The sequence below is a fragment of the Chiroxiphia lanceolata genome, chromosome 9, assembly GCF_009829145.1.
Source record: "Chiroxiphia lanceolata isolate bChiLan1 chromosome 9, bChiLan1.pri, whole genome shotgun sequence".
Classification (NCBI taxonomy): domain Eukaryota; kingdom Metazoa; phylum Chordata; class Aves; order Passeriformes; family Pipridae; genus Chiroxiphia; species Chiroxiphia lanceolata.
Window position 1 is genome coordinate 22,182,350 of NC_045645.1, and position 288,358 is coordinate 22,470,707.

The following is a 288,358-nucleotide window of genomic DNA, read 5'->3' on the forward strand; positions in this document are numbered from 1 at the left end:
ACAACTATTTTTAACTATCCTTAGATTTTTTCTTCCCTCAAAAAAAACCAAAACAAAACATCAAATTCTCTCTCAACCAATTCTCACCGTGACTCTGCTTTCTGATTGATTTTACAGAACAGTGGTTTATGCAATGGACTACACAAGATGTACTGGGAGGTTCTGCAGAGGAAGCTGCACTCCCCGCGCTGGCACAGCGGCAGCTGCTCACCAGCCCCACGCAGGCTGAGGGTCTGATCCCATGGAACATGCGCTCTGCAATTCCCTGTTTCCTGGGGGCACATGGCTTATGCTCGAGTCTATGGTGCCATCAGCTAAACACCTGATAGGGTGTATGGTTGGGATACACATGGAGCCCTGATGCCACTTCTGTGGCCACCCCTCTCCTGCACCCTGCAAGTTTAGGCTGATTTCTGAGGTCCTTACACCAGCAGAGGTATTAAAGTGAAAGCACAGTGAAGAAAACCTGATGTAATGCCTTCCAGGAAAGTGATGAAAGAAAGAGGAAATGAATGTTTGGCTTTTTGTCCTCTTTTCTTCTCAGAGTCACTCATTCATATCATTAATATTGTTATTTAAAGCTGTTTAAGAGACAGTGCATCTGTCCCCTCTTTCTTCACGTGTTTCAGGAGTCAGGGATTTTTTTTTTAACAAAACTCAAAACTAAACAACAACCAACCAATCAAGAAACATTCAAAAATCTTTCAGAAAGATAATCTGCTATTTCCAGTCCCAATTTCCAGACCCCATCTCTGTCTTCATTTGTATGCCACAATCTTAGTGTCTTGTGTCATAGTGTCTTATGTCATTTCACAAGCCTAAATGTACCGGCACCCTGCTGTTAATGCCATCACAACTGTCCTGATCATGTGTATTCTAAAGGTGTAAAGAAAACTCCAGGATACCAAAACACTAATTATTGGCCTTGTTCCTTGTTCAGGCAGCATTTGCACAGCTCTCCCTGCACAATGCCCACAGGAAGATGAGAACCACCTGCAGTTACCAGGACACCTCCAGCCAGGAGGCACAATGCTACTCCTTATAACAATGAGGTCTAACCTGAGTCTTTTCTGCAATATAAATATAACTGTATGTATCTTATGAAATTCATATCTAGTATTTTATTCACTTAATTTAGTTTCTTTCTGCATCCTCCATTTTCACGATTTTCCCTAAGGTCCTAGTAGAGGGGTAAATAATTTTAGTATAATAGATGCTATCCATATTTCTACATATTATTTCCACATTGCCAGCAAGCTGGTAAAGAAAGAGAGAAGAGATGTCTGCTGTAAATTTAATGTAGCTGATTATTTTCAAGCAGATGGACAGAACAACAAATGCTGTAGCAAACATCCACCAAACCTGTCTGTTCCAAGTATTGCATTTCTGCAACTCGGTTTTATGTACATGTTACGCAAACTTTGCTGTTCTCAGTATGTGTCAGAATGCAATGCACTGATCATTCCAGAATAGCCATTAATACAATCTTCGGTCACAGAAAGAACGTTGACTTTCAGCTAATAATCATGCTGGCATTACAGATAAGGTTTATAAAAATGACAGGGAACCATGTCCTTGTATTTTGATGAATGAATCATGCAGCTTTATATTTATTTACCATGGACTTAGAAATCTATATTCATACTCTTCTGTGAATCATCCTCCTAATTTATCTTAATTCTTTGGAAAAAAAGCTCAATCTTCTTCAGTGACCTGTGCATTTCTTTTTCCAGAAAGTCTTTGAGAAAAAATACCTCTTCAGTGCACTTGGGACACCACATAAGTGATGCTACCTAAATAACTGGCCCACTTTTTAATGGCTTTGCTTTTAAATGATGTCACCAAAAAAAAAAAAAAAAAAGCAACAAAAAAACCCCAGACAAAACCAACTTTAGTTAGGAAAACTTTCAAAGGTTTCCAGGTGGTATCTAAAACCTTCTGTGTTACTTTGAAAGTCCAATTGCAAATTGTTTTCTGAATCTTGGGTTATTTGATTGTCATGACAGACAGGCAATTTTCACACAGTCCCAGCATACTGTAAGGTTAACAGCAACTCTGAATATATGGAGGCTTAATTGGCATTTCTTTCAACTTCACCCCTCATGAGGCTCAATAAGGTGGATTTACTCCCTTCCTTACCCTGATGGCAAGAGGAATACAAACTTGCCAGAAGAGGCTTGTATGGCACATCTTCTCCTTGTAAGGCACATGCAGGAAAATCGCAGTAACACTTGGGTCAATTCTGCACTCCAAAATTATTAGTGAAGCTATGTAGCATCTGCTTTTTCACAGTATTTACTTATTTCTTTGCAATTATATTAAAAAAAATACTGTTCTTAGGTCTCTCCATAGCAAAAATAAATGAAAACAAGATCTAAGTTCAGCCAAACTTTTTTTTTTTAAAGTTAACTCTAAAATGCCATCTCTAGCACATAACTAGTGTCTTGTCCTCATTTTTATTTTTATTTATAAGCAGTATACAATTCAAGTCTGCTGGTATTATAAAGCCATGTCAAAACCTGTGTCCAGTGGTTTGAAATTTTTCTGTGACATCTTTTCCCAAGTAAAGGAAAAAAAAAAAGAAGAGGGATTTTGCTGTGTCATTGTCGTGTTTACTTACTGAAGACAAAAAGGGCTTTCTAGAGCTAAAGAGAATTAATGTGGCACTGTGTTCATTGCAGCAACCCAACTACTAAAACCTACATGAGCTACTAAGTTAAACTGAAAACAACTCTGAGCTGTGCAAAGATGACCTATTGGGGATTACCTTTGCAACTGCAGTTACACGGGGTATTGTTTGTTAGAGGCAGCAACACGCTCAGTCTTTCTCAGCTGCTGCTGCAGCCAACTGACTGCACTTCTCTTTGGTGCCTGTCCTGGAAATTGCAGGTGTTCCTGCAGTGCTAAGATAGGTACACCCTCCCACACGGCTCCTTTACTATTGCTGCCTCCTCAGATCCACATGTACAGATAACTCTATGATTTTGGAAAATGCTATATCCTCTGCCTGGCAGTTGGACTGACAGAAAGTTGTGGGAAACCCAGCAGCATATCAAGACTGTCCCTCAAAGTGTCTAGTTCTCATGTTGGAATATTGGTACTTAAAAACATAACTGGAGGGGTGAACAGAACCCTCAGGTTTGTTTTTTTTCTTCTCCAGGGATGTTTTCAGACAGCTTCACACATAAACTGCGGTGGGGGAGGGCAGTCCTTCCCCACTCGGAGAGGCCACGGCTTCTCTCAGCCCCCAGCCAGCACATCAGGCAGGATTAGCTTCACTCCCCCGCACTGCAGCATCTCGGCTGTCCCGCTCTCCTCCCTGCACACGGGTTACCTGCTCTGCCCTCCCAGGGAGCCCATCGCCCAGCGACAAGTTCCTTCCTGCTGCCGTCCCGGCCCTCGACCTGCGGCGGCGATGGTGCAAACAGACCGGTCAACATCCGAAAAATTCAAGGACAGGATTGGGGGCCAGTTTGATTTTTGGAAAGAGTTTTCTGATAGTGCTGCTTAAACACCACTGTGAAAGCCATGTGACCTTCCACTTCCACAAATTTGTGGTGGGAAAGAGATAAAGCATTTTCTGTTTTGGCTAAAATTATCCTATAAATATGTACAAAGTTACTCATGGTGTCAAGTGTTACGACTTGAAAGAAAACAAAATCATAAGCGCTGAGATAAAAATATGTCAGTAGTATACTGTTGCATTCAATATTTTTTGGTCTCTAAAGCTCTGTCTCCCACTTTCTGGAAATACTGTGTAGTTAATTTATATAATTATCTTAGCACTATCCACATACTATCTAGCTTTCATTTCCAACCCATCCAGCTTTCATTTCCAACTCATCCAAATCACTGATAAAATACTGATTTTTTTTTTAAACAGCTTTTTGAGTTGAACACTTTAAGTATTTCAAAATGAAGTACATGAGAAAGAAAATACTTAAAATTTTATGTTATCATAACCTTGTCATAGGTTGGGAGGCTTTGCAGGTCAGTTTCCCAATGTAAGAAAGACACATTCTGCTTATTTTTGACTATTTCTTCCTTTCCACCCTTTTTTAGGCCATACACAAAAGCAAACACATAGCATATCAAGTAAAAATTGAGCTTCAATATATATTTACAACAGTAATGATCACTCAAAATTTCACTTTAAGGGAAATTCTACTGCATAAGACGTCTGAAAAAATGAAAAAGGTAACATTATTTTTAAAGTCAAATCAAGAAGTCAAAACTTGAACTATGTGGTATAAGCCCAAGCCATACATGTTGATTATTTGAAAGACGTAAAATTATGATTTATTTTTATGAATTCTGCAGTGCAGTAATGTCATTGACATAGAGCATGGAAACTTCTTATGTTGGTTCCTATATTTAGACAAGCTATGTCTTACCAGGGGTTGCCACAAGTATGCTCTAAAATATTATAATTTTCTCTGGAGTACTTTTTTAATTACAGAACTTCTGTCATTTTTAAAGTCCTATGAGTAGCTAAACACATTTTAAAATTACCCTCATTTTTTACAAAGAAAATAAAGATAGATGAATGTCACAGTTCCCAGTTTCCTAATGCAATATATAATTTTAAATTGTTCAATAAAATAAGAATCTACAAGAACTTCTACCCATCTCCTTGAGTCATTTGTACTGGTACATTTATTTCCTGGTGTATAAAACATGTATAAAGTTTCTTTACACTAACAGTAGCAGTAACATAATTTAGGGATTCCTGAGGCTGGTGGAAGATGGAAAGTCCTTTTCCCACTTCCCACAGGCTCTGTGGTACATCCTGTACTGGTTCATATGCAGGTAAAAGCTGTCCTTGGCAATATTATGTTTAATTTTGCCTCTCAAACTCAAGGTGGGGCGCAGCCCCCATGGAGCTCAGGGCCAGGAGGAGGAATACAGCATCTCCTGTTCCTGTGACACACACACACACCCACACCCACACCCACCCACCCACACACACACCCCACAAACACACGAGGTCGTTGCCCTGGAGTGGAGACCCTGTAACCTTGCTGTCTGCACCCAACCAGCAGGGAAACAGCTGCCCTCCACTTCAGCTGCTTTTCCTTCTAAAGCTCATGAAAGATCCAAAGTAATTCTACTCCACAATTTAGCAATATGGCAAATATGAGTACAAAAAAAACGTGGTTCAGGAAAAGAGTCTAGTTACTTAAAATAACTACTGAATTAAAAAAGAAGGAAGCAAAGACAAATGTGTCAAAGTACTAGTAATTTAAAGCTCCTGAATGTTCACTATCACAATGAATCAGATATAGATATTTTGACAGGAAAAAAACAGAACTACTACAACATGGGTAAAATTTCTCCATCAGCTGTGACACTGTTAAATCGTATTCACTTGTTTTGTTTAATATTACTCATACCGCACAAGCTTGCTTTTTAAACTTATACCACCAACCAAACAAAACAAATCAACAGAAGGCACAACTAAATTATCAAAACAAACAAACAAATGCAAAACCCCGAAAACCAAAACACAAACAAGCAAACTAGGAAAACACCAGCCTGAGAGGAATTTCACCTCTTTTGACTTGATAGAGCAGAATTACTGAGAATGAACCAAGCTTTTGGAGAGAAAAAACCTCTACTTTATTTCTAATCTGTAACTTTTCCAGGGCAGAGAAAGGTGGAGGCAAAATACTCAGAGTTGCAGATAAGTGACTGTGAAAAGGAACCTTTAGCATCTGAAATGATGGAAAAAGTTAAGGAGAAAAGAAAGCAGAGGTCAGGGGAAGAACTTTGAGTGAGATGGTGCCTTTCCTTCAAGGCTAAAGTAAATGTTCTTATGGAAAATGAGAAACAAGTATGTTCATTTGTTCTTTCAATGGCAGATAATGTCTTGTTTTATGCAATTCATTGATCTCTGATAGATCCTCATTTGACTTCCACGAGGAGGGTTGAATGCTTCGCAAAAGATGATCTATTTACCTTTAGAATATTTTAGTGAAATAGGGCATTCATACTTATATTACAGATAGAGAAGCCAGAGAAACTAAATTACTGACCAAATGTGACACAAGTCATCCCTGGTAAAACACAAAACGAAGCCCACACGCCAGATTAAGTTGCTAACCACTGCAGACCCATCCTTTCAAGGCGAATTATGCCACCAATTATATGCAGCTCTGGAGGTTACCTGACTCTGCCTTTGCTTTTTTAATACACCAAACATCTCATTAGCATGCAGGACAGTTTGGTGGGCTTTTTGTGACTGGAAGGAAAAAGTACTGGCTTACTAGTGAACAGCTGATGGTTACAGTGCACATCCTCACACCATGACAATGATGTACAGCTTTGGTAACACAATCTCAAAAATAAAACACCAAGGCATAAGCAGGTTGAATTCTTTTTCATGAAAGCAGGAGCTAGGATGGTTGCCTAAAATATTTTACAACATGATCTGGTCAAGAGGTTTAGTCCAACACCAAAAACAAACTGAGTGGACTCTGTAAGCTGTAAGGGCAGCCAGGAGCTAATTGAAGAACACTTTTGTCCTGATAGTCCCTAAAAATTAAAGGGAATATTTTTTAAATGTGATTCCTACCTTCCTAAACTCTTAATTTCAAAAGAAAACATCTAGGCACAAGGAATGCACTAGATCTATCTGAAAACACTAGACTAAAAAAAATTCCTCCAAAAAATCACTGTCACAAAGGAAGTGTATAATCTAGTTAACATGTAAATATACAAAACAAGTCAAAAAGCACGAACAGACAACTGTGCATACTGCCAACAGAAAATCTCGACATACCATACATACATCTTCCCTATCCTGAGGACTCATATGACAAAGCCACTGTAGCCAAATGAAAAAGAACAAATGTATAATTCATGAGGAATAGCTTTTTAACACACTAGAGCTTTTGGCTGTCTAAAAATAGAATTGTGAAACATAAAAAGCAGTAGTATTGTCTCTAACACTACAATCATATTTTATTTTCCTAATACTGTCCCCTGTAAAACATACGATTTCGAGCTCATTCCTAGCTTTTGTAGACACTTTTTCTCCTGTTGATTTATGTATCTTTACTGGAAGGCATAACCTTATTCCTACCTTTACTTTGCTTTATGTAAATTATTTAGAAAGGAGTATGTTTACTAGTAGGTTTAAAACATTTCTTTGAGTTACAAATTTTTTTTTTTTAACATGGCACATGTTTGACACAAATTGTGTGTCAAAACTGATCACAAATACAGGGAAACATATCTCCCACAGTCAAATATTTCTCCAATGATACACCATGTATGTAAGATAAGTAAACAGTTGAAAATTAATGCACGATAAAGACTTTCCAGCCTGACCTTCAGCTGTCCTTTGGATCCCTTTTTCAACCTTCCCTCACCTTTGTCTTTTTTTTTCTCTATTCAAAGTAAACATCTGTGAATTACAATGCTACTAAAAGAAGATTCCATTTTAAAAAAATTGCAAAAATTAGAGGAAGTAAGTACTAAATAACTGAACAAATCTGGAGAACAGGAGTAAATATCATCAGAGAAGAAATATATATACACACAGACTGGGAAACTAAAAATGTAGTACATGCAAGATCAATTACAGATGATCTTACTATTTTTTTAACATAGTTGGCAGGTAGCTTTGAAAATGAAAATAGTAGTCATCTAGCTGACAAGAAAGCACCTTTTATAGAAGATTAAACACAAGTACACAATTAATGCTAAATAGTAGAGACTTCCATCTTTATGTTAATACACATACTCCAAACCTGCTGCAGCCCAATGGACATACCCAGTAGCTCAACCCCAGAACTGTCAGGCTATATTATTTTCAGTACAGTAATTATTTCAGTGACCTACTTTTTCTGTGACCAGCTTTCTACTCTAGGCAAGAATCAAAGCATAAAGCAGGAAAGTTTTATTAATATTATCAAAGATTGCCTCTCTGGTTTAGACTCTATAATTGAGTCAACAGGAAAGAAACTCGATGGGGACATTCTTGGTGAAATTCTATTGCATATCAAAGCTGGTCACAGGGGCAGTGGTTTCCCCTGTAAAAAATGTGTTTTTAAGTTGATTCCTCCCCTATTTTTTCAAGGGTGTGGAGCAGTGCACATAGTTTTGCCAGCTGAGGATCCACAACACAGGAAAAGTTGTGTGACTTAACCCAGCTCATTACTTTCATTTTTAAAATGTACCTTTTGGTGGAGAAGAAGGGGAAATAATATTGGTCTCATCAATTAAATATCCTGTCCTTATTAACGTAGGTTTACATTTCATTGTTACTCTGGTTTTTCCACACTTCAGGGAAAAAATTACATTGCTGGTGCCATATAAGTGGCAGCTTGTCTCCCAGTTGTGCAGGACTGCTTGAGCGAAGGATATATTTGGGCAAAAGCAGGGATATCCTTAGGATAGGCTCTATCCTTACTAAAGGGGAGAGATTCAATCCTAGTGGATCTACCTCCTACCACCTGCTAGTGAGAACCACCTATTCACATAGGAGCAGCTGTAACATTCAAAGCTTTATCCCTTTTCGGGGTGTGAAAACCAAGGATCAAACTTGTCCCTAAAAAATCTTTTGCATGTATCCTCAATAGAAGTTTTAGTTTGTTATTTATCCTTCTATGTGGAAAGAAGCCTCCTTCACAGTTGCCTGCAACCATTTCACCATCAAAACTGTCATTACTTTTAAACTTGCCAAGGGCTACTTCTCTGAGTTCTATTGTCACTGACTCATCAAATCTGAAATGATGTCTCTGACCTTTGAATCAGTTGTCTTATTTCTCTTTTGACACCAATGACAACTAGAGGAAAAATGTAGATGAAACAGTCAGAAAAAAAACAGTGAAAGCAAGCTGACAATGCCAAATCCATCTTGGAAAGCAACATCTTTTAAAGATGCTGAATACTCTGTGTGAAATAAGGATGCTCTCAGCAGTTGCTGCTTCTTTGGAATTCAGTTGTTAGGCTCTAAATATTTTGACTAAAAAACCTAAAAAGCAGAGGGATACCTGCGGCCTTCTCCAGTGACTTTCAGAGCACAGAGGTCTTTGACAGAGACCTTGCATAAGATTCAGTTTTACATAAGGCTCAAATCTCTCATGCACAGTGAGGCCAAGGAAGGAAATCTTACAGAGCACCAGGGAACAGCCAGTCCTTTTCAACTGTCTCCACTACCCGTTGTATTCACTGTACCCAGCTAATTGCAACTCTCGAAAATCAGACTGTGAGGATACCTCCCCAGGCAAAATGATTTGATCTGTCCATGGCCAATATATCTCCTCTTGTGGATCAGTTAAAATGTAACAAAAAGTACACAAGTTGTGTAGCATAGTGCAATGCATAATTAGCTTTGCACAAACTTTGAAACTTTAATACTAATAAATGCTAAGCTGGTAAATCCCTATTTGGGGTCATCCAGCCTGAAATGCTGTACCGAGCTTTAAACACAGTCAAAATTCACCCAGGCTATTGATCTGTATGATGAATTACATTTCCCCTTTATAAGCCCTTTTGAGCTCTCCCAGGCAAATGGAAGACTTGGCTTTCACACATTTAATGGCTAATATCAACCAGGAAGGAAGGCAGCTCCTGGATTTGCTCACAAATCACTTCTGAACAACTCTTACTCCAATGCTTGTCCTTCTGATCCTTGGTCTCTTTGCACAGTTTCTGGGATGAGGACATCAGTCCTCTTTTTTTTTTTTTTTTGTTCTCACTGGTGAAGATTATAAGAATACAGAAGTAAATGTTTCAATAGAAAATAAAATGCATAACTCAAGGGACAGCACTACTCTGAACTGTCAATTACAATAAAACATGAGTATGTAACAAATCTAAGTAAGATTTTACCATTCTAGCATACTGGTAAAAATTGAATGCTGGAAAAAAATGCACATTGGTAATATGAAATGCATGAATGGAAAAAGGGAGAAATGCCAAAGGAGAAAAGAATTTCTCCTACTTCTGTGACTTCTTGACTAAATGATCTATTTCTAATTTGAAGCTGAATTCTTCCAAAGAACTACCATCCTTATAGAATTTGTACCACAAAGTTCAGACTGCAGATTAATCTGATATTATTTGCTATATTAGAGAAATTTTCTTTAATATAGACAGACATAGATATTAATCCATTGATGATTACTATATGTCAAAAATGAATGCAAAGTTATAAAACAATATATTAAAAACTGACTGCATGATGCATAGGTTATGTAATTCATGTACAGAAACAGAAAGAGTTTAGTACTGAATGAAAGACTTGTGTTCCAAGCTAAATTGGGTACCAGCACATTCATATAATGTGGGGTAAAATCCTACAAGATAACTACTTGCTCCAAACACAAACCAAACTTGAATCTCTATTTCACTTGATTTATTCTCCTCCATTTAAAAGTTCTCAATACTCAAATCAATCATCCTGCATATGTATTTTCTCAAGATTTAATACTGGTGACTTCAGGAAACGTCCATCACGCTAACAACCACCATGAAACTGTAAGCACAATGTAACAGCTCATGTTACTGGAAAAAAAAAAGGCAGCCAGCGCACTTTTTGTACTCAGAGTGGATGGTATTACTGAATGGAGTTTACTCTTGCGTGACTTGGGATTATTAAAATATATTTTTCAAAACGTTATAGCATACAAGTCCATGGTTTCTGTAAGGACCATGAATTCTTCCTTTGCCCCATTTCTGACTTACCTGATTCCTCAGCATTAATTTCTGAGATAACTCCTAGTCTGTCTGTCTAGTCACAAGAAACTCATGTCCGAAAAAACAACCACAGATAACCATCTCAATAAAAAGAAAAGCCAAAGGTTTAGAGATTACATTATACTCACTTAATAATGAGTTTCATCCAAGGTGAAATTGTGTGTTATTACATAGGCAGGCTGAGATTTTCAAATCTGTATTAAGGATGAGTACACCAGTTTCTTGAGAACAAGGTATTCAAACCTCTTGAACATTAAAAATGTTATTCACTTGAGGAAGAATTAGGGCAAACGTTGGTTGCCAGAGATAGTTAGTATTGCTAAAACCATTACAGTTCTTAAAGTCAGTAACATTTTGTTTTCCAGGTGTGAAAAGAAAAATTCCTATAGGAACACTGTTTTGTTTAAAACATCAAGATAATTCCAATAAAGAAAAGTCCAATTTAATACTACTGAACTAGGCAAAATAAATTGCATCTACTTACCAAATCAGTTTGTTGGGGTTGGAATCACACATTTCAGATTCAAATATTTTTGGTAAAACAGGTTTCCAAACATGTAAATGCATTCAGAGATTCTGTGGAGACAATACAGAGGCAACATCAACGTTTGTTCAGGGTCTCTTGTTTAGGTTACATTATTTTAGTGCATTGTATATATTAGCCTGATGACAATTTTGAAAACCTCTTCTTACAAAAAAATGAGAATTTTGCTATATTTATTTTTTATTTCATATAGAGTCAGCCTATCACTTTTAGAAACATTGTGTTCTGGAAAAAAAATGCCTTTTTTTTTTTTTTTTAAACAAGAGAACAAGAATTTTCTATTCAGCTACAATAATCACTTTCCAGCTAGTACATTCATCAAAGAATGAGCAATTCACTAGGGTAACATATGCAGGAGCTTTCTTGTATATATTCATATTGTTTTCTGCCTGAAAAGAGTTAAATAGAGCATATAAATGATGGATACAGAGTGTCTTGGGATACAAAACAACTAAAATGGGTTAATTAGTGAAAAACATGCATCAGAGTATAAGACTCAACTGTAAATGTTACGGTTTTTTAAACCTATTATATCTGCTGATAGTATTTGGGATTATGGATAATATATATAAAAAAAGATGTTAATTTTCAAAAGGAGTTGAGTGAAACATATTAAAGAGTAAGAAATATTCATTGTTTGAATAATAGTTCAGATGCATTCACATTAAACATACATTAGCGAATACATTTCTTTGACATGCTCATATATAAGCATAATATGTAAGTGACCTAGAAAATACAGACATTGTATAATCAATGACAAAAATATTGAGACAGATAAGCCCTGAGATCTTTGATCAAATATATTCTTTGGCAAATAAGCAAAACATGTTATCCTGACAAAAAATATTCTTTGGAGTATTGGAGCTGTGCCTTCCCCAAGCGCCGCCCTCTGTGCCAGGCTTGCTGTCAGCACGAGATGGGGAGAAGATACTGATCTGGATAATGTACCCCCCTTAGCTCCAGTTCTCTGTGCAGGGGAAGACTCTAATTCCTGTCTGAAGCTGCCTATTGCCAGCTTTCTGAGTGAAAACTGTATATCCCTTTGTGCTTTGTCATGTTACAGAGAGCTGACCTGACTGCTGTCGTTTTGACAAAAAAGAAATACACTCTAAGGTTTATAAAAAGATGAATTTTATACCAATGCCAGCAAGGTGTTTAAAGGTTTTAAGGACTTTTTTCTTTACCTAAAAAGGTTCTCTCCAGTGCTGTTGTTGCAAAATTTGGCTATACTGTTCTTTCTGCCAAAGGAGTGAGATTTGCAGGTTGGCTGTAGTGAATACTCATGTGCCACTAGTATTTAATTGAAAATGCCCCAAGTTTTCTCCTATGACTCCCTGCTTGGTTTGCTGTGTTCATATCTGTGGGCTTCTGGAGAAAGAGACACCAGAATATTTCTTTAGAGGGAATAAATCTCCTCCATAGTCCGTAGCTGAAGAGACTCCTAAGAGCCTGAAATACGCTAACTCAAGATAACAACAGTCCTTTGGTTAAAACAGTCTTCTGGAACTGAGAAAATTTGCAGTCATAATACTGTTTCATAAAGTCTTTGAAAACCAATGCATCATGACATAGCTGTGTGGGTATCTGTGAACTGCGATCACTCTGTTAAATTTATCTGTACAATGTGTTCACATGGAACCCTAAGCAGTAGAGAAGTACAATGGTGATAGATAAAACATGAACTTGTAACTGAGCAGTAAAGTTTGCTATAGTTAAAATAAAAGAATTAGCGAAGTTTACAGTATTTAAGAAAGACTTGTGATTTTGAATACCAACACTAAAGTGAGACTGTTAAGTCCTCTTTTTAACTTATACATTTTTGAAGTAAAAATGACATAACAATTCCAAACACGTAGACAAAGTCTTTTCTTATATGGATGTTCTCAATTCGGGTTAGACAATTGACATTTTAAATATGGGTTGGAAGAGGATATACATCAGAGTATGCAGATAGAAATGTTAAAATACATATTTTATTTTGACAAGTAAAAGCTCTGTCAGAAGGTCTTTGATTCACAAAGCTGGAATACATTCATAGTTTTGAAACATGATCCTCTATCATATTCACTTCTTAGACAGGTTAATGTCTTAAATACAAACAAATGCACATTAGACAGAATCCTAGCCTGATTTGCTTGAGGGGCTGTAAGAACAATAAGAAAAAACTATTATTAAGTAGATTTAGCATGAAAGGGAATGATTTTTTTTCCCCATTCATCTGAAAATATAATTCTGCCATTGTAGTGTGTAATACATGAGGTATCTAATAATAATCATATTCAAATTAACAAGTTTTTCATTCAAAGGTGCTGTCTAAATATTTCCTATTGTTCAAGTATAACTGAACAGCAATACTCCAAACAGGGCATTTCCATAAAATCCAAATAAATTTGTCTGACAAAGAAAATAATTATGGTTTATACTTAAATATTTCCATCAGTGAAACCAGATTGTAGCTGATGCTCAATAAGAGGCTTTATAAAGAAAAACACTAAATCACTGCATCTTCTGGAAATGCCATCTTTTCAGCAATAACAGTATTTTAAACCCTTTATAAGTACTGTAATTGAAGATTAAATTTTTTTTATTCCTTATTTTTAATCATCTTGTATATCCTCCAGATAGATCCAATATATAATTATGTATGTATAAAATACATACAAACTATCAGAAGTCTGACTTTTTTTGTCCTCATCCTCTGTAAGCAAACACCTTTCCTTGCAAACAACTGAGTATCTCCCATCCCCAAACATGGCCTCTGGCTCCTGATTCTGTCCCAGGACACTCCTTTACATTGAGTACCAATGGTGGGAGCTTTGTACCACCAGCACTAGTTAGAAGGTCTTCAGAGCCTTTGGATTTAATTTGTTGTATTCACTCTTGGTGCCTTTAGATTTAATTTGCTGAATTCACTAAATGGCAACAAAGTCACGTAAGAGACAGTTAAAAGTTTCCTATAAAATTCTGCTGATACATTTATGACAGGGTCCCAAAGCTAGAAGTTTGATTAACAACATACTGAAACCAGAGGTGAAGTTGCAAAGTTCCTTTGATGTCTGAACAAGATGCAAAAGTACAGTATTATGTGATGACAGCATGCAATAAGAAAAATGGATACAACAGAGCAGAAATCTTTCCAAAGACTTTGAGCATAGACAAAGTCACCAGATACCATGTTATCCATGTTATTGTCAACATTATCCTCCTAAATACCAACATTCTCACTTCCCCACATTAAAGAATCTTTGAACGCAGCAAATATACATAAATAATAGGCAGAGAATCTACCCATGTAAAATTTCCATACAGTTTTCTGTATGAAGATTCAAAAAATGAAATTATCTGTCAAAAATCTGTATTATTTCCAACCTTTAACATGAACTGCCTTAAGGCAAGATGTGTTTTATTATAGCATAAGCAAACACACACCTAAACTGCCAACAGGCAAATTGGTGAAAACTATCCCTCCTTCTGTTCTGTGTCCTTGTGTAGTTAGCCTTGGACTGAAAAAAAGTATCAAAAGTCCCCAAAAGCAGAGCAATGAAAAGGCTTTCTCACCTCTCATTTAGAAGAAAAGGGTGAGCTTTGCCACACTGATCCCACTTTAAGTCAAAATTAAATCCCTCTTTTTTTTTAAGAGCAAATATCTTTTTAAGTCACAAACAGAATAAAAAGGTTATGCATAGCCCCAAATAACAATATCTTCTTTATTCGCTGTACAATCAGAGTCATCAGCCTGGTTTTTACTGCAATATTGTATAAGGACTGGAGCTTCCTTTAAGCTCATATAGAGAATCCATTGAGCTGATAAAATTACTGGCAGGTGTAGGACTGAAATCAGACAAAACATGAGCTGGTATGCAGAGAGGTTCACGTGGTTTTGTCTCCAGTGTAAGAGAGACTGAAGGCATGTGGGCTTAGGCTTGCTCAAGCCCTTGTCACTGTGCCAGAGTGGCTGGGCAGTTGTCAGAAGTGGTGTTTTAGGAAGGGCTGATATCCCCAGAGTTGTTGCTTGATTAGAAACATCAGATATTACCTTGATACAACTGCCATACAGAAGTCAAAAACAGGTAGGCAGAGCAGCAGGAGAATATGAACTGCAGTGTGAACATACAGAGGCCTCCCTTCTGGTAGATGGGATGCTGACAGTAGGTTATTTCTGCAGCCATTGAAGAAAGGAAAATTCCTGTGTGCTTTCAGGAGGATTGTTGGATGTAGAACCCTATTATCACCCTTAAGCTTAATCCTGTGCCTGTGCATAGACAGTGGTGCCTTAGTGTGATTTCTTGGGCAATTTCCATACCAAATACAGTGTAAATTGAAAATTTTCCAGAAGTATCTATGACCAATGAGCCATTTGGTTTGCTGTGCAGTTGCTCAGGAGATATGCCATGCCTGCACAGTAAAGCTCCTCCCTGCACTGCAGCACGTGTGGCTATTGGTATGATCCAAATCCACAGAGGGGAAGCGCTGGTGATACATTTCTCAGTAGATGGTCAGTTAAGCTCCCAGAACACCCGTCTTTTTAAGGTAGTATTTTTTCTGTCTTGTTGTCCATCATTCCACACAGTCATGATCTCTGTCTCTTAGGGTAAGTTTCCCCACCTTCTTGGCCCAGTAAAACTAGTTTAGGTTATTAACTTGTTCCTCATCCAAAAGCAATCCTGGTGTGACTGAAACAGCTCGCTGCCTTCCTCCTCTGATGCCTGAGCCTATGAAGTCGCCACTGAAAATTCTGAAGAGCAGGACAGCCCTCTGCAAACAGCTCATGGGATATATATAAGCATAACAAAAATTTTTTTATGTTTTCTTTTATATCAGAGAGGCCCCAAATATCACCAGAAACAAACTGATTTAGGTAGGTGATTGATTCTTTAGGAGCCAACTGAGTCTTTCTGGAATAGATAAAAACTTTATCAGCCTTATCTTATTCTTGGCTAGAGACTTCCTTCAGGTATCTGTTCTTACATCACTGTTATAAATGGAGGAGGAAAAAAAGCAGCCTACATAAATTGTCTACTAGAAACACTGCAATTAAACATATGACCAGGAATAACCCTCCATTTGAATAATAACTGTGAAGTTTGCCTTATTGAAGTCAAATGTCTTAGCCACAACGACAAAGAAAGAGTCTGGATTTTCATAATAAAATTTCCATTCCGTTAAAAAAAAGTTTTCCATAATAAAAACAATTGACTTGCTGCAACGAAATTTCAGTAAGTTTCTTATTAGAAGAAAATGCAAGAATCAACTAAATGCTAGGAAAAATCAAAGAAACAAATAGGAAAACAAGATTAAATACACACTCCAGAGCTTAGATTTTTCTTGTAGATAACTAATATGCTCACAGTATTTAACTGAAACATCATGCATCCTGCCACATGTCGTTCTTTAACTAGTCAACACATACAAACTATGCTTGCAGGATGGAAAACCACTTTGGAATCATGGATTTTGTAGTGAGATGAAAACGACAGATGCCTTTTTAAGTAAGGAATAGAATAAGGGATTGAGGAATTTGCAGCGGTCACTTTAAAAGCATGGCCATATGATGTGTTTACATTGCACAAGAGTATTATTAAACATGTTTAGATAAATGTTTGCATTCTCACTTTTTATACTTTGACAGATTTCATATAAACTCTTATTCAAATAAAAGACATTGTAAAACCTGGCAACCACTATCTCAAACAGCCTAGTAAGTGGCTGAGTAATTCCGTCATTTCTCAAATTTAACTTCCCCATTAGTGGTCGTGCAACCCAATAAACTAGGGGAGCAATGTAGGTCAAACATTTTAGTTCAGCTTATTCTAAATAGAGGGTTAATCAGGATAAAAAAAGGAAAAAAAAATCAAGTCACAGGATTACACTCCAGTAATTATCACGTCTGAAGAACTGCATTCTTTTTATTTCATAACACTTTCCAGTAATTACAGGACGTTTTCGTCATTTTTATATCAGAAATACAGACCCTTCTCTAGGTGCGCAGCTACCTCAAGGGAAACATGCTGCCAGCATATATCCAGTATCACAGAATCACAGGATGAGTAAGGTTGGAAGGGACCACAGTGGATCATCTGGTCCAGCCTCTGTGATCCAGCAGGGTCATCCCAGAGCACATGGCACAGCATTGCATCCAGACGCTTCTTGAATATCTCCAGTGACGGAGACTCCACAACCTCTCTGCACAATCTATTCCAGTGTGCAGTCACTGTACAGTAAAGAAGGTCTTCCTCATGTTCAGCAGTAGCTTCCTAGCCATCAGTTTCTGCCCATCACACCTTGTCCTATTACTTGTCACCACTGAGAAGAGCCTGGCTCCAACCTCTTGATCCCTTCAGATACTTACAGACATTGACAAGGTCCCCTCTCAGTCATCTCTTCTCAAGGCTGAAGAAGCCCAGTTTCCTCAGCCTTTCCTTGTAAGAGAGATGCTCCAAACACTTAATCATCTTTGCCACTCTCGGCTGGACCTGATCCAGGAGCTCCCTGTCTCTGTTGCACTGAGGAGCCCAGAACTGGACACAGCACTCCAGGTGAGCTTCACCAGGGCTAAATAGAAGGGCAGGATCATCTCCCTCAGACTCCTGACAATGCTCTTTCCAATGCAGCCCAGGACACCATTGGCTTTCTTGGCCCCCAAGGCACAATGCTGGCTCATGGGCAGCTTGTTGTCCACCAGAATCCCCAGGTCCCTCTCCACAGAGCTGCTCTCCAGCAGGTTGATGCAGTACTAGGACTTGAATCTGCATGCTCAGGAGAAGGACTATTAGGCATCTTCTCTACTCCTCTCCACATGCCTTGAACATGCAACTACAATTCAAAATGGTGGGACATGTGCATACCCTTCCAAGTGGGACAACGTGTATTTGCCTTTAATATTCCAGATGATACACCCTGTTTATTAAATGTTAATGATAAATCATCTTTCAGAAAGGTCTATTATGTTCACCATGTGAAGATAGTTTAAACTGAATAAATGCAAACCAATGATCACATTTTAACTTGAGAAGGGAAGGACTGGGTATTTGATATTAAATTTACTATTTAAAATCAGTGGATCGGTGGTCTATTTTCTTTCTCTCTTTAGGTAATTTTTTGATAGCCTAGACATGCTAAGAATTTCTCTGTCCAGTTTCACCAAATATCACCTTCTGTAACTGTGAATGAACCTGCCCTGTAAGATTTTCCCTCTGAAACTATGTTTAAAACAACCTTTCTTTCCATTGATAACTGACCAGCTGGAAAACTCTGTATTAACCTGAATTAGTTCAGTAAAGTAGATATGAAAGTCAGAGAGAGGGTACCACAAAGAATAAAAACAGAATTCAGCAAAAGGGAGCATGCTTTGGGTTTACACAGAAGCAACAAACCAGAAGATGGAGTCCTGTCGTCCTGCAGTTTTATGATGCTTGGAGAGCATCACTTTTGCCACGTAAGAGAAGGGAGGACCTAGATTTGCTTGTAACAAACACTATTGTGAAGGGAGTTAGGAACAGTTAAAGACACTTGGCAAATTTTAAAGGATATGAGTATCTCCTGAGGGTTTCCAATTTTGCCTAGTAATTTTATAATAAACTGTAGAGAGCCTTTTATCTGTGCTTTGTGTTCAGTGAAGTCACATCAAAGGAAAGAGCAGATCATTTACATCCGTTTGGAAGACACTCACCATACGCCTGGGCAAAACCTACTCCAGCACTCCTTAAATACACACACTCTCCTCAACCCCCTGTCATTAAGAGGAAACTTGTATTTGCATAACATAAAGCTTCTGAAGATTCACAGGGCACTCATGCTCCCCTTTTTTGTCTCTGTTCAAAGTCTGCAGCCTCTAGAAGCTGTCACACCTAACTCCATGGTTTGTGCTCCTGAGCATCTGCCCTGGTACTGCAGCTCTGGGCTATGGCAGGGCCTTTATGTGACAGCAGTGAAATGCTACTGTGAGACCGATACCTTTGATAAGCTGACTAATCACCTCTGTACTGCCCCCGGACTCACACTGAGGTCACTGAGCTCACAAGGTCCTTCTCAACAGTGCATGCAACTCCATAGGAGAGAAGAATGAAAGTTTTGGCAGAAAACTCCCTTAAGAAGAAGTTTAAACTGAGCTAGTTCATAGAAAAGCTTTTGGAGAACCAAAGTCAAAACTTCAGTTAAAGAAAAGCAGTTTCTAATTCTCTCCATTGTGAAGGTTACATTCAAAGTTTTAAAGGTAGTGTTCTAAGAAGCAATTAGTGACAGTGATACCTCTATATACAGATTAATTTTGTTTATTTCCCAGAGGGAAGAATTAGCTCCCAATCGACTTGATCAACTGAAATATGATGCTAAAAAAAAAGAAACTTAAAGATACTGCTGCTCAAAAGATCTGCATGCATTTTTATTGTTATAATTTTCTGATGTACTAAAAATGTTTGTAGACATTCCAACGTAATTTTCACTTTTCAAGCCAATTCAGGAATAAAATAAACGAAACATAATGTTCAGCACTTGAGGACTGATCTCAAATAGACCATTCTGGGGACAACAACTACAGTAATAGAACAAAGATGATGTTTACATGCTCACTGGTACAAAGGTAACTACAGCACACTCTCTCTTCAGAGCCACACATGGGAGACAAGCACCGGAGGTCACAAATGGTCTTTTTTAGTTGTATGTGTGAAGGGAAACCAAACATTCCTTGTCTGCCTTTCAATATCAGCACACTGTCATCACTGCTGAGTCACTGACACCATCTACAAAGTTGAGACATAATTCTGGGGAATGGGAACATAGATGTATCCTCTGACTCCAAAACAGATCTCATTAAAAAAATCAAAATACACACTAAACTAAAGGTGTTATCCTTACTGCAAGCATATCATTCTCTACCTGGAATCCACTCTATACCTACAGTCATGAGTTTAGGAGTCCATCTGCCTATCCTGGTTCCTTGGTGGTTTCCATCTGCGCTTTTTAAAGCTTAGTCTTTGTCAGCCTATGTCTGACAGATCACATGTAATGAAAGTTTAACATTCTATTTCATATCTTTACAAGTTATACTTTACAGACCATAATATTATTGTTATAGGCAATAGCCTTTCATGAGCAATAGCAAGATATTCCAGGGACAGAGAAAACGTCATACATCTGTAAGTAAAATCACTTAATATTTACATAATAAAAATAAGGTAGGGTCAATTTCTGATGTAGGAATGCATATCATTATGAAAAATAAGAATCTAAATAATCAAAAGCCATAATTTCTATTTAGATATAAAATATCCAACCGTGTAACCTAAAGCTGATTAAAATAGAATAAACCAAAATAACTCTTAGTAACTATTACTATAATCAACTGCCATTTCCCTGCAATTTTCTCTTTGAATGCAAAAATATAAATCAGAGAGTTTTTGATAATTAAGAAGTGTTTGTTAAATATTTCAAGACATTTCAGAAAATGATATGACATTGCCCCTAAATGCCTAATAAAACCAACCATTACTATGTATATCCATAAAGTAAGGCATGTAGTCTTTAAAATCCAACAACCAGAATTAAAAAATGAGCTCTTGTAAAATAGCAACAACTTAAACTGTGAGCTTATTCAGCACTGAGCACGTGAGAAAAAAATAAAGCTCCATCCATGCTAGCAGTGTTAAATTTTCACAATTTGGAAATGTAGTCATCAGTTCTGCCAAAAAACGGCCACCAAATCAGGCTGTGCAGAACAGCGCCTTTGTTGCACTTATACACTGACAAAAGATTAATTCTTTGCACTGTAGAAAGGACTGACTGCTTCGGAACAAACTACCACTATTCAAACTTCTCCAAACAAGCTTGGAGAAAACTAGATAAGAGCACTTGAGTGATCTGTACACAGACACAATTGAACTGGAAGTGAAGTTACATACACGAAAGAACTACTGTATGGGGCAGGTTTAATTGCCTGAAACAATCCCTCAGTCTTGTTTGTAGCAGTGATATTCCATTTACCAATGTTCACTTCATGGATGTTTCCAGGCACACAGCTTGTATGCTAGTGGGCTTCAAAAAACAGTGTGCTTGTATTGTGTGATGACAGGTACATCACATATGGCATGGAAGTATTCATTTCTGAAATAGGCAAGCTCGTTAAAATTTAGTTTAATTTTAAATGCAGTAATTTATGATTTTAAATAACTGCCACACCATAATCCCTGTACATATTATTCAGGAATGGCTACAGATGGAGCTTTTCCAAGCAAAAAAAAAAAAAAAAAAAATAGATGATTATGAACTGCACCTGTTTCTACCACCCAGACGGTCTTGCACTGTAATTCTTATGTTGCACTAATAATTATCAGATTAATATTTAACTGTTCTTACCCAACATTTGGTATAAACTGGGGCACAGACATCCCTTGAGATCTGAGCCAGCAGCAACCTAAGCACATGTGTTACCACATGCATACTTTTAGTCCCACTGGGTTGTCAAACAAACTTTGAGCATAAAAGAGAAAGGTATGTTCATATAATGAAGAACCACCTTTGTACCTCTGATGCTCTGGATGGAGAGGCTTTTAGGGGAAGCATTTTCCCAAAGAGTGAGCAAAGAGTGGAGATTTTTATTCAAGTGACACAGAAAGAATGAGAATGGGGGAAATGCATTCATATTGATGCTCTGAATCTAGATTAGAAATTAAGATGTAGAAATAAAGCATAATGACATTCACACAATCAGCCACAAGTACCGTGCCAGCACAGCACAAGTGAGAATGAAAACATACAAGATCAGATGAACAGAAATGGTCTTTTAGGGGACAACTTTCCAATAAGAGAGCTAAAAAATGCACAATCATAAATACTAATACTAAATAAATACACTTCTTCTAGTATTTTCTATAGTTTTTCTATAGTTTATTTTTGTCTAATCCCATACAATATTTTTCTGGTGTCAAATCATTACCAATTCTTACTTTTCAGTAGGTACTAGGTAATTAGTTATAAATTACATATATATCTAATGTTAGCTCTTACTTATCTGAATAATACCTATAATATTTTTCTACTATCTGGATATTAACATATACAATTGGATCGAATAATAGGTGAGATGTGCTTTATGCTTTACAAAGATACAATTGCAATAATACAAGTTGAGGAGGCAGGGGTAGTTATCCTAATTTTCAAGGTGTCCAAATGCAATACTAATGTGATTAATTTTTTTTTCTACTCTCATGTTTCATGCCAATTTCCTCTTGTGATTTAGTTTGTTTTTATTTTGGGATCATAGTAACTGACAGCTTATTCATGAATTAGGTCCTGCATACTGTTTGCGACAGCTGTAAACTTGAATCATCCCCTGTGTGAGCAAAACACAAATTTCATAGACGTGCATCAAACTGCGTTCAACCAAAATGTGAGATGACTGTTAAAACTACAGCCCCCAAGCCTTCAGCAAATGTAAAGCCTGTCATGTGAAATTCAATGTGGATCTTAACATGTGGTGTTCTATTGAGCTACTGTACTTGATTCAAAACTAAATTTAGGTGTCACAGAATAAAATTATAATCACAAAGCCTCAAGGGGAAAAGAGAGAACACAAGACTAAAGCAATTTTGTCCTTAATGTAGTGGTAGTGAAGAATCTTTCCATATAAAGATGTCCTTTTTTGTTGTTGTTGTTGTAAAAGTCTATGACCAAATTTATTTCTGATATTATTTGATTGATCTCATTCTTGCTGCTCCTATAGTCTAACTGACATTGCTAGCATCTATTGGCTTTGGAAAAAGTGGCATCTTCATTCAAACATGAAATGAATTGGCTTAGACAGGGAAGCAAAAAAATAACCTACATGTTTTCAGTCATGTTGGACAAAAAAATCAGTGATCAAAAAGTCTACCGTAAGGTAGATTGGAAAAGTACTCACACACAGGAAACCCAAGTTAACTTTCTGAAGAAAGCTTGAGGGTTTCCAGAATATAACTAGAATCTGAGCTGCAGTATACAAACTTAAGATATGATATAAACTTCCATAGTTTTATGGTTATATTAAAGCTCACAAAAGCTTTGTAAAAGTTTACTGAGGCTAAAAATGTATCAGCACTTTTATATCACAAGCAGTTGCTGGAGAGAACTACGTGCTACTTAGTTTGCCAGTATTCTCAGCTTTCACAAGTCTGATTTATTTACTCAGAGCCACTATAATTTAAGATCTGGATGCACTGCAGCCCCCTCAAAGGTTGTGGCGAAAAGGCAGTTGAAAACCCTACAAAAATTTTAAGTATATTTCAAATTTGTTTGGTATTTGCATGCTTTTAAATTATTTACAATGTAAACTTATGCTATAATTTACATTACACTCATAGTTACCAAACATATTAATAACTCTGCAGAATTATTTTCAGTCCATCAGGTTGAAGAGTTGTGGAGATACCTGGCAGCATAGCAATGGGACCAGGGTCTAAGAAGCAGGAAAAGTGAAAAGAAGCAGAAGATAAGGGCAGAAGGAGTTTAGTGATATGAGATGTAAATCCACTGGATTTACAGGGTCCATAAAACTCTGGACTCTGATGTTCATAGAAGAACTTACTTGGGTCACCCACATACTGGATGGTATAACTTTCAATAAGGCATCATGGATAAATCCTATAAAATGCACTGAGCCACACTTGACTGATGCTAGTTACAACTGTGCTCCAAAGTTATTTTTGTCAAAGCTCATGAATCACTATCTTTAGAACCAGAAAGCAGTCACAGACTATTATACATCGCCCAACTCCAGTTGTACAAGTCCAACCCCTTTCAAATCTTATCCTTTGGCCTTTATTTCTAGAGTGGATGAGCTGAAATCCAAGACGGAGAGAGCTTATCACATTGGAAAGCCTGGATTCAGAGCTGATCTTCTGGGATCTTGAGCTTTTATGGTTTTTGAGCTGGTGTGGAGAGTTCATAACATTATTTAAGACAAGGGTCACAGTACTACTGTTCTTTTCCAGCACCACTGAAAAGTTAATTCTTTAAGACAGTGATAAAAAAAAATCCTATCTGAATGTAAAACCACTGAGTTATATAGCAATTCATATGAGACCCGAAAGGATTAAGGCCTGGAGACTGCCACACTGAAACACAGACCTGAATGGACTTGAGCAACTCCATCAACCTCTGTCAGACAGTGTGCTAGGAATGTTTCTCCTTCACCCTTCTGCAGGAAGCTGTATCCCCTTCAGGCCTAAGGAACATCACTACTAAGCCTGATTCAGAGTTTTCAGGCTGCCAAATGACATTCACTCTCTGAGTATACGCACACATGCACAGAAACTCCTGGCTCAGTCTCTGCTTAAAAATACACCAATGTGGGGTTTATATAAGGTTGGGATTAAGAGAGTTGGATAAAACAGCAATACATCCATCAGAAACTGAAATTAAGCCTCTTTGAACATCTTAAGCAGAAAGGAACTGGGTCACTCAATTATCTATGCTTAAAATTAGGCATTTAACTTATTTCAGCTTATATCAAATTCTTTAAATCATTCATGGGAATTGACTGATCATTCAAGTTAAATATCTGAAGTAATGAGAACCAGGCATCTAGAGACAGACATGTATCAAACACACATTGGTTAATAAACAGGTTTTGATTTAACAATCAAAGATGCATCAAACTTTTTAAGGTTAAGTTCAAATCAGCAGTGTGTTGGTGAGAAAGGAGTAAAATATAACATGCTTTTTGTTTTGCTCAGGCCTGTGCAGGTAACAGTGCAAGGAGAGCAGGCTCTGTGTGGAGGGCTGGGCTGTGCAGCCCTGTCACGTTCTCATTACCATGTGTTAAGGTGTAACAGAAAAAAAGGAATAAAAAGTGTCAGGTATAAAAAGGTGCTCGACTTCAGTGTTAATGCTACAAAGGTGTTGTTAATAAAGACCTAAAATATGACCTTATCATATGTTTCCTTAAAGTTCAAAGCAGCTCTGAAAGACCAAAGCCAGGCTAATATACATTACTTTCAACCAAGTATCAATTAAAACAAGACAATATTATTAACATATGTATGATTAACAACCACCTTGAAAACTGATTTGATCAAGCATTACTTATTCCAAAACAGGCTTCTCTCAAGAATATTCACAAAGGAAAATACTCAATACTTAAATATCTCAAATTTGCAGTTAACATTTATTTTTAGCTTTTTATTGTACGAGTTTTTTGGGAAGTGTTCAACAAGGAGACTGTCCTAATGATACGAATATCCTTGAATTCTGGTTTTTGTTTCATTCAACGATAACAGAAGCCAGCTGCTGATGTTAGATGTGGACTGGCTTTGATCTTCAGCAAAACATAGAAAATCCCCTTTCTACATTTCTTTCTAGTCCCATACCTTATGGCCACAACGACCAAAATCCAGAGAGCTTCATGTGTCTGACCTAATAGCTTGGTGGGAAGGGGTACAGAGCACATGAGAGGTGGCTCTCTGCAGACTGAGAGCATTTCTCTAAAGCCATGTAGTTTGTTCTTACACCCTCTGAAGGTGGTGACAAAGTGGTTCAAAAGGACCTTTGCATTAAGCTTGTATTCCCCCTTGCTTCAGCACTCTCACTGATTGCTGCTGGACCTAGCAGCTTTTCTTTCCATCACCTATTCTCCCCAGCCACTTTCCCAAGGTGACATATTAGCTAACTTCCAGGGTACTTTTCTGAGGAAATGGAGCTGTAGCTAGAACTAGGAACAGAAAACTTTGGCTGATAAAAAAAAATCCCTGAAGTTTATGAGATGCTTGGCTCAAGCACTCACAGATTGCCAGATTGCAGCCAGGAAGGCATTTCCCCACAGGGCTGCCTGGCAGAAGTGCCTGGGCTGTGGGTCTCCCCTCCTCACGCAGAAGGAAGCTCACCCAGAGCTCCGAGCCTCTGAAGCTCACCTAGAAATTTCTTAGCAAGTCCTTGCTACTGCCATGTCCTGTGATACCAATAAAGCTTCCAAGGTCTCCTGCCTTCTTTCTGTGGCACACTGTAATTGTGAACACAGATCTTTTATTATGGGTTTAAGCTTGTTACAGGGTATTAGAAGTGCTGTGCAGTCTCTGAGAGGAGGAGCAGATGATGTCCCCTGGGCCCGCCTGGATTAACTGCTTGTTACACAATTGTCTGTCTGACAACTCAGTTGGTCCTTCTGATCGAGTTTCCAACTTGTAAATTGCGAACTCACCCTAGTTACCGGGAAAAAAAAAATTCTCAATGTTTCGTTGATTCTTTTTCTTGTTTCTGTTTGTTTTGTTTTGGCAATACCTTCCATAGACGCACTTTCATTTTTTTTCTCTCACAGCAGTTCTTTCCAGAGATAAGGCATAAGCAAAATCAAGCTTAAAAAAACTCCAGCCCTAAAAAACTCATTCTATTTAAACAGATGGCTTAAAAACAATGGTTAAAATGCCTTACTATAAAATGTGAAACAACTTCTTTGAAAGGAAGAGCTACATTTCCTAACATCACACATATAACACAGAAGCACAGAAATTGTGTGTGGAATCCCATCACATAAATTATTCATTCGTTGCCAAGGCAGTTCCTTGCAATGTAAGTTTTGAATAGTTAAAAAGTTAAAAGGGTTTTAAAGTTTAAAAAGTTTAGAAGTTAGAAAGGTTTTAAATACTTGTAAATGGATGTCAGGAATCAAGCTTTCCCTAGCTTCTCGGCAAGATAAACCATATGGATATGAAAGCATGTTTATGTTTCTGTCTTGGACTGTTTTCTTTTCCAAAAATATAGTCTTAATTTAGAATAACTAAGACCAACTTTTGTTGCTTTTCTCATAACAATTTAAATGAAATATTTGCATGGGATAGATTTATGCTGACTTCTAAAATGGAGAAGTAGTTTGGACATAGAACCTGAACACAAGAGATGGAAAAAATACCAACTCGAATGCAGACTTTCCTACTTGTCATAAGACAAAACACATCATCAGAGGACCTGACATGCAGTTTCCTGTTTGTTTCATTTCAGAGAACAAAGAGTTTGACAAACATATTTATATGTATAACAGCACAATGTTAGTCATCCATCATTGAATGTTTTTTAGTCACATGACAATATAATGGCAAAAAAATTAAGCTTGTACATTTTAATAATCAGTCAGAAGTAATTATACTGATTTGACACTTCCTTGTTACCCTCTCCCTTTTTATACATATCCATTAATCCTGGTCCATCTTTAGAACATGCATTTCTGCATTGGAAAACCCATTTGCTAAATAAAATGTGAATATTTGTTTAGTGAATAATAAAACTATATGCTCATACTTCATGCAACACAGTGGCCAAAGAAATTCAATTTGTGTAGCATCATTACAAAAGATTGTGAAATTTTTTATATTAAGCATGTTTCTGTAAAGTTTCTGACCGTAGATTTTGAAACTATGCTGTAAAGAACCCATTCTGCTGGTTAAGACATAACAGTCTAAGAACAATTCACCAGTCAACTTTTACTTGGCAAATATAATCTAGGGGTGTGCTCTTAAACCAACCAAATTAAATACCATACATATACTACTGATAAAAAACATACACTTTATGCACTATTCTTTCAGCAGAGGCCATGTCTGCTGCACAGCAGTGCAGGCTGCATAAGAATTTCCATCTTAGAGGCTGAAAAGTTTCACAAAATAATGTTCTTGAGGCAAATCTTGGCTAGACCCGTGTAGTTTGATCTTTACAAGCTAGAATCAAAACCCTGACTTGAGACCCTGTTCAACCTGGAGAATAAGGAATGAAAGAAGAGCTGGAAGTATTGCACATTTCTCCCATTATATATTTCATATTCTGGTGAAGGTGAGGCTGCATGGTTACTCCTCTGCCTCACTGGGTGTTTGATCAACACTCAGCAAAGTACAGGGCTCACCCTCTCAGGCAGTAGGGCAGGTGACCCTCTAGTGTCTTCCTATACCCTTTATTCTTCTTCTTTAGTCAGGCATTGAAAATTCTCCTTCATTCAATTTATGCAGGATGATGTCAGGGGCTTAGTTATTTTTGCAACTCTTTACTGTTCCATTTTGGAGTAGCAGCACAGAGACTCTATGTCCAATATTAGTTATACAGCAGAATTTAATGCCCTTCCTAGACTTGTTTTGTGCCTCTTATAATAAAAGAGAATTTTATGATTGTAGTCTTGTGAAGGCTGAAGAAAACTAGATTAGATCAAATAGAAGGTTTGTTTTAGATAACCTATCTTTACTCCCTAGCATCAGTGAGCATGCTCAAATATGTCCAATAAATTCCCTTGAATTCTCACTAGGGTAAAGAGGAGTTTCCATGCAAATGCGACGGTTCAAACACATAACAGAGTTTGATGAGTTTTAGAAAAGACAGCAAGTCTTTTTTCTGGATTTTCCTTTACAGGCTATTTATAATTCAAATGTACTTTTCATATTCACTTATTTAAAAGCACAGGTTCTAGCAAAAGGAAACAATGCATTGGGAAGAGGCACTGTGCTACATAATCAGTTTTCATCTGAGACTTCATTTACCATACTGAACTAGTTTCACACTGTAAGACAACCTTATGACCAAACAAGACAAAAGAAAATCCCTTGTGGGTACGTAGCACTGATCAAGGGAGCTTCTTTTGCCAGAAAAGACAGTTTCATCGTGGCAGTTAGGGGTTTTCTGACTAGAAAGAAAATCATATTGGACAAACAATTCTGCTAGAATTGCATATACTACATTGTTATGACAGGGAATTTAATTTATTTTGTACTATACTGTAACATAGCTCTACATAACAAAAGAAAATATTATGGGATGTACTTATATTTTAGTACTGAAGGGAAATGACATCTTTACATGAAATGCTTTTCAAGTTATATGCATTTTTTTATTCCACTTTGATAAACTAATGCTATAAATAATCCCTTTATTTGAAGAAATCTTTCAGTCCTTTGTCTTAAAATGCTAGATTTATATAGATCCAGCCACAAAGACCCAGAAAAATCTAAGTGATCCCAAGCTTTGTGATAGAATCCTCCTTCACAGCATTCCCATGGCAGAAGACAGACACATGCTGAGGGTTTATCATTTCAGGTTGCTTCAGCTGAATGTTTACTAAAATTTGTAGCAAAGGTTAAGTTACTAAAGCTTTTTGGGAAGATGGAACACACATACACACACTTACCATGACCAATAGGGGAAACTGTCGCTTTCTAATCTTAACAAACACTAGCCTGCACCACAAAACAAATCCATAAAAGAGAACATACATATTTTATTGTAGATCCCATATTGTTTCTATAGCTATATCACACCAATGATCTCTGTATTTCTCTCATCACAGCATACTATCACGCTGATCCTAGCTCTTGGAAAAAGGGAAATGTAGAACACATATGTGAAATAAAAGAAAACACATATGTTCCAGATTAAGCCAATCTCAAGATGTTAAATCCCAGACCTGCTTCACAGAAGAGCAAAATGAGTATTAGCACCATATGATAACTATTCAGTTTAGGACTAGACTGTAAATTGTAACATGGTGTTTTTCCTAATAATGGGTCCTAATTTGGTTCCATCTCACTTCTGAGAGACACTGTCTCGTCAACATTTATTCAAAGCTACATTCACTGCATCAATAAGAAGTGCAGTTATTTTTCTGGCAGCCTGCTGCTCCCTCATTTTATCCAACACTGAGTGAGATCATAGTTCTCATTTGTTGAGAGTCATGCAGTGAGCTACTTAGTCTCTTGACCTCAAAAATTTGTTGGGCTACAGAAGAAGTGGTTTCTATAGACACCTTTGCTTTGGACATTCAGTTGGGATATGGAAGGTTTAAATATTTGTCTCTTCCCTAGAAAAAATTTTGTTTTGAATTTCCTTTGCCCTGTCTATCTGCCCCTTCTATTTTAGTACAGCTGAAGAACAAAACACATGAGATTTTCATACCTTTTCTTACCTTATGTCTATCTACCCTCAGAAAATAAAAAAGTTTACCCTTATTATTGAAATTCTTGTGATAGTTTTTCGTATTGTTGGTTCAGATTTTAAACTGGCAAGATCACTATATTAGTCCTTATAAGCTCTTTGGCCCACCTCCTCCTCAGCACAGTTTCGAGTGAAGCATAAGAACTAATCTACCTAAAATAGTTGTGAAACCATAAGTACATATGTATCTCTTGAGAATGTATGTTGAAGTAACTAGTAGACATTCCTTATTAGAATGAAATAATTTGAAAGAAATATCATTAAGCAATTCTCTATTATAGTTAAGAGAGAAAAGGAAACAACAGGACTACATAAGGTTTGTTTTCCTCTAACTAGGTCCAGTTGAGTACAGCTGGCAAGAAACCAGGAATTGCCAGATTTGCAGCATTTTTTTGATGTTCCATAATTTGTTTTGTTACACATCAAAATCAAACAGACCTTTCACAATCAATTAAAATAAAGGAAGATTAAGAGAAGTGGTCCACTTATTTTCCGAATCAAAGGTCAGACCTCAACTTGTGTTACCACATGTCGGGTAATTAACCCAAATACCCGAGTCTTCTGGGATCCTCTCTTCCCCCTCTCCTTAATTCCAGGATAACTCACCGAAGTCAAGAGCATCCCCACAAGGAGTTCTGTTTTCAGGTAATTAAGACTAGTGGACAGGGTAATGTTAATTAAAATATATCTGACATAGAATAGCTTAATTTGGAAATGAGCTCTGAAGATCATCTGGTCCAACTCTCTGGTCAAAACAGCAGTTTGCTATATGATTGGTTTAAATATAGATGCTGATAACATTTTTGCAGAACTTTTTAATCCTTAACTGTGTTCAATAATTATGTACACCTCCTCACAAGTGTAATAATCAGAAATCACAGAATCATAGAATGGGAAAGGTTAGAAGGGACTACTGGAGTTCATCTAGTCCAGCTTTCCAGCACAAGCAGGAATACTCCAGTGACTAACAGGAAACAATTTCAAGCCAGCACCTGTGCCATTCTGATTCTTTTATCAAATACCTATTTCACTTCATTCCCTAAAATATGTCATCTAAAAAGAAACAGTCCATAGGTCTTAGACACACAGAAACACACACACTACCGAATGCTATACTAAGATCACGTGTTGGTTATGTGATTTTCACAAAAATCATACTCTTTTTGTACCAGTGAAAAAATCAGTAGAAGATGTGAAGAGATTATTTTTCTAGTAGCACTATATCACAAGTTTCCTCACCAAGTTTAGTAGAATTATCGGTGTAAGCCAGCACTTTTCAGTCACTCAGCAACTCACCAACTGCTCCATTGGAGGGTGTTGTGAGGATCAGTGTGTACTGTGTTCAGAGGGGTCTGTGTAAAGAGGAAACACTGGTGAAATTTGCCTCAGCCTTGTGTAGGTCTTATCTTCTAGCACATGGTGGCCCAACTTTTGGTCATTGCTCTATAACACTATCGCTCCACAATATTTATATAGCATTAAAATACATTAAAATCTTGAAAATTTCATTATTTGTACTGGAACTGTTCAGAATTTCAGCGATATATTTTCAAATAGACCAGAGTGTGAACAGGGAACAACCACAAAACAAATTCACCTGCACAGAGTTTATGAAGAGTTTGCAAACAATACAAGAATATTATCCTGTCAATTCAGTGAAATTAAGGAATAATAAATTCATGTTCAGAAATAAATTTCCTTTCCAAAGTAGGTTCTTTGAGAATTTTGAGGGGGTTTTGGTTTGGTTTTGGGGTTTTTTTTGGGTTTTGGGTTTTATTTGTTTGGTTTTGGTTTTGTTTTTGTTTAAAGACTAATTATCCAGTTCTTTATAGTATCTGAGTGACTTTAACAAATGTGTATCAGCGATTCAAAAAGTAGAGTCTGTCTGATGGCCTAGCTACTCAGGCTTTGAAATTTAAACATGACCTGCATAGAATTAACAAAAAATAAAATTAAAAAAGCTTCAACTACTAAAGTGTTGTTATTGTTGTTTTAAATGACAAATTAGTGGGATGGAATTCAAGACACTTAATTATCACATTAGTTAGCCAGATGGTTATTTGAAATCCCAACAGACAAGTATCTGAATTCTGTTTTAAGTTGGGCTCAACGAGTTAGCAGGGGCAAAGGACAGCAAAAGGATGTGACTCTTTCCTTTGCTTGCTTCAACAAATACAGTTTTTTCTGCCTACCCCCGAGCAATGTTTCAAAGAGAATTTATAGAAATAATGGTAGCCAAAGGAACATGAGTGTTCTACAACTCTTCAGATATATGTGGCCACTTAATCTTGTTACCCCCGACACTAAATTTCCATTAGCTTTCTCAAAGAAAGGGATTTAGAAGCAAACTCCCATAAAAATGGAGACTTTTTTCTAAACCTGAAAAATTGTTTAAATATCCTGCACCCTCCTTTTCTCTCCCCTAAATGTTTCGGCAACAAATGTGATTCCTTGTTGGATTACTTCAAGGGTGGTGGGGAGCAGAGCACCCATCATCATGCACCCACGATCACAGAATAAGAAGGGGTGGTATGACTTGGCTTTTCTGTGCTGTTTAGCAGCTTGTTCAAATGGTCTCAGCACATTCACAAGAGTTTCCATTAGTGTCTGCTCCAGATGTGAGAAGAATCCATCAATTTCATTTTCAAAATGTCATAGCATGTAATAACTGCCTTTGCTCAAACAGCTTCCCTTAATAGAGAATGTTGAATTTTGTCTGGTAACTGCATCCTGAATAAGTTTGTCTTGGGGAACAAGACATTATTCTTGGAAGAGTTTCAGAAGTTTTTTGGCTTTCACAGGCTGCATGAACTATGGACAGATACCATCTATTCTTATAAGAATATACATCTCTAGTGTATCATAGTACTCATATATGAAGTATATAGACACAGAAGGGCAGCGTCTTTACTCCCATCCCCACTACGGAAGTGACAAAAATCTTAGTACTTGTTTTCTTTTAGTGTTTGAATTAGATGAAGTAAAACATCAATGACACAGAACCTCATTTCCTTTAAAATACTTCTCAAGTGACCCTTTGAGAACAGCAGTAGCACCTGATGTACCCACCTAGGTGCAGACTTTGGCAAGACGCTTCTCTAAAGTTATAATACTAGTTCGATATGTGAGAACAGAGGGTCTGGAAACAAGGCAACCAAAGATATTTTACAAACAACCAGAAATACAGTAGCCTCTGTAAGGTGCTATTTCCAAGCAGAGAAATACCACAATTTTCCTTTCCTTAGTGGAGATGTGAGGAACAGAAATATTAAATGGCTTCCTAAAATGACACTGGTATCTGTGGCACAGAAAAGAGTCATGCCTTGTTTCCCATGTTTCAAATCACATACTTTTTGGATATCTGCCCAAAGAAGTTAAATCCCTTGTTTTATGTATTGCTCTGATGTAGTAATTGGTGAAACTTGAAACAAAACATAACAACCAACCTCAAAAATTCAAGTCCCAATGATTTTCAACAAGACTAAAATTTTTTAGTGATGAAATACAAGTACTTTGAGGTGTTGCCCGGGAGGATCAGCACATGGAAATATTAACACAAGCAAAACGTTAAATAGGATTTCCAGTAAAGACAGCATAGTCGATTTGGTTCTTGGTATCAAATAGCAACATCTGTCCTGTGGTAGGTATATACTAGCCCCGTTACTGTTTTCTTTCACATAAAACCCAGATTGTCAGTATGAGAGTGTTTCTGGGTCAGGACATTAAAGTCAAGCTAATGCATACCAAATGCATCATCATCTATGTATTTTTACAGTTCTGGGGTTGCCCACATTGTGGAAAAACTGCTTTTCCTAAGATTTTTCTTACTGAGGTTAAATATCACAGAGAACCGTAGACTATACTGTGTCCTCTCTTATCCTGGGGTCCTCCTCTTTAGCTGGCACCATACATGAACACACATTCACTACATGAGACAGAATTTACTAAATGTTGCTTCAAAATACACAAACCGAAAAAATAGTGACCAGCCTTGCCTTGAGAAGGACAAAAGCAGAGAGATGAAATACCTTGCCTGTGATGATGTAACAGGGTCAGTAAAAGGAGTGGGACTATAATATGCACAATCAGTTAAGTGAATCATGTACTACTCTTATAAACTGTAATATTGCTTCCCTTGAATTTCACTTGAAAGAAAAATATTGGCCTAAAGCGCATGCTGGTCTGCTTTCTCTCCAAATACATACCTCAAAGAAAGCTTGCAAATATTTATTCCAAGGGTGCTAGTGGGCAATCTTTTAGAAACAGAGTAGCTACCAACAACATGTCATGGGAAATAAGTGCTGAAGTTACTTGATGGCAGAGCACTGGACATTTATATGGGAAAAATAGTCTTTCTATTTTGAGACAGACTAGGGGAAGTGGGAGAAGAAAGAGGAACACCTAGCTGTCAGCTCACAGCTCCTGCAGATAACTGAATGACTGCAAGTCACAGGGAAATTTGCCCAGGCCTTAATGCAAAATGTAATAGCTGAAAGAATAAAGAAATTGTATGTCTGGGGGAAGGGGAGTTAGTTACACTCATAAATGGTTTTAAATGTAAATTTTGCAGCAGTTTAACCGGTTGTAATTTTTGCAGAATATTTCAGTGGCAAATAGGTTTACAATAAATTATGGAGCCATATTCTGTTTCAAAAAGCAAAGATCCACTACTTTCTTTCACAGTTTGTGTTTTTCACTGGAAAGCTTGAAGACTAACCTGTATACATTTAGTTATGTATTTGCAATTTATTGTTTCCCTACTGTTAAACCTATCTTTTCTGTGAAAATGCTGAGCCTTTGAGAGAAAGCTGTTAAAAGACTGCAGCTAATCAGTCCTTTTTCTGGAAGGACCCTCTCAGCTAGCAATGAGGTATAAGATCTGTGGCTTTCAAGTTCTGCTGTCTGAATTGTTCTTCCACAACAGCTGGAGAAAATGCTTTCAAGAGTTTTATGCTTCTTCCTGTGTGGTGATGCAGCTTTCCTCTAACGACTATTTCCCATCAATACCCACAGACACCTACCTTCTTAACCACTAGTTTAACGGTTTCTTACCACTTCCACCTTTCCGGAAAAAAAAAAAAAAAGAGAAAAAGAAAAACTAAAAAAAAAAAAAAAAAAAAAAAAAATTTAAAAGACTCATTCAGGAGAAGGCTTACAAATATCTGCCCACCAGGCTGTTGAATGAGACAATAACTCAAAGAACTTAAAATTAGGCGTACAATTCTTGTCTAGAGAACAAAAATCAAAACCGTCCTGAATGTGTGGTGGTAGCAGATGTGACCAAAAAGGTCAGTATATACTCTTTCTCATGCTAAGATTAAATTGGTCTTTACTGAAAACTTCACAGCAAGGAAAAAAAAAAGTGATCTTTTTCTATGCAATATAGCAAGATGAATAGGTAGTACAGTTATATACAGTCCATTGTACTGAATCATCCCATGTTCTGTTGAATTACAAGAAAGTTAAGAAAGTAAGTATTTCTTAAAAACTGCAAAACACATGAAAGCTCTGGTTTTTTCCAAGAGCCACTATCTAATGACTTTTCTGGGAAATTTAGGGTTTGTTTCATTTCCCAGAGGACTCTGGAAATCCACCCAATTGACAACTTAAACTGACACTGCATTAACAACAATATATTTTAACCTTATTCACTAACACAATTCTTCAAAATTGCAGTAAAATATTTAATGAACTGATGCTTCCTTAGGTAGTAACTAAGGGTATATTAGCAGCCCAGAAAATCAGTGTGTGTTAAACTGACATATGCTCTAAATTATTACAAATATTGTACACTCTCATCTAGTTATAATAGTTATACACTCTCTATTAGTTATAAAGAAAAGAACGAGGACAACTGCAGCAGAAGAACCTGTCCATGACACAGTCTGGTAACTGGTAATATAGACCACTATTTCATGGAACATGCCCGAACTTAATTTGGGGTAAAAGACAATTGTAGGATTCAAAAATTTTAAACTGTCACCTGTTTTTAGACCTGTCTCTAACGAAAACACAAACCAGTTTCCATACAGAAGGCCAAAGATTGCCCCCCCTGCCCCTGAAAAAAGAGAAGTGCTTTTATTTATATCAAATCATGCAGATCGAGAGTGATGGCTAAAGGTCACAGAAACGCCTTTATAACTTCAGTATATAGCTAATTCTGAAAAAGAATATAATATAATATCATTGCTGATATCCTCTGACCTCAAAAAACACAGGTTGTTAACATTACTAGGAGGATGTTAAATAGAGAACCTGTAAGGACTAAAGTTGAAAAGAAGTATTTACTGAGTAACAGGCATACTGTCTACAATCAAAGGGAAAAGAAACAGCAAAATAGCTATTTCAAAACTTTTTTTTCCAGCTAAAAATAGAAGGCTGTTCACAACCACAGGATTCCATTCAGTCAAATTAATCATAGAGAGGAGTGGATTAAATTTAGATTAAAAAGAAATTCTTTTTATCCAGAAAGGTTAGCTCAGAGGCATTCATGAGCAAGACACTAAAATGAATGATCAGGGTTTAGAGAGAATCAGCTGATCCAAGAATCTACATCCAAACAGCCCAGAGCTCTGGCACTAAAAACCATGCCCAGCCCAGAACCTCAACTACAGTTTGTGTGGCAGCCAGGAGCACTATCAAGGCTGGTCTCTGTGGCTCTGACAGACTCAGAGGGGAAAAAAGACACTCTAATCGATTCATGTTTATTAACATCACTTGATTATGGAATGGTTGTGCCACTGCATAAACACAACAGTCAGTATCTCCTCTCCCTCCAACAAAAAACCATTACAAATGCATGAATAATAAGACTGAAAACACTGTTGTTATGTAGCTAATATAACTAAATGTGCTAATTCACGTGGGGGGGTATGTAAAATGCAACAGAACTTTTAAAGCAATATATCTTTAGAATGAGATGCCACAAATTCAGTTCATCTGGTTGGAGCACGGATTCAAATATGTTAATTTCATTTTTGTAAGAGGTTCCATATTACAGGAATACAGGAAAAATAAGGAACAGAATTTGTAAAGAAAGAGGACAATACCAAAAATTAGGTGAACAGCTAAAATCTAAGTGGGAATTCACAATTTCATTATTAGAAAACTTTATGGTCTAAGAATGACAACCACTTGGGCTTACTTGACTGCTACAGCAGTTCAGAAGGGCACACTGGATGCTGATTTGGAAGGTTAGTAAGAGAGAAAAGACTGAAGAATTTTCTGTAGGGGAAAAAACCCCAGTACCCAGAACCTCTCAAAAAAAAGGGGCAACGAAGACAATAACGTAAGTAGGTGACTAGCTATTTTTACTTCCTTTATTTATTTAGGAGACTATATCAAAGGAAAATTCCGAAATCCCAGGTTTTTACTTTTTCATTACACTTTTTACCCTGTAAAAATCAGAAGATTATTATCAGCAATGTTTTTATAGCATTTAGTGAAAAAAGCTTCACTTCTACTTTCAATGCATAATTATAAGTTTTTTAGAACGATGACAAGACTGTTCAGCTATTTAATGTTTGTGTTTAAACATCAGACAAGTTCATCCTATGGTTTCTGTTTTCTTTTCACTTTTCTAATTCATAAAACATCTCATCCATTTTCTCATGCAAGAAATTCAAATGAGATAAACATTCAAATGTAGAACCAATACAGAATTTTTCTATTGCAAAAATACATCTGATTTTCTGCATTTACTACTCTCAAAAAAGCAGTTACTTATTTAATGTTTGTCGGTTTTATACTTTTATATCGACTAAAGCTATGGATATAATCTAAATTCAAATGAAAGTTTTAATTTAGACACTAAGAACTTATTTAAACACTTTATTTTAATTAGAAACTTTATTTCATAATCTTTTTCAGTTAAGGAGTATATTTGCCAGTTTTAAAAGCCTGTAAAGACCATAAAGACTATTTTTCTTGCAAAAATCTTTAAATTAGCACATATTAATTAAACTGTGCATGCAAGCAGCCTTATAAAGAAAAAGCCATTTTATACATTTTAGTTTCATTTTTAAACCAACGAATGTGTAAACTACTAAAATCAGAAATAGTTCATCTTTTTGATTTCCATATGCTCATTCAAAACCCTAAGCAAATACATCCCCTTATCAGACCATAAACATTTGACTGTTTAGTTTTATACATCACTAAGAGCTTGTTTGGAAATTTCTCATACATGGATATGCATCTATTTGTCAGGGTGAACACTAAACACCAGCTTGTCAGCTATCACAAGTTCTTTCTCTCCCTCCACAAGAAAATGTGCACAGAAAAAAACCTCCCCTTTCCTCTCTCCAGCTTGCCAGTGATATGCCACAACACACCGTGTCAGAGTAGAGAATCCAGCTTTCATCCTGCACTTTCAGACTTCGTGTAAACTCATTTTGCAATATTAAGATAGAGTTCAGCTTTTGTAAACAATATTAATATTAAAACATTAAGATTAGAATAGTGTAAACCAAAGTTTTCTCATTTCTGTGCCAGCAACTGCAATAAGATGAGGAGCTTTCACTGACACTCCTTTCAGGCCTCACTCTCTGCTCCCATGCACTGTGTGTTACTCACAATTTATCTCTGCTTTCATGGGGAACAATAGCATGAGCTGATAATATGCCAAACCAATGAACTCTTACTTCATTCACTTCAGGGTAGCTTAAAGTTTTAACTAGGGGATTTTTTTGGTTTTGGACTGAGAAAGTAGAGTGAAGGCAAGGCTGAATTTTACTATTCACATGCTTTATTTTGTACAGGTGACAGAGCACTAGAAGAGACTGATATACACATTTTTTGAATGTAAATATATCAACATACATAATCCATGGAGACAACATAATAACTTGAATAGCATTCATTCACACAGAAAACTGAGTAAAAATAATCTATCCCTATTGCAGATATTCTATGCCTCCATCTCTATCTGGTCTTTATATAGCTGGATGATACACCAACTCCTGCAGCACGTCTCTAAAATCTCACTGCAGAGAGAAAACTTTACTGTTTGTTTTTCAGCTGGCTCATCAAAACAGCCTTCAGACAGCTCCATACCTTCAACACCATTAGAAGATATCACTGACAATATCACTGCAGTTTTAAGGCAATTTGTCTGAATGGTACCAGAAAAAACATCCATAAACAAAGTGTGTGACTGCCCAAGGTACACAGGTGCTACTACTTCTCACAAGCCTAGTCTCCGCTAGGACATAAATGGGACAAATTGCAAAATAACTTGCTGTTAAGCTTCCTTTGAATGCATAATTTACAGTTGAAGAATTCAACCTTTGGTCATTCATGTGGGCAGTTGCTACTTTCAGCCCTCACTGTGTGAATCAAGTCAGGACTGAAACGTCTCATGTTTCTGCCTGCCACCACAAGAAGGACTCAAATCCAGAGGCATAAAATTCCTAATAAGGAAGGTCACAAGACTTTCTGCTACTCTACTGTATATTTAATGTTAAGTTTTCTACCTCACTTAATTTATTACTCTTTCATGAGAAAAGAGGTCACTGGTAACATTTCACTAATTCTCACTGGTCGCCAGGTTGGCATATACAGCTGACAAAATACAGTTGTTTTTTCTTTCCTTCCTTTTTTTCTTTACTTTCCTCCTCTTTAAAACATAAAGCAAAAAAATATTGCCTTTGTAATATAAAAGCAAGCCCTTTCCTGTACAGTCTAGAGCTGTAGGCCTTCCATCAGTCTTTTTCACCACACTTTTAAAGCCACTTCAACATTAAGGAGCTCCATAACTGCATAGCAACTGGCTGGCTGCCAACAAGCTGCAAAACAAATGCCCCTTGTATTGACATTACAGGTTCCTTGATCATATTCAATGAAGCACCTTTGATATTAGCACTATTGGCTAATATCATCTTACAGGGTCTTGAGGGAGAGGTTATCAAGTCTGTAAGACAGATCATAAAGCCAGAAAAGACCCTCTAGTGTTAGAATACAACAAAGTTTATGTCCTGTGAGGTAAGAACAGTATTTATAGGTGGGGAAAATGTCAAAATACACACATCATCTATGATTCACCATTTTTTTGAGTAACATTTGGTGAACCACAGATCCCACCTTGTCTGAGAAAACCCAAGCTGTTTTCTCATTATCCAGCCTTACCAGTGTCCCCATGGGACACTAAACAACTAATCATGCTTGGGTACCTTTCTGTCACCCCATATCCTCCTGACCTTCATTTGTTATATCCAGGCAGCTGCCTCTTTCTTTCCCGATCTGGCATGCTCTCAGAGCAGTCTGTCACCCTGCCCGCAATGTGGTGCTTCAACACTTGGCAGGTACAAAGCAAAACTTCTAGTGCTCTAGTACTGTGGGCTGTTTGGTTCAGTGAGACCTCTTTAAGTACATGAAGTCATAAAAGCAGAGACTGACAGGTTTCCCATATGATTCCAAAACAAAAGGGGCACTGGCCCAGTGGAAAAAAAAAAAAAAAAAAGAGATGGTGCAATACACAGTGCCTTGATTCAGCATGATCCAAAGGGAATGACCCCTGGAAAGGTAGAAATCTTTCCACATCCTTTACTGAAATACGGAAGGTATTCTAGGTTTTGGTGGTGGTGGTTTTGGCTTTTTCTCCCTCTTGCTTCATTTGCTGGCATGCCCAGCCCTGGAAGTCATCATCTTTTTCTCTCGTCTTTAGTTTTCTGTTCTGCTGTGGGAAATCCCCAAAAGGACCCAGCTTCTCGTCCTCTTTTTCAGCTATAGTAAAATTTCACCTTTCCCAGCCCTCTAGCCACAGAACAGCACCTGGTTAAATGTTATGACCTGGCAGATTCCTTCTAGTACTAAGTTGGAGAAAACAACATCCCTAACATCATATTTTAGTCTGGGACAGGTCTGGTAATGAGCAGGTAAAATGACCCTGCTGGAGGGGTGGTATCAGTGTGTTGTGATCTCAGGCCTGCCTCCAGCATTGGCCATCAACAGGTGCTAGTGAAGTGTGTAAGTACCAAGCAGTCATACAACATTTGCTTTGCTATTATACTCGTCTAGCTTGCGTTAACCAGAGGTTTATTAGCTCCCAGATCTCTAAAAATTTCTCTCCCCTGATTTTTTAGTTGTAGCGAGAAAAGACAGGAAAAGGCTATCACAGATCACTTACATGAGAAAATAAGATATCCTATTTCATTTTTGTGAAAACACACAGGAACAGATGGAGATGATCTTCATCATCCATTAAATGTTGGATTATGCTCTCATATTGGCCTAAGTTATTCAGCAAGGTACAGTCAATCGATATAGCCCCATATGAAATAGCTGATATTATTCTATTCCTTTGGGCCAGCTCCTCTCTCTTTCTCCTGTTCTGTCTGCACAACTCAAGGGCTGCTGCCTCTTCACTTCCAACATGTTCACATTCAGTGATATTCTCCCTTTGGCTCAGCACCTTGTGCACACTCAGGTCGGCCATAGCTCCCATTTCAGGAACACAGAACACACTTATGAACACTGGTGGGAAAAACCCTCAGCCATGCAGGCTCTGAAATATGACTCATTCCATCTTATTTCACAGACAAATACACTAGAAATAGATTTTCAATAATAAAAATACTTCCTTATAAATCTGCATGCTGGGAGGAACACCTGTATGTTTATTTACCAGCTTCCTGTATGAGACATTCGGCCCAAGTGATTTGATGCCATAAGGCAGATATTGTAAACTAATTAACAGTTGTATACAATTCCTTCAGACATGAACTGTCCAGGTTATCACAGTGCAGCAGACCAATATCCAAACACCATCTCATGATATAATCTTAGTAGTGAGGAACTTCCCGGTGCTATAGCCCCCAAAAGAAGCAATATTTCTCACTCCTGCATTTTTGTATCATTGTGCTCCTTTTCAGCTATGATCATCAGGTAAACATGTTTTTTCAAGATATTTTACATTCATTTCAATATGCTTCTCTGAAAATGCTATACTTTCTTTGAAATAGAAAACTATAGAATAACATATTCAGAATAAACTATGACCATACTGTGATTAAAAATACATTTAGCAGGGAAAAAAAAATCTCATAAGTGAGAAAAACTTCTAATTTGTGAATGAACTGATGAGCTACTAAACTCCACAAAGAAGTTATAAGTGTAAGAACACCTAAATACTTTATACCATAACTATGGCTCAGTTGCCTTTTAACAGTGTGCGTTCATTAAACCATTAAAAGCTGTCAGTTCTTATTAAAATTTGTTTGTATATATATATACAAAACAAAAAAGTGCCTGAGATATAAAAGTAAATTTTTTTAGAAGAGGAGGAAAGCAGACATTAAGAGTAGCCAGCAAATTATGTAGATGCAAAGAAAAACAAACACTAAACCCAACAGTGTTCTCTCAACTCTACAAATTAAATTTAACCACCCTTTCCAAATGTTCACTTCAGATGCAAGTATTCAAGAGCAATGAATTCAGCTGAGAGTTCTCAACACTCCAATACATGGGTATTGTTTTTTTAAAAAAATTAATGTTCCTGGACTGCAGCCCTGTCCCTCAGCAATCAGTTGGGTGAAAGTGTCTACAAGTTTTATAAGCACAAATGGTTAAGGAAAGTAAATTCAAAGGCACAAGTGAGCATTCAAAGAAAGTTGTCAGGTTTAGGCAAAAATATTTGCAATCTGAGCACTTACCCACTTGAAAAACAGAAGCATCAAAGATTAGTTAATCATCCTAATTCCAACAGCACACGCCAAGTGCTGGCACAGAACACCTGATGCTTAATTCAGGCAGAACATATTGCTCCCCAACAGCTCTAATGCTCCCCAAATAATCATTATATTTTGGTAAACAATTTTCTGAGCATTAGAAAACACTTTCAGTAGGGAGAATAACCTTTAGAAGAATGGAGAGAGGGTGGCAGTTTCGCTGTAGTGGAAAAAAAAATACAGATAAAGAATAGAAATCCCTGGAAGTGTCATTTTCACTATATTTAAGAGGGAGTACAGAGGCATAAAAAGGGGAAAACCCTAAAACAGTATCCAATTGCCTGGACCTGCAATAATCATTATTGATTTTAACTGTAAAAAAACCCCATATGTAAAAAATAATGATGTCTCTAGTACTTGGTCCCTGGTCTAAACAAAATTGAAGGTAAATATATTGCATAGCTTAAAGAACATTCATTACTAGTTTTAATTGTGATAGTTTGTTAGACATCCAAACAAACAGCTGAAATGTCTGAAGAACAGTAACTGCAAAGACAGTTTTCAGGTCAGCCAGTGAGAGAAGAGAGTTTTTGAAAGACCTGAAGTCCTCATACTTCGAAACAACTTAATAGACTTGGGTAGAGATAAAATAGAGCAACGAGTGTGTTTTCAACATTGGATGAATAAAATTAGATCTTTTAAAATGCTTTAAAGGTTCCCTGCATTTTTGTCCATTACCAAATCTGATTTTTAGTATATACTAATATTTTAATAATTCTGGCTTTATGCATTTGAGCTCCACTGCTGCTCAGAGAGGAAGAAAACAAAAAGATCCTCCTCATGCTACATAATATATGGCTAAAGCATTAGAAACTGAAAAATCCAAAAAAGGTTAAAAAAATGAGACAACCACATTTTAAGCATTACTATTTCAGGAAATTCAGAGATGTCTCAACTTCTGAGAAACTTGCCTTTCATTACAGGTATTACATGTTGAGGATAAGATGCCTACTTTCATTTTTCTATTAAAGTTTTTATATCTTTTTTCTTTCATTTTCTTTCAATAATCCCATAAAATCAAAAGGTCACTAGTTTTGCCCACTGCTTATATCTGACAAATGTTAATACTAAAAAACCCACAGTATTTAGTGGAAAACTGGATCTATAAGAGAAAGTTTTAACTAAGGTTTGCAGCATGGACTTTCAGTTCTTTGCACTTTTGCGAACCAGTGAATTTCCTTTTATAGTTGCAAGTTAGTATAACAGCCACATTTATGTTTACAAACTCTGCTTACATATTAAGCACTAGATAATGTTATTAAAGGAATTTTAAAAGTTAGCACACTTGATTTCATTAATGTAATGACATTAAAGGTGAGCATTTTTACTTCTTCAGCGTGAGATGACTTTTTGATTCACATAATGAAAACCTGAAGCCAAACAACCTGGGTTTTCTTTGCAAACCTACCATATGTTTTTCTAAAATAACAAATTTAACCTTCAAAGATGTGTATGGCATAAAAGAGGCAGTCAACTGGTAGTTTACTTTGCTTTTTATAGACACATTACTCTCTATTTTCACTGAAAAAGGCCACACATGCTATTTTAAAGTCTGATGACTCTGGCCTTTAGTGTAAACCCTCAGCCCCTCCCTGCCTCCTCCTCAAATCCTCAGACTGTCCAGTGACTTGAACAAAGTATTGCTTTTTCTTCACAAGCATCTCGCTCCTAAATCAATATACCAAGGTGAAGGTAGCTTGTCATTTCCTGTCACAGGATACCCTTCTAAATTACTCTTTTTAAGAGTTCAGCAAATCATATTTCAAGAAATGACCATTTTTGCTTCCTTTCTGATTTAACATGTTAAAAATAAACACCAGCCACACTTGTGAAGTCCAGAGCCAGATGAGGGTATTTCAGATCAAAAATAAACATAAAATTATTTCTTCTCCCAGCTATAGCAACTTACATTTGGAGTCAAAAAAGAAAGCAATTCTTAGGCTGGGTATTTTTAAAGACACTTAGAAAAGTAGAAAAGAGATTTGAAGAAATTACAGCAAAGTATTTCCCTTACTTTTAAGATTTTATGTTAGAGCATCCATTCTTGATTGATAAAATCCAAATGTCTAAAAAAAGGCTCAATATATCTTAGTTTAAGCTTTACTAATCTGAAACGTGTTGGAATTAAAAGCAGTTAAAGTTACAGGCTTTCATATCAAGATGTTTTGCTTTGTAGTTCACAATGTTTTAGATGAGGAATTGCCACATATGCTATACTGTTTGCACAATTCTATTCTCTGAGGAAAAATTACAGCCACAAATTCCATGCAATGATCAAGACTGAAAGTCTGAAAAATGGGACCCTCATTTGAGCAGCCAAACCAAAACCTTTGAAGAAGTAATAAGTTTAGATCAAATGACAGTAGAATATTTTATTTGATTTGAAAATTAACTAACCTCTATTAAAACTTCATTTTGATTATGAACAGTTTCAAGCTATAAATTAGGACACACAGAATCATAGAAGGGTTTGGGTTGGAAGAGACCTTAAAAATCATCTAGTTCCAAACCCCCCGCTATGGGCAGAGACACCTTCCACTAGACTGGGTTGCACAGGGAAAAGACATCTTATATGATTCTCAAAACCCTGGCATGGAAGATTTAGGACTTCAGAGGGACTTCCCTATCTCTACAACTCTGGTCATGCCAACATGTGTTTAACCTCTTATACCTGAGCAATTCTGTTTATTTCCAAAGTTAAGCACACACAGATTCTGTTTCACTGATTTCCATACACAGTTAATTTTATGTCTGTCAAGATAATTTTAGAAATATCTAAAGGTTTAAATCAAAGAAAGTAATCAGTAGTCATCCACCCAAAATTACAGCTTTAAAATATTTGTTCTGAGGTTAAAATGAAAAAACAGAGTGTTCAGAGTTCACTCATTTCTTAAATCTAACCGATGCTGAAAAATAAATTAAAAAGTCCTTTTTTTTTGTCTACCACCATTCCTTAATTTCTTAACTGTATTATTTTACGTCTGTTTTATAACAACCTTTCACTACACTTGAGAGTCAAATGTCTCAAATGGTGGTGAAGGGGCTAAACAAATGGTCATTCTTCCTGTTCTAAATCATAAGGCAAAGTATTGACTCTGCATATCTCCTTCTGTACTCTTCTTGGTATAAAAGAAGGACAAAAAAGGTTCGAAAACTCTCTACAATCTACTTCAGTATAACAGCATCAATGTGAAAAGTAAAATGACACACGCCAACACAAATACATGCACACATTTTAAAACAGGGATGTTCTGCACAGGCCTTAATGTAACTCAGTAGCTCAGCCAACTGTTACTGTTAAGTTGCTTTAGTGTTTTGGTCAGTTTTTGAGGTCTCTAAGAAGGCCTGCCATCACAAGAATGCATTTTTTTTTCTTACATTTGTTTAAGATTATCAAACATTACTCAGAATGTGGAAGATTTCCTGTTTTAGAAAAGCACGCCGACAATTTTTAAAAGTGAGAAAAAGCATGGCTTTGCCACATGTTGATTAAGGTTAAGAAAATCTGCAAACATCCTAAAATTAAACCATGGCTATGGTTTTCCACTTTAAAGGGATCTGTCTAGGTCTCACACATGACAGATCTTCATTACATTGGCTATTCCTTCATTATTAATGAACACTCTGATTTTATCCCCTTTCTTGTATAAAGAGTCTCATGAACTTGCAGAGTCTGCTTTTCTTCTCTGAGGTAACCAAGGTCACTATTAGCACACTCAAGGGAGTAATGCAGTGCCTTGTGTACTTACTGCTGTTGCTTGTGTTTGCTAGTGTTGAGATTTCAGTAAAAGCATTATTGCTGCAACATTGAAGTCAGCATAGGAAAACTTGATCTTTGGTGTTTCTTTTCCTTACAAAGTGAAAGAAAAGCTTTAGGGTAAAATATAGCTTTTCCATTAAGCTCCTTTCCCAACTATACAAAATGCTATAAAAGCTACAGTGGCTTTTACTAATTCAGTGGCTGTTAATTTACAGTCAGATCAAAAGGTATGATTAGGTGTTTGAACTTTCTCTTTCCCCACTTTAGCTAATTCCATCAAACAAAATGTCAACCTTATTTTCTCTAACTAAAACTCATAACTTGCTAAAAAAAAAAAAAAAAGAGAGAGAGTTGAATAGTTTTCTATTTGGATCCAAAGTACAATGAGGTTAGTAGAAATACTCTCAGTAAGCTTAAACAGGCTCTGGCTCAGGCATTTGTATGGTAATAACCAGATAACCAAGAAAGACAGACATCTTTCATAAAGTGAGGAGCATTTTACATCAGTGTTTGCCATTTATAATGTTAACATATGGAATCAATGATTTGGAACACAAACAAGAGGCATTACAGTATTTCACTGAAGAGACTAATAGTTATTGAAGTTCTTAATTGATTTGATGAGCGGCCTGCATTTTTTAAACTCAGGAAACCTAAACAGATGGAAATCCTGTTAGAATGTATATGGATGAGTATGGACTTAAATTCTGAATAATCACAAACAGAAACATTCATAGATGCCTCATATTTCACCTTTACCTGCACAAACCTCAAACATTTTGCTGGTTGTTTCTGCCCTTCCCTGTCCCTCCATGTTCTCAGCTTTTCTTCTACGCCAGTCAAGTATCAATTCCAATAGGGGTTAATAAGTGAAAAGTCCAATCTTGGGTTATTTTGAAAATTAATGACAAAGAAAATCAATCTGGATTATAGCCAATTTTTAAATACTGGAAGATTTCAGATTTGATTCTGAACATATTTCACCTTTAATTTTTAATTTCTTCAACTGAGAATTTTGTAAGAATGTCTTAGCCTAGTATGCCTTAGACTTTAACAAGATCCCACATGCAATTAAGACAATTAATGTGCGTTGCACATCCTAGACAGTTCATCTCAAAGTTTCATCCTAGTACTGTATGTCCACAGTAAGCCACTTACTCACGCTGGCACATCAGGTTATTTTTCTTTGCTCACGCACGCAAATACATAATTAGTTTTTTCAAATTAGCACAATCTTTAGTCATAACCGGGGAAAATTTACCACACTTATTTTAAACCCAAAGAAGCTGTCAATGCAATATTAGTGCTTGCATTCTGGTGTGGCTAAAATAATTTCTGAGACCATAGATTGTGCATCAGTGGGCGTCTCTGTGATTGGCATAAAATGGCTACGGTCAGAGTGAGCAGAGGCTTGGACTCCAACAAGCAGCTGCATTTGCCATAGGCTAATGCACCTGCTGCTGCCCACAAACCAATAAAAACCACTAAGGCGGTAACTAGACTTTCAAATCCGTAGCACTTCTGTGTAATCCCCTCCTGCACCACCAGCAAGAAGCAAAATAAATAAATAAAAAGCTTACCGTGCTTAATGCTGGTCAGATGAAAAAATTATGCAAAGGAATGGAAGGGCAAAATCAAAGAGGTTTAGACTTTAGACCTATGATTTCCAATGTGAACTTTTTATTCTAATTGTGGTTTTAAATTATTGTTAAAGATAAAAAACAATCTGAGGTCCCAGAAAGCACATAAACACTTGCTCTAAAGCCTTTATTCACTGTTGTCCAGATTTCCCTTTCCTGTCACGTTCATTTTGTACCTCTCCATTTTTCAGACCTCCTACTTCTCCTCTTTATGGCTATAAACACTCAGTGTCCTGACATTTTCTTCCTAGTCATCACTCTTCTCCACTGAGTGGTTTCTTGTTACCTCTAAGGCTCACTCTGCATAGACAGCTTCGGTGGCGTGTGTCCCCCCCCACTGCCAGTCAACTGTGCTAAATCCAGACATTCCAGATGCCACAGATACTTGTCCATTACATTATCTCCCTTCAGCCCATCTGCTAAAATCAAATTTGCTGGATCGAGGACTAAACAAATGCTTCCCCTTCCCTGGCCTCTGGTAGCACTAAGCCAGCTTAGGGTCAGTAATAACAGCAAAACTTCCAACTCAGGACTTTTGGTTTTGCATGAAGATGCCCAACTCAACAAATTAAATTTAAATCAACAATCGAACTCTCCTGGCATATTAAATACTGTTACAGTGTTGAGAATTATTTAGGAAAACTAATCTTTACACTATTTTAGGACCTAAAAGGCCTAATGTTCAAGCCCTGGAATGGAATCAGAACTTGTTAACAAATAAATAGTAGCAGTAAGTATTTATCAATGCAGTTATTTTTGTAGTCCTCAATAACCACACTGCTATTTTGTATACACATGCACTGCATACCATCTGCTGATGTTTATTTTAATTCACCAGGAAAGGCCTGTGTTTAAGTTGGAATTTAAGTGACAGAATCAGAACAAAAGGAAAAGGGCAGCAGAATAAACTGAATAAATTCCAAATCTGACTTGTAAAGGCAGACAATATAAAAGCTATAATCTTAGTTTAATCCCCACACTTTTTAAACATAGTAATTACTAGACATCTGCTGGTAACACAGCCTTGCTATTGGATAACCTTAATTACCCTGTAATATTTCCTGACACTCCCCAAAATATGCCCTATGGATAATAATTCATTCACGGTTCAGCCCCATTATTAGCTACTAATTCAAACAATCAAGACAAAGACAACGAACAGATGACCTTGAACAATTACCCACTCACTGAACAGAATTTATTTCATGCTTTTCAAAGGCTTTACTGCTTCCCTGGCTTCACGAGCAGCGCTCAAAAATTAACAAAATGCAAGCAAGAAAAGAGCTGCAGAATAAAAGATTTGCTGGGGTACCCCAGCTCCCTTAAACATCATTTTCTTGCATTAACAACATAATGGCTGCGTCAATATAGTCCATTTTCTAAGATTAAATAGTGACCGAGACAGACTGGGTGCCAAACCTGATACAATTGCTTTATTCCAATAGAGCTGTAAGCTGTTCAATTATCTGCAAGAAAAATATTGGGAAACTTGGAATGAAAAAAAAAAAAAAAGGAAGAATTAAATACATCTAGATGAAATGAATGACATTCATGATGCAACTGTTGCAGAAGCAGATACAGTATCATTGACTTCAGTGCTGAAGCAGATGGCTGGGAATGTCTGAGGCTGCTCTTTGGGCTGCCCAGGAAATATTTCAAGCCACAGGTCACACTGTCCTCATTTGAGCTGCCATAACCTGATGCCTTTCTTTCTGATTGTATAGGTAAAATCAAGTGCAAAAGACGGATCACTGCCAAATAAACCTAACCTCTACTACTCTGAATGATTGCTTATCTTGTTTATTTAGAGAAATTACTGTTGCAATGAACATGAAAGGGGATATGGCTTTTTAAATTATTATCACCACCATAATTCAATTTTAGACATTCTGTCTTCAGATTAAGATAAGGAAAAGGCACACCAAGAAGTGTAAAAAGCTGTTTTCCTTTTCTCTGTGCCTCAGTTTGTTCCATCTTTGAGTCCTTTGAAATCCATCTGAAAGCCAAAGCATTAAGGTTCAGTTGGAAATGGAACTAGAATTACTGAACTGCTATGAAAACAATGTTGAAGAAAAAGATAGGGAAAAAAAAAAAAGAAATTGTTAATTCAAATTGAAAATGGAAATTCAAAGTGAAAATGAAATCTGTCTTTTCTGAGGTGGTTCTGAGAATGACATTATCATTGTAAGAATATAGTTGAATTTCTTAAATACTTTTAAAAGTGAATGGCAGAAATAAGATATTATAAATAAAATTAAAACATAAAGAGATGCTACAAAGTTTCCCCGTGCCAAAATCAGAACTATTATTAAAACAATAGTTCCTAAACCCAATCTATTTATATACCCTAATCACAATTACTTTAGAGATAAGATTTTTTTAATGTAAAGTGCATAAGAATGAAGAACCTTGTAAAGTTTAAAGCAGGATGTTTAGTCCTAGGTCCAGCCAAACAATCTGAAAGCCAGAGATAAAAGGACAACTGTAGTTCTCCTTGACCTTAAAAGGTATGCAGTCTGCAAATATAAAGCACTTCAGGAAAGGTGGAGTGGAAAAAGGATTTTTTTGTCTCCAATGGAAAGCACAAGACTGCAATATCTTCAAAGAAAAATATTTGTGTCAACATAGCTTTACAGACTATTTGAGACTTCTTGTTGAAGCTATGCTCTCTGAACATGCTATTCTTATCAATAATGCCTAATAAAACTTCTAAGATATAAAAGTCCACATTCCAGATACGAGGTATACAGGATGAAATTTCTAGTTCTGAGCAGATTTGTTTGTACCTTTCCACTACCCATCTGAATGTCCCCTTCCAGGATGGCACTGAAGTGTCAGCACATCTCTCTACAGTGTCACACTTTTCTAGTGTAGTAACTGTAAGAGGGAGTCCATGGTGAAATCCTCACTTCAAGATTGGATAGTTTTGGAAGGAGTTTCAGCAGCAATATACTGGTTTAAATTTGGTATAGTCTCTTCTGGCCTCAAAAATTAATTAATTACATCAACATTCCTCCTTATCTTCTTTTCCTTTGGTCATTACATCATCCACAACTCACCACTTGGGATTTTCTTTAGGGAGTATGCTTTTTATTTCTAGAAATTCTCTAGAAATGAACATTTGACATTTCCTTTCCAAGATCAAGACTAGCCTCTCAGGTCATCATCAAACATCTAGGAAACAAATTTGTTATCCTGGCTTTGTAAGAACAGTGTTCTCTGTTTCTGTTTCAAAAGTCTCCCCTGTAATGGATTATCAACATAAAATAGTTTCTTGTGGATAAGACAACAAAATAATCTCTTGGCCACGGGTCAGGAATGGCCTTTTTCTTATGCATAAAGATTCAAATTATTATTTTTGAAGGGAAAGTTTGAAGTACACTTGTTATTAATTTCTATAGAGACCAAATTAATGCAACTTGCCTGAAGCTCATGTCCTTGTTCATCCAGGAACTGAAATGTCATGTACAGCAAGATGGTCTTTTCTTCTAATTAATGTGGTCATGAAACAAATGAAACACAATATGCAAATAAGAGCTATGATGATTAAATAAAATGCTGTCCCTCCAGGGAAAAAACACTCAAAATATACTAGTTTCATATAGTTGGTTTTGAGAGGCCCATCTGTTAAAACTGAAAGTATTTTGCTTAAATTACATCTGGTTACTAATAGGTACTGTGTTTCAATTATTTCAGGGAAACTTAAAAGACAGAAGTTTTTGCTAAAGTTAAGGTTCAGAATGAACTGCATAACTGGTTATCCTGTGTTTAATCATAGATATTGGGCCAAGCTCAAAATTAAATTCACATTTCTGCTCACATCCGAAAAACCTCCTAGAAAGTCAACGTGAATCTAGATAACTTCTCTTTATGAATGTTACACAGCCAAAAGACATATTAAAGCTTACAGAACCTCATTTTTAGCCTCATAATCTTATGACTGCTACAAAATGCCATAAAGCCAACATAAAGCAACTAAATTTATTTATGGAATGAAGGTCTTTAAATAAAAATTATTCTTAAAAAACCCTACTGTTTTAATTCAGTGTTCTATTGTTATTCAGTGTGTTTGACCTAATCTCCTGGAAAACACAACAGTACATTGTATGATTATTTTAGAAAATATGCCTTTATTAAGTGAATGTCAGAAACAGGGCATAAAAGTGACCAGATTCACTGAGAAGAATTCTCTTTGAACCATTTCCTTAGCCAACTAGTTCAACAGAGGATGGTGTCCCCTTTCAGACTGAAGAAGGTCAAGCTGTTTAGTAACATCTTCATAGCAGAAATTAGACCTTCCTCCCTGTTATTCAATGGGAATTTTGACAATGGATCTAAAACCATTTTCACCTACTGGACGCTTCTGGGGTCCTAGAGTCCACCACATCCTAGAGTCAGTAATTTCCTGTTCTTGATTACAGTTTCACAGAAAACATCTCCTTTATCCTATGACTCTGGAATTTTTATCATAGTTTTTTTAATATTTATGTTCCAGTGATCCTGGACAAGATTAAAAAGAGATAACGGAAAAGGTGACCCTTTCCTCCAGAAAATCCAGACAGCCAATCCTCTTGTCTGACATGTAGGAAACCAGTAATACCTGGAGTGAATCAGGCTCAAGAGCTGGCATACAACTTTCTCCATCATAAGCAATTGTTGTGATCACCAAATTGTATTCTCAGTTAGTTTTGTCTATCTAGACACAAAGATCTTTTCCACAGTCTCCATCAAAACTCTTGAACTCCAGTGCGAAGTCATAATGTCAAATTATAGCTACTTTTAGTAACACATATTCTGCTGAATTTGATTTTTCAAAGGAGAACGTAAAGTCCCTTGAGAAGTTACAAATACAGAAAGTAGTGTTACTGAAGTGATAAAAAACCATCATTGCTATTGGCAAAGATGATATTCTGGCAGAGCAGACCTTCTAGCTATGAGAGAGTTGTCCAGAACCAGAAAGAACTTTGAGAGCAGCAGAATTATTTTTTCTCAAGGCTTCAGATCTACAAAGGCCTAATTCACACAACTCAATGGAAGAGCTGAACTTCAGTTGTTACCACCTGCTTCTAATTTCTCTTTTTTTCCCAGCTCCCCTTCACATGAAAGCTTATTCTTCTTTCTTAGACTGAATGCTTTTTCCTGCTTATGTTTTCCCTCTCCTTCCTGATCTCATGACTGCCTGCTTTTATCTTCAGTGTAGTCAATTCTAAGTCTAAACCTTTGTCTAAAATGTTTTTTTTTTAAAATTGAAAGGAGCAAACCTGCCTGTTTTTTTCACTTCTCCCTGCTTCTGATACCTGCTCGATTCTCAATGCTGCCTAATTCTTTATTCTTCTTTTCTAAACTTAATCTCTACTTTTATATCCTGCAAAACTTGTTTGCTTTGTCATGTATACCTTTATTCCATACTATCTTTCTTTTCCTATATTTATTTTCATGCACTGTCTTCAGAGGCCAAATTTGTTTTCAATTGCAAAGATTTAAGGATTTCCTCCCCCCAAAATAATACTTTCATTCCTCAGCAATGAAAGTGTGAAGCAAAATGTTTTTTGAAATTAGTAAAGATCATCCTGCCTTCTTCATGGTGAACACCATCTTGAATCATACAATCTTCTCTCTCTGAAGATGAGTGCTAAATTCCTCAAGCATATTTAGAACTTGCATCTTTAGTTTTGCCACAGATGTTACATCACCCTGTTTTCTAGTTTCCTACTTGATGTGAAATCTCTTGCATATTGTACACTTGTAATTTTAGTCTACTGCAGTCGGACTTGAAACATTTCTCCTTGATGATTTTTACATCTGCTCACTGCAGTACAACCTGTATCTCTGCAAGGGACAGAAATCATCATTTCATATATTTTCTGCACGGAGTAAAAACTATAACCACATGTAAGTTGCCATTGTTGGTATAAGGAGGCAGTTTTAGCAAAACTGATGGTTTTTCCATTGCTATGTTGCCCACCGAAGCTCAAACATTGTCTGGCAACTATCCTCAAGGGCAATTGTCTGGCCAACTTAGCAGTGGGCCCCCTGCCATCCTAACAGATGGGCACCAAGTGTAAGTAGCCATAAGACCATATAAGTGCATTTAGTGTGAAACTTGGGGCATAATTCCCAGCCTTGATCACCATATGGCTTTTCCATACTGAGTTTGTGATAAATGGGACGCTCAGTGCTAACTTAACTTTGAACATGAACAGCATTAGGGAAAATAATAAGTAGAATAGCTCCCACTATGTGATAATCAGGGGGTAAGCTTAGAATTAGCAGAAACAGTAGAAGATGAGGGTTATTATACATCAACATCTTCCCCACATTTTTATTTCTGTTGATTTGTTAAGCTTTCCATGACTCAACTTCTGAAAAACAATGAAATAGGCTCCTTCACTCCCTCCAGACACCTTTACAGGGAAAGAGAATGCAAAATTATGACAACCTATGCCTTCAAGAAAAAGACTTTGAATTGATTCAGTCTCATAAATGAACTGAACCTACATTTCACAGTAATTTCCATATTGAATTCTGCAGAACTGTTTTAACAGAGAGGCTCAGGATTTCATAGAATCCTTTACCATAGATATTTTAATGCTTTTTCTACATTCTTAGTGGATATGGAAAGCATTTCACCTCCCTTCAACACACATTGCTTCACACATATCTGATCTAGTGGTCAAGGGAAAAGGGAAGCCAATAGAACCTATGTTTGTGGCCACCATCTTTATTCTAAGCAATTCCAAGTAGTGCATGCCTCAGTGCCTGTGGATTTTAGTTATTGCAGCAAACTTCATTGGTGTTTGCTAACAGAAGGGATTTAAAACAAACAGTAAGTACTCAAATAGGGAATTAGTTCCAGGAATGGGAATCTTAAAAATTCATACATTGGTTTTGAGTATTTTTAGATAGCACTTCTGAGTTGTAGTTATTGTCAATGAAAGATTCTGCTTATGATCTTCGAAGAATGAAAAGAATCTAATTTTATCAAGTCTTGAAAAAAATATGAAAATTCTAAAGAAGCATTCCTCTAGATTTAAGATTTCAAGTGGTAAGAAATCATATGAAAAAGAATTTAACTGGTTTCATTCTTTCATTTTCTATCATACTTTAGAGTGGAGATCATGGTTGATTTATACCACTCTAAAATGATGCTAGCAAAAGGAAAGGAAAAAGTCCCACCTCTCCCATCCCCAGTTACATATCTCTACTGGAAAGGGCAGTGTTGCCCTTCAATGACGCAGGACTTGAGTAGTTTGATTTATTTACAGAACCACTGTCTTAGACTAAAAAGAGGAAGGTTTAATTCAGTATAGGCTAATACAGATTTCGCTGGAAACAGTTACAACTGTGCAGCTGAAAGTCTAACAAAATATATCTCTGTACTCTCAGCTCCTAAATCTGAGAGAGGAACACCTTTCATGAATCCTCATTTGAATTTGTGTGCTTTCCAACCGTATTCAAATAATCAACTCTGCTGGCATGAACGCTCACAGAAAGCAAATGCCAAAGGTGCTTATGTGAGCTTTTCTGGAAACACAATTTAAGTTCGGCCCTTAGAGTTTCAGTTGAAACATTTATCTAATTAGAAAGAGAGATAACTGACAGGCAGTATTTAATCAGAATCCTGAAGTAAGCATATTAGAGAATCAAACACAGTCATGCTTTTAGTTGGCATATACGACCCCTTCCTGAATAAACTTCCTACTTACCTGAAAAAAGAAGACTTAAATTAGTACCTCTTTATGTATTCATTACTTAGGCTACCAATAGCTTGTCTCATATACAGTTAGATATGATTAGAGCCCGTTACACTAATTTCCTCTTAAGAAGATTAGATCTTTTAATTTTCTTTTTAACATATAAAGTCTGAAGCTGAATTAGGTTATGTTTCAAAAATCAGGGAGTTAACTGGACAGCACTATATTTTTGCAGACCTGTGCATTGACAGAAGGCTTCAGTTTATTCATTCCTTGAACAGGTAAGTGATGCAAATCAAACATACCAATAGAGCATGTTCTAGTCAGCATCAGAGTATAATTAAGAATGAAAAATCCCCTTGGAAATACAGAATCTACCACAGGTATAGGGAGATCGAATTCACAACAGAGAGAACGCCTTTGTTCTTCCATTGCAGTTCTGTTAAAAAAATGAGTCTAAAAGTTGCACAGCTTCCTGTTTATTATCTCTCAGAAACTTCCAGGTCCGATTCACTCAATTTATCTGAAAAGTATTTTTCTCAGTTGTCAGCCCTGTGAGACTGACCTTAAGTACAAGTCAAAGCATGGGCTCCTTCTGGTGAGTGCAACTATGAACTGACCTCTGAAAATCACAGCTGAAATTGCCATTACTCCCCTTTCATGATACAATTTACTCCATACCCTGCCCATCCTGAAGTCTTAAATATGCCAAATTCATGATTTGCATAAAGAACAAAAGAAAAAAGAACTTGAGTAAGGCAAAACTAGACATGAAGTCAAAATGAACAGCAAATGTTCTCTAACAGGCATCTATCATCCTATAAAAGCAGAAATACTCTACTTTTGATAAAACTGAAGTTCTAAAAGTTATATCTTTAGGTTACAAACAGAGAGAGACATCTTTACAACAAAACTGATGTGTAGAACTCACTGCCTACGAGAGATTAGACAAACCAAGTTTCATTTGTTCAATGGCTCAGATATTTGCATTCAAAAGTATTATAAACTTTTATATAGCATTATTCATTATAGATGTTTCAGAAAAGGCTTATTTCTGCTTGTGTTTGCTGGTGTGGTTCTGATCCTTGTCAGCCAAAACAGAAATGTGTTGTAATTTAAGCTTTGGACTGCTGGGATCCACTCAACGGCCCAGATAACACTGCTTGGCCCCTCAGTTTGTTCTCTCTCATGTCACAGTTGCACTGAGGGGCTCCCGAGTGCTCTCTGACACCTTTGGGATCTGGGATCAGTGGGACCTGCGGGGGCTGCACTTGACTGGCTGATAGTGGTGCTGGGTCAGGGGCTCCCTCCCTCTACTGCCCCATCCCCAGGGCACCCCGACAGCCACGGTGCTGTAGGTTGCTGCTGACTCCTCCCAGGTACTCTGATACAAAACACAGTTCAATCCTCATCAGCCTTTACCAGCCCAAAACTTGTTCAGAATGGAAAGAATAGGGGCAGGTTCTGTTTTTTTTGTTTGTTTTATAGTATTCATCCTAGGTCGCGGGTTTATGGAGACTACTGAATAACCTGTTGCCCATAGTTGCTTATAATAGCAATAAAAATTTCTAAAGCCCTTTTGAAAAAGTAATTAAAAAAAAATCCTTATTGTCTATCTTGTAATAAGCTGGCAATATTTTAAAATGTGACCAGATTTTTCTCTAATAAGTCTTGCTCTAAATTGTTAAAGACACAAAATTCAAAAATTAATGCAATAGAAAAAATTTTTTAAGGAAATTATTTCTATTTCAAGTCTTCTTCCTAAAATACTTTGTTTTCTAAGATATGGATAATTTGTTCAAAATCACAAACTGGACAGTGTACTACCTCTTTCAGATTCCACTTTCATAATCCACAGAATCTTTGTGTTTTATCTTTTGTTAGAAGACTCTGAAGTTCTTTGATGCATGCACATTATTTTCTAGTGATTGCCACCACATGAAAAGGGTGTTAATCCTCTGCTAATTAACAACTTGTTGAGGTCAATGGGGGTCAGAACTTTACATTTTTGGATTTGGTGAATTTTTCATTCACTGGACTTTCTTGTTCTCGTCTGTTCAGGTATTCTGTAATTTTTTTCCTCAGTATATTTTATTCCATGTCTGTAATAGCATCCCCTTGCCGTCTTAGCCCAGTAAGAAAATGCTAAGAGCTTCTTGTATGACATGAGATTCAGTCTCCACGTATTTTTCTACTCTACAACTACTTTGATTAAAAAGACTGTTGCTTTATGCAGTTTAGGTGGTTTCTCTAGACAGGAGATGGAATTTCCATTGTTTTTGATAGTCATACTACATGTTTATGAAAATAATACAATATTTCTAAAAGATTGTTAAAATATTATGAAAGGTATAAAAACCAATTCCTATTAATGGAAAGAAAATGAAAATGGTCTTGCTGCTGTTATTTACTCAGTAAGTATTTATATTTATATATATATATGTATTTCTTCATTACCGTATTAATCTGAAAAGTAGTTTAATTAACTCCAGACAATTTTAACTTCTTTCACTATTACTGTCACTGAGCACAACAGTTTGCATAGTCAAAATTCTATTATTCAGATTTCAAAAACAGTTTTGTTGTTTTTTCAGCTGATATCAAGACTTAAAAAATGGTAGCTTGCTTTAGGGAAATGCTATAAGCCAAAAATGTTCTTATCTAAGCGACATTAATAGGCACCTTATTTTTTCATTGCATGTCTGTGAATTGTGCTTTTTTAATAAATACTACATAATAACTCCTCGGAGTCCTGAAATGTAACTATGCTGCCCTATCTGTGTATGTTCTTAAAAGGGTTCTGCAACTCAAAGAAAAGTAGATAGCAAGATGGTAGATGTTTTGTTTTGCATTTAGTTACCACTAACTGGAAAAGGTGCAAGAGAAAAGGCATCATAGAAACAGTTTAATAAAACTTGGTGGGGTTGGCAGAAACTATGAAGAAAAAAATGGAAAGAGCCCCAAAACAGTCCATATCCCCACAGTAATATAGAAACAGGTCTAGCCTTAGTAATCTTGCCAGTGAATTCCACAATTTTATGACACACTGTATGAAAAAGCATTTCCTTTCATAGTAAACAAATCTACTCTTTCTATCTATTTCTCATCTCTTCAGATCAAGCTGAATCATCCCTTGTGAGAGAGGCAGGGAGCACAGGCATTCCCAATGTCTTCTCTACCACCTTCAGTACCTTGCAACTGTTTTTCCTCATGGCCCATTTTAATTCTCTTTCTTGAACAATCTATCATCATCTTTGCAGTCTCCTTCACCCCCAAAAAATACCTGCGTTTACTTGACAGTTTTCATCACTATCTGAGCAACCGATATTTCTAAAAGACTCAAAAAAGGATGAGGAAATTCTCTTTGGAAACACTGTTTCTTAGTCTAGCTTAAAATTAAAACAAAATACTTGGAAAGAAAAGGAAAACCACCACCACCACAGTATAATTTGAATTACAATTTTTCCAAAAATTCCTTAAAAAGATACAAAACCATCTAAACTGAAGTGCAGACTTAGCCACACGCCCGTGTAGACAGTGTGACTGATTACATGCTATGTAAACAGTATTTCACAGACAGTACTGTAGAGACAGATGATAGACCATTAGGACAGTTTACAAAGGGAAGTGAGCGGTCTTATTCTTTTAAATCTTGATTAAGGAAAAAAAAAATGATTGTATATGTTGTTGCTTGGTTTAAAATGATTTTTGTTATCTGAAGCTCAGTAAAATCTCAGCACAACAGGGGTGATTCATGATTCAGGATGTGCCTATTTTTTTGGTGACAAACGAAATACCTCCAGGGTGCTGAAGTTCTGTGGCTCTTACTCAGCCATTGGAAGGATGAGAGGATGGGGGTTTCCCTGAAGTACCCTTACTGAGTGCACACCTTTGGCTCCTGTTACAACGAGGTACTGATTAGCTCCATAATTATTTTTGAATAGTTTTGACTGTTGAGAAGAGGCAACTTCCAAGATTTCACTTATGCACATATCTGTTAAAGTGAAAATAGCTGAAGAAAGAACACTTGTCTTTCTTTTCATTAGTCTCTTTCCAAAACTCTACTAAATAATTTCCCCTTTTTATTAAATTATTAAGACCACTTTTTATTCGTTCCACTATTAATTTGTAGTAATAGATTTTCATGCAGATAAGCCAGTAATTCACTTGAAAGTCCATTCTCTCCTTAACACATGAGCCAAGTTAGGAATGTGAGTGTAAATATTGGTATTAAAACAGTGCTATAGTTTCAGCATTTGAAGCAGTTTCATTACTTGAGAAATTGAAGTATCTTGATAAAGTTAAATTAGGCCACAAAAAATATATATTTTTTTTTAAAAAATGATGACCTAAATGGTGAATTGTGACAGCAGCCAAGTAAATAACTTAACAAGAAAAAGCTTTGCAGAATATTGATTTAATGCATCACTTAAGCAACAGAATATCTCAAACCCGCATTATCCATGCTCTATTTCCCTGTACCTTGGACAGTTTATCTATTCACCTCTCTCAAAGGAACAAGCACATATTTCTACATGGATTGTTTGTCTATGATGTACAGTTTTTAACACTATGATAAAATTAATCTTTAGTATAATTCTATTTTTGTGAAAGATACTAGTTTATAGAAATTTTGGCATTCTGGAATTAAAAAGTTACAGAAATTCAACGAAGATACATCAATTATCATCTTTACCCTGTGAAAATACATCATTGCAAATTAAGGATTTTCACTCTTTTAAAAGACCTTAAACTGCCTTTCAACTTAATTGCACAGTTTGTAAAAGAGCATTAAAAAAATGTCAAAAATCTGATATAAAATTACAGTGATTTTAAATTATGTCTTAAAATGCTGCATTCAGGACAAACACTATAAGGATAGTGCTGTATCTCAGAAGGAGGGACAAAAAGCCGGAAAAAATACTGGGTTTCTTTCTTTTTTTTTTTTCTTTTTTAAAGAAATGAGTGAAAAAAATCTAATTTTTTATAACAGTCTGTTTCGCTACCCAAAGCAGAATCTGGTGTTGCAAAGATTATTTAAGCCAAAACTCAGACTCTATCAGTGTAACGCCATTTATTATGCATGAATGACAGCTTGATGGCTAGAGAGGCATCCGATATGAATTCTCTGATTTCCTCTCTGTGGCTGCAGAGGTGGAGCTGCTGCTGCTCCCTGGCTCCATGTCACCCAGCCGCCACGGCAGGTTCTGCACGTAGACAGGACTGCTCTGCAGCACATGCTTACACAGTTCTACCAAGGTTCTACAACGACTATTATGCAAGAGGGCCTTCCCTACATGACTATCCTGAGGAGGCACTTGAACCACCTATTATCCAATACTTCTGATTTTCCATGATTAAGCACTCAAATTTATGGAAAATGGGCTAAGAGTACCTGTACCACTCAGCAGGGTAACAGAAGCCCGAAGAAAACGATGATTTTTGTGGCTTTTTTCAAGAACGTGGGCAGTCAGAACACTGTTCCCAGGACAGGGTTTGAAAAACTTTTATTCACACCACCTTCAGTAATTTCCATCACTGTTGCCTGGTGTCCAAGATATCTGACCAGATATCAGCAAAGAATATGGAGGTAAATTCAGTCCTGGGGAAATGAACCACTACTAAAATCTGTTTTAGCAACACCAATTTCACCAGTGTAAAAAAAAAAATAAAAAAAATTCTGTTTTAAATTTTCAGGTCCCTTTTCAATCTTAGAGGAGGTGGTCACAAGGTCTTACTGATTTCCCTCCCACCTTTCATACTGCGGTAAAAATCTCCCAAGCTATTTGCTTTGTAATATCTGCAAAGCAGATTTAAGGAATTACAGAAGTTACCTCCTGGCCAGTTTTATTTATCTTTTACTGCTAAGAGAGGCTATAAGAGCATTGTTGGAGCCTATTCGACCACCCTTTGCGATCTCTCCAGCTGAGTAAGGCAGGGAATAAGACTCATCTGTTCACCTCATGTTGATTTGTCATTTGACATCTGTGTCAGAGCAACACCCTGTAAGAGCAGACACTTTGATGCCACTGCAGCTTTATCTCTGTCAGAACTAGAGCTGGGTGGACTATTTACTGTGAATAATTTATTCAGTAGATTTCACCCTTTCTTCAGTTTAAGAGTTCTCTATACATGTTCTAATTAAAAGAGATAATTGGCTTAATACCCAAGCACTTCATTCTTACTTGTTCCCTTTGTCCAGAGGTGTCCCGAATAAAGGCAGGGTGAAATCCTGATGCCACTTAAGACACTGAAACTCACTCTTCTCCTTGATTTCACTAAGGTCAGGATCTCAGTTAAGGTCCCTCAAGCAAGAAACCTCCAGTTTAGATTGTGATATACCACAAATGAGGTCCATAATTAAACAGTGGGAAGGAACAAAAGATACAGAGTGAGGGATGGAGTAATAAGATATTTAAATATCCTCATGATAGCTCTATTGAAAAAAAAAAGTAAAAAAGGCAATAGAGATTATTTAAAGAAGGATGACATTCAGGAGGGCTCAGGGTAGGATTTTATTCCCCTACAAAGATCAGACAAATATGTGAACATATTTTTGTGACTGCAATTATTTGAACAAGTGCAGTTTGCATTGACTTCCTCCCTCTACCCCCCCCCTTTCCTCTGCTCTGCCTACACCTTGTTCGTTAACCAAGATCAAAACCCTCTCGGTAAATGAATTCTCCGCTCTTTAGTGTATAAGAAATTCATTAATCAATACCGAATATATAATTCAATATATAATTAAAGATAAAATGTCATTACTGGAGTAGCAGTTCTGTTCAACTATATAATAATCTATTTCTGAAAGCATCTCTACCCTGCATGCACCTAGCAAGGATTGGTGCCTGAAGGTAGTATTGAACTATATTCTCTGAAATGCCTAGTGTTTTGCTAGCAATTTCAAACTCCTCTGTACTTCAACATTCAGTCACTAAAGTATGCTGCTTAAATTATTAAATCCTTTTAATTTAAATTTTCATAAGCTACCAGAGGAAAAATGTGCGTCCTTAAAGTAACAGGTCTGGCTTCCTGCAAGGAAAACTATGGTATTAGTATTGCTTTTATGCAGTATTAACACCCCCTTAGGAAAATAACAAAATTAATTATTTCATTAAGGAGTAAAATGTGGAGGGCAGATGGTTTTAAAAAAAAAAATCCTTTTGAAAATGTCTTGGTTTAGGACCACCCAAAATTGGAACAAAAATGGGATAAACTACCTATTATCTTAATCCCTAAAAGACTGAGATATCAGAGGAGAGTTATTAATCAAAAAATGGGAGACCTCATTAGATCAAAATTATTGGAAAATATGAAAAAAATATCTCCAAGATTTATTATATTGATCCACAAATAATGTTACTTTGAAAAATTTGGAATATATTTTTACTTTAATATATTTTTACTGAAAAAGATGTTGCAACTGCTATTGGCTTGTTTCCTAGTGATGCTTTAATCTCATCTAAAAGACTGCACTTCGGTTGCAGACTCTGTAGTAGTGGTCGGACAATGGAGGGAATACTCTATTTAATTTAGTGTGAAATATATATAGTGTTAAATACTTAAACATTCATCTGTTTTCTCTGTGAAGAGAGAGATGGTTTATCCCAGGGAATGCTTGATTCAATAAAAAATATTGAGAATTAGACCACACAGGAGTTTTTCAACCAAAAGACTTCTACATTTGAAACATGAACTGCTAAATACTACTGTTTTCCACCAAATACTGGATTGCACAAAATATTGATAAGTTTTAGATTTTGCAACCAATCTTACACTAGAAGGAAATTAAAATGCCAGTTGTATAGTTCTATAAGGAAATATAATCAAAGTTTGATAAATAATTTATAAAATAAATATGTTTATATATTATTGTGGGTTAATTGGGGATGGAAGAACTTGTATCTGAAATCAGAAAAAGCTACATAACCTTGTAAGAGGAGTCTGAGGGAAAAAGACCTGTTGTAGTCACCAAGTCCGACTGCCCTTACAAAGCTTTCATTTTTTTGGGTGAAAACTGAGCCACCTGAGTTTCAGGTATATGTTTTTTGGGGTAAATAATTTGTTTATACTGAAAGGACTTAAGGGAACAAGTGACCAAAGAAAAGGGATAAAAATGAAAGGATTAAAAAAAAACCCAAAAATTGAAGAAATTACCCAGGAAAAAAAAAAAAAGCATTTAAATCACCAGACTTTGTGGAATACATAGATGTGATACAGAAATTGCTCAAGTAACATTCATTTTAATGGTACTTACGGGTTTCAAGAGATTTTGTATGTTTTAAATTTGAGGTTTATCAGATGAAAAGCATGGTTGATTCTACCTTTGTTGATCAAATCTTTCTGAATATCATAATTCTATGGCGATCTAAATATAGACAATATTTAAAACATTTGCATCACTCAATTTCATCTGAACTATACTGCAGTTACCAGCCCACTGTTTACATAACCTTCTGTTTTATTTAGAAATTTTCTCCTACAAACGCAGTTGCTAACACTATATTTTAATTTTCACTTGAATAAATTTGTAAAAATTTTAGAATTGATTAGCTGAAAATCCTTGAATTTTTTTCCCTAATATTTTAAGTTCATCTGAAAAAGATATTGATGAAATATGAATTCCTCACCAACAATCCTGTAACCAAAATCAGGTTGATAAATACAAAAAACTGAATAGCTCAACATATACATAAATTTCAACACACAGATCAGGAACCTATTGAATCTGAGATGGTTTTTTGTAGTGGTTAAATTGCAGCCATATTATCTCAGCTACCATCAAAAGTTGTCCCTAAACAGACAGAAGACCTGCAGAGGAAACAGGAGTAAGTTCTTCTGACTTTCACTATTAGTAGGATACCAGCTTCCTGTCTGACTGCTGAAAATCTTCCCAGTATCTCATGTGGTTTCGTTCACTTTTTTTACATAAAGAGTTAGAGGAGAAAGACGAATGAGAAAAGACCCAGTTGGAAAAAACCACAAACAAAACATAACCCCCTCAAGAACCCCACAAAATCAGTTATGATATTAGCAGCTTAGCTGGAGAGTTTTCTTTATGTAAATGGTAGATACTGCAACCTGGCCAGCTGGTTCATATACAGCAGAGATGACTTGCTCAGACAACATTTCAGCTACTGTCACCCCTCCCAGTGCAGGAGATGAGAATAAACCTTTATTCACAAACCTCTTGTACCAGATGCAATTGAAAAACAACTCGTGTTCGCTAGGGCTGTTCTTAACTAGGGTATACAAACATTTCCAGAATATGTGCACACACTGAAAGTGATGTACATGTTTCCAGGCTTTGGTAATTACTCTCCATGAAATGGCTTTTGGGTGCCCTTTGTCCACTTGCCCTCCCTCAATGATTTTCAATGACTTTGCTTCTTCTCTGCCTTTTTCCAGTTTCTCCAGTATCTCCTGGGATATTTGTTTCTGACTGATTTCTTCTTTGCTTATACACTACCAACATCAAGGGATTTTACTAGCTAATATAGGATTGAAACTTTAGCGATTACCACCTACTGCTGTATTATAAAAAGCAAAGGTGTATAGAACAGCAAGAATTCTCTGGCAAAGTTGTAAGCAAATACACAGTCTTATAAAGTTCAATTATTTTCCACTGAAAGAAAAATGGAAAGGATTGAAAGTGCTGGGCAACATGAAATCTGCAGCATACACACAACAGAACTCCATTTAATTTTCTAAGGAAACAGTTATGTTTTCAGAAGTAAACATTTACATAATACAACAAACTGCACAAGTGCCTTTATTCTAAGTGTTTCTGAAAGAAATTTATCTGAATTTTTGATTTTTGCTTTTCTAAATGTAGTATGCATTACTAAGAAGAAGCCAAGAGGCAAATCTGCTCCTTCTCCCGAGTAGTCATGGAGCTTATATTTACACAGGAAAAAAATCACTGGCTGATTTGCAAAGTTGTTTGGGAATGCACCCTATACAAGATGTTCAAGTCCATCCTACTTTTCCACACCCTCACAAAAACCACATGCTCTCTAATACTTCCAAAGAATGAAAAAGCTACATTAATAACTATAAGTTCTAACTTCAGTCATTTCTTTTTTTCCTAGAGTTCCTGCCCAGGGGACATTGAAAATTCTTAGGACCAGGACCTGTATTAAACAGGAATTATGTGTCTCTACCAATCTTTGCTAGATCAGCAAAAAAAGCTGAAACCCCAAAAAACCCTAACCCAAAAACCAGAAATAGAAATCTGTTCTGTCAAAGGATGGTCACAGAGGACCACACAGCAGTAGCAGATCTCCAGACTCTGACAGCCCAGTTCATACAGCAACGTGTTAGCTCACATGTAAAGCATCATCATAATAACAGAATTTGCCAAGTAATGTTATTTTCCACATTGTGGTAACTTTGTGATGCTCTTTTCCCTTGTCTCTTACAGTTATGAACTCTTCTTTGGTAATAATAATGGAGAAAGAAGCAACTTATTATTCAAGGGAAGTGAACATGATGTAGCTTAAGTCTTCATTTTGCTTTCTTTCCAATAGACATGATACGGAGAATAAAATGTCCATTTAAATACACAAGTACATGTAAAGATACATTTCTCTCTCTGGAAACAATGAGGTAAAGTATTAATTTGGTCTCCAAAATACCAGGAGTCACAAAAATGTCTGCTTGTGTCATCCTTTGATTCATGATTCAAGAAGTGCAGTTAAATAATCGTTGCTCCAGATTCCCTAATTTTTCATGAAATTCACTCATGAATTATTTGAAGAAAGAGCTAAACAATACTAAATTAATTCAGATGTTTATTCCCTTTCTTTAAATAGTTTTGCAGCATTTTAAAATCAGAAACTGACATACATGAAAAAGATGTATTTAAGAAAAGACCATGCACTGGTCTTAAAACCAAAGAGTTTACTGCTCTCTGGAGTAAGGGGGTTTTTTTATTAGTATTTCTTCCCTCTTTAATTGAATTAAACAACAACAACAAAAAAAGGCAACCAAAATTATGAAGACCACCAGCACTGCAAAAAAAAAGAAAATGTCTCCCAGGGTTTTCAGTTCTCTTCCCTGAGTGTTCTGGAGTCCAGATGTGGAAAGCCCAGTGGAGCCAAAAACATTTTTGGAGGGTGGAGAGAAAGTTTTGATGCTACTGCTGTAGCCTTATTTTATCCAAACCAGACAATTATCTTTCTTTGTGAAGATTAAAAAGCCAAACAACAACAATAACAAATTCCACCTTTTGTATACTGTTACTAAACATTATTTTTAAGTGAACCTGCTAAAGAAAAATAAACTCTGCATCTTCTTAGCACTTAGAAGCAAAGAAGGCCTTTGCAAGGCCTTCTTCCTAACTCAGAGTAGAACACAGTATATTCATCTTCTCTGAAATCCTGTTAGTCAGGTGTGTGAGTCTATTTTTAAGATATATATTTTCCTGCTCACATATCAAGCAAACACATATTGATTTGCTGCAGCCATACCAGGTCACAGGCTACGGAGGAATGTTTCCATATCTTATGCAGCTACACCTGGAATATGGTGTTCAGCTAAGTGATGACAAGGGTGGTCAGTGAGGTGATGATAAAAGTTTATAAATAGCTTAAGAGGGTGAACTCCAAAGAGGAAGAAGCATTGTTTTAAGGTGGACTGAACAAGCTTTACTGGTAAAAACGAAAAGATGTCCTGACACCCAGGGCCAGGCATAAGGTGCTGAATAAGACCTTGTACATGGTACAATTGCCAGCAGAGCAGTCTGTGCTTGGTCTTGCATACACCACAGGCATACAATGAATTTACTATTCCAGATTAATTATTCTGGTAAATTTCCAAGCACTTCAACTGCTAAATTAGGCCCTAAGTTCAACAGTCCACCAACAGGAACCACACATTGGGTGTATTTAGAGCTACATGAGACATAGCCCCGGAAACACAAAAGAGGAAATAAATCTGCCCAGAAAGAAGGATGGACACAAAACTTGACAAATCTGTTGCACCACTATTTTCTCTAGTTCTAGGAAAACATGCATGTGGGATTTGGGAAAGGTCTTTTTAATAAGGGTTAATTGGAGAAGTATGTCACACATGACTGAGTACCGTTTCAAATTACTGCTCACGCTGGCATAACTAAATCAGACAAATGACAGAATACCAAAATAGGGGATAGTCAATCTTCTTCCCTTCTATTTAATCTTTATAGCTTCATTATTCTCAAATATCAGCAATTATAGATTTTATGGAATTGACTGCTTCTCTAAAAATATTGTTATGACCATATCATAATATTCCCCAGAGATCCAGAGTTCTGTAAAATCTTTCCTCTGTTGTTGAATTATTAGTCTAGGCTTTGGAACTGCTGGTGTCATTTATGTGCCTTATAGGATGCAAAATTCAAGACAAATGACCCTGATACAGTCCTTTCTGAGCTTAAAACAAACAAACAAAACAAAACCAAAACAACAACAACAACAAAAACAAATTGGAAAAGAGAGAACAACCACACTTTAGCAAGCCCGGTTAGTTATTCCTGTAAAAATCATTGTACAGTCTGTAATGCTGTATTACTTTAAAAGTCAGGTCCCTATCCCTGAACCCGAAAAAGTCACTTCAGTTTCTCTCTGCTGCCCGAGTTAACTGCAAGCATTTCCTGACACTAGGAATGCAGGCAGAAAAAGGAAAAACGTCGACTTGAGAAAAGCACAGCTTCCAATCCCCACCCACCAGCTTCAGTCAAAGGGATGACTTCAGTGCCTTTCTTAACTAATCCTGTCACTGTAAAATCCTACAGTCATTCTTCCACACATAAAGGGAAAACGGACTCACTAGGAGGACCTAGACTCTTTCAGCTTGAACTGTTAACCAATGGTGGAAATGCAAGAATGCTGAAGTTGTGCCTTCAGAGCCAATAGAGTGGATTTGTGTGTCCCACATGACTGTGTTTCCTCTGTCTTTCACATGGGCAGTATTTAGTTCAATTCAGAACTGCAGATAGTATAGCGTGCAGAGCAGCAATGGGATGTCTGAGCACAAGTGGCTGACTTCCAGGCGACTTCAGGAAGCACATTTATACATTTCTCCTGAATTTAACTGGGATTCTGCACCCTTGACACCCTCCGACCCTCCTTGTCTCTGCAGAAGGAGACAGCGACCTGCACAGCACAACAAAACTGTGAGTACGGGGTCTATTTATTTTTATTTTCATGTAGGAACGCAAATATCTTAAAAATGTCAAAATGTTACGTCCATTAAATCAATGATTACTTTTCTTATGTGGTGAGCAAGTATCTAAAGTGGTATTTAAATTCAGGAATATTTCTTGCATGCTTCAATAAGAGAAAGGAAAAAAAAGAAGAAAAAAGAAAAAGCGAGTTATCCTCCAGGGCAGTGCCTGCATGCACACTGCATGACACACTGCTTCCTGACATAGCCAGCGTGCTGCTTTGTTCATAAAGAAAAACAAAGACAAAAAGCCCTACACACGTATGTTGTTCACTTTTATTTGTACTCTGTGTCTAATCAGGCCTGATCTGTCCCCAAGGGGAAAACATAAAGGCAAACTTTAACTCCGCCAGCAAGGGCAGCCCAGACTTTCCAGACATCTGACAGTTATTATAATTAGCTATGAAAGACAGCAAAGACACTTTGGGGCAAATAGCTCTTACATTTGGAACAATGAAGTCGAGCAAGGTTCCCATCCCACCCCTTCCACGGGGGGAGGGGGAGAGGCGAGCCAACGGGGGGAGTGTTAGAAAGGGTTATGGCTGGACTGAAAAAACACTAGTATAATATCTGGACTCACTCAGCATGAGGAGAGGCTTTTTGATAAGCAACTTTACCTCTAGATTGCTGCTTGCATTCACTCAGATTCCTGGTGGGGTGGGAAAGGGCGTGGGGCTCTTCACGGTATAATGTCAGAAAGTCGGGGTGGAGGGGGGCAGTGGAGATGAAGGGGGCAGAAAGAAGAGAATATCCATAGCAAGAGACATTGAAATTGCTTCCCAGAGCTTTACTGGCCAGATCTCCTTGAGCTCAAGTTGCTTTCTGGGCAAGATTTATGAGAGTTCTCAAACAGAAGCAACAGACAAAGCAGTGCTTTTTTCCTTCTTCTTCCCCGGAAAAGAAATTGAACCCAAATGAATAACTGTATAATAAACAGCACTGATTTGTGTTTTTGCTTTTTTTTCCTCCACATGCTCATTAGATCTTTAATAAGATCTTTCCCCCCTGCCTGCACGATCCTTCCCACCCCCCTTCCCTACTAAAAGTTGGATTCTGAAAACTACGATCAGAAGGGAAAAAGCAAAGACAATAGAAATCTGACTCAGTCCTGGTTGTGCTGGATCTCTAATAATGCATGAAGTGAAAACAGTTTTTAAGTGAAAGATGAGCAGACTTCTTTAAAAAAAAAAATAAAAAATTAAGTGCAATAAAGAGAAATTGTTGAAAGACTCCAGACGCTACTAATTATGGCTTAAATAAATCTTCCTGGACAGATGTTTGCTTGCTCCCGCTGCAGGGACAGGAACGTTAAAAGAAGCATTTTTTAAAAAAAAAAGGATTTGACGTGAATTTTTTTTACATATGATTTCTTTTTTTTTTTTTTTAAATACACCATTTTATTCTTTGTCTGCCCTCCTGTTATCTCCCCCTCCCCCAACCGCCGCCCACTGTGAGCTGAGACACCTGAAGGCTAGACACAATGATCAACAGAGCACTGCGCTCGCCTGTCTGGATTCCAGCCAGATTTTTTTTTTTTCCCCTCCACAATCAAGGAGCCTGCACGCAATGCACGGCAAGCCCCTTGCTCTGCTATGTGCAGATCAGACAGAAGTCTGAACCGTGCTGCAGGAAGATTAAAGCCAAACACAAGCCTTTCCTCCTTATGTCGGCCAGACTCAGTTTCAACTTTGTTATGATTCGTAAAAAATACAAAATAAGAAACTTTGTAAACATATATACACATTATTGTACAAAACATACGCACACGTACACACACTTTCCAACACAGTATAAACAGGGGCATCCAATGTTTCCCATTTTACTGTGATTTCTACTCCAGCTTTACAGTCAATGCAGTATTTTATGTTAAGTTCATGCATCACTTACATAATTGCCGTGTAGCTCTCAAATACTACGTAAAGATTTTGTGTATGCATATGATATATTACATAAAGGCAAATAGCTACTGTCCAGATACCCACACCTGAATGCCCATCAAACTGAAATATTTGAAAACATTTGGGTTTAGAGAGATTAGCGAGAGCTCCCAGACAGTTTTATGGTAGTTTTAAACAAGGCAGTAGCAAAATGCTTTGTAAGTAGGTTGTCTTCAAATGAAGAAGGGGAGCGTGGCAGGGGACTGGTTAGCTGGCCTTACAACCCCTGGCCTTCCTGTTGCCACAGACCAGAGAAATGCTGACTGGCCTAGTGTCATCGTGCCAGAAAGTTGGTCTTGGGAATGCAGTACTCCCCAAAATAGTTGCTCTACATTTGGTGTGGCTATGGGTGGGGTTAACAGAGACATACAGAGGAAAAGGAGATTCAAAGCATTTATTCTATTTAATTTTTAAATGTATGCCATGTGGACCTATATTCTAAGTTCTTTGGAATTTCATTGTCTTCTGGTACAAATTATGGTGTGACACACATGATGACTAATATTTATTTTTTAATATGAACTTTGTATGAAAAAGACTTAGAAGAAAATATATTTTTAAACACACAACCTACATACACTGCTTTTAATTTACTCCCTGAAAAGGCTTAAACTATATTTTAGTCACTCTAACAAGTATCTTAATGAAAAGATGGGAATTTTTCTTGGCTTTTTTCTTAAATATTGCTTATAAACACTACGAGGAAAGGAACTCAGTATAAGTATCCCATTTAGTCTTAAAAAAACTTCCTTTCCAAATAGCAGCAGAGACATGCAAACAAAAGGTTGCACGTAGTTGCAGCAATATCCACAGCAAGATTCCAGAATAGAGATTTCAGAAAAATTAAGCGAATCAAGAGCTGCAGTCAAATTTATATTCCCGTATTTTATTTTTTTAAAAGCAAGGGATATGATGCTTTTCTAAAGGAACATTTTATATACCTTATGTGAAATATACAAGCAAATTCAACAATGGTCATACACAAGAAGTGTGCACTTGTAAGCTACATGTATATACGCATGTTCAATATATTAAGATGATAATTTTCTTTCTACTTTACCTGGCATATTATGCTTTAAAAAAAATAAAACGTGCCACTTGTTTCAAAAATATATGTTGAAATAATGCCTGCAGCTACATTATGAAGTGCTGACTTTCATTTTCTTAGGGTAATGATAATAAGCAATCATATTTTTATCCTTTCCTAAAGGCTGAAATCCTATGCAAATCAATTCCTCTAAACTTCAGAAGTGATTTATACACTACATTGTATTAGAAGGACATTTCAATTGGCAATTCATGTAATGTTTGTCAGTGCAAAAGTAGTGACTAATCACATAAGAATTAAACATTAAACCTGAGAATATGAATACAGGGTCCTTGCCTCCATGTTTAGTTCAACACTGTCCCCTTCTCCCAGTGAAGTCTCTTGGGTTTTGTGAGTGCTGGGTGTTCAACAGCTCTGACTAAAGTAGGTAGAAGATACAAGTGACTAGTGTTTCTGTAAGTATGGCGTTATCCTCCTGCTAGAGGAGGATAATGCCACCTGAGATTTGGAGCTGTGTGTTCTAGCTTTTTAAGCAAGGAGTTTATTTACCTAATGTGAAACATTCTGACCTCTGTTTTTTTTGCTGACTTCTTTAAAATTTTTAAAAGCTGATGTTGAAACAATGCAATCATGGAAGTTCATGCATATTTATGACTCCATTCCTCAAAAATTTGGTATCTATTACAGCTTGTCTCTTAGCCTGTGGCCTACAGTTGGTTGTGCAAACTCCATGGTGCTACTCGCACAAATTTCAACTTCTAATTTCCTTTTTTAAACTTTTCTCTCCCCTTTTCCTCTCGTACTTCCTGTTGCATCCTCCTGTTTGAGCCTTTCCTAGTTCAAGCAGAAGTGCAAGTTTTAGTCATAGGAATAAAGTGCTCAGGGTTACCCTCAAAACTTTCAAAAGACTGGTAGTTTCACTTATACCTTTGCAGAGCTGAAGTAACTTGAGAACCTACCAGAAACATAGACAGTCTCAATAAGGTAATGGGGTCAAATGAGCTCATGTATTACAGATAGGAAGAGAACCGCACATTGCATTTTTATAGATAAAAATACAGAGTGTTTTAATGTAAACAGATTTCTGGCTAATATTTTAGCAAACTGTTACAAAGCTCAAACTACAGCAGAGTCAAAATGACTTTCAGCATGGTACAGTTAGACCAGATGGCCACGTGTTCTTTTCTTATTTAGATGAGACTTTTCCTTTCAATAACATCTTTCTTCCTGACCTGCTTAAAAATTCCAGCGAATGAAATCAGCACAGGATTTTCAATTCTAATTGACCATGTGCAGAGGAAAGGCCAGTAGAGAAATCAGTAGGACCATTGTAAGGCACACTGCATCAATCTCTCCTTTGTCCTGAATCTTTTCTAGTATGAGATGAAATAATTAAGAATATTTAATTTATATTATTTGTACAGTGCCAAATCTAGTAGCATTCAGGCAAAAATCATGGCAAGTTCCTCTTTTAGAAATGTGTGTAACAAGGAATACGTATGTGTATCAGACACCAGCCAAACAGGTACTTGACATCATTTAATGGCCAAATAGTAAAAGACCCAAAAAACCCCGTAAAAGCAGAAACAAAACTGCCAAAACAAACTCAGGCAAAGAGTGACCAAAAAGATTGAAAGGTGTGGGTGAACTAAAGCATGAAATGCTTTCCCTTTTCTAATGAAAGCAGAAAATTTGAAGGATATGGTGCTTAATCAAATTTTTATAAGGCACATTTTGGAAGTGTCAGAAAAATGTATTTTTCCACTGTCCAAAATGTTCACCCTTAAAACATCTGTAACCTTCAATTGCTATTAATTTGCCTACGTATATTTTACATACATACATCCCACCCACACTACGTGGGTTGGTGATCAGCCTCACTTGTGACTGTGTGATCTACATGCCAAGTACAGATTGTAAATACTGTATGTATCACACACAAACATTATCCACAAAATTATGTGCACAGATGACACCATTGCAGTCTTACCTGCTATTTTATTTGGCATTAGTGGGATATGTGTGAAGCAATACAACAATACTGGAAATTTAGCAAGTAGAGTTTGTAAAAGATGCACAAAGTTTCACCCACAGATTTACACATCCCATGGGTAAGGTAAGTGGTTAAAATGAATCTTTCAGAAGAAAAGTTAGGTGGGGGAAAAAGACCAATTGGAAGCAATACAGAGCAAGTTTGGTTGGTTGAAAAAAAATCAGCAACAGACTTATTACTGCTGTACTGTTTTGCACATATTAACTCTCCTATTCAGAGCTTAGTTTGACATTATGCTTGTGTGGTTGTTGGTCTTATCACTATAAGCTTGAATCAAGAAACCACTAAACACCTGTAGAATATAATTTCTGAAAAGTAATAATGAAAATGGCTTCAATAAGACACTCTTCTTCAATTAAACCAGGTCTTCATTAAAATTCCAGTAATTTTTTAAGTTTAAGGTGGAAAACAATCCAGAAGAAAATGCAGTGGGCAGTATGGCCTTTGCTATATGTCAGGCATGCAGTCCAAATAACATTTGCGTGAAGAAACATGCCTGAGAACATAAAACAAAGCACAGACCTTGCGTCTGGCCAGGCAGACATGGTAAAAGGTCTGATTTCAGCTCTCCAGCATGATGTTTCATAGCCTTGGGCAAATCATTTAACTCCCTGGCTTCTCATCTACGTCATATTAGCAGAATTGAAGTTTTGAATATGTGATTATTATTATGAAGTCAGCATTGAGATACCACAGCAAAGGGTATTGGAGACACCTCAAATGCTTGAAAAGAATAAAAAATACTAGACAAAATGGTCTTTTGTTGTTGCTATTAAGTCAGGTCATCTTTGGTGTGATGTTTCTACAACTAGACAAGATACAAAGCCTATTTCTCAAGAGATTAATATTATTCAGTTCTAGTCTAATTTTCTTAAGTTCTCCATGTACGCAAACATTCACTACTTTTTTTTTTTTGGTAACCTGCAACACAACATCAGAATATAGGATGAACTAGGTACTACTCCATCTGTAATGATCCTCTAGATTCAACATTCATGCAAGGCCTAACACTAAAATGCTGACTCCTCTAACGGGTTATTAATAGACTGTCCCATGGTACCAGTGAGACTCACTGCAGGTTAAAATGCTGCACTGCGTCACCAGGAGTACCAAACCTGAGCCCTAGACACTCACTACCTCTAGTGTTTGTGCAGCAAGGATCTGATCTTGTAATGGCATTGAGCGTATTCTTACTTCTAAAGCCTAAAGGTGACCCAAAAAATCACTTCCATGCTCAAAGTCCATCATGTACTTAAAGCATCATGCTGAAATAGGTCTGTAATTTGTACAGAGCACGTTGCAATGAGAAGCAAATACCTTTGCTGGTTCTGCCCCCATTAAATCCCAGTTTCACCTTTCTGTTTCTGTTGATGATTCTCTGATTTCCACCGTTGAACAGACCAAAAGACAGCACACACGTAATGTAATGTTTATTTGTCTATGCTTTATATTTAGTAAGTGGTTTCTAAGATTTTTAAGGTCTATAATTTTAACTTTGCTGAGGAGAAAGTATAAGCTGGGTTACCATTATATTCAAGTTAGAAACCCTTGGGTAGCAACACTAAAAATCACTGTGCAAGAACAGAAATCAGTGAGCCTGCAGTGACCATGAGATTTGACAGGAGATGCTTTCAGGCCACCATTTTGTGACTAACTAAAATGACCACGTTGCACACATGTAACTGGAAGTTTTGTTTTCCCTCCCTGAGTAAATATACGAGATCTCTGTCCAAAAGAAAAAAAAAATTATTTTCTGATGAATGTTTCTATGAATCAATATTCATGCACAGTATGAAAGAATTACTCAGACTTCTTTCAGGTCTCTTGTGTCAGTGTTGCTCACAAGATGTAAAAAATTAATGAAAAAGGGAATGTGACAGACCTGCTGAACATCTCAGCAGATTTGCAGAAGGGGTGGGGTAGTGAAAAGTGGGCAAGGGGAAAATATCCTGTGTGGAAGTACAGCCTCGTGCAGTGCTCAGAACAAGGAGAGGAAGTGAGCAAAATGTGCACAATTATATGCAACTGATAGGCTGTATTTCACCAGCCTATTTTTACTGTCAAGGCTCCAGACTATATTAGGAGTCTATCCAGTCTCTTAAGCCATGGGATGAGGATAATGGGATCTGATAAAATGATTAAAATCAGTTTGGTCTCATGATTTCAGCTACTAAGTGTAATAGATGCAAAACTGAAAGACTTAATTGTATGATAAAAGTACAAACACCTCTTTGTTTTACCTCTACATTTTTCCAGTTTAGAGAAATTGATGAGATTTTTCTGTTTGTTTGACTGAAAAAAACCAACAATGGTAAACATTTCTTGCAGCATCCCAGTTGAAACTGGTTTCATCTATCTAAACAAATAAGCTCAGAAGTAATTGTAGAAACAAATTTTATGCTACATCCCATGAGATATTTTACATAAAGTTTCTGGTTAAGGAACTTCAGAAACAAATATTGCTTTTAAGTAGTTTACAGAGTTTGATAACTGCCTTTTTTTAGAAATAAAAATCTGATAATTTTCCAGGATGTCTTATCCATACACTGAGTTTGTGCTACAGTTTTCAAGCAATATTTTTTTTAGCTTATTTGAAACCACTTTTCTTAGAGAATAATTTTCAAAAAGGAGGATTTAGAAAGATAAGTCTAGTGAATGACAGCAGTGAAGAAAAGCAGCTCCCAGGGTTGATTAAAATACTTGGAAAGGGTTAAAAATTCAGATCTTTATGTAAGAATTAAAAATGAAAGGAGAGTTAAAAAGGGGGAGAAGCGGGGGAAGAGCTAAGCTGCTGGTGACTTGAGTGTATTTATGGATTACTATGTCCTGAAAAGAAGAAAACCAGAGTTGTAAGATGACACTGCAGGGGTTGTCTGGACTTTTCACCAAGTGTAAAGTCTGTTTAGTCAGTGTCTTAATGCCTAATGCTGACCTTTGCCCTCTTCACTCCTCCCTGCTCCAGGTGCAACATTTTTGCAAGTGCTTTAACATTACTGGAAAGTTTGTGCAGGTTTCACAGGCTGCAAAGTGCAGAGCGCTTTACACAACATCCATTATGCCCACCCAATATCAAGGGTTACAACATTTTTTTTTATCCTAAGCACACACAATGATTTGTTTTACATTTTTCCCTTATTAGTATTACTGCATTAAATTAATAAAAACAAAAGCTTCTTTCTAAGGGTGTTTAATTTGCATAATTCTATACAACAAGATACAAGATTAAATATAAACTCATGTCAAATACTCCCCAGCACTGTGAATTATAGCGGGAGTATGCAACCTATGGTGGCAACGCTATTGATCTCCGTTAAATTAATTCCCTTTGCTATGGAAATGGAAGACAAAACCAGAACCCATTGCTACAAAACAGCCAAGCCACTACACCTCATTTTCCTCAGGAAAAAAAAAAAATTGATTTCTTGTAGAGTTATTAATTATATCAGGACTGATTTAAATTTTAAAGGAAAACAGCAGTTTTACAGGCTAATAATAAACAGCTAAACTATATAAGGTCTGTACAGTTTTGATTTACAAAAATAAGGAGTATCCTAAAATGTATATTAAATATGAAATGCTATAAATTCTACAGTTGTCAGCTATGCAGATGATATGAAAGACAGCACACACATAACAATATTTATTCATCTATGCTTTATATTTAGTAGGTAGCTTCTAAGATTTTTGAGGTCTATGATTTAACTTTGCTGAGGAGAAAGTTTAAGCTGGATTATCATCATATTCAAGACCATTTGAGATTTTGTGTTATTTCTGAAAAGCCTACCATGGGCATTTCCTGCCACTGTGGGCAAGGAACCCATTTTCCCCATTCATACTAGGCTGCCAGACTGATGGGCTTCTTTGGATTCTTTGGACCTGGCATTGAAGATCATTTTCACTATTAGTACATAATACCATGTACTAAAATTCACCCTATAACATCAGTATAAAACTTACTGGAAATCCAAGACTGTCCAGTACATGTTTCCTGCACTTTGTGATCTATACTAGCTAACTGTGCCTAAAAAATATTTAAAATTATGATTTAGACATTTAAAACCTTTAGATAACTGACTTGACTTCCCCACATTCCTTCCCCACTGAGCTATGCTGAGAAATGTTCATTAAGTTATAGAAAGGAGGGAAAGGATTGGTTAAAATAGGTGAATAGGAGCAAGTAGTTTTTATGGAAAACCCTACTAGTCAGAACTGTCTAGCCAAAATAACCCAGGATAACACAGCCTCTATGTACAGCATTACTTCAAGGTGAGACTTGCACAAAAAGAGTTCTGATGAGGGTTTACATATAGGGAATGTCTATGGCACATGTGTTTGCATCTGGACTGAAGCATTCCTTTTACTGAATTGTCTTTTGGATATGTTAAGTTGCTTTCAGGATACTGTGTCTTTCTAAATGAATATTTTGGTTTTTTTCCTATGATGATGTTATATAAAAATTAATTTAGGCTATTGTCATTATCTAGATAGTTTTAAGGGGTTTGATTTTGGGGGGACATTTTTCTATAAAACAAAATATTGGTGTTACTATAGCTGTTTATTCCAGGAGTAGGCACCCCAGGTCAAGGGGTCAAAAATATTCTGGGAAGTGTGTCCTGAAACAGTTTTCTTATGTTCTTCAATTTCATTTGTAACACTTAGACTACAAGAGAATCAGGAAAAAAAAAAAGTTGTTTATTGCGTGACAGACTATTTCTAGAGCTGGGCCACTTTATCTCAGCACAAAGAGTGCTCCTGTTCACGGCACAGCTGCTAACAACTCATCAACACTCCTTGTTTAAGAGTAGAGTACCATTAGAAGCCAAAACTTTAAAGAAACCTGAAATGTTATTATTGCAGTAAGCTATGCAACTGGATTTGATTTCTAGCCAGACTGTATCCCTTTGCTCCTGACACTGTTTACAAGACATATTTAGTGCAGGTGGTACTCTCCTTAATTCCACTGAAGGTCAAGTGTATTTGTCATAATTGTATTTTTTGCACAGCTGAGAATTCAACTACTTCTGCAGACTGAAAACAGACATTTTTTCTGTGAAGGAAACACACAGCACTGAAGAGTTGGACTTGAGATAAACAGAATGAAGTAAATTTTCACACTGTTTTCTCCTGCTATCTCATCAAGATCATCACTTTTAAGGCTGCTGTGTATCAGTGCGTGCAGCCATTTGCATCCTTCACTTCTAGAACTTCAGAATCCTTTGTCTGGAAATGTGGTTTCTTGCTTTAGGTGGCTGCTGTACATTTTTTTTCAGAACTACAACCTAAGGTTAAGTTCTTGCTATGTTTGTAAATGACTGATTTTACAATGATTTGTAAGTATAAAAAGGAATAAATCTAAAAGTAGTCAAGTTTCTAAATTAAGTATAGAAAAACTAGATTACATCAAACATAAATTCATTTCATGTTCTGCTATTTTGGAACATCAAAATCTTGCCTTTCAGAGAAGACTCATATAAAGCTTATTCTCTGTAAATTCCAAACTGATTTGTTACAATTTTCACGAAGTGTACTAAATCTGCAGGAAAAATAGCATGGTAGAAATAGGACACTACACTTGTGCCTTGATTCATTTACTCTTATGAATTATCAGCCTCTTCTACGTGCAATATGTGCACCTAAAATACAGAGAGTGGTCCACAGAGCCTTCTTCTGTGAGTACATATTTCCCCTCATTCTCTAACTTACAATCATTCCTAGTGCTTTTGCTACACACTTTACCTGAATAAAGAAAATTAAAGCAAAACATCTCTGAATTGTGCTTCATTATAGAAGTCTTTTTTATGTCAGTTGAAAAAAGCCATAACAACAAAAAACCCCCAAACAACCAGGTGTCTCCTTCTGTAAGTCTTATGTAATAGTTCAGTCTTGCATAACACTTAAAAAACATCTTTCTTCAAGCAAATGACTTCCTAATATATTAGAGAAAGGGATAAGAGATTCTCTGCACAGTCAGGACCAGAGCTCAGGTTTGCTTCAGAGCATCAGTTCACAAAATTCTAAAATTAGAGACAGATTCCTCTTGTGAAATCCATTTGCTGATTAACAGCTTCTTATCCATTTCTTCTACCCCCATCCAATCTGCTTCTTTAAACCACTCTGCCCTGAATCACTGTATTCCTCTGCAAACAGCAAAATGTAAAGATGGAAATATTGGAACTGGTGCCATAAACACAAAAAGTTACTCTAATTTTACTTAAAAGTGTAAACACAAGTAAAATAGTGCTTTTTATGGAGCAGTTTGAAAATACATAAATACTTTTATTAAACGGACACAGGAAAGGTTAGGACTTCAAATCTACATTTTCATTATTAGTGGAAACCTCAAAAAACAACCAGGTTGCAATCTCGTTAGTTTCTGCTGTAATTTCCTCAAAATACAAAATAGTAAAACAAGCAGAGTCTCGCGAAATTTCAGTAAGTCAAAATATGGAACATTGCAATTTCAATCCGTAGGATTTATCTGACATTTTGTGTCTAAATCCAAGCTTCCTCTTTCCTTACCTCACTGAGACCTTCACTTTTTAGTTGTATTTGTTTGTAATTATCAAGTTTTACTGTTTTATGTTATGACCAAATCCACACCTCAATTCCACAAAACACATTCGTTTTGTGTTTTTGTTTTTTGGTTTGGTTTCGGTGTTTTGTTGTTTGTTTGGTTTTTGTATTGTTTTGTTTTTAAAGAGGAGAAAATATCCCTCTAACCACTATCCTATGTCAGTTTTACATTCAGGGAATAAATTTTGCATAATTTTGTTTAGAGAATCATTCATCAGGTTATTCTTTCAGTACTAGTATTCTAGTTGAATTTTTCAGACTTAATCTTAAATTTGGGGTAACTTAAGATTTTTTCCACACAAAAAAAAATTAAAATCTATCATCGCTCTAATGAAGGAAGCGAAACCTGAGTTACTTAAAAAGCTGATGAAGTTCCTGTCCTTTTCAAAGAGGAATCAAGAGGTTTTAGGCTGAAATACTGATTTAAATTTGTACCCAAAAATCCTGAACCAAAAGAAATAGTGCAAAGGGAACAGGGACTAACACTGAATGTGTGTGAAGTGCATGAATCTATTCTTTAGATGCATAACTGAGTTGGTTCTCCAAGGAGTTGGCAGCACATTTGTACCTACGTGGGCATTTTTGTAGCAACTAGCAGAGGGAATCCCATTTAGCATCATCCCAGCAGGCTCCAATGGGTTAGGCCTCCATCGTGTATTTCCAACACGCTCCTGGCAAAAGGAGCCTGATGCCTTGCATACACAGGTTGTGAGAACATCAAGGCCATTGAAAGGACCAGTGGGACTTGGTCAAATTCCAACCTTTTTGTTGTACTAACAACTAGATCTCTACTTTGTCCCCCTCCAACACCTCTCTGCTGGGTAACTCACCATGCAGTGCTTATATCCTGTCCTTTCCTTTCCTTCTTTGGAACTTACACAGAACAGACAGCAACGATTTCCGGCTGGATACCCTCAGGATTCACTGTGTGTTTCGGACATTGCAAAGGGAGAGCAGACAGTCAAGAAAATCTGAGACTTTTATGGTAGAGGAGCTTGTGGCCTTTGGCTACAATATCTTAATGAGCTTCCTGCTCCTTTTTTTCCTTAGCTCTCTACAACAGGAGATGAAAAGCATAACGAAGACTAGAATTGTACATCCCTCCCTTGCCAAAGATTTGTCACCCAGTAGTTTTAAATTTAGAAACTTGACTTGGCTGTCATTTCTTTTACTGCACAAATGTAAAATAAGTGAGTTTAACACAGCATGAAAGAGAAATGTGGGGGAGACTACTCCTCAATTGTTCTGTTTGAAAACTCATATTTTATTTTATGACAAGTGAGAATCACTGAAAAAGGCATTCTGCATTGAAATATATTGGGCATACTTCATTATATGAGAACGTTTCTAAATGAAGTCCTTCTGTATTGTTTTCCATTTCCTTAAAGAAGGCCTCAGACTGTACCACCTGTCTAAACATATTTACAGTCTTTCCACGCTGTTGCAAGCCCACTGTAGTGGAGTTTTTGTAAGGGTCAAAGGTAGCATAACTGAGGAGGTTTTGTTTTGGTTAGTTTTTTAAGACACAAAATGATATCCATGCATTTTCTGCAAATGTAGCCACACATAAAGCTGGCTCATAATAGCAACATTTGTTAATCTAATTTAGAGATACAAACTTTCTGAGTGACTCCTAACCATTTGATATTAGTGCTACATTCTGCAGCTTGCTTTTGACTTACATACTTTGTTCTCTGCTGCCCTCTTTTTCCCATTTTTTTGTTTGTAAGATGCTAGTTGAGCCACTAAAGCAAACCCTGTGTATCTCCCAGCATACTTGCCAGGTCAATTTTACTTTTACTTCCTCATTCAAGGGGGAGTGGGGGGTGGGGGGAAAAAACCATTTTGGGTTGTATGATATATCCACATCTGAAGCCAGGAGCAGAGATGAAATCAGATGAAGCTTACCTAAAAATAGATAAGCAATTACTGAATAACCAATATAACATATGTATCACTTGAATCAATTTCTCAAAATTTGACAGTTATCTTTTCTGAAATTCCTATTTGGAGGATCCCTCCCCCATCCTCCAGGAAAGACATCTGGCTAGCACTGAATGGAGTTTAGTGTTTGAACATCCCATCTGGTTTCATCATGTTAACACATGATTCCAAGTCATTCAAGAAGTATGAACAATGGATATTGTATTCCATATAGTGCCATGTGGATTTAATCTTTAAAAGATGGTGGCACTGCAGAACTCAATCTTTTAGTTAAAAGTCAAAACATTTGATGTACTGAAAACTCATTTCCCATAGCCTCAGAAGCCTCACATTTTACCCTACTCTAAGAACAAGGAGACAATGTCTCCCTCATATAGTGCCATTGGTATTGTTACCTATCATAACACCTATTCCTGATAAATCACGAACACATTTCCTAAACATGACAGTTAAAAGCAGCATTAAGACAGCTTTTTCATGAGAATACTCATTATTTTCATATGTAAAAATTACTTCCAGATTGATTAAAAACAAAAGCAGAAGTTTGCTATGAGGTAGACTGAAATTGGGTAAATTTGCTTTCCAGAGCTGGTTACTCTACCTTTCACTGACATGAACAAAATCTAAAAAGTCTCTCCAAAGCAAACAGTATGTGCTTTTTTCAACAGACCAGCACAGTGATGCTGAAATAACATCTCATTTCTCTCTATATTCCCAAATAAAAATTCAAATTCCAGTTAATAACATTTCTTACTCAAACACTTCTTTCATATTTATCTCTTCATAAGGATGATTGACCCATGGCCCTGTAATACTGATCTTAACAAGTATTTTCTGTACTTCTTAAATGATCCCTGGTAGGAGCAAGTATTCAATAAGTGGCTTGTTATGAAAAGTTAATAAAAACTGATTTCAGACTTAAAGAGAATTATAGAAACCTCAAGTATAAGCAGGTATTTAAGTATTTGCTACCTGTCCCTTAAGTTACCTACACAATTATATCACTCCACTAGAGCGCTTGGGAAAGTGCGTGGAATTTACCTGCTTGGGTGAGAAGATGGAGAAGTAAATACAGATATTTTGGAGGGAAACATCATCTTAGTGGGGGGCAAACATACTTTAAATCCCTGGAAATGGACCAGGAAAAATGACTAGTTTATCCTCAAAACTGTGAAGCCAGAGTTAGAGCCGTGTAACAAGACATAGATTTGACTGATGAGAAAAGACAAAGAATTCAGTGAAGACTGATAAAGGCAATTCAATTGCACCATCCAACTTTTTCTAAACTCTGTTGAAATGTATCCTTTCTTTAGTATCACCATAATTTACCAGCCAACGCAAAGGTGAAGTAAATTAAATGTGTGGATCACATGACATCGGGATTTTCACAAAAATATCTAAATCAAAAGTATTTAAGAGGCTACTGATGATGCTAAAAGATCACTTTGTGTTTTCTGGAAGGTTTCTTTACCTACTGTGTTTCAGTTGGCCAAACCTATTTAGAGGATCAGGACTATGGTATTTAATAAACAGAAAGGGCAAGGGAATTAAAAATGTGCTCAAATTTATGCAAATGAATGAATTCCTTGTGTGATGAAGTAGATAAGTTCACAGCAAAGCTGGGTCGAAGGCTTGTTGTATCAGTTGGATTTTTTTTTTTTTTAATCTATGGAGATCATACAGACTGTTAAGACAGTAGATTAGCATTCAACAGTGTCACTTCTAGCTGATTACATCAGGGAAGCCACTGAAGTCCCTATTTCATGTGATAAGAACTATAAAATGTAAGATTGGAAGAGAGATGATCAGACTTTGTTGTTTTTAACAGTGTATGTTTTTTCACTGTCCCTACTGCTTCTAATAGCTAAATCTTTAATATATAATTGACTATATTCATGGATAACCACCTTAGTTTTACAGAACTAAGGGAATTGTTAATTTCATTTGGCAATACTCCTATCAACTCTTTTCAAGTAATTCTGGTTGAGTGCTCATTCAGCGCAGATTTATGCAAGCTATAGCAGACAGCACGGGTCAGAAAGTCCTCAGAGTCTGTTTGTCTAATTCAAGTACTCTGTCTAGAAAAGCATTGCTTTTGAGTACTCAAAACCTATTGATTCAGTTCCTTATGTTGGCAGGCACAAAATACACAATACTTTTCAGTTTGTAATCATCTGCAACACCTAAATTACTGCAAGCACTTGTCATACACTAAACAGAAGAAGGGACACTGAAAAAAGGAACTTCAGGAAACTGAAGTCCTAAGCTGAGTCTCCCTGAAAGCATTATTAAAATATATTAGATTTCTATGACCTTAAGTCATTAAAACCATGCAAGATCCATGCTTAAAAAACCCTAAAATCCTGTATTCTAGAATTTAGGTAGTTAGATAAATCTTGTTGGTTTTACATAAGCATTTTGCACAATTTGACTTTTTATAGTGACAATATTTGAATTCTCAGACAAGACCCAGAATTACAGTTGGTTACACTCAAAATCAGTTTCACCTCAGATGCAGCAACAGAAACTTAGAAACACAGCAAGACTTTCCAAGGGAGATAGAATTCATTCCAATGCTTTACTGCAAGTTTGACCGTGCTGGCCTAGCTAGACAACAAGAACTTGGTGCCAAATGATCCTCAATAAGATTAGCAATATAACCATTTAAAAGGGCAGTAGCACAGTGCCTGATATAGCTCTTGTTACTATATCAATTCTCTAATGGGTGGGGTATTAATGATAATTTTTTTAGTTCTTGTATGGGGTAAGGAGCATTTTCTAGAACATTGTATTCAGTCATCTTGCTCCTACTTATGATGTTTAACTTCACTAAAAGAAAATAGCATGCCACCACAATTCTATCTTTAACGAGGGGAGGAGTATCTCAGCGATTTGTTATGTTTCAGTATTAAGAGAAAACATAAGTGGCTTTATTAAATCTATCTACTCTTGCTGTATATCTACATAGATTCTACAATAAATGAAACTAACAGGTGGTCCTAATGTGAAGTCTAGAAATGGCAGTTGAGTTTTAACTTGGACTTTGATTATTTGTAACTCATGTTTAGCCCTGAGGAGAATCTAAGTGCATTATGATCCAAATATCTAAATTCGAACTTAAATCTCCTCTCCTTTCACTAATGTATCTCAGATATTTGTGCAGTGCAGACATCTGATATCTCAGTCTCTGCCTCTTGCTAATACAATCTTGTCCACATATAAATGGCAAGCTGCCAATTAGGGAAGTACACATGCTGCAATGCAAAGGAAAATAAGTAGATATGTCTGTATGTATTAACTACAAGTCAGAGTATTGTCTAGTGCAGCTGGAGTGAAAAACACTCCAAAAAAGCTAATTACAACTCCAGTCTTCATTATTATGAGCAAAAGCTTTTGTAAGCTAGGGTTACAGTCCTCACTGCAGCACATTTCTCGTTTTACGTCTTTGTTGTTCATTTTCCACTGATTTAAACTCTTGAAAATAAAATTGTGTCAAAGCTATTAAAACAACAACAAAAAACCAAGGCAATTTATCAAACTATAGTACAAAGAACAAAATTGTCTTCATTCATTCCATCACCTCTATGGCCTTTTAGTTGCTTTTATCCATATGTAGAACACAATTTCAACATAGACACCAGAATGACATTAAAATATCTGTTAAAAAATCCCATTGGTATAGATTGAAATGTTTTTATAAGCTTCCTTTTCCCCCTTCCACCAAGCTAGTGGTGAAGCCAGTAGAACACCCAGGCTCATATGGGCTTCTGTTCCACATTCAGAATGATGTAATATGAGAAACTCCCCCTGTTTATTCCCTGACTCCCAGGCTGTCAGAAGGCATATTATTTCCTTAATTCACCCTACTATAAAAGAAAGCAAACAGACTCTTTTGGTCACTGCTATGCAGTAACAAAGAAATCTAGGTAATCCTGTATGGTATATTGTACACACAGTTGTACATCACACTCAGAAGCTAGCAGCAGTAATTTAGACCAGGATACTGATGAAAACATATCAGGATAACAAAACTAAACCCCCTGTATGTTCTTTATCTGTATTTACTGTACAGGTACTGTAAGTATCTTGATCATCTATAAGGTCACTATATTTGTTGAGCCTGCTAAAACAAATAAAAAATAACCATAGTTATATTTTATTTATCCTCATCTCTATTTAAGAATAAGAGACTTAGCATAACTAAATTTTGTGGGCTCCATAATATGACTGTGCTGCATTCTCTCCTCATGAAATGGTTGACATCTTCTTGTGTGACACTACTCAGCATAAGTTGCTTTTCTGTAATTCATAGACCACTTCTGTACAGGACCGTTGCCATTTTTCATTTCCAAAAGCAACTATATGAAGTGATAGAACTCTCAGAAATGGAAAAAACGTGTCCTACTTTTAACTTAACAGAAAATGGCATTTCATCTTATAGCCCTGCCAGTGCACTTGTTCGTAATGTGATGTGATGTGTCATGTAGGTTGAAGCAAATTTCTTTGCCTCAAGGATCAAGTGCCACTTCTCACCAAAAACGTAAGAAGATTTCACTTCATGTTTGACTCCTAATTCACAAGTACTGCAGTCTTTGAATATCGGCTTTTCTGTCAAGCTGGAAGACGGTGATTCATAAAGTTAAACTTTGTGTGGAGTTGTACCATTTTTAAAGAAAACTCCTTCAGAAAACAGTTCTAGGGCTTAAAAGGGAATTTATAGTCAAAACCAGGCACACAGACTCCAAATTGCTGTTTTTCATTTAGCAGCAAATCGACTATTTTAAACAGATCTCTTCATTCTTCCTAAATTTCACTGAAACTTAGAGTAGAACAGAACCAGTTTTGAACTCAAAGTTTTGTGGGCTGGAAAAAGTGAGTTTTCTGCTTACCTGTGGTCACAAAATATTTATCAGTTTGCTGGTTAAAAAAATAGCAATGAATGGTATGCAGTCATTCATTTCTTTATGTGAAGGACTTCATATAAATTAGCAATCCAGCATTCAGTGGTCACATGTCTTCCACATACTGAGTAATGCTACTTTATCTCACCCTCATACAAGCATAACAAAGTGGCCTCCCACTAAGTTATTTAGTGTTTAATGTAATGGGCCAGAAGTACCTCAAAGTTGCTTGGCATAATTAAGAGCCCAAGATAGAACTAAATGCGTAATTTGTGGGAAGCTTCTGCAAGTAACCTTATGTGTAACAGTACCTACCTAAATAATTTCTAGTAAAAAAAGCTTTCAGTCCATTTTGGACAAGTACAACTACCTATGCCTACTTTTCTAATAAAATACCCAGTGAAACGGTTTAATAAAACACAAAATGCCTTAAAACCTGTCCTCTAGATAAAGGTAGAACTATCACAATCCCAGGTCCAAATCTACTTTTAGGTGCTTTAAAAGAAAATTACAGATGCTACCAAGTTATGCAAATTTATTCACAAATAATTTAGGGAGAAGGAGGGGAAGGATGGCTTATGGACTTTGATTAGTGTAGCCATGATTTAAAGTAATTCTGCTGCTGTCCAGAAGATTATGCCATCACAAAATAGGGTGATACCTCTAACAAGCAGAGAAGAAAAAGATGATCTCAGCCTCTGCTTATGACCAGAGCTAAGCCAATGCATAGCTGACAAAGGGCATCTGGTACCCTTTTGCCAGGTCTTTGAACTCTTCATCAAAGTATTATAGATGAGAATGCTAAGGAGATGCCAACTCTTCTTGAAAATATCTTCACCTTTACCAAAATTATTACAGGTTTGCCATTTTCCAACACTAGAAGTTGTCTTACAAGATAAAATAGGGGTTGTTTATTATAGAGTTATAGAAAAGAGTACTTTCCAACAAAAGATGGTTGTTTCTTTACAAAGATGAAATTCCATTAAATTAGAAAGATTTATATGTTAAAAGAGAGAGACACAAATATCTTCCCTTTATTAAGAAGTACATGACACCGTGCTTGGGATTAAAAGGTGGAGACTGACAAAAACCCCTCCAAAAAACAAACCCAAACACGAATAAAACATTAATGCACACTACTCTACATACTTTAAATCATTCTCTTACTTTAGGCTGTTGCTTTTTTTAACATGAATTTTTACAGAAGATTCTCTACAAACTTTAAGGCAGAGAAACCAGTGTAACACTTTTTAAGAAATGAGTATGTAATTCTGCATCTTTTGGTGACTAATAGGAAGAACCTTATTAACAGTCAATCAAATAAAGTAACAGAAGGAACACAAAGGAGGCCTCAGTTTGCTAAGTACTGCTTGTCTTTGCTGAGAGAAATTTTGTCTAGAAGCACTGAAAATGCAGAGTCAGAGCATTCCCTATGCCATGTTAGAACTCGGTGTCATGAGGTAAAACATTTTTCCTGGTATAGAGTTATTTAAAACTTTTCCTCATAGCTAAAAATAATTAAAATGAACTGTTAAAACCTCTTCAATGAACCAATTTCACTACAGCAGAATATAGTATCTGCTGCAGCATCAACACTGACCAGGGCATGCCCTGTTCTGCACCTTTATCAGAGTGACTCGTGATGGCCAAATTCTTTCAAGCAGCCAGAACTCAGTGTACAGCAACATACATCCTCACAGACTTTTGTTACCATCCCAACCGTGACATTATTGCAGGTGAAAAGAGACTGAAATTCTGGAAGTGAAACTAGATGGAGAAGAAACATTGAAAAATATTACATGTCCTAACTTGAAGGCAAGAAGCATTTCAATGTCCATATATGCTAATTTAATTAATAAAATGAGATATTAGTAAAAAACAAGACTCACTCCATGCAGCAAAGCATTATTCAGCATATGGTGAAGAAAACGATTTATGAAAAAAAAAATTGTTGCTAAACAGTATGATATACTCCTTAAACAAGTTTACCATATCTGTCCCACTTCCTATAACAACTTTATTTAGGGAAAAAGTACCATACAGAGCTTGGAAAAAACCCATAAAATTCTGGGATTATTATTTAGCAAAACTCCCTTTCTGTACCAGAAATGAAAGCTTCTACTTCCACCTATGTCAGTAACAATATAATAAAAGATGAGGCACTGGCTACTCACAAAAGAAAATAGTATTTGTTCTTTGTGCGAATGGAAAATTATCTCCTTTCAGGGAAAAAAGGAGTGGAAGAGGAAAGTATCCTTGAACTTTATGCTGTCTCCCTATATGTTTTACTATAAAAAACAAAAAAACACTACTTATTTAACTGGTGACATTGTATTTAGATTTCTTGGCAGAAATAATGTTTCTGGAAAGCAGCAGGCCAAGGTAGTTACAAAAGCCTTTACGAGAACATTTTAAACAAACAAAAATCGAGTTTCATCCTCACATATTCCCATCTCCTGACTTTTCAAAAAAATACAGGTAGCTGTGTTTAAAGGACTAAAATTGTGCTACATTTCAATTTGATGGGTCTGAACTTAAAGTAGGACATCAAGAAATAATAGCAGCAGGTATTCCCCTACTCCTCTGCTGCCAAAAAAAGATGCAATTCTATTACTTCATCCTCTGATTGAAAGTGGTGCATGTCAGTTTGAGTTTCTAATGGTTGAAAAGTGCATTACGGGAAATTTTACATTTGTTTTGGATTTAAATCACTGTTGTGTATAAAGGACAAGTTTTGACTTACAGAATGTGCATTTGGAATATTGGAATTTGTTTTCATTTTTGACTCCAATACTGACTGTCATGGTAGAGAGAACACGGTGAGGAATCTCAGGGCATAGTCCCTCCTTCTGAAGCCTTTCTAGGATGTATGACAGAAATACTTTGGAGAGCTGGGAGCCTTCAGCATCCACAGCATCAGTTGACTCTTTCTTCTGAAATAAATGCAGCAATAAGTGTCCATCCCTTTCAAAGATTCAAAAAAATTATTCTGTCTAATGTTAGCAGGTACCTTCTGTTCCCTACTTTACAAAGGAGAAACTGAAAGTCTACATTTCTTTTTTAATTGAATCTCTGAAGTGAACAGCTTTGGAAATTAAACGCCGGGACTCACATATCCTATTGGCAATCCATGGTAGTTCAGAACAGTTTTTCCATCACAGTGCTTACTGACAGCCTGGAGAGCTTCTGCACACAGTAGGATGAAATTTCCAAGAGGCAACCAATAGAAGTCATGCTAGAAGTAACATTTGGGGCAAATTCTTTAAGTCTTAATCCATCTGCATGCTTATACTTTAACACATTCACAGTAATTTAAAGTATTTTTCACCTATACAATCATTATTTAATTTAAAAGGACGTTTAACAGGAATATCTTCTTTAAATTATTTGCCAAACTGAGTCTATTGCTTAAAAGTAATCAGCTTTCTAACTTCTGTGAACTAAAGGGATTTTCAAAGGAGTTCCTACCCCAAATGTGAAACACTATGAAAATAAACCCTTAAAATACTTAAATAACAGTCCTGAATCTAATTAGAAATTTTAACATTTGAATATGAACGTAAATTCCTTTTCCTTTATTTTCTTCTAGTTAGGTTTCTCACAAGGAGCCTGCTGCTGAATCAGAAATAAATCTTTACCCTTAAGTTAGAAAATATTTAAAAATGGTGGAGAAGGGATGCATCAGGTCCAATCATAAGCACAGAGACAAAGTATGCTAAAAGTAATTAACAATCCTAGAGGACAAAAAGAAATATTGTATTAAAAGGTGTGGTATAATCAATTACTTTGAACCTTGCAATGTCAGAGTAGACTTTGGATAATACACTATTTAAAGCAGTCTTCATCCTTTTGGAAAAAGGATACCATATAAAATAAACAGGAAATCTAGATAATATCCTGGAAACTGCTAGTTATCAAGAGTTTCCCTTGGAAACTATGTACCTATAAGTTTAAAGATAGCAGAAGTTTGCTACCAATACCAAGTCCTGTTAGGATTGTAGTTTTTCCTATCAGCACTTTTTAGATTAAATGGGGCTATATCAGGAACCTTCTACTATTTACTGTAGTCATTAATCTCTCTGAAATATGCATTTAAGCAATCTACATGTACCAGTGCACACAGCACTGCTAATATATAACCTGATAATTGAAAGAATTCAAACTGTCCACTGTTGAATCACCTTTCTTTCCAAAAGAAGGCACCCTAAACATGGAAATTTTCACACATCAAAAGCCTAATACAAAGATCAGGTTTGATATAAGAATACTTTCTGAGATGTGAAATTGAAGATATTCAAGTTAGTTATTAAAAAGGCTTGTGTATTGTTTTCTTTTTAATTAGAAAATTTCCTAACCCTACATGCTGCACATAATAGATTTAGACACATGATTTTCAAACGTCTCAAACATCAAAATAAATGAAAAATTAATGCCATTTTATATAAAGTTTTACTGTGTAGGGTAACTTTTTTGTGGTAAAGAAAATACACCTTTTCCACAATAAACTTCGCTCGGGAACTGACTAGTTATTACAGTTCTGAGCTAGGGATAAAAGTTGACATAATACCTTATAGTTACCCTGAAAATGCGCCTTCAGCAGCTGTCTCTGACTTTTTACTGTTACAATAGGCATTTGAAGTGACATCTGAGCTATTTATTTTCAGTAAGAACCCAAGCACTTGTGTCAAGTAGTACCACATTCCACAGGCTGTCTCATTTAAAAGCTGTAAGTCTAGCTAGATACTGGCATGCATGATTCAAGGTGACAGAACTCAGTACTTAACAGGAGAGGAAAACACATTTGGAAAATAACACAAGTCCAATTATGAACTCTGGAAACATACAAACTCATTGAGTGGAATGGAAGAAGCCTATACTGAAGGTTAGGTAACCGGGCTCGAATCTCTCGCTTAATCAGTCAACAATAAAAGAATATCTGCCAGTAAAGACTTTAACCTGACATGGTACGGTAAATGGCGTGGCCTTCTTTTTGGATATAGCCTGTTGCTTTCATAGTATAAGCTACAATCAGTGGAAAAAATAACTAAGTTACGGGATACAATGTTGGGGTATGTTCTTTGAATTTACTGAATTCCTTCCAAAATGCCTTATGGTGGACTATTTAGTATTCATCACCATGCTTCTCTACAGCAACGGCTGTTAATCTTCTAAAATATACAGAAAAGGAAAAACATTAGCTCTACAAACAAGCTTATTTTGTCCTATCTTGTCATTTTTAGTAGAAAGTCCAACAGCTCATCTACAGGGGGAAAAAAATTAGCAGTTCACTGTAAATTAAACAGCTAAAGCAGGAATTTACTGTCTAGTGTATCTAAGAATCAGTGAAACAAATTCACTTTTCTTCTCTTTTCAAGGTCAGCACCAAGATGACAAACAGTCTGTATTACACAGTTGTATCATATAGTCAGCATACCAGACGATGAACCCATAATTCAACGAGCTCAGACTTAAGGTCCAGCACAAACACAGAGTTAAATGTGCTTTCCAGTACTTCTGAATATTGCATTCAGTCATCGGTGCTCCCTAGGAAAACAACCACCCCCCTCAACTACACACACAGAAACCTCCTCCTTTTCCTTCCCCTTCAACCTCCCCCTCCAGCGTAACCCAAAAACCAAAGAAGTCAGAAGTATAGCAGGCAAGGGCCAGACTGAATTTTTGTCTGCACAACGTGGAGTTACTGAAATGAACTGAACAGCTGACTGAGATACATAGCACTCCTCTGGTTTTACACTGGTACAGAAGAGATGAGGATCTAACTCCCCTTTTGTTGTTTAACTGATTTTAACGAGAGGAATTGGGGAGGAGGAGGGAAGGGTTTCCAACTACTTTCTGAAAAGGTAACTTTGAAGGGAAAATGCAGTCTTCAAAAAGGAAGAAAATTAAAAGCTTTTCTCAAGTTTCCTTTCATTTCTTATCTTCCTAAAATACATACATACAGTTTGTTCCAGGAGATGTCTGAAATGCCTTCTGGTAGCTTTTAAATAAACATGAAAATCTCCTTTTGAGTTCAAAGAATTTCAAATAATGACAAGGGAACAGTTCTTGGATGGTAACACAGATGTAAACAAAGGTCACGAATCACTCTCAATAATTAAAATGCATTATCACTACTTCTGGACTTTTAGTCTGCTATCACATAACTGAATTAGACTTGAGCAAAGCTCTAATGTGCTTCCACAGCAATCTTTTCCTGTACACTAAAACCAACAGACCTCAGCTACATTTCTCAGCTAGGAGCTAATGTTTCTGGGTACATGTTACTGTTGCAGTTTCATTTGTCAGTAAAGCCTTATTTACTTGCTTCCTGTTATTAATTATGGGAAACAGGATCTCTTCAAACTGTAGGAGAGGTTCTTTTAACTCCTGTCTAGACTTTTCAAGACAAAATATTGATGAGCCCTTTAATGTTCGTGCAGAGACGGAATCTGAGCAAAAAAACCCCATCGCTACCTCAAACAGCTTAAGAACTTCTTATCACACTTTCACAATTAAAAAAAAAAATCCTTTAAATCACTCGGGCTCACATCCTTATTGTTAGTCACTGAAGTAAGGTTTCCTTTCATAGTTGGATACTTTCTTCATCTGTCACACTGATTAATTAACAGCTCACAGTATGAGCCCTGGGCTTAAATAGCCTACTGAAACGAGGAGGAGAGATCAATGTTAATATTCCATAAAAAACTGAAGAGGAAAAATGCTTTCTTTAGTCTGAAGGGATCTGTCTTCTAATAAAAAAAATTAACTAATTTCTGTTTGGTTACATTACCCAAGGAGATGAAAGCACCCGGCTTGCAAAGGGAGATTGCAGTGAAGGATTAGGACAAAAGTTAGAGAAGACTTAAACGTTTTAGATTAAGCTGTTGGTTGGAAACAACCAGGTCTTGAATACCAGTGAAATTATTTTCATCATCATTAAGACAAAAAAAGAAGCCAGTTTATCAGCACACAACGAACAAATCTATAAAGTCACGGTGTCATTGCCTGTAAAGATATAGGGGGAAAAGGCATGCAATTACATGAAACGGAGACTTGCTAAAACCTAAACCCTAAAGGTGGTTTTAGCATTTGTTGTTTCTCACACACACGTCTTCCCCAAACTGCTACAGTCTGGTAATAATTTCATGAGCTTGACTTTCAACAGCTACAAGTTCTCCCCCTTTTTTAAGCCCCTCCAGTACTGCTGAGTGGGCAAAAATTACAGATGCAAGAAAAGCTGACAAATGAGTGCAAGGCCCCTCCTCTCCAGTGCCTCGACAGTCAGAGCCCCTGCCAAAACATGCCTGAAAGCTAGAGAGGAGACAAAGACACAAAGATTCCATTTTCTCAGAGAAAATAGATTTCATGTAGAAACTACTAGGAAGAAGAATAGCACACTGGCACGTGTGTCATTTCAAAAGCAGAGCAGGAATGAATGTTTCAAGAAAAAATGAAATCGTATTTGCTTATTCAGTAAGCTCAACAAATGCTGTTTAACACATAGCCCTTTATAAACTGCAAAGTGCTACAGGGGGTGGGAAAGGGAAAGCTCCCATAAATCTGGGAAAACATTTTCAGTCATGGAGAACCTTCAGTTTAACATGATCCAAGCTAAGAGTTCACGGCTGTTACTCTAAATCATCTCCTGAAAATGCTGTAGTACACATGCAACCAAAACAAAGTAAATCCAGCTTTTTTAGCTCAAATCTGTTTGAATACATTTACTATTAAAAGATTCTTCCCCCAGGGTGTCATTAATAAAGTTGCAATGAGTTTAAAATCCTGGCACCTAGACACGTCCAAGTTTTCAAACTTTTCATAACAAGTTTACTACTTTTGGCTTGTTACACTTTCGTGACTGGCACCCATCACTGAGCTGGAACAGGTCTGTCTCTGAGCAGGAAGACCAACAGTGGGGTGAATGCAGGCAACCAGAGCAGGAAAAAAGGCAAGAACATGATTTCCCTTTGAAACTAGTCAGAAAGCTGGGAAAAAGTCCAATTGATGGTGGGAAGATTTGGGACAATTCAAGATTCTGACTAGCTTAAAACCAAAAAGGATATTCAAAACAGCATATAAGATTAGAAACTATCATTTCAAGTGTGATTCCAATTTATTAGGACTCAGTGGCGAAAGAAACCACTGTTAAAAATAACATGAGCTCCCACCAGATTGGGAATTTGGGAAGTAGAGGTGTAAAATGGAGATTTGTTCATCAGAAAGGTTTTCAAAGGGCTCCCAGTTCAGATAATTAGTGCTCATCAACATATAGCATTCTTACAAACCTCATAATATAGCTTTTTTCTCTTACTGGAGGTTGCTTCTACATATCAGGTGTCAGAGGCACCCAAATTCAGCCCAAGTCTTCCAGTCTCTTAGCAAAAACACTAATGAAGTGTAAACAGATCCCAGAAAACATTACATAATGAAAATTCTAAAAATGTGATTAATGCCCTGAATTGACAGGTTTGCGCTTGAGGATAAAATACAACTGCTGAGGGCTCTCTAAGAGCACTCCCAGGGGCCCCTCTGCCTGGCAGGGAGCACAGCTCACTGCTGGGCTCACCCTCACGTTCCCCTTCCTTCAGCCCAGTCACACACTGTGGCATCTCCCCTGCCCACCCAGACTGAGGTCACGAGGATGTGGCACAGTTCTCACTCCAAACCCACGTGATGTCTCACAGCCCTTGCTCTTCCCTTCTGTCTGCTCCTGAAGACTGTGCTGACATCTAAGTCTAGGCATTTTCTAAATCTTCACAGTTAGACAGTATCTAAATGCTTTTTTTCTTTTTATGCATTTTACAGTCAAGCCACTGGTCAGCCCCTCCTAAATGCCATCCTCCTCATGCATAGCCATTTCCATTTGGTCTCCATTCTCAACCAGACCAAATCCCTAGCACATGTTCATTTTGTTAGTACAGAGAGATCCTATATGTCGCCCCACTGCAGAGATGTGGAAAAGTCTGCATCTACCAGTGTGATGCTCTTATTAATGCATTCCCCTCGCTTCAAATTCTCATCAACTGAATCCCAAATTCTTCCTCTAACCCACCCATAGAAAGCAGAACTGCTGCACTTCAACACACAGATCAATAGTGATATGATTGCCTGATTTCCAGGAATATTGCAAGAGAAAAGGAGACTTAGTTCTGAGGTCAAATTCTAGAACTGCTAACAGCAGAGCTATATTAAAAAAGGAAAGAAAGGCTGCACTTAATGACTAGGTAAGAGAAACAGAGCAGAGAATGAAATAAGAAACAAGATTCATGAATACAGAGTGCTTACAAACATGCTTTATCTTATACAGCTGATAAACTCCTTCTTCTGACTACCATTACAAAGGAATCTTTTGAGAGAAAACTCAAGGTATATCAGATTATGAAAGGAGTGCAGCAGTTGAAAGTATTATCGCTTCATTTCACATGTTCCCTCACTGGTCTAACATTATTCCTATTTGAATACTTTTAAAGATTACTTGAAGATCAAATTCTAGCATTATTTCAACCTATAGAAACTGCTGAAAGTCAAAATGAAATGTTACATCTTTGTCTAATGCTTGTCATTGCAACTGAGTTCATTTTAATGATCGCATGTCCAGGCAGTATGTGGCACAGGGTTTGAAAAGGAAGGAGACTTATGTTTTTGTTGGCACTGGTACAGCATAGGTCTTTAGCATAAAATTTATTAGCATTAATGGGCATTGTGTAATTAAAGCACTGTGCTTTAATTCCCTGAGGGGTAATGGTGGTTTTTTTCATGTCCTATAAAATAGACAAATAAAAAATGTGAGATTTTTTTCAAAGCTATTTGAAGAATTCAAACTTGCATGCTCCTCCGTTAATCATAATGGAGAAGGCACAGCTCAACAAGATGGACTCGAAATTCTCAAAATGTCTTCCGTGAAACCGCATGGACGCAAATACAAGGGACCAGTCTTTTTGAGAATATGCTGTATAATTACAGTATTTTGCAGGCCACAAACTCTTCAAAAGGTAACCATTAGACCATTGAAAAGTATAGATTTGAAAAAAAAATATTTTTAGATTTAATTTACCATACTTACTTAACACTAAACTTATTTAAGGGGGTCCAATTTAATAAAGTGCTTTGACAAGCAACTCAAATATTTGTTACTTGAACATTTTCTGTACTGAATGCCAAGAATTTAGAAGGCTTTGAGAATCCTTTCACCTAATCCACTGCACTTATGGGACAGGGGAGAGTCATTTATGTAGTTATGTGTGCCTTTGAATACCATAGGCTAAGGTTGGAATAATTTTCAGAGCTATTGAAAAACTGCAGGAGTGTTGCAGGTTTCATCAGGATTAGTGCATGACACCAGTAAAGATCCGAATATTACCCAGAACTGTATTTGAGTAGTTAAGCAGGATTAATTTTCTATAAGAGAAAATTAATTCATAATTACACTATGGAAAAAGACCAATGCACATAGGTCTAGTATTTGAGTTTTCAGAAACGGGTCTTGTCAACACTCATCTGTAGCACTGAAAAATAAGCCTAGAGCTCATTTTCCGGCAATTTTTTATTATTTTATTGTTTTATATACCTGAATGGTCTCACATGAACAGCAAAGCAGAACAGCATGGAACAATATACCATTGACATATGCATTTATGACATTTAAATTATTGAAACTATAAGGCTTACTGACAGTATTATGTCACAACTTAATATTCTGAATAATCTAATTTCATTTAGAGTTAGCTTGAAGCAAAACATATTTTATCTGAAAATTTGAAAAAAACACATTAGTACAAATAGTACAAAACCACCAAGACCTTTATAGTGACACTTGCGATTTTTCCTTGGGGAATGTCAAGACCAATTATTGGCTGATTTATTGGGCATATCCTAAACTATTACACAAAATCCTTTATTTCTTTGTCTTCTAGACAAATCACCACAGAGCTGCAGACCAGAAATGAAGGGAACTGGGCAATTTGACCAACATCATCTGTGTTGGTTCCCCAGAAGTCGATGAAACATGTTATCGGGTCTCCAAGGTACATCCCAGAGATTAGTTGCTGTGCCATACAATTAGTAAATGATTAAAACAAGCTGTTTTCTTCAATTGCATTAAGATACTTGCAGCAGTGAGAACTACTACCTTCTACCAAAGAGTCTACCTTACCAAATTATGTTGTTTATTAGCACATCATTAACAGCGTGCCACCTCAGCCAAAAGATCAGGCAGTACAGTGGTCTCGGGTACAAAGTAAAGACCATTAAAAAACTCCACCCACCTCATCTGAGCAAATCAAGTATATCTGAATCACAGATTGCACAGAAATATTTGAATACTAGTTTTCATCTCCAGCTTTCTGTGCCTTTAGTGCCAAACCCGTAAGTTTTCTTCTGAGGAATCAACAAAACCATGCGGAAACAGAGTTAGACAAGTTTTTAAAACTGAACATTTTTCTTTTCAAGAGAACAGGACCTCAGGTAAATGTTGCCTTTTAATACATGAAAATCTCAATTATGGAAATCATTATTCAAGGCACTATGTGCCATTTTATATTCCCAGCAGGATGTTTTTCATCTCATCAACAGTTTCCAAGGCTGTTTAGTGTTCCTGTATATTCAAAACACATTTAAGGGCCCCCAAGAAGATCTGCTAATTAAAAAGCCTAGTCAAGTGGTCAGACAGACTGGAACTTGAGGATTATAGGTAAGAGGGATGAAATGAAAGCTTAGAAATTATAATTTCTCTTTCTGTGGTAGCAGCAGAAGCAGCTGTTATAAACTGGGCAAATTAAAGATGTGGCTGACTAAGCCAGCAGCCGGGAAACAAGACATTGCAAAAACATAACAGCAAGTCATCTACACCCCACTTTTAAAAAGCCAAAAGTGCTGACCATTTCTTTTTTACTCTCTCTTCCTGTTATTCTGATCTGTCACAAATATCCTCCAGCTGGTACCCTTCCAGCCCTTGCTTACCAGTTCTAGTTTCCCACCCCCGTCTTGGGGAGTTAATAGTAATTCCTGGGACTGTGGACAAGTGCTCCATAGTGGGAGTTGTCAGCAAACAAGAAAGGACATGTTTAAAAGAAGAGCAGGTGAAATAACAGAGTTGCAGTTCTATTTCTTTTTGATTGTTCCTTGAGAGCTGTTTCATCTGCCCAGTATCTAGGTAAGAAGGTTTCCAATTAAAAAACAGGCAGATTGCCACCACGTTTTCCACATACATTGATTAAGTGTCTCATAATTGACTATTTTGAGAAAAAAATATTATTTTTTCATTTTCTAGTCAATTTTTCCAAATATTTTTAAAAGAGTTAAAGATAATTGTGCCATGAGCTAATGAGGCTGCATATATTTTTTCCGTACCAGAAAGCGACGAAGGATTTATGAATTACTGCAAAAATAGGTTACTTAAAAAAACCCCAAACCCAACAAACACATCCCATAACAACCCTTTGTCTTTTCTTGACAGCAAGTATGGACTTCCCTTTAGAAGTAGAATAAACATTCATTGCTTTGCTTAGGCAGCGTTTAGGTCTGTGTTGCCAACCGAGAATTTGTCTCAATTTATATTAACATAAACCTGTGGTCTACTTTTTATCTCAGTTTATACATCAGGAATGAATACCTCCCAATCTCTTTTCTCTCTGTTTATTTGTATTCAAGACAAACCCATCATTTCAGATTTGTGGTAGATGCATTTTTAAGTGTTACCATTTCAGTATTACTCTAACGATGTTGTTAATAATATTGTTGCATTGAAACATTGCATCTGATATGAGGTACGCTCAAGCTCTTTGCAAACAATCATTAAATACATTTGAAATCTGGTTATGAGATTCATACCATCAATCTTTTAACAGACACAAAATTGATACAGGCAAGGTGAGTACTCAATTTTTTATTAGAATTAGTTTTAGGAGGCATGGAGCCTTTGTCAAATGCCTTTACCTGAAACAAATCAATTGCCATTTTGCATTTTCATACAAGTCTAAGAGCATAAGAGAACAGAAAAAGAATTCTAAAGGTTAAAAACCATATTCAGTACAGTCTCTCCCCCGCCCCTCTGTTATAATGGGTATTTGAGGAGGTTCTTTACATCTCCTCCCACATAGTTTCTGCTTCATAAGCAGAAACCAGCTGCTGGTTCTTTCAAGTCTAGCGGTTAGTTGACATTTACCAATAGTTTATGGGTTTCATTCTACCTTAACAAGGAAAAGAGAAACAAAGATTTAATATTCACTCTTTAAAACTCTTATTCGAATTTCCCCCCAAACTGGAGGGGCCTGCAGCCAAGGTTTTTGGTGGGACTTAAGGACAAAGACAATGCTGTGCACCAGCACAGAGAATAGGACCAGTGAGTCCTGGCTTTACTGATATAATTCTTTCCCCTGGAAAACACCTCATTGCAACTCTTGACCAGCCAAGCTGATTTAGTTATTCTCCTTTCAGCCTCAGTTTCTAAAAAATGCTGTGTACAGTGTTGATTACATATCTGACTTGACAAGCTTGGCAGTATTATTTAGCAACTGCCATACTAAGAAAGAATAGTCTTGTATATATACCTATGATGTGGTGATTTGATGGTAAAGATGGGAGAAACAAGAAAGGTCTAGGATATCACAGAAAACACTTTATTTTCAAGAGCAAGGAGAAAAAAAACCAGCTGAAACATACAGAAAAGTGTTAAGTCCTGCAAACAGCTGCATAGTACACCTATGTAAAAGATTGCCCCTACAGTTTAACTCCCCCCTCCAGGCATAAGTACACACACACTGATGCTGCCCTGACTTCACTCCCAAGCAAACACACTGATACAAGTCTGTTTGAGGTTTGTCTCTCTGAAATTAATTTTGAAAAGAAACTCAATTATGAACTTTAAATACATGATATTATACTAAAGTACAGATAAAATAATAGTAGTGTCATGGCCACTATTTCAACAACCTTCTAAAATTTATTTTCAGGTTAGTAGGTAGTTTGAAATCATAACAAACAAAATGTAGTTAGAGAGGGCTCTCCTTTAGGGCAAGTTTATACATGAAGGGATGAGGAAAACAGATGTGATCTGATAAACAAAATTTCCCCCAAATCAGGAACTTGAAAAAGCCATACCTGTAGTGTTAACAGCCCACTAAAACCCCCAGCAAACCTAAGTGTAGAAGTCAGTCAGCTGGTAATAGTGTGTTTACTTCACAGACTTTTTCAGAGCAGTAATCCAGACTACAAAAGCCTTTTATCTGATGATATTTACTATCAAAGAATTTTAAAAGAGGTAACATTAACAGGATTGCTGTAGATGCAAAAAGGAACTTGTAACATGCAATTGCTGGATGGCCCCAAACTTTAACTAATGTGTTTAGAGCCACAAAAGTAAACCATCTCAGACAGCTCAGTACAAAGACAGTGCAAGAAAATGCCATATTGGTTTTTTCTAGGTCTAGGGCAGGACATTTGAAGGCAGCTATGACTGAACATGATTTCTTCTTTCTAAATCAAGGCTTCCATAACTGAACATCTTAGAGGCAGTTATAAAAGTCATACTGGCTCACAACATCTGCAGGAACTCAGTAGTGCAGTTGTTTACTGCTCATGTGTTAAACAGGCAGCACTAAAAACTGTAAAAACAGGTCAAAGCAAAACGGAAAAGTACCTGAAATGAAGAATTTCACATTGATAACAGGAATAAAACATAGAAACAACCTTATCTCCAGGTCAGCAAGCTAAAAGCACTGTGTTAAAAAAGCAGTTTGCAGCAATCCACACACAATAGGTCCCGAGCATTACTTCCTTTCATCTTGTATTGCACTTATGGGGCACTAGATTTTTCTAAACAGCATCCAAAGCATACTTTCAAGTCTATCCAACAAACATCTGAATGTCACAGCAGCCTTTCAAGAGAAAGTTACAGCTCTGTAAGGACAGACTAAAATATTTCAAAGAGATCAAATATACCCAATGCTACCTCCTCTTGTTCCCTTGAATTAAAAGTGAAGAGCAGCTTATCTGGAAAGCAGAAGCTAATTAAAAATTATCTTTTCTAAAGAATAAAGGAGAAAAGCATTGATTTTTAAGCAAGGTGGAAACTCAGCTGGACATGGACAGTAATGTCTTTCTTTTTGCAAAGTAATGATTCAGGAGCACATTCAAACCACATTTAAGCGATAAACATTAAAACACAAAGTACTAAAAATGAGGTGCATCCTATGGGAGCATGATCCAAGCACCACCTTTCTTCCCCCACTGATAGAAGCTTTAAAGAAAATCAGACATACCTGTGTTCAAGTACATAAAAAAAAAGTGATCTGTAATATCTTAGCACACATGCTGAACTTTTAGAAAGATTTCAATTAGCATTTGTACTTCAAAAGAGATGATGTAATAGTCAAAGCAGCCTAGGTTTTTCATGGGTTTGTATGAATGAGAGAGATTCAGGCATACCAGACTGATTATTTTATATTCTTACATAGTCACTTTGGTTCTATGAACAGGATTTTTTTCCTCATAGTAGTTAACTTCTGTTTGGTTTTGTATTTTTAGAAGCAGCCCTCACATTGTCAGCATTGGCTGTAGACTCCACTATGCAAGGTCTTTCGTGGGACTTAAGGAAGGGAAAAAGACAATGCAGTACACCAGCACGGAGAATAGGACCAGCGAGTCCTGGCTTTACTGTTAAAATAAAGTAAAATAATAAGTACATGTACAAGTGCACTGAGAGAAAGGTGCTTCTTTGCAATACTCAGTGGGATAACCATAAGAATTATCCATTGCTTCAGCACTCTTCAGCCACAGCACCTTCCTTTAAATATATGTACAGTTGCTTCAACTTCATTACTAAGGGCAAACTATATCATTATTATAGTTTTTTTTCTTTACTAGACAACATAAACAACGGATCTATGCATTAATGCTAAGACTGATCAGAAGATAATATTCCTTTCTCAGAGAGATAAAAAGATTTTAAAATATTTTTTATTCTTCATTAGATTTAGAGAGGTATGTCTAAGTAATTTTAAATTTCTTTTGGGAAAAGGAGCTTATTATAAAAGAAAGAGGAGGAGAAAAACTAGGCAGCATGATCATTTTCCAGATAGATAGCAGTCTGGTCATTAAGACCTTCATCAAAAGTATCAGAAACCTGGGTTTCCAGGCCCTTCTCCAACAACAACAAAGCTCTGATATTCTGGAGGCACACCAAAAACACCAGGCTACCAACCCTTCTGGGGCAGCAAGGAGCCTTTTTTTATTTCTCCCCATGCAAAAGGCCTTCCAGAAAAATGACTATTGAAAAATATATTTCTTCAAAACATCTTGTGTTTTCCCCACAGGGGAAAAAAAAAAAAAAAAGGTTAAGTTTTCAACCAGTTGTACTTACGGTTTTGTATACAACTGCAATTGCAGGGAAAAACTAACAGAATGAGAAAAGACATTCTTCCTATAAAGTTCTAGTAATACCTTTAATCACGTTACAAGCTTAATGCATTACATTAGTTTTCTTAATTAACACAGTTGGACTTTTAGATCAAACAGAAAAAAGAGAAAAGATTGTGATCCAACAAAAGCAAGTTATAAAAACACTGCTGTTAAAAACAGGTCAAGTATTTTCTTGTGCTTGAAGACTAACAAAGGGGGTTTTCCTTAAGGCAGTTATTAGGTGCTTTGGTTTTAGTTTTTATTTAAATGGTAAGATATAATTTCTGCCACTTTGTTATATCTGTATTCCTGTGAATAGCAATTTTCTTAAGACACTTTTTTTTCTATTAGTTGTGACAGGATTTCTTTCTCTCAAGTTTGCATTTTACAGACCACAAACCTCAGAAGATCATTGTGTGGAAGAAATGCACTGGGCCAAATCATCCTGTCCATCTGACAGAAAACACAGCCCATTTTGGTATTCTTTCCATTCTGAAGGAGTCTCATATCAGGTAGTGGAAAATAACTTACTTATTTCTTTGTTGTTGAATGGCATTTTTCCCCAGTATCCCCCCCTTAAGCACAATTTACATTTTAAGATTCTGGAGAACCTTTAAATTGCTGCTGCTAAAGGGCCACAATAAGATGTGGCCAATCCACTGGAGCAGCAGGGAAGAAGGGCCCTGGTTATGGAGACCCCCACATCTTCCCTTTCTCACACAGCCCAGTAAACTCCATTAGAACTGACATGGCACGCAAAAAGCACATGAGAGGGCTAATTGAGTTTAAAAGCTATACAGTTGCAACCTCATTTAGGAAATGCCTCCAGGCTTGCTTGAGCATTTAGCAATAAACCTAGACCACAAAGCAAAGTGAATATTCAACTCCACATGCCCAGAAGGAAGAGATCCTTTTCTCCATACTCCTAAGCCCATGTTAGCCCCTCCAATCTTTCATCAACAAAGTAGGATTCTAGGAATCATCTCCATTTTTCTTATCCTGAAGGCAGAACTGTTTAATGTTAACAGTTCCTATAATCTTGATTACAAACTATTACAATAATACATCAGTCTTACCACCTGAAAGCTACATCTTGTTAAAAAGCCATTTTCAGCCTAAACCAATTAGGAAAATAGAAACATCCACAGAGAGTTTTTGAACAGAAAAGAAATTCACATTTGATCTTTTCTGCCATAAGTAGCAGCTATAGCTAGTACCTGAGAAGCTTTCTGCCCTGATCCACTGCTCCCTTGGGCATGTAAAATGATTGAAATGATCTCTAATGGTGATTTAAAATGGGGTAATCCACAACCAGAATATCCACAGCATTAAATGGAATAATTAAGTGTGGAAGGAATACAAGATCAGCACTCAACCCTGTTATGAACATGTTCAAGAAATTTGAACACATGCACTTTTAACCATAGTAGAACACATTCTGAAATAATACCATAAATATGGGAACAACCACAACTAAACCTGTTCTCACATGCTTTGTTTTTACTGAATTCAAACTTCATTAAGGTCTTAGTGTCCTACAAAAACAGCTCCAAGAAACATGGGAGAAACACTTAAGCTGAACATCTAGAAACTCTTACACAGATAGGTTTATATACACACTGTAACTACGACTAGAGTAAGAAGTAGCACGATGAAGGTGGAGGGTCTGGAGCCCAAGTCCACTCAGGAACAACTAAGGGAACTGGAATTGTTAAGCCTGGAGGCTCAAGGGAGACTCTATCACTCTCTACGACTACCTGAAAGGAGGCTCTAGAGGAGTGTGTCTAAGTCTTTTTTTTCTCCAAGTAATATGACAAGAGGAAATGGCCTCAAGGTGTGCCAGGGGAGGTTTAGATTTGATATTAGAGGAAAAAAAACCTCTTCACCAAAAAGGCATCAAGCATTGGAAAAGGCTGCCCAGGGAAGTGGTGGAGTCACTATCCTTGGAGATATTTAAAAGACATGTAGTCATGGTGCCTAGGAACATGATTTAGGACTTGGCAGTGCTAGATTTAGTGTTGGATACAATGATCTTAAGTGGCTTTTCCAACCTAAATTATTATTTCCAACCTAAATTATTATATGAATAACAGGTTCAATAACATCACTGGCTATGTATATGCTGCTTTAGATACTGCATAATCCCCCCCCTTAGATGGTATTTGAGATGCCATCATTGTATCCTCAAATCCAAGCTCTTCTTGCACTCACCTGAATTATATGAATACAATCTGTAATATAGTTTCCTTCACAATGTATGTATACATTACAACAGCCACAGTGAAAGTATTTCAACAGATACAACATTATCAGATAGCCAAATTGTATCCCTGCTGTCCAACAATTATAGCACTGCCTCTTAAGCAAAACAGGAACATCTGGAATTCCACTCTTGAAAGGGCAGCTGGGACTGCACCACTACATCAGGAACTGAATTGTGCTCAGGTTTTCAGTTGTTACAAAATATACTTGGGGCTTTTCAGAGAAAACTAACAACCATTCTGGTTACTGAAGAAATTACTGGTGTACAAGGTATTCATTAGGAAAAGGTTGTTTAAGTGCACAGTACGCTTTTTTGACATGGAGAAATTGTGCAGGTTCATTCTATATTTAAAATCTCCTAGAACATAAAGAATAGTTCCTTTTCATTTCAGAAATTATTTCCCGAGTAGAAAAATCATCTTATAACTAAGACCAATTTTACCAAACCTGACACTATGAAATTTTTTTCACTAACTCATATTCTGGTCTAATTAAAAACAGCAGTCTGGGGAAATGTTAGCCATTCTCTGAAGTTGTGCTTTGGTGTCATGTTACTCCTCAGTGTTTGTGGCAACAAGTGCAAGAAAAATTATTCATTTTCTCTCTTCAGACAAAATTGAAAAGTACTGATTGCAGTAGCCATGCATAGTGGTTTAAGTAAAATATTTCTTCACTAATATTGAGAAGGAAATAAACAGACAACTTTTTTCAGTTGGCCAATGTATCATTTTGCATTTAACAGTTGTTCTGATCAAGATTCCTTCTGAGATCACAACATTCATAAGATTTTTTTTTGTACATATTAATACTACGTTTTAGAAGAACCTGAGTTGTTACATGAATGCACAGGATCAGCAGAGAGCTATTTTAATGATCACAGATTTGAAAGACCCTGTTTCAGAGAGGTAGCTACACTTGACAGATACCAGATAAAGAGAATTCTGAATAAATTACTTCTGTTAAGATCCAAAGTTTCTAAATTAATGCAGAGGCTTTATTTTTCTTCAATTGTATTTACCTTCAGTATAAAGTAAATCCATCTCTACTCCACATGCTTTGAATTTTAGGTATGATTTGTTTTTAAGTGAGGAAAAAAAAGGTATACACAAATGCACAAATTTACCACACTTCGAATGCGAGGCTTGTACTATAAAGAAAAATAACTCTTCTGAAACTCCCTTCTTAACTCTTTAGTAACCTTTAATCTTTAGTTATTTATTCACAGAATATAAATTGGCTTTAATTGTTGTTAACACTGCATGAATATTTTGAAAAGAGTCCATCCACTTAGCCAAAACTGGAAACAGATAGTATTTACATGGTATAGTACCACATTTACACACAGTGAGCCAGTTTAAAGGAAAAAAAAGCCTGAGATTTACAAAGGCACTCAAACAGTATAAAGAAATAATGCAACTATTATAACAGTCTCCTGCTAGAAATGGTGGAGCACTTTAAACAAGTTTCACTTACACAGCATTTCTTCTCCTCCTTTGAAATTTTCTAAAAAAAGCTTCACAATTAACATATTGTACACATTTTACAGGGTTTTCAAAAATCAGGGATGTTTCTGGATAGACTCATTCCACTTGGCAAACAATTAGAGCATACATTACAGTAAAGGTGCATTAAATGTTTGGCATCTGTGAGGGTACAGAAACATGTGCTTATTGCTTACCTGCAGTTAAGTTCAATAATCAAAATGAAGTCAGTTATAATTTCAAATGGGGGTAAAAAAAAAAGTTAAAAAAAAAAGGAGAGCAAGGGAAAGGACAAGAAGTCTAACAGGCAGAAAACATTACAACAGCCAAGTGGAAACAAATGAGATATTATAAGCAGGGTGCAGTCACAGGACTATGTGTAACTCTGTTACAGCTGAACACCAATAGCTTGTGGTGAAATTAGTTCTGTGTGCAACTCGAGTCAAAACATAAAGAAGCATATTCAAAAGCCAACGAGCACAAAGAAAACATACTCATGACTATTCACAATGGCAAATTCTGTGCTGAATGTGTGAACGGGACATAAGTGAAGGAAAACACAAGCAGTGTCCCTTTGCCTGGGATCTTTGTAGTGACACAGGCCAAGAAATCTGAACAGAAAATGTCTCTCTGTGCTAGGAGGGGAAGACATAAAACACCACAAAAACAAAAACTGCTTTCCTCATGGAAGAATAGTAACTTTGGACAACATTTGGCACCACAAGTTCAAAGGGCTATTTCATCTGCATTGTAAGTACAGACCCAGAGATTTTACAGTATTCCTGCCTCCATGCTATTGTTTTTTGTGCCATTAATGGTATTTAAATTATAGACCTGCTGCAGCCATGTAGTCAAAACACCACATCACCCGATGAGACACTATTATAATGTCAGTGTGTCTGTATTTTAACTGTGCTTTCATATACTGTACTTCCCTTCAATCACCCTGTTTCTCTGCCAAAGAATAGATACAAGAGACAAGTCTATCTTTAGCTTCACTGAAATTTCTTACTCAGGCAGCTGCAGTACTTCATTCATCACATATTTAAGTCTCTTTATATCAATGACATTTTTAGAGGTACAAATAGTACAGAGGCAGACAAACATTCATGGAGAATTTAAAATCAAAATATAGGATGCATTTAGGAAGTCAGATAGAAATAATACACTTTAAAGCAAACTAATTTTTAAAGTAGATCAGGTGGCATTTTTTTGTTTCTTTTTTTTTGTTTGTTTGTTTCTTTTTTTTTTTAAGTATTAGGTATTTTTGCTTTCCATTTTCAGTAAAATATTCCAGATTGCTGGAACACTATTTCCCAGAAACAGGTATTTATAGACTTGTACATGCAGTTATTCACAAGGGTAAATATTGATTAAATAACAACTTTCACTTTTGACAGCATGTTACAAGAGAATGCATTGAAATTTCTGAACAATTAAATACAAACAATTTTGCATGAGAAATATCGGAGACATTTCTTTTTCTAAATTATTCTACCAAAAGAGCTAAATTAATCATATGAAGTCACTACAGAGCTAGGTAGCAAGTTCAGATTTTCAGTCAGCATTCAAAACTTTTTTTCATCTTAAAAGCCTGAAGCAAGCTGTTTCAGGGTCACAAAACTTCTGGGGGGGGTAGGTGTCTGCTCCTATAAGCTGGTCTGATGCTTGTAACCCTCAAAAACGCATCTCCACTTAGGATGTAAGTATTTATATGTCTTCAAGATTACATGATTTCCTACTTTCTGCAGTGCAAAGTATGGGCAATTCATCAACTCAAACACTTGGACCTTTAAGTTAGCGTTTCAAAGTATTCACATTAAGGAAAAAAAAAATCACCTTAAACTACAGTCAGCTATTTTTATTCTGAATTGGTTTATTTCTTATTTCTAATGCCATATGCAAAATAGCAGTGACTTTTGCTTACTAAAGGCATAGTCTCAATTCAGAACAGCTAAATATCAGGAATCCACAAAATTTTCTGTGCACGTTCTAAACTTGCCAAGAATATCAAGGGCAACTGAATATATTCAACAGTTCAACTGAACTTTAAAAATTGTTCCACTGAGCAGAGGGAAGAAAAAAAAAATCAGCCTACTATTTTCTTTTGAAATCTTGAAATTATTTTACTTTTTTCTAAATGAAAAAAGTATTCTATATCTTAATAGTGACATAGCTTCTTTATTTCTTTCCATTTCCCTTCCAATGCAGTGTGATTTATTTCCCCCTATACTCCATTTTCAACATCATCCAAAGTTACAATGATTTGGCACTGAATAGCAGAGTATGAAAGCATAAAAAAACCTCTGCCCAGCTATTCACTCACCCTTTCTCACAGTCAAGCAAACAAAAGCCCACCACACTATAGGCATTGGAGAAAGTTATGCACACATAGAAAGATCTCAAATGTAATTTTTTTAGAAGTGTCAACAGCCAAAAGGATGTATTTACTATTGCTGACCTTTAGAACAGAAAGCTCAATATCCTTCAGATATAGAAACTCTTCTCAAACAGCTGACAAACACATGTAAATCTACTTTAAAATCTCGTGTTGCCTGAACTACCTCTATCAACAGAAGTGTCTCAGATGCAGTTCCATCAATCCTTGTGGATACTTACTCTGAATGACTGAAATCAGAGACACTCCTGAAATAAGTGAGGTTAGAAGGGACCTCAGTCCCTCACCTAGCCCAATGTCCTACTCAAACCAGAAGAAAAAGAAGTTTCAAAAAAAGAAAAAAAATTCAAAAAGAAATGGGTGTACTACTTCTTTAATTCATGCATTCTTCAATACTTGTATAGAAAGGAAAAAAAAATAAGTGCTTAAGTCAGTACATTTTCCAACAGATATTATTAATAGAGTGCTGATGGGAATAACCATTTGCAAGAATCAACGCAAAAATATTTTGATTTTCTTCTCAATTACATATGAAACTACTCATTTTTCTAGTCAAAAATCCAGCCACACATTCAATCATTTCCTTGCACAGTCCAGTAGCAAGCACGTATAGTCAGGGGCTGAAGGAGACCAAATGAAGTAGAAACTCTCTGCCCACTATCCGCTTTTCACTGCTTACCATCAAATGCATAGGGCTGTAGAGAAACTTGTAGCAGGGCTGCCATATCTATGATTTTTTAATACTGTTACAGATTTAGTGATATGAAAATCTACTAATTTGAGTAAAATTTAAGCTACCACACTACAGAGAGTTTGCATATCAGTTCAATAATTACTTTTATAATAAGACAATTTGCCACAGATACTCTCTTGAGTGAGCATGAATTAGCATAATCTGTGAAGTATTTTGCTGAGCTCATCCAGACACCACTTTTTAAGCTGCAGTTTTAGACAGATTTTTAATCACATACATGGCAGTTGAAACACTGCCAGTTTTCATTATTAAATATCTGTGCTTAATTTGAAGAAATGGAGAGAGCTGTATTTGAAAACAAAAGAAACCAAAACCAACCCCAAATGCAAAAAGACTTCCCAAACCCATAGAAACATCTATGCCTGCATTCTGGTCCTGAAAGAATACCTCTATTTCTTGATGTAGGAAAAGCTTTATGATCATAATTTTCCCAAATATAAAATGTATTTTCCCAAATATAAAAATCAGGAAACTACGTGAATACAGTATAATGAAAATGTCAAATCTAAATAGAATCAAAAGCGAATATCCATGATGAGTTTAACAAGAAATTATATAAATAGTGCACTGAATTATCTTCAGTTTATAATTACCAACTAGCTATGAGCCACAGACACACAACCCCTTGCAGTCCAATCGCCTGGTTGCCACAGTTCACAATAGGAGGAGAGCTCCCAGAGCTATTATTTCCCTTTTCCCCCTGCTCACAGTGCATTTTTGCAACATATTTCTGTGTTTTATCATTAGAGTTCAGCTGGAACCATGTTTCTGTTGCCAGTTAGTACTCCTCCCCCATGCAGGGAAAATGTAGAACAGTGGTGCAGTGGTGGGAGAAGCAGGGAAGGTGAAGGGAAGAAATACAAAAAGCAACTCTACCAGACTTGTATTAGGCAGCATCCCTCTTAGTCATAATAGCTCCTCAACTGCACCTCATAGTAAGCTATTACACACCACACCTCTCACAAGAATAGGCATGTTTTCAATGTTTCTGCACCCTCAGTCTCATTTTACATAAGCAACCTTTGTTCTCCTTCAGTTGTCTCAAGTTAACGAATGAAAAATCAAATGAAAGTCAGCAATACTCATACTATAGCACATTCTTACAAGTAGTTTTTCCAAGTATCCCTAAAGGCATCTAGAGAAGAGCAACTATGTTAATTCCAGTTACCTGATCTTCTGAATATTAAACAAAAAAATATCAGCACAAAGTTTCAGTGATAAAGCAGTGTAGCAACATACTCAAGCAGCCAAACATGTAAGGAAGCTCAAAACTCAGTTAACTTATTCCAGAGTCAATTAAAAACAAAAATCCCTTCTTAGAAAATCCCCACCTAAAAAGGAAAGTACCTCCTCATAAGACTAACTGGAGCTGGCATATTCAGAGTAGAAGAAAACCGCACTTTTTAAGGTTCAGCTTTGCAGACAGGAAAGGGTTAAAGTTCTCTTACACTGCAGGCAGATCATAGCATTGAAATAAAGCTTATCAAAGGAGAAAAACTGCCTTAATGGTTATAGGTTGCTTCCCCTAGTAATTCTCCATATTAATAATATTTAAACAAGAAATTTATCTCAGAGCTGTTTTCCAACATTTTATCTCCAGAAATGAGCTTGTAAGGTATAATGAACCTTCTGTTTTCATCTGGGCCATCCAACTGCTTGCTGACAGAGTAATAAATAAACTCTGCAGTTTGCTACATATGAATATTATTTTCTTTTATCTTCTCAGGTTTACTTTCAGTGTGACTTAGCTAAAAGCTAATTTGCATTCTAAAAATCCTTTTCAGACTCTCAAATTCATATGCTAACATTTTCAGCTATCAAAGTCATATGCATAAATACCAGGTTCATACATTGTATTTCTAGAATTAGCAGTTGAAGCTAAGCCTTTTGATACTGGAAACAGACTTTGGGGCTCTGGTTTACCTGCTAAACCTCTTCCTGGAAAACTGTCGAGCTGGAGAAAACACATCCTGCATACAGATTTCTTGGCTGCGCCATGTCAAACATCACCCAGGAGCTGTCACTTCAGCAGAAGGAGCAATATCAACTTAGGCCTATGAAGAAAGCAGAACATGCAGCAAAGAATACATTAACCTCTTAGTTAAGGACAAGAAGAGTCAATCATAACCCACAATCATTACATCCATTTCCTAATTGGAGGGGAAGAGTCCTGAAAATAGGTTCGAGCAACCAAAGGACTGAACTTACAGAAATAATAAATGCTGTACTTATCTTTGAAGCATCTATACCCAAAATATCCATAGAGATTTATATCTAAGCAATACATAAGCTGTCTAAAGAACTACACACAGAAAAAGACTTTTAGAAGTCTGCAGGTTAAAGACAGTCCTCCTAAATTATATGGGGGAATAATGAGTCACACACCTAGAACTGCATCCTTGAAATTTTGGATTTAATACTGTTGGCCTTACAGCAAAATGGCCAGGAACTGTCTCCTGGAATCTGGCAATGAAAACACTTATCTTCCAGCTGACAAAGGAGCAGGTACTTGTACTGCTTCCCTTTCAAGGAACAGCTTGCCCACCCAGGACATAGAAGACCTCGGATTTAAACCTAAATCCACCCCCAGCTAGAACCAGATATCATGACTGAGAGATGCTCTTCAATGATTCCTCAATAAGTTTTCACAATTTGCAAAGAGCAACGTAATATTCAGTTGGCAATAGAGAATATGCCTGGCTGCAGCTTGGTAATCGAGACACCATGTTCCCTTGTCTTTAGGATTTGCTCTGATGGCTGCTCATAGGAGCAGAAAGTAGAGGGGAAGGGAACTGTAGGCTCCTTCAGCCTGCTGTGCAAGACACACTGAAGTGAGGCCAGGGGCCACTTGGGCAGAGGGGTGCTCAGCACCAACCTGGCCTGAGCACCAGGGAGGTCATCTGGCAGATATTTTGGTGATCAGCAGCTTTGGGCTCCTCCAGTGAGACAAGCATTGAACAGGGTGTTTTGAGAATTCAGACTGAATTTTGATACTATGCATTAATTAAGCACCTACACCAGCTGTGGAACAATTTTAACAAAAATAATGCAGCTTGATCAGTTTTACACTAGGCTAATTTTGTAATGATTGTTTTAAATGCCTACTAAAAAATATCTGCATATTGTGAGGTTGAAAAATTAATTCTATTCTTTCATACACAATCAAATGGCTCTCAGTAGTTTTAGAAATGTCCCTGAATTCCATGAAAATGGGAAATGCCATGAAGGATACATTCACAATTATGAACGGATTTGTTTGCACATTTAGCTTCAGCATTACTTTTTCTGAGTTTAGTTTTCATATAACGCCACTTCAATCCTCAGTATGCCAACACTGCACAGGTGTCATCTGGGTGGTGAAAGCTGGGGGCAGCTGAACTGCTTTGTAAGTGTTCTGCTGGCTGGCACTCTGAGCGTGTGCAAGGCAGCATGATGTTGGTGCTTAGACTTGACTGGAAGCAAACTGCTTTGTCTGAAACAGAGGAATTTCTAAATTCACTCAACTTAAGTTTTGGCAAGTAAGAAACTAAAGGACAAATGCCACAGCAGCTGAGAATAATGGCATTCCATGTAATATAAGATACCTGGCCACCATTTGTGACCGGAGACCAGTTCAACTCCTTAACCACACAGGATGGCAAGACATTTGTTACATAACAGTAACTTCAGATGGCATTTTTAAATCCTGCCATCTTTTCACTGAAGAACAGAAGATTAGACTTCTATAGACTCTGAGAGACAGGGATTGGAGCCAGCAGCAATATTTAGCACAGAGTGACTGATTTCTGGCACCATCTAGCTTCCTCTGCAACAGGAATCTGGCAGCCTGGTAGGTGCTTTTCAAAGACGCTGATTGAATAGTTGATACTAGTGCTATACAAAGGCTCAAGACAGCACAAGAAAGAATAAAAAAGAGTAGGTCCTAAGCCTCAAGACGACTTTATTGTTTTTTCCTAATGAAGATAGCAAGGAAAAAATCCTGGGCAAAATACCAAAGCCTAGAGAATTCACACTGTTCATTATTCAGCTTCTGACTATGCATCTCTGCCAAACATCTATAATATACATGAAGGCATTAGACACAAAGAAGCCATAATGCAAGAAAGACTATTAATTGTTCATTTTCGCAAGATGTGGTATAATCTGAAAAGCACAGATTTGTTTTGACCAATAAAACTATTCCTAATTCCACTCAAGAATTATAAAATTCCGATGAGTCTTTGTACCTATTTATACTCATTCACTATTCTTACAAGGGGTTTTGAACTCTAGAAACTCGCTATCAGCTCTGTATGGAAAACTGCTGACCATTTGAGAAAAGCAGCTATGATTTGTTGCTGAATGTCAAAATTCATTAATTAACCAACTTTGAGCACTTGTGCACTGTAAAATTCTACAGAAACATATTTACTTGTCAGCATATAGACATGTTTACAGACTTACACTTTGGGAAAACAGAAGAGAAGACAAAGTTGGTTTATATCCTCAGTAGAGAAGGAAATGGCAGAGAAAGAAGAGAGGAAAATCTTTCTGAACTATACCAGACAAGCAAGAACAGTCTCTCCAATTAGGAACCTTTTTCCAATTCGCACAGTGAAACTTACTTTCCATTTGCCTGAAATCACCTGTAATGTGCTTTAAGAGCTAATCCCTTCACATTTGGTTTACTCGGCACGGGCCCAATAAAAGCAAGGATTCTCAAATGCATGACCAAACCAAACCACTTTCTCACTTTGTCTTTTCAACTACACACATTCACAGCTACTGAAATAGAAAATTAGCTACATTTACACACAAGTCATACATAGGAGTCTCCTAATGGAAAGAATGGAACATAGTTACACGCTTTTTCCTATAATCCACTTGAAGTAATGTTTCTCTCCCTCAGGGTCTTGACTTAACATATTCAATCTGTACAGACAGTTTCTCAGTAAAGAGGTCTAGTGTTATTCTGCTGTAGATTCACTTATGATCAGCTTTGTGTTTTGTGATATCATCTAATAACTGAAGTGTAAATCCAAGGGAGACAGAGCTGCCCATTTGTTTTAATGTATTTCAAAGGTTTTCCTTTAAAGAAGAGTCTTACATTCTCTTCTCCTTAAATATGCAGGTTTTCTAGACTCCACATTTTCCTCTACTTTTGATTGTACAAGACTATGAAGAAGCATCTGTTTTCCATGATGTAGGGACAGGTGATGTCTGAACATTAGCTACTCAGTGTTTGGTGTGGCATGAATAAGAGTATACAAGTTGGAAGGAATTCCAAGATTTAAACCTGAGTAAGAACTCGAATGAACCCAATCTGAACTGCAGGCAGAAATCCAAACTGAAGTTTGAAACTACTCTCAAAGTCAGCACCTGTTATTTGAAGACACTTTATGCTCACTGAACAGTTACAGATCAGAATGAAAGAGCAAGCAAAGCAAATTCAGGTAATGGGAGCAAAGCATAGAACATATCCATAATTGGGAAAGGAAAACTGAGACATCTGTCAACAACATATAACTTAGATGTCTGTTAATGGTTTTATATTCAGCTACATGTTATTCAGTTGTAATTACTATAAAGTGTGAATGTTTACATAGTTTGGATGAGCCACCAGTTCTAGAACTAAAGTGTTCACCTGAAAGCTACATTGCAATGAATTTAACACATTTCTGTGATATCTTTGCACTCAGATTTCACTCTTTATGGATGCACAAAAGAAAGCACTGAGATTTTTACCAGAAAATCCCTTGGTCCTTTCAAAATTCTCTGCATGCAATTTCAGGGGAATATACGTTGTTTCAAAAGCCTAGTAGGTAATTTTCTTGAGAGTAGTAAAGAACTTGCACTAAGCCCTTCTCCCCACTTCCTTCTGCCTGATGGGCTGTTAGGCACAGCTATCCCAAAGCAGAGAGACTTGAACACACACACACTCACACAAACTCTTGGCTGCCTTTGTGCCCACATGCTTTAGAGGCAGCATGACCAATCTGAAATCATCTACCCCATAGCTTCTCAGGAAAAATGCTCCCATGATTTTGACTGAAGGTGATATGGCATTGTGCACGACCTCTTTCTAGAGAGGAGCTCTGTTGTTTTCTTCCACGTGAAGTTAGATTTCCTGGCACGCACATATGCTAACCTTTCCACCAAAATAAAGTCAGATGTGACCTTCCTGTCCCCTGCATTCTCATGTACCAATAAAATAAGTTGAAAACTTAGCAAAAAACCGTAATGTATTTATGTGAACATTTTCAGAAGACACATGCTTTGCAGGTAATCCAATACAATCATAAAGAGCTGAATGAGATTCTGATCCCAACATTCAGGTACTCAAAATAGGTGCTTGAGAATAAGTATTGGAAAGAAGGCAGAGAACAGAGGGAAGAGAAAAAAGTGCTAAAGAATTACAGGAACCTTTATATTTGATATTCAGCAGGAGTTTGTCATGAGTAGCCCACTCTCTTTTGGCACTGAATAATTCCCAGCATTTCTATATCACATCTCAGATGCACATATTGAAGACGACTTTCTAATCTTCCAAGTGTGGTTAGAGAGAAGGAAGAGGAGAGTAAAAAATACCGATAAGCTTCCCCTCCCCTCCCCTTTGCCCTCACATTACTGGGAAATACTTCTCTTTTTTCCAAATACCTGAGGAATTCACTGACTGTACAGTAGAGAGAGAAGACTGAGAGGAGATAATCAATTCCTATGTGCATCATTATGCTTTTGGTTTATAATTTAAAAATCTATTGTATATATGTATTTCTAATAACAGTTACAAAATGGCAGTTCCACAGAGAAAGTTATCTAGGATTTGTCACTCTTACTGACTTTTTAAAAGGGATTTTATATATTAGAGAAGAATCTATATCTCAGAAACTAGTTTTCTTCAAATTCCTTCCAGTTTTTACCCCAGAAGTGGGGCAAAGCACTAAGTATTTTATGTGTTTGTTCTCCTCCCTCACCTCACTGTGTTTTAGATTATATTAGCAGTGCCGTGAACACCATCTGCCAAAAATACTGAGCTCTTATGCAAGAACCTCAAGGCAAGGCCCTCACATGCCAGTTAAATGAGTTACATTTCACAACAAGAAAATTAGGTTCCAGAGACATAAGAGACTGGTTATAATCCTTTCTTTGGTCATATAATATTCTTCCATTCTATTCACTAATGTATTTCTTCCTCAGTCTTGTATTCCATCTCCCACAGCCTTCAGTGACAGTCTCAATCAATGGGATGAGGTCAGCCATCAGATCCATGGGACCAGGAAGATAAGAGCACATTTATCCAAAATCCGAGTGCAGTGCCCTATTCAGACAGCTATGCTGCCTGCTAGTTATTGGGTTGAATTGAAAACAAAAGTTATATTAAAAGACAGCAGGATCATTATTTCTCCTTTCTGCCCCACCTACTCAAGTGCCTGAGGTCATTTTCCACAACAAAAATGAAAGCCCTTCTTGGAAGTGTTTTTGTGCTAAACAGCAGTGGTTAATTTCTTGCAACTAATTAGTTATTCAAGTGAAAGTATAATGATCCTCCAACATGATTGAAAGTGCTTCAACTGAGTTTCCTGCTAGCAGCATACTTCTAGAAAAGATGCAATAAATCAGCAGGGTTATGGAAATCTTTAAACAAAGCAAGTCTGCGACAGGAGCCCATTAAAGATATAGCCATGTAATATTTATGTACCTAGCTGACTTATGCTTTTAACCTAGCACTTTCAGCTATAGCTTTTTAGCACCTGGGTCGTATTCAATAAGAATGACATTCACCCTATTTGCTAAGAGCCAGCATAATGTTTCTGCACTGGGTGTTTGGAATATAGTGTTGCCATAGGACTCAAAGAACAGAGCCTTCCCACCAAATGGAATTTCATTCAGCTTTTTCTAAATAAAAATACAAATAGAACAACTGAGCAGCACAGAAAATTTAGTCTGCGAGTCTCAAGCTCCCTGATTACTTTTAACAAGAAAAGAGGTAGCTATCAAAAGAAGAAAGGTTGTATAAATCCATGGAGGTACTGAAAAACAAAAGGTCTCAGAATAGCCAACATCACCTATGATTGTTCAGATTATGATTTGTTAATTAGGAGTGGCTACTGAGATGGTAATAGCAGACCTGAAGATTTTAAGAGAAGGTGTTGACTTCATAAAATGTCTTCTACTTACTCCAAATCCAATTTATTCATTACATTTCGTGTATTTAAATGTATTGGGTACTGAAGAAAAGCAAGACCCTGGGGTGTAAAAATGCATTTTGACAATGTTTGAGGTTACTGGATGTTACAAATGTACTGATCTGCTTAAATCTCCAAAACAAAGAGTCATTTCCCTTTCTTCTGTCACACTGAACAGTGTCTGCATGGGTTTGCATGTATTTTTAAATTACACAGAAACATACTATTTGGCTATACGTGCCTTCTCTCATCCCACTCACTCATCTACTTCATTACCAATCTCCCAGTCAGCCTTCTCAGGGTTTTAAGAGACAGAATTTGGATTCACAAACCAGTTTCATTTGAGGTCCCAAATATGATTTACTGGCCTACCCTTTGTTGCCACAGCAAATAGCTGCAAAAAGGCAAATCTTGCTGGTGTGGGGCTGGAAAGAGGAAACTTTGGGAAGAGATGTAGGAACTGCAGTTTATTTGGGACTCTGGGAGGTTGGAGGAAGCAAGAGCGTTATAAGAAAAGGGCAGAAGAAGGGAATTGAAGGACAGAGGAAAAGAAGACTGGACGTCACTCCCCCTTCCCAGTAAAATCATCTTTGTTATCACTGTAGGTTTTTGGGCCAATGATCACTTTCAACTTGCACCTTCTGTTGGAAAAATAAATTAGGAGTCCAGCTTTATTTTGTCAATAGAAAGTTTAAAGTGGTCACTGGAGCACAAAGCTTTTCAAAGGGCAGCTGAGCTTAACAAGGACAAGGAGGAGAATGTAGAGGAAGACACAAAACCAGGCAGATTATGAACCATTAAAGGGTGCACCATTTTTCAATAGTAAAGATAAGGCCTTTAGCACAGTTCTGATAATGTTGTATCTATTTATTGTGCATTATTTTTCTGTAGAAGAATATTTATTACTTAAAAATGCCTTTACCAGAGCAGAAAATAAGTAGTTTGTATGTGTATGTTGGTCTTGATGAAAAAATAGCCACCAGAAAACAGTAAACTAACCAGGCATTTGCTCCCTGAATACATGGGATTATACTTTGCATTTGTGCTGTAAACCATTGGATCCTGTACAAGCAATTGTACTGCAATGGGTTTTGCTATGCTAAATATTTAAACTGTGTGCCCAGTCCTTCGAAGTCTGAGCTTATTCTGTGTTCAGAGCTTTTTAGAGTTGAGTCAATAGCATATTTGTTTTGAATGGCTGTTCCTAGATAACAGTAACAAAAATCCAAAACTTGTTTACATCATTTAACATGCCTAAAAGCTTAGCTCAAGACATTAGAAAACCACACAACAAGCAAGGAGAAAAATGCAATTCTTTAAAATACTCTTTGCTGTTGAAAAGAAGTTACACCATCAAAAGGCAAAAAGAATGTTTTGCCAGCTCTGGACCAAGAAATGTTTTGCCTTTAAACTGGAGCAACGACGGGCATAAAAAGATTTCAAGGAATTTCCTCTTCTCCCTGGAGGTAGCCATGAGCCTTTCTCCTACCCCAGACTTCACATTGATTGCAAGATAGGTACATCTTGTGGGTCCCAAGCAGTAGCCCTTATTTATCAGAGTACACAAAATGTGTGAAAGAGTAAAAATAGGGCAAATAAGGCCATGACATCAATCCTATGAAAACTTTGTTCTCATCTGAGCAGTACCTTCAGCTCTGATAGACAGATGTTACATCAGTTGTTTAGCAAGTGACTCTCTACTATTTTCTTAGCTTGTATTGCTATCTTGAGAACAAGGTTTCACCACCATTTACACACAGACACTCATGGAGTGTTCAACATACTCTTGAATTGTGTTTGTGGTCTAAATTCTGTAAAGTATGTTGATATTTTTAGGAAAAAAAATGAAGCATAATCTCTCATCTGTTTCAAATTACATATGAAAAATACCAAGTGTATTAGCAACAAATAGATATGCATACAGATATTTCACAGAGGGGAAAAATGCAGGAATGCCAAAATACAATTACAGGAAAGAAAATAATGCAAACAGGCAATGATTTACCATCCTCACATTTTCTAACTGAATGCTGCTTGCCTTTAGTTAGTATCCAGTGCAGTGTAATAAACACAGTGTTTGAAAAAATGTGCTTTTTCATATCTATATGCTACCTAGAAAGCTCCCGACACCTAATCTGGAAGCAGACAGAACTCAAAAAGGTGCCTCTTTTCCAGTGAAGACGTGACTTCCCCTCCAAGGGCCTGGGGCACTGTGCCTCAGATGCTAATAGCTTTGAGTTGTGTGCAATAGCCCTATATTGTTTATATAGCACTTCACATGTTCAAAGCACTATGAGATATCAGCCATCACTACACTTTTATGAGGCTGTAAGTATTATCCACTAAACATCAGGGTTCAAATGACTCGCTCTTGATCAAAAGAAACTTTGTGCTGCAGGACCATAATTATTTGAATTTGGTAATTCTGGCAGACCATTCCTATGGCAACACAGAATGAAGAGGGGGATGGGATATTAAAGCCATTTGCTATTGCACTCTGCTCTGGCAGTGAGATATGGACACATGGAGGATCTCTAAAGCAAACCTGCACTCAGCACCTTTTGATTAAGAAAATCAAGAGCACAAAGTAAACAAAAGATTTCAAAAGCCCCCAAGCGTGTTGTTATGAATATATCTATTTCATATAATCACTGCAAAGAACCTAAAAGACAACACGCAAACAGTACTGAAATACTCCAGAAATCCTAACATGGTGTTCCAAATTCATTCTGAATCAGTTTGGCTTTTTTTAAACCAAGAGGATTTGTAGGCAATTTAAAAGCAATCAGTCCATTTTCTTCAGATAAAGAACTACAGTCTACTGTCTTACATTTGACTAAAGAAGGGCTCAATAACTTTTAGAAATATAGAATATTTTTACTGTCCATATTTATACATACTTTCTTCCTATGAAAACTCAGTTTCTATGCTGACATTCATAACTGTAGCCCCGAAGTATCAAGTCTTCATTCCCATAAAAAGAATACAAAGATATTGAAAATCAACCAATGAATCCACAGCATACATGACAACTAAATAAAGGCTTGACATAAATGCTAAACAGGACACAATCTGAAGATTCTTCCCTTTACAACTGAAAATATTTTACATAAAAATACTAACACTGAGATTGAAGACAGAATAAGAAAATTTATCATCTGCTTTTCCACCCAGTGCCCATCCTATCATACAACATTGTCTTTCCCCACCTCTCGCATTTTAACTTGCACGCAGTCTTGGTTTCCACAGATACCATGTGTTCTCAGAGTGCAGCTTCCCAGTTATTGGCCTTAGAATCTTGCCTGCAGAATCACGTGGGAAATAGATCAGACTACTAAGGCAAAAATGTGGACCACTACACATAATCCAGATTCATCAAATAAAAGAAGGATGCCTGTTTAAAGCTATAACAGGAAGAGGGAGGGAAAGAAATTCCCTTCAAAGGCAGCAATGAGTGGAGAGAATGACTTACAGAATCTCTTCTGTTTTAGTCAGGTTGATCATGTTGCTGTTAATGTTTATCCCCTCTACCTTACAACTTTCACTTGACATTTTTCAGGTACAGGCCACGCAGAGCTCTATGCCAGACTGTGCTTGCAATTCATTTTGTCTTTAATTACATTGCCTGGAAAGTTAAATTACTGAAATATTTGCTAAAATATTGAAGTTTAAGCACAACATCAGTAGGTGAGCATTACTTCATGGATATAAGTGTAAGAAGCAGTTACCATACTCCATCTACTGATCTAAAGAACAGATGTTTGCGTATGATTTATGGACACTGAAATGTGTGCATATCTTCCATAAATAGTAATGTGTTCCAGTGACAAAGAGTGGAGAACTGTGATCCAAAAGGCTGGGAAAATACAGGCAGTATAAGAATTTATTTACCAATTTCTTGGCTTTAAGTAAAAAGCAAAGCTTATAGAGCCAGGGCTTCAATCCTGTATGTTGGAAAAGCTCTTACAATTTCAAAAAGGACTAACAACATGAAGTAATAAATTGCATTCAGGCTCAATAGGTCAGATATAAAAGTCTGTATAGAACATGAGTGCAACTATGATTTGTTAAATAAGAGTAACAATTTATATTGATTGAAGCATAATAAATCTAAAGCAGTACACAAAAAGACAATATTGCCTTGGGTATTTTTACATTAAATTTGGGGTTGGAAGGGTCTTTAATATCAAGATTTAACACAATACTAATCAGGTAAAATTCTAATGGGCAAAGTACAGTTTTGAGCTCTGCAATTAAATTATTTCTGGAAGTGCAATCAAATATTTGATTGAACTAATATCATTGCTGCTCCTCACATTTGTTCTGCTCCTAAATTAGCTTGGCTAATCAGTATCCCACCTCATAGTCAGTGTTGTAGACATGTGATATTAGCTGGTGGGTTCAATTTCAAGAGCACAGTCAATTTTTGGACAGCAAAACCTAGTCAAAGGTTACAAACACATGAAGTAGGTATTTGTAGATGTTATGGTTTCTGGGCCAGCAGAACTCTGATAGGACTCAGTGAAGTTCAGATTGCTCTGTGATGGCTATACATGTCAAACAAGTTTTGATTTCATTTAAAAAACAGTCTCGGGGATATTATTTCACCTCAAAGTGTTTTTTTGGTGGGCCAAGATATTTTTCATGCTCTTATTCTATGAGCAAGAACCAGGATGATTCTGCACATCTTTAGATTTCTTCATATCATAACATACAGAAAAGCAGCCTTGTAGAATGCAGAATTCAAACAAGGCAATCCCAGTTTTTCCTCCTGTCTCAGGCTGGCATGCACTAGTACTTCAAGATGTTATGCAGTTGCTACTTTTCCCCAGAGATGGGTGTACTCCAGTAAATGCTGAAATACTCCCTAAAATGTTTCTTTTTTTTTCCCCAGTAGAGGTTAACAAAGATGTTTCCATAAGTTTAAGACAACATGAAAACATGGTGATTGTCTAGTTGGATTTCTTGAAAAACATTAACCTTAGATTTACTGCATCAGTAATTAGGAGCTGATGCTCCAACACACTACAGAAACAACTGCAGTTAGTGTCTGTAGAATATAGTGAGAGTCTTAGATTACAGTCACAGTTATTTCATTCTGTTCTTGCACTTTTTAAGACCACAGAAGAAACAAACACTTTTCATTTTGTCAGAAAAAGGACTTCCTCTTGATAGCTGCATAGATTTTTTTACTTTCAGCTTATAACTGAATGTCACACAAGAATAAATTGAATTTCTAATAATCCAGTCAGCTGGATTTAAATCCTTTTGGTGGAAGCACAGCAGCGTCAATACTCAGAGATTTAGTATTACTGCTAATTTATTGCGAGTAAAATGTCAATACTACATGAAAATTTGTCATTTTAGAAAGGTTTAATAAAAAAAGATGAACACAACACAAAACCCAGAAAATATAAGAGATGATAACTGATCGTTCTGCCTCACTTTTTTTCCAGATGAGCATCCAGGTGCCAGCTGGTGTAAATGCAGATGCCACTGACGTCAGTGGAGCTGTGTCAGTTTACACGAGCTGAGAATCTGATCCCAAGTGTGCTAGTGACACTTTTAGATGCTGCCACTGGAATTCACTTTTCCAAGACAATTAAAAAAAAAAATCCACATATTGCATTTCTTCCTGTCCCCAAGTGTATAACTGGAAATCTGTTGACAGACTGTAGGAGAGGGCAAGCAGGAGGTGGAAGTAGCCAACAACTGCATCCATGAGATAACTTTCCAGTATCAGTATTAACACTGCTCTGTTGTCTTCCTTTTATACAAATGAGTATTTGTCTTCAAAAAGTCTGAATTCCACCTTCCAGTAAGAATTAAATGTCAGCAAAAGAAAAATGATTCTGTAAACTGTGTAGGGTATCTGTCTCATAAATATGTTAACATACAATGTTAACCAGCATACAGTCTGGATAGATTGTTCTAAAGCACCATTAGAAAAAGTATCTAAAACTTGAGATCTGTGTATTCACCAAAGTATTTGTTCCTAAGAAAAAAACTCCCTGCTGTACAGGCAGTAAGATTAGTAAAAGTTCTAAGACAGCTGTTTGAAGTGGTCTGCAAGCCGGACTTCTATCTGACTGACATCTATCATTCATATTTCATCTGGCATTTATATGTGGGGGAGAGAGAAGGAAGAAGGAGAAAAGGTGGGGCAATAAGCAGAGCAGAGTAGTATTTGATAGCTCTACCACTTCTAAGCAGGGACAGGGAGCTTTTACTCCTATTTTACATAAGGCCGTTGTCAAACATGAGTGCACTGTGCTACAGTTGCCAGTATTTACCAGTATGGTGATGGAACCCTGGTCTTTTAAAGCAAGATAAAGGTCAAAACAGAAAAGGTAACTAATTAGAACCAAAGACACAGTTCACATAGCATTGAAGTAATTGTCTGTTTGTGCAGCACAACACCCATATCTTCAATTTAGGTCAGGCCATGAAGAGGAAGAAGAGGACTGAAGACTGAGGATTAGATGCTCTACTTCACACAGTTGCCCTCTGGAAGGACTTGCAAAGGCAGTCACTTAAATTAAGTACAGGTCATCAGACAAGATATCTAATCTATTCCTAAGACAGGTAGCTCTAGCAGTCCAAATCCCTATGGCCTTTGCAGCCACACGATGAACTACTTCCTCATGTACCTCTGTCAATTCACGTTAGGTTCCAATTTTTTTAAAGCGATATTTCATGTACACCATGACCCTATTGCTCATAGCAAGGAAAGTGCTTTGGTTTATTTATGACCTACTAACCTTAAATAAAAAAAAAAATACATCCAATATGAATGTTCACATAAGCTTGCAGATCTGAAAAAAAAATTTAAAATTAACCTGGCATTTCTAACAGCCAGCTAAGCCTGGTAAGGGATTTTAAAAAAATGAAAACCAGATGAGAGATGATGACAGCATATTTACCTTGCATAACCTGCACACATCAGGAATTAGGGCAGGAACCCAGGAATACTTTTTGTACTTAGCTTCAGCCCATTTCACAAGTTTCAGCCCATTTCAGAGGCTAGATAACTAAGGAAATCCTGAGGTTTTTCCATTATATGGGGTGGGAGGCATTAATAATAACCTGTGAAAGTAATTCCTTCCAAGATGCAATCCACCCAGCCACAAGCTCTATGCAGCTTCTCTTCTTCCTCTCCCCTCCATCCTGGTTGCCAGATAGCAGCCAGGCAGGACCCCGTATTGAAATATGAAGTGACAGATGGAAGCAGGGAATAAGAGCATAGGAATAAGTACTGAAAGAAATGACGTACAGAAAGCAAGTTCATAATAGGGTGGATCTGAAACATGAGCAACCCTAAACCATAAAGTCAGCTCATTTGGCTAGAACAAAGTTGAACAGATGCAGATGCGCAAAAGACTGAGTTGGAGAGCCTTATTCTCTCATCACTCATGCTGGTGTACAGAAGTCTTCTCATAATATCCATGGAATTAAACCTTTGAAAAACCACTACAAAGAAATGGAAAAATAAAAATAAACTTCAAAGCCAAACTATTGGCAGCAAATATCCCATACAGTTGTATCAGGAAAGAAAGATGTACTGCCACATTTGATTAGAATTCAGATATATTCCTAACCACAGTGGCCTTCCTAAACAAAATACATCTAATCTACATAAAGAAGAAAATTAATGGATTCCATTCTTGTCTAGTTCTCCAATAGACTGTATTAATGACTTTGTCCTTCAGTACTATTAGATAAAAATAATGTTGAGTTAAATGATGTAATAAATACCTCTACGTGCAGAGTAATTAGTTGAAAGAAACAGAACAAAGTCCTTGTCATGGTGTTTGTTTACAAAATAGACACAGGTGCCATACCTATGAGCTCCAGTCTTTTGGTGCGGGTTCCTTTTACAAAGTAGAAACAAACCCCCCAACATTCATAAAGACTTACAAATAATCAGAGATTGATGAGAGAGTATAAAACATCTTTTACCAAAAGATAAGGTAAACAAACAGCAATTCATAGAAGTCAATGAATCAGTCACACAATTTCAGCAGAGCAAGAGCGGACCTGGTAAAAAAGAATTCTGACCAGCTGAGCATCGAGAACACCTTCTGCAGAAGAAGTCTGCTCCAAAATGCAAATAAGGTAAAATTCCTCGATTACCTTGTTTTACCTTCTGATACAGCCTCTAAAACCCTTCTGCAACACAAACATTACAATCCCGCTTTTTTAAATTATTATTTATTTTTATTAATAATTAAGAGAGTTGATGGGGAAAAATTGTTATGTTACTGTGGAAATTTTTGAGAATAAGGACTTTACTATGTGATGAGCAGTACTGGATATGCACAGCATGCCACCACCTAAAAAAATACATGAAAATAAATTTAGGTCAAGTCTTAATATACATTCACTATTTTTTTCTCCTGAAAACTATCATAACAGGTTCTGCATGTGTGACAATTTGTGAGGAAGAAAAGCCTTCTGTCTCTGTAAGATGTTTATTGAGAAATTAAGCCTCCTTTAAAAAAAAAAAATGTATTTTTCATCAATCCTAAGCAAGTTTAAATCCAATTGAACCATGTCAGCAAAAGAAATTTTGCTCTAATAATTCATAACACTCTTAGCCAGCTCTCTTCATGTATGGGATCTTGTGTTTCATTTTGCTATGAAGTTCAGTCTCAGGAAATAACAGACAAAATTAATCCACTTGTGCCTGCATCCCCAACCTTTATTATTAAAGCCTGAATAAGTGAAATATCTTTTCTTTTCATAGAAAGAAGTTTGGGAAACTGCCAGCTCCTTGCACAAAGGTTGAATTACGATGGGCAGACAAGGGTGTTGGTAAGAGAAAAATGATTGAAGTTGCATCATCTGTATGATTAAAATCATTGTGTGAATTTTGATTTCCCCCCCCTCCTTTCAGACATTTGAGGATGCGGTCAAGTCAATGGAGTTCTGTTGTAGTGGTTGCTTCAGTGAACATTCAACGCTGTCGGTGAGTTTGGAATTAAAGTGAAAACCATCGACCGTTGATTGTACCCTCCAGCTAACCATCCTCCTCCTTACTTCATGCTTTCAGGCCTTAACACCGAAGATAGCAACCTAACCATCATATGATGTTTCTCCCCCACCCTGCCAAGCTTTACAAAAAAGGTCACAATCAACATTCATTGCTGTCGGTGGGTTTAACTTTGTGGACAAGCTCACTGAACAATGAATGCAACTGTGGCCCCACATTTTACAGTTGCCACTGAGAGGAACAGCAGCTCTGAAAGCAGTAGTGAGAAACAAACTTCTTATAAGCTACATTTTTCTGGTCAGAAAAAGAGTTGCGAGTATACACTTTTTGTTTTCTTGCTTTTAAGTGTGTTTAACTGAGCTGACTAGAAAAAAACCCCACTGCCTTCTTCTGGAATATTGTCCTTACAGGGTTCAGTATCACTGAAACCATAAAAACTCTTATTTAGTATGTGTGCAGAAATAAATAACTGTACAGGAAACTGTATATCCACTCCTAAGGACTCTGACATAGAAGGAAAGAATATTTAAATGTCATTTTAACTAGGCATTGTGGAATACTTTTTCTATACTTGTCATGACAAATACAAATGGGAACAAATGAGATTTCAAAGTTATGGATCAAATGTTTCATCAAATAAATTAATTAATTTTACATGAAATTGTTTCTGAGCACATAAATATTATTAGACAACTCTTACTATTGCATCTGGCTTTTTAGGCATCTGAACAATGACAGAGAAATGTATATCCAGAAATAAAAATGGAAAAGTAGTTAAATTGTAAAATTACTGTAAACTGAGTACCGATGTCACACTCTCAGTATCACAGATACTAATAAGAAAATAAAAGTGTAAATAAACTCACATTTTTGTCCTTATTTCCTTACAACCCTTTATTAACCTGGTCAGACACGCAGAAGGACTAGTCTACATTTCTCACATCACACAATCACTCAAGGTAAGTTCGGTCTTTAGACTTGGTGCAACTCAAATATTCTGCAGCAAGAATTGCTTACAAGGGTTAGGTAATGTCACAGCAGTCATGTCGTTCTTCCTCATTATGGGGGGGTTCAAAAATAATACTTTAGTTTGGTTATTTACAAAGTTTCCTCAGCACATCAGTTACACAGCAAATTATCTTGTGTACTGTATTTACTTTTCTTAAGTTTCACCAGGTAGCAACTGAACAGGATAAAAATATCAAGGTTGTCATGGGACAATACACCTATACTTGAACTTTGTGTTATCAGTCTAATTAAATGGTAAAGATATATTTCAATCCTGAATGAGATCAGTCCTTTGTCATATGCAAAACTAATATTTATAGAAAAAAAAATCAGACCCCCTTAAAGGTGTAATCACACTAGCACAATAAATCCTGAAATTATTTGGCATTATTTAAAATTGATATTTCAGAAGATTATCTTTTCTTATTCCAATATTTACTAGAGATGAACCCACAGGGTCTGAATACTATCATAGTCAGAGACAGAAGAGTAAAGTATTAAAAGGAAGAGTTGCTATGGATGAATGATTTCTCAGCAATGCTGTTCAGAGATAAGCCTGTATCTTTAGGTTTACCCATTTCTACAAAAATGGGAATTTGAATTACTACAGACTTACATATTGCAGACAGATAAAGATCATATTAAAAGCAAGAATCAAAGGTATACATTCTATCTAGAAGGAGAAATTTTCAAATTAAGCTGAAGCTAGTATGATTCATGCTGTAGCAAAAACAAAGTTCCTTACTTTGGTCTTGGTTTTGCAGTACATTTATTAATGCTAGTTATAGATAAGTTATGTATTTTTAACAGAGAAAATACTTATCAAAACAGAAGATTCTGGAATTTCTCAATACTGGAAAGAACCAGTGTCCTGGAACATGAGTGGTTTCTGTACATGTTTGCTGTGCTGATAATGTCTGAATGATTAGCATTAAGGAGAGACAGACTCCAATGCAAGAAAAAGATAAAGTTACATTACATCCTTTTCTAAGGCAGTACTAATTGAAGATCAATGATTCATACCCTACTAGAACAGGGTGCAGAAACCTCAGTCAGCATTGACCTAGGCACAAATAATCAGCCCATACTCATTACAAATATAAAAGAGATATTTCCACCTGGACTACAAGTTTCTGAAGAGGTGACTCTGCAATAACAGTCTTTTTTAATGGTGCCTAGCATTAAATTTATCAGTGATTTTGGTTACATTATGTTTTCATATACAAATAGAAAAATGTCTTCTTAGTATACAGATACATAGTGTTTCACACAGCTTAAAGTCAACCTCTACACACTAGTTATTTAATAATGTTCATTGGAAAGCAATACTTTAATTCTACACCCCACAAGAGATGTTGGCTTGCACTCATCTTTCCTTTATGCTGTAAAGCCACAGAACAATCACAATTTGATGACGATTGCTGTGAAACACTGTGGGAAGGTTTCATGGTAATTTTCCTGGGTTTTGTTAATATGATACATATGTACTCAGTACAATGCCCACAGGCCATAGAAACATTCTAGAAAATTGCTCCTCAGTGTCATTGTAAATAATTCACTCACAGCAATATTTTTAGGTCAAGCATATCAAAGTTGCAGCAAAGGCGATGGACCTTGACATAATAGGAGCACTGGTTTTACAGCAGTGCAGGGAGAGGAGAAGGAATATACTTCCCATACACGAGAGATTAGTTGCTGTTCCCAAGTGTACACATTACTGTGCTTGAAGACAGTAGAGGTGGTACTAAGGGTTTGTTACAAGGTTTGGAGTTGTTGGTTTCTTAAATTACCTCCAAGTACTTTTTTTCCCCTTGCTTCTGGCTAAGACGGATCAAAACATCTAATTCAACAGCTTCTGCATTAAGTCTATAGTTTCTGTTTAGCAAGTACAGACAGACACCTGGTTATATCTCTAAAACTACAAGTCAAAGAGTTCCTGTAATAGAAATAATCTGTGATATTCAGAACCATAGCAGGATGAATATGATAGACTTGATTTTTGACACAGCTGACACCACCACACTAACATCTCTTACTTTACAGATGGTGAAGTGACACTGTAAATTAAAGAGTTAAATATAGAAGTAGTTTATAGTTGAAATGGAAGCAGTATCTGGACAATTGGACTCTAGTCATGCCTTTTTGGGGAAGAAATAGAGAATGATCTGCAATCCTGACTTTTGTTTCATGTAAATACCGTGTTTTTCTTACTGACCACTTTTTTTTTTCCCCTCTTAATGTATACCTTTGTCACTTGCCAGAGTTACAATGGAAACCAATTATTTTTCTTAAGCACTTACCTGGTGACATGCACTACAGAATAATTTTTACATTCTGCCCTTTTATTTAGGTTTGTATAATTTTATTTTAACTTTACATTTTTTCCTTCCTGTGCATCCTCCTTAAGTGTGAGTGCTAGAAATGCAGACCACATTGCAAAGAGCCCAGCCAACGTGAGATGAAATAATCTGATGCCCCTTTATTTTACAAGCAATCACTGCTCCTTTTCAGCCAAAAATAGCATTTTTAATGGCACCACGGAGTTAACACATTTAAATTTATCTAACATTATTACATAGATACAGTGTCCACAAGTTCTTTCCTAGTTTAAAATAGATTATTTCATCCCCTTGAAATGCAACACTTGTAAATTTTTTGAACTTAGGGATTTTTGTTTTCAAAATACAGCTCCTCCTTCCTCCAAAATCATCATTAAGGTTTTGAAACTTAGTGGCAACAATTACACAGTAGCATGTAGTAGTACTTTGAATACAAATACGTTGAATACAAGCAGAAGCCTATCATGACTTAATAAAAAAACCCCCAACACTTAAACTTGTTATTGTATTTAATTTCCCCCACATTATTTTCATTTTAAGAGTAAACACTGCAAAAGAGGCAATAGAAGCATAAGGATTTACTTCCCTTCCTGCTGCCTGCACCCAAAGTCTGTTTACAAGCTCAGTATCTGACATTGCCGTGTTAGAGCCTTGACTTCATAACAACCAGTAATCACAAACTGAACGCAGATATGTCTGACAAATACATGTAAGAGGAAGTTTATGTTGGAGTTAGGAATTATTGATCTGAAGATGAAACAGGGCAAGTCTTCAAATTGCACAGCTTCCAAATATGGTTCTTATAAAAACTGATGGTAATGCTCATTTTCTACATTTTCTGTTTATGAGACTGCCTTTGCATTGACACTAGAAACAAAAATATAGTCTCCTCCTATGTTTGCATATGAACTGATACCAAACATTTCAGGAAAGCTTCAGGTGCATAAACTCTAATCCACATAAACCATGAATTAGAACAGAAACTATGCCTACGATACATATTCTGACTTTTCCTGATTTTACTTCATGAGATACAGCTGCTAGCCTTAAAAGTTGTGATGTTTTAACAAATCCACTTTAATCTAACAAACTCACAAATAGACTATCATGAGATCTGATGATATAAGTTGCTGGGTTATATTTTGTTTGGTGTTTGTAGGTTTTTTTAAATAATCATTATTTTTTCCATTAGAAATCTCATGTTAGGTCTTAAGGATGAAAAACAAGTCTAAAACAGACCAGATCACACAAATCTATGATAACAGTGTTCAGAATGTTCAGATACCAGGTTAGGTAATGAGGAGAAATCGCTGGAAAGTAACATGCACCTGGTCATCGAGATAGTGGAAGTTTCACCTTTCACTGAAGATCAACTAACAATATACATAAACTATATGTCTAAACTACAGTATCATCTACAGATACCTGCAAGTTATCCCAATAATCATGCTACTAATCTAATTGATTGCACAGATCTATTATTTAGTAATTAAACAGTTAAAGTGCTTAGTCACAGGCATTTTAAAACTCTGAAACAAAAAAAAAAATAAAAATATTAGTTTTAGCTAGCGAGAGTTGAGTCCAAGTGGTTGCCCTCAAAAAGTCAACATCACCATCTGATGTGTAAAACATTCCTAATTCTCATAAAGTACACACTGAGCTGATTACTGTGTTTGACTTAAAATAATGAGCTGTGACAAACCTTGAGTTCATGACAATGGATTTACATTTAAATGCCATCCTATTCACTCAGTATCAATATGCTGCTATTACCAGACTGACAGACATGACGAAATTAGTGTGTGCTCTCCTACAGACAGGGACAGTGGACACACTTTAGGGAGGCCACAAACTACTATAGGGAGGCCACAAACTACTATAGGGATAACAAAACCAGGAGAACTTGGAGAGACCATGATGTAATTGTAGAAGACACCAGAAAAGAAAAAAAAAAAGACAATAAAGACAGCAGCCAGCTGTGGCCTACAGAATATCTTAAAGGAAGCCTCTATAGACTCTCCAGGAAGATCTCTGTACATCCCCAAAACAACTACAGTACATTGTTCCAGAAGATTACATGGATCGTGGTCTGTTAACTAATGAATTCAGATTCTCTGCTGGTTTTGGAGTCAACATACTTTTATTGATTTCAGTGGAATTATGCCAGTTTGTACAAGCTGAGGATTTGGTAAGCCAACACACAAGAGAACTGTAAAACAAGTATGGTCCCGCACATCCTACACTGAGGGGAAAATGCAGAGGTAGATGTCACTCTTGGGGGAGGGGGATGAGAGAAACAAAGAACATGTACTTGGAAAACACATGTTTCCACCTACGGAGAGAGCTTTTCTGCCCACAGACAAACTGTGGGTGGCCCTGGACACACAGCACTTGGACACTTAACTACGTTTGTGCAGATTGCTACTTTGCAGGTACAAATAAGGAGCTTCGGAACACAACAGGCAGGAGGATATTTTTGGGCAGAAACATCACACCCACATTATGATAATCTGGCCTTTGCCACCACATGACAGTCTCCTGCGCTTCATGAAGCTTGAGGTATGTGGGTGGGAAAGAGCTCACAGCTTATTTTTGTCTGACGATGGCTCCCACAGCACAAGTGTATGTACTTGAAGCAATGGTAGCTTGTTTCCTCTCTCTCCCTTCACACTGTGCACTTTCCATCATTTCATCCATTATTTTCACACAGAGCAGAAAAACTACGCCATTCATTGGGTGCATTTGAGAAAAAAAAAAAAAAATCAATGCAAAACATTATCACATCTCTTAAAATACCTTCTGTCCCAATATCCAGGAGCTTCTTCATTTTGGGTGCCTATTGGTATCCCTCTCTGGCCTAGAGCTACATAAGGACTTCAGATTTGTATCAGTCTTCACTAGAGATGATTTACCTTCTGCAAAATTTTGGGTATTGCAGGTACATGTACAAATGGTTGCAGCTGCTGACTGAAAGTGCCTTCTGGAACCAGTTGACACACACCAAGAGTGAGATAACCAAACCCCAGGTCTGTTCAAAGTGAATACCACAAACTGACCATTAAGAGTGAATTCTAAAACCAAAACAACAAACCTCCCTCCTCCCCCCCCCAAAAAAAAAAAGAAAACCAAACCAAAAAAAACCAAACCAAATCAAAAAATCTGCTTTTTGTCTCTCTGTTGCTACGCCACCCATCCCCATCAATGCTTTTCTGAACACTTCATACTAACAGGAGAAAAATCAAATCAAACTGAAAAAAAATGAAGCACCAAACCCATTGTTTCCGTACTCCTTATAGAGGCTGTTATCTGTTTGGAAACATTACTTCTGCTTTAAACCTTTCACTGCAATTCTAAGGGACTACTGCATCTATTGCTAGGTAGTCAGCAGCACTGCTCAGGAGAAATCCAAGTCTAAGACATGCATACCTGCACAGAAGGTTTTCCTTGCTAGAACTTCAGTGCATGCCTCTCCAGTCTTAATGTCCAGCACTACTGGCTCCTCTCTACTTAGGTGAGGTACCAGAGTTATGTTTTTCTGAAACAGAAGTCTTCCTGCCTTACTCATTTTCTGTGAGGATACCATCAGATTAGCTCAGGATACTCACTACAAAATTTTTCACCAGGAGAGCATACCAGCCTTCGCTGAACTGGAACTGAAAGGTAATCCAATGAGAATGCCTAAAAATAATAGACCATGTTTTAAGGGTTCCTTGTAGTCAGACTAAAACAGATTAAAAGAGATTATTTTGCCATCTTTCTACCACAAATGAATGACCTGTTACAGACCAAGTCTACAAAGAAGTTTTACTTGAACGCCCAAATCAATAAGATTACATTAGCAGCTTGCTGTGCTTGAGCTCACAGGGTGCTGGTGCCATTGTCCTCCTCTAACAGGAAGGGTTTGAACAGGCAGGACCTCCAAACTTGATGAGAAATAAAGTTGGTATCTTTGCACCACACCCAGAGGAGAGTGGTAGGTTCCTGAGCTGACTACAGTTTATGTACCTTTATCATCATCAGAAACCGTAACAGCCACTGTTAAAGTGAACACAGAGCCTGCCCAGAACAATGCAACATGTGCTAAGGTTCTATGTTCATTCTAAGATTGTTGGCTGCTACATTTTATCAGCTCTTTTTTAACTAAGGCTGCTCACTAACTGCTTTCCAAGCTTTCACATATGTACCATTTCCATCAACTACAAGTGTAAATTTGCAAGCAATGGGAACACACACACGCAGTCTGATGGAATCTGTGGAGAAGGTAAAGCTGTCACCAGATGGCATTTAAGTTTTACAAAGCCAGATATTCAGAAGCATCATCTGAATTTTAAATGCTTCATTTTTTTTTATTTTTTTTTCTTGCAAACTCCTAAAACACACCATTTGGTCCTAGAAATAATCTTGTGATATTTTGTGGCTAAACCTCCAACAGTTCATTTTTCATGACTACATACCTAGACTATAAGAGCCCTAAATTAGTACTTGGGTACAGACTGCTCAAAAATTCAGTCTATAATGTCAGTAAATAAACTTTTTATGAATATAATTTTGAGTCAGCCCTAGCAGTAGCAAAAATAAGTAGGTTGCCTGTTCCTTTCCTACAGGGAAACGTTGCCAAAAATATATAACTGTCACTTTTCATCTTTGGAATAATGTTAGCTACTGAAAAAAAGGATTCACAATGAGCAATTATGTCTTCAGCTTTCATGTCATTTTACATCATTCCACTATCAGCCATGCTCAAAAGCTTAGAGGCAACATTCTAGGTCAGTGACTTTTGCAGGCAGTGTATTTGCTGTTTGGTAATTAAATTAGATACACTTTAAATAACCAGATTCTGAAACAGACAGCCACTTACAGACACATGACCAAATGTATCACTGGCACTGTTGACACTGGATGAGGAAAATTATGCATGTTAGCAATCATTAACTATCACTGAGGATTATAAATTTAAGGATTATGATATTAAGAATAACTGGATCAGCAAATCACTGCAGAGAAAAATCTTTAAGATGTAGCTAAAAGCCATACTGCAGGACCGACCTACTTTTCATCACAAAGTTTTATTTATGCGTGTATAGAATTTTTTCTTATGTTATGGTTAGCAAAATAACATCTCCCACCAAGAAAGCTCTCAACTATTAATAAAACTAAATAGAAAATGAAATACTGCAGTAGGTGCTCAGCTTTTAATAAGGTTTTAGCCTGCATCTCAGGCAAATAGCCAGTAGTGCTGTTTCAGATAAAAGTTTAAACAGCAAAACAGAGACACTAATTTTCACTTTATATGGAATTTTTATGGATAAATTATTAACTCTTAAGATGTAAAATCAGAATGTTAGAAAAATATTTCATATCAAACACAGCTCAGAGGTATCTACTGTGTAAAAAAGTATGCAGCTTTGCTACTTTTTCAAGCCTGCACTCAGAAATGAACATTTAAAAAAAAAATCAGAAAGAGATCTGATAGGTGCTATAAGATATGTTCTTTGTAAAAGCAGTTCTCATAATTCTTCAAGGGACAGCCGTTGAAAAAAAACCACACAAACTACAAAACACACAATCCCAAACAAAACCAACCAAAACCACAAACAGCAATCTAAGGAGGTACTGTAAAAAGACAATTTGGTCTTCATTTTGTGTGTGAACAAGGAGTGATGTTAATGGACCAAGACATGCAAATAAGAAACACAAGTTCAAGCCAGAGTCTTGTAATTCATGCAATTCATGCTATTCCACAATAGCAGGAACTATTGGTATTCCACTGCTTTGGGCATTCATTTTTCAGCCCATCCACAAGGTTCCACTCTGTTTTTGTTAGCTTAGTTCCCTTACCACCTCTCCCACAATAAGCATTCATATGGAAGTCCTCATCTGTGACAACTGTGCTAAAAGGCCCAATTTTAAAATCCCATTTTTCTTTTCTTCTGGAGATTGACCCATTGGCCTTTTATTTCAAGATGGACACAAGCTACAAGGCACAATGGACAGCCACAGACTATTAAAATATCCTGCCCACCTAAGTATGCCAGCAGACCACTCAGAACATCAAAGTCAGCCCCACAATCTAAAGATGACACGACCCAATTGTAGCATTGCTATAGTTACTTCTAAAGCACTGAGCTGGAAAACTAGTCTTAATGTTTGCAGGTATTGCTTTGGCTGAAACACATGGAAAAACTGGCTTTGAGGAGGAAAATGCAACACACCACACATATATTTCTGGCCATTATAAAACATGAGACAGAACATGTGTCCCTTCCTGTGCCATGGGTAGAGGTTTGCAGTGGTGGCACACTTGCTGCCAGCAGGTGTTGCAATGGGCAGCTGTGTAAAGCGCCTATTCACTGAACTCTGTCACTCCAGTTATGTGCTCTTTATGGCAAGGAAAACAGAGAAGACAAAGAGGCTGTTATGCTTTAACTTCAAAGCCTTCATGTCCCAGGCTTCAGTTCTGTACCTCAGGCAGTGCAGCCCACAGGAGAGGTAGCACAGTCTCAGGTAAAGACATTTTTCTGCTCCAATAACCTAGTCTCTGTAGTCCTTATAAGACAGATTTGATTTTGTTTAAAAAAGTAAAATCTTGATATAGGCACACTGATAGCAGAAGGTCATGTGACATTGACATTTGCCATTTGACTAACAAGTAAATTCTGTCCTTAAGCTTTCCAAGTTCACAGGAAGGTTTTTGTCTGAGAGGTCATAGAGGAATCTTAAGTTGACTCGTAAGTGCCACAAGAAGCAATGCACAAGAAGTTGGGAGATACTGATCTTCCCAGTTTACAGTTCCTATTGGAGTTATCATTCTCCAGTTGCACCAATTTCCTTTTCATCGGGGTAAAGCTTTTATGAGATCCCTAAAGCCTGTGTGCAATATTTATTCTGTTAGTCTAATTAAAGGTATTACTATGTACATAGTTACTGAATCTGTCCCCAGTGGCACTTCACATCATAAATAACAGATGTGAAATGTACTCCTATTGGGACAATCACTAGTATCAATTCTTCTTATGCTATCTCTTTAACTATTACATCACCTCACCATTTTTTAGGATTTTTCTTTGAAGAAAAAACAATACCATTAAGATACTATTAGTTTGTGATAATTAAATTTACTAGGTCTTCTCAGGCCCATATGAAGACAAGCATTTTGAGAGGTATTCAGTTTACCATAATGTAAATTGAAATAATTTTACATTATATGTCAGCAGTACCAAGTTCTGATGTTTAATTGCATGGGACTGTCCCAGGATAAAATTACAACTTATGCATTCAACAGTATAATTATGCATTCAACAGTATAAAAGGCTTTAATATTAGTCCATAAACATCTCAGGGTAAACTAACTAACAGCACATAGCATTTTGGTTTTCCACTCCAAACTTTAGCGGTATTCAGGCTTTGGATTTGGATTAATCCACTTTCTTTAGAATATGGAAGCATATATTCTTTCAGCGAGGAGGAGAGAGGCTGTGACTATATAACTGAATTCTCTTTTCAGATCCATAGAGATTAGAAGACCAATGTATGTGTGTGCTTAAAACACTAATTCAGCTGCCTAAATCTAAGGCAGTTGATCTCTCAGCTGCAGATCCTCAATTGCTACACGTATGCCCAGCTATACTTCTCACTCAATAGGGGTTCAATAGTGTTAATGAGCTATTGTCCAATACAACAATTATACCAAAAACTGTAGTAACAATTTCCCCCTTTATTTTGTACATATACTTATGTTTTCACCTACAACAATTCTACTTTACCCAACATTTTTAGCAAAATGTGGCATTTTGAAACCATAAGAGAATTTGAGAGGTCCCATCAAGTCCATCTAATTTTTCATGTTATGATTAAGGCTCTAATATCCTTCCGGGAACAATGTTTCCTCTCCCTACATAGAGGAAGTTTTTATATGTCAAGATATTCACCTCAGTTTTCCTGTCTTATGCAAAGTGCTCAGATGCTTCCAGTGTAGATATGTAAAAATTTTCAAAGACCTTTTCAAGGATCTCCACATTTAGAGAAGTGGCACATCCAAGATTTTATGAAGTAATTTGGGTAATGCATTACTACTACTGACTACAGTAGATACACTTTCCAACCAATTCCTCAGTTTCCACCAATATACTTGCAGCTCCCTTTTCCCAATTTAATTCTTAATTATAAAGCTAATCAAGATGCTCAAGTTCAGCATCAGGTTCTCAGTGAAGCTGTTGAAGAGTTCTGGACTTGGGACAGAACCTTGCACACCAACGTTTAATAGCTTTTCATTTTAAGAGCAAATAACTAATAACTACCTTGAATCTTACTAGCATAAGGCTATGTTATGGCTTCTCTGTTTTCTACAAGATCTATTATCCCATTTTAATAGAAATTTCATGGTTTTCTCCTTACAAATCCATGATGACTCATTCTCCACACATTTCAAGACACTTTTAAAAGTTGGACCATTTATTCCAATATTAATTCAAGGAATTTAACTTCAGCCAGCAGACAATCCTGTAGCTCCTCTTACCCTGTTCCCATTTCTTAACGATGTGAAAGATGTTTTTCCTTTCTAGGCAGCATTGGTCCTCCACTAAGCTTTTCAATCTTTCCTTGGCAGCACATCTTTTCAGTCATTTTTTCATGAAAAATTTGGGGAGAAAAACTAGAGAGCTTTACAAATGATTGACACAGGACACTTGGTAATGAAAAATAAAAATTACTTGAGCAGAAGTATATCAGAACTGAAGAAAAATTTGTGGACAAAAATATTTCACCCACTTTCTTATTGCAGATCAATAGCAAATTGGAACAAGTGACATTTAGCTCGGTGCAAGCCTGCAGGCATCATTGCTGGGCTTAGGTAGACTTGTTTTGGGACAGCAAGGATGTGCTTGAGCGACTTATGCACTGTGGACACTGATGACACGGGCGGTTGATGGCGCTGATTAGATCAGGTAGGAATGGGAGGAGGAGGAGGCACGGTCAGGATGAAGGAAGTGTAGTACTGACACATAGGAAAAGAGCACTTCGTAGACAGATTCCAGTGAGAAAAAGTTTTAAAAAGTTGTCTGAAATGAAAAGTTGAAAAAAAGCCATAAGAGAAAGAATACAGAAGCATCAGATGGTGTCTCAGTATAGAATAAAAAATATAATTCTGTAAAAGGAGGTGAGACATTTCGCAAGAATGGGGAAAACAAGTCAACAAATGTCTCAGAAAAAAGGAGCACAGAGGGACATGCAGTAAATGGTATGTAGCTGTTGCATCCCTCTTGCTCCCTTCCGTATTTGCTAACAGACCTTTGGAATATTAATCCCTTGGAGAGTTTAGCAAAAGATGACATACTGACATCCAGCTGGGCTTACCTCTGCAGCAATAGTTCCACAAGCTCACATATCCACCTTTTCCAGACCACCAAGTTTGCAGTCAGGCTGAGTTGCCTTGCTGTGACTCTACAAGTCAGGCACCCACTCCAGAGGTAGGTTTATAGTGGATCAGAGGCTGGCAATGTCTAGCACGTCACTGGCCTTATTCCCTTACACACAGCTAAAGCTGTCTGTCCTGCTCTCCCTGCTCCCTGAAGAAAATATATATAGCACGTTAGGAGAATCTTTGCTAGCTCACTTTCAAAATAAGCTTTCCTATTTCTAGTATTGCAATAGGAACTGAGTTAGAAGGATTGAAAATTTAAATACAGCTTGCTTGTACAACCACCAGGTTTTTTCCTGTTCCTTGTGGATATTTTTCAAATTGAAAAGGGTTAGCAGTAAAGGAAGGTAATATCTGAGAAACCCATTGTGAATTCTGGCAAATCAATATTAGTCCTTTTGTAGCCAGACCAAGGATCAAATACTTAAACTTTCCATTGCTCTATTTATTTATCGAAGTGTTTTGTTTCTAGGTGGGTTTTTTGAGGAGGAACATCCCATTCCTGCCAGCATGCTCAGACAGCTATGCCCATGTACAACTGCTGATCCCATGTCTCACGTGCAGTTGCCTGCACTGCCACAGCAAAACAAATAATATTTTTGTTCCCTGATGTGATTAATCAAGATTTTCTCATTTCTTTTGTTTTGAGAGTTGTTCACAAGTTAGACTTCTCCTATAACAACTCTTCGGGATGTTTTCATACAGACAAGAAGGTGGGGCTCACCCAGGAAGCACACCCTGTGAAACCCCATTGGCTTTAGACAGGGTGCAGCAGTACCTAAATTCTTTCATACACTTGAAATTGCTTTCTGCTAAGACATTAGTAGTCAAACTACTTTTGCTTTCTGCCTCAAAACTTAGCAAAAATCATAGAAACACGTGAAAAATAAAGGTATTTGTGATATTCTTACATGTAGCAAAAACTGTTTTCCAGGAGTTAATTTTTTTCATCTCGTTTCTCTTTTCTTTAAGCCAATTTTCTTTTTTTTCCCAGACTGTTAGAGTTCGTAAAAAAATAAAAATCTCTGCCTTCTAGCAAACTTATGTTCTACTTTCATCTAGAAAGGCATAAATGTGTTAAGCCAAAACCACAGTATTCACCACTGTTTGAAACAATCTGTGTAGTTTTTTTTACATCCCTATTTGCAGAGTCCCTGTACAAGATTCAGTACATAACCACTGCACTAACCTTTCCAACTGTCCACACACATCATCCTCTGGGTAAACAGTCATATATAGCATCAGTCTGTGGAGGTTTTTTTTATGACTAGGATCAAAATAGCTCCATCAACTAGTATGTGTGAATATTGCCTTTATCATATAACCGAGACTCCAAAATTAGAATTACAGTGGGTATTTCTGCTGATCTGAAAGATTTAACATCTCTTTTCTCATAAAAAATTCTATTTGAAATAAAAAATTAATGCTTCCAAATCTAGTATTACTGTACACAACGTAGGAAAGAGACAGTAATTTGGTATTTCAATAAATTTTTTAAAAGAATATTGAGCCAAAATACTCAATTCACACGAATGAGACATTGGAGAAAATTAACATAATGCTGTATGACAGGTTCATTTTTTGTATTGTCTCATATGGAGACCTGACATTCAGTGCAACTCAAGTTTAGAAATCATTCTTCTCTCAGATACTCTATCTTGAGGAATATATAAAGTAGTTAAACATGCAATGAAGTTCAAGCATTTAGTATAACTGGACTTCCCTACCCTCCTCTTCCCCCCCCCCCCCGATAAAATAATGAATTAACCATAAAAATATTTACTTAGTAGCACAAGTCTTTTGTGATTTCCATTCAAACTGCATGATCAATAAATCAAAACTAACGGGGGAAAACTGGGATCTGAGATTAATTTGATTCAGTATTTTCAAGCAAAAACACTGAACATTTTAATCAAAAAAAATCCCATCTTTTAATATGGATTAAACAAATATAAAAAAATTCTTAACTTAAAATATTAACTTCAGACCATGTATTTGAGTCCACCCAGAAGAAATTGATAGGAAAGCTAACCCCCACCTTCTCCCATCTGGTTTGGTTTGTCCTGAAACCATTTCCCCTCTTTTCCTTTCAAACGCATTAATTCAATCACTGAACTGTAAAAGTCTGGCTTTATTTAACATCTGTGCTTTGATGCACAACTGGAAGACTGCAAAGCTTTTTGCTAAGCAGTATTTAATTCTATTGCGAAGAACATCTTTAAGTTTGTTAGGATTTTATTAGCTGTTGTCAGATGTCATACACCAAAGTGGCAGGCTGGGGACAGAATCCATACTAATTTTCTGTGGGCACTGCGAAAAAGAAAGTCTGATAGTGTACAAACCATCACTTCAGTGTTGCACTGTAAATTCAGACAAAACTGAGTCACTTTCTTGCTCCCTCTACACATCTTGCACTCCAGTAAGCTCTGGAGCAAGCCCTGCTGTCAGGAAGGGGCCTGAGCTGCCACAGTGAAAGTTCTAAGCCCCAGACTGGAATTTCACCCAAACAGACATTCAGTACCTCTAAGAGTACAAGAAAAAAACATCCACATTAAAAGACAGAACTATTCTCACTCATATAAGTCCAAATATGAGTGCAGGAAAGACAATTACAACCAAAATGTGAAGATATCATGATAAATTATGGCACTCATTAAAAATTATCACACCCCCCACCACTACTTAAAACTGTTTCACTTTCTCTCCCAAAAAACTTCCAGGGCACATTGAGAAGCCAGTCTCTCCTTCCTGAATCAATCTTTACTCAAAATCAGAGGAGCCTGTTCAAACAGCGTAGCATCTTTTAATTGTGCTATAGATCCTCAAGGATAAGGGGAGGTTACATGGCACAAAGTGATATAGAGAAGCATTTTTATTCACTTGCAGGTTGCTCAAAATTAATTTGGTTTCTATATTTACTAGTTTTAAGAAGTTATAAAAAGGAGGGTCCTTATAAGAATGATCTAAGCTTTCATCATTCACAAGAAGCATTATAGAAACACGCCTCACAAAGCTGTTTGCAGGCAACCAGGGTTTGGCTGTGTTAGATAAAGAGCAAAATCAAATGGTGTGGCAAATAAGAAATATTTTGCAGGGTAATTTCAACTGTGCACAAGACACAGAAAACTTACTGTGTGTTTAGTTGCTGTTTGGCCTGGGATTTGTAGTGTTATAGAAGTGAAAACTGAATACATGACTTAGTCACCCATGAAAATTCCAAGTAATAACAAAACAAACAACAGACAAACATAATCCATTATTTTAGTTCCAAAGATCCAGCATTTGTTTTCTTCAACCCACATAAATGCTACAGGTGCTGGAAACCTGATGAGATGACCTGCTTGCCCGCCATTAGAAAGGAAAAAAATACCCTTTTCAGTCTTATCCCAGAGCTGTTACCCTTACCCTAACTTTGGAAACTGAAATAAGTAGTAATTTTCATCACTGCTTCTGGAAAATGTTTTCTTCTTTATGTGCAACACCCAATTCCATATTACATCTGAATACTTTTGATATGAAAATGCCAAATGATAGTGCATATGAGCACAGAACAACTAAATATGCACAGTAGAAGACAGAAGAGAGCATGAACTGGCATCAGAAACTCAGACTGGAGTTAACATCTTGGTTAATGGAACTTGCAGTTCACTTTTTTTTGGGTGTGAGATTGGGGGGGGGGGTGGGTTTTTTAGGAGGTTGGGGTTTTTGAGATTAAAGAGTCAATGAACCTGAGATTCTAGCTGAGGCTTCTTTGGCAAAACAAAACACACAATGCTTAAAAAAAATAAGCAGTCTTAGTTCCTGAAAATAAATTATGCAAAAGTTGGCAGAAGTCAGACATGAACCTGGGTTGCAATGAAGAATTTCTCATGCATAATTGTTGCATATTGTCATTAAATTAGCTGTAGAGTTCTCCAAATTAACATAGGATAAGATTTTTAATCTTAACACACTGTTTATATTCCTTGCAGAGGCTTAAGAGTAGTCCTAAGTGTAAGTGAGTGTGCCTGTACTGGTTTCATCAGTGAGAGACATGATTTGAATTAACCCTGACTAACCAAAGACACTGGACGTTCAGGAGAGTGAAGGACATAAGTTTGCAGAATGAGCCACCTTACTTAACTTGCAAGAAAAAAAAACAAAACACAACAAAACCAAAACAGAACACATCACTGTGGAACCACAGCAAGCAGTGACCTCATGAAAGTGGAGACTGAAAGAACGTGATGCAGGATGTTGCTCACTGGCATCCTTTTGTTATATCTATCACAGCTACCACACAAAACAGGAAAGGGTTGTGCAGACCCACTGCTGGAAGACCTCTGTTTCAGTCCAGCAGTAGTACAGCTAGTGCTTCACCACACTTGGGTTTGCTGACCTTCCAGCCAGCTCTCCAACCACAACGGGGGATACAGCTGGCAGTTTGTACTCTGGGTCAGAGAATCTCCAAAGCTTTTTAAGGAGAAGCCACAAAATTGTATAACATAGATGATATTATTATTATGAACTCCAAACAAGCAACAGACCTACTGAAAAAAGAGCAAATATCAAGTTCTGAAAGTTAATTCTGGAAACAGTCAGTGTGCCATACACTATTCTTGAGCCTATATTTTAACAGGAGAAAAATAGTCCCAAACAGCCTCTCCCTACAGAGGTGGATGAAAAACCCACATGGTAAGCAAAGTTGAAAAGAGAAAATACAATAAAGCTTATTTTTAGTGTGAGCTACAGCAATTTTAATGCTATGCAAGACTCAGGGGAAAAAACCCTTCAATTTTTAAGTTGAATTAATCATATTAGGTTCAATAAGGTATGGAAATTAAAGTCTGAAGTCTCAAATCATACTTAATGCTACATAAGGCTTCCCCTTAAAAATAAATTATTACTCTTTGATAAGTCTAAGAATTTCCCAAGCACAGAAAATGACCCTGCTAAAAACACAGATATAATAGTGATCACCCAGTTTTCAAATATTATCTAAATACATGGTGTGTTGAACAGGTTGAGTGGAAAGCCAGTTCTTTATCAAATTGCCCACCAGGCTTCAAATGGACATTATTTAAAGTAAATAAAAAAAATAATTAGATTAAGTCAAAGTACTGCAGATTATTATCAACCCCAGATATCAGATTAGGCAACATTCTGATAGACCTTTATTTAAGGGTTCACTGGCTCCTCATCCCTCATCAGGCATGCTGAGATAGGTGCTAATTAAAAAAGTAGTGGCTCAGGTAACAAAAACTGTTACAACTTCAAAAAGGGGTCTTTGAAAAGAGAAAACTGTCACTTGGTATCTTTAAGCAGTTGTTAAAGACAGGGTCTCATTTTTATTCTCAACAGCTCTCAAAAACAGGCACTGGTACTTCATATCATGTACTAGAAAACTTCACCCCTTAAAGCGATCTTTCACACATTGCTTCTATGCTTATCTATAAATAAAATGAGCAATCAGCTCCCACAGTGGTGCCTTGCTGTCTGTCTAGAACTACTCTTCTATTGTAAAATTCTCAGACAGTGCTTTTGCCCATTAATAAACAAAGCAGTCAGGCTTGCCTCAGAGTTTAATCTCAGAATATCTAAGCTGCACACAAATCCATATATCTTTATGAGCAGATATTTGGAACAGAAACAAACTTTAGTAGAGATCTGCATTTCAACCTACAAATCAGAAATGGACTTTTTGATGACCTTTCTTTATATACATAGTACAAAGTACATCATTAATAAACAAACATATGCCCTAAATTCCAAGAGTTAGCTTTACAGAAAAGCTGTCCTTATGAACAGAGTGTTAGGTCTCCCTCAAAACCCACATTTGCTTAATAAAGAAAACTGTGTGGCAGAGTACATCTGCACCCATAATACCAGAATATACATATATAAATTGGAGACTACTTTAAATGCATATTCGCAAGCCTTGTGATACAATGTTTTATTTCCTATCAGTTTAGCCATCTCCCCTATAGGGACACAGTTGTGGATCTCATTTCTCTTGAGCTTGTCCATCCACATTTTAAATCCAATACGTGCTTTAATCCATTTTGTATTTAATCCACTAGATGTTAAGAAAACTCTTAGGGAGAGGCCTTTCAAGTTTTAACTATTGGAACTCTTACCATGGCACCAGGAACAGGCATATTAAAGTTACAGTAGCAGATATGGACATCATCCTGTTTGAGTCGGAATCTGGGATCAGCTACAGGAAAAGGCTAACGGGCAGTCAAAGACAAAGTGTCTGGATTCAAGCGGGGCAGACATTCATTGCAGCTCTCCAGGTTTCCTGCAGATGCACATAGGAGAGGTACCACCTGTTTGCCCAGATGTTTACATGCTCCTTTAGCAGATAACTAATCAACCAGCTAATCAACCATCATTGTGTTACAAGAATTTTACAATTAGTGGATACTCCACATAGAAAACAACCCCCAACTTATTGTATTTCATCTACCCACAGTAATCCCACGAATTTGTAAAAATTAGTTGCATCCATGCTTAAAAGAAATTATTCTGATGGAGCATGAAAAAGTCCAAACTGAAGTAAAGCTGTTGAAATTTTTTCAGGGAAGCTATGCTCTCTCTGTAAGTTGTTGTACAGCTTGGCCTCCTTTTTTTTTCCAACGGGGTTTCTCAAACCCAAGACAGGCACTGCTCTGTTGGCTTTACAGGGACTACAATTATGCTATTCTAGTCACACAGCCCAAGCTCAGTGACATCATTCACGTTACATAGCTGCCCATTTTCTTTGTTACTGGTATTAAAGGAAAAATAAGTGTGTGATATAATGGAGTGAAAACTGTGGCACATTACTAATGCAAGCAGAAATACCTAAAGAAAACAAAACCAAAGCAAATCAGCTAAGTCAATCTTAGATACGTATGTTTAGGTTTACTACAAGTACTTCAATTAAAGTATCACTTAGTCCCAAGTTTGAGAATTTTTTGTATCTTAGGAATCTGTACAAATATTTGCACCCTAGTGAAGGAGGCAACTTAAAACCAAATATTTCAAGAGGCAGTTAATATATGGGTATTTGCAGTTCATACACATTTGCTACCTTGTGTTTGAGATCATCTGAACTGATCGGACTCAATTGCTTTTCTTTATAGCAAACAACAATATGCGATATTAAATTGGTATTTGGTTTCAGATATTTTGGTGTGTTGATACATTAGTTCAACTTCCTGATTCAATTTTTTGGAACCCTGTTTACTATAAGGAACTAGAATGCTGACACAAACTGAATACATACCACTTCTTCTACACAGAGTTTGTATGTTTTTGTTTATAACCAGTTTCTTGTTGAAGGGAAACTTACAATAGTTATGGAAGAAACATAGCCACAGATTTAACAGATACAGATTATTTGTCTTGCAAATTACACAGAATAAGACTTCTTTGGAATGCCTATTTCATATGCTGTTTTGTGGGTTTTTTTGTTCCCGTAGCATACACAACAATGTTGGATAGCCAAGAGCATAAATTATTGCAATATTCTGGGAATCAAAGTTCCCTGATGATCCCAGCTAATTACTATGCTACTTTTACTTCTCTAGTTTATATAATAATCATTTCATGACTGAATTCTTACATCAATAAGAAGTGATCTTCCTAGAAAAAGAAAAAGGTGTTGATGAACACCACCTTACTTAAGCTTTTGATTATTTCAAGATTAGGTTCTCAAACTACACTTTATTTTGACCTTAGTCTTGGTGCATAAAAATTCTATAGCTAGAATTTAACTCCACAAATTGGAATAAATTTGCTTCCCTACCTGTCCCCTCTCCCCTTAATCCAAGCAACAACCAATAACTGCTTCCAGGTGTAGCTCCAATATAAAGTAAACGCACATTCATATTCTATATCTTTGTCCGTACTGCAAAACTAAGAGATAAGAATTTTGGAAACTCTGTAGAACTGGTAAGGAAAAGAAAAAGAGAGGAAAATCTTCTCAGTAACATGAAAGAAAAACCGTATATACAATTGGACTGTCAATAGTAGACATCTTCCAGAAGGAAAGATTTCTCCTCCTTAAAAAGAATCTACACCTTCGGCTAATTTTCTGAGACCTATTTGGTATAAGAATATCTTACCTAAGCTCATATCTGTGACAGCAGCAGAAAAACAAATCCTTGTGAGACAACCAGCAATACCAAGAACACGTACAAGAGATAAGGGCACCAGTCAAACTTCACTCATAAACATTTGTTAGGAATCACGTCACCCCGCAATTAGAGCATAGCTTCAGCAAAACCTTTCCCAACTTTCCATATTGACACCATTCAAGGACCCACTTGTGTCTCCAAAATGCAAATGCAGCTGAGTGAAGCAAAAATCCCAGGAACAAGAGAGTAGAGATTGGGCTTACCCAGGAGGTTTTCCCAAACACACATAGCTGCAAGAACAGCAGCCTTACTCTGAATGTGAAGCCAGAGCCTGTAAAGCCTCAGACTCCAAGTCACCTCCAGACAAGAGGAAACCTTCCCCTCCCCTGCTCCCACCACCCACACAGCTACAACAGCAGCCCAGGACCATGAGAGATGTTAACAGGAGCAACCTACCTGAGTGCACCAGCTCTTCCAGAGGCACTGCCTGGACACCTTTCCTGAAAGGTTTGCTGCTGGCTGGAGACTGGTCCTATATAGCTTCTGCCTGCCAGTGCCTGGGGGTAGGCTGGGCCCAGGTGCAGCCCATCAGGTCCCAAATGCAGCCCCTCAGGTCCCAGGTGCAGCCCATCAGTTCCCAGGTGCAGCCCATCATTTCCCAGGTGCAGCCCCTCAGCCCAAACAGCCTCACCCTCAGGGCCATGCCATGTTGCAAACCCCTGCTAAAGCTACTTCTCGAGCTTCCTGCGTGGGGATAAGGGCTGGAGGGGTTACTCCCTGGTATACCCAGTGGGTGCTGCTGAAGGCTCTCAAAGGCATTGCTCTCAGCACTGGGGGGGAGGAGGATCCGTGTTCTGACATGTGTTCCCAGCCTGGAATTGACAACAATTTTTTTTTTATTTTATTTTTTAAAGACAATTACAAAACCTAATGTCCTATACTGCAAACTGTTCAACTGCCATATCCCTACCTGCACTCCTCTGGGTCTCAGCCTACGTCACATGTTCACATAGTGGTCAGCTAATGTGAGTAAGTTTTTTCATGAGGGAAGTTCACTTCTGATATTAAACAGCAAAAAAATACATTCCATAGTAGTCTATGGGTATAGTGAGATGATAAAAGTTTTCAGAATACTTTTTGATTCATACGGACAAAGAATTTTACCTCCTGAAGCCACGCCTATGGGGGCTTTTTTTTGTGTGTGGTGTGATCAATCTTTTGAGTTACACCAATTCTTAATTATGCAAAGAATCTGTATTGCCTAGCAGCTCTGTCCTACTGTGACTTTAAAAAAGATTAATTCCAAATTTTTTGAGCATTGCAAGGAATTCAGAATGTTTCTGCATTTAATACCAGGCATCTGTCTAGAAAACATATCAATCATATGATCACAAACAGCTGTTGCATTAGACTCTTAATCAGCCATGATTTTCAAAAGAGACAAAGAATGTTGGATGGGATGACGGAAAGTTATTGCAGAGAATGCCCTACTTGAGAACACCAAAATCCAATTTTACGGACTCAGAGCTTTACTAAGCATTGTAAAAAACTCTTCGTGTATAACATACATTACAGACAGTATAGTTATCTGATATAAATAGTAATAGAATGCTCTGACACAATGCACACACAGGCAAGACTGTAGAAGGTGCTCCAGTCAGGTACTTTGTTATTAAATATAAAAGTTATGTACCACTAGCTTGCACAGATTGCAAAGAATAAAGTTGTTGCTCAGCAGTCTGTTTTCTCTTCAAGTTTCATAAATCTCATTAATGAGGTGTTATGAAGCCTTGTTGGAGATACAACATATCTCTTTGCTCAGAAAATGTTGATGGCCAATTTCTCCTCTCAGTAAAGGTAGTGTAAATCTGCATTAGGTCTGTTGGATTCAGGAGATACTACAAGGTAGCTCCTGACTTTTTTTCAATAGAACATGCCAATTTGAAGTAGTAATATGAATACTCCGTGTTATCCATCTGACATCAAACCACAAGATTGAAGAAAGGTTACTTCTAGAATTCCTTTGGTTTTTTGTTTGGTTTTTTTTATATCCCAGACTCCTGACATTCAACTATTATAAATAGCTTCATAAAGTACTAGAAAGGATAAATGATGCAATCCCTTTAAAATACCTTTGAGTCCAGAGCCTTAGGGCATCCTAAATATATCCTCATTGGGAACATCAGGCATGGTGTTTGCTCCACTGTCAACCTGCATAAGCTTTCTCAGTCTTTGACTTGATCCTGCCTCACCTCCTGAACCATGCCTGACTTACATGTTGCCTGCTGACCCCTTTTTGCCCAGCAACAGGGGCTTGGTGTCCTGCCAGCCCTCTCCTGGACTGCCTGTGCCTGCCGCAGAGGTGAAAGTTGCAAAGGCTGGCTCAGCTACATGGGAGCTTTGTGTGAGGGATAAATCCTGAAGCTAAGGACTTACGTCAAGAGTCACCAGATGTAATGTCAATCAGTAAGTAATATAAAGTTCCTGGCAATAGTCAAAAGCCTTTACTTCTGTTGAGGTCCATGTACTTCTGCTTTCCTTACTCATAGGCGGGTGAGGGCTCTCCTTCATTTTGGGTGGCTCAGGCTGCTTCAGGGAGCTCATTGCAGCTGTTTCTCTGCCTGTCTTTTTCCCCCTTCTCCAGCTGCTTATTCTTCCCATGTCCAAAGCAGTTCCAGGTCAAAACACCATGAATAGCAAAGGTGTGCCCAAAAAAGCCACTCAGTCACTCCCCTCTTCAGCTGGACAGGGAAGAGAAATTACTGTGACAGGCAAAACAGACTCAACTTAGGGAAATTAAATTGTTACCAATCAAATTGGAGTACGATAAGGAGAAATAAAACCAAATTGTAAACAACTTCCTCCCACCCCTTCCTTGTTCCCTTCACTCCTGATTTCTCTACCTCCTTCCTGCCAGTGGTGCAGGGGAATGGGGGCTGCTTTCAGTTCACCACACGTTGCCTCTGCCACTGCATCCTCCTCAGGGGGAGGACTCCTCACCCTCTTCCCCTGCAACAGCGTGTGTCCCTTCCATGGGGTGCAGTGTCCCAGGAACAGGCTGCTACAGCATGAGCCCCCACAGGGTCACAAGTCCTGACAGCAAACCTGCTCCAGCATGAGCTCCCCTCTTCATGAGGACAAAAGTCCTGCCAGGAACTTGCTTCAGCACTGGCTTCCCAAGGGTCACAGCCTCCTTCGGGCACACGTCTGACATGGTGTGGGTACCTCTGTGTGCTGCAGGTGGATCTATGGACCCCCATGGACTGTAGGGGCACAGCTGCCTCTCCATGAGCTGCACCACAGGCTGCGGGGTAATCTCTCCCCAGTACCTGGAGCACTTCCTCCTCCTCCTTCCTTACTGACCTTGGTGTCTGCAGAGTTGCTTCTCTCACATATTCTCATTCCTTTTTCTTCTCTCCATCTGTGATTGCACAGCATTTTTTCCCTCAGAGGTGTTATCCCAGAGGTGCTACCATTGTTGCTGATGGGCTTGGCCTTGGCCAGCAGTAGATCCATCTTGGAGCTTCTGGCACCTTCTCAGAGAAGATACCCCTGTACACACACTCCATACCAAAACCTTGCCATGCAAACCCAGTACAATACAGTAGATTGTAATGTAATTTCTGATGCTGTCTCTCTCCAATAAAAAAACCACGGATTCCTGAACATTTCAAACCATCATATGAAAGACAGATGGAAAACTCATGGCAATGAATGTTCCCTGGTCCGTCAGAGGCTTTTCACACAGTTCCTAAATAATGTGCATTTCCAAAGAGTTCCCAAACATGATCTTAATTAACACTATAAATCAGATTCATAAAATCAATAAAGTCATAAATCAATACAACTTGTAGAATTACATAAGTGTGGAGTACAGAATGATTGTTTAAAAAAAAGTAACAACAATAAAAACCTACCAGCATTTGTTCCAGGCAGATTAACATGGAGCTACGTTACCTGATCTGCCTGGCTGACCAGAGTTCTGGTACCAGCACCAGTGATTTAGAGAGTTCTTTCTGGAAAAAGTACTTCAGGTATTTCAGATGTGATCTGGGGACCTTTCCATTTTCAAAGCCTGAGTGTCACCATTTTCACCTGCCTTCATGACCTCCTTTGTGAATGGGTTAGTACTTCATAATTATCATGAAAATACTTCTTTAAGGTACAAGGATATGTTTTTTAATATTGAGTGGCATGAATCAGTCTCACATCTTTAGATGCCATAAGTGCAGCTGGGAGTGGGCTGCTTCTTGAAAAGAAGGTAACCAAACTGTGTGCTGTTTTAACCTTGTCATGATAAACATTGCCAATAATAAGTCAGCAGGTGAAATAAAATCCTTGAACCCTGTCTTAGTGCTTAGCATAAAAAATTCTACCTTTTCTCTACCACCCTTACTTCAAATTCAGAGAGAACTTCCAGGTGAAAAAATGAGAAAATAAAATCAAACATGAAATGGCTGAATGTTTTACTAGGAGAATGCCTAAAAGTTATTAAAAATACAGAAATATCTAGTTTTCTTAATGTCATGTGCCCAAATGTTCTACCACTGCAGATGACTGGCCACTAACTTTGAGGAGTAGAATAGCAAAGTTGACAAAAATTCCTGAAAGTCATGCTTAATTTCCACTTCTCTTCCTTGAAGTAGCCCCAGTGAAATGAAAAAGTACTTTTTTGGGACATTGATCAGTCTCATTCAGGAAATAAAATCCTATCAAGCCTTTTGTTCCATTACAGTAAGAAACTGATCCATAAATGAAAAACAGTATAGCACTCAGTAAATAAAAGTGACAAGAGAGTATGTGTGTTTTTTCCCAGGACAATTAAAATTATTCCAAAACATATCAAAAGAAATACAGAAAGATATGAATTGCTATACCAAACCAGATCCAAGATCCACTGTCCAAGACAAAAGCAAAAAACTCTGCTCTAGGAAAGTCTGAGGTGATCTTTCCACTCTCTCCAGTCCTGGTTCCTTTTCTTAAATCAAATCACTTGATTTGAACCCCATTGTGTCTGGAAGTCATTTATGTTTTCCCTGCTAATGGCCGTTACTTTGCACGTGTATCCCGACTGACCTTCACTTCTGCTTACAGTTCCCTCTTCCACTTAAGGCTCCATATTCAACAAGAAATTAGAAATGGTTTCTTAGCTGTTAATACTCACTTATAGTCATCTTGGAAATTTGTTACACCTGGGTTGCCAACACCATGAAACACATGTCTCCGACAGCCTCTTAATTTAGGTGTGTTCTCAAGAAAAGCATGTTCCAACAGCTCTTTCACTCTCCACAGTTCCTGCCTGCCCACATTAATGATATGAATCAGCACTCCTGTTAACATGTCTCCCCATTAGCGCTGCTTCTTGTAAAAGTGTTTGAGTTGTTCTTTTTTTGGGTTGATCCTTTTTTTTTTTTTTTTTTTTTTTTTTTGTAACACAGACTTTGTACGGCACATTTTTGCACAGAAAACTGCAGACAGTATCTGCTACTTTCTGAACTACCTAAACCTTACTTTGTATTTCTCCAGGGATTCCGGATTGAGATCTTCAGTCTTGGATTTTTATTCCATTAACTGAATTGAAACAGACATGTAAATTTAATGGATAGCTCTGAAAGTCCTAATTTCTATTCTGTACTCACTCTGCCAAACTACAGCAGCATCTGGCCCTGAGCACTTTGTAATGCAGCAGCAGCTGTGTGGTACATATATAGCTCTACAGAAATCTCACCTATGAAACACAGACTTTGTTGTAGTACCAAGAAAGTACTGCTCAATGTGAAGGATATGGACAGGAATTAGCCTACCAGAGCAACGCCTCTTTATGATCCTATCAGTCATATAAAATGCTTTCTCTCACTCACATTTTTGTCCTGCTTCCTCTTTGATTCTCACAAAAACAAGCCACATAGAAATGTAGGGGTTTTTTTCTAAAATGCTTGTTTGTTCCCCAGTTACTGAAGAGAACTTCACAATCTCTCAATGGTTTTTTTTATCTTAACACTTACCCCTATTTCAAGGAATTATATTCCTCACTTTCCAAATAGCTTTTGTATCTTATTTCCCAGTGACTTGCCCAGAATCACACACGAAGTCTGGGGCAGAGGAAGGAGCTGAGCCTCCACCAGTGGTCCCTGGTGGGTAGACATCTCTCCAGGTCAGTCTTCTCTGCTCAAAGACGGAGTTACCAAGCCTGGCAATAACAGCTCTGATCCACAAGAACACCATCAGATGAAAGGTTCACATTACGTGGAAAGGTCTTATCAGATTACGTTTCCAAATTCCTTTCTCCTGAAAGCTAATGCATGTGAGTTTATATGCTTAACTATTACTTAGCTATGTAGACTTCAGAAATAAAATACAGACCTACTGTTTACTGGCCATTCATTTAAAGGATTCTACTGAAGTAAAATTGAATTATTATAGATTAGTGGGTGTATGGATCCATCTTAGATATATCTACTTTGATACTTCTATTTCCATTCTTAATATTTGTACATGCATAAGATATCGGAAAGGGAACTGCTTTACTGCAACTTAACCTTTTTTGCTGAATTCATACAGAATGGCTTTTCAAGCAGGCGTACTCAGACTATTGCTTGTCTTGAATCTGTACCAAGAAAGGAAAAGCATAGGAGCAAAACTGTTCTAGATACATCCTTCTGCATATGTCTTTGAGACAACTGATCTAATAAACAGTGTGATCTGGCACCATTTAAGTCAGTACAATTTTCTCAGCACTGACAGCACTTCCGTATTGCCCCAAATAAACTGGCTCAGGTACCAGGCTGTATAGCTGCTCTGTCTATGCAGTCTGCCCAGCCAAAATCTGTCCTGCCTCTCAGCCAGGCTAATTAATTCTGATGAGACTACAGGAATAACATTGTTATGCTGCATCTAATTCATGGCTCCAAGCTTCGTGGTTCAGCATTAGCTGGGGAGTTCCTATGCTGTACTCCACTGTACAAAGCATTCAGATACTGCATTTCACTGAACACATTGTACTCAGAATCCTAATAACATTCAAGCTTTTGGAAGTTTTACATTAGTTATATGGGAGATATAAAGAAACCAGTGGGTGACTTGCAGCTTCCCTTTTCCTCTCAAAGAGTTAATATCAGGTACATCCAGGAAGCCATGAAAGGTTTGGCACAAATACCATGTTCTCCTCATCCACGGCAACAAAGATTAAATAAGACTCCACTTTATTTATACAAAAAAAGCAAAGTCTATTTGCTTTGGTAATTCATATTCGATATTTTTTTAATTTGCGGGTAAATGTTAGTGAAGTTTAGTGCTCATAAAAATGAGATATTAATCCTGGCCAGAACAAGGCTTGATGCAAGTGGACCCTGTGCAAACTCCCACACATATCTCTGTCAATGTACCTCAGTCAGGAGTGGCAATGAAACATCTGCTGTCCCAGTACTGGACCTCTCCTGAGGGGAGAGTGCCAAGTATGCTAAAAAACTCAATGGTTCACTTGCTTGCAAAGAGGTTTCAAGCCCACCAGAACAGCACATTTAATTCCACTTGCCTGTTGTATAAGTCTGACACTGTAACAGGTATGTGTGTGTCCTCCAACTATGTTCACATATCTGGCTCTATCCAGAAATAAACCATGAGGTACCAGAAGTTGCATCTGTGATGGTAGGGTTTGGGATTTTTTTTATTACAAGCCAGTATTTAGTCTACTGGACTTGATATAACAGAAGCCACTTCTAAGAGGAAATTCTAGTTGCCTCTTGCTTTGATGTTTTACATGTAAAAAAAAATCCCAGGAAAAAATTGATGCAGAGGAAGAGAGCACTAAGAAATAAATAGGTGTATGACTCTGAGAAACAGTATAACCAGGTCAGTAGGAATTTCCCACTGGCTGTTCAAATTGTATGCCTGTTTGCCAAGGATTCAGGAGTAACCACATACAGTTTCCCCTCTGTGTGCTGGCAGGGATCTTATCACTGAAGCAAATTATCAGGAAAGCATATTCTTAGATTGCCATTGGCTGAGGACCAATTTGACAGTAGGGTCCAGGTAAAACTTAAACCAGATTATTATTTTTACCTTTTTTTTTCCTCAAAGAGGCAGAACACAAATGATAACAGAGTCCACCACACACATACCCTTTTCTGTTCTCTACTTACAGGGCAGCTGAATCCAAGAACTGAATTATTTCAAGGCACAGTAGTGTGCCAAATGCACATTTTTATGTAGGTGACCTCTGTTACTCCTTTGGTTTTGGGGAGATGGAAGAGTTTATTGCAGGGAAGTGCTTATTACAGGAGGCAAACTTTCTGCATAGAGGCAGTATCTCTGGGACTAAGAGGAAAAAACATACTAAATGTAATTTATTCACACTTGCTTTTCTTACTTAAGTCCCAACTTGCTGCGCAGCAAAATCACTGGACATAATCCTACTAATTTCAGTTGATGTAGGACAGAGTCCTGGCTCAGAAGAATGGTGTGATCATATTGACATCACTGGGCACTTTTAAGCAATATTGCAAAAGCAGTTTGTCCATGGAACCGCTTTCCCCATGCTCACAATGTGCTTTGTGGAGCAAAAACCCACACTGGGAAAACACAGAGAAGGCTATAACTCAGGGAATTGCTTACGTATTATCCTGTTGGGTCAAAAATTTTGTTTTTCAAGAGAATGTGAAATGCATTGGGCTTAAAAAGCTCTCGCTTATATAACAGTTGCCAAAGGGCAATCTATTCATTAGCCAAGACATAAAAGTAAAAAGGCTGCTCCAAGGCCTTGAGGCAGCACAGTTTCTTGAGCTGCACTTCATAACAGCTGCCCTCCAAAGTCTGGTTAACGTCATCAAAAATGCTCTTTAACAGAGGACTAAGATGACACACTTACTCACAGCATCCCCTCTTTGGACAGAAAAAGACATCCTCCGTTTCCAGAGCTCTTCTTTCCAGTGCTGAACTCTGACATACTGGGCTCGTCCTTTACCTCAAAGTAATCACAGCAGGAAAATTTGCTCTTTTCTTCTTTAATATAACCTTCTGCTCTCCTACGTCCTTGATAAACAATGGATTTATTATAGCATGTACTGCTGGCCCTGCATAGTTCAGTCCTCTGTGAGGAGGCTGCTTTAATCTTTTGAGGATCAGGAGCAGCCTGGTAGAGTATGTATGCTTCAGTTTTACAGCAAGTAGGGAACCAGTACAAGGGAGCAAAGGGAGTGAATGTGTACTTTCCTATCACGATTTCATTAATTTGCCATAGAAATTATTAGTGCATGTTGCAATTTTTTCCCTTAAATGCTGCTATAAAAGAAGTCTTCCTGTCTAAATCTGTTGTGCCCTTTTCCAGTTTAGAAGTCTAGCAGAACAGCTGGACTCCTGCATTTGTTTCTTACATATAGCCCCCTTCCCTGCCACAGAGGTGTATCCCGTTCTGACTCCTGGGCTGGATTACCCATGCTACCTTCTAACAACCCTTTACACATGATCCCCACCTGTGAACCACTTCAGAGGAGCCATCAGCACACAGTTGTAGCTGTTCAGAGCAGTCACCATCACATGGTCACTCAGTCGTGTTTGTGATGTCTCTCAGCCAAGATTGTCAGGTTGCAGGGGAAAGTACTGGCTGGGATGTCTACTGTAGATCAAGCTCTTGCCAAGGAAACCTGAATAAACCTTATAAAAATATTCTCTCCTTCCTATTTATCTTAGATTTTTGAAGTTATAACTATTTAATTTATCAGACTTGATTTACTGAAGTATTTACCTTGGATGCTGTTGTACTTAATGGTTATGAAAAAAGAAATTACTAATTCATAATGACAGTTGGATGCAAAAACTTGCAGTACCAGGAATTAACTAAACAAACTCTTGATTTATTTATATTTTTAGCTACTAGCAAAAGCTTAAAATAACAAAGTGCTGGATGCAATTTTTTTAAAAATACAATGCAGAAAAGAACCAAAGCAAAAAAAAAGTCCATAAATAAAAGGAAAACCATACCCACCTGCTCCATCGAAACACTCTGGAGGAGAAAAGGGAAAGGAGATTGAAATGGCTGCTAATAGCATTCGTTTGGTGACTTCTGAGCGTTTCTTTATAAGTGTGGGGCCATCTCGGTTCAAGCTGCCTTACTCCTTCTCCAACACTGCCTCCTGCCATGCAGCTGGCACCACTGCTGGACTCATGCCTGCTCTGTTTGGGCTTAAGGAAGCTCCTCACTATGAAGGGGCATCTACAGAAAGGCTGTGGAGTGTCTGTGCCAAAGACAACATTTATAAGTACGCAAAACCCAGTAAAGGGGCCCTGATATCCTTGAAACCAAGCTACACTCATTTTGTCCAGTTGCACGTATGGCAAGCAGCTTAATTTGCAGAACTATTGCCCTGACAGCAGAACAGACTCTTCCCATGTGACCAGGACTGAGATGGCCATTTTACACCTCATCAGTTCATAGCTGTACCTCTCACCTGCACATTGGACGAGAACAAGGGCCTAGGCTTCAAGGACTATAAAACTCAAAACAGCTTAAGACCAAAAAATTTCTATAGCCAAAACTTAACCACCTGCTTGTACTGTAGTCTGTCATGAGTTGTGATGCTGCCTGGACACATACAACTGTTGGGACAATGAACCTTTTTCTCCTTGTTTGAGGATAAGTGAGGAAAAAAAAGGAGAAGTAACTGATATCTCAACTCTCTCATTTCTTTAAAACAAAGAAGAGCGAAACAGCTCCCTCAGAAAACATCACCAAATATACAGCACATTATACAGCTTCGTGCTTCAACGGGAGACCAGAAAATGAGACTAAGTGCTTGTTAATACAGTTCTATGTAGCAATACACAGCTCATGACTTTAGGAATACTGAATTAGGGATTCAAAATTAGCAAGCTTGAAGCTGTGGTTCTCACAAAACACCATTAGAAAGCTGTTGCTGCAAGATGGATATGTAGAGAACAAAATATCTGGCTTGTGACTATTTCTTTCCTATCTTGTCTAAGACGAACTTTCAAAATAAAACCTCAGCTGACCAGATGATGGGAGGATTCGCCTAAGATGCAAAAGATGCAGATGTAGCTCTCAGAATGGAAATGGGCCTTGAAAGAAAATATACATGAGCATCCTATCTGTAAGCCAATGAACTCAGCTAACTTGCTTTTTTCTCACCTCTATACATTTAACTCTTAATTCTAAATTCTGCACAAACTAATACTTTTTCTCAATAAAGTTTTGAGTTTTAGTCCTAATATTCAGTTGGCACCCATGGCATTGGTTTTACAAGATTCAATAGTTTTCTTGTCAGCTGAGAATACAAGACCTCAAATATCAGCACCCTTCAGAAGCAATAAAGCGGGGCCCACGGAATTGTGCACCGTGATACAACAGCACAACTACTGAGAGGTCACGCTGACATCTCTTATTTCACCATTCTGGTATGAGGTCTTCATGAGTCAGTATGGCACAGGCTCCGACAAATCCCATGCAATGACAAGCAATCAATTTCCACAGTGTCTGGCCAGGTGGCATGGCCACTTTACAAGACAGCAACTCCAAAGTAGAGTCCAAGACCATGAGAAAAGAAGATGTAACAGAAACTTGTATCTTGTCACAGGCCAGGAAAGGAGAGGCAGTAAGGTAAGGAGTCCTGCCTAGACTTGCTGAGCTGTAGGTCTACCTGCACCTGGCCATGCTCTTGGCTGAGCCTGACTCACCACTACGACTCCTTGGCCTCAGAGCTGCACCACCACTTTGCACTTGCCTGGCAGCAGTGGACTGCTGTCTGAGGCTGATTACTGTCACAGCCCTGCTGTGCTCCCCCTGTTTGAGCACGGTGGGACTGCGCCCATGCGGGTGTTGCCCCTCCCCTGCTTCGCTCTGGAGCTGGGCTCTGCTTGCCTGGCCGGGCAGCTGGCTCTTGCTGCTTCCTGGCAGCCGGGATGGGGGAAGGACTAGGGAGGATAGGGATAGGGCTGGGCTGGGACATGAAGGCTGTTGTGGAAAACAGGTAGCTCTTCAAGTCAATGAAATGCTAGAGCTTCCAAATAAAGAGAAAACCTAGAAAGCTGATAAAAATATTCAGATAGGAAGAGGTCACCATTCAGTAGCTGAAGCAAGAGCTACAGAAGGAAAAGTCAGAGACTTCAACTAACTGGACTGTGGAGATGAGGGTAAGGCTGTCTGCAAGGGGGTTGGCTGTGAACCTTGTCTGCCCTGCAGTGTGACTGGAGCAGGGCAAGGCCTTATTTGATAGTGGAAATGCCTTGCTCTCTCTGAAAGGAGACATAACTCTTTATGGAATAATTTATTAATGCCATTTAAGAAATTGAATTCCTGTTCTGTGAGAATTTTATTTATGCTAAATCAATATATGAAGTCAGAATTTCATTTTATTGCTGAATAGAAATTATATTAAGAAAGAAGCATAGAGAAAGGAAACACTTAACGATACTGAACTGTTTTAGTCTCAAAGTGGTTTCAGCGACACAATGATATATTAAAAATAATAAGTATTAAGTATTTCAGAAAATAGCAGGAGCAAAAGAAACTACAGTGCTAAACTTAGAGCCAGATACTGTTATTCTCAAAATGACATATTAACATTAGTAAAATAGGATTAAAATGATTCATCATTCTTTTCTTCAAGAAAAAAAAATCAAAATTGACACTTCTTGCCAAATGTCTGCATTTGGCAAAAACACCATTTTCCAGTGGTAACTTTCTATTGTCATTTTTTTACCATTTTTCTTTGCAGTTGAAGAACATGCACATTGACTTCTATTGCAATATCAGGAGAGCTGACAAATACTTATTTAGTAGCCACTGATGCCAGCATTTATTTAGTCTGTGACAACATGAGCACTGTGAAGGCATGCAGTCTCCTGTACCTCACCACAGTCTCCTGTGGCTTATTTTTTGCAAATTCATTTCTGAAAATCACTATTATAAAGCTCATCAGCTGCACTGCCCCACAAAAAAAGTTAGTACAGGCCCACCATGTCAACCCTGTTTCTCCTATTTTTCTTTCTTGAAGACGAGCAGCTGCCAAATCAAGAGCTCATAGATTTCTGGCTCGGGACGTAATCTCACACTCAGGGCTCTGAACGATGCGTGCGCACACCCACGGAGGCACGTACACACTCTGACTCTGAGCTAGTGCTTGGTCTTTTGGACAGGCACAATCTCTGCAGTGCTGCATAAACAAATGCCATCTTCATTACCTCAAATGGCTCCATGTTACTGAAAATGGAGCAAGCTGGATGCACTGCAGGAGGCTTGGAAGAGAGCAAAAGGCATTTGAAGAGTTTCAGCACAGCCTGCTGGGAAGCTCTGAAAATACAAATGGTCTGCCCCAAGTATTGGTATGTGTGAGCTCTGGCTCTCAGCTAACTGCCAGGCAAGGTCAGGCTATCACGAAGGTTCATCTCTGAAACCAAAAATTTGATTCTGAGTGCTAAAATTGATCAAAAATAAACTTCCTTTTATTTTTTCCTCTGTGTATCAGACAGTCACACTTATGACTACATTAGCACTGCCAGCCATGGTGCTGTGCAGATGTGGGATTCAAGGGGCAGCCTACCTGTAAATAGTTATCTGCCTATTCTTCTGAAAAAGATTTGTTATGTTAATTTTAAAAAAATCAGTAACATTATACATTGCTGATGCTGGCAATCCTGAGTCCGAGGACATAATTATTTAAGGTTAAAACAATGAGATTAATATTTTACAATAACTTATACTAGCTATCCTTCCTAAATGACTTTTTTATACCTAGAAAGATCTCTGAGCATCCACTTGCTCAGTACTTTTGTAGTCATCACCTTTCTTTCTTTCGCGTTGAAAAGACAGATAGACTTAGAAAGCATTGTATAAATTGTTGCTGTACCTTTCAAATGACTGGATTCTATTCTTCAGAAGACTGAAGATTTTTTTGAAGTAGAGCTGGTATATACAGATATGTGCTGTATCCTATAGCTGATTTTTTTTATTCTGTTTTAGTTTTCCCTAGTCTAAAATACAGCATGTTGGTTCTTGGCAAGCAGTTGCTTTATGTATGGAAAAATAACTGTGGTACATCTGTGTAGAGCCCTCAGGGAATTTCTGATATACTTTTAGAGGCAATCTGCAGAATGTACAATGTTAAAAAACCCCTGGGCCCTTGCAAAAGCAAGACATCTTGTTAAAGAGATAAGCATTGCTACTGGAGAGTTTTTCTGAGGAGTGTTAAATAAAGGACACAACTTCCAGCTTAATGAAACACTTGTCTGCAGCCACTACTTTCTACTTTCTGAGCTATCTCACACAAACAAACAGCTCATGATGGTAGTATTTTGCTTCCCTTTGTAACCCCTGTCTTCAACACTGCACGTGGCTCAGACTTGCTATCCAGCTCGGCTTGTGCCTCTCGCCCAAGCTTTAACCCAGCTTTCCCGTTTTTCAGCAGAGCTCAGAACTCACTGCCTGCTTCACTTCAGCAGTGATGTCCTCACGATAACAGTGGGAGGTGGGGACCCTCCAGACCTGGTCCAGCCCCTCGGGATCCTTCGTGTGGCCACCAGCTCCTCCCCTGCCCATCAGTTCAGAGCAAGGGGACAATGCCCTCCCTTCCCCAGGGGAGAGAGCTCAGTGCCGCTGGAGCTCTCTGCTCCAGCAGCACCAGCCGGCTGAGAAGTGAGGACGGCGAGTTCACGGACACTGCCTGCACGAACGAGTGGGAAAAGGAGCAGGCACAAACATACCCCACAGGAGCCCAAATGCAGCAGTGGAAGCTGAGGTGTGGGAAGGCAGCAGGGCTTTTACCACTTCTGGAAGGGCATCCCTGACAAGTAGGGCTCTGTGTGCTGGCCCTGTTTTGTGTTGCATCGTAATGTACACTCTGAAAAAGTTTTCAACTTTAATCTCTTGCTCATTATAGAGCACAAGAAGCAGGAAAAAAACTAAACAAAACCTAAACTAAACAGAAGCAAACACACACAGTCCTTTTCCAGTGCAATTATCTGACAGAGCAGAATCTTTTGTAGACATCTTCCCACACCGGACTCCACCGTCACTTTTCCACGCCCTCTTTTATGTCAGCTTCTACCCAGAAAACTGTGGGAGAAATCCAGCCCCTTTGGTCACATAAACACTTGATTACCTTAATTTGTTTCTTAAACTCCTCTCCCAGCTCATCTGCTGCTTAGTTATTTTTATCCTAGTTATTTTTCAGATTACAAACCACTCTCCAACAGCAGCTCACTCAGCTTGAGGCAGCAGTTAGCAGTCTTTGTGTGGCTTAGCTCTACTCGAGGAAACCAGTATTTTTCATCTTACTTTGAGTGTTTTAGGCTATGCCAGGTCTCCAGTGTGCTACAAAAGTTCTTGCCCTGACAGAGCCAGAGCAATTCCTAGCAAAACTTATTAGCTTGGGCTTCGTAATTCACCTGTAAAATGCTTCACTGTGTTCCTGGGGAACCTGAAATTAAGCCTAGTGACTATGGAGCATCCAGCACAAGGACCACCTTCTACAAGTTCTGTGTCACCACCTCGTGGATTTTTGGAATCCAAAGGACAATAGAGAAGGCAAAAAAATCATGCCTAGCACACATAGAGAGTTCCTAGAAGCAATGAGAACTTCTAAGCTGTGTTAAGACAGGCTCCCTCAGTTGTCATACTGGGATTTAATGAGATTGAATTGCACAAAGTGTTCTTTAATTTGAAAATAATTAAAAGCCAAGAGCTCAGTTTATCTCCTTGTGACTGTAAAGAACTTTACTGCAAAAGTGGTTCACATTAGGCATATTTGAGCACAGTATAAAGCTCTGTTTCTCTGATTAGACTATAATGAAGATAAGCATGAAGCAAAATTTAAGATATTTCAGGACTTTTCTTTCCAAATACATGCACAAATGAAGAGGGAACTTGGCATTCTTTTTTTTTAAATATGCCATCAAAAGAACATCAAAATCATTCTAGAAAATAATTTAAACAAAACAAAATTCCCCAATATTTTTACAGTCAGGTGATGAGGAGCTTAAAAACCACAAGAACCAATTTTTAAGTAATTGAAGTATATGAGTACCTCAGATTTAAGACAAAATGAAAATTTTGGTGTAATTTTTGGTTTGGGAAACATTTTCAGTCATTCCTAAAAGTGTGACAAGTCTCTGTTTCCACATATTTGCCATAGGAAGCAGCACTTGCCTCTTTGTTTTTCTACCTCAGCTAGCTAGAGAGGTTTTACAGTGGCCAAATCTTAAAAGAAGGAAAACAAATTAATTGTTCTGTGTCATGCAATAAATGCCAGTGAGCCAATCTGCTTCCAAGGCTCTCTATCCATTTGATAGAGAGTAATGCTAAATTTGCGATTTTGACGTGTTCTTCTAAAACTAGCCAACAGATTTTGGGCCTACAATACTTTTCAGATTTTCTTCCCATTTAGTCCACAGATGACCCCCTCAGCTTTGTTGGTTTATCACCTAACACAACTGCAGCTGAAAAGACAGTTCAGCTGACAGCCAAGGGGAATCCCACTGCCTCTATGTCTGCTTGCTGCCACTTATTCAAGCAAGACTGCCAGGAAGCACTTGTCTGAGCTCATAATTGTGAATGAAATATTTGATCTAGAGTAACAGCACAATTCAATTAGTGTTTTAACCAAGTGTGACCATACATGTTGTTTAGGCAGCTCTCTGAGTATTTGCAATTATGCTTTGTAATGAGAAATTAGGACAAAGCAGTGATAAACTAGGAGCACTGAATTTTTTGCATGACTGTTCCTTTAATGGCTCCAAGCAAAAGGAAAAATAAAGTTTCTTTCCTCTGTTCTGAGAGAGTCATGACACTTACCTGGGCATACACACAATTTTATAAGAATTAAATGGTGTGTTTTCCTACTGAAATTTGTAAATTTTATCCCCGTATGGGACAGCACAAGATTTTGTACATTTAGAAGCAAATGATCAGTTTGCAGACATCTAGAGAACAAAATATTTTCCATCTTGTCAAATATTAACTTTTTTATTTGTTCTAAAAACAGTAGGCTAAAATTCAGCAAGAAATAGTAAAAATATCACAACTAGAACATACAAAATCTCATTATGAAAAAAAAAATCCTGTACCAATTAAAATCTACAAAGTTTTGAAGAAAAGTATCAAAGCATTTTCCAATTCTGCAAAGAGTTTGGATGCATACACGAGAGTAGTCTCTTTAAATAAAAGTAAGCATAAGAAATAGATGTGCAAGCACGCAGTATTTTAAGCTCTAGGAGTAAACAGAATGTGCTTTCTATCAGAACTATTGCAATTATTCAAATACTGATCCCCAAGCTCTTATAGGAGTCTAGCACTGGGATATCAGATTAATAAAATGTGGAGCAACAAGGACACCTTGAGGACAGTTAGAAAAATGCAAAAATTTCTGTTCCACATTGATATGGGAGGATTTAGATTCCTTGTAGGTCTAAATTCCTTGGAATTGCCACATGATGTAAACTATAAGCTTCTAAAAGTCTTTGGCAAAGTCCTACAAGTCCCACAAGTCCCACAGAGTATTATTAATGCAGAGCTTGGTCAGCACTCCTGAGATGATAGAATATGTGCTTACCAAGTAGGTTAACTTACTTGCTGATAGTTTTGAGGACAGACCTGTTCTTGGAGCACACTAATCTTGCTGTTCTGAGTTGCTTTTCTCCTTGTTACAGAAGTAAAAAAAATTCCTTCCCACTGCTCAGCATAGTATTACACTGTACATATTTTTAAAAAGAAAAGTATAAAAATCGTAAAAAGGTTTCTGAGGAAGTATTAAATGAAAATCTACACACAAATTAAACTTCCACAGTTCTTTGTCCCTCTCTACAAGTTTCAAGTATTCCTTTAAATTTGTACCTTTGAAAAAAATTATATAACTAAACATTTTCAAATTAAAAAAAAAATGGTGGGAAGAGGAAGAAATCTTATACTTCTTATTTTGCTTAAGAATTTTTGCACTTGAAAAAGCATTTTTTTTTTTTTTTAAGTATAGCTCTAAGTTAGAACTGGAGTTGTGGGGCCATTTGTAGAACTTTCTGTTCCCTTAGTGCTATCTGCAGCCTTAGAATCATCACATATTTCAGGTGGCTCATTTTCCTCTGGTGTTGGTGGAGTAAGATCAATAGTGATCAAATCAGTTTCCTGATCTGTTTTTCCTACTTCACTGCAAAATTCAACTTTATCTTCCTGTCGGCTGTTCTTCTTTATTTGTCCATTCTGTGCAGGGTAGGTACTGGCAATGGTGTCATACAGAAACTGGTAATGGTCCTTAAAGATAAAGCAAAGAAAGTTAGTGTGAATGGAATGCTCAGAGTCCAAGAATAAACCCATTCTTTCTCTGTTTTCTTGAATTTTAGAAAGGTAGCATGTAGTTGGACATGCTAGACTGCATATGAAGCAGCCTGCACAGTTTTTGGCATGCAGTGTTGTTCCTATGGTTTGTTCCGATTTCATGTGCATGTAACGTCTCTGAAACTGCCTGCATTGGACATTCCAAGTTGTCACTCAGTAACCTCCTGGTTGATAAAGTACCAAAAATATGTTTTTTAGAGTACCTAAGTTGTAAACAACACATATTGTAAGGAATTTAGGAAAGTCACCTAATAACATGCCCCATATTAACAACACTTAGGTCTGGTTTGTTAGTAAATGCACCGTGTGTGCCACAGAGCCAGTTCCTCTGGAGTGGTTGAAAGAAAACAGACAGTGCAATGGAGTGAGCCTTCTAACTGCAGAACTCCAAGGACACTGCATGTACATCCCTGAAGCAACTGCAGGAACAGCAATTTATGCAATTTACAATTTCATACTATGGAAACTTTCCCAAAGGTGTTACAGAATTGCAGCTCTGGACAGCTCACAGACTCCTTCATTCCCACCAGTAAGGGCTGATGCCCAAATAGTGGTGAGTGGCTGTGAATGCTCTGGTTAGAATGAGGTTATGAGGATATCCATGACCATGATAAGTAATCTCATAATTTTTTCTGTTAATTCATAAGATTTACTTACAAAGGTGGGGACCACTCCCAGCCTGGTGCGACGAAGAGCTTTTACTACTTGGAAAACATCTATTACTTCTTCTGTTTCTGCACTTTCCAGGAGGGTCATTAAAGCACAAAATACACCAGTCTGCTGTGATCCATCACTAGAAGACAATGCAAAATGTACATGTAAATTTACAACATAAAATCAGCAAGTCTTCTGACTTAATGTTAGATATATTTTAAAGCCTTCATAATGAATTACTTTTCCAAGGCATTTTTTACTGGACTGAAATTGCCCCAATTAAGTGTAAGTGTGGGACTTGCACAAGACATAGTTTATCTAGAGGCTACCTGGATCTCAAGTGCCACTTAAGGGGAAGACTGAAATTCAAAATTTCAGACTTATAGTCTCAACTATTGTTAGCAGGATTATCTTTTGGTTTAGATGTTATGCAAGTCTACTCCTGGAAGTGGCCCTAAAAAAGCAGACTTATATATTGGAGCGAGAAATGAACCTAAAAACTCTACTGGATCTTCCTTAGTGTGTGCTACAAGTGCACTCTGACATAGCATTTCACCAGAAAACAGGAGTGCCAGCCAAGAGCAGACAGCTCTTACCACCTATTCTGCACCCATGGGAAGTGTGCTTGCTTTTCACCACTATAATCCAAAAGGTCAAGCTTGAGCAATTCAACGAATCTTCTAGGGAGAGCTGAATCTCCAGAAACATGGAAAGGCTTGTGGAAAAAGGTAGGCATCCCAGAATTATGGTTACTATGTCTATGCAGAACTTAGAGGTAGTTGAACACATGTGCTGAATTTAGACCCACCGGCAGTGGACGACGAGTGGGACACTGCGGGTTCTCCTGTTGTCCTCAGTGACTTGCCTGGATGGAATTTTTTGTTTAACTTTCTCAATCATGCCGACTAAATCTTTGGGGGTTTCCGGAACATCAAAGCCACTCCACTTATGATACTGATACTGATACACCTTCTGTGTTTCTTTTGTCTGAAAAACAGCAGTGGAGATGTTGTCAATGTTCAGGTTAAAATAAAAATTCACATAGTACCTCTATTGCTGCTGATTTATGAAGGAAGAATTATATTCCTGAGGAACTGCAGAATGATGTGAGTTCTACCTCATTAATATGAGGTAGACATCCAGGCTTTGCTCAAAATACAAAACACAGTCTTTAGACTCCACTAGCACCATCTCAGCAACTCACTAAATAGGAAACTTGAGCTAATTTATCATGATTAACTTCTGGTCTGGAAGAGAAACTTGAGATGAGCTCAGCTGCTTAGAGCATGGTGCTAATAATGCCAAGGTTGTGGCTTTGATCCCTGTAGGGGCCATTCATTTAAAAGTTGGACTTGATGATTCTTGTGGGTCCCTTCCAACTCAGAAGATTCTGTGATTCTGTGAAAAATATTTCTATTTCTTAGAGCAGGAGGTAACTGTAGTAGGAACTGTCCCTTCTCTTTCTTTAGGCTAAGTTTATAAATTTGTTTTCAAATTGAAAAATTCCTTTAAAACTTCCTTTTGGAATTTGCAAAGAAACTCCTACCTTCAAATGTGTAACATCAAATGCCCGTATGGTATAGCTTGGGCAACGGTTGACATCTGTCATTTGAACTTCTATGCCATCATGTGTTTGTTTTTCTTCTCCCCAGTACTGTGCACAGAGTTCCTAAAATGGATGAAAGTACAAGTCAGTGATTACCATTCAGATCTGCTTTTATTTTACCTTCCATACTCATTTACAGAATTTACTGACTTTAAAGCAGTAGGAGTTTCATTGTATTTTAAAATATTCAAAATATATTTAAAATATAGCATCATGGACTCTTACCTCATTAGAATGTGAACTAAGTAGGTAAATAATAGAACAAATTATATTGGAAATACAAATTTCTCATCCTATGAAACATGCTTAACTGCAGCAAGAGAATAAGAGAGTGCAGTGCAGTGTTTTCTTTGCATATATGTCAGTGTGCAGTCGATGCCCCCACCTGATCTCCTTCTTTCAGCTCTGTCAGCATAACAATGACTTTGACTTTTCTTTGGAACACCATTTGCCAGAAGTCAGAAATAGTTTCCTGCAGTGGTCCCTGTGTTGCAATCATGGCTTTCGAACCCCAGTAACCCTACAAAAGAATTTTTTTCTCTTGAATTCATTTGAAATGTAATTGTCAAATAATGGAACTTATTGTCATTTAAGGAATACACAGTGAAATAAATTAATGAATCATTTTGTTTAGAGGGAAAATATGCCTATCACAGTACACAGTGTTCCTACAGGAATTCTACTGTTCAAGTGACATTAAACTCAGTCCTCCTAACAAGAATATCACTTCCAGACTGCCAACAAGGTATACTGATGCTGCAGTGGGTGAGACCTCACCCTGCTGTTTTCTGCAAAGTATATTTTTAAGGGCTAAAACATTCAATTCTACACAGCCATTTAGTTTTGCCACTAAGAAATTGTGTTTATACCACACAAAGTTGGTGGACCAGTCAGTTCACACTGAGCAACCTAAAAATAAAGATACATTTACCCTGAATAGGGATCCTAACTGTGCAGAATTTCAAAGTATTCAGATAAATGGAACTTAGATAGTAATTCCATTAAAATCCATTACTTCATTAGTGACCAATATCTGTTCTCCTTCTTTGGATGTATAATGATACCAAAAAACTGACGGCTCTAATTTTAACTAATAGGATTTGGTACATCTGAATAACTATACTCATATTTCACTAGCAGGGAAAATATTAATATCGTTCAACTTGTAGGCAGATGCCCACTAATAGAAATACATGTTATCGTGTGGCCAGTCTGAAGACTAGTGGTTTTGAACATAGATGGATTTGCCAATCAACTATCAGATCTTTCTCCCTTGTTCAAGTAATTCCTATTCTATTTTGAAGCCAACAAGAGAGCAGGGGCTCAAGCTAGAATATAGTTTTAGCTGAAAGCTTGTGAAACACTTATAGTGGATCCTCTAAATACATACAGTTATGAAGGAAGCATTGATGTATTTGCTTGATTCTTCACAGTCGCTGTCCTCATCTGAGGAATCATCTGAATCATGTTCACCCTCCTTATTGCATTCGTCTTCGTGCCTGATTGGCACTCGGTTAAAGTCATCTGCATGAGACAAAGTGTCACCCTCACAGCACACAGCCCCTCAGGTATGGCATTAGTGGGGCGGGGGGGGGAATAGGAAAAGGCCAGTCCTTTCACAACAGACTGCAGAACTGCCTTGTTTGAAACAAACATTCGAAATAATTCACAGGTCAAAAACTCGTCTCTCCTTTTTTAAAACACTCTGAGAAGTTTTTAATTTTACAGTTTGAGAAAACAAATCAAATACTACTCTGTAAGGTAATTTGTTCTTATAGAAGGTAACAGCTAAAATAAGGGAGGGTTCATGGAAATACTTACATGGAATTACATTGGCATTCCTATTTTTGCTTCTATTTTCCTCACGATTCCCAGTGTTCTGCGTCCGCCACCCCTTATAGGAAGGTAATCGCTAAAGAAAGAGTATGTTTGGTATTATGCTTGAATAAAATAGTTCCTGAGATCATTGCCTCCCCTCGACACTCACACCCTGCCTTCACCTCACAGTGCCTCACTCCTTACTTTAATTCTTTAAACTTTGGTCACAACTTAACTACAGTTTAAAAATATCTGCTACACTGTGTACTATAGCACAGGGCATCATGCACACAGACACAAGTAATCATTCTGTGATCTCCAACTTTGTTAAAAATGTCAACACCAAAAGCAGAAATAAAATATCCTTAATGTACAGCTTTTTTTCATGGAGGTAAAGAAACTCTTTCTGTGCTAGAGAAATAGAGCAATAGAGCACCAAAGTGATCTATTACATACAGTATCTCAATCTCATGACTATTGTGCAAAGTGCCTTCTGACATAAGTGGGAAGTAAGGGCAACTCAAATGTAATGCTTATTTACCTGAAATTCTGCCTCCAGCAGAGAAGGATCACTTGGATGGTCTTTTCTTTTCAGATTGTTAAGGTAGGAATGCAGCTCGGAGAGACTGACCTCTGTTTCTCCATACTGATTGTATTCCACGAGTGCTTGATGAATAAGGATGTACTGTGACTGGTGTTTCCCATTTGCAGAGTTCAAACATGAAGTTATTAAAGAGCAAAAAAAAAAGTCAGATCACTTTTTAAAACCATTCTAAGGAACTATTACTCCCATGGTATCATTAGCATTAATAATATTAAGCATTAACATTAAATAGGCATTAAATTCAAGTATTAAATACAGGTATTAAAACTGCAAAATACTTAAATAAGTAAAAAAACATACTTCACATCAGACCACAACTTCTGGGGTACTCTCAACTCAACTGAAAATTGCACTTAGGCAGACAGTTTTTAGAATTTGAAAATTAAGTTTGACTCTGCAATCCCAATTTTGTGTTTGTGAATTCCATGCCAAAAGAGGGATTATCAAATCTAAGTTGGTTTTGGTGCTCTTTTCTAGACTCTAAACTTAAAAGTTGAAGTTTCTAAAACTGAAAAGTTATCCTGGAAGCTCTTCTCTCTATTAATATTTTCCGGAGCTACATTTTCTACGAACAGCTTCAACTGAACTGTAGCAGCACCCAAGACTGAGCAGTGCACTTCTGAGAAATACTGATGAGGCCCTAGCAATGGAGAGTTCTAAGTGACAGGAATTTTAGTGACATACCTCTACTTGAACCATGAGGCATCGCTGCCGACGCAGCTTCACAACGTAGCCGTAAACATCCACTCTGCCTTCTGCATCCAGCCCCTCCAGCATGGCATCGATTCCTATATATGTCCCAGTGCGCCCAACACCAGCACTGCAAAGCACAAAGGGATTTGTTTATTAACAGGGAATGGCACCCCCGGTCCCACTCTGAGGAGAGCAGTCCCTGAGAGAGGGAAAGTGAAAAAGTGTAACAAACAGAATTCAACGCAACTGAACACAGTTCTTGCTGTGAATTAACTGGCAACACAGAGTGATGAGTTTGTATTTTTAGTATCTTTTAATGAAAACAAGGCAAATATTGCCAAATGTGATGCTTATAGCCAGAGTAGCCTACCACTGGCTGTTTTCCAAAAGTCTGTGTATCCTCACGTTTTACCTACCTGAATATCCTTAATATCCTTCAGAAAACAGGCCTCCTTGTGACTCTCTGGCTGCCTCATTTTCAAGTATTCAAGCCACAAAATTTGGGATCAGACACTTTTGCCACCTCTCTTTTTAAAATATCTTCATTTAATTTTTATTTAACATTAAAATTTTTTTAAAGAATAATATATGTTTACCTGCAATGAACTACTATTGGGCCACTAAAAAAGTTGCTGAGAGCATTAACTCTGCGTCGGAGTTTGAGAAGGAGATGTGGATCCTCAGGGACTCCGTGGTCTGGCCAGCTTGTGAACTGAATATGAGTGACATCTCTTCCAGCTGTCCTTTCTCTTCCCTAGAAGAAGTGAAGTGTGGGGTTTTAATATCTCTCTCTCTATATATGTGTGTACATAAGTCCAAGTAACTAGAGTAAAGCTTAAAGCGTGTGAAGTCTTGAGTCCTACTTTGATATGTCACTGCTAGACTAAAAGGAGACAGATTTTGATAACCATGATTATAAAACAAAATGAGAAAGACATCTCAGTGACATTCTTTTACTGGCTAAGAGTTAGTATGGCTATATGAGCATTTCCCCAGTAATGAACCTCCAAATTCTTACTCAAAGTTGAATTACCCAGTTGTGGCAGAGTTATTCATACAGTTATTTGCCATTATTTCAGTAATTATACATCACTATTCTACCAGAACTGCAGAAGTCTCCACTTTCTTGCCAGGTACCACTCTTAAATTCCACAACAAGTATTTGTTTTCTCTATATAAATATGATGTCAGCTGAACAAAGGGCAGACATGTCTAAAAATATCAACCCTCAACCTGCTGCAGTCTCTCATTTCTAATGTCAGATTGCTCAAGTGATGGAGCAATGTGTTTGTTAATAGTTAATTCTTAACATCCTGATATTCTCACTGACTTCGCACTATGTTACAACTTTCTTTTAATCAGACCACTTCCTGAGTAAATTTTAATGCAACATGAGACAGTAGAATAGGAATTTCCAGCTGTAATCATGGATAAAGATGGGTGGAGTCTGTTCCCTTCGCTGAAGATCTGTCAGCAGATTTACTCTTTGAATCTTAACGCTTTTAGCTGTGACTTATGCTCCATTTATCCTCATTGAAACAGTTTTCAAAGGGCCTGAGACTGAGCATTTGGCCTCAGATAGCAAATTTTGTTCTCAATTACACATAGAACAACTAACATGATTTCAGCTGTATAAAAGGTAGAAATTAACCAGCCTTAATGATTCTACACATAGATAAATGGTAATTTTAAAATACTTATGCTTATAAATGCACTTGGGAATTTGTGATTGTCCCCCCGCACAATTAACATGAGAGTAGATAATGGTGATCTGTGAGTCACATTGATTTTAGTTGCAGAGGGTTATGCTGAGATACACATAAACCAGCAAAATTTCTGTGTTACAGAACAAACCAGCATCTAAGGAAACCACAGTGTACATATTAATTTTTTTACTACTTAGCATAGTAGTAGTTTCATCTTAAATGTAGGTTCTAGAAAATTAAGGAAAATACATTTTGAAGTTGGGAAATACATATCTAACTCATATTTCTTGCAAGGAATGACACCCACATCTAAGAAGTTTTCTTGGAAGCTATATGTTGCTTAGGAAAATACAGCAGAGCATCTTCCACAGATATCTGACTCTTGTCTCTTAAAAAGTACAAGCTCCAAACAGACACTCCAGTTCCAGTCAGTCTCACACTTTTGAATCAACTTACATTTGTGATGTGTAGTTTCTGGATGACATAGTCTGGACATGTTTTACTTTCATTGATCTTCACAATGATGTCCCCATAGGTTGCAGATCCATTCTCCATTGATGGCCAGTACTGGGCACACTTGTTCTATGAAGATATGAAGTTAGGTGAGCAGCACGACAGCAAAGCGGCAGAGAGCTGAGAGCTAGAAAAAAGTCTGATTTAAAATACATGGCAGCTCAGTATAGTTTTTCCAACTTCTCACAGGTCTCATCCTCTCCTGAAAAGGCTGGTACAGCTTAGACAAATAATTCCAAATATCCAGAAATTCAGGTCTCTGACCTGAAGTTTATGGTCATGGAATTTAATTTCAGATGTAAAGTGGGGGGGAAAAAAATCCTGTACACTAGTTGAAAAATTGAACAGCAACTGCTGCTGGTGCCTGAAGGCTGTAGAAACATTTTTGCAGCTACTTCCATGGCTTCTTTTTCAGTCTTCAGTGAGGGATGTTGCTTTTGCCTGCCTATAACATCAACTTGGGTGTGCTGTAAATCTGCATGCTGCCAACATCTTTAAAAGCAGTTAAAACAGCAGATCCCCTTCTTCCTGCTATACCTGGAGTAAGGAACAAAAGCAAGCCAGAAGCATCCAACCTTCCAGTTAAATAAGGCGTAAAGACAACAGGTGAAAAATATTCTATTTAGGATTTACGGAGGACATTGCCAGGATGTCAGAATAGATAGAAGAAAAATACTAACCATACCTTTTATGACAGTTCTGTGAGGAGCTAGAGTTCTACCCTGAGCCCTTTTCTGGGTTAATTAATTGTAATTTGGAGGCTCACCCTCTGCTACTTACAGATGTGACTAAAGTGATATTTTCTGATAAGAATGGTAATTCATAATGCAACACTGTTTTGTCATGCTTTCCAATACAGGTTCTGCCACAACAACAGAACAGCAAAGAATGAAAACAAAGTACTAAGAAGAAAATGTAATTCAGCACAGCACAGCAACCCACTCTGTTTTCAGACAAAAGAAGGACAGATAGATAGAAGGATAGAAAGATGGATGTTTCTCACCCTCTTTCCTTCCTCACAGCGAGTCACCATGACAATAATTGTTGCCTTCTGTTCCCAGATCATTCTCCAGAAATCATCTGTGGTTTCATCCTTGGGGCCTAGCAGGAGATATTTTAAGGGACTTTTTCAGAGTGCAGCCCCATGAAAACACACTTGCCTTCTTGACATGCTTAGCCATGCAGTCTGAAAAGCTAAGCAATCACACAAATAAGAGCCACACACTTGATTTCATTATGGATCGTATGTATCTTTAGTGCATAGCTATGAAATCTGAAAACTTTTGGTTTTAAATTATACAACATGAGAAATCTGCCTTTGAAGTAAAATTTGTTAATCTTCACAGAATTCCCTAAGCAAAAACTCATTGACAACTATTTCATATTACATTTCAAAATTTCAGATTTTCATTTTTTCCTTTAAATTTACAAATAGGCTTTTACTACTCTAAAAGAAATGGGTGAATAAAGAAAGCATATTCTTTTAAGGTTAAAAATTACCTTGTGCAGCAATGTATTTTCTTGGTTCTTTGAAGCCCTATAAAAAGTACATTGTTATCAACCTTTAGAAAGCGAGCATGAACAGTCAAAGGTTTTCAGCTTTAAAAAACAAATTCAATATACAACAGTTCAAAAATACTGAATACATTACAAAGGTGGAAAAAACTGAAATGGAAATCCTTAAAGGTGTTGATGCATTAAATGTACAGACTATAGGATTTCTTCAATAGTGTCTAAGATTTTTTTCAGTCAAAGTCACTCACATCAATATAACTTGCATTGATATAGTCCGATCCTGGATCTCCTGGGATCTCTGAGAGCTCAACACGGTTATGGTCATCTATTTAAATAATTAAAAAAAATAAATTATAGTATCTCAAGGCAGTGAGAAATCAAATATTTATAAAATGCACAAAAATTATAGCAAATACTCACATGGAAGAATATCAATGTAACGGTTTTTGTTCTGATTATGGCTCTTTTTGGCTTCCTTTATAGAAAATTTACTGAAAACTCTAGGAATACTCTGTAAAATACAATTTTTCATTTATTAAATAAGTGTATGTTTTAAATAGCTTCTACTTACAGTCAAATGTATATGGAAATAAGTTGGTATTACTAAATCTGAAAGATAACATTCTACTTTATACAATATTACTTCATATATTTCTTATATCTGAAGTAGAAAAAATTTCTTTCCCTCAATATAGATAATATATATCTCCACAATTATATATTATTTATATCCTCATGGCTATGCAGTAAGAGTATTAAACATATGCATTAAAAAGTACTTTAGAATGAGAAGTATTTAGACTGCTTATTATATATTTTTGCTGAAAAACACTTTCAGGAAAAAAAAGTACTGTCGTCTTACAATGAGGAGAGATTGGTAGCAAAATTAACTGAGGCCTATTTGACCTTAGATGAGAATTTGCTCAATTTTCAAGATTATTTATTTATTTCTAACTAGTACTTCAAACACGGTCCCAAACGGAATTTTTCCAACCACCTGGCTAAAAATCTGTGGTATATTTTGAGCCAAGGACAAACCTGAAATTCATCCAAGAAAAGCCTTCCTTCATCTGCAATCTTCCTCTTGTATGTGTCCAGCAATTGCTCTGAAGGTATTGGTTCTATGTTGAGAAGTTGCCTCTCATCATCTTTAACTGTGTCAACAAGTTGAACATTTATTGTTACTGATATTGAAAATGTACATCACATTTCAGTAAATGTGATTTTTGCATTGTCAGGTGAATTAACAGAAGGACAAGCTTCTTTGTTTTAACCGCATATTTATTTTTTTAAAAACTGGTGTTGCCTGAGCCAGCTGTGAGAAGATAGGCCATGGGAATAACAGAACTTTTCCAGCTCTGCTGCCTGACTGGAGACACCTCTGGAGGAGGCCTCGTGCAGGGACACTGCACCAACAGTGCTTTTGTACCAAGTGTCGACTGTCACATTCAGGTCACACCCACAGCCCTAAGGCCACAAGAGTTACACAGCCTTGCCTTCTACTTCAGTTCTGATCAGTTATTGCCAGTGGTACAGGGAAATACCGTGCAAACAACCTACAAATGCAATGCATTGCCTAATTTTCCAAATTTCCTCCAATTTATTCTCTGAGTTGCAATTATCTGTTATATCCTCTCGAATGACAAAGTAACGATTGAATAAGTTTTAACACCTCCTATTAGACATTTATAAATTTTTTATTTACATTGAAAAGTTGTATTTTTTAGTAACCGTGTATGTAAGCTAATGGATTTGAATCTCAACACAGTATGTCATATAGTTAATTTCTGTGCGTTTAAGTGTTCTAAATATTTTTTTCTTTAAGCTTTCTGGTATTGACTGATCCTGTCTTTCCTCAAAGGCTTTGAAATCTTGTGCAAAAAGTTGCATAAAATGTTTGGTTTCAGATTTGGGATTTGAAAGCCTTCAAAATTTTTCAGTAAAAAACAACTGGCTAATGTTTAATTTCTTGTTTTGAAAAAGGCACACAGAAAAGGGAAATTCTGGTTGAAGCTCTATTTGATTCTGGGCTTAGTCTCAGTATTAAAAATACCACAAACATTGTCTGGGATAATAAAATTGGGTTTGTAATGAAATACTAACTAAGAATTTTTCAAATACTGACAATCTTTCAGTTCATTAAGGTATAAATATTTGTCCTACAAATTTACTGAAGTATTTTTTCCTCTATATAAGGTGTTATCATGCTGATATCTGTAATCTATGTATACAACCCAGAATGTCAACAGTCCGAAGGTGGCAGCAAGACCTGAAACTAATTTTATTTCCACTTGCTAAATATATAAAGACTCACCTGCAACAAGGTTCACGTCTTCAGAAGAATTGCTGTAAGAAGCAAAAGCATCTGTAAACACTTTGACTAGTAAGACATATATATGATAATGAGTTAAATAAAATCAGTTTTGTATGTGAACACCAAGGCTGTTCTTAGCCAGCAAACTGCATTACAAGCTCTCTGTGAAACAAGAGTGCAACAGCTGGGATTAAGCAGAGGTGTTTGGGATCCTTGTCTTCCTACCCTGAGCACTATTGAGGGGGAGAAACAAGGGGACCATATCAAAAACCTTTGCCACTTGCATAATTTTGTCCATATCACCTACTGCAAACTCATCTTTAATTCCTTCACTGCAGTGGCTGCCCACACCATCCTTATTTCTCTTGTTTGCGATAGAAAACCAACACATGCATAAAATATAATGAAGTTTAGATGCTAAGCAGTCAAACCCAAGTCAGACTCTTTGGAGCTGTACAAGCAAAAGCAGTTTTGCTTCCCTAAGCACAGAAATTTGCATCTGAGCAAGAGCAGCTCCCTATCCTGCTAAGGGGAAGAGCAGGGAGGGGAAAGGGGCTGGAAGAGATGAGACACCAAGTTCTGTTGTTGCCAGAGGGCTGAAAGGTTTCAGAAGAAGTTGCCCAAACTCTTCTGTCTCTACCAGCAGCAAATGGCCCCGCATACGTTGCACCACCTCCCCTCACAGCAATAGCAGCAGTCAGCCCAGCTCGCCAGGACTCTGGCACAGGCCTTGGGGAAGGCAATGGCCACTCCTCTATCACCATGCACTGTCCTACAGAACTGCTGAATCATCTGGAGATTAATAAACAAAGTCTCTTTTATATAATGTTTGGGGTGAAGAAGCATTCGAATAACTTCCATAAAGTGTGTATTATTTTCATTACTTTTGATTTAAATCATGAAGGAAACATTTTCCAGGTATTTCTGAATATTTTTTCACAAAAGTAGGGATAAGACATTTTATTCTAGCAGATCAGTTCTTCTGTGCCTTGAACAAGGGTATAGCAGAAAGATTCTATGTCTATTTCATTGTGTTGTCAGACAAACACCAAAAAATGAGCTTCTTTTGAAACAATTAAAAGGTAAAAGGATATCTTTTCCTATTATTAATAAAACGTCAAACTTGCAACATTTTTCCACTATCCACTGAGAAATCTTATGAAAAAAACCAGAAAGCCCCTCCCCCACATTTTTGAAAGAAACGTGAACCTTACCTAAGCTTTTTTTGGTGAAGATCATAGATTTTGTACAGAACCAGTAGTAAAGCAATTGATGTCACAATGATCAAGAATGCCAAGAATATAATCAGGGCTTTAGAATTGTCTGGCAACAGAAAAAGAATATATTTTTATTATTTTCATTCCTTTTTTTTATCTGTATACTTCCTAGAACCAGGGCTCATTGATTTTTTTTTTTGGTTTGGTTTGGTTTGGTTTTGGTTTTATTTTGAGAAAGGAACTAAACAATTACTTTTATGTGTTTGGTTTAAGTTTACTATTCCAAAATAGAGAAGGGAATTTTATTTCTTCATTTCTTCATTTTATTTCTTCATTAAATTTCTGTTACAATTAAGTCTCTTCATTCTTTATTTCCCTTTAAACTCCCCATGTCCACCTGTTAAAATGCTACAACTCACTAGTTCATCATTACCACGCTTGTCTCCTGCTCTGTGTGACCTGTACACCCGAGCAGTGGAGCTCTCACTTGCTCTTGACCTGAACATTGGGAATCTCTGCCAAGCCACAGATGTTCAGCTCTTGAAATGCAGGATCTGAACACAGGAAGGTAATCTTAAACTGAATAATTTAAGCTGGAGAAATTAATTTCTACTTGCATTTGAATGTTTCCTGAAGAAACCACAGCTGTGTAATAATTCTGAATTACGATCAATGACTTGACAACATGATCTGTTATATTAATACTTAATTAAGATAATATTTTTAAATGCAGATCAACTATGAACTATAAAACAGGCAGTTTGGATTTTTAATTAGGAGCAATTTAATGGAATTCACAATTTACATTATTTATATTATGCTAAGGTCTAAAGGTAAAAAGGCTGTACACATTTACTTACATCTGGTTTTTATACTCCCCCGTACTGCCTCCCCTCTACGTACGTTGTTAAACACTGAGATCTGTATGCAGTGGGTGAGAATAATAGAGATGTTAAGATACAAAAAGCAAAAATTTCTGCATACAATTTATTTTGAAAATAAAGCACAATGGATATTGAAATTCATCCATCTATTTTCAATTAATCAATCTCATTGACAGCAGCATCTGCTATGTCTCTGTATAGCCATTTATAGTGCAGCTCATGTTTCTACCCAAGTTACAGCAAGATCTAGATCCAAAAATATGGAGATGACAGGAAAAAAATTTAGCAAAACAGGAAACACATCTTACAAAATCAAAATCAGATGCACCTCAAGGAAAAATCAACTTTATCTCTTATCAGGTCTCTCAAACCTAAAAAATAACCATGCAATATATAAAAAAATACTCATTTGCTTCAACAGTACATATACAAATAGTCAACTGAATTTGATATTTTTAATACAAATTTCTGTATAGGAAATAATTAATAGAAGTTTAATTCAATAAGCTGGTTTCTTGCATCATTAAATTTGAGTACTTTAATTGGTGTTAAAATACTAATTATGTTTTGCTGTGTTTATGCTTTGGCATATATTTAACATTTATTCAATCTTTTAAATTTCCTTAATAGAAATTCCTACCAGATCTAAAAGGCACTTTGTACGTCAAATATTTCACGTTGGTTTTTTTTTTTCTTGAGTCTTCTATAACTTGACCCAGGGTCCTTTCATTACCAGCAAAGGTCATAAGGTTTTCTTTGCTTTTCCAGTAAGAACTGGGCAAAACAAGTGCAAAGCAAAAGCCAGAGTTTAGAGACAGAGAAGCAAATTCCTTCTGTAAGGAAAACTGCTCACTGCATGTGATGTACAAGAAGTTTACAAGAATGCAGAGGTCTTGTGATATTAGGTCAATGCAAGGATCTTTTGCTCCTATGGGACCCCATCTTTATTTTCCAAATATAAAGCTCTCTGAGCAGAATCTGTCAGGAAACTGCTGACAAAATCTTGGAATTAAACCGAGAGTACTCAAGTTCTCTGATACTGCATTTCTTCAGGTAAAAACAGAGACAAGAGGGAAAGATTGTGGGAAACGAGTGAAACTGATTCCTAAGAGTAATAAAACTCCATCATTCTTACTGGTTACTTTCTTGCCTAAACTTTACTGAGAGGAGCTATCAGGATATAAAAAATATTCCTACTGGCCACAATAAAGGAATCACACAAGATCATTGGTTTTGCAAGCAACAAACCCCAAAAGAGTGGAATGTCTGACAGAAGAGAAAATAGAAGGAGGCCTTCAGGAAAACAAAGGGTTTGACATATTTTTGACATATTTTGTATGGAAACAAGGACTGGCTTGTAAGAGGATGATGTAAGAACATAGGAAAGAATCTGGACTGTTTTACATCAAAAATCTTCACAGTGAAAAAATCTGAACAGTTTACTTCTGAGAAATTATGTCAAGACTTAAATCCCACATTTATACTCTGATTGAAATGACAGTCACATATTCATTAAATGAAATATGTTTTAAACACTATGATTTCAGTCATACTGAAGAAACTATTTTAAACTTTTAGAAACCTAAAATTTCTCTCTTTTGTAAGTACAAACAATCTATTCAGCTTGTATTTTTCTTGTTGTCAGAACTGATGTGGAACAGCACACAAGGAATTGCTTGATAGGCTAGGCACACATGCATTTTATTTCCAAAATAATAGCTATTTCTTTACATCTGTAGCCTACAGATCCATAGATTAACTCCTCTGCCACTATATTTGCCTTTTTTTTCCTAAAATGAAGTATAATATGCTTCAACAATGAAAATGCTGCAATATTTTATATATTTTAATATAATAAGCCTACTTACCTTGAATGTATAATTTGTCAAGTATGAAAGATCTCCTATTGTAAACTCACAATTCTCGCTTCTCTCATAGGTTTTTCCATCATTCTCCCAAGTCAATTCAAATATTGTTTGTGGTCCATACACTTTTTGACGTTTGCACTTAATTTGGACAGCATTATCAGCTGTCAACTTTGCTTCAACAGCAGTCACTTTCTCTGGTACTGTACACGAAAGAAGTGTTACTGGTACTATTCTCATAATTTCAAACCCAATATTTCACACTGTATGTGCTCACATCTGTTTATCTTCTCTCTTAATATAAATGTAATACATTTTCTTCCTTAAAAAATTCAGTCCTGATTTAACAAGATAAGTAAAATCAGTTTTGACTTAACCATAGGCTTATCTGAGCTGAAAAAGGTGTGAAGTGGAACTGAAAAGGCTGGGAAAATCAGAAGCCTACTGACAGTCAGGCTGCAAACACAGTATGATGGCAAATCTCTCTCTTCCACCTGACATCACTTTCTCATTTGAAGAACATGGGATGACAGACATAACAGGAGGACAAAGAGTTTTCCATGTGAGTATTCATTTCAAAACTTGTATAAATGAAACTTCCTGCCAGGAGTTACTGGTGTTAAAGCTGGCCTAAAACCACAACAACTTTTTACTTTTTAATGATACAGAATCCGTTAAGCCTAATCTGTGTTTTCTAACTCTAATTTTGTATTTTGCAGTAAACATGTTTCAGACTGAGGGGCACGGCCCAAGGAACCTTTCACTGAGAGCTTATAAAACCTTTTAGAAAGTAAATAACCTTCTCCATAAGGCAGGCCCATTGGCCACATTTCAGGAGAACATCACCATGGAAATTTTCTTCAAAATAACTTCAACTTGCAAACTACTTGCAGCTACTTTTTTCTTCATATAAAGAGCTAAGAGGTGTGAGGCTTTACAAGCAGATCAAATATCTCATGTGGGTATTTTACTTGGTTGACTGTGAGGTTACGACGTATCTGCTCATTTTTATCCACAGGGCAGATCTGTTATTCCTATTCCATGTACTACTGAGAGAGCTGTGACAAGGAGAAAGTGAACTCTTTTGCAGGCAATGTGTTTGTTGAAGATGAAAACACATTTTATAAAATGTAGGGGTTTTCCTGCTTCCAAGGAATTGTGCTCTACTGATACATTGTGCTGTTCAAGAAGCCATAAAACTCTCCCACTATCTGCTTGACCATGTCGTAACAGTTGGAGAAGGTCTAATCAATACCACTGATTCATGAAGGAAGCAACTTGTTATTTTCTCAAAAAAAGAAGGGATATGAGGTTGTTTTGAGACCCATAAACTTACACTGTACACTGTAATCTTCACCTGAGTTACTAAAATGTGAGTGGAACTCCAGAAAGCGGGGGCTTCAAAATATACTATGCTCAAACAAGATTTTCATAGAGAAAAGAATCGTGATCATGCTCAAACTAGGGCTGCCTAAAAATTAAAGCCATTTTTAAATTTCTATTACAATTAAGTCTCAGATCAAACTGTGTACCTTTATCAATTAATTAATTTATCAGATTTTTTTTTTTGTGGGGCTTCAGGTGACAATTTTGATCGCTGTATACTTCAAACCATGAACTAAAATTTGTTAGCTCAGTGACCCCGAGAGTAATCAGGGGATTCTAATCTTTACATGGATTGTCTATAAAACTGGCTGCAAAAGCTCTGCATATTCCACAGAGGGATAGGATTCAAATTCAAAACAATAGTCTGCCAGAAGCCCCTGTATTTCCCAAAGCTCTACAGAAGCACATTTAATAAAAACAGCAGTCAGGTTTAATGTTCTTATATATCCATTTCTACAGACTTTCCAGGAGTGCTAAAAGCAACAAAAGAATTATTCCTGTTATTAGGGGAAAAAAAGCAATCACTACTTTAAACTATCATTATATCACTATCACAAAGATAATATTTTACTTTTCACTTAAAAAAAATCTTTTGCTTATTCAATGAAATTAAAGGAAATGTTAATTTAGTATCTTACAAGGTATAAGCCATCATAGTTTTCCTTTAGCTGTATATCTATATTAGCTAAATCTGGAGGTGGTGCAGCTAGAGCTAAAAAAGTACTGGAAAAAACTAGATAAATATGAGGGTTTGGGTACGTTTGGATTTTGTTTTATTGCTTTTTCCTCAAAGCAGGAACTAAAATAGTATGAGGCTCTACCTTTGAAGATTAAAAGGGGGAAAAACCCCAACAAAGTAAAAAGGACTGCATCTCCATTACACCTTTTCTGCATCAGAAGAATATCTGTGAAGTCTGTTGGTTTGGGGTTTTTCTAGCTTCTCATCTAGATTTATCAATTGAACATGCATGGCAAACAGAGAATCGGGACCACAGGGCTAAGCTTTTGAAAGCAGAGCCCCAGAAAGGTGCACAGACCTTTCTGTCAGCATAAGGGCTGGCACACATTTGTCTTTAACCTAATGTTGGAAGGCAACTGTGTAGGGGTACACCCAAACTGATCAACACCCAGTACAGACATCAGTGCTGCTGTAGCCTGGGCAGTGCAGGTCTGCCTCAAGCAAACAGGTAACTACAGAGCAGAAGGTACAATCTGCACAGCTTTGTAGCTTGCAAGCCACAAAATAAAACTCAAACTTTTTCATTCTATTTTTGTTTAATTTGAATCTTTTCTTTAGATTGGGAGATAATGCTTTCTAAAATCTTAACAAGAATTGCAAATGAATGAAGAACTTTTTTTTTAAATCTTATATAAATAAGAACAATACTAATACCAAGTGCATAATTAAAAACAGATTAACATTAAAAAATTAAAAAAGAGACACTGATGAGTATCAATAAAATTATTTTAATGTTAATCAGTTTCTTCGTTAATAGCAATACCATGTATAAAATATAATGAATTACAAGAGAAGATTACATATTCTTTGTGTTATTATCAGCCTCATTCATAATAGCTAGCAAATGAGACTTACCTCCTTCTTGTGTTGTAAAGTTATGCTTTTTGGGTTGACTCTTAAGTTTTCTGTTTTGTTTGGAGTTCGTATATGCAGTCACCCATACAGAAACGTTGCTATAGGGTTCAGGTATGTTGAAAGTCCAGTGAGTCGTGTTGATTTCTGTTTCCTTACAAAAAACTGAAAAATTAAATTAATTAATGAAATTAATGAAATCTATTTTATAAGCGCAGGAACTCTTACACTTCATCAGAGCTACCTAAAACCACTGTCACGTGTATTTCTATTTTAATTGCCTTTTACTTGGTTGCTTTGTCTTGCTTACTAATACTAAGTGAAGGCTCAGGAAGAGGAGGAAATATAAAACCACAAAAGGAAATACATATTTTCTTCTGCATTCAGCCCGGGAAGGGGTTAGTAGAAAGGTGTCACTCTGCACACTGAGCAAGTCTGTACTGGTGTGGTGTGAGAGTTGTTGTGTGCTTTCAGTGGTGGCAAGCAGGAGAGAAAGGAATTGCAGGAGAAGCAACTTGGGCAAAGCTATTAACCCACACTGCAAATGGGGCTTTAGTGGCCTGGGAAACTGGGGAGCAATGGCCTTCCCATGTTTCCTTCTGGCTGATTCAGACGTGACCTCCCTGCGCCCCCACATTACTACCTCAGTCTCCCACACTGGCCAAGCCAAACCAATCACAGAAACTGGTTCATGGGGCTGCCACCCCTTTGGGTAGTGGTCAAATTCAAGGCATGGAGAATGGGAGAGATTATTTGTATCTGGGGAACACAGGACCACGACAGCCTTTGGTTCCTGTGGCAGTCCAAGTTTACATAACCTGCAGTATGTGAACAGAAAGGATGAATTAAGCCAGAGCTAGCTTAAACCTGACACATATTTATTATTATCAGGCTCTTCAATTTAAAAACCTCATTTTCCAGTCCTTGTTTTGAAGAGAAGCTCACATCTGGAAAATGTGATCCCAGTGTAGTGACTACAAAATTAACCATTTAAATGTAAGATGGCCTAGACCAGCATCTCTGAAAGGAGTGGTCATTTAGTAGAAGACAATCCTCTAGATATACCTATCTAAACATGTTTATACTAACTGTCATACTCAGGATCCCTTGCTTTTACATACATTCTTGTTACTCAGAAGGCAGGTCCTGGTTTTCTCAGAGAATATATTGACCAGCTATAGCAGCATTTTCTGAGACAGAGAGCACTATTCTGCAAACTGATCAGGCAACTGTCAGAACTAATACTTAATAAAAGAAAAATGAGAACTGAAGGTGACAGGGTTGTGTCCTGGCGTGGGAAACTGAATAATCTTAACTGAAGGTTCAACTGGAACAACCTCAAAGGAAAGAAATGTAAATGTTTGTTAAATAAAAAAAAAATAATGCAGTTTTAAGAGATTCCAATATGGTTTGACAGTGCATCATGCCTGGTGCCCCGTAATTATGTACATGCAATGAAGTATTTAACAGTGAATATACTTACCTTGGCCATACACAAAGCATTGCACAAGGTAGCCATGTATGGGACCCTTTGAAGTGTTGCTAGGTTTCGTCCATGTAACTTCTACATTTGTTTCACTAAATTTTACATCAAGGTTTTCTGGTGCTTCTGGAGCTGTTGGAAAAGAAAAATAACAATAATTAGCAAAAAATGAAAATGCAAATATTCCTCTTTTTACCTACTTTGATAAGTTACATTTCATCAGATACTAAAGCAAGATACCAAACAATGTGAAATATTTATCATACTCTATTTCATTCCAAGAAATGATACATAAGTATAAACTGAGTGAGTATATGTAAAAGCATCATATCACAGCAATTTCATAAATTTAATTAATTCTGGATAAGGTGAATACAACAATATCATATATTACTAAAATTGCCAAAATTTCCAAATATTAACCACTGGTTTTATTCTCTTATAATTTTAACAAACCATGTGTTTGGCCTGCATTTTTACCTGCAGGTTACCTGATTTAGGTTGTTTTCTTTTTTAATTCAGAAAAATAAAGCTAAGCTATTTCCAAGGACGATGCTTTGGAAAAACATATCATTTTATATGGAGATATTCTTTGCAATTCTTCTATTATGCCTTTCTTCAAATCAAGAATTTAAGACCTGTTTCTGACTAGGCCTGTACTTTTCCTTATATCTGGCCATGTTCTCAACCTCCAAAACAACAACAACAACAAAAAAATCACAATTTCTGATAGGAGGAGAGAAAGGCATCAGACTGGAAGACTGAGACTGGGCCTGGAGAGGGAAATGAAGACTGTGACTGCAATCACAGAACAAACACAAGGGGAGGAGACCAGGAGGGAGGAGCTGGAGGAGAATCTGAGTGTGGCAGAGCATGTTTCTCAAAATATATCTTCAACAACAGGAAACACAGACAGTAGGATTCATTGTAGGGGTTCCCAGAAATATGTGGAATGTAAAGTAAAAATAAGTATTACACTTACCACCATAATCTGTAGTTATGGTGAAGCTTTGGTTGGCAACCACATTTTTATGAAAATACATGGTTCCATAGCAGTTGTACATGCGGTTGGGTGATAAATGGCTCAGACTTTTACACGTCTTTTGATTTGGAGGTATGCAGTCTGGTGAATCTGTAGAGCTTACTGGATCTGTAGACACAAAAAGAGGTTGATCAATAGTTTTTCCACAGTTCCAAAAGTGCATGGCCCCATTTTGACTGGTATTTTCTCTACCATATTTATTCAGTGCAATTTTCAATAAACTATCACAATATTCCAAACAGAAAAACGTACAGCCTGATCCAATGTACAATCCGGTCCAAGTTTTAGGTTCTTTTGAAAGCTCCTATGATTTGACTTTCTAAGAAAACAGGTTTCCCAGAGAAATCATAATATGTCATCAGAGTCTGTCAGAACCCTGGAATGGCTTCCTATCTCTTCAGTTCCCTGAAAGAGGAAATTTCCAGCCCCAGACATTCATCAGACATTTTTCTGGGACACTTGAGGACAGTCAGCATCCATATCTTCCCTATCACACCAGGTGCCTTTGAGCCAGCATCTCCTCATGCTGGCTGGCTCCAGGAGTAGAGAGCCTGGACTCCCACCATCCAGGAGCCTGCATAGCCAGTTGCCCAGGCAGCCTGCAAGGGATCAGCTCACAGCAGACTCACCAACTGCAGGATTTCCAAAATATGCAGCTCCCCATCGGACCTCCAAGCAGGACCTCAAAATCTCCAGAAGCCTCCAATCTGTGAAGCTGGTAAACTCAGCAAAACATCTGTCTGGGTTTGAACTCTCCCCAGATCTGCAGTGTGTAGGGATGGTAGTCCCCAAACTGGACACTGGAAATTCTAAACTACACTTCCCTCAAACTGGCACAATTAATTTAAATCTGCCAAAAGACTAAATCTGTCATCAAAAGACAACATCAGCATTGCTTTTAAAAATGAATGAATAGAAGTGACTTACCTGTGCAGACAGGAGTCACATCAGCACAGGCGAGTGAGCTACTCCAACATAACAATGCACATGTGCTGTTTTCTTTCTCAACTACAAAAGGTTCACTGTTGACTGAAACAGAATTAATATTATACATCACTGTGACATCGGCTATATTGATTCTTTAAATAATAGTTTGCTCTTTTATATTTTTTTACTTGTTCTGCAATATAAAGAAACAATTGGCATAGGGTAATATACAAAGAATTTAACTTCCAGTGTAAATAGCAGCTTTGAAGTGGTGGCTGGTTTTGCTATTGCTTACTACACTGCATATGGTCAAGGTAGTTAAAGTTCCCTCTTCCCTTAACAATGAGAAAATTACATTTTTTATATTATATTTTAAGAAAATACTGAGGGGTTTTAATGTGCAACTTCAAAATATCTTGCAAATCAAGCACAAAGTATGAAAACCTTCTGTCTGATTCTCTGAAAAGAGACAAAAACATGCTGAAACCCAGGGAAGCTGAATGACAAAAAAAAGAACAGAAAACAAAACCAACTAAAAACACCACCAAAAAACCCCTGCTAAATCCCTTGTATATCTACCTGGTGGAACAGTAAGATAATTGTCTGGACAGGATTTAACTTGAACTGTGTATGTCATGCATTTCTGAAGATTTACTGTATAGGTGGTGGAATCTGCAGTTATTCTTTTGTTTTCCTCCACAATTAAATATTCTCTGGATATTGTGAGATTTCTCAGCTCAATGTCAGCGGTGTTATTGCTGTATTCTTCAATTATGCTGCTATCGATACCATCACCTAAAAGAAAAATAGCAAACAATGGTTTTTTGACAATTTTTAAAAAAGCATTAAATGTTTTATGGCACCCCCATGTGTTTTAAGAATCAGAAAATACTGAAAATTAGCTGCTCCTCATTCTTTATTTTTGTTTTTTATTTATATTTTACTTAAGAAAAATGTTTAGTCAAAACAGAAAATTTCCTTAGTAAAATATTCTTTTCAATAATTCTCTATTTAAGGAAACTAAAAATTAAAAATATATACATTCCAGAAATAGATTTACTTTCATTTAAAATGTTAGATCAAAGTGAAATACTTTGTTTTGAAATGTTAGATCATTTGTTTTTGAAACACTGTTTCATTTGACATATATTTCACATTTTCCTATTCAAAGCACTTCAGAACCATCTAGTAAATAATGGCTGTAGTCTATTCTTGATTAGAGAGTCCTGTCATTCTGAAGAGAGATATATCAATGCCTAAACTTTAGTTCTACAGGACTTACGAATTGCAGTTTGCACCATGTGATTATCACATGATGGGGAAAAACTAGAGCGGGGCCTAGTGGGACGAAGTAGATCAGTTCTGCAGCCCTGATATCAACAGCTTAATGCAGGGCAATTCAACAGAACTGTAAGTGGAAGTGAGAAGACTAGAATTGTTAATAACTTTATTCCTACTTCTTCCAGAACTGGAAGACATTTTATAAAATAACCCGAGATGCTAACTGATTAGTTTTTTGTTTTCTTTGCTTTTTTTTTTTTTTTACTGCTTTATCAGCTTTACCAATTTTCTGCATTTGACTTTACTATTTGGTCACATTTCAAGACTGAGGGATAATAAGTTTGATTCTTACCACAAGGTAATGAAGTTGTCACGGTGGTTCCTATAAGAAAAGAAAACAAAATGAAGGTCTACCTTACCAGGCTTGTGTTTTTCCACAGAGCACTGGAGAAGGGTGACCAATACTGTCCCAAACTCTTCATTAAATATATTCAACACAAGCAAACTTATTTAGCGCTCCTCTCGCATTTGAAATAGGAAAGAGATCATCAGCTATACATAACCCCATTTTTTTAACTAGTTATTTCAGAGATCATGTGTCTTTCACAATTTTCCAATGACATCACTGAACTAGAAATCAAACTGTTTTTATTAATATTTCTGAATACAAAGTTATACAAGAATATTCCAGAATCACACATTCTCATAGCAGTATGATAAGCTATAGAAGTTTTCCAGGATATATATGCTGTGGAATGGGTAACTGAACAGTATAAAATGTCACTAAAGAACCAAAATTTGCCTACTTTTTGCACTGCCACTCTTACCTTTGGAAAGAGATTTATACAACAGTACAGATCATTTTACAATAATTGTTACACTAAGGTATCCAAAAGAAATTATGAGCTTTATGGTATTTAGAAAATCTGTACAGAATATCTTCAGCCTGAAAACAATGACTTAAAATATCCTACGGTATAAATATTACCAAAAGAGACTGATATCTAATTTTTTTTTGTAGAAGATAGGCCCTAGATTTGCCTCGCCCAGGCTGGGACTCACCTGGCTGAATAGTGGCCCTCATGAGAGGGCAAACTGAGAGGATCCATTGTAGAGTTACCAAGATTGTTAGGGGCAGAACACCCACAAATAAAAGCTAAGCTCAGTTTGCGAAAGAGCAGACAGCAGCCTACAGCTGTTTGAAGGGCAGTTAAAAATGATGGTAAGAGTCAAGTTCCTGGATGTACTTTACTCAAGCACACACACATATTTTACTGACCTGAGTAATTCCTTACAGCCCAAACACAATTATAATGTGTGTAAGTGCTTGCATCATTAGATCCCAAGAAAATACTACTGCTGTGTGAAACAAAAGGGAAGCCACCAGAAAACAGAGAAGCACAGAGATCGTGGATGTATTCACACTTTTTTGCTGCTTGGGTAAATTTCTGTGAATAACAAGAGGAGTACTGACACAGTAATTGACAGATTTACCCCCCTACTAGGTGCCACTGTGTGTAAATGATTTCTATTTTGCACTCGCTTGACAAGTAGCAACTCTGATATCTTTAATATTACTCATTAACTATTAATAAGATTCCTAAAAACACCCTTAAGTTTAATGCAGCTGTATGCCTAATTTATATGCTTAGGTTTGTTAACAGAAATCCAAAATGAATCGACTCATTCTAGCACATTTTCTGTGTTTCAAGCATCATAGTTGTGGTAACTGCGTGCAAAGTTTGTCACCTATTGTGTGAGTGGGGGTGATCCCAGTGTTTGCTGGCGTGCTGACTGGTGAGGTGGTGCTGTGCAAGGATGTTGAATTGTAATCATCTGTAAGGAAACAAACAACATATCAGCATTAAAAGTGAAATTCATTCTTTCATATGGCTATGTCATCAGAAATGTCTTATACCACAGCCCTTCCCCGCCTTTTTTCATAGGGAATTTTTGTAACTTGGAGAAGAGTGCTGAAAGAAAAGTGATGTCAGCATAGAAAATAAAACAGAAAATTAGTATTTAAAAAGGAAGCAAATTTTTAGGAGTATACCACTTACAAATGAATTTTCTGATGTACAAGAACCATTTTTGTTTTGTCATTATTTAGGCATAATCCACGATGGAGTCAACATAAAAAATGGTGTTACAATTTGTAAACTGGGAAAAACTAAAACACTTTGCTATATTCTTACAGTAAAACACAATTATGAATAGTGCTTGTGTTCTTTCAGAAACAAGAACCCTCGTAGTGCTCATTTGCCAGATCATGCATCTTGTTCACTATATTACTTACTATATTTCAATATTTATCCCCCTGCTTATAAACCAGAGACAGGTTTCTGTATTCTTTTTCAGGCCCATTCCTATTGCTCTTGCATTGGCAGCAGCCTTCTGGACAGCAGCTGGCATTTTGATACTGCTGTGATGACTGCAATACTTGGCCCTCAGATACCAGATCCTGGAAATAATCCTGGTATTGTCACTGTGCCAAATTGCAGTTCAGCAATTTCTATCTGCTGAACCATAAGCTGGAAAAGGCTACCTTGATGTTGAACTAAGTTTTCCCCTACAATTCTGAGAGCAGGGAGTGGCACCTAAAGCAAGACGGCAAACCTGATGAAGGACTCTCGGAGGCAATGGGAGTGCGTGTGGTGAGGGCAGCAGTGCTGTCGTGTGGTGGATTGCTGAGTTCCGTGGCAGGGGTGGAGCCTGCGTGCGTGGACAAGTATGTGCTGTCTGCAGGAGAGACACCTGTGGTGAGAGGGACAGCAGTTTCGTTAATGCTTCGAGTCTGCCCGGCCAAGGAGGAACACAGAGCTGTCCACAACACAGGGCACAGTGCTGGAGCACTCGCACACTGGAAATTTGTTAGTACGCAAAGGCACACCGAACACTTAAAGTGTTAAGGGATCCAAAAGGTGTCAGATGAACATCCAATGAGTATAACCCTTTTCGGTGCTGATTGCACCTCCTTCATGCTAAATGCTGTGTTTTAAAATATACTCAAATGCATTACTCAAAACCAGACTTATCTGTTATTCTTGCCTATCGAGACGGCATATTTCATTTCATGAAGTGAATGAAAATGCGTTATACACCCTGGGAAGTAACCATGTGTGGGCAAAGGAATGAAGAAATTATCAGGAAAAAAAAAATTCAATGCAGTTCTGTCCACGTAAATGAGGTTTCTTACCAGGTGTGGTCATTGTTGTATCTTCTCCTAAAAAAGAGAAAGAGAGAGAGAAAGTGTAAATTAAGCTTTCAAGGAATTAAACATAGTCATATGCCAAAAATATGACAAGACATATTCCTTCCTTCCAACTATCAGCTGATCTTTCCCTAGGGAATTACACATTCTTAAGTAATATTTATTGGATGTAGCAACAACCAGACCCCCTAAAATATCAAGCATACAATCATAGAATCATAGAATCACAGAATGGCCTGGGCTGGAAGAGATCTTAAAAGATCACTTAGTTCAAACACCCCTGCCATGGGCAGAGAAGCCACACAGTAGATTAGGTTGCTCAGGGTCCCATCCAACCTATTCTTAAACAATTCCAGGAACAGGGCATCCACAATTTCTCTGGGCAACCTGTTCCAGTGCCTCAGCACCCTCATAGTAAAGAATTTCCTCCTAACATCTAATCTAAATCCTTCATCTTTTAGTTTGAAACCATTCTCCCTTGTCCTATCACTATCTGTCCACGCAATAAATCATTCTCCCTCTTTTTTATAAGAGCCCTTTAAGTACTGGAAGGCTACAATCTTTTACTAATTTTGGGGATTATAAAATTCCACTTTGACACAAGAATCCTGAAATCCATCCTCAAAGTTCCCTCCAGACACATCCTTTTAACACAGCCTGCTATGCTTTCAGCAAGGAACAAACTCACTTGTTCATACACTCTTTGCTGGGACTGTTCCATAAACTTTCAGTCACCTGTTTTTCTCTTCCTTTCTCCTCTCTTTTTCTACTAGTTCTTTCCCACTATATTTGTATTTTGGATTTTTTTTTTTCCTGTGGCACATGTGTTTTTCAGAGAGTACTTCCCTGTTTATAATTTCTCTGTTACTTCAGCTTCCCTACATGGCACTTCACAACTGCTATAGCTCTACTCTTCTGAAAATAAACTCCTTCAACCTTTAAAGCAAAAAATCAGGTTTATGTGAAAAACTGCAATACTTATGAAAGATACACGTTCTGTTGCCCTGTTCATGTGCCAGCATCAAAAGTGTGTCTGATGTCATCTCTGACACAGAAGATCAACACAATATTAGAAAATCCTAAGATTTTCTCCTTATTGACCCAAAAGCAGCAGCAGAGGTGTAGTCTGCTCAATAGCCACCATGGATTGTGCACTCTGTGTGGACAGTTCAGAAGACCAACAACAGCCACTAAAACAACCCACAACCAGTGACGATAAAGTCACCTGCGGACAGTGAGTGATTTCTTTGTGCTCAGAACTGTCATGAAGTGTGTATAAGCCATGATATGAGTACAAATCTAAACAAAACCTAATGTCTTGTAAATATTTTTCTAGTGAGCAGTTGAATTTCCTGTGGACTGCACGTTAGTCAGGACGTCTTACTACAAGTTAAGATTTGGAAAAAGCTGGTAGCCTGATATCCTACAGAAAAAGTAGCAACAGAAGTCAAATGAAGCTCAGCTAAAAACAGTGATGCAGAGCCAGCTATTTCGTTCTTTACAGAAGTGGGGAGAGGTGTTGCCTAAAATTTGATCCATGACATGAGGACATGGTCTGCCTACGTTTTGCCTGGAATCACATGAAACTGTCAAAATAAAATTGCTCTTAATTGTAAGAGTATAATATCTAAAGAAGCAGTAGACAGACAACAGACTGAATAACGTGGGTTTAAAAGCCACTGTATTAGCAGGTCTAGTATGCAAATTCATTCTCCATATATTCTCTATTGAAACAAAGACCACACATACTTTTCAAAGCTACAAAATGTTAGCAGATCTCCTAACATGAGAGATGTTACAGATAAGAAACAAAAACGTAGCCAATCTTTTGAACTATCAGCGTACCTTCAGCATTTGAAATCTCCCGTCTGGAACATTTCTTTACAACAATTGCATAATCTAACTATATATATTAAAATGCCAAGGAACCTTTTAAAAGCTAGCATTTATATAAATTCATATTTCTTCTGGGCAATTAATTTTCAAGGCATTTTCCCTTTTTTTTCTAAAATTCACTGTTTGAAAACTGGCAATTGTTAACTCTAAATTCTATAATGGGATTTGTCTGTTTTCAAAGTTGAAGAATCAATTATTCCCCCTCCTTCCCAAATCTTACTCTGGTTCAGCACATCAAATATATCTCAAGCCAAAAATTAACTTTCTATGAGCATCTACACAGATCAACTTTCACTTAAAAAACTTTTCCAAGAACAGAATATAAGAAGTTGCAGAAAAAGTCCTAAATTAAACTCTGCTCAGAGATTAGTGAAACATTCAGAAATACTTTTTGAGCTATTTACTGATCTCTGATGCAAACATAATGGAGACAAAAATACACATACATCGAAGTTCCCTCTTCCAAGCAGTGGGCTCATAAGCTTGTCACAGTGTTGTTTCTGGATGCCTCATTCACTTCCTTAAGATTCCTGTGAAAGTAATTCTCTCCATCCTCTCCCTTGTAAAGTTAAGATTAATGCTACTAGCTTAAATTTAGTGTGAGGTTTATTGCTCACTCACAGTGACAGATGCTAAATGTTACACATAATCATGGAACTCGAGGTTAGAAGTGACCTCAAGAGATCATTTAGGCCACCTGCCTTGGTCAGACCAGGGTCTTAAAACAGTTTGGAATAGTCCTAGATTGCCCTTTTCCCCCCTCCAACTAAGCACTGGCATTTTTAGCAGAATTTCATGGCAGTTTTATGTCCATCTAAGCATTTTAAAAGTCTCCTGCTCTTCTGTGATTCTATTCTCTGACATGCTTTATTATAGCAATGGAATAGGATGCAGTTGAAAAGAATTCAGTAGGTGGCACCAGAACACTAAAAAAATCCTCTCCAGCCGCAAAGCAGATACATTTCCCTGTGTAACCTTATTGAGAGATACTGGGTAAAATGAAGGAAAATAAAGAAGGATCCCAATACAGCAGACTCTGCTACTCCAAGATTAGAAGGTATATTGCTACAATTAATTTAATTTTTAAAAAATGTCCCACAGCACAGACAAATATGTCTCAGCTAACCCTGGGCTAAAAAAGTTAAACTCGAAGACAAAACTGTCTGCTCATGTTTATGTTCTAAAACATAACTCTGGAAGGTTGAAGGCTGCAATCTAAAAATATCTTTTTAAGTTTAATAAGGATATCCAATCCTGCAAAAAACATGCTGTGCACTATGAAAGCCTGATGATTACCAAACTAATCAAGTTTGTATGAGTTTAAACAGGATGCTTTTCTCAAAATTTAAACTGCGTCCAGCCATAAGACCTTTTGAAAATAATATGTGTAGATAATCCAAGTGGAAGAATTAGAGCATATACAAAGTTTCTACTACTGAAGGAACTTTTCTAAACTTCCCTTTCCCTCCTCCTGATTTGGCCACCGGTTGGTTCCTGCTGACTTGACTGAAAGATTTGCAACCCATCAGTAACGTTTGAGCAGATCTGGCCGTAAGCAGGTGCCCTGGAAAAAGCTATAATCATCACATCCCACAGGCAGATGGGAACCTGGCTAATGGCTTTCATTCCCTTTCCTCTCTGGCTACCAGTTGGCAGACAGAATGCAGCTGCTGGAAGAAAGAGAGGTTTTAGATGGAATGACAGGCTGCCAACAAAATACACCTAAAAATGAATGAGCTGACCACTCTCCACTGAAAGCTCAAAGACACACAGGCCCTGTGAGTGAAACATGGGACTACTGCATTATGAAGAAACCTTTCAATGTTCAACAAGAAGAGAAAATGGAATAACTGTGAAAGGAACCAGGCCACCAAAAAAAAAAAAAAGTCTATCACTTCAAAGCCCTGGGACAGCAGGCTGTCTGGGTCATATTTGGGAGTGCAGGAGCTGCTACGTCACCTCTGCAGTACTGACTGTACCCACTGCACTGAACTGTGGTCACACATAAGTCCAATCATATAAAGAGACAACTTGTTGCTGCCCTCTCAGGAAAATGCTTTCCACTTGGCAGGATCAAGCGACTCAGCAGGATACAACTCGGCCCTAGAATGTATTAAAAGACACTGTATTTCGAGAAAGTCCAGGGTCTGATCTTCTCAAGGAGAAGGAAGTGCCAGCACACATTTCCTGTGTGTGACATTATTAATAACTCAAACTCCAGCTGATAAGATGGAAATACTGTTGAATTGGCATTAAGAGCCTAAAAATGTTATAATGTTTATAGGTGCAAAAATACATTAGCTGATGACAGGGAACATGCCTTTTAATTCCATTCTGCTGCTTAATTTGCACAGTGAGTAAAATGGACCCAGTTTTGTATTTCCTACTGGGCTGGGCAGGAGACTGCGCTTGCACGATGGTAGCTCAGGCTGTCCCCTCTGAGCACAGGATTGCTTCAGGATTGCATTCCTTGGTACACACAGCACAGAGAAGTGTGGAAAGGAGGATGCCTCTTCTAACAGTGCATTTGGTGTTTTATCTAGCGTGGTACCATACCAGCTGGCTCTTCACATCCAGCTGTACTCCGCGTGTCTTTGCCAGAGCTGAGAGGGGGCAGAGGAAGTAATCCTTCCTCTCAGCCTCGTGTCTGTAAAACAGTTGGCAGCTGGGTTTTGCTGCCAGGAAAAATGCTTAGTGATTCTGCAGAGCTGCTGCCCTTTTCCCAGGATCTCTTCAGCCTTTGGCATATTGGACAGACCACAGCAACCCCCACCAGGCAGCATTTTACACCACCAGCTTGTGTAGGTCCAGATTCTGTCTTCCCTCTTTTTACAGCTGAACAGTGCTGTTTCAGTGGGGTCAGGGCTCTTCACATCTGCACAGAACGCAACAGGATGTGGTCTACTTGCTCAGATGGAGTAAAGCTCTTTGAGGGGGTCTTCTAGCAAACAGCACAGACACTGCAGCTCCACTGCAAGCCAACACTAAATCGCAAAAAAAGAGCAGTTCCTGGTGGGAGGTGAAGGGGTGAGTAAGGCAAGGAGCCTTACAAACTGCTGCCAGCTGCCCTTCTTTGATTTATTTTTAAACTTCAAGTGGGATAGGATGTAATTCACACCTACTTTAAGGCTCCCTTGTGCTGCCAGAACCAGCTAAAGAGACGTTAAAGTAAATGAGCATCAGGGCCAGAGATGTTACTGCTTCTTTTTGCTGCAAATACAAAACAAAGGGATCCATTGCTACTTTATAAACAAATCTGGGCAGACCTAAGAATAGATTAGCAAACACTTCAACATCTGAGTAATTCTACACCACAGAGGACCCCTCAAATTTTATATGTGGGATCACGTGTGCTGAAGTGCTTTCATAATCACAGACTGCAGAATTACACTTTATTCTTTTATCACTGTCTCGGGGCAGAGGGGGCAGGGGGAACCCAAATCTGTTCCCAGTTTCTGGACAAAATGCTGCTTTTTGAAAATTTTAAAAATGCCATATAAAATTCATATTAAAAATATGTGAAATTTTGCGTGCTCTGAGTCAAAAAAATAAACTACTCATTTGAGTTTACAGTGTAGAATTTTCTCATGTAACTGGGAGAGCCCTAAAAAAACCCCACTCTTGCGATCATTGAATATGCAGCCATCAAATCACTTCGAAGTTATCCGTAATCTAATTGGTAAAAGTCTTCATAGCCCTACAGCAATCATAGGAATTAGAACTAAATAAATATTATCTTTCCCACAGGCAATATTTACAATATTTATTTTCACCAGAAATTAAAGATATAATCTTGGAACAGTAAATTTTAATTTAACAAAACTCAAAAATGATCTGATTGAGAAATGCCAATTGTTTCCTTTTGGCACCAGGATGTAACATCCATTCTGACTCTTCACAATGATAATTAAAATAGTTTCCATTTGATTTCTCAAAACATTTCCTTTTGTACAAGTTCATTAATAATTGCCTCCCACAGCAACTCCTTAACACACTGCACTGTTGCCTCAGAGCCTGATCCTGACATTCTTTCCTACCACCTTTAATCTTTGGTTAAAACATGTGTCTGGGGAGTCAAAGGCCTTATTGTTCCCAAGATACCTGCCAGGGCTCAGACCTGATTTGCACTGAGGAAGCCTTGGCTCATCCTGCAGAGCACAGCTCAGGAATAAGTGCAGGCCTACACTACAGCTAATGTGATATTATGGTTTTTGTGAAAACTGACCTCCGAAATTCATGCTCTATGCATGCTCTATGACCCTCTCCTTGCTGCCCACCTTCCAGGACTGGAGTTATCTCTATCCTTCTCTATTTCAGAGTCGCCTATAAGTGTTAATCAGCATTTACAGCAATGGAGAAGGCGAAAAATTCAAATTAACCAGCAATCAAGTACAAGGGCAGCAGCCAGAAGAAAGAGATGGAATTAAGAATTTATAGCTGACAGATACAAGGAGGAACATAACGCTGCAAGCTCAGGAGAGAGGAGGAAATACAAACATCAAAGTTTGTCAGCATTCATCAGCTAAAACAAATTAATACCAGGTATAACTTCTGCTAACATACTGAGCCTGTCTTAAGAAAAGGGTGACAAAAAAACACAAGAAAAATCCTGAAATAATTTTTTTTCTCAACTAAACTGAAATCAAATGAAATATTTCTGGTCACTTACAAAAAGTAGTTTTCTGGTTCTGATTATGCCAAATAAACAGAAGAGTTTAATTTTTCCAGAGAAAAATAAAAACACAGACCAAAATAGACATTTCCATCACGGAATATTTACTTCATGGAAGCAACAGTTATCACCAACGATACGTAGAATTTCTCAAAACCATAAACCTGAAGTAGAACAAGCCCCAAAAGCAGCAAATTAAGTCCTTTCTCCCATGTACACAGTTCTTGCAAATCTAAAATAAACGTGCAGGAATATTGTGTATTTAGCAGGCAGAAGGAAGGCTTTCCTATCAATTGCACTATACTTTAAATGACATCCTCAGTCTTCACAGGACGACTTTAACTGCAGTAATCCACTTGTAGAACTATAGCTAACGACACCTTTGCTGCTCTGTGGTTTCTCTCATGCTGCTTTACTTCTGCCTTTCTTATACAGAACCCTACTCAAAAGGAAGAGGGTGCAGCTCACTGCGGTTTAGAGCTTAAGTGCTTCCAAATGGTGAAACTGAGTTACCATAGCACCCACATGCTCAAGCAATCAGACTTATCTTAGTGCTAAACCACTTCTCTAGTGCACTCATGAAATTTCCCTATTAACCTCCTTTTCACCACATTTGCATGTGTAATTATTTTTAGTTGTACAAGTTCATTAATATGGTGCCGGGGGAGGGGGGGGAATCTTTGGGATAAAGTCCAGGCTGCTTTGCAGGGAATACTTGTCACCATGCAAATTGTCTGCAAGAGAGGAGAATATCAAGTCCTGATGTAACAATTACTTCCAATATGAAACACTGGCTCTATCCCCAGTCATTAAGAAACACCTGTACATGAGGAATGTGATGTTTGCCCGGCAATTTTGTGCTCCACATAAAAGAATATATAAATGTGTTAATATTTGCTTTGCCCTTTATATATTTTTAATATTTGTACACACACGAAGTCATGAGCCAGATCCACGCTGTTACCATGCTAAACTTGTCTGCTCATAACCTTAGTCATGATTTTTCTAGCTCTGATGTACCTTCCTTGATCTTCCTTTCCCACATCTACCATGAGCAGAAAGAAACACTTGCTCCACAGTGTTCTTCTTAGTTATACAGACAGGCTGCTTCTAGATTTGCTGAATGGATATTGTTTATGGCAAGCAGAAGGAGGAGAGAACTTACAACTATTACGTTGTCCTCGCAATTCCTGCTCCCATGTTTTTGCAATTACCAACTCCATTAGTCCTGGGGAGCTATGGAGGACAGCTGAAGGCAGCTCAGTTCTCCAGAGTTTTGATCAGAAAAAGAGGCTACAGCTGAGAAATGACTGTGATAAAGTGAGTGTGAGGTAGGGGTAAATTTCTTCATCTCAGAATTTTTCATCGGACCATGGCTTATTTAAATGTCTGACTTGCTTCTCTGCATCTCAGAGGCAGATATCTTTGAGCTCTTTCAAGATTAAAGCATTATCTGATTTTGTAGATCTTCCTGGCTGCATATTGCTTTTTATGTAATTTTGCCAGCAATAGAAAATGGGTCCCTTGCTCTAAAAAACAGAAACAACTTGAAAATATCTCTCCAAATTACCTTTAATCAGCTCAAACTTCAAACCATAAACAGTTTAGTACTGTATCAAGAGTGAGGGATGGAACTAGATGATCTTTAAGGTTCCTTCCAACCCAATTCCTTTCTATGAGTCTATGATTCTAGGATCAACATAAAGCTGACAACATAAAGCCTGCTGAAACCAGAAATATCTTCTGTTTGCTAGAGACCTATTAGCATGAAGTCTTTGCATCAACAGCTCTGTGCTTACTGGGAGCATTATGTCAGTGAGGACTCTAATCAGTGATTTTCAAAAAGATTCAGCCAGTGCTTTTTAAAAAGAAAAGAACATTTCTTTCAAGAAATGACATCTGCCTGTGAGTTATTCCTTTTAGTAACAGTATTTTTCTCTGATCCTCTGCTATGTTAAAAACCCAAACAAAAATAGCTAACTGGCCTGGAGGAGCTAAGGGAGGAGGGTAAACAGTTGATATTCAGCTGCTCTGAACATCTCTATCTCCAATTGACATCACCTGGATTTGCAAATACTTAGCTGTCCTACAAAATGGGATCAAAACACAATTAAAAATGGAAAGAAAACACATAGGCTCTGAAAAGGCACTTTAACATTTCATTTAAGCTTTTTTTTTTTTTTTCCTGGTAACCTTAGATACACATTGCATTCTGAGCCAGTAAAAGTTTTAGATGAAAGTCTGAATTTCAAGGTCAGGTTTCTTATCTTCATTTCATATTATTTATAATGAGGAATTATCAGTATTCTTCAATGTTTGAGTCAGACAAATTGGAAAAAAGGAAAGAAACATTTCCAATGTTATAAATAAAGATTAAAACAAAAACAACCAAGCAAAAAAGCCTATTCTACAAACAGGATCCCCAAACAACATTCTAGTGCTGTGCAAATTCATAAATCCATCCTTTTAATAGCCTCTAAAAACTTCTTTGATTGCTATGTATTACATATTTTTTAACGATAAAGGACATATAAATGTACCACAACAGTGCCATGGCTTCACCTTGGCCGAGGGCTGAGGGCAGGGCAAGCGTGGCTGAGTGCTGGCAAACAGTCTCATTCCAGCAGCACCAGAGTGTGATGAATGACAGAGCAACAACCCATCAGAGAGCAACACTCAGTGTTGCTGCAAAGGGGTAGTGGGGTCTTCCTGAGGGCTGCTCTGACAGCCCCTGACTATCAAGACCCTCAGCAGTGCACTGTTCCCACAGTTCTGCTCACAAAGGTGAAGCTCCCACTAATTCAGTACTGCTGCAAAAATGATACTTTTCAGACAGTGCTGTGAATATAAAATTTCTGATACTCCTAGAAGACGGCAAATGGCTCAAAGGAGCGTTGCTCTGAGGAGTGCAGTGACATTTGGTGCTACTGAAGCAACTCCGTAACAGAGTCAAATGCTAGGGCTGGAGTCAGCTGCTGTCTTTGATGAGAACAGGTTCAAATGAGCACACTGGAGTCAGAGTTAAGATCTGAGTGAGGATCTGACTTTATCTACTCACAAATTTAAGTTTTAATTGAATTCTATGATGATTGTTCAGTTCAGGGTTAAAGAAAACTGGTTAGAGAAAACTAGCTGCTTTATTCCATAGCAGAGTAATGCATGTGCCATTGCTCTGTACCTCCAGCGCACAGTGCTGGGTTTTACTGTGCTCAGTTACTCTGCCTGCACAGCCCCAGCCTTTGAAAGATTCTTAACTGCCACAGAAAGGTACAAATCAGAATAAAGATGTGGCACAAAAATTTCCTTTTCCAGTGATCTGTCATTTTTATTTCTACAACTTCTTGCTCCGAGCTTAACAGGACCCTCAGCAGTCCCTTTGCTCCCTGAGCTGAAGTCCCAGCCTCACATCTCCAAGCAGCAATGCTCTAAACTATCCTGCTAGTCTCAGTCATCTCCTATGACCCAGATTTCTTCCAGCATGAAGAGAAGATCCTAACCAGCACTGGCTGATAGACAACTAGCTTCTGTTTCTTGAAAGGATAGAGAGTACAGAGGGAAAAAAATCACACAGCTCAGTGGAGAACTGTTCCCATACCAACTCTGCCTGCTGGGCAGCTTCCTTGCCCTCCCGGGGCTGCCAGTTGCACCCAGCAAACTCTCTTTGTTTCAAGGGAGAGTGATTTTACTTGGCTACTATCCTCACTTTTTTTTTATTTTCCTCCAGACATTCAGGCCAAACATGATCAGAACTGAATATCCTTCATCAAATATGCTACTGAAAAACATTTTTGCTATTCATAAAATATTGTGACAAACAGTATTCACTGACCAACAGCTAAATCAATTGCATGCTTGCTAGGGTACAATTTAAAATGCAGTAATATTTAAAATGGGGTAATATATACATACAAAATGTTGACATGAAGCATCATGTAAGAGTCAGATTCTACCACCATTACTAATTCAAAAATCATTTGAAAAGTAAATCATTCAGTGAAGCATATAATTATCTTCTAGAAAACTGTCTGTTTAAACTTATCAATCATTTTTCATTGAAAAGCAGAAATTACAATTATTTAATCAAAATTTCTGGTACTCAGCCAGAATGAGAAAAGCTGGGACTGTGACCAAGTCCTACTCAGGGATTCCACTTTTTAGTTACGTACTGCATGAGTGGTTGGATGTACCCTTCTTTTCTGTGCCTGTGTAACATCCCATGCAAAGTGGAGATAGTGGCATATTGCAATTAGAAATCCATTTAAAATTATGAAGTTTGCAGACAAGGGATCTGAAAGTGACACAAAGAAATATGCTCACATCTGTCTGATTGCATAACCAGGAACAGTCATAGGGCTACAATGAGAGAAACTCCTAGAACTGGAGCTCCCCAGAGGGCTATGCACACACAAACCAAAGCCTCCCACTATCTCCAAATCTTTGCAAAACCTGAGCTCTGTCCCTTCAGGGAAGTTGAGCCGGCACTATCAAGAAGGGGCCTGTACTTCATGTCGCGTCAGAAGCAATGATGAACAGATTTCAGAAGAGAGCTGAGTACACACAATTCCTCCTGAATTCAATAAAAAATGTTAAGTGAAAGTGATTTCTTGAACCCCATTCCTTTTTTATGTTTCTTTTGAAATCAGATCAGCAATTTTGGTGCCCAACTCTGGGTCGTTCACTGTGTTTTAAATGAGTTCTTTTTTTCTCTTTCTCTATTTGCTATTTTCATTATAACAAACATGAGGTGTGAGCTCCAGCTTTAACTAACAAACCATCTGATAATCATAAGCAAAAAGAGGTGAACACAGTTCAACTGATTTTGCTTTAAATCCTGTGCTGACTGTTCTTTCCTAAAAGATAGAGTATGCTGAATGTTTTAGGAAATGAAAATAAAGACTTGGAATGGAAGGACTCTACTCTGCTCACAGGGATTGTGGTGCCCCATATTCCAGCAAAGAACCTGTGAAATCTAAAGCTCATGTTTCTTGGGATTTGAACAAGACTAATTTCTGTACTACTTGAAATAATTCAAGGCAAAAAGAACATAAACAGTCTATGCTTCCATCTTTTGTATGTGGCAAGCAATTTTCATTAGCATTTCATAAATAGTTTACTTTTCTCATTATAATTTTTTATTTTAAAAATATTAAGTGACGGTCTGGGAAAGAAAAGTAGAATCAAAGATACTAGATAAAGATGCGAGATAAGAATTTATGTAGGAAAAGAATTTTATGGACCTTTCAATGTTTAGGGACCCAGGGAAAGCCCTGAGGCCAAAGTTAAGAGAACATTGAATTTCATGCTCCAAATAATTTTACACTCTTTATATAGGCACAGCTATGCACAAGCAGGAAATTCCACAGACCTGTAAACATTTCTGATGTCTAATAATAGGAAATATGTATATAGTAGCATTACACATCTTATGACAATAACAAGAACAACTACTACTTGGAAGTGGGAGGTCAGAAACCCAATTTGATCTGTAAAAAAAGTATCAGTTTGTATACACACATACACAGAGATGGAGCAGTTTGGAAGTAGCATGTGTACTGTCTTCTGGGAGGACAGATGGAAAAGCTGAAGCAGAGAGACACAGAATGTGCAAATGTGGGTAAGATTTGTCTCTCTCAAAGCCTACATTTTACAGCATTTGGTTGAAATCCTAATGAATATATGACCACACGACCTCGTAAAAGTAACTGCTCTTTCATTTTTAACTAAGGAAATACGTACGAAATTTCTCAGTTGTGTGGATTAAGGCACTTGAAGACATTATTTATCAAGTATTATTTAGCATTTCATAAGCATACCCCACAAATTTGCTAATATGAAAAAACTACAAAAGAGAAAAAGTTTTGGTAGTTGTTCAAGAAAGTACTTCTGCACACAAATTCATTGTTGACTTCAGTAAGAATTAAGCCCACAGTTTGAATAAAGATGACGTGAATATAGACTGCTACAGAGTCTGGCATGTTAGCAGGTAACACATAAGCACATAAGAACTCCAATAACCCCCCAGCAACAAACACAAATAGGAAGTGGGGACTGACAGTGCTTAATTCAACCTTCAGTTCTGCTGGCTCAGGAAGGCAAAGAGCTTTTTCTGTACCTTCATTTGCGGCACATAGACCAACTCCAGCATGGAATTACCTGGATTTTCACGGGCTCCTCTGAACCAATGTGTATACTGTTAGTACTTGGATAAACTGAACTATGATCAATAACCTGCACAATCTACAGAACCCACACCCAAACTCTTTGTCAATTTGTCTGTTTTGGTAATACTTGATGCCGCAAACTGAAACTTTCAAGGCAGTTTAATTCATGTTAAAATTATGAAAGACAATTTATAATGGTGCCCAACAGTGCCCAAGGCAATTGAAACTACTATACTGAAAGACAAACGAGCTGCAGCATTTTAGTTAGGATTATCAAGAATAACCTCACATCTAGAAACTCTGAAAAATCTATAAAAAAGTAAAATTCTTAGCTTCTGGATTTCCATTTTTCTGCACAAGATTGTTTTGTAAGAAATTGTGGGAAAATCCATGGTCAAGAATGCATGATGCTCTGCCCATAATGTCTGCTACAAACCCAGTCAATTCTGCATTGTTAACACAATGGGATCTTTCTTTCCTTTTGGAAATAAATTATATTCTTTATGTACATTTACATAGCAAAGACCCAAAGAAATTAAGGATAGACCAATGGCATCTGTAGTGATGACAGGATAAAGTCTTCTTTAGGTTGACAAGGACAAAGAAAATGTTTCCAAATATTATTAAACTTCCAAGAAAATAAGGAATGCAGTGATGAGGGAATGGAACTCCATACCAAGGATATAATGTGTTTCTGTTAGAGGATGAATAGCCAATCCTCCAGGGCCACAGCAGATAATGTAAAAGAAAATTGAATTAAAGGCTGTCAATATATTTTGGCGCATATATGGGGCAGACAGCTGCTCCAGAGGAACACAGTTCTCTGATGAATGGAAATGGAACTTCTGAGATGAGTGGCTGATGGCTGAGTGGGATCCCACTGCGCTTGGTATCACAGGGTACTTCTCAAATTAGAACAGTTGCCATACATTTTACCATGCCTTTTTTTCCTGTGAACAAGAGTTTACATTACATGAGGAATGTGGGCCTCTTGCCAGAGCATTTGCTCTCCAGCCAGGAGTGCAGGTGCTTTTACTTGTGCAAAGGTACACAATGCTAAAATGGCTTAATTGCCAAGCTTGATTTGTCTTTCAGTTTTAACTTACTGGCAGTTGCTAATGAAAGTTATCTTTTATCGCATCAACACTAATGAGCTTTGGCAATACACTCTCAAATGTGGTTGTAAAAATCCTGCTTCTGCCCCTTGTGTTACTGCTTGTTCAGGGGCCTCTCTGTCTTGCTTTGCTGTACCATGTAGTCATGTCCTTTTTGACTATGAGTCATTACAGTTAGTCAGGCATTTGGTCAAACTCCTATTTCAGTTTAAATCAACTGCAGTTTAGATTTGAGTACCTTAATCATGGGAGGGTTCTCATGTTAAATTTCTGACTTCAGATCTTAGGGGACAAAGCTGAGAGATCAACACTGGTGTTTACCCATTAGTCAGCTTGAAGTTTTGCTCACTCTTCATACACAAGTTTGGCAGAGGTACAGAGACACCACACAAAGAAGATAAAAGCCACTGCAATCCTCCACCTCAGTAGGAAGAGGCAAAAGAATTATTTGAACCCTTAAAAGTAAAAATACCTGCTAAATGTGTTTGGCCTTTAGCAGTAAGTTTGACCAACAAAATGCCTTCATGTGTTCCTTTCCCAGGCTCTGTGTTAATGCTGACACTGACAACAGCTTGTGAAGCAGTGCTGATGGATGAATGGGCTCGGAGTGGGGATTGGGGATAGCTGCAGGTCCTGCAGGGCTCCTCTGCACGTCCACCACCCAGCAACACTATATTCTTTGCTGGGAAGCCTAAAATTGCAAAAACCATCTGTGACTGGTTACTTTTTGGTTTCTTTTTTTATGCCTCCTGCCCCCTCTACCATCCAATGCTTAGAAGCTCCTGATTCCCTCCTTCTGAAGCAGCTTCCACAGATTACCTCTAAACTGCAGTGGTCCCGTGTTCAGGGGGCTGGTCCCTTTCTACCTGGCCCTTCATTATCTCACCATCATGCACCTGCTTATGTCACACTCCAGGAAACTGGCCCACGACTGTGGTGATGCCTCCACATCACAAATATCTCCATGTAAAAGATGTGTTCAGTCTCCACAGCCTAAACAGTGACCTGTTCTTACGTCGGGGTTTCACTAGGAACTTAGAGCTGCTTCAGAATTGCCATCTAGATTGCCTGTTTAGGGTTGCCTTGACAGCTTGCTATCTCTCTGCTAACTTGATCAGAAATTCTGAAATTCAGAGGAGATAAGATGAAAAGATCAGTGCAGTCTTCTACAGAGACAGTAATTTAGGTTTGCTTGCCCAGCAAGCCTGTGACATATGACCATGGCACTAAGTTTATCTTCCTAGTCTTGACCAGATTTCAATGGGATAATAATGTTTGACTTCAGGTAAACTAGAAAGCTTAATTAAAATCTAGGTTTCTCTTCAGATGATAACATATTCATTTCCAAATGAGTACTTTGAAAACAGACCCCATCAGCCCTGTTTAAGTTTATGGCTAAAGAGAAATAAAATTTAAGTTCCTAATATTAGAAAACAATAAAAATAAAACGTCAATTTCCCCAGTCTATAATTTCATCTGAAATGTATAGGTATTTCAAAAATAAAACACATTTGAATTCTTCAATAATTTTAAGCTGTGTATTTAACATGTTTTGTGCAAGGATGAAAACAGACATGGGAGCTGACAGCAAATAATGATTACAGATGTGCAAGAAAAGTTGCATTAGCTACAAATTATGGGAATGTACCCGTGTTCACCTGCAAACCTGATATGGCTGACAAGTAGCCAGAGCTGGTTTTGCTCCTTCTCTGACACCACCAGGAAGAGACTGGTGGTGTCAGAGACCCAGCAGAAGGTCTAGCTCACAGGGCTCGCTTTCACCTCCACACAGTATAAGGGAAATCAAGCCCTTTGCTGCTTTAACAGTGTTTGGAGCTAATGGACTTCTTTCACTTTCCTGGTAAATGGCAGCCTACAAGAACTATATGGTGTGACAGGATGTGGGTGCCTTAGCTTTATCTCCATTTTGCAGAGCACTGGTCTATAAGTAGCAAAAACAGCTCTCAGCTTGCATTGTGAGCAAGTACCTTCCCAGTCCCAGGAAGGCTGCCTGTCAACCCACAAATGAGTGAACTTCCTCACTAAGGTGAACTGCAGCAATGTACAAAAACATTAACACTTCAGCCTACATTGTTAGAAGACGCAGAATTTTGCAAAACTGAAGTACCAGAAAGTGTAGCTGCCCCTAATGACTCATTTTTCATTTTTAGCGTGCTGTTTTAACTACAAAGCACTACACAGGCAACCACCACAATGGCACAAACCTCATGGTGTATTACACTATGAGACAGCTAATATCTAAGAAATAAGACTGTAGTTTACCTTCTATGAGCATTACGCAGAATATCCAGTGGCTGTCCTGGACTAGGATGATCCAACTTGCCCAGCACAAACATCCAAATTACTTTTTCATTTTATGATTTTGCTATGACTATTTCAAGTATTCATTGATCTAAAGTCCAAAGATGACTCCTGTAGTACACTGACTACCTCCACCATAGCAACTGATGCTTAGGAAGCTGGTTTTTATTTTTATTGAAAGTTCATATTCATTAGTCCTTCAAGAAATGTTGTGTGACTTGCACAACATTCAGCTCTGAAGCTTACTTTCTAAAGACAACACTTACAAGCTTTATGCAGAGTTTTTTCCTAAAAGAACTCTTATGTTAGCATCACTTCAGGTGGACTTCCAGCTTCAGAATACTTCTAGTACCTGTACAAACACTCATAACCCAGCTTTTTATTTTTCTTCTGCCTTTACTGCTCCCTCTCCATTTGGGCTCAGGCACACACTTGCACAGTGTGTTATCACAGTGTCCTTGCAGGTTCTAGGAGTTCAGTTTATGTTTGCATATTTTCTTCCCATACATTCTAAAATTGCTTCTTCTAGAGCTAACTTTTAAACACTTGTCCATGAGAAGACAAGTGCTGATATTCCACAGAAATAGCTCTGGGGATTTCAGAGATGTAACTTATACTGCTTAAATTATACCCAGAAGATAGCATATATATTTGAAATACATCACATTTATGTAACATACTTGCATCTTCATTCTCTAATACCAAGTGTGCATATATTTTTATAAGACTGATTTCAAGCACCTATTTTTAAGGCAAAGCTTTTCATGGTACATCTCTGCCAAGGTCTTAAACTGTTCAAGAAGTCCTTTTGTTACGTATACTGGGAGCTTGATACTACTGAATAAATTAACTCTGTTTCTTTGCATGTCCTTTTTCCAGTCTAACTTAATGGTATTTGCAGTGAGATTCTATGTATGTGTTTCCTTTCTATCTTATAATTTTAATGAATTTTTTTTATTTCATAGTTTGCACTATTAAGCTTTTGAAAAATATTCCTATTAATACAATTTCTCTAATTTACATAAAAACCCCAAATAATTCCTTCTGTCTGCTTAACAGAATTACAAAAATTAAAAAAGAGCAAAAAAAATCAGCTGACTTCAGTAAAGTTGGCCTGATAGACAGATAGTAAATGACATTGAAAAGAAATACAGAAAAGTAATTCTGTTTAATGATTAATCTGCTGATAGTACAAAGGTAGTGCAATGGACCTGGACGTGTCCTTGAAATGCCTCTGGCCTTTGTAAGTCAAGAAAGTGGTCAGAATTGGTTTTTGCAGAAGGACAAGCCCTGCATGTCCAGAGAATCCTTTGAACCCCCCATACCTGGAGAATCTGTCCTGTATGATGTTTAAAACTTTTTTTTTTTCTATAACATGCAGATGACAACTGTCTGAGTTGAGAAACTAAGGAATCTTTTCAACTTCCTCTATTTTTCTCATAGCAAGGCTTCACCTACGAAGAAGGCACGAGCTGGGCTAGTGCTCACCAATTGGGTCATTACATTAATAAATTCATCAAAAGTAATATTAAAAACATGCACCAGTAAGATTGCAAACACTGGATGCTTGAATAATATAAAATCTAATTATTTTTAGCAAAGAGTCATCAATTGAAAAGCGAATGTTCCATAAAGATAGTGAGCAGAGAGACCAAGACAGGATCTATTTGAAATCAAACTGGTTTCTCCTCCAGCAACTGGACTGTGAAGCATCTAGATGGAATCTGTGGTCAAGAAACATTCAACATTTCAAATACTCAGCATCACACACTCTCAGTCATTCCCAGCTTTCCTTATTACAAGTGAAATCTCCTGTCTCTGTATGAAAAGGAGTCACAGGGATTTGGTTTTGAGCTAAAAGCTTTGAAGCACTGTTTGTTCTGAAATGTGGCATCACAATGAATTTTGTGACAGATCATTTCCCTAATGATAACATTTCCTGTAGGGAGACTTCTCATCCACCTTTATGACTGCACCAACACTGCAACCACATGCACTCTGCAACACCTTCCACCTCTGGTGAAAACACTATTGTACGTCCACAGATTGAAACAGGACTCAAAGAGATGTGTCACTCTGACCTAAGACATGGGGTTAGGACTTTGCACCACCAGCACAGCTGATCTGTTTTGATTTGGGCATTGTATTTCTTTTACAAGAAAGGTAGATGGTAACTTTTATAACAATCTGCCTCACTAAAACCTATCATGATGATCATGTTAATTCTCATTTGCATTTGCCTCCTGCAAGTGCCACAATAATTCCAGATCATAAAATTAAATGCAGCTGTTAAACATAGTAAGCCCTGCTGCAAAATTATTAGTGCATTATTGTAATTTCCCTGTTCTTGATTTACTCTTGCTTATACTCCAGAGCATCTGAAAAGTGCCACCCTCTGATTTGACCCAACTCTCCAAGAAATCCTTTTTATCTGTGCTTCAATTTGATACTCCTGTCTGCAAGTAGGTAGAAAATGTCTTTTGAAGCTGGCAGCAATCCTCTCCCAGGAAGAAGGGTTAATGCCCTTGAGTCTTCCTGCAATAGTCTTTGCTGAATATGAGATTAAGTTCTTGTATCCATCCTTTGTTTGGATGACAAATACTTTATGCAGAATGTTAGCCCAGGATTTCTGCAACTAGCTCAGGTGATATACAGGCCTCCTACTGCTTTGCTAATCGACTAACAAGGTTCATTAAATGAATGGTTTATTTTGTACAATAATCCACATTATACTCTTGGTTTGGGTTGTTCAGTATGACTTTTTGCCTGAGTTTGCTACAAAGTATGTGACTTCCTTTATGAAATAACAGCCACAACCAACCAACTTAAATGGTTGATTTAAAAAATGCTCCTTCTTTTGTCTTCATCTCCCCTTCTTTTTTGCTTCTTACTCAGAAAAAGGTCTAGAGTATTTCTTTTTGTTCAACAGCTTTTCAAGTGACCTGGATCTGTTTCCATTTAACATGGATACAATAACTTTGCTTTGCTAAAGTATTCTGAGCTCTGTGGAACAGTAAGATATTTATGAAGGTGCACTGAAGTCCATTTGTGAAGTAGAAATATGTTATATCAGCTCTACGAGGTGACAATCTGTTATGATGAAAAGGTGTCCCAAGCGTCTTTTCCTTTGCATTTCCTTTAATAACTAATGTTTACCAGCACTTACTAAAACAAATATGTGGTTTGATTTCTGCAAATACTTACTTTTCCCTCTAATGACACAAATATTTTTCAGGGTAATACTGTAATAAAAAAATGGTTTATGGGTCTTTTAAGGAAATTACATTTCTTTACCTAAAAAATGAAAATGACTGTCTCTGACATTATGTTTCACACACATATGTGTGTGAAATAATCAAGGTTCAGGTACATTCCTGAAAGCAGAAATCTACTTCAAGCCCTTCAGAATTACTGTATGTCTGCTAATATACATAAACCCATATGCTATAAGAACTGGCATCCTGTTAATAATTTGGGAATCCTGAATGGTGGCTATGGAGTGGCTTGTGTGTCTAGCCTGATAATTATGTATTTTACTTTCACTATAAAAAATCCCACTGAAATAGGCTCAAATTTAAAGTAGTGAGTAACTCTTCTCTCTCAATGGCACAGATTTAAATAAATAAAATAGTCAAACCTTAGTAACACTGATTTTGAAGACAAGCTGTATTGTCGCAAACATAGTTTAAAAGCTTCTCCGGGTAAGAATTTTCAGAAGGGACACTACAATCATTTCAGTAGTGCAGCTCTAACCATTATTAAGATATGAATGAGATGCCTTCCTTACTGGAAAAATAATACATTTTTCATAATTAGATATTGCTTCTTCCTCTCTGTATTCATTCTGTACAATACCCTTACTCTCTAGAGAAGAGAGATGTTCTCAGCTACTTTTCTGAACAAGAATTCCTCCCCCACACCCTTAAGAATTTGTTGTAATCTTTCTTAGAGTGGAAGAATGACAGTATTCTGCCTACACTTCCTGGAGACTCTGCCTAGCCCTCTGTGTCTGTTTTTATCAAAATATCCATCAAAGGTCAGGTAATGTTCCATACTCATCTAAAGATGGTACCTATCTCGATGAATCAATTCAAGACTGCTAGTGCTTCTACCTCAAAATGAATCAGATATAATCACTAAGAAAATGAAGTGCATTATTTCCATGACTGTTTCCAAGTGTGCTCAGAATTACAATCCTAGCAGATTCCACAGCTTCTTCCACTGTGGCACACCAATCCAGCTCTTCCCTGGCTTTGGAGCTGGTGACAGGAGACAAGGGACTAGTAGCAAATCAGAGCTACTTAAAAAAAAAAAAAAAAAAAAAAAAAGGGGTAAAAATAAAATAAAAAAAACAGGAAAGAGAATAAAAAAAAGAGAAAAGAGGAAAAGATGCTATCACTGAAGAACTAAGGGTTATAAGCCATTAGGTTTTCATCCCCTTTAGACTAACATGAAATGGTGATCATGCCTTCAATACTTGGTTACTCCTTACATGAGAAAAATCCTCTGATTTTGTGGAAAAACAAATTTTCCTTTTGTTTTAGCATCCAGACTACAGTTCCTACTAAAAGTTATCAATCTGTCAGCACTTTCATTATAAGCCATTGTCAAAATGTCAAAAACCCCTCAGTGACATTGGTTGCTATTTCAGGCCTTGCAGTATGACACAGAGGCTTCCTATCACTGTTTTGTGTCTTTGTCTCTCTGCCTCCTTCCAGCTGTCCCCCACTGCCACATCAGCCCCAGCATCCAACCTCTTCTCTTAAAGAAACAGCTTCATCATCCTTTCTCTGATGCTTTGGGGCAGCAATACTTGTACCATCACATCCTGAGTTCCTGCCCCAAACATCAACCTCCCCTCATTTGGCTTCACAATCTGACCAGAGCTTCTTTCTGAAGTTCTGAAGAACTTCCTTCCATGAAGACACTGATTGCATCCACCAACACTGTACAGATCTGGCATCAACCGTAGATGAGACTTATTACTCTACCAATCATTGCAATGCTTTTCAAAGATTATCTTAAAGATCTGAAGTGATTTTGAAAAAGGATGTAGGGTTACAGTACCTGCTTCCTGCTACCTATGGTTGCTCATTATCACAAGAACAAGCTGCCATAACACACAGAGCTCAGATTTTACAGAAAGACGATATTATTAAACAGTTATTACACATATATTACACAATACAGCTCCATTCAAGGCTCTACTTACAGCTGTATCTTATGATCAACTACTGCATTAGCAAACAGAGCCATTCCAAACCCTTAGCATTTCACAAAAAAACCTTTTCACTCAAACTTGCAGCCATCTAGAACCCAAATGTCATTCTGATCCTGAAATCCAACATGGCAAATCAAAAATAATCAATTTCACAAAACAAACAAACAAAAAAACCCAAACAAAAAAAACCCAAACCAAACCAAAAAACCCAAACCAAACAAACAACAAAAAAACCCCAACCAAACCTCTATAGTACTCAATATTTTCAAAAATATTCTATACTGTAGTATGGATTCACGTCACACTTGAATTAGTTGCAGGCAATCCCTAGAGTCTATAGAGTTCACCATCTGATATTCAGGAAATGTGATTTTTTTTTCAGTTTAAATAAATCTCTTAGGTCAATTACAGGTCAAAATTAATTTATTATTGTTATTACTTATGAGCATTTAGATATGAAAATGCTGAGTGCAACCTAAATTTTTTTTTAACTGAACTGAACAGAATGTGGTCCCTCTTTTTCATATCCAGATGCTGTTCATGTTAGTTCATCTTCTGCTACAAGGGTTGAGAATCAGAAGGGTGAGATTACATTCTCTCCCATACAGGACAGAGAACGTGTGTATGTGTGTTGGTAACACATCATCTACACATTCTGTCATTTGTTTATTTCATTTCAGTCACTGGTGAGAAAATGCAAAATGTTAATGAAAGGATTAAGCTGGAGAAAATAACCATTGCAAATAAATTTAGTGCCTTTGTATGTGACCTGATTTTTTATTGTTTCTATATAGCAGGAGAAGAGCTTTGGAACACCGTAAATTTTTACCTGCAGCAATTTTATCATTAAATGTTGTTTTTCAGGAATACTTGTACCAGTTGCCATGTAAAAAAGTCATAAGAGCACAATGCGATACCCATAATACATGGACCTATGTAGGAGAGTGTATTTTAGATCCCGGGAATAATCTATTCAGTTGCATGATGCTTTGAAGAAGATATAGTATGACCCTTTCTCAGAAAAGGAAATAAATAGCACAGGGGATTATGCAAGTTCTTTGGCTGGGCACATATGCTACTATTACTTTTTCCATTACCTGTCTTTCCTCTTGCCTCTGTACTATTCCTTTTTAAGAAATATCCATGCTGTCCAGAACCAGATCAGAAGTCCTTTGAGGACGAGATCATATTTGATCCTAGGTTTCTACAGCGCCTGGCCCAACAAGAACACTTGATCATGACTGTGCCATTTACCCTGCTGTAGACACAGGTCAGACAGTCAGTCACACACACACAGAGGAGCAGCTCCTTCCTGACTTTCCAAGTATTCAGTAAAAAGTTTTGGAAAAAACTTCATAAAAAGTTTCGGAAAATATTTACTTGCAGCTGTACACTACAATTTTTTCTTGTTGTCTCAGTGACCAACACATGGAAGTCTTCTGAAAATCTGATCATTTTTTTCTATGTAAAAACAGTTCCCAAGTATTTTGGAGCTTATAGTCAAAACCAGGGATGTCTCCTCCAAACAGTTTTCTCTGGGCAGCTAATAGAAAATCAGAACTTGGAGTTTGAAGACCCCCAGTAGGTTAAAAAAAAAAAAAATCCTGTAAGATAACTGGAAGCCTTTTCAGAATTTCCACTGATGTCACCGCTAGGTGAAACTCAGGTAAGCAGCAATTCTGTTGTGAAGAGAAACAGAGAGCATCAGCTGCAAAGAGAGAAGTCAAAAATGGCATCTCTGACATGGTCTGTGTTAAATATCTTCATTGCTCAGTGAAGAGTGTGTTTTTTAGAAGCTGTGGTTTGCAAGCAATCCTTCCCTTGCCATTTAAGGCACCCTCCTGCAATGACGACACACTTGTTGACATCTCTGAGGCTGAATCACTTCCACGTTGTAAATGGTTCTCTTCCCAATATTAACACAAAAACTTCAACCAGCTACGGCACCAAACACTTGCCTGTTTATTCAGGGCAGTCCAAAACTGCATCTTACTTAGCAGGTCCTTAAGCACAGCTTTAATTACAGCAGGAAGACAAATGCAGCTGTCACTTTTTTACTAGCTTTTGGAACAATCTGATCCACCAGTCTTGGAATTTTTGGGTGACCTTTTCTCCTGAACTCTTGTATGATTCCTATATAACTTAATACATCCCATGTTGATTCAAAAGGCATCTGTAGGTGAGTTCCATAAATCGTATGCCTCTATAAATAATATCTTATTACATATTTCATCACTTCAAAAGCCTCATGGCCAAACTGACCAATCTTCAGAAAATCATAAAGTGCTAAACTTGGAAGTCCAAACATCATTGGAATTGATGCAAGTTTCACCTCTGAGTATTACAAAACCTTGATCCTTTACTGTCAAGGATAAATTACTCTTTATAGATTTCACATTTATTTCCTTGAACTCTCTCCCTTGTATTCAGCACAATTCCTCTGTAAGCCTTCTAAACTGTAGGTATGGAATTGACAGTGGGTTAAGCTATTATTATTCCTTACTTTTTCTAAGAGTAAGAGTAATTAATGTCTCTCAGAAACACATAATTTTAAGTCATTTTATCAGCAGACTTGGAGAGCAAAATCAGAAATGCTACTAATGTCTACTAATGCCTATTTCTTTCTGCTCTTTCACGTCTTTCCCTCAAACCTCAACCACATTTCTTACTTCAGACTAACACACTAGACTGCAGGTGTGTGGAGGATGTAGAAAGGTCTTTCACTTCTGTTGAGGCAGCACAGTTGAGCACAGAAGCACTAATGAAGCTGCAAGCAAAGTCAAGCTTTTTTGTGTACTTAGTAGGCACTTCCACTCACTCAGATACATTGCACAGGCCTGCACATTCACACACAGTGTTTTGGGATGAGGGAGGTTGTATACTGCACACAAGAGATGTAGGGCAGTAATCTCTTACAGCCATCAGGGACCAAGGAAAAAAAATCCACGTAATTTTAAAAATATATGTTTCATCATTTAAATTCTTCCAAGAAAGTGTGAAATGAATAAAGAAATCCTCAAGATACTCTATCCAAAACTCATTAAAACCGAACTATTTCTCTAAGGTGTACGCACAAGTGATTCTGCATTCATCTTAGACATCAAAGGTCTATCTAGAGAAGATTACCTGAACTGCTGCAGTAGCAACATTGGTCATCTTTCCTTTGATTATGTGAGTGTACGATTTAAAATCATCTGCTAACAGGCCTACTGTTAAATTTACCCTTAAGTGTGGAAGATACTTTATAACATGAAGCCTTTTGCAGCTATGGTCTGCTAAGCACACCTTCTCATCTCATCCACAGACACAGGAAGTAAAAAACTCGCAGTCCTGTTCTTGTGTGCAGTCCTGTTCCTGTGTCTCACAAGACCTTATTAAACAACTTCAGCTATTTCATCCAATATTGGCTAAAATAGAGACTACAGTTGATGTGATGATGTTTTACAGAATTTCAGATTTACTGAAGTTAAGCACAGTATGGGTTGTTCTTACTCAGCACTAAAGTATCAGCTCCCCATTGACAACACCTGTGCTTTAGGACTGAGAACAAGGTAGAACTTTATGCACAAATAATTTGCTTCATACTTTTGTTTTCTTTGTTCAGATACACTATCCTAAATACTCTAATGCACAGCTAGGTTCTTCAGATTAATTGGTGGTAGTTTATGTGTTGCAAGACACAGGCATAGGTGTAAATATCTGAGGAATTAGGACTCTACATTTTTTAACAAGGTAAGTCTTATTATCTTCAAATGACAGATGATGAAACTGAGGTCTGGAGAAATGAAAACACCTTAAAACTTCACACCAGGAGTTTCTGAGACAGGCTAGACTGCAGCTGACTTCTGTCTCTTAAATCTTATTCTAGAAACCGGACTATGCTTTGCCATTTATCATACCTTATTTTCCATCTTCATAGTCTTAATTCACAAGCCTATAGAACGGTTCAAGGCCTAATACTACCTTAAATATTCCATTCACGTGTTCTGCAATGTATATGATTACCTGGAAAGGCATCACTAGCCCTATATTTTTAATACCATCTGAGCTGAGGTTCTGTATTATACTATATTTCCCTGAGTGTAAAATCTTTCAACTCATATAGGACATATATGCTTCATTTAATGAACTACTATTTCCTTATATATTGTACAAAAAGCTTCATTGTATGGCTTCATTTTTCTATTAGACAGCTATCTTGATTATTTCTCTTACTGTCAGGAAAAGAATCTATTTCAAAAGGCAATTAAAAATATTGCTCCATGGAGCCCACATTTTTGCAACAACAAAAAAGTCATTCATGCACTACAAAAGATACCTCTAGAGCTCTGTGCAGGGCAGTGGGATTATGAATGAAGAACAGATAGATTGTAAGAGAAGTCTTTGAAACTAGAGAATAGAAACCTAAGCAAGCAGGCCAGCCGAGAAGGCACTGACACAGAGGGAATAACTGGAAGAACAGTACTGCAAAGTAGTGGTATAAAAGAAAAGAAGTGGATCCTGTTAGCTATACAACACTATGGATAATATAAGCTAGCACTGAAGTGCTCACAGCTAGTTTCTGAAATCTTGGCATTGAAGGCCCCAAACTGCTTTACTTGAAAGGGAAAAAAGCCAGGAAACAGATAAAATGCTGTAACAGTTACTGAAACACCAGTGAAAAAGATCTGTTTGCAAACGTATGGATAGCTTGGAAATACATCAGGACGCAGAGTCTGAAAGAACAGTCAAGTTGCAGTGAAATAAACAACTTTTGTAACTGTATCTGTTATTTTAATCTTGATATTTACAGGAGGAAGTCAGAGTTTTGCCACTCTTCAGACTTTTTATCATTTTTCTGCACAGAAGTGCCTCAGGGCCTAAACTGAACTTTGAAGAAAGCCAACTACTTCCTCCAAAACATATTGGATGTACTTCATAAGTTTCTCTGAAAGAAATAACTGCATGATTTCTAGTTACATATGATCAAAGATAAATCAATGTGAGCAACAGACATCTCTGCATGATGCAGAAAGCAGCAGAGCTCAGAGACAGTCGCTGTCTCCCAGGCAGGACTGGCAGTCACAGTCCCAGCAGCCACCTCAAAAGGCCTGTCTGTTCCGAGCAGGGCACAAATACGCAGCCCAGCTCTAAGCCATTACACTCCTGTAACACATGTGCTCTTGCTAGGCTTTCAAAGGAACTCACAGCCACAAAGAGCTGAACTCACACTAGCCAGCCTTGCCCAGCACATCTCGCCTTCCTGCAGTGCCTCTCGTTACTTTGCTGGCTCGGGTTGCAGCTCTGCAGCCACCCCCGTGCTGTGCTCTCACGCCCATGGCTCTCACCTCCAGCACTGACAGCACAGTGGTAACAGCACCCAAAGGAAGGGCAGTGACAGTGGCAAGACTCGGGGCAAGTCTGCACTGCACGGGACAATGCAGAGACACTCGAGCCAACTAAAGGAGGTGGTTGACTGAGCACGAAGAGAAGTCAAGCCATGACAGCAGAGAATTCACTGTGGGTTAATTTGCTCTGCCTTCCTGGTGGGCCAGATGTATGCTTATGAATATTAACTCTTAAAACTAGATGAAGAATGTAAACAGAAGACAGAACATTTTCGTGGCCTGCTGTTCTCCTTTCCTGGCTCCCAGCATGGTACTGTGTATACCACGAGGCAGCTGCACAGCAAAAGAAAACAGAATAATTTTTAGGCAGTATATACAGTGCATTCACAATTTCACTGTGGAAACTGCTACTTGTTCCAGGCATACACATGCTCCCAGGCTGGCAGGCAGTTCTGCAGATAGGTCATGGGAGTCAGAAAAACAGAGCTTGATTCCTGATAGTAGATAAACTTTGAAAAGTCATTTCATCCTGTTTCCTCCTCCCACTTCTTCTGTCTTATCTCATCATGTAGTGTTTCTAACACTCTTGCTGTTGATTTGTTCTTCAGAACCTAAATATATAAACATAAGTTCACCATATTGAAACTAAAGGAAGTGGTTCCAAATACCATGCCACTAAGAGCTGGGTTTTCTTTAGAACTGGTCTCTGCATGGCAGTTTTTTATTGGTAAAAGATTCTTAGGATATGAATATAGAGGTGTGAGTGAACACAAAATGACTAGAAAATGTCTTTTCCATACTCTGTAAGAAAGACCCATTAGTCCAGAATCAATGTCTCTTGCCCTGTCTGCATCAACAGATATACCTATACCACACTAACAACCCAGCCATCTGCTTGTTATATTTGTGCAGGTCTAGGCAAATGGATAAAGAAAATCACATATTTAGTCCAGAAACCACGTAGCTCAACTAGAGTGCTGCTGAGCTCTGATGAACTTCTTTCCTGCCCACAGCTTAGGTATGACACCATAATGAAACTAAACAGCTTCCAGTTTAGAAGTTGCTTGTGTCTGGCCAGCCCAGGAAGCGAAAGGAACTGCTGCCATCTGTGCGTGCGCAAACGCTGTCGCAGCCGATTGTGAATTAAGTTTTGGAACAGTGCAAGATGTGTAAAGCAGGCAATTTGTTCCAAATGATTAAGAGGTCCCTGAGTGCAGGACTCTGGGGTTTGCGTTTCAAAAACCCCTAAATGCACCACTACAAAAAAAGAACAGCCCTAAACAGAACCTGCAGTGGGGCATCTGTAAGAGGACAATATAAGAGTTGATGCTCTAAAGTTTTCACTTCATTTCCTTCTATCTTAATATACATCTTCCTGCTAGAGCAATTTCCCTTATCCTTTATACTGCACATATAATGAACCTGCATTACTAAGTTCCTCTTCTTAAAAATTAGGTCTGTCAAACTCTTTCCAAGGGTATAGACCAATCTGTGAGAAAGATTTTCACAGAAAATCAAGGCCATAGGATGAGCTATGCTGATGTCTGTGCAAAGAAAACATAACACTTCCAACTGGAAACCTCCACAGCTGTTGGGCATGGAGACTGTACAACCAGATTTCACTTGTAAGCTGGTTTTGGCTGGGGTAGAGTTAATTTTCTTCACATTATCTAGCATGGGGCTGTTTTGGATTTGTGATGAAAAACAGGGTTAATAATCCAGGGAAGTTTTCCATATTGCTGAGCAGCTCTTACACATTCAAGGCCTTTTCTGCTTCTCACACCACCCCACAAGAGAGGAGGGTGCACAACATTCTGGGAGAGGAAACAGGTGGGACAGGTGACCCCAGCTGACCAAAGTACCATACCATATGACATCATACTCAGTATATAGAGCCAGGGAAAGAAAGAAAGAGGAAGTGGGGACATTTGGAGTGGTGGCTTTTGCGTTCCCAAGTAACCATTACACATGATGAGCCCTGCTTTCCTGGAGATGGCCGAACACCTGCCTGCCCAGGGGAAGCAGTGAATTAATTTCTTCATTTTCTTCCCCTATTAAATGGTCTTTAACTCAACCCATGAATTTTCTCACTTTTACCCTTCTGATTCTTTCCCCCATCCCACTGGGGCAGGGAAGTGAGCAAGAGGCTGTGTGGGGTTTAGTTGCCAGCTGGGGCCAAACCACAACAGCCCTCTTTGGCCCCCAGTATAGGTCTCAAAGGGTTTGAGATAATGATAGATTTGATTGGAATGTGTTAGATGAAATTTATAGACATTATTGCTGTTTGGCTGCTTTGGGCAGGCTCTTGTGCTTCCCCTGGGCTCGACTGTATGAAAGTCTGAGCTCATTAGTGGCTGCTTTTTGCTTTCACTGCTTGTTGTGCTGCTGATCACCTCACTCTGCTCTTCCTGGGAACATTCTGATATCAGCAGTGGTGATGCACAGGGACTGGCAGATGGCTGGGGCATGGCTGCTGTTTGTGCTGCTGCACTGGTCATGCTGGAAATCCAGTGTGAACTCGAGTTGAAGGGACTGCAACTTGTGGATGAGTCCATGTGGGAGCAGGACATCCTGAAGCTTCTGAGGGCCGTGAATAAGTCCACGTACCAGAGCAGGTACACCTCAAAGCATTTGTGGCTATAAGTGTGCCACAGGAGATCCACCTCTGAAGGCACTGTGGCCCAAGGATTTGCCCATACTACAGCAGACACACCTTGAAGCACGCTGTGCATGAGGTCACCCTGAGAGCATCTCAAACCATGTGGCCACGGATAAGCCCACAACAGAGCAGGAACATCCCTGGAGGTGCTGCAGCCAGGGCTAAGACTGTGTTGGGCACACTTACTTCTGAAGAGGGCATGGCTGTGGGTAAGGCCACACTGGAGCAGGTCTATCTCTGAAGGCACTGTGGCCCATGGATTTGGCCATAGTGGAACAGGTGCCCTCCCAAAGCAGCTGTGGCTGTGGATAAATCCATGCAACAGCAGCTGTCCCCCTGAAGAGACTGGGGATCATAGACAGGGCTACACTTGGAGCAGGTACAAACCTAAGGGACTGTTTATAGATAAGTTGAAGCTGGACCGAGGGCAAGAGAAGGAGTTCATTGCAATGTTAAACCTGGTAGGGAGTGGGGTAGAGATTGTAATAGAAATACACTTAAATTGTTGTAACCCCTGATTTGAGTTGCATATTATAGGAATTACATATATATATTATACATATCAAATATACGTAATATAAGAGGAACCACCCAAATCAGTGGAGGAGAAGCCTTACAAGAAGCAGAGCAAGTGCAGCAGGGACCAGACCAGAACTGGCTTTGGTACCCAATAATCATGCAACAAAGCACTTCTCCTGACCACCACAACATGGAGCCCAAAGTCATGGACTAAATGGACTCAATGGACTTGTTGTGGACATTTTATGAACATTTTGCAGGGTTGGTCAATAGACTAAGTGAATAATATCTGTATATTATATCAAAGGGTGGGAAGTCAGGTGGTAGTTAATGTGCTTGTACTGTATAGTTTGGGACATAAATGGTACAGAATAAAGAAGAAATCTCTGTATTACCAACACTGTTTTGAACACAAATCCAAACCAAAGTCCCATAGTAGCTACTATGATGAAAATTAATGCTATCCCAGACAAAAGCAGCACAGTCTGACTGCTGGAGCTTGGTACTTTTAACCTGGAAAATAAAAAAGTCACACTCAAAACTATCAAGCAATTATTTAGTTTCCTGACATAAAGAAAGTGGCTCAGGGGTTGGGTGAAGGCTTTTGAAAGCTGTCAAATTGCTAACACTTTTGTGGAGGAGGGTGGGAACCTGAAATAATGATCTAATGGAAAAAGTGCTTGTCCAGCAAGCATTTCTTTTTTCTGAATGGAAACAAAAGTGTTTTTCAAGCACTGTTTAGTTTGGGTTGGTGGTTTTTGGTTTATTTTTTGTTGATTTTGGATTTTTTGGGGGGAGAGGTTATTGATATTGGTCATTTCTTGGGGTGTTGGGGTTTTTTTAATTGAATCGGCTAAGGGGATTTTGTTGTTTTGGGGTTTTTTTTTGCATAAACAGGCATTGATGAATTGTATCGGGTATGTTAGGATAACTTTTTCATTTGGGAAGTCATCCTAGATACTATAAAGTGTTATAATATCAAGCTTACACTAAAGATTTTAAGAACTACACATCTGGCAACTAAAGATTTTAGTAAAGCTAGCTATCCCACATAGACAGAAAGACTAACAGTGCACAAAACACTGATTAATGTAATGGGATGTTTCAGCAATGCAAATGTTTACAAGGACAGACTGAACTCCAAGTTTGGTGTTTATTAGTACCATATATTGGTGTATATACGTACATCCACAAATAGCACTACACATCTGTTTCTTACCAGGATAATCAGTTGGATACTTAGTTTTTATTTGAGGGATTTACACAGTGAAAAGGCCTTTGTGCAGGCTATAACTTAATTTGTTTGGTTTGGTTTAATGTAGTTTGATGCTCTTAAAAGTGGCTTGGTGATTACAAGAAATAAGAGATGTTTTATAGGATGTCTGAGCTTGGGGAGGAAGTTGGACAATCTTAAAATTTCCCCTGCTAAGTTTTCAAAATCACTAGGTACAACAGGCCCTTGGAAAATAATTATAGTAATAACAAAAAGTCCTGATGCCCACCCTACACTTACAATCAAGTGCCTGAAAAGTGATTGCCATAAAACCAAAGCCTACGCCACCTTTTCAAAATGCTGCTCCCCCATTAACAAACTCCTACCCAGGAGACTGCCCAGTGTCCCACAGCTACAAGGCAAAGTAATCTGTACAGCAAATATGAAGTACAATCTTTCTGTCACTCTGACAGGAGAAGCAATCTCTGTGCCAAACTACATGGTAAAAACAAGGTCTATGACATTGAGTACTTGATACTACCACGGGAGACTTAATTGGTTCAAGTGTAGAAGAGAGGAGTTAAAACTTAGCATTTCTTTGAGGCCCTTCTGTTTAGTAAATGTAGAGAGGAACTGGCTCTAGTTAGACTACTGTGTGTGGACAGAAAAAATAACTATTACTTGAAATAAAATACTATTACCTGTCTATCCACCTTCCTGCCCTCTCTGTTAGCTGACATGTTGACTGACTGTGAAGGTGGCTGAGAGACCAGACAGTAACCTGCCTTTTCTGGAGAAAAGGGAGCAGCAGGAAGTCTCAGAAAGACTTATAAAATGGAAAGTAGGACAGCAGATAAAAAAAAAAAAGACAGGAAAAGAAAGAGATTTTGTTATTTTCCTCTACAGTTCAGCATTCACTTGTTTTCTTATAATATCCAGCAGCTATCAACTAGATTTATTCAGTGCTACCTCTCTTCAGAGACTTTGAAGGACAAGAGAGCTAATGCTCAGGCTTCAAATGCTCTTCTTAGCTGGTTATCAGCTAAAGGCAGATCATTTTGTTGCTTACATCAGTATAAACCTGGAGTTACTATAGTGACACGAGGATAGAAGCATGCATAAATTCAATGTATATGAAAAGAGATTTCAGCCCTGCATATAACTTACTGCCATTTCAGAAAATATATTTCAAACCTCTTTTTAGGGTCAACACTACCCTAGAGAAAAGCCTTTGTGTCTGCCATCAACAATCCCCAATTACATCACTAGCTAAACTGATGGAAGGTACATATACATAAGAATGCTGCATTTTCTTCAGAAGAAAATATTTTCTTAAACCTAGATAAGTTTTTGTCTTTATATGAAGTATTACCTCAAGATTAATTGCTTTTCTTGCTACTAATATTATCTGTTGCATCTATCATGTTTTGCAAGATCATCCTCTTGGGCTCTATATTCCTCTCATAAAAGTAAAAAAAGTCAAGTGACAAATTCTCCCACAGTGGGGAAATTAAACATTCTGAAGACTATTTAAGATGCAGCTTTTATAAAATAAATAAATAAATAAATAAATAATATCTATTGTACAAAATAAGCAATTTACCAATTGTAGAGATTAATTTACAACATTTAGATTTTCTTTTACTAACCCCACTGCAGTAAAAAAAAAAAAAAAATCAAAATTTGAGGAACTATAAGCAGATTCTGAGATCAGGGAGTGGCTAACACTGATGGGAAGATTTTCTTCATGAAGGATTGAAGCACAGAAAACAAAGTACTGCATGATGAGATGAAGCCAAACAAAGACTGTAATGAATAGGTTCACATAAGACATCTAAATGTATTCTTTTTCAAATATAGCTACAAATTGGGGGCTTTTTTTTAAATGGTGCACATAACTCTTACATATGACCACGCGGAAGACATTTTAGCCTAGCACATTATGCATTAACCTTCCTGATCTAGATTCTGATACCATTGCATACAATTGTATTCTAGTTTCTGAACCAAGATATTATTTCTCCACTTCACAAAGCTTTCCATTGGTTTTACATCTACAGAGGATACTCAGGGTTCAAAATGAGAGAAAGAAATATCAGTTGCTACCTACCTTTGAGAAAAGCATCCTGCCTCAGAAGTGCAACACCAAATGCTAAGAGTTTAAGCCACAAAAACATGGTTATTTCTGGAAATCAGGCGTATCCTTATGAAACAGCATGTGTCTCTCTCTGCAAAGCAAAATAAATGTTATCTGTCCGCAAAAGAATTTCTCCGCAAAACTTGAACCAAAAAGGAGAATAAGTAGGCACATACATTGCCTGCTTATCTGTGAAGGAGTTTCTTCCTTCTCTTACCCCAAACTAACCACCCGCAAACTCACTGTGCAGTTTAGTGATGTCAGAGACAATTACTTCTTCAAAAAAACTTCTTTCAGTTTCCAGGAAGTCAAAAGGGTTTTTCTTAAGTTCCTGCAGTAATACTCAGCTTCCTTAATTCAAATTAAATAGATCGTTTTTAGCTATTTCTTCCTTTCTACTGAGGAGCTACACAAGACCTAACTTTTCAAAGGACTGGATTTAAAAAAGTCATACTTTGTCTTCATATTCACTTTTCTATTGCATACATTCACTGAGTCCCTTCTGTGTTATGAATGCTTCTTGAGATTTTTGTTGAGAGAAGGAGAAACTCAAACCATCAGGAAACAGAACATTTAAACTGACAACAAGGCCTTCATAAAAAGATGCATCCTCAAGTGAAGTAACTGATGATTAAATGAAAATCCTTTAAAAATGGGGTTGGACTACATCATCTCCAGAGGTCCTTCCAACCTTAACTATTTTCTGATTCTATGGGATATACTTCTGAATCTTTCTACAAGGATGACATTTTAGGTATGACAGTAATATACAAAAAATGGATAGGGACAGTCTAATTCTGTTTTCTGTAATGTTCAGTACCTAATTAGGTAGATCAATGCAATTCTTTGCCACAATAGTGCCAGAGGATTGTTGTCCTTCTCGTGGAGGTCGTGCAAGGTACACCAGCAACATTTTCCCTCACTGGATGCACTGAGGTAGTTCTCAACAACTTGATAACAAATGCCCTTTACATAGTAGATTACAAAAGGAATTAATGTTAGGATTGCTTGTCTTTTTGAAGGTTTCAAAGGTTTTAAAAGAAACAGCAGAACCCTGTCGTGAGGTAGATAAGGGAAGAGAATTCTTTTGTGCTGCCTCTTCATAAGTCCTCCAGAGACTTCCTAAGCATCACACAGGAAAAGGTGCACAAATTCAAATAATAATTCACAAATGACATTAGTGAATTGAACTCCTCATAAGATTAAACCCATCTTCTACAACTTTGAGACAAGTCTTACAACACAGACCAAAATCTTAACTTCCATTAAGCAGTGCTTCTCTGTACAAGCTTGTTGCAATAATAATTATACTATAAATGTTCTCAGAACAAAACTGATACAATGATATCACTCTGATACTCCAGAGACTTTGATTTTGATGAACAATAACTTCATCATCCTAGAGTTGTCACAAATTAAATTTGGACTATAGCCATACATCGTCTGCAGCGCTGACATCTTAGTCCCTTTTATCCTATCCAAAACCAGGATAACAGCGTGGCTGAAGTGTGCTGTCTGATGAATAGAGTGCATGACATCCTCTGGAGAATTTCTCATAAAGGTTCTCAAAAAGAACCAAGCTCCATTCCCACCTGACCTTCCCCAGCAGTTTTATACAACTTCCACTCAACTCTTCAAGCTTTTCTTGTATCCCCAAGACAAATTCCTGCACAGCAGACCTTTTCTGGCTGTGTGGTATTTCTATTAGAGCATATGAAGCCTGTTCCCAAACATAAACTGCAGTCTTCTTCCAAAGGTTAAATACAAAATCCTCCTTTTGAGGGAATGGGAGAGGATTAATTTATTCTACCTGCACATTAAACAATGGGTTATTAAAATAAATCCTTTCTCAGGACAGAGCCTTAATTTTTCATTGGCCAAATGATTATGTCAGTATGTAACTAGAGCAGTTACTTCTCCAGTGCTGGAAAGAATCAAAGCCAGAAACATCAATTTGTATTAATAAGGATTTCTAAAATTACATTAAAAATGTGCAGATGCTCGAGCTACCCATCTCTTTGGAAGTTTCTCTCTTTTGTAAGTTATTAAAAGAGCCACAATAGCCCTCAAACAAACAAACAACAAAATTGTGTAAGAAGCAAATATTACTCTATCCTTACAACAGATTTCTGAAACAGATGATTTAAGGAGAGAGAAAAATCAAATTATTCCATGGAAAGATGCAATGAAAGTTCACCTTGGGGTTTTTTTGTGTTGATTTACACGATTCAGATGTCCCAAATAGGAATAAGAAATGATGACTAAGGAGATGATGATAAAGGTATCATCAATGCTTATTCCAAATTCTTTTTCTCTCCCACTTCTGAGTCAGTCCTAGGGCTACTCAATCATCCTCCTGGGTAACCCAGAGTGGGGGGTCTGGTGCTCTCACTGCTAATGAGACCACAGCACTGGAGCAAACAGCTGTGAACCTCAAAACACTACACACGCCCATCTTTCTGCACAACCTCTCATAACACATCAGAAAAAAATGCTGTAGTTACTCAGTGACTGATGTTAGACAGTGCAAAAGCTCTGCCCAGAACCCAAACAATCTTAGAGCTTACTGAGAGACACCAAGATCTCCAATAGCCTCCACAGTCACTGCTAACTTGCTTTCTACCAGGAGGGGTGTTTCTGTAACTCTGTTTTGTGAGTTGTGCTGAACAAAGGCATGAGATTACAGAGTGCAATGGGCATGGTGTGATCTTCAGATATGACTACACAAGGCATTTCACTTTTTTGCTTCTGAAGGCTTAGTGATGGTCCTGCCTGGCCGTCTTATCACACTGTGTAGGCAACAGCAAAGCCAAGAAAAATTCAGCTGCACATGCCTGATTCTGTGGTTAAGCACATTTCCTTTCCCAGAGTATTTCATAAACTTTTGAACAAAACCAAAAGGACAGCCCTGGATGTACCTGCTCGTGCAGAAGCTCACAGGGAATGAAGTCACCAATAAAGGTAACTACACAAGTGGGAAACCTGCAAAAAAGGGGCCACAGCATTTTCAGTGCATCTAAGAAAGGGGAAAGATGAGCAGTAACTGAAGACTAAAAAGGTACCCATGTAGGCCTGACAAATATAAGTACTTCTCCATAGTTCCCTGTTCTACAATAGCTTTACTAGTGGGCAGTTCAGGGCGTATGGCATCTTGCTCATTTCAGCATAGACTCTGGCCTTATTTCCTCCCTCCAGGTAACAGTGACTCTGTGTGACAGAGAGAGAGGAAGGGAACAAGCATGCATGCATAACAGTTCTGCCCCAGAACAATTTACCTAATGCAGCTAAAAAATGCCTTACTATTCTTTGGGAAGAAGCCAAGGAGGTGGTTCCTATTCCAATGGAGGGTAGAGGAAAGCAGAGAACAGACATAAAACCCACCACTATTTACCCTAGAGGCAGGGAGAGCATGAACTCTTCATCCATGTAAGACTATTTTGACACTTTCCTTTTCTACCCCACAAAGCGCTCCCCAAACCAGTCCCTATCTCTGCCTGGTACCACAGGACCAGGAGGAAACAGACTGGAAAGATGAAAGGAAGGCAGGAGTAGCAATAACCAGGGTATGAACAGCATTTTCATACAGCACACAAACCAAAAAAAATTTTGTCTCAGGTTGGATTATCGCAGGTTGCCCTCAAAGATTGGCCCACCCTGTATCTGTCATCAGGTATCAAAGAATAGCCACACTTACCCTGCACACTAACACCTACAAGGCCTGTGCCACCCAAAAGCAATTATTTCTGGTGCTCACTGTGTTCAATGCATAGGAACTGCAACTGAAAGGTGCCAGAGAAACCCCAGTCTCTTTGTTCTCTCTCCTTACGACTTCATGCGGCTCGGTTTAACCTTGTGTTCATTTCCCTAACAGTTTAGCCTGATAACACTGGGGCATTCATCTTCCTCACACAACACAACTTCCAAGTCCAGATTATCAAAGTCAATATGGTGTCACACTGGCATTCATCACAGAGGATTTTAATTGGGTTGCATTTGTTTGTTTGAGGGTTTACTGGGGAGGAGGATGAGGGTTAATTTAGGCAATGGTGTTCTCCGCTAGCACCTAAACCTAATGCTGTTTTGTGTTCATGTGTTTACAAAATGTAGTATGAATTAATTTTCTCAAGAAATGTGTTCTTGAGAACCCACCCGGGTTTTCTTTTTCTTCAGAGGCCTTGAAAGAGTAAAGTATAAAGCAATAAAAATAAAATAAAAATTAAATTCTCTGCAGACTCCACACATCACTTGGATTTAAAGTTATGCAGACTTTTTTTGCTTTTTATAATTTCCCTTGCATTGAAGTCATCTCATATGGCTCAGCTCAGTTACACTGATATTCTGCATATCAGAATTAAACTGTTCCACAGAAACTGAAGGCACACACCTTTGCAAACACTAAGAGACACAGGATAAATTCATCCCAAGGACAACTCTGTTTAAATCAAGGGGGGTTACCTGCATAATGCATTTCAGCCAGCAAAATTAATTTGACAGTGTTACTGCGAAAATGTCGTTCTTGCTAGAGAATATATGTTATAATACTCTTAATTTTTCGTTGAATATTTGCTAAGGAGTCAATTTTGTACATACTTTTTCAAGCTTGTTTGCAATTGCCAAGAACTATTTCCTGAAGAAAGAAAACATTTTTACTTAATATGTCGTATTGGATCAAATTATTTTAAGGTCAAGAGTAAACAATACAGCTCTTTGTGCAAGCACACTGCTGTGCTGCTACCAACCCTCAGGCAACGATGATTTGACATCTTCACTTCATATGATGCCTGCATGATCTGTGCTGTACCTGCTCAGGACAGAGAACGTATTCTGGTGTCCCTGAGGCACTATCCACAATCTGGCCCAAAATGAGCAATAAGTCTATGATAAGCTCTCAGAAGTGCCAGGCACCTACTTCTTGCTTACACATAAAATTGTTCCAGGATAACACTGTGATATTTCTTGAATAGCTCCTTTCAACATGTCTGTCAATTTAGAATTTGCCACCCACAAACAGTGGCAGCATACCTATAAGCACCAACTCAGATTTGTGCTGAACATCCTGAATGAGTGCTGGACACTGAGAACAGCTCAGGATTTAGCTGTGTATATGGTGTTCAGATATTGCACAGTAAATGAGTTCATTTCCCATTATGAAACATCAAATAAATATTTTTGCCCGTGATGTCTTTTCTTTGTGTTCTTCCATCACCCAGTTTGATGGGGAAAAGGAAAAGGAGGGACAACATTTATTTGAATATTTGCTACCCATGGACCACTCCTTGTTGAACTCTCATTCAGAAGAGCTCTTCAACACTGGCAGATTTTTCCTTCTCTTAGTCTGATTCTTCTTTATTTCTCCAGTTTCATTTCTCCTAGTACTGACTTCTTAGATTCTTATAGACACTCATATGACTGTGTCTCAGCAAATGAACAACCACAGCTTTAAAAAGCAGTGAGCTGAATGCCAGGCAGGGAGTTGTGCTCTGTGCAATCACACAGAGCATCACCACAGCTGGAGGGACTAAACAAGCTCCCTCTGTGCAGGGTCTCCCCTATTACCTTCACCAAATCCACCCTGCCTTCAGCAAAACTTGCTTGCTGATTGCTTCTTATGAGCCAAATCTGTGTCTGCTAAATAATTTTCCCAAATTATAAGCAAATTTATACACTATTAGATGACACTCTGCAGTAAATACTGTCTTACCTGCACCATACGGAAAGTCATGGTGGTGCCATGTTTGCAGGAGGCCTGAGAGAACATGAGTCAAAGCAATAGTAACACCTGCAAACCCAAAAGAGACCACACAGAAAAAGAGGAATCCTTCCCGAAGTATTTCCATTCTGGTTTCAAAATAGCACTCACATACTTCACTGTAGTTCACTGGACATTCCCTTATCTCTTGAACATTGTTTCCTGTGTGCTCTGTAGAAAACTTAAAGACATGCCTGTTTATTCTAAAACTAGTGCTTGAAATAACCAAACAGGGTAGGTTTTCCTTTTTTAAAGCTTTTTCTTTTTTTAAAGTTCAAATTTAGCTGAAGCAATCCAGAAACGGTGTCAGGGTAGGCTACTGAACCTGTGTTTTGGGCTGTCTTTCTACAATAGGATACTTCTGAGCTAACTGGTGGTTAGTCTATGTTGTAAATGAGCACACCAGCTTGTTTTCTGTGAGTTCTCTGACCATTTTTCTGTTTTTCCCAAGTAGGTATCTTCTGTGATATTAACTTCTGTATTCTTTGCTTCTAGCCTCGTATCCTGCTTCCCACCTAGGATGCCAGATTCATTGTCATACACTATTAAGTGTGGTCTGCAAGTCCTCCCAGTGTTTTATTATCTGTCAGATTACAGTGCTTATAACCAAGAATATTTGTGTTCATTTTTCCAATAAAACACAGGATGACTTTATGACAAATGTTCATCTAACATCTCAGCTATGTTTATTTTTTGGATGGAAATGTAGTCCCACAGCTGATTGTAGTTATTATTATGGTACAGAAGCACAAAAATGCCTCTGAGCAAGGTATTTATAAACATAAACCACAAATATTTACCTAGAAGGCTGGTCTGCTTACAGTGACGCTGTCGGTCATCTTCTGATAGCCCATCTCTTACCCTTCTTCATATTTTGACATGATTTTTCTCTCTGGGGCTGTCCAAATGGGTTACACAGATATCTCCAAAGATAAACATGTGGCAGGCATTACTTCTGCCTCAGTGGCTTGTCAAGAAACTACTGTTATACAGCTAAAAGAGTCTAGAAGATTTCTATAATCTAAACTCATAATAACCATCTTTGAATTTGAAACAGTTAGGAAACCAAACTGATCCCACAGATTTACCTTGCACATCAGAGTTTATGTCACATAAAACTCCCTCAGTTTCCATGCCTCTAAGCCATTCAATTTATATGTTTCACACACACACTGTAAGCTATCTTAAAATGTGGCAAGTTCATAATGTTGATACTCAGGAAAAAAAAAACAGTCTGTCTAAAGATACACTGGCTGTCTTTGTTTATTCTCACACTATAAAAACAAAAAAATGTTTAGCACAGGGAGTAAATTCAAAGCTTCTTTAAAGCAAAAGAGTCATCAAAACTAGAAGGAAACATTGAAAAATAATTGACTATACGGGCAGAAAAATTTTTATGAGAAGTTTTTGTAGCATAAAACAACTTCTGTAATGTGGAAAGTCCCTTGAAGCTACATCCTAGGCCATACATCTTTGAAATACATTTTTAAAGTATTTTCCCACAATAACTTTCTATTCAATCTTGTGAAAGTCCATGTACCTTGGTTACTTGCTCCTTTAGTAGAAGTGCTAAAAAATCTGATATTACCATCCATTTTCCCTGACTGTCAGTGCTTAAAAAAAAAAAAAAAAGAAAAAACCACAAGAAAAACCAAAGGTAAGAAATAAAAGCAGAGCTGGGGTAACAGAAATAAAAAATCTGTGAGAGAAAATTTTCAAGGTTGGAAAAGACCTTTAAGATCATCAAATTCAACCATCAACCCAGCACCATTATTAAACTTTGTCCTCAAATGCCACATCCACACAGTTTTTAACACTTCTAGGGATAGTGATTTCACCACTTCCCTGGGCAGCCTGTTCTAATGCCTTATAACCCTTTCCCATGATAAGATTTTTCCTAATATCCAAACTAAACCTGCCCATGATGCAACTTGAGGCCATTTCGTCTCGTCCTGTCTCTTGTTACCTTGGAGAAGAGGCCAACCCCCATCTGGCTACAACCTCCTGTCAGGGAGCTGAAGAGAGTTATAAGGTCTCTCCTGAGCCTCCTTTTCTCCAGGCTAAACACCCTAAGCTCCCTCAGCTGCTCCTCATCAAACTTGTGCTCCAGACCCTTCACCAGCTCCGTTGCCCTTCTCTGGATATGCTCCAGCACCTGAATGGCCTTCTTGTAGTGAGGAGCCCAAAACTGAACCGATGCATTGCAGTAGCAAGGAAAGAAGGTTACTTGATGCGTGTTATATGTAGTTTTGGGTCAAAATATTTCAAACTGATCCATTGTTGGCAACAACAGTTTTGTTAAACTACTTGCCTTCTCATTTTTCTCTTTCTCATTTTTCATAGCGATTTCATGCTTTCTTTTAATCAAGAATTTTATTTGTCATGGGACATGGAAAACACTGCAGATGAAAAATTACAAAGGAAGAGAAAAAGTGAAGACAATATGAGATTATTCAGGAAAAATAGGATCTGAAGTTAGGACATACAAAATTTGAACTTTTTAGATTCATATTCATTTGGCCTTCTCCTAACTTCTAAAGTATTCAGAAAGTTCAGGGAAAATCATCCTATTTGGGTAGAATATTTTCTAGTCTGAATGAGAAGTGCAAAAGGTAAATTTGAGGAAAACTGAGACTCGGTTAAGTATTTTAATTTTATTAAAAATATTAACGTTAATATTATGGAAAAGTCATTTATGCAGCTTCAAATGCTTCTTTATCACTTCTTGTTAATGGGCATAATTAGAGTCAGCTAACAGAGGTGCAGAAATACTGGAAATATATACTTTGAAAGTAACAATCATGCAAACAATAGACTCTTGTGCAGGACAAATTTTGGTAGAGACTCAAGAAAATACTCCAGTGATTTACAGACAGGTAAAAGAAAAGACAGCATTGGGAAATCAAACACTCTGAAATAAATTTTTTTTTTTGTTATTTTGGTTTTATAGCTTATTTCTCTTTCTCTGTAGAATATTTTGTAATAAACACTTAAAGACTTTTAGCACAAATTGGCTATTTTAACTGTGTCAGAAAAGCTCAAGAAACATTTTGTGAGGCCCTATAAACACATACAACCTTTTTACTGCACACAACACAATGAAAGAGCCAAAAATAGCCAAAAGAAGATGGTAGAAGGGGAGGAGGGAAAGCTGGTAATCTATCATGTTGAAAGAGTCCCTGCTGTGGTATTCCCAAGACACCTGGAATTCTCAGAGTATGTAAACAATTGAATCACTACAGCTTTAGAACTGTATCATATTCCTTTAGTTCAAGAAAAAAACCCTTTCATGTGTTTCATAAAACAGGTCTCAAAGAAATACCACAATTTCACAACAACTATTTTATAATATGTGCTCATCTGTACACTGCCAAAAACCTAGTCTTTGTCATAAAAAAAAAAAAAGAGGCCTGGTATTGCTATTGTTTCTTCATTTCTTTTCTAAAAAGTGATAAAATGTTAACAGTATAAATTCTGCTATAGCAAGAATAGCTCATTTTTCCCATACCAAGCTCAAGCTAACATACTAAGTCAGTAATGTTCTTTCCCTCCCAAGATCAGCATAAAATATTCGCACATCCTCTTTCTGCCCTATAGCAAGTGTTACTTCCTATACTTTGTAAGTTAGGAAATATCAGAGAAGATGAAACTTCATGCAACAATTATTTAGCAAGAGGCTCTGTCTGTTGTTGTCTTCTTCTCGTAAGATCCTCTTTAGAGTTTATGAAATTCTGTGTTAAAATACACAGGTGTTATTTAAAACTGATTTTGATGCAAAACAAGAAAAAAATGTCAGTTTAACATTGCCAGTTCCTGGAGCAAAGTCAATCTGTCAAGGCTGTAAACTAGTGAACAAAAATTAAGTTTTTTTCCTTCAGACAAAGGTATACTGAGAAATATGAACCTCATTTCAGTTTAACATTCCAGCTTTATTTTCAGTTTACTGATGTTCATAAAGTTGGCCAACACTTATCAATGGAGACACATTCTGGAGAGGCGAAGTTTCTGAGGGCCTTTACCCCTTCCACCAGCACACTGTCATTTTAGGTGGAAGAGACCAACCACCATGTAAAAATATAGATTCACAAAGAAGATTTTCTAAGAAAAGCCAATAACTTGCTCATTTTCCTTTCCTTCTTCTACTGTAAACAGGAACATAATTTAGAGACAGAAGATAGCAAACAAAACGAGGCCAACCTGCCCTCACAGTCTCTGACCTGAAAAATCCTTTGTGCTATTCCTTACTCTCAGAACAATCCTTTCTCCAAATTTCCCACAGTAGCCTGAAAAAAATACCTGAACTACCTCACAACTCTTCACAGATAGCTCACCTTCTTGAATCATAAGCCTGTAAAGTCAGACTTACGTACACTCCATTCTAGCTGGAAATAATACCTGTCACACAATACTGCAATATCCATGCAGTGAGAGCACCAAATACCAGTCCTGAGGAAACAAGCTCCAATCAAACCCTCAAACTCTGGGGAGTTTGGGGTGAGGTGGGGTGTTCAGTCTTCATTCACTTTTGTTTGTGGAGGAACACAACGAGGGTGAGAAAAGAGAAGTCTGAAAAGGAGGTGGGAAGAGCTTTTCTCTGCTGTTTCCACAGTGGCCTCTGCTCTACTCCAAGGGGTAATGGGAAGTTTAAAAAGTGTTTTGAGATAGTCTGATTTTTATACATGTCTTCGCTCAGTATTAGGAAGTTGAACAGGCTGAAAATGTACATATCCATTGTACAACCATACAACCATGTGAACTCCCTGAACATCATGCATCTTTACTTATTTACCTATTTTAATGAGTGTTATACTTTCATTAACACTGAGATTAGTTGTGGGGGAAAACAGTTTGTTTTGCACAATCTACAATAGTTTAATTATGTGAAACCAGTTTTATAAATTATATACATCAGTTTTCAAAAACTCCCAAAATTGTTTATTGAACAAGTAAAAGCTCAAAAGGAAAAACAAAACCCCAAAGTCCTGTCAAATAGATTATTTATCTTGAATCCAATAAATACCCTCTTAAACTACTTTGCTACTGACACTATTTTTATGCTGTAATTATCAGTAGTTTATATATTGGAAGCAAGTTTTGTTTAACAGCAACATTAGATACATATAATGCCTTTACTGTCTAATACATTGTGAAAGATCATCAGCAGTGTTTTTCAGGACTGTCAGATGAAGACTATTAGGCCAAATACAGCTAAAACTGAAAAGAAATAAAAACACCTGACTGCTGCTTTCTGCTCTTGCCTCAGCTTGGCCTGCAAAGCAATGCTGCTCTCAGCTTTCCAAGCTGGTTTTACATTCTGGTTCCTGTATGATAATTACCAAGGCCCTGCAATGGTGCAGAGCTGCAAAATTCATAACTGACGGCCCAAATATAACCTCCTTTTCTAGGTAAGTGAAATGCAAGCTACACCAGTGAAGCCACAATTTCACTTACGTTGTCTCCAGTAGAACTCTCTAAAGATGGACTTCCTGGAGACCAGCTAAGGCATTTTGATGCAGCCCACTGCTGATCCCTGAAGTAAGAGATACTCTGGGAGATGAAAACAGCAGAGCTGATATCCTGGCCCTTGATCCCCAACCTCAGTTTAACATATTGAAACACTTTAGGTCAGTGCATGCCTTCTTACCTTTGGAATGAAAAGACTGGTCCTTTGGGGACAACCTAATTAATATCTCAGATTTCATTCTGTACATCAGAGGTACCAAGCTCCTTTTCACCAGTCTGGCTTTGTATCTGAATTCCCATAGGTGCCAGCACTTCCTTACTGAAAGTAGAGAAGTACAGAGACAGATAAATACCATCCACATTTTCATCTAAGAACTACACTAAAGATTCAGCAAAACTTTTTCAGTCAGGTATTTCTAAATTGATAAGCTGGTTTCTTAGCTCTTGTCATGATACATTGGATGATTTGGAGCTTGCACTGAACTAAAGCACACACGACACTGACTCCCAGGTCCTGCAGGACCATCAAACCCTGCCCTGGGGCAGTGGAGAGGTTGCAGAAGTGTGCAGACATTTGAAGTTCTGTCCAGTCCAAGTGCTGAGCACACATCTCTCACTCTCCCTGGCCCCTGGCTGCCTTCAGCCTGTCGATGGCTCCCATTTGACAAGACAGGACTTGAACACATTGTACAGAATGAAATGATCCATTACATAGCCCTCCCAATAACACTTTTGGACAGTACATTCAATGGGATGCATTTATATCTCAGTATGTCTTGGCTTGTAGTTTAACCACATATTTTAAGCTACCTATGGTATACACAGTTATTAGAATCTCCTCCTCTTACCTGCTGATGAAGCCTGAAGTTGGTTATTCTACATTTAAAAAGACAGAGCTGTTGCTTTATGGTCACTTCTGCAGGATTATTTGGAATAATTTGAACATTTTCATTTTTGGAAGACATACATTACTACTGCAGAGATCTATGTTGTCCTCCTCCTAAGATGAGGACCAGCAGTGACAGTGTCTATCTTTTTTCACCAGATGTTCCCTGACCACACCACTGTTCAGGGAAATGTATGCTTTGATTCATCAGCTCTGTGCAGCATAAGTGTTCTGGATAAACAGTGTGTGGGAGGGAAGTGGGAGGAGGAGAGCAGAGGAGACAAGCAGATCCTGAAAGCAAGAAGTGGTGATCACTCAGAGCTCAGCATATAAAAGGAAGATGATGGTAATAATCTCAGTAGAGAAAGCATGAACACTGGTATAACACAATGTGCTTGACTACATCCAGCTCCATCCAGGTGTTAGGTTGCTGTGCTCTACCCTCAGCTCTACAGGCATTTGGGAAGTCCCAAGGAGTGTTCACAAGGGGCAATAATACACAGGATTCTTAGTGTATCTGTAGGTATATACAGGAACATGTACATGAGTATGTAAGCATGTATGAAGCTGCAAAAAAGTCATCACTTTTAGATGAAAGGGTTATCAGGCTAAGAGGATCCTTTACCTGTTTTGTGCTCCATGTTACACAGAAACCTTTGAGCATCTACTTGTTTTAAGTAACTCATACTGCCCAGCTTAGCAAGGCTAATATTCAAATTTGCTGCTAAAATTAATGTTGATAGCATTTAAAGGGTCACTTCTTAGAAGCTTTAAGCCCTAAGAACCAGAGAAAATACATATTTAGCAAGAGACATGGTAACTTAGATTTATAGCTTGACCTTGAATTATGGGAAAGTATTTTATAACATTCCAGATTTATGATTCTATTTCCTGGAGACCCTGAGTGTAAAAATGAGGCTGGACTTAGAGAAGCAAGTTCACTTCTGGTTTTCTTAACAACAAGGTGTCCTTGAGCTGTAGGAATCTTGTAACAATTCAACATGAACCAGACAAGCTTTCAAGTAATCTATGTGCTTCCCTAATTGTCTTATAGCTAAAGGCTTTAAATCCAAGATTCCTCATGTCCACAATTGCATAGAGACACTAAGCAAAAATTCTAGCTTTTATCATGAAGATTTATTGAAATTATGATATTCTTTTTCTCCATATCCAAATTTTTAAAGTACCTTTTCTCTTTTTGTATTTGTAGCCTACAAAACCTTTGCATTGTAGCATATCGGAATTTTCAAAATTATATCAAAAAATAGTCATTCGTAGCCACAAAAAAAATTCAGAGGTAAATGCCTTAAAGTCTTATGTCCTCACTCCTGCATAATGTGTAAAACAGACCACTTGTCCTGCAATCACTAAAATCTGCTAGAAAAGGATTTCACTATAGAAAACTCAAATACAACTGTTATTCATTTGGCAGCTTAAACTGATAATGACTCACATGCTTATAATGAATTAATTTCCTCTGTTTAGAAATCAAGGTAAAAACCTACCTATATATTATTGCATTATTTTCTATTACAGAGTTTTGAACTTCTCACTCATCTTATTTATAAAAGTACGGGAAATGGGAGCACAAGATGAAGATGCAGAGAAAGCAGCTTCTAAATTAGAAGTTTACAGTTACTTTCCCTTTCTTGGTTGCCAGGTGTAACTATCAAAAACTCAGATTTTATTCTATTTTTTTTCTTCAAAGGGTTGCTAGGAATAGAATTTAAATTATGAGAGGTTTCCTTTCTTTCTTAGGGCCACTGACTGACCATAAGAAAAATGTATTGAGGCATTTAGATGTATTTGTTCAAAATACCTGATATTGAAATTCAAACAGTTCTTCAAGCAGAATTCCTAACAAGAAGGATTTGTGACAGGGAGTCTACAAGGTTTACTTTGAAGAAAAAAATGTGTGTTTAAGAGACCCTCGAACCTTCAAAAGAACACCTCCTTCAAAAGGCCCCACCTCACAACTATAAGGGGATTTTCAGAAGTTAATGTATTTACATAAAGTGCAAAGACTTGCAAACTGTACAAGGCAATTACTGGAAACAGCGGTACAGTAGTGAACAAAATGGTCCAGATTTTCCTTAGTTTTTTTCAAAGAAATCCATTATTTCTTTCATCTACACTAAAACTATAGGCCAAATCCTGTAGTTCTTACTGAAAAAAAGAGTCATTTTAGAGACCTCCTGCTGTCTTCTGCGCAAAGAAATTGAATACTCCAATGAGGTGAAGGACAGAAAGAAAAGGAGTTTGAAAATGCAGTCCATATGAAAGAAAAATTGTATTTAAAATGCACCCAATAAACACTAAAGATTTATTACTGCGTATTTGAGCAGCTTTTGTTGACATTTATGCAACTATTTGTATGTGTCTATACAGACACATATATGCACATGTGTACACACACACACTTCATTCCATATAAAGCCATCCACATTAAAAGCCTGCCCCTTTTTATTTTCAGTCATAATGCACTGAAACCAGCATACTCTTTGGTATCATCAGCAAATAGTTCCCTGAAATAGGACTTCACAGTGTCTTATTGCTGCACGTTTCAAATCAGCTTTATGAACTTATTAAAACTGTATTTCAGGAAGAGAAGAGTATACAAGCTAAAAGATATGCATAAGCAGCAGGTAATTCAAAGTGATTAATGCATTTATTTTCTTGGGCTTGCAATCAATAAATGCATTTATTTTGTTGGGCTTTTTTTAATTTTAAAAACAATTTTTCTCCCCTTCTTGTTTATGCATAATTATTTTTGCCTTCTTGAATCCCACCTTTATGTCTCTCCTTATCTCTGGAATCAGCCTGAAGATGTTTTGGAGAGAGGGGGAGAGACTTCAAAATTATTTTTGCAACAGAGTAGGACTGGTAGAGCTTTTTATCAGCATGTGTGTTCACATGCACACATGAGCACATGTACATACCAATCACTAAACTTCCACCGAAGATTCTTCCCTGGTCCACAACTGCCATTCTTGCCTGAAAAAAAATTTCACACTGCAAAACACAGTAGAATGACTGTCTTGTACTTTTGTATGGGAGCTCTCTAGATTTCATCAAAGGAATTTCTTCCCACAACTGTGAACACAGTAGTATTGCTCAGCCTACGCACAATAATATATTTTAATCTGGCAATACTTTCTCATGTGGTAAGAACACCTAACAAGCAAGATAAAGCTACACAACATCTGAATCCATCTCCTTTAGTAATCAGGAATCTTTATTTAATTAAAAATCTGATTCATTTTTAAAACTATCTTAAAAAATTTAGAAATATTACTAAGCACAAATCTGCTCCCACTAAATCAATCACTCTGGCTAAATGCTTGAGACTGCTTAAAATCAGGTTGCATATTTGAAGAGCAAAAGTATATAAAAGTTCTTTTTTCTACATTTCTTGCCCAGCATAAAAAAGGTATGAAAAAATCAAAATCCACATAGCTGACCAAGAAAATTAGAGACACAAGCATCTCCTAATTAGTCCCTGCATAATTAACAAGATAGCTCTGAAATTCTAGGACTCTGAAGTGACATTGCATTGAATTCTGAAATTTACTTAATAATTTCAATAGTGAAGAAAAACATTTCCATTTATGCCCCTCTGGAGTGGCCCTAACTGCTTTTTTTCCATTCTTGTGGGAATCTGAAATATTTCTGCTGTGAAACACTCTTTTTAATATGAGCGTTTCCTCCAAACACAGAGCCTACTGCCACTCACCTGCTAATAAAACTCTGAACTTTAAAGAGTCTGTGTAATCACTGCAGTAAATGCAATGAAATCTTCAAGTCATCTCCCAATACTCAGATTTGCCTTTGCTCAAATTTTAAGTCTTCCACTCTACAGTTTCTATGCAGAAGCTGTGATTTAGTAACATAACTGAACACCATAGCCCTGCAAACCTTTAACTGAGCTCTTGGTGATTACATGGGAAGAAATACAGCCTCTAAGGCCTCTCCAATTTCCCACATGGATATTAGAACACTAACTCTAGGAAACAGTTAGAAACTAGATGTATGCAGCAGTTTTCCCTCTTTATATGCCTTGAACAAACCTTAGAAATGAAATTTTACTGCTTTTTCCCAACTGCTGCCTGCAACAGTTTAGACAACCTGAATGACATCATGTGGTACAGGAAAGGACTGGGTCATCTCTGCGTCCTCTCTAGACCAGGACACAGACAGGCTGCCCATAGACTGTGCAGTAGAGGTCCTGTCATGCCATAGCACTCATAGTACTTGACCCTGGAGGCTGAGGATGCCTCTTTGCTGCCCCATTAATCTGCTGCTTCAGACCTCAAGCAAACTGCTGGTAGATGTGGAATTAAAACATTTTCATCCTCAAATGCTGGTAGGAGTCAATGTGCTCAAATCACATTCCTGCAGAGAACTCTGGATGTTTCCCTCGCAAAATAATTTTTCAGGTCAGTTTTCTAAAATAAGCAGATGCAAAGCTGCTATAAAGATTTGTAAGCCCAATAACAGCACAACACCTAACCACAGACATAGGCATATTTTCACACAAACCTTTGATGTGTTGGTAACAAGCTTATCAGATACTGTCTGGGGAAGGGGAAAGTTCCCATACCCAAGTCATCCCTTTATATATTTAACCTGCAAACTTCAAAACAGCAAAAATTTGTGTAGAGGAAGTCAAAGTTACTGTAAAGAGTCAGGTTTCTGAACCTCTTACCGTCAGCTCCCCTCCTACTCTTTAATTCACGCACCTATTGACACAACTTTCTATGCTGTAGAGCCTTGTTATTTCTTCAGTATCACCAATACTTGTAATAACAAGCATTTCACATACTGCAGAACTGCAAAAACAGAAATGAGAGAGGATCAGAAGAAAACATTGATATCAAAGAGATATGAGAGGAGGCAATTTATACTGGGAAATTTCACGGAAGTGATAGGGCTGTACCTGTAATGCTTCAAAGCAGTCCCCAGTGTAATCGCATATATTCCTGTTGTATTTTTTCTGGACTATATGGGACATGTTATGCACATTATAAAAAAATATATCAACCTGTTGTTACTAGAGTCAGTTTACACAACATCCAAAAAGCCTGATACTGTAAGACAACAGTTATTCGATATGTGCAGGTGAGTGCTTCCCTACTTCCCCCTGTACCTCACTGAAGCTCACAAGGAGATAGCCCTATCTTTTCATCACCACTTCTATCTCTCTTCTTCCCAAGTGGGATTCACTAAAAATGTGTCTGTAGGAGCCAGCAAAAGGGCTGGCAGTGTTACACCTGCAGGTGGGTACAAAAGCCTGACTGAAGGTTGGACTCAACACGAGGCTCTGGACAGCCTGGACACTGAGAGGGAGCTGCTGGCACCTGCAAAATGAGGGCACTGCTCTTCGCACTGTCGCAGGTTATTTTATAAAAGGAGAGTTGTTTTTGTTCTGAAAGCAAGGAGGAATCAAGTGGAAAGAAAGAGGTAGTAAAAGAGTAATTTCTGAGATTCTCAGTACTTTGCATAAGGTGTCACCCCTGCCTAGAAAAGGGGGAGAAGTGAAATGAACAGATGAACTGTTGTAATATCCTGAATTCTAGGACACATACATACAATCATCTCTGCTGTTAAGAGGAGGATCTCAGGTGGCTTGGAAGGGAAAGATCCAGTAGAGCACACTGACAGAATAAAAGCTATTACTTGTTAGGCCTTCACTGAAGAATTTCAATGGATTTAATTTAATTTCAAGAGGGTTTTGAGAGCCAATATTGTGTAGTCCTTTATCAAGGGTTATGGTACCATAAGCATGAAGCTTCTTTTTTTTAATGTATCTTCTGAGGTTTTTCAAAGAAATGATTTTTTCTTTTGAGAGGCTTCTATTATAGCCTCTGCCATACTCCGTGAGAGAAGGTTTAATCCATGCTGCTTTGCCTGTTACCCATAGTGTCAAAAAAGAGCAACGCAAATATTCACAATATCCTCAGACAGAAATACAGAGAATTACTTTGTGCTTTCATAGTAGACTAATTCCAATTCTTTCTCTGAAAAAAAAAGAAATCTTTCCAGGCATTTATTTCAAAGATAAAATAGGCAGCTGCTCAGAATAACCAAATTGATAATAATTTGCTTTATTTTTGATTCCAGCACCTCCTGTCAGACCATATATTTAGTAGAGCAAACTTTTCATATTAACATTAACTGCATACAAATGAAGTTCCATTTCATATTAATTTTTTTTTTTTTTTAAGTCATCCACCCTGTTTGTGTGACTACTTTAGAACAGCATAGATGGCAGTCAGGCTCCCCTTTTTAAATGCCGTGTGATACCAGAAACCTTGTGGCTCTCTGCAGGGCCCAAAAATACTCCCTGTGGGTAGACAAGGAACTTCCAAAATGTTCCTGCTGTACAATACTTTGTTCCTCTGTTCTCCCAGACAAAGCTTGACCCCTAGAACTTCTGTGGAATAACCATAGAATTACAGAGCCAACATCCCCACACAGGAACTGTGAGGGAAGCCTATGAGGAGCTATCCCATCGTGGTCCACGCTACAAGATCCACCATTAAAAGCACAATTCCTGCCAGAAATGCGTCTTTTCAGTCTATTACACTTCCAGGACATGACACACATCATCTCTGAACTATCTTTGGATCACCACTCCCGTTGTCTTCCATCCCACGCAAATGACAATTTCAAACAACACGCAGCCAAAAGCACAGTTTGGAGCCAAGGTTCACCCTTCCTTTGGGAAGGTGTTATAAGGGCTCAGCCTCCCTGCAGCCGGCTCCCACCAGCTTCACCTTCCATCCCAATCCCACTACCTCAAACCAGGCCCATAGCACACCACTGGCTCCCTTCCCTCCCCTCTCCTCCTCCTCCCCACCAGGTCAGCCAGAAGCCCCACAACAGGACTCGGGCAGCACCAGACAAGGGGAGCTCTGTGGGACTCCACATCTGCTGGCGAGATGGATCATCTCCTGTGTTTTGCCAGGAGCAGATCACTAACGTGGTGGCCTGTGGAGCCAGGAGCCAGCTCCCATCCACATGGCAGACCTTGTTCCCTGCATGTGCTGCTGCTCTGTCAGCCACAAGCAACGCTGAGCTCAGACTCACCCGTGTTTCCCTTCACAAGTTCTGCCACAGTATTTGCACCTTAAAAATGACTACACATATAAGGTAACAGTTTAAAAATTACATGATTAGAAACACTAACCGGTTGATGACACATCATGCCATTGTCCAAAATATTCACCAGGGCTGCCTTAGGCAAAATAACCTGATGCCAATTTTTGAGGTGGCAATCTATCAGGAAACCTATCAGGAAGGTCTGAGATACAGCTCCTTGCTGGAAAAAGCAGAAAGATTCCTCAGGGTAGGAGAAGGCGAGATGCGTGGGCGCGGCTATCGCCCCGCACGCAGCACAGTGGACAGCCCACTCCTGAAGGGGCCTGGCGCCAGAACTCAGCACATGTTCAACACACTGTAATGGTGTTTAGTTTCACTAAGCTCTGAAATTACTTGCAAGTGAAGTGTTTGAAAGAAAAGCAAAACTAATAGTGAATTTTGACCTTTTTTCCAAGCCCATAAGAGGCACAAATGCTCGACATTAAAACACGCAGAGGTCCTCGTCAGCAGAATTACCTTCTGCAAAGCAAAACTCAAGTCCCAATGAGTTACCAACAGAACAGAAAAAAAAAAAAAAAAGAAAAGTGTTTACACTGCATGAAGGCTTGACAAGAAAAATCCTTCCCCCTCTAAGATGAGGAACTGCCTGACACAAGACTCACTACTCTCACAGCCACATGATGAGCAAGAGAAACGGAGAACAGAAATACCAGAGATGTGATGTAAAGTGGTGAACAGGCTAAAATTAGTTAATGTTCTGATTTCTTTCATGAAGGGAGGATGAATTCTATTTTTATTTTTTTTAATTATAGCAAATATCCTAAAGGGCACTAGAAAGTGATGGAAAAGAGATTTTTAAATCTCAACACAAAAACACATCCTTGTGTACACACACATGGTACTAACGTAAGTACGCATACACATTTCTTGTTTCAGAAACACTAATTCAAAAGCAGGTATTATGAAATAAGGAGAAAAACACCCCCTTTACATTCATAGTTGTACCAGAATAATAGGAAATTTTACAAGGACTATTTTAGCTAAGGCAACATCTACTCTGGTCTTAAAAGACAAATTGCCAGTATGCGTCATTTTTTCCACTCCAGGCTTTGTGTCTTACCTTTCCAAATAAAGCTTCCCTTTTTCCTATTAAAGTATTAATATTTTCACTACAAGAAAGGAAATTCTTATTCCTTTTTTTCACTTTCAGTTTAAGCTGGTGTTGCTCAGGGGTAGAATGAAATACAATGAAATGACTGAGTAGAAAATTAAGATTTTGTCAAAGGTCAGAGAACTGGTTAAATGACAAAGCAGTGGCACATAAGTACAGTACAGAGCACTACAGATTCAGCTCCTCTAGGCTGTAAAGTTGAACTATTGTTTTTGTGGTATATTTGTTGATCTTGACAAATCTAATTTGAGACAGCACTGAAATTTTCTGGTATACTACACCCAATTTTCTTCAAGTGAATGTTGAACTGTGACACGGATGCGAGTTGTTGGCTAGCCTACACAGTTCAAAATATACTTACATGACTCCCCACTTCCCCTCCCTTCTGTGCCTGACTGCACAAATACACTGGTGAAGCTGCAAACTTCTTTTGGGAAAGGCAGCTATGCTAAAAATCACAGAGAGGATGTAATAAGTGAAGAGGCATGATTGTAGTGCAGAACAGTAGGAAAGAAAAGAGCAAATAGCTGCACTGGGAAAAGATAAAAGAAGCAAACTACTTGAAATGAAACACTGTGTGCTGGGTCTGGTTGCAGTGGAGTTAATTGCTTCATTGCAGCCTGCATGTTTTCGACTTGCGACTAAAATTGTGTTGATAGCATACAAATGTTTTAGATGTTGCTGAACAGGGCTTGCAGGTCAAGGTTTTCTCTGTTCCTCAACTCTGTCACCCACGGAAGCAGGCTGGGGCATGCAGGAGGCTGGGAGCAGTCAGAGCCAGGACAGCAACCTGGAGTGACCAAAGGGATACTGCAGGTAATGTAATGCCAAACTCAGAAACATGACTGGAGATTTGGCCTTTCCACAGTAGCCTCTATTTGGAGGCTGACCAGGCATTGGTCTGCTTGTGGGAGGTGATAAGTGACTTTGCATCACTTTGTCTCCTTCTGCCCTTTCCCCTCCTTTTTAAAATTGTTTTGACCTTGACTCAGAAGTTTTCTCACTTTTGCTCTTTTGATTCTCTCCCCCACGCCACCACAGGGGAGTAAGGGATCTGCTGGGCGGGGGCTTGCTGGCTGGGATGAATACACCATATACTAAAACCAGGAAATAATCTCAACCATATTGATGGTCAAGTTATAAATTAACCTGGAAGTTAATCATAGGGACTATGCCTTTTTTTCTCCTTTTTCTTTTGCACGTTTTTTAAATTATTACTATTTACTCTGCCCGAATTATCACATGCATATTAAAAAAAAAAAAAAAAATCCCAATTTTTTTCCTGGAAGTTGAAGAGCTTTTTAGAAAAAACAAGTAAACACACAGCTCACACTGGCTTTCTTTGCATGCTAAACTCACTATAGTTGCAAACATAATTACTCATATTAAGACACAGGCCAAATTTAGGAAAAAATATGAGTTGGTTTAAAGTAGGCGTTCAATATAGGGCTGTCAGACTGCTATGGTAGCTGAAGCTGGAGCTGGGTTGCAGACTTGGCCAGCAGTCAATAAGCTCACCCAGACAGTATGGCAGCAAGCTGCCTCTAGCAGTATTATAATATTTAGTCATCTTTGCATACCTATTTGTTCCCGTATTTTTCTGGCCTATGGGTAAAATTCAGGCTGCCGAGATGAACTGTGCTGATGACAACAAAGTGAGAATGTCAGTGTCAGAAAACACTACAGCAAGAATCTTAGCTTGCAGACATAATTACAACTTCAGTACAAAGTTCATAACTTTTTCTTCTAATATAAGCAAACATGGTTGTTGAATTCAGAGAGAAAAGGCCAGGATTTTCAGATATGTGTGATGGTTTTCACTGCATACTTTTTAATTTGTGCACAAAGACTTTTTGATATGAATGCTAACAGGAGCCCATTACTCTTCCTCAGCGTGATAAGTCTTACTCTGTTTGAAGGTGCTCCATTTTCACCAGAAAAGCAGTCCCCATCGTGCTGCAGGAAGCTATGCAGGTGTGCACCCTGCTTTTCCTTACTTAGGCCTTTCTAGAGCAACAAAACAAAAGGTGCACAGAGACACAAAAGCACCCGCAGCAGCTGCCCTGCCTTACATGCTGCTATCATTGAATCAGTGTCACTGCTTTGAAGCTGCATCCTGAACAAAGGTTGCTACTTAGCAGTCCTTGCAGCTCATTTGGAAAGGATTTGTTTTATGATTTAAAGAAACGATTAAAAAAAAATAGTGTGTGCTTTGGGAAATACAGCCACAGAGGCAATGGGAGACCTTCTACTTAAAACACATTTCAGCAGAAACTCTGCCTGCTGCCTTCCTACATACCAGAGAGTCTGTGCACACTTAAACCACAATAAAAGGGTGCCACAGCACTGCCTTTTACTGCACAGCAGTAGGTGGACTGACAAGTTAGCACACTCATGCTAGGTAAGGCTCAATCTGAGTTCCAGCAAGCAGATTTTTTTCCAAATAAAATAATCTGAATTACCTGGGGTGAACTTAGCCACTGTCCCTGACCTTCCCTCTGCAGAGATAAAACAGCAGCTGCACAGCCTCCACCTAAACTAGAAATACCTGATTTAGAGTGTTTCTGCTGTACAAGCTGTGGGTGAGCAGGGAGAGCTCAGCAGGGTCTCTCATCCCTTGTAAGATTCTTCTTTTCCTTGCTCTACAGCTTTGCTCTGAGGGAGTGAGAATGACAGAACTGAGTCCATTTTTCCCGTTCTGTCAGTGGGGATAGCCAGAAAAGGTTCAGGAAATTCTGGAGACTGAGATAGGTAGGCCAAATGCTGAGAAGAAAAGGAGTCTTAAACAAAACTAAAACCACTTTTCTCTGCCTTCTCTCACTCTGCTAACACCTCTCCTCCCCCCATCACCAGTCACCACATTGGTTTCTCTTCTCTAATTTAATGAGTCTGGAGCTGGCTCGGAAAGAAAGGCAGCAACTACGACACAAAGAAGTTCCTTATGAGCTTGTGTGATGAAGTAGGAGCCTGTTTGGTCAGTCATTGGCTTAACCTACTTTATTTTAATGAATTATCCATGAAGTGGGATTCACAGAGGTGCCATGTCAACATAGTCTGAGATCATCACCGACATCATCGGACAAGTTTGAAATTAGTTCTAAGTGGCAGTACTTTGTGTGGAGTTTAACAAAATCTATATACAGGCACCAGCGAAATAAATTATCATCTTCTCCCCTGCAGAGGTGTACTAGGTGCCTATGCCATGAGGAGTGCCAACATGGCATGCCACCAAACTGTATGTGAACCAATCACAAGGAAAATTATAAACTGGGATTTTTTTTTAATTCAGAGAATATTTAATTGTGTGAACTGTGACTTACACAGCTCAAATGATCTACTGAAGGACTATATTAATTTTTTTCTCAATAGAAGACTTCCATAATCTGTTGAAGGGTGGATTTTTTTCCCATAAAAATTCATTATATAGAACTATTTTCTGTGAAATACTAATTAACAGATTGTAAATATAAAAATTCAGGTTGTTACTGAGGCCCACATAACATAATTATGCCATTGAGAACTGCTCCAAAAATTTAAAGAGTCTGACCCATGATGCTCTCAGCCAAGTCCAAAGCTCTGAAACAGTTTAATTTCCCAGCAGTTTTGTAACATTTCTTGTAGCAATGAGATTTGCCTGACAAGACCCTTTGCCTGGAATAAACTTTTGATGTCTGAGACAAGCCTGACATTTCCACTTCCTATTTGATTTTTAAGTAACTACTGCTTTAAAGTTTCCTGCCCCAAGTAAACCAAATCTCTTCATTTTTTACTTTCATTTTGCACTTCTGCTTTTCTTTGCCAGTAATATCACTTGTAGCTGAGTCCCAGTGGCACAACAGGCTTCCTAACCCTACAGTTTCCACATTTTCTGTAGAACTGATCATCACTTCGTCTTCTGAATCTGAATAAAATAAACTTCAAGGCTATGCATTAAAATCTTCTAAAAATAGTGCCATGTCTCTTCTCCTGCAGGCACAGCGAACCCCTGATTTCAATGCTGGAGATGAGAAAGCATCTCACAGTTTCTGGATGAAGAAAAAAACATTTACATCAGAAGGTGATCTCTGATTCTGGCAGACCTCTATCTTGAATAAATTTATAATAAATACACTTGACTAGTGCTATGACGTACTTTTCTACAAAAGTAAATCTATTTTAATTATGCAACTTGACAGGTCCTTCTCCTATGCAATGGCAGGAGTACCTTTGAGAGTGGGATTTGTTGTTTTTTCTAATAAGGACTGAGAATATGAACATGCTGCTTGTTCATGTAGTAGCTCACAAAACACTATCCTTCTGTAGGGAGTGGGATGTGCATCTACAGCCACCTCAGGCATTCATTTGACCATTGTGTGCATTATGACTTAAACCTAGGCCACCATTCATACCTTCCAAGAGTCTGGATCTTAGAGCTAATCCCACAGCTTTCCACCCCAGCACTCATCTCCATCATGGCAGATTACAAGGCAGAGTGTACCTCAACCATCACTGCTTTTTTAAACTTTAGTCATAATAAATTCATTTCTATTGATGATTTTTTTAAAGTGAAAACCCTAACATATAGTGTTAAGAAGTAGCACCAAAGAGAAGCCTACAAGCAGATCATGGTGTTCAACCAAAATTAATTGTTGACTGAGTCTGATTCTTTACACTGGAGGAAAGTTTAATTAAAAGAAAAAATCCAATAAACAATTTCTTTCCCCTCAGTTCCTCTGACAAGATCAAGTATATTCTTCTTCAGCAATAAGAGATTAAAAAGGAAAAAAAATCCCCATTAAAATACAAGTCAATTGAAATGTTCTTCTTTTTTCTTTTTTTTCCCTCCAGTGTGTTAATTGAACACTTCAACATCTCGGTGACCCTGAAGAGGAGAGAACTTTCCTTTCAACCTTGCTGCTGTGTTTTTCCAGTTGCACTAACAGGCCCTTTTGCCCAGTAGCAATCCAGGCAGAGCCAGCTGGTTTGGTGGAATCTGGAAGCTTGTTGTAATAAGAGACAGAACAAAAAACACAAGGAAGAGCCTGGCAGCTGCATAAAACTCCCTCCCAGCTCTGTTCTCCACAGAAGTTCACCAGCCTCAGCAATCAGCATGACCAGCCAGTCTCAGGGAATCCAGCAGCTTTTGCAGGCAGAAAAACGTGCCAAGGACAAACTGGAAGAAGCCAAAAAAAGTAAGTAGCTGGCCTGGTTTTACTGTACTTCTCAAGTGCAAGCTCTTCAGAATTACAGTGGATCACAGAAAAACATTATTTCATCTGTATCCATGCATTAACGCTGTGCCTTGACTGCAACCAGGCATTTAACCAGACCTGAACATTCAGAGTTTGCTTAAAATTCTCTGTTTATGTATGTATGCACGTGTGCCTTATTATGTTAAAAAGATTTTCTTTGTTATGTTCGTCCTGTCAGCCAGATTTATTCTTGCTTTATCTAAATGCCAATAATGTCATTACTACCTTCCCTAGCTATTTAAACTAGAATTCTACATGCTTCTGGCTTCCAGCTCTGGAGGACCAGACTCCAAATACTATTTTTCTCCATAAGTCCTATTAAAATGTTCCTCTTTACTTGCAAAATCTAGTAACTTGTCTCCTAATCTCAGCTGGACTTCAAAAAATTATATGAAAACAAAAGGGAGACTTCAGCACCATGACAGTAATCAGTAAAATCACAAGCACTCTCAGTACTGTACTAGATCATTTATAGAAGTTTTATTACATGGTGCAAGTAAATATTCTCCTGTGTGTAGGCACCAACCACTTGAGTCACTGACCTGCATTAGCACTGAAACACTGATACTGTTTCACGGAGTTACCCTGCTTTGGAAACCAGCAGCAGGAAACAAGGCTGTGCTGCAGACCTGAACTAAAATGCGTGACAATGATGTCATGTGGAGCAAGAGTGTGATAAAGGAACATATTTTGTTTTCCGGGGGAAATGGAAGCCAAACAGAAATAATTTCTGTAATTTCCATATCCCTTCTACACATGGATCAGCATTGCTGTGTGTTCATTAACTGTTAGTGTGACATCTCAATTTGTACAGCAGCTCACAAAAAAACATATAGAAAGGCAAGTCCCCTTCCCTGAGCACCCAACCACTGCCTGTGCCTTGCAGAACCAATAGAGAGAAAAAAAAATTCTCCCGCCTTCATAAAACAGAACTCTCCCAAATGCAAGCCTGAAAGCAAAGGATAATGAAGAAGTGATTTAACCCTTACATAGCCAAAACAGGTGCACTAGGAGGGGTGTTTTTTCCCTTCTTATGTAAGGCAGAGGAAACACACTGTACCCTAAAGCAAGAAAGCATATGACCTGGAAAGACATGGCCCCAGTGGAAGGAGGGGGAGTTTGGCCTGAACACAGACTGCCTTTAACTATGATAGCTTGAAGTTGATTACCCCTCACTTTTGGTTTGAGGTTTTTTTTGTTGCTTTAATTTCATTTGGGTTTGTTTTTAAACGGAATAAGTCAGTTTAGCTTTTTCTAAAATAGACAGTTAAAAAAGAGGCTTCAAAACTTAAGGAACTTCAAAAGTGAAAATTATCATTATAACATAAAAGTAATGACTGAAGATGAATGTCTTGCAGAATCCAGACACAGCTGCAAGTGCATTTACTCTACTCTGTAAAAGACACACTCCCTTTGTCATCACTTCAGCCTTACTTGGAGTGCTTGTGACAATCACAAGGTTTCTTACAGATAAAGTATCTGCAAGATCCCTCTGAGTCAGAAACTTCAATTAAACCCCTACCTACGCTTACCTCAACATTAATACAGTGGTAGGAGTTAATAACCAGCTACAGAAAAACAGCTATTTAAAATTTTTCTATCAGTAAAAATGTTTAGAGCGAAAATAATTAATCAGTATGACTTTCTTCTCTATTCCTTTTAAGGTTATACTTTTCTTGCATTTACAAAAATTATTAAGAAAAATAAAAGATTCAATAAACAAATTTAAATGTGAGAAAATAGATCAGTAACTGCAAGGGAGGAACAGGCTGCCCAGAGAGCCTGTGGAGTCTCCAATCTCAGAAATGTTCAAAACCTGCTAGATATGGCCCCGGTCAAGCTGCCCTTGCTCCAAGCAGGGCTTTGTAGCATACCCTGTAGATTCCTTCCAGCCTCAGCAGCTCCATATAATCCCACGAAAAACTTCAGGAATTTCCAAAAGATTTTATTCCTGGGTATAGCAGATCAAGGGCAAACAGTTTCAATATATCCACCCTGGATTTTGTGCCAAAGCAAGCATCATAGCTAATCTAGCAGAATAATTATACCTAGACAATCATTGCATTCAACATTACAAGAGGTTCGCAGTGAAGCTACAAAATAAAATTAAAAAGTCCCATGTTGTCATAATTTCAGTATTTTCATACAATGCCACTACACCACCTTAGATACCTAACTATACCACCATAATTTAAATCCTATGGGACAAGAACAAAAGGGATTCTTTTAGAGGCAAATCTGGCTATGCCAAATTGAAATTACTTCAACAGTCTCTTCCTTGGAGTGATTCTACAGTTAGATCAGATTGCAGAGTTTGTCTCTAAGAATAAAAGCTAAGATCAAAGGAAGTATATGAAATGCAACTGATATATCCAGCACAAGTGGTTAACCTGGGCACACAGTTTGGTGAAACAAGGCAAGGATGTTCTGCTTCACCCCAGAAATTGCCAGCCCAGATCCACCCGGTGCCAGTTCAGATCAGCAGCTTCTGCTCAGAGCCTGGACTCAGCAGGTCTGAGCTGCAAGTGAAAGCAATGAACCCACCCAGGCAGTGCCAATGCAGTCCTGTCCCTGCTAGACTGTACCTGTGACCTCCTTTGTCACCACAAACAGGCACTGCACAACATCCCAATGAGTCTGTTTACAGTGACTGTCCTGTTTACACTGGAACATCAGAAGAATGAAAGGCAGGTTGCTCATGGGACACAACCAGGAAAAGGCATTTTCAAGGAAATGTGAATAGCAAAACCACCCTTCAGTGTTTACAGTTGTTACATAACCAGATCAAAATGTAGTGTGAACACACCTAATGTTGTATATAAACAGATAATAGGCCTAGCTTTTGCTGACATATGTGGAGTTGTTTGTAATTCAAACTCCACTTGAAATAACTGAAAAAATAGTAAATAAAATTATATTGATAGACATGAAACAAAGCAAAAAAAAAAGCTAAAGCTCCTCTGTACATGCTTTTTCATACTCTAGCTCAATACTCTTTATCCTGGCTTGCAATATCTTTACTGTATCACTAGCCCGTATCCCTTATACCTGACAAATTAATAATAGTTGAATTAATTAGTTAGTAAATGCACACGTGCAAGACTGCAACTATTAAATTGATTAAATACAAACCAATCCAGTCTGCAATCCTCTGGCCTTTAGAATGTGGCTCTGGTTTATCTATCATTTTTACTTAAAGCATAATTTAGATCCCAGAAATAACTGAGCCTTGTCAGAGCCAAGACATCAATTCCCAAAAATCCTTTTGGGTAAAACAGGGGAAACAAATGTGTCATGAAGACTGGGCTTAGCAACATTTGTTTTCCTATAGATTTTTATGGCTTGGCTTGAATTTCTTGTGCCTAATAAAATGAAAACTGAGATGAAAGATTTCAGGAAATCAGATTAAAACCAAATGTTAATCAAAATAAGATATAATAAGCAGAATTATATCCATGGCACTCTCTTGGATAATATCCAAGACCTATTTTATCTACTGAAAAAAACCCTATATATACTGATCAGATGCTTCTATTGTATTTTATTAAAAGTACAAAAGAGTCTTCACAAAATGAGCATTCCCAAATCCCAATTTACAGACAATTTAGCACTCTTGAAGACAATTGAAGCTGTTCTATTTTAAGAAAATATGATTAATTTTTCGCAACTTCTTCAAATGATTTGATTTCTATGCAGAAATTCAGCTAGAAGCCTAGATGATATGTTTGAAAACAAAAAAGCCAATTTTAGCATTGCAGTTTTTGGAAAGTAAGTAGTGTTTGAACAAATTAAAATGCAACATTTTTGCCTCTTACTGTCTTTTTCTTGCAAGATCTAAAAAACCCCAATAATCTAAACCACACCAGTTCTTTGGGATCTAACCAGAGCTAGGTATTTCACTACCACCACAGAAACACCTAGAAAGAAGAACACGCCTTTTTCCATGCTGATAATACCTTCCCATGTTAGGCAAGAAAATCTAGCACAGGGCTGGCTTTTACAGCAAGTTGTTTGAGATTTGGCCAATTTTACATGATGCCTAAAAATTCATAGGCTGTCAGCTACCATAATCGTGGACAAGAGTGGACAAGGAAACCAAGCATAGCACAACTGCTTTGCTGCTCCCTGTCTTCAAGGATGGAAGGAGGTACAGAGGGACAGTAGCAAACCAGAGGGGCAGGGCCCCCACAGCACACCCTTTGCGGCAAAATCTCTTCGAACTTGGAGCTTTATGTACCTCACCTGTATGATCATAGAGGTTGGTTTGTCCATCTTCCTGTATTTCTTGTCCTCTTTTTGCATGATCTTGGCTGAATTTCAGTGCTTTGCCACCCTTCAGTGGGTAAGGGTTGATTTCAGCTTGGCTGTGCTCTGCACAGAACCCAATGCAGCAGATCAGTAAGGCTTTGAAAAGGCAGTCCCGTACTGCACAACTAAGGTAGCAGACAAGTGGTTAACAACAGACTGATTAATTAATTTTGGTTTGTCTCTAGTGGAACAGCAGGTTAAGCTCTAGTTTCTGCTTAACTTAATCAGGTGCAGCATATGCACTGTCGCATATGTTGGCAGTTGCCGATTCTGTCCACAACGTTGTTGAACTAGCAGTAATTTACTCACAGCTTTTCCACTTAATTAAATAGGAAGCAGCAGGTTCCTGCTGTGCCAATCCTAAAGGCATCATGGTAAAATGAAATGGCTGTTGCTCCACAGTGACACCCTATGTATTGTGCTTACTCCAGTGCACTGTCAAGAGCTGACACACAGGTATATATATACTTTTTGGTTCACTACCTACATTGTCAGGGGCAAGTGAACTGCTGTTTTACAGCAAATCTCTTTCCATTTTGCGTCTTTTAAAAGGATATAGTTATCTATCTGGTGGCCAAATATGCAACATATTTACTACAGATGGCCCCCCAGATGGAATTTGAAATTAAAATCCCACTGATTTTGAAATAATTTAATTTGATATAGAGATCCAGTTCCTCAGCTGGTAAAATTGGCAGAGCTTCATCATAGTCACTTCCCCCCAAATGCCAGCTCCAGAGAATCACCCCCCGGCTCCACTCCTAGAGGAAAACTCTACAAAAGGCTGATCAACTCCAAATTTGGAGAGGAGAATAAGGGAAACTTCAAAATATAGACCTAAACCTGGTTCCAAATTTTGTTGTCCAGACTGATGTCAGGCTCTTACACAAATCTGTCTGTTCACCCAACATTTCACACAGTGAGTGGCAGAAGCTGGTGGAATCAGCCTTTATCCAACACATACAAATTCTGGGAAAATACCCACTAGGTTTTAAACAGCCTCTCTCCCCTTCATACATAGGTGCAGTGGCTTAATGGCAGAAGGACTCTGAGAAATATAATTTACTACACAAGAGAGCCCTGCACTCGTGAACTGAGAGTCAATAAAGCTATCTAGTTCCTCAGTAGTTTGCTCCTTCTTGTAAAAAGCCTGTATACAGCCACATACCCAAGGGTCCACAATAAGCATGGCCACAAAAGCAAACAGTCCAGGAATCAAGACTTGAAAAGGTAATTCGCATTTCAGGCATCTCTCCACTTCTACTCACCCATCTGCAGGTGATGACTTTGGAAGAAGCCATCAACTGGGCAAGTAGTTTCCTGCTGGATCAGGCATTTTACCCAGGCTTTTGCTGAATCTCAAATGTATTAAAACCAACAGCCTTCCTCTTGAGCTTCCTCATTGTGCCATGCTCAGTGGAAGCAGATTGCTATATGCCACACCTGATAAGGTCTTAGAAGCCCAGCTCAGGTGTAACCAATTCAGTGTAACAGCCTAGAAAAAACAAATCAGAGATATTCACGGTCTTCTTCCTAGCCTAGGTGGAGAACATTCCTTAGGACTTCAGAAAAGGTACCTTTCACCTTCTGTGCTTGAATTGGTTACAATAAGTAAATTAACTGATGTGTCACACATGAAATCAAGTTTCCTAGGATGCCACTTTCATGCTTGTGATATCCTAATTTAAGCAACTAAGCAGTTTTTCCGACATCAAAGATATTTCTCCTGTTAAAAGGGAGCAAACTTATTCCCCCTCACTCCTAAAATTGTATCCATACAGAAAGAGACCCCAAAAATCAGCATCAGCACAGGTGTTTCAAGTATAACATATCAACACTCAATGCAAGAGGTTTACAGTCCCATCAGTTAGAAAATTACTTTTTCCTCACAAAGTAGTATAGCAGAACCCACACAACTTTACCAACTTTATACAAAACAGGCAGACAGAGAAGTCCATAGGGGTTTTTATGACATTTTCACCAGCTCCTTCATGTAAAACCTTAAACATCACATTCCCATCAAACCTTTTACTCTTATCCTTTACATAACATACTTGCTAGACCCAGGAACTACCTTATGCCCAGTCCTGCAATGACTTATGTGCACTTGATTTGACAAACCCATAGTGTTTTACCTAAAACAAAGTAACTATTCACAGCAAACAAAATTAAGTATGTAAACACCTGGTCAGGCGGAAGGCTCTTGTTTCCACTACACCCTAAAATGTCACCTTAAAGATCACCTTCTTCTTTAAATGAAAAGGAAAAAAAAGGTTTTTTTGAATCGCTTTCATATTTTCTGTGCACTGGTAGAGGATACCATTGATCTCCCTCTCCTCTTAATCACTCACCTCTGCATTTGACAAAGGTTAGGTAGGAAAAAGGTGGGGGAAGAAAAGGACAAAGCCTGAAGGTTGCAACTCAGATTGGTAATGGTTAAGACGTATCTTGCAGTATTCTGGAAATTTGCCAGCTCCGAGCAGAATCCAGTTGGTGTGGGATGAAGGGATGCTGGCAACCAATCGATACAGTAAATCTTACAGAATAACGTCTTTTCCCATCAGTGACAAGTAAAATCTGTTATCTGGCTGCTACTATTGCTGATAAAGAAAAGATAGATATTTATTTAAACACCAAGCTGTGATTAAAAAAAATGCATTTGTGTTACGAGAAAATATGTAGTTGCAAAAAGACTTCTGTTGTTAGCAAACCCACAAACTTTTCATTTCACGTGTGCTTCTGCATTGGAAGTTGATCTCAGAAGATGGGTCCTTGCATGACTGGCTGTCAATCAAAAAGTAATCTACATAGATCACTTCGGCTGTTCTGACCACTCTTGTGTAAATAAAGCTGATGGACAAAGCTTTCAGCAAAGTCAACATTTTACTATGCCATCTAAAATGCCTCTGTTTTAGAGAAATTCGTCTTTTGGGATGCAGTGATAGTATGAAATAAATCGGTTTCTTCCCCCACTAGGAAAGGGGAAAAGGCTGAAGCAGGCCAAGGAAGAAGCTACAGCTGAGATAGACCACTACAGGTTACAGAGGGAGAAGGAATTCAGAAGCAAACAAACAAATGTAAGTAAGAAACATGCATATATCCTCTTGTAGTGTCAATCTGCTCAATGGTAAACCAAATTGCTTCCAACAATATAACATGGATACTTCTGCAAATCAATGTGATCATACTTATTAAACACAGAGATATCACCCTCTGGTGTGCATATGCCTATTTTTTACTTTTTCACAGGCTTTGAACACATATGTAGAAGAAATTGTGGACTCTTATGACTAAAATTGTCCAGATTCCGTATTTGGTTCATGCTTGTACTTTGAAGACATATCTTCCTTAAGGAAAAATACCTTTGAGTGCTCTTTCTATAACTGCAGACAGACCTCATTCCTGTCTTGAAACTGGAGGTTTCAGTAAGGTGGACGTCAGTAAAAGCAAAGGTTTAAAAATGTTTCTTTCTATTTCTGTTCCACTGTAGCTGTCTGATACAAGACTGCATCTTTTATCAACTCAAATCACCAAAATTTTAGAGTTTTTCCACTATGTTTCTATAGTAGAAGTAGTCTAGCTGATATTTTGATATCTGAATTAAAGCCATTTAATACATTTATGGCACCTTGCATTTTTGTCTAGTATTTTCATGAAAGTTCACAAGCCATTCTCTTTTTACCTGGTGATTGTCCTCTTATGTATTTGCTCTTGTTTTTTCCCCCAGCTTCTACTGTGCAAAGGCAGGGAAACTACCTGTGTAAACTACACAAGTAACTACTTGTTACTTGTGTAAACTACACAAGTAACTACTTGTTACTTGTGTAAACAAGTAGTTTGGCTTTTTTTGTTGGCAAAAAAAGCCAAAGAGAGGTCAAATAAAAACTGCTTTACAAACCTGTCATAAACCATTTTCCAGCAGGGATCACAAGCCTTAGGAACATATATAGAGACAAAGTCTCTAACATACACTGCCAGCCCTAGACACACTGTCACACAAGCAGGCCAGGTAGAACTGTCTCATACGTACAATTTCAGATGTTTACTGACACTGAAATAAACTAAAAACACCTCTAAAATTCGTTCACCTTTTCAGTCAAGCCAGACTTCTTGTTTTAGGTCTTAAATAGCAAAAGAGTACAGATGCTTTGCTGTGAACTCAATTTTTTCATCACAAACAAAATTAAAGCTGCAGGGAAAGGCCACTATTGGTTGAGTGAACATTTCACAGAAGCAGGACAGAAGACATATTGCTCCTCGAATGACAGCATGTTGTACAAGATCATCACAGTCCTCCTTCACGTTCCCTGACCCCATTATGTCGAATATTTATCTACCCAGACAAATGTCATCATTATTAACCCCTGTCTGGAAGGTACTCAGGAGGTTCAGCAAAGCCAGTGCAGAGGGAGATCTGATGCCCAGTTCAGTTTACTTGCTTGGGCATCTGGACACAGGTATTTTTAATTCTTTGTCACAGTCTCATCTAACGCTATTCCTTCTCTTACTTTGCGTTGCTCGTATCCAAACTGGGGTAAGTTTCCTCGTACTGTGAGGTGTTCCACATCCATCCAGAATTAAAAACAGCAACAGAAAATAACAAGTAACCTGAGGTTAGAATGACAATATGGATGACACTTTCTCAAAACATGCAAAATTTTTAGCCTGCATCTCAAACCAAGTTTGCTGGTGTTCATGGTGTTTGTACTCAGGGTCTGAGATCAGTGAACTCTGGAGATGTGCAGCCTAGTTATGAATTTTGTGGCTTCCAAGTCAATGTAATATTTTAGCAACTTTGGAATGATGCTAGCATAAAACTTCTGTAGGCAAAATAAGGGACAGACCCTCAAGGTCAGCAGGAATCATAAACTAAGCAGAGCATTGTCTGCATTCTGAAAAGAAAAGGGTCTCCATATTCAGAAGCAGAAAAAGAGAGAGGGAAACACATAGAAGAGTAAGAATTCACTATCTCAAGTTACAATGTTAGCATGAGCTGAGAGAGCAGGTTTGCAGAGGCTCTTCTTAAAATCATAATACTTTTCTTGAGGTTTTTCAAAAGTATTTAGTAGCTGGATAACATGCAACCATCTGGGATCTCTACAAAGTTATTTTTCCCAGTGGAAAAAATCAGCTTCATAAATCTGGCCTAAGCTGTACAGCCTTTCCCATACGCGACCCTTGCAAATTGTCTAAAAGCTAAAATAAAATGTCAGCTAAAAATAGTTACTATGGAAAACTATAATCTTTTCCCAATACTTACTATAATGCCTACAACTTACCTTTCTTCCCAACTGAAGTATTTTACATGTGAGTTACAGACCAATGTCTTACTACACTGTCAGGTACTGATAAACGGAACTGCAAGGGTGAGCTGAGCAAAAGATCTTAACTCAGTTGCTTTCCTTCTTTTAAGCACTAGGTTGGGCTGAAACCACATGGAAAATAAAGCTAATGACCTTGTTTCTGGTCATCCTCTAGGTATCCCACTAATGTATCACAGGTTAGCTTCACCTGCTAGTCCACTCGGAGAACCATGGCAGGAACAAGAATATGTTACTTATTCCCTTCTTATTCTGCCAGCATGCAGAAAAGTCTCCTGCTTTCCCCCACGGAATTCTTTAGGTGAAAAACAATTTCTCTGCTGGTATCTGAAGGACTTTTCCATAAGGGAAAAATTCAAGGGATGTTGGGGCAGTGGGGGAGGAGGGAGCAAAGTCACAGATTTGGAACGTGTGCATCTGTTTATAACATAACCTTGCTAAAATGTTCAGCGAGTCTAGAGTCAATTAAATTCTAAGCGAATGTCCTGATATTAACTGTGCCAGAAGCTGTCTGGTATTTCGCCAGATAAGAAAATGTAACATTAAAAGACCTTGTCTGAGGCCTGTTGAGGGTTATACATCACTAACTGCTGAAGACATTTCAAGTACTCCGAAACTGTAATTATGCATTGTCAGGAAGGCTTTCCCATGTTTTGCTCCCTGGTTGTGCTCATGTGCATTCTCAGTGAGGCCAAATGAAGCACACGGGTGATAGAACTTAGTTGACTAGTCATTAAAATAGAAAACAAATTAAAAAGAGCGATATAAAAGGCAACATTACGATGTTGTTCCCACACTGAACTGGGAAACTTTCATTACATGGGGAGATTCCCATTGCTCGTGAGCATATGAAAGAGTTGCCTTTAATCCTGTTTTTGTGTGTATAGTTCAGCCTAGATCATACCCTTACTGTTAGGAAGCACTGTGACGTGTTTGTGTTATGCCTATGCTAGATGATGAAAAATAGTACAATGAACAGTCATATATAACCTTTTATTTCGCTCAGAAGCCTTCTGTTTTTCAGGTAATGGGCTCTCAAGGTAACCTCTCAGCTAAAATAGAAGAGCAAACAACAGAAACCATCCGAAACCTCACAAGCAGCTACCATAAGAACATGGAGAGCATGATGAAAAAGCTCTTGAGCACAATATGTGACATCAGCCCCGAAATTCACCCGAACTTCAGACATGCAGTTTAAGACGTGCTCTGTTCGTAAAACGTGGCCTTCTTTCTTGATAAGCATAAATACTTCCTCATGTATTGTTTCTGCATGTGTGAGAAAAAAAAAGAACACTGAAGCCAAAAGCACACAATTCACATGGGCTTTTGATGTGACAGGAATTCTACAGGGTTTTGCAAGCATTTGTTGTAATATTGTTTCCTGTTGGTAGCTAAGTCCCTGTCATTTAGACAGGGGCAGGTCGACAACAGTAGAATAAATGATTATTTGACACCACCAGCTTTTCAGTGGGAGTCTTTCTTCCTTTTCCTCTATAAAATGTTCTGTACTGGGATGTTGTGTTTCATAAAGTCTGTTTATCCCAATCTTTACTGTACTTCAAGTCACATGAAATAGAATATCACAAAAACTTAAAATAGAACATTTCTGTTTTCCTTATGACACGTCGAGGGGTCAGTTTATAGACCATAGAAGAACCCTTCAGATTTTGGTCAGAAAGGGTCAAAACATTTTCAATCTTTCTATGCTAATTTAAAGCAAAATACAGTTGACTTGTAAAAAATTTGGCTAAAAGCCATACTCAAAATATTGTCCTGTTGCTTAACTACACAACAAATTTTATATAGCTTTGTTAAGTGTGAAAAATGAGGTATAATCATTATTTATGAAACTGCTTCGGAGCAAGGGGCAGACTAGCACATCCACCATTATGCAGTTACCCTGAAAGCACAGAAATCCATGGGCTCAAACTCTACACCAGTTATGCTAAATGGTACCTGAATCCACAGGTTGTTTACAGAAATCATATCAGTTAGAGCTCATTTCTGTTATTCTAAGTCACCTTGAGCAATACTTACCTCTGCAATGGCACAGGTTTTCCCTGGAATAAATTCTACTGAAGTTACAAAAATATAATATGATCTGTGCTTTCAAAGTGAAGCCCATTCAGTCTGATGGGAGGCACTGATGAAGTGGGGATCTGACACACACCTGTACCATGAGCCCCTTTAATGCCTTGTCTCCACTACAAAATTATACTGAATTAGAAAAAAAGCTTGAGAAATTGCAGCAACTGGCAAACAATAGCCATGATTTTCAGTCCACATAGACACAGAGAAATCATTTCAATTTCACAGCAGCTAGTCATAGGCGATCTCCTGTTCCAGCGAGGTTTACACAACTGACATGCTGTCATGTGTAAAATGACTGTAACACTGTAGTCAACCTAATGTCAACAAACATGACTCCTCAAGGCTGTGCCTGGATGCTACATAATCCCCAGACCCTGATTGTTGCAGTCTCCTGTGCTTGATTATATTCTCTGGGGACCCAAGGATGCCAAGGAGTGGGAAAGAGACTAGAAATCCTATTGACATCAGCTGGAAGGTTCATTTATTTAAGGGCGCTTTGAATCAAGCTGTGATAGCCTTTGATTTGCTGGGGGGATGAAGGAACTCAAGTCACAGGTTACGTGCAGGACTTAATGCAGGCACCCTCCTGCATAGCTTGGGGCACTCAGGATTGCCTCATTGCCCAGGCACATGTACCTCTGCTTTGGGTCATGGCTGCAGTCCCAGTGCAGAGCTCAGCTGTGAGATGCATTCTCTGTGAACCTAAGCATTCACCAAGGTGGACACTAACACCTGACAGGATCTCACTGCAGTGCTCAGGACTGCTCCACTTTCCCTCTGGGCTACCTCAGCACACTTTTCTCCAGCTATAACTTCTAAACATACAGAAATGTTGCAGGTTCAGCTGCAGAACTACAGCAATGTGGGTTCCATCGCCAGCTGCATGGGATAAAAACACACACCCCTGTACAGCAAGAGCAGAATTGCCACATCCTGGTGGGCAGCACACTAGAGTGGCAGCTTTTCAGGAGGCAGCAACCCAGGTTGCATGAAATAACGCTTTGTCTTCCTCATTTCTCTGCTTCTTTTTATGGCATTCCCCCTTTCCCACATTCTTTCCAAAATCTGTCTTCTGCCACCAACTTCTTTTCTTGCAAAGCTTCTGCCCTCCTTTCCAGGCTCTCTCTACACATCTGGTCCTAACGGCCACACACACATCTCTTATTTTAGTATCTTCTTTCAAATACACTCTCCCATGAATACCCCTTCCTTGACAAAAACACAAGCCCATGGTGGGGGACAGCAGAAGGCACCAGCAGCAAGGATGAGGTCTGTCTGGAGGGGATTGTGCAGCTGTGCCACTTCCCATGCAGCGACACTGCACTGCAGTCACAGCCATGACCTGCCGTAGCCCTGCTATCACCTGCATACCTGAGATACACATGGAGTCAAGTACTCAAGCCTTCTGAACATGATTATGTTCTCCAACTGCGGCTGGTTCATGGCTATCTCTCATGAAGAAGGAGTGAATTTGATATTATTAGGTCTTTGATCTTCAGAGAGATAAATCTGAGAGCTTTGAGCGCTCTGCGCATTTCCTCTCTTCTGCATTCATTCCTTCTTCTGGACAGGGAATGGGTGGTCATACCATCACTTTTAGTTGTACAGAGGTAAAGGTCAAATTAGACTTCATATAACTTGGCAAGATACTAGGTTTTTCAAATGAAGAGTGTAAAGTACCGGCTACATCCATGGAATATTGAGGTGCCAAGAAAACACATGCCGAATTTACAAGTGCACAAAATACCTTTTATGTGACAGTCATATACTCAGGATAATGACAAATAATCATTCCATACAAATGAAAAAGAAGAAGCATGTTTAATTTCAAAATGTTTTTAAATGCATAAAAGAAAGGTAAAAATGTTTAGCAGTCACCTACCAGGGATGATTACAAATGCTCTGCCATCTTCCAGGAACATCCTTGGACTCCAGGGATTCTCCAGCCTTCGCAGTGCCCTGACACTCTATTACCTAATATGCCCCAATGCAGTTGCCAAATAAAATGGCAACCTATCATATATCAAAACACAAACAGATTTTAAGAAATAGAAAGCCACATATAGGTAGCACTCATGCCTGTATAAATCCTTCTCTCATAATTGCCCCTAAAATCGTGGTCTTGGTAAACACCTGAAGAGCTCCTGTAAAAGCTTCTATCTCTCCAGCCATATTTTTCCCTTGGAAATGGTGGTTACCTGACCGTGACACCACTTCAGACACAGGGATTTTCCCCATATCATTGGGAGCCAACTCTGTAAGGAGTAACTAAATGTACATAATGACAGTGATTAGCACTTTCAGTATTTCAATTAGTAGCTTCTAATTATGAATAAATAAGCAAGCAATAAGTGAAGCTGTTCCCATCAAAATGAACTGTGAAACTCCCACAGTGTGAAATATTAAGGTTGAAACAACAAACATGAGAAGTTTCCTAGATCAGTCTAATTCTTCACTGACTTAAAGAGGGGCTTAACAAGGCTTTTGCTGTTTGGAAATGAAGACCTGTATTATACAATAAATTCAAAATCCACTGATTAAAGTGTCTCAAACAACAACTGGTGGAAAAGGTCATACCAGCAGAAAGTACAAGAACTGTTCTATACAACTCATGACATGGACTATGCTGAATTTCTCTGGCTGTTCTCCCTCAGTGTTCTCTTTTGAATTATAACATTATGAGGATGTAGTGATGTGGTTCCCATTCACGGGTGATGAGGGAAGATCTCTGAACTCATGCCAGTAGGGCAGACAATCTTTCAAGTCTAAATAAAGTAAAATGAAACAGACACAAAGAATTAATACTACGTTCTATTTAGAAGGCTGTCTACCAACTTTCCCATTAATTTCTGAAGAGTTTGGAAGCTGAGGTTTGGGAAATCAGAACCAGATGTTAATCTATTACATGGATTATGATATTAACTGAAATTTTTCCATATTAAAATATATTTGGAAGTTCATAAAATCTGTAAAACATAAGTTGTTCTTGTAAATGATCATATGTAGGATATAAGTGTATGCATGAAATTTTTATGGAACAAAATATTTCAGTCCTTGAATTAAAAAGTTTTGTAGCTCCAGGACTGTGAGCAATGTCTCCCTGTAAGCTGGGACAGGATGACCTGCTGTTTTAGAGCTCAGGAGCCACCACAGGGCAGGTGAAAACCGACTGCCATGTCATATAATTACAGGAGATGTGTACCTGCAGATCCATACTTTCACACACAGCCTTGCCCAGAAGCATCCTTAACTGTAGACAATGCAGGAAAGATGTGTGTGTGTAAGGATATACTGAGCAGCCCTGCAGCAAGGGGCTGTGTGAAACTTTGGGTACAAATCTAGGCAGGGTGAGACATCAGACTGAATCTGGGTATGAAATATAAACACATTTTTAGGCTACTAAACAATACCTTCCAACATTTGCAGTGGCATTGGCTATTAGCTATATGGACAGGCAGGTTTTACTGTCATCAGTTTACATGGGAACAGTAACAACTCTTACAAAAGAAAGAATGAACCTTGCCCCCATGGTCCATTAATGGGAATCCATTATGTTTAACTAGAATTTCTCTGAACTGTATGCATCTTTCAACTATGAATTTTGTTTTTTCTCAAAATAACAGCATGCAGACTACCTAGACACAATTTTTCTTCGCTCTCAGCCACAAGTCAGGTTGTGTCTAGGATCTCCCCACCAAAAGACTAAGCCATGAGAATGGTATCTTTGTGGCATCTCATTGTCACCTTCTCCATATCCTGGGGCAAAGAACATTACCCTCACTGTCCAACAACCGAGTGGGGAGCCAGGTGCTACTGCAAATAAACATAAGGGAAAGAAAGGATATCAGGCAAATATTCGGGGGTGACAGTAACAATTCTAGTTCTCTTCCATTCCAGGAATCCCCCCATGGCCATGTGTTAGGTAGGAAACTTGAGCATTACGCAAAGTTCTGCTTCATGTATACGATGCATATACTTCAAAGCAATTTCCTCCAGTTCATCACAGAAATAGAGGGAATGCCTGTTACACAATACACAAGTGTCATATATTCCTGCCAGCTTCCCAGTGGCCTGTCCTTCACAGATTTGATTACCCCGCATTTTATGGCAGCATAAGGCACTTCATACTCCGAGTCTTCCCTGAGGAATGTTAAGGCCTGTTAGAAGTACATGACCCAACCAGTATTACTACAAAATACTTGGAAAATGTTACATTGGAGTACTATTAATAGACTCTGTTGCACTTGCAGGACATGACTGCATGTGGAAAATCTGATGACTTGTAAGCTTATTAATTTACTGAGATTCCTCATTGCTTTTATGAAAGATATGCCACAACTGAATTACCTGACCCTGGGTGATTCCTGAAAGTCCCTCTTGCCCCAGATATCTGATTTATTTCCAGGTACATGAGACTCCAATATGCTAACAAATTTCCCTATCACTTTTGGAAATACAGGATTTTTGAGTAAAGCTGTGCTCCAAAAACAAGCTTTGCATAAGATATGCCAGAAAAATGACCTCAAAACTTGTTATTAAGTAGACTTTGCTTTAAGAAACACAGTATTTATAATTCAATTCACTTGTAACAAACCAAATAGCATAAATATTAATATAAAACAGATCATCAATGTCAATATAACCTAATTCATAAAACTTCCTCTATATATTTCATGTAAATATTTATTTTATAATTCTGTGGCATTGATTTATTGTAGAAAAGAGACAGCTAAAAATAGATATATAACATAAATGTAATCTAACCATGTATATGTCACTTCAGAAAATAAATCTAGCATTTTGTGTCAGTCTTCTTTCCTTTCAGACTTATTTGTGGGAAATGAGCAAACCCATTGCTGGCAGTGGGATGACTCATACCTGTGTTTAAAATTAAGTAAAGGTGAAGTGTGGTGGCAGCTCAGAGTGTAGAAGTGAGACCTACCAGCAAAGACAGGCAGCCAGGGCACGGCGGGTGCTCAAAATTTCTCCTGCCATGAATTCTGATCCATGTCTCCTCTCTGAGGGTGGCTGCCCTCCACCTCCCACTGGCACCACTGCTCTACCAGCACAGGAATATACACCCTTGACTCTCCAAAAACCTGCTTTACCAACCTGGCTCCCTAAGCATCAGGAGGATACATTTTACCTCATGGTTTCCCAGCTGTTAGCAGTAGTGAAGAACATTTAATAGATGAAATAATTGTGCTTTATAACAGATTAACACTTCTTAACAACATATCTACTAATACCAGTTTCAAGGGAAAAAAAAAAGGTATTGTTTCCTATTAACACTTAACTGCTCTGTCTGCATATGCTATGGGAAATTTTTCTTATGACACAGGCTGACAAACCCATTCAGAGTATTTTCCCTAATGGCTTTTCCATTCAGCTCTGGAGTAAGCAAATTAGCATTCAGCACTTTGCTCTTTTTTTTTTTTAACCATTTTTCTTCCATATCCTTTGGATGACCCATAAAGTGACATTGAGACAATAATTTACTCCAAGATGAAGAGTCTGCAGAATCTTCACACATTTCCTAAATACTCCAGCTCCTACTAACTTACACAATTTTGACTTTCTGATACATATATATATGAGCACAAATATGTCCCACATGTATCCTCTGTATTAAAGAAGTTAAAGTAATTTTCATTATTCAGTCAGTTTCTGGTTTTAACCATAATTATTTACCTTCCCTGGAAAAATAAACAAGAACTACTTTCCTACTTGTTTGTGTCAAATTCAAGCCTGAATGGTTCATCACTTTCCACTTAATCACCGCTAAAACCAGCCAATTTTCACCATAAAGGATTTTAGACCTGATCTAGGAGAATGCTCTCCAAAGCAATTACAAGTTTCCTGGAAATATTCCTTCCAAACTTCTGGTTATGTAGAACTGTTGTGAGAAAAACACCTAAGACTTGATTGACAGCCGCTGGAAATCACTATAAGTCAGATGACACCAATGGAGTAGCAATCAACTCAGTTTTGTGAAAATCTCTGAACTCTGCATCTACCTCTGGCATTTACTGTGCCGTGCTCTTCCATAGTGTCCCAGCATGCCTGCTGCTCTGCTGAGACTATTGCTTCTATCTGAAACCAGACTCAGTAACAAAAACTCCTTGTGACAGGGGGAGTTCCTGGACTAACAAGGCACAAGAATAAAATTATGTGCGTGGTCACAGGTCTGTGTGCAGCCACTCTGCCACCCAAAATAGCCCACTGTCAATGACATAGGCTGCAGGATACACCAGAGAACTAAAGAGAATTTCAAAGTGCGAGTGTTTCAGGAAAATTGGTACATTCTGAGAGAATTTTCTGTGAAAAGTTTTTCCATTGGCTCAAGCTTTAAATTGTGACATTTTCTTATTTTCAATGAGACTAACTTTAGTAAAGAGAACTCATTCTGAAGCACACTGCAATACCCTCTGGACTACAATCTGCTTGAACAGAACAGCCATGTTCAGTGAAACATGAAGATTTGTTGCATCTTTGATCTGTATGGAAATTCAGTAATTCCACAGTATAGCATGGTGTTTTAAAATGATTCATTTGTTTGAGATGTGACTCCTTCAAGCACTAAGACCAATATTTATACTCTTTGGTGGTTAAGAAAGATGCCGTAATCAGAAGAAAATATGTTCTACACAGAAGCATGTGGACTTGTCAGCAAACACTGAATGCAGTCATATATACTAATATGTTATTAATTGCTTTGTGGATGGTAAAATAAAGTCCCTGATGTGCTTCAGAGTGAAAATATCTTTCCTTTCCTTGAAATGGTGAGCAAGCTTCTATCCTACATACAAACATGGATGCCAGCATTCCTCAAAACCTTGCACAGCTTTTAAATTAAACTTGAGATTAATTTTCTAATACCAGGTGGAAAAAGGTAAGATTAGATGTGTACTAGTTAAGGCAGCATGCAATTAAAATTCAAAGCATTAACAAAAATGGTGCTATGCAGTTTAGAGTTGAGTTGCAGACATAAAGTTTAATGAGCCTCTTTGTTTTCTCACCCCCCTGTGACTGGTTCCAACTCTTTTAACTGTTTTTTTGCCTTGTAAACTTCAGGTCCATGAGAGGTGAAGATCCGTTTGAAGGGGCATGTAACCTAACAAGCACTTCTGAGTTTGCATGTCAGTGCCTTGCTTCCACTCAGCTGCTCTTGTGAGACTGGAGCCTTGCAGAGTACTAACAGCACATGAGTACAGAAGTCAGCCCATAAACTGGCACTGAAGTACTTACAAATGTTTGTGCAGAAGAAACATTAGTAGTACATGCACAAGCATTTGCTGACCTAGGCCACTACTAGAGCTCAGACTTCAGCATGTCTATGAAAGAGCTGGGAATTGACAGAGCAACCTGAACAGAGACCTGTAAATGAGAGGAAGCACACTCCAACAACATGAGTTTGTCAGAGGTCCAGTTCTTGACTTTAAGCCTCAGGCTGATGCCCTAAGAAAATTGCTAGAAGTGCAAGATCCTGCTCCTCTGCACTGAAGTGGCTTTCACCAACCACTGGGGTGCCCTATATTTTTTGTGCACTTGTTCTAATACAAATGAGGCAGAGAAGGCCTATTTCCAAAGATCACACTACTGATGTGACTGAAAGAGTTCTCTCTCCATAATTCTAGATACTGAATTCACTTCCCTTCCACAGGATTCTTGCTCAAATTAAACATATTTACCAGATGTAGCAATTGGTTTGTTGGTTAGTCTTTTTGTCATAGCCATAACTGTCATTATGAAGAATAAAAAAAACCAAAAACATAAGATCCCCCCAAATTTTCCTGGCTTTTTACTTTCATCAGGCCAATGTTTCCTTTCTCATGAAATGTAACCTGCTTTTCTTTACTTCTAATGGGTATCTTAATTTATTCCCACCAGAACCTCCTTAACTTCTGCTTACCTTATGCATCCAGCTTCCCTTATCCTCTAATTACTTTTTCAAATCAGTATCTTCATGCTTTCTCCTTCTCTGGCAGGAATTCATCATAGACACACATCACATTGCTTTATTTTCCTCCTCCACCCTTCTAATAATTCTACCAAAAGAGCAGGACCACCATAAAACAAATTGTGTTAAGAGGCTACTGACTATCATATTGCTCAACAGCATCTCAATAATTTCTTTGTTTTCTAATAGCCCTATTCTTCTGCTGCCATGTTGTGCTACAAACTCGTGGAGAGAGAAACCATCCTCCCCTCCAACCTCAGCTCCAAGTCCCACCCTCACTGTAGTCCTGTCTGCGACTGTGGTACCCAGGAGTATCAAGCACAAATTATTATTATTAAACAACAGTTTACATAGGGTTTAATACAACAGAATGACTAACTGAGGACAGTGATCCCTGCCTTGAGCTGGTGTGCAACTCTGCTGCACGTCTGGGCACTGATGAACTCATGCAGAGCATCACCCCCTGTGGCACACGTAAACCTGACTTTCCTGAAGTGTCATGCAACAATTCTTTTACAGCCTGCTTACATTGACATATCTGTACCAAAATTCCTACAACTTGAAAAAAATATTTGCTAAAATCAGCTTAGACTGCAAAGTGGGACAGGCATTGGCCTTTTTTAAATCGAGAAGCAGTAGGTAGTTCTAGTCTGTCCCTCTTACACTTAGGAGAAAGCACAAATATTCTGTGTGTTTATCCCTAAGGCGGGATCAAAAAAGCAAATAATTAAAAAAAAAAATCCCATTTGCATTGTTTTACTGAAATACTTTAATTTAACAGGTCTGATCTGGATTAAAAATTATGAACTTTCAAACTTTCTTCCTGTAAATACTGGCTATCCATTTATAGCATAATTGGAGCCAGTTCTTAACTTGTAGCTGGCTCCCCACCACCTGCCATTAACAGCTTGTGCAAAGCTGAACCTAATTGTACAAGGAGAGGAGGAAACCATCAAAGTTATTTCTTTACCAATCTATCATCTTTCATGCCCATCTCTAAGCATGCCACTGCACTGCTGGTAGGCAGCCTAATCTGTCAGATATATAAAGAAGGGAAGGGTCTACCGTTTTGCCATTACTGCTGGCTAATCTTATTAAAATAACAATATCTGTACAATAATTAGATGTCAGAAATAATGGGTACTGCTCTAGTTCTGCCCTCTTCTTTCTTTATTTGACTCCATATTTCAAGAGAAAGTGATACGGTGGCCTCTAGTTCTGACCTTTATCAAATATTCCTGAGATCTGCAGCTCAGCTTTTCTAATCTTACTTTGACTCCCCTCCAGTGACCCCCCGTTCCCCATTACAGACTTCCCCAATTACCTCAATATTCACAGTATTCCCTAAAGCACCGCTACATGGAACACTATTATCTCTTATCTATTTTATCTATTAACCTTAGGAACACCAGCAAGCTATTATGGGCAATCACTGTGCTTACAGAACAAGGACAGAAAAGGGGCTGTGCTTTAAAAGTGTACGTGGAAAATGTTTGCCATTTTGGATACATTTTGTGTTTTCTTCTAAAGGAAAAAGAACTAGATATTTCAGAAGCAAAGGCAATGTATCTCAATTAAGCCTCTTGGCTCTTTTGCATTCAGTGAAGTGCTCATATATTTTTTAAAGATGTTTCTACTTGCTTCCCACACATTTTCTATTGCTCACTCTTCAGAAAAAGCCCATCAAAAGGCAAGAGCCACCTGGGAATGGAGGTGTCCTGGATCTCTAAATCTTGCCCCATATCCTGTTTTCCTGTCACCAACAGGCTATTAGGTTGGTGACACCGTGCATCTGCCTGGGGATGGGAAACAAGCTCCTGAAAAGCAGAGTGCCTCAGGAGAAATAGGCAGTTCAGGAGAGAAGGAGCAGTCAACAGAGAAGGGATAATAATAGCGTGAGACAGCTAGAGGAGAGATCTGCAGGAGCAAAGCTCATCCCTGCTCACATACCATCAGTAGAACCAGCAAATTATTTACCTGTTTACCAGTCAAAAGGTTTGGAACTTTTGGAAATCTGAAATTTAGAAATATCATCCATAAAGACAGCTGAGATCAACTTTTCCCCACTCACTGGTGGTCTGTTTGTTTTTTCTTTAAGTTGCAGTTTTGGCCATGTGATCATATTGTTTATATATTCCTGATTATGAATAAAGGGGGAAAAAATTGTCTGCTTCACAAACTCAAAACATAAGATTTTGATCTGGTTTTGGCTACTGCTGTTTTTTTTTAAGAAAAGGAAAACTCTCCATAATCTTCCTGTTTTCCAAAAAGCTCAGCATATTTTTGAAAGCTATTTCTCAATCTGAAGGGAAGAGCAGGGGTAGAGGTGTACAAATGCTCTGAGCACAGGGGCAAGGAGAAAACCTTCAGACTCCACTGTACTTTTGGGGTGATATTTTGGAGGTACAGATCTATATGACAAAGTAGTCAAGGTGATTTAGAGGTACTGAGCTTTTCTGGTGGGGAAAAAAATCCAAGTATTTGGTGCTTTCTGTGTAAAGATGTTGTTTAATCACCACATAATTAAATTTTATTTTGAAATAGATAGTGCAGAATGCTATTCCCGACTAGGACTCAGTGATAATTCCATCTCTAATCAGCAGATGGCACCATGAATTCGTCAAACAGAACGCAGACCAGAAAGAAGTATAAATTTATATCCCAAAAAAAGAGGGGCAAAAAGAAAAAGAAAAAAGCATACACCCAACTTGGCACACATAAATCAGGAATTAAATTCAGAGGGTGTAACTTTCCCTTCATGCCACTCTTCCAAAAATAAAACCGGCTGTGGAGCACGCTGTGTGACACCCTGATACACAAAGAGCAGCTACACCTAAAACGCCCTCAGCCTTGCCCTGTCACTGGCCTACATTGTCTCATGGCCTCCTGTGAGACTGAAAAAAAAACCAAAATCAAAACCCAACCAAAACTGAAATTATTTAAAAAAAGAAAAAATAATAAAAAACCCCCAACTTTCCTTCTGTCCTCCCCTTGCTCTGAACAATGGCACCTTTGGAGAAGGCCTCCCCCTGGGAGCAATCCCCCAGGAAACTCCAAGGAGAAGCTGCAGGCAGAGTTGCAGATGAAGCTCGAGCTGGCATTTGGAAAGCCTCACCTGCGTCTTCTGTTCTACCACAGCATGAAGAAGGGGTGCGGAGTCCGCCCAGCTAACCACAGGGTGAGTGCAGACAAGTGGAGAGGAGTTTACTTTTTTCCTACACCCAAACAGCAGAATTTCCACTTGGAATTCAAAGGCTGGTAGAGGCAGCCTCACTCCCCCTCAGCAGTGCCCTCTGTCCCTGATGGAGCACCGCACGAGCCCGCAGCTCCGCAGCAGAGCCAGGAACTCCTGTCCAAAGGAGCAGTTCGGTGTGTCTGGGTTTCTGCTCTTCCCTCAGTCCGGCCCATGCTGGTACAATAACTATCTTGACAGGCATGGAGCTGGCACCCACCTGGCACCTCTTCTCACCCACTGGGCTCCCACAGGGCTTCACTGACGGGCTCCAAGTGCCATGAGAAGTGATGTGCAAGATGTGCTCACCCCCAGCAAGAATCTACTGCCTTAAATATGGGCTCTCCATGCTCTTACATATGAACAGTGAGTGTGAAAATCCTGCCTGTCCATCTGTTCCTTAGAGGTTTCTTTCTTTTGCTGCGTGTTAGAATTTCTCCCAAAATCATCTTCAGCAGCACAAATCACATCAGTGACATTTATAGGTTAAGCAAAGAGTATGTTGCTGACATCATCTAAGCACAGTAACAGGCACGGTTAGGTTGTCTGTAGTTAGCTTTAATGCTATGGACTTCAAACTCCATTTATCTTGTTCTCTAAGAGTGGTAATTAAAATCTGCAGTAACAGAAGTATTGCTCTGAGAAGCAATAGCTCTACCATGTGAAGCACAGAAATTTTGCCAACAGAAGAGAGCATTCAATCAACAGTTTCAACCATGGCACAGAAGTGAAAACTCTGACGTTTAAAATTTAGAGAGGAAAGCAGCACAACAGTAAAAAGATGAGCTTACCTTGCATTGCATGGAGTCATCTTGTCTTAGGCCCAAGGAGGAGATGCTGTAAATTTTTGCCACCTCAGACTCTGCACGTCTGGTTGTTGCAAAGTGATTTTTCTTCCTGACCATTTCTTACTATTTTCCCAGCCTGCCTAGCAGACACAACTCAGGAATTACCAATACCTCAGCGGTGACACAATTGATTAAGCATGAGCAATACCAGCTTGGGTTTTGCATTCAGTCAGAGCTCTGTAATGGCAGCACAAGGGGCCTCGCTTGTTGAGCAAGAAGGGCTTTATGTCACTCGTCCCTAGAGCAAGACACAAGTGAGCTTGACGGAGAAGGCAGCAAACATACTGTCAGAAGCCATATTCGAAGGGAAAAGGCAGAACAATGGAGATTAAATGACAGGACAGAATCAAGGAATTAAATCATCCCTGCGGCTCAGATATTCCAGGCTTCCCCATGACACCTGCTAGAGGCACAGGGGAAGACCTGGAGCAAATCCCTGCTGAGGTCTTGCCGTCTGTACCAACACTCTGATGGAAAACCTGCAAAATCGCTTGTGGCTCTTCTAAAAATCATGGGCCATACAACCTTGTGTTCAGCTGCACGCTCACTTTTCAGCTGGTTTCCAGTCTGAAAACTGGACTGGAAAACAACAGTAAGATTTCTTCAAATACAACTCTTTTTTTGCTCTTTCTCTGTTCAGAAGCGTAATTCCTGCCTAGCCTCCTGCTGTACTAGTGTAGTTTGCTTCCAAGTGGTTTTAATAAGAAAGGAAAATAATTGTTTGCTAAAAATTGAAGGATGTTATGTAGGCCACTTACAGACTTCTAGCTTGGTACTAGCACCATTCTCTAGAGGGACAGGAGGGACTCTGAACCTACAACTGCCCTTTCAACAGTGTAACCAAACCACCCTGGCAAGGTACTCTGCACCTGAGCATCTTTTCCTCTGGATATTTTTCCAGCTTAAATGGACCAGTAAAAGATTTTTTGGCTGGGAAGACAGTAATGAGAGATTTAGGATTGTAACCTGAGAGACACAACCTCAGCTCCAGTCCTAGTGCCAGGGGAGAGCTAAGTTTTCAACAGACAAGGAAAAAGCTGTGGGGAAAAGGGAAAATGAAAGGGACCAGCTCTGTCTGTAGCAGCCTGACGGACACCATATCCTCCCAGGCCAACATGAAAACACTTTTCCTTCACACATGAAGACAAACCCCTGGTCTGAGTCAGATGGAAAATTTAAACTTTGATATTATCTTTCCCAGATTTGTGCTGGGAACAGTTTAGATACCTGTGCAAGAGTGAACAGCAACATTTCAAAGTCCTGGGAAATAAGCTCAAGATTCAAGTACAGCAACTTACTCCTCCACTATATTGAATAAGAAACACTTCTGGGGAGCAATACTTCAGACTGGCTGTAGATTTGTGAAGTTCCTTGTTCCTTTTGATGCAGTAATACATGGGAATGATGGACACTGCTCACTTTATAGCTCTGTATGCCTCTTCCTGTTGGTGTGCAGCCACCACCACCCTGCCTCTTCGGATCATCCCTCGGGTTGGTACAAGATCAGAAATCCTGTGATCTGCTCTCAGCTGTCAGAGACATTGCAATTTTAATCTTAAATTTTTACATAGCTTTTCCATCTCTTGCCTGTAGAATGGGAGTGACAATAGTAATTACTCAACACCAGAAAATTGTCTGTATTCATAGGCAGATTCTCTGTGCCCTGTTTTCCAAAGAGCTTCAGATGCTAATCCATTCAGATATGAACCCATTCCCCTCTTTCTCCTTGCTATTTATTTTGATTCAAAACATCAGGGCAGGAAAGGCTGCAAACAATCAGCACAGTCCTGTTGCCAGTGTCCCATTGCCAAGCCTCTGAGCTTGCGAGGAAGTTCCTCCATACTGATGCTCTTGATGTTTACCAGGCTGTGCCCCTGTAGCAGCTTGTTTTTTGCATGATATCAAGGACTGGGGGAATCTTAGTTAAAACGTGAGGTCTCTAATCCCCACCAGTATGAGACATAATCCTCAACCGATGCCAAAGTGTCTGTAGGTCATTCGCAATGTCTTCATCCAACCAGCCTCCTCTGCCTGCTTTTAACAGTTACAAAACAGGAGCCACCACCTGCTTGGTAGTCAGTCTGAAATACAGGAGCTGTGGCTGTTGCTCTGCTCTGCTCAAACAAAAGAAGGAACTTGATGTTACACAATTCAATAGCAAGGAGAAAGTGTCCAGTAGCAACATTAACAAATTTACACCATTCATTTGCACTTCTTCTCGATATGGGACTGTTTCTCATTTGCTTTTTCCCGACCAAACAGGTTTTCTATGCAATTTTCTCCCAGCTTCAAGTTGGATACAATCTTTGTAAAACTATCTGCTTAAAAGGAGAAAATCAATCTCTTGGCAAGGCTTTGGAAAATTTGGAAAATACGTTTGTGTCACCGCGTATTAGTAGGATATCATGGGGGATTTTGTTTAACCAGAAAGGCAGTGTTTAGGCTAGTGACCAAAACACATCTTTGAGATACCCAGTGTGCACATACTTCTGCACGGTCTGCTGCTTCCCATGGGGGATCCTTGAGGCTGGCACACCCCTGCTGCCACCCCTGCATCTCAGCAGAAGGGGACGTGCCTTTAGCACCAGTCTATGGTTTCCACAACTGCTGATATTTCCAGTTTTCCTGTAGCTGCAGCTGGGTGTTGTTTAGACAGCTTCTACAATATTAGAGAGTAGCAATGACTGATCTCGAGCCTGAAGCAGTATTTTCACTGCAAGCACTGTTGTTCAGCCCTTAGAAGCAAAGGTAAGTAATTCAGGGAGAATTTTATCTGACAAATGTAAGCATGGTATGTGTGAATTTTCATTAATATTTCACAGGAAGAAAACAAAGCCAAATTAATGAGATATGTATTGCAATTTAGCCACCATCTCTGCTGATAAGCAACCTCACCAAACCCACAACTCTCTTCAGTTCATTCAGTTTAAAATTATCAAGGATATTTCTTTGTGAACAGCTTTTTGCTCACCAGACCTGTTCTCAAGAGCTTACTTACATATTTTGGTTTATAGCAAAAGTATCACAAAAGTTTTAAGTTCTCTGTCTCACATTCCCTGCTCTGAAACACACAGTCCCTTCAGGGCCCTTCTCAGACGATGCTCCCCTTCACTGCTGCAGCTGCCCTTGCTTTACTGGACCTCCCCTTGCAGGGCTGCACAAGGCACAGGAGAAAGGAAGTCAGTTGGCAGCAAATACAGTGATAACTGCAACCCACCAGCCACAGAAGATGATGGAAACAAATCCCACCAGCCTCAACAGGCTTCTATCTGCTAGTAATGGAAAAACAATCATCAAAGGGTACCTGGCCTGTGGAGAAGTCAGAGGTCTGAAGTAAAAATGTAGGAGCTCTCCCACAGGTTAGTACCAGAGTCTGGTGAATTCAACTTGAGAGGCCCAGACAGCTTCCACCTATGCAACCACTAAGTTGTGGACAACCTGCCTAAATTCTGCATTTCATTGCAAAGAAGCACCTAACTCCTCAAATGTAACATTAAGCTAATGTAAACATTAATCTAGAAAACATATAGCTGTAAAACATCAATTTGAACTCAGATTTCAGAAGCAAGTTGAAAGTATTATACTAACAAAGTGCACTTTATGACACAGTCCACACCTAGTTTTAGACACCTCAGAGACCCTTAATGGTTTGGGGTTTTTTTCTTAGTTGGGGGTTGTTTTCTGGGTTTGGTAATATTTCATTTACAGGAAGGTTGAATACTGTATGCCAATATATGCACTTGCACCATATTTCTTTAAATATGTACCAGGAAATGCCATACTCATGAACTGCTCTGTAATGTAATCCTTCAGACTGGAGCAATTCATAAGATCCCAAGAACAAAAAAAGCTTTTTCAGCAGGTATAGTTAATCAGGAAGTGAGCACATGCCACATTAGAATCCCTGCAGGGTTTCTAGTTCTCAACCAGAGCATGGCCAGATTGTTGTTTTGCTGGGAAAGCTGTCACAGGACAGACATCCTCATCAGAGCTCCATTTCCACATTCTCTGGGGTTTGGAGCAGAAGCTTTGCCATCTCCATTCTGAGACCTTCATTGGTTGTAAACCAGCATGGACTTGAAGGAAAATTCTCAGCCCTACAGTCCAAAAAGTTCACAGTGTAAGAAGCAATTCACACTAAGGATAAACTGTGAAATGCATCTTAAAAGTGTTCTATTATCATTTTTTCTCCGAGCCTGGTGCTGGAGGTAGATATATTTCTTTGACACAAAGCCCTTTGTCCCACTATCAGTGTAAGAGCTCCAGGGACAAAACTGCAAATTGGTTTCCAAGTCTATTTTAGGAATGATTTAACAATCAGAAGAGGAAACGTGATATTCAAATAAAATGGCTAAATTTTTCAGTATTAAAGGTGCTGGGGTGAGCTCTGCTCTAATAGCACAGAATGAAGAACAAAATGCAAATATTCTAGTGCAGAGCAGCTGTGCATGGGCCAGTGCCCTCTGAAGTCACGCATTTCTACCTGCTGACTTTGGTAGGGGAAAAGGCTGTAGGGGAGCCCCTGGGGTACAGAAAATCTGGGGGCTGGGGCTTGCATTCCTCTCCTGGCACAGCGTTGCAGTAGATGGTGAGGAGCTCTCTCGCTGCAGCATGCAACCCACAGTACACCACAATAAAGCCCAACAGCCTCCAGCAAATCATCCACCAGGGAACACTTACACCCGCCCATGAACACCCCAAGAAGCAGTAGTTTGAGGGACACAACAGCTTCTCACTGCTGAAGCAGACCCAATTAGAACAGGATAATGAATTACATCAGGCCGGCACATAAGGCAATAACCCTCCCAGCACAGTTACATGCCTCTCTGGAGCCTGGCAGGTGTCAGCAGGATGTGGCCCGTACGGACATTCTCATTTCAAACTCTTCCAAAAACTCCACTGAAAAGAGAATACAAATATACAAGAAAGTAAACCTAGGTTTGTTTACAATTATCAGAGAAAGGTTTCTTAGTGTTCATATTAAGCTTTTTTTTGATTGATATGGTTACTTAGTGCTCACTTGCAAAAGCAGAAGGCTTTTATAGCGTTTTGCCAGAGAAATAAAACAAATGTTATCAGGTGATAACAGCATAACTCAACTGCCCCAAAGAGAATGGAGCAAAGGACCCAGCCTCCAGCATCCTCTGTGTATTCATATTAAATGGACACACTACAACCTTTTGTCTGGTATAAAAAGTGCTGAAAAAATCGCTGCAGGTTCAAAACCAGCTGTGCCTTTGTACTGGCTTTTCCTGTAGAGCACATTGTATGCATTTTCGTGGCCTGACTCACAAAACAAGGCACCCAATCATACACTGCACAGCAGGTACGAAATCCAGCTACTGTGCTGCTTTAAATGTATCTGCATATACCATTGCTCAAAAATTTAATTCTTGGTATCATTGGCACTGGGGTCAAGTTGGTGCTCTGAAACATGTCCACTTAGGGGAAATAGATACTACTCTACTTATCTAAGGGTTTGCCAACATAGGGGAGATTTACTGAGGCAATTACACTGTTGTAACTGAGCAGTGACCTGCTGCAGTCACACTGATGCAACTCCCTAGTACTGAAGTACTGATTTGCAGTTCATGTTATATTGCTTTGAATGCAATTATATTACACTGACATAATCATAAGAGCAAATATCCCTTTGCAGACAACTTTAAGGAGCAAAAGGCTTTTCTGCACCGGAAAAAATTATGCAGATACAAACTATGTATCATCAGATTTTTTTCTTTCCCCGATTATCCATGTTTCTGTTAACAGTCTACATGTCAGGCAGCTTGGGCTAACAGACTGGGCATGGGTTTAAGACACTGAGCATCTCATCTCTGGTTTTCACATGTTGAGTCAGGCAGGTAAGTCACCCGTGCTTTTTGCCTTTGGGTTTGTTAGTAGCACCAATATTTTTTCTGGCAAGTCAGTAGAGGAAAAAATGCCAATTTAGTAGTCACTATCTAATTTTGCCAACTCAAATACTTTTTCTTAACACTAATTAAAATAAACCAAGACATCTATTGTTCCAGCGTTCCATGTCACAACATTCCCCACACAAATATGCCTCCTCTGTTCAATGCATCTGGTGCTGACAGTTACAAATGATTTGCACATTTAGAAACTATCCGAGCTCAAAACTGAGGTCCTCTGTGTGAATCTGATGTAACTCTCCAGAGACAGGTGAGGAAGAGACACATTTGAATACTGATCCTCTTAAGCCACAGAGGAAGAAGTTCTTTGTTTCATCATGGCATTTTACCTGCAGTGCTGCAGAGATGCATGTGGTGACTGCCCAGATCTCCAAAAACAGGTCTTACTACACTATCTTGCCCTGCTAGATGAATGGGATTCTCAGTAAGTCCACCATCTGATTTACATGACCTTAAAGTCTATTTGCTGACAGGTCAGTGTTGGTCTAGTCTCAAAAACCATTCAAAAAGCCTCACCACGACCCAGGAGCAGCGCTGTGTCACTGCTCCAGAGCATGATGGGCCACTGCAGAAACAGCAGCACCTCCCAGGCACTGGGTCACGAGAGCCCATGGGCCTCTGAAGACTGACACAGCATCTCCCTGATTCCTTTGTCAGCCTCTGCCATGGCTCCCTATTCCCAGTAAAGGCTTTATATGGTCTCCATAGGCACCAATCTATGCTATAACTAGGGGGCTTTCAAAATTAAGGGATCAATAATGTCACATATTTGAGGGCTAGATGCCTGGACTGTCAAAATGACTTCAGGCTTCCTTTGGAGTAGCTAAGTCAGAGCATCCTTTTCTGAGATTGATTTTCTCTGTTTGCTTAACTGACAGGTGGGAGCTAGGGGCAATCTTCCTTCTTATTTTCAGGTGCCTACCAGCACACAGGGATGTGGGCACAGCTGCCAGATACTCCAGCAGCTTCCCAGTCACAGTGAGAAGCAGCAAAGCCAGCACCCCTGCCTCTCCACAGCACCATGAGGCATGCCAGGCAGGGAGTTCCACAGTGAGGACTGGTCAGCCTGACATCAGAACTGGGGGAACCACACCATGCTGCAAAATGCCCTGTCAAGAGCTCGGCTGCCCTGTGCCACTCACATCGGGTCTGGACCCTGCATGATGCCCAATCTGAATACACACTACACCCTGCCCATGTTTCACAGGGGTCCTGGCATGCATGAAGCATTTCAGAGACAAAGAGTCACAAGCAACATGAAGGCTAAACAGGTAACAGCTTGACACACATGACAGAAGGACAGTACCCCCTTCAAACCCAACCTGCAAATAAGTGAAAAAAGCCAGTGCTCCCAAGGCAACAGTCCGAGATAATTCAGATTAAAAGCCAGTGATGTGCCATTATACTCCTGAGCACACCTTGGGATATACATTTTCCCCCTTGTATTGTTGAATAGCAAAGTGTAAATCGTGTGAAAAGGTATGTGTGTCCTTCTCCATCCAGCTGCCACAGGCCACAGTTAGCAGGCTAGAAGAGATGACATATCCTGTGAAAGGCCTGTTAGAAAAACCATGGTGGATGTGCCAGCACATCCCAATAGGAAGAATGGAGCAAGGTAAGAACATGCTGGCACACAGTCCTTAAGGTCAGTGAGGAACGTGAAAATATCAACCTATTTTTTTTTTTCCTCATAACATGTAAAATGTCCATCCATACTGTTCTTCACAAAGCAGCAAAATGAAAAAAACTGGGAACATCTCACACAGGAACAGTTTTGGATAAATAAACACAAAGGTGGGGATATAAAAAGATAGCACCTGTATGCACCTGCATGCACCATCTAACAGTCTTGCACACCAAAATGTCTGCATGAAGTCCTAGACTCACTGAGATTCGGAGTCAGTTTTACCCATTGAGAATAGATAGGATCTTACATTTAAGAGAAACAGGTTTTCAAGTCACCAGTGAGGGTAACACCTGGAAACTTTCTGCATTATCACATATTTGCTTTTTAACACAAAAGTATCCTGAAATGCTTAAGTTAGCATCTCTGAAATATTCACAGCTTAGTAAAGTGTAGCTGTCATATACAGCAGATATTCACTTTACACAATCAAATAATCAATTCATGATCTTGCATGTACTAAAATGTGCACACATTTATCTGATTTATTTTAACAGAAGAAATCCAATTTCATCTATGTGGACAATGCTCTCAGGCACATGGTGTGTTTCTTGGGGCAGGAGTTGTATTTCAATGATCCTTGTTGGTCCCTTCCAACTCAGGATATGCTGATTCTATGATTCTATTAGCTGAATGAAACATTTTAAAAACAGTATTCATTATTCTCAAAGCATCTAAATGTAGGAGTCATGTAAGTGTTGCATCACAATCTAAAGACCAATGTAACCATATGACTTCATACTTCTGAATGTTTAGTTTAGCAAATATGAACAATCTCAAACATTTAACTCTCTGAAGGCATGGAAAATAGTTTGAGACATTAAGTTGTACAATGGAAAAAGACAAAGAGATCACACAAGCAAAGAGATTGCAAAGATATGATAGATCAGCATGACATGGCTACCTCACTTCTGGGGTACTTTAAAGAAAAGTATTAGATCTTCAAGAGATGCTGATTATTTACCTTCAGAGAAAAAACAAGCCCATCTGAAGGTGCCAGACAACCAGCCTGCCCTTGTGATAGAGGTCTCAGGTTTCACTTCCACTGCACCAAGAGACATTCTGCTTCACCTCACCAAACCTCTAAAAAATCTCGTAAAAACTACGATGGAAGGTGCATTATTCCAGGACAAATGGACATCATGGCACTGGGAGTCAAATAAATATCTGGAAAAGAGTCATCAACCACAGCGTGAAGACTAGTTTCCTTCAGGGTTTTTCTTCAGCTTGTTTTCAGTTTGGTGCTTCCTTAATTTTCAATCTCTTGCTTGGAAACCCAGCACTGAGCGGGGAGCAGCGTGGGTCATCCTGGGCAGCATCTCGAGCTCCACTGCTACGAGCGGCTGCTCCAGGCAACAAGAAAAGGAAGAGATGAAGGGCACTGTGCACTTTTTAGGCGTAGGTTGTCAGCGAAGTTGCTACGCATGACACTTTTTTGGTACGGGCACTCGTTTCTAGGAAACACTTTGGTAAACAACTTTGAAGTCAAAATGAAAAATTACAGCCTGAGTGCTTTTTTCGCTTTTATCCACTGTACCTTCATGACTGCACTAGTCCATTTAAATGGCAAAGCAGTGCTGAATGCAAACAGCCTCCTTCTGCAGGCTGTCTCCACAGTTCAATTACCAGTGCTTTAACAGTGCTAATTAGCATTCCTCAGAGCTAGATCTCTTTGAGTGACAGGTAACCATGGAGAGTCACAATCCTGTAGGTGATCAGCAAGAGTCTGACTTTTCTTTTTAATTAAAAATTAGAAATGCCTTAAACAAAAATAATAATTCACTGATTTATGGTATTATCCCAGGGTTGCCAAGCTGGTGAGAATAACATTAGTGTTGCAAAAATGAAACAATTTTTAAATGAATAGACTAGGGCAACAGAAAGGAGAGCAGGTTTATTATCTCTAACAAGAGAATGTACTCGTAATGATGGTACAAAATAGTAGACACTTCTCCAGAGAGTTGGCATGGAGACCAAAAATAGGACACTCTCCTGAATGTTGGATGGGATTGCCACAATTTATTTTAGATTTTAACATGATAGATAGATAGATAGATAGATAAATACTAAATCTGTTGCACAAATAGGAATTTCATAGGGATATCATTTCAGTAAAATTTAACCATGAGGTATTTTGAGAGATAATATTGCATCTGGCCCAAGCGAGAGCCAAGACTGGGAATTGAATCAACCGGATAATCAATTAGTGAAAATTGTTTTCAAATGTAACTATGCCATTTCCTGCCAGCCAATGATCCAGTTCTCTTTCCAGAAAAGGACTCCAGTAGCAAAAAATCCAGAGTCGTATTTTTGAAAACTGCAGTGGGTCTAAATCAGCAGTGTTGACCCAACCTAATCTGAAGGTTATTCATCAACAAATAATAAGGAAAATTTTTAAGGTGAACTTGCCAAAAATAGGAGGATGCATATATGCATATTTGTAATTACAAAATATTTTCCAAGACCAAGTCATCTCAACTCAGCAAACTCTTTAACTGGAGATGCTGATGAAAATAATTGCATGTAGACAATAAAAGGGAACAGATGATTGAGCAAAAATTATTCTAATAACCAACAATCATAATGCAGAATTCTAACCATTGCTCACAGGCAAAATCCTGGCTGTTAATTGTGAAGCATCTATTCAACATGGGTTTTTTGAACCTTCTCCGTATGATTTCTTTCCTATGTGCAAAACACTCCCCAAAACTCCATGCTTAAATCAATACGGTTCTCTTTGATATAGAGATATTTACATCTTTAAAGTAAATGAGAGTAAAATTTAACTCTACATGGGAAGAAAGAAATTAAAGGTAACTGCATCCCTATCAAAATTTCTGTTGGACTGCCCAGTACTATTTCAATTTAAAATTAGAATGTCAACCAAAAAGTTAATTTCTACAAGTACAGGGAGGAACACTTTCCTAAAAACACAAGTAGTTTTCCAAGATAGCTTTCCAACTTACCAATTATAAATGTATAGCAGGCACTAGTAAAATAAATACCCAATTTTCAGCTCATTTATTTAATATTTTAAGCTTACAAATGAATAACAAAGTGTCTATATATAGCTGTCAAGACATGTAAACAGCCAGGACTAATCACAGTTTTACCAAAGTTGATAATACAGTCAAATAAAGAAAGAAAAAAAATAAAGATGAAACAGGTCTCTGAGTGTAATGTTAGCTTTTAAGTTTTTTGTGTATTTACAATAATATCGTTCACTGATGGAATTTTAACTCCACTGAATGCTCTGAACTTTTTCTTTTGTAAGGCCAAGTTTTAAAAGCAAACAAATCCGAGAACTGGCTTTGTGCTGTTAGGAGACTTAAGCAGTACCCAACCCTGCAGGCTCTTACCCAGAGCAAATCTCAGCAGACCTGGCAGCACAGACCTGACTCAGCCTCAGCCAACCCTGATGACTCCCAGTAAATTCAGTTTGACTCCTTACTAGTTATCCACACACACATGAACATCTCCAAATATTTTAGGTCCTGTAATCTTCGTCTTACTCTGATATTTCAAGGATATAATAAATCAAGTTTTATAACAAAGCCTAACTTCAGTCTGCTTATGTATCCATGTAGAACGGTTCATTCAAATGCTGCAAACTTCAGTCACCAGCATTGACAGAAAATTCTTAATAAAAGATAACTAATTGGTGGAAAATAACTCTCAGAATAAAGGTAGCCTGCTCTGGAGACCAGGTTCATCTGTTGTTTTTAAAAGCTGTTCTGCTTTCCTTGCAATGCAAGGGGAGCAAGCAAGAGGAAAGAGACAGTTTATGCAGGAACGAGGGAGGAAAATAAACCCACCACTCTGTCTGGCCACAACTGCTCTTATCCTTGCTCTTGGAAAGCAACTGTCTCTCTTATCTGTGAAACTATCACTTACTTAAATGGCAAGTAGATTTTGGCAACTTCAAAGATTACAAAGATTCCTGTCAGTAAGTTCCAAACTTAAAGAGGTAACAGAAATAATCATCATCTCAAATGCTAAAGAATTTTAAAAAAATGAATGCGTTTGGTTCAGGGTTTAATTAACAACACTGAAAATTAAACCTTCTGTAATATTTCTATTTTTTTTAACCATTTATATGCTGCTTGCTTCACTTGTCTAAATAATCACATCCTGGCAAGTTTAGGGTTTCAAAGATTAATTATCCTACCCAAAGAAGATTCATTTGCCTCAAGAACACTTTCCTGTCATGTTGGTAAATTCATAAGCTATCAACATGCTTATTTCCTACTAGTAGGTTATAACCCAGTCTCTGCAGCACCAAATACCATTTGAAATATGAAACAAGTCCTCTGCTAGCTCTTAGCTGAGGGATGAAGTTCATTGACAAAGGAAGCTGTTTAATTCCCCCCCAAAATGGCTATCAGAAATTCTCAGCTACACCTCTCAGTATTACAGTCTCCATGCCTTGCCCCGTGGCTGTGAAGCTGGAAGGGCTGCTAGCTGGAATCTCTTGGTTTCTTTTGCAAAATTTTTAACAAAATCTCCATTGTTCTCATCCTT

The 288,358-nt window shown here is 37.9% G+C and overlaps 2 protein-coding genes and 3 long non-coding RNA genes across 16 annotated transcripts; 3 read left to right on the forward strand and 2 right to left on the reverse strand.

Moving 5' to 3' along the window:
• Positions 1 to 24,049: 24,049 nt before the first annotated feature.
• LOC116791112 lies at positions 24,050 to 40,510 on the reverse strand. Of its 2 annotated transcripts, none has more exons than XR_004358608.1 (4): positions 40,381 to 40,510; positions 31,481 to 31,536; positions 26,134 to 26,222; positions 24,050 to 24,153 (listed from the first exon to the last, which is right to left on the reverse strand). It is a non-coding gene; the product is annotated as an uncharacterized LOC116791112 (long non-coding RNA). The 2 variants fall into 2 exon arrangements; XR_004358609.1 differs by lacking the exons at positions 24,050 to 24,153; positions 26,134 to 26,222 and adding exons at positions 28,025 to 28,344; positions 29,382 to 29,430.
• Positions 40,511 to 40,647: 137 nt separating this feature from the next.
• LOC116790652 lies at positions 40,648 to 56,269 on the forward strand. Its single transcript, XR_004358440.1, has 3 exons — positions 40,648 to 40,705; positions 55,212 to 55,354; positions 56,239 to 56,269. It is a non-coding gene; the product is annotated as an uncharacterized LOC116790652 (long non-coding RNA).
• Positions 56,270 to 68,743: 12,474 nt separating this feature from the next.
• LOC116791004 lies at positions 68,744 to 128,674 on the forward strand. Of its 6 annotated transcripts, XR_004358592.1 has the most exons (8): positions 68,746 to 69,159; positions 98,579 to 98,689; positions 104,438 to 104,572; positions 125,558 to 125,668; positions 127,142 to 127,235; positions 127,867 to 127,934; positions 128,017 to 128,088; positions 128,173 to 128,674. It is a non-coding gene; the product is annotated as an uncharacterized LOC116791004 (long non-coding RNA). The 6 variants fall into 6 exon arrangements; XR_004358589.1 differs by having other exon boundaries at positions 68,744 to 69,159; positions 125,533 to 127,235; XR_004358588.1 differs by having other exon boundaries at positions 68,744 to 69,159; positions 125,558 to 127,235.
• A 37,262-nt stretch (positions 128,675 to 165,936) lies between these two features.
• Positions 165,937 to 237,069, reverse strand: PTPRC (protein tyrosine phosphatase receptor type C). 6 transcript variants are annotated; one of them, XM_032696629.1, is made up of 31 exons: positions 227,039 to 227,122; positions 226,836 to 226,953; positions 193,606 to 193,632; positions 193,026 to 193,163; positions 192,159 to 192,245; positions 190,762 to 190,791; positions 189,708 to 189,923; positions 189,129 to 189,230; positions 188,142 to 188,309; positions 187,160 to 187,291; positions 185,680 to 185,841; positions 182,703 to 182,902; positions 180,811 to 180,871; positions 179,948 to 180,056; positions 178,734 to 178,765; positions 177,458 to 177,573; positions 176,840 to 176,930; positions 176,668 to 176,744; positions 176,405 to 176,441; positions 175,908 to 176,005; positions 174,848 to 174,973; positions 173,282 to 173,439; positions 172,677 to 172,812; positions 171,930 to 172,079; positions 171,392 to 171,482; positions 170,961 to 171,094; positions 169,956 to 170,090; positions 169,511 to 169,633; positions 168,773 to 168,951; positions 167,968 to 168,103; positions 165,937 to 167,226 (listed from the first exon to the last, which is right to left on the reverse strand). In XM_032696629.1, exons 2-31 carry the CDS (start codon positions 226,900 to 226,902, stop codon positions 166,954 to 166,956), a joined length of 3,591 nt encoding a protein of 1,196 aa, XP_032552520.1. In that variant the 5' UTR covers positions 226,903 to 226,953; positions 227,039 to 227,122; the 3' UTR covers positions 165,937 to 166,953. The 6 variants fall into 6 exon arrangements, with proteins under 6 accessions (XP_032552520.1, XP_032552521.1, XP_032552523.1 ...); XM_032696630.1 differs by lacking the exons at positions 226,836 to 226,953; positions 227,039 to 227,122 and adding an exon at positions 236,943 to 237,069; XM_032696632.1 differs by lacking the exon at positions 193,026 to 193,163.
• Positions 237,070 to 252,219: 15,150 nt separating this feature from the next.
• On the forward strand, positions 252,220 to 263,548 carry ATP6V1G3 (ATPase H+ transporting V1 subunit G3). Its single transcript, XM_032697070.1, has 3 exons — positions 252,220 to 252,403; positions 259,748 to 259,848; positions 263,117 to 263,548. The coding sequence occupies exons 1-3, from the start codon at positions 252,322 to 252,324 to the stop codon at positions 263,288 to 263,290; spliced, it is 357 nt and encodes a 118-aa protein (XP_032552961.1). The 5' UTR covers positions 252,220 to 252,321; the 3' UTR covers positions 263,291 to 263,548.
• Positions 263,549 to 288,358: the final 24,810 nt, after the last annotated feature.

What these genes read in the sequence shown, in the direction of transcription:
- ATP6V1G3 (XM_032697070.1), top strand. Translation starts at nt 252,322, where the DNA reads ATGACCAGCCAGTCTCAGGGAATCCAGCAGCTTTTGCAGGCAGAAAAA. An exon ending in ACTGGAAGAAGCCAAAAAAA is followed by an intron (nt 252,404 to 259,747) that starts GTAAGTAGCTGG and finishes TTCCCCCACTAG; the next exon opens with GAAAGGGGAAAAGGCTGAAG. An exon ending in TCAGAAGCAAACAAACAAAT is followed by an intron (nt 259,849 to 263,116) that starts GTAAGTAAGAAA and finishes TCTGTTTTTCAG; the next exon opens with GTAATGGGCTCTCAAGGTAA.
- PTPRC (XM_032696629.1), bottom strand. Translation starts at nt 226,902, where the DNA reads ATGTTTTTGTGGCTTAAACTCTTAGCATTTGGTGTTGCACTTCTGAGG. An exon ending in AGCTGAAAGAAGGAGATCAG is followed by an intron (nt 169,634 to 169,955) that starts GTGGGGGCATCG and finishes CATCCATTTTAG; the next exon opens with GAACTCTGTGCACAGTACTG. An exon ending in TTGATGTTACACATTTGAAG is followed by an intron (nt 168,952 to 169,510) that starts GTAGGAGTTTCT and finishes GCTGTTTTTCAG; the next exon opens with ACAAAAGAAACACAGAAGGT.